At 44.3% G+C, this 288,358-nt stretch overlaps 1 protein-coding gene across 2 annotated transcripts; it reads left to right on the top strand.

Moving 5' to 3' along the window:
* Window positions 1–138,540: 138,540 nt before the first annotated feature.
* SF2 (splicing factor 2) lies at window positions 138,541–252,952 on the top strand. 2 transcript variants are annotated; one of them, XR_013899993.1, is made up of 5 exons: window positions 138,541–138,787; window positions 186,753–186,925; window positions 188,711–188,883; window positions 251,189–251,592; window positions 252,258–252,952. XR_013899993.1 is itself a non-coding variant. In XM_080284525.1 (4 exons), exons 1-4 carry the CDS (start codon window positions 138,615–138,617, stop codon window positions 251,387–251,389), a joined length of 720 nt encoding a protein of 239 aa, XP_080140651.1. In that variant the 5' UTR covers window positions 138,541–138,614; the 3' UTR covers window positions 251,390–252,952. The 2 variants fall into 2 exon arrangements, 1 of the variants encoding a protein (XP_080140651.1); XM_080284525.1 differs by having other exon boundaries at window positions 251,189–252,952.
* The last annotated feature ends 35,406 nt before the right edge of the window (window positions 252,953–288,358 follow it).

Genomic DNA, 288,358 nt, shown 5'->3' with positions numbered 1-288,358 from the left:
GTAACACCTACAGAGCTATTTATAGAGTTCTATATGCATCCTCCTTGATTTCTATGATCAGGGCCGGATTTACTAATAGGCCAAGCAGGCCACTGGCCTAGGGCCCACCGGTATCTGGGGACCCATTGAAACTAATTTGTCGTGCAGTGTGCCAGCGTATAACCTTGTCTCAAGTGTACACCGAGTATTTCATTATATAATATATTCACAACCATAAGGGCCCCTGTACAATAAGTATAGGGCCCGGAGTATGGGCCCCTGGGCCCTGTGCAATAAATATTGGCCCGCAGTGGTCTTCAACCCATCACTTGGTGACGACGCCTAGCCTGAAGCACGCGTGTCTCGACCGCTCGCTCGCTCAGCTCTCACTCTGTGACTCCCTGCCTTCATCAGCTGCTAACGACTCTGTCGGCATGTGCTACCCGCCCACTTATCACCTCATTTCATAAACTTCACCCATTCATCACCTCATTAATAAAATTCACACATCATTCCTCCTACCTCTTTTCCTGTCTTCTTCTAATTTCTCTTTTATTACTAACCCCTGCTCTTTTGTGAATTCGGAGATACTTCCGGGACCCCCCCACTACCTTGTTGGGGCCACGGCCATAACAGTAGCCGGGGGTCCAGGATATATAGCCGTGCGCCTGAGAGACTCGGCCTTTTTGTTCTCCTACTTCCTTCCCATCTTGCTGGTGATAGATTGGTTAGGACTTCGGTCCTAACAATCTGGAACCACCCTGCTCTCACAACAAGTTTAGTGATCAGGGTAACGGCGCCAACACCTCATCCTGCACACCCATTGCACCCCGGGATCTGTGCAAAAGTGTGGTGATTGGTTTTCTTCCCCCTCTTTTTTATTAACGTCATGCGCTACACTCTCCACCTCCCTCCCCCTTGATTAATGATGGCTTTCTCAGTTAAGTTTAAATGTACCCTCCCCTCCCTGCCTTCAGACCCTGGTCAGACCTTTTTTTGCATCACTGAAACCCCTTTTGTTAACCTTTTTTCTAGTGCAAAAGACAAAATCATTAAGATCACCTTGGCCTCTCAGGCTCATCTAGATTCATACCTCTCCCCCAGTAACCTGCCCAAATACTCCCAGGCTGGATATGAACTGATCTCAACTCCTGAGCTAAAAGCTGCCTGTACAATAATTGCCCGTAATGTTACCAAATATGTTCTCAGACACACCGATGATGACCTTATGACTGAACTGTCCCTGAAAAACGACATTCACGCCACCCACATTGTTCGCTTTGACAATTCAAACAACATCAAGATTCTCTGTGCTTCACCTCAAGAGGTACAGAAACTTCATTCACATGGTGTCAGAGCGTTCAATACAATCATCCCACCCAGCAACCTTAGACTCGAACAGTGGTTTGATCTTGCTCAATGCTTTAGATGTTACCAATATGGGCATCCAACTCGATCATGCAAAAAAACTCAAATCTGCTCAAAGTGCTCTGCCCAAGGTCATTTTCATACAAACTGCACTAGCACTACTACTAAATGTATTAATTGTGGCGAAGGACACATTGCAATCGCCGGAAACTGCCCTATTAGGAAAAATCTTCTAAAGGACGTAAGGGCTAACTGCCAGCCCGCACAGCATACCAACACGCCTCAATCAAACACAGCACCCCAACAAACTTCATCCACCATGTCATATGCCCAAGCCACTCAGAACTCACAGCCCCAAACTCAATCACCCACCACTCATCCAACACCCACCAACACCACCCCTCCCAGTCCATCTTCCATTTCACCCTTCCCCCCCAACGTTACCGCAGTTGTCATGTCCGCCCTAGCCCAAGCTCTGTACTCTGATGTGCCCTTTGCATCCCTTATCAATAATGCTCTAGCCGCCAACAATATGTCCACCATTGTCATCCCCCCTTCATGGCACACAGCCAAGAAATCGCCCCACATCTTCACCCCCTCTTCACAGCAAACTGTGTCTTATCGGAGTGTCTGAGTCACTCCGTCTCTCTTTGGAAGTCCTGCAGAACACTGCTCTGCGTATATTGCTCGGTGCACCTCCTTGGACACGCTTGGTCAACCTTCGGGCTGAGAGCGGTTTTCCCTCTCTGCAGCACCGCATTTGGGCACGAACAACAGCTGTCGTTGCTCAGCTCTGTCGGCATCGGCCCCACCTTCCGGTGTCTGTACTCCTCCAGCGTACCCTTGCTCGGCCCCCAAATCCGCACCCTGGACGTGATTGGATTCTGCTTGCTGCGGACATAGTTCGCAAGCTTGACGCCGCTGATGCCATTGGTGGTGGTCCTGACTTGCCCAATCCTGCATATGCCCCTGCTCCTCCTTGGCTCCCACCTGTGATCAAATATGTCGAGCCTAATATAGCAGTTCCCAGGTCCTCTTTTCCTGCTGTTCTTCGCCAGGATGCTCTCAGTCGTGTGGCAGCTTTCTTCACTCCAGATACTGCAGTCTACTATACTGACGGGTCTGTTGGTGATGACGGGTCTGCGGGTGCTGCTTTTGTTTGTGATGAGGGGGTTGAGTCCTGGCGTGTCACCTCCGGTGTTTCAGCCTACCAGACTGAGCTCGTTGCCATTCTCTGCGCCCTTCGCCATGCTGATCAACACCTCCATCGGTGTATTATTATCCATACGGACTCGCTTTCCTCTATACGTGGCCTCCAAAAGCACTACTACTCTGACAATAAATATCTCCTTACGTCCATCATAGCTGTTGCAACTTCCATCACAGGTAGGGGGGGTGAGGTTCACCTTCACTGGCTTCCTGGGCATGTCGGTATTGCAGGCAATGAGCGTGCTGATGCTGCTGCTCGCCATGCTGGCACGTTACCTGTTACCACATTTCAGCTGCATCCTAGTCTATCCCTTCTTTTGCGACATGTGGCTGATGCCGTCTGCCGACTTTCGCAGGAGGATCATCAGTTTCAGGTGTGGGAGGGCTCCCGTTCTGCTACGTGGTATGCCAGAGCTACAGAGTACTCACCTGTGTCTGTTCCCCATGGCACACCTAACCACCTACTGGTTCCACTTCGCCGCTTACGCCTAGGGTTCCCGTGCTACAGCCAGGTGACTAACAGCAACCCAGAGCCGTGCCCTCACTGCTCTGAGGTCAGTGAGCAGCCCCTGCTCCATTATGTTCTGGACTGTCCTGCAACATCTCGACTTCGGTGTAATATTGGGACGCAGCTTCATGTTGGGGCTGACGACTTTCAACTGGCAGCAGAGCTTATTGCAAGGACACCCACGTCTGCTCTTTTGGGGGTTGTGGCCATGTACCCACCCCCACGCTAGTATATAATACTTGTTTTATTAACAGACTTTCACTGACGGGCTTTTGTTTTGCCCGTGTCCTCCCTTTTTAGGAGGCGAATCTAAACCAACAGCAAACTGGCAACACCTCAGTCCCTCCTACCTCACCCCCTCCCATCCCCTCCACCTCTCATTCGTCATCCCCCTGCACTTCCAACCCACCCACCACACCCACTCACCCTAAACCTCATCCCACTCCTGCATCCTCAAAAGCACTCCCATCTTCCCCCCCTCACCATCCCTCCCCTCCTGCTGATTCACGTCATCCTAACCAAACCACCCAGCCCCCAACCCCATCTCCCTCCACCAGCACAACCCCTAACCAACCTAACTCCATGCCCCCTCCACCTACCCCAACCACCCCCCTCACCTGCGATCGAGATCGTAGCATCTCTTGCAAACGCAAAGCGGCTGACTCTCCCGAATCCCCCTCCTCCCTCTCCCCTTCAGTCCACACACATCAATCACGCTCCAGAAAACGCAGTGCCCCCCCTCCCAAAAAGAGAACCCCATCCTTCTCCCCTGCCTCACCCAGAAATACCACATACATAGCCCATTCAGACTCAGTTCAACACGATCACCATCATGCTTAAAATCATCCAGTTTAACATTAGACACTATTACGCAAACAGGCACCTACTTACTCAACTCATTCACGAACACGACCCAGACATAATATTACTCAACAGCACTTGCACCAACAACACCAGAAAAATCAAACACTATGGCTACACTACACTTCAAACCGACGAGGGTCCACACGACGGAGTTGCTATCATGATTAAAGGCACCATTAAACACGACTTCATCACAACATGGACACACAGGCACTTCCTCGCAGTTAAAACACACACTACTCTTGGCCCCCTCATAGTCTCCACCACATACACCAGACCCAACACTGGCATCCCCTTAACAGACATAAACAGACTCTTCAACAACACTGCACCAACACTATTCATTTCAGATCTAAATGCACAACACGGGACATTCCAACACAGCACAACCAACAATCATGGAAGACAAATGTTCACCATATACCAACACAAAAGATTAAATTTCCTAGGACCTGATTTTCTCACAACATTTACACCTAGGGGATCAGGTAAGCCAGATCTCATCTTCACCAACAGACCATTTAACATTTTTCATCACCACATCACCCCCGGCCCCATGTCTGGGTCTGATCACATCCCCATCATAATGTCCATCTCCTCCAACCCGATCCTGATCCCCAGTACACCACACTATGACTACCTACACGCAGACTGGGATGCCTTTACACAAACCCTTTCAGAACAAGAATACACCACTGACTATGAGGGAAAACACCACACTGACATAGAAGAACAATGTAAATATCTACACACGTGCATACTTAACACTGCCAACATTACCATACCCACAACCACACACATACCTATACACACATTCATACCATCCATACGAACACAACGACTCCTAGTGTGTTACCGTCGTCGGTTTGAACTAAACAAAAACAACTTAGGCCAAGTACGGTTCGACCTATCACACCTTCGGACACATGTAATCAATAGCCTTGAATCCGACCACAATGCACACTGGCGACGCCTCATACAAACTGCACAACAACACAGAAAAACCAAACCCTGGGAATTCTGGAAACACATTCGCCGACTTAAAGGCTGTAACTTACCTAGAGTAAGAAAATTAATTGCTAACAACAGAGAAATCACAGATCCCAGGGAAATCACAAACACATTTAAAAACGCATGGCAACAAGTATACCACCCTAACCCTCCTCATCCTGCCGCAACACGTCACATAAGACATATAGAACAACACCTTCACACCATCCACGAACATATCACACCAGACGCAAACATACACATAAATAACCTAGACATACATAACCCCCTCACTGCTCCCATACTAGTCGAAGAAGTCAAGTCTATGCTCGCTAGAACTCCAAAGAAGGCGCCGGGTGCCACAGGCATCGGACATCACATACTCAAACACCTCCCAGACACATTCATAAATGCACTTACACACTTATACAACGCTGCCTTGGCATCCGGCTACTTTCCGGATACGTTTAAGACCGCGACAGCTACTCTAATCCCTAAAAAAGACAAGACAACAACAGACCCTTTAAACTTCAGGCCCATCAGTTTACTAGAAGTGTTAGGAAAAACTTTCGAACGAATCATCAACATTAGATTACGGCAATACTTAGAAGACGAAAACCTTCTTTCCCCCAGACAGTTTGGTTTCAGACCTAGACGATCCACACAGGACGCCCTAAACATCATCACCAATTACCTACATATCAACCAAAACATCCGCAATGCATACAAGACAGCCCTTATTACTCGTGACGTAAAACGTGCATTTGACTCTGTTTGGCACGCAGGCCTGAAGTACAAAATCTGCGAACAATTCAACTTTCCTTCACTCATTAAAAAACTACTTTGCAATTTTCTAGACAACCGCACAATGCGCATTAAATTTAAAAATAATGGGGTGCTTTGGGGCCGCCATTGAAGTGGTCGAGCCTGCCACTGACAGTGAACAGTCGCACTCTCATGAATCATTAATAATATATCTTTGTGTGGACTTATGATTCAAATTAATGTTTGTAATGTGTAGAGGAATTATTTTTTTCTCAAATAATTGAGAAGAAATGAAGGGAAACTACTTATTATTTTCATAGTAATACGTAAAAAATATTTATTCAGCTAGATTAGCATCAAATGAACTCCAAGATCCTCATTTATTTTGCATTAGTAGTCTTTTATTGTACTGAAAGAGGTGGAGTTACATTACTCACTATTGGCTGGAACGAAATACTTTGTAATTGCCCTCTTCAAGTCGATTACTAGCCAATATAAGTAAAAAATCGGTACGACGCTCGTAACATTCCAAATATCCAAGTGGCGCATGCGCATTGAAGGTACAGTCCCAGGGACAAGATAGACTCTGCTTTTGTTTACTAATATTGCGGCACCCAAGATTTTGTAATATTCACATTTGAGGACATCAAGATAATTTCAGAAAGGCTGTCTTAGATAAATATTTTTACAGATCAGCTTCTAACTGCTCTATGCTGCAAGATATTACCAAATTCTTCTGTTACTGTGCTTTCATTTCACCAAAGATTTTGTGTGCATGTGGGACAAGAGGGATGTTGTTGATAGTGAGGTGTGAGTTATGACTGTGTTCTACCATAAAAGAGGCCATTCTGAGTCTTTTTGTAGTACACCAGTCATGAAGTGTGTGTGGGAGTGTTAAGTCATCTGGGTAGGAAGCTGTGTGTACTTTGTGAAAGTGAAAAGCACATATTTTTATATATATATATATACATATAGTTTTCTATATATACTTGTTATATAGAATATATTCTATTCTGGATTGATTAGCCACTTTGAGAAATATATACATACTGTATGACACTATATTATCCAAATTGTTTATTTTGTAATTTCATCATTCATAATCTGAGGAAGTTGATGGCCACCCCTATTAATGCACAGGGGAACACAACAGTACGATCCTGACATCTCAGATTCTCAGCGTGCGTCCTCTCGACTTCAGTCCACCCTTCCGACCTCTCTCAGAGCAGGCAAAAAATGACTGTTGACCGTTCCTGGATTTGGGACGGTTTGTCGAAATCGTTGACTGAAGGCGAATTTAGGCATTAATAAATTTAAGTTAGTAAATCGTCTCAGAGGAGGAAAATATGACTTTCCTCATTGAAACCATATATTAAGAGATACAAATCTACTCATTTCTAAAGAATTAACATAGAAAACATTAAATTATAAGGGATGAATGAGCTGACTAGTTGCTAGACTTGCCAGATTAGAATATTTTTACCTTTTTGTATGACTCATACAAATGAATAAGCTCTTGTTGTGTGTATTCATTGGAGAGTGTAAGCGGTTTTGTATGTAGGAATGACATTAATCCTATCACAAGTGCACACAAACAAATGCAGCATATGATTCATGAGCATGCGTGTCCTACGACGTCTGTGGCAGGCTCGACCATGACGATTATCAATTGTCTTCCACCCCACAAAGCACCCCATTACTCAGACTTTTTCCAGCTTCACGCAGGTGTACCTCAGGGCTCCGTCCTTGCACTCACCCTCTACACACTCTACACAAATGACATCCCCACCCCACTACATGACGATTCACTCACCATTCAATACGCAGACGACATTACTCAACTCGTACGATCAACGACAATTGACGGAATTACGAACAAAGCGAGCGTAGAGCTGGATCGAATTGCACGATGGGAGCAGAAGTGGCGGATTCAAGCGAATCCCTTGAAATGCACAGCAACATATTTTCGTATTAAATCAGCCAACCTCCGCCCACTTTTTCTAAATTCGCGTGATCCCGATCGCGTTCCCATTCCTATTAGGAATACTTGCACCGTACTTGGTCTTACATACGATAAAAACTTCAAATTTCATCATCATATACGAGGCAAGGCAGGCGTGGCTGGCACTGCATTAACACAAATATACCGGTTCCGCAGTGCAACATCCTCAACAAAATTTCATTTGTATAAAGCACTGATCAGACCACTGCTCACGTATTCACCATTAAGTCTATCCCTTTCGGCCAAAAGCAACATTCTAAATTTACAGAGAGTTCAAAATAAAGCCATACGTTGGGCACTGAGCATACGGTGGGATGATTTTATCACCAACATACACTGTCATGAACGCGCCAACATTCCACCCATCAACACTTACCTTCACCACCTACAACAAAAACAAATCACCAAACTCACCGACGTTCACACTGACTTCATCGACTTTTTCACCCGGATCAACCCCCACACGACCTCTAGCCAATCTCTTCCACCCTGACGGAAGACCTCCACCAACCCCATTCTTCACTTAATTACCACTAATTTATTTATTATTGATCCTTTCATTAATTATTAATTCACACCCAGCAACTCATTTAACTTAAACCACCCCTACACCCACTATCAAATCACGGCAGCCACGCGTTCACACGCCATCCTCATATCCAGCACCCCCGCCCCAGACCCTGACCCCCCATCAAGATAACCACCTTCCTCCACCCCTCCCCTATCCTTATTCCCCTACCCAAGCCCCCTAGGGCTACAACACCTTACCCTAACACCCCTATCCTACCATCCTATCCCAGGCTCCTGGAGCCGGAAAAGATCAGATGAACCTGAGAGGCAGCCAATAAGCTAATGCTTGGCAGAGAAAGCCGTAGCGACTCACTCCTCCCTCCCTTAAGTAATAACACTGTGCACGTGCGAGACCCCACCCCCCCTTCCCCAACACCAAACACACGCACGTTGGGTTAAGCCCCGACACTCTTTCTCTTCGTCTAAATTCTTCCTCTCCTACTATTAAAAAAAAAAAAAAAAAAAAAAACATGCACCTTACACAATGCAACCAGGAACCTGATCTCTCAGTAAGGCCGGGAGATAAAACTAAGGCCTAGTTCCTGCCACGACGTGTTGTCGTCGTCCTGGTTGCATAACACTCGTCACACATATACACAATCATTCTTTACTTTCCTTCCTTTCCCCCCCTATTCTATACGTCATTGTATTGTCTTCAACCGCTGGGTCATGGCCCACTGGTGAGTCATGGGGTGGTTCTCAGGTGCTGAAATTTTTATTTCTTACATTATAATATTATGATATGTATTATTTGATGACATTTGGCCACTGCAAAATAATTACAGTAAACTCTCTCTCTCTCTCTCTCTCTCTCTGTTGATTATTGAATCATGCAGACATTTCTATAAATTTGGGGGCCCACTGATGAGTTTGGCCTGGGGCCCACAAGCATGATTAGAACTACTGTACACTGAAATAACTAAGTCAACGAGGTGGAAATATGGTAACCAAGAACCGTAGAGTTTTTTCCTCTACATTCATACTATTAGCTACAATGGGTCGGATGAGTGAACGGATCGGTGGGGTGCGCAGGGCAGGTGGGGTGGATGGGCATTGAGGGTAGGATAGGTGGGTGGGTGGGTAGTGGGAAAATAGGTCCATGGTAGGAACAGGTCTATGGAGAATATCATCATCATCACCATCAGCCGTTTTGAGTATCCACTGCAGGACCGGCCTATCCCGACCGAAATCAGGACGATACAGCCAATGTATCTCTACCAAGTGGCTTAGGCTGTCTGATAGAGATTGTATGTAGGGTGAGAAGTGCTTGTAAGTGTAATTGTAGTGTTGGAGTGGCTTTGGATGTGTGTGTAGTCTGTGAACCAAGTGTAATCGGCCCGTGCAAGCCAACTGGGTGCAAGCATACTTTATAGTAAGCGACACTGGTTCAACCACAGCACCCCTTGTGTCCGCCAATGCAGTACCTGGCCGGGTGAACACTCCCAAAGTTTATTACCCTGGTGGGGTGCGAACCCTGGCTCACCCGTGTACAAAACGTACACTCTACCACTGTACCACAGAGGCTCTATATGGAGAATATATCCTTGGAGAAATGAGACCAAGGAGGAACATAGGTTCAGCGAGTAACATGGGACCCGGGGGAGGTCTTCCTCCACAAGGGAAGTGGCCATCCAAGGTCCCAGGCAAAGCTAGTGTGCACAATCATAAGGTTTTACCCGGGTAAAGCTGGGTACCCCTGCTGGTGGTACATAGTGGGAAGGAATTAATGGCAGATCAGACACATAAGAACATTACAAAAGAGGATAACCGCAGTAGGCTGGATGACCCATACTAGGCCGTTCCTACACGAGAATGACTACAGTGCAAGAATAGCAATGTAAAGGCCTTTCCCTATCCATCAAGCCCTACGCTGACTGGCAGGAGAAAGTCAGAGGGAACACCACGCAGTATAGAAAAACTGACGTGGATATAATACTGGACAGGACAAGAGGAAAAGGAGGCTGTCATAGTGAAACCTATATTCATTCAATTGATTAATTAACAGTGAATTAATAACTGGGACAACTTTCATCTAACCCTTACCTGCCATATGTTAATCTAGCTTATCCCTGACTACTCAATATACGGGGACAGCAACTACATCATTAGGGAGCTTAGGCCATTCGTCCACTACTCTATTACCAAACCAAATCCTGTTCCTATCTCTCTCCTTACTAAAACGGACTCTAACTAATTTGAAACCATTACTATCAGCTATATCTCCCTTATTTATTCTTTTCATCCCCATAAACACATCATTTAAATCTCCCCTTACTCCAAGTCTTCCCACTGAGTGCAAATTTCATCTTTTTCTCATGTGTTCTTGTGAAAGGTTTCGAAAACCACACATCATCTAAGCACTTCTCTTCTGCATATTTTCTAAAGAATTTATATCCATTCTATAGTACGAACTCCAAAAACTGCACGGCGTAATACACGCGTGGCCATACAAGCGCTAAAGTTGTAGCATTACTTTCGATGTCCTATATTTCTTTATTTCATTTGTATTTTGTAATTCGGATGATTTTGCCCACATCAAACACTGTTCTTTTCCACCTTAAACTTCATTTGTCAATCCGAGGCCATTTGCACAATATAATGAGGTCGTTTTGAAGGCTAATGCAGTTGCCAGTTGACTTAGTGATACACATTGTTTTTGTGTCATCGGCAAATTTGCCAATACTGCTGGTGATTCCTAAGGCTAGATAATTTATGAATATGTTAAATAATACGGGCCCGAGTATCGATCTCTGATGCTCTTCGCAAGTTACTAATCCCCAATTTACCGCCATTTATTAACTCCCTACTTTCGCCCGTTCAGCCAGGAGCCTATCCATTTTAAAATGTCTCCGTCAATACCGAGTGCTTGAACCTTCCATATTAACCTCTCGTGTGCAACCATTTCAGGGGTTTTGTCGAAATCCAGAGAAGTAAAATCGTACTGTCTACGCTGAGCACTATCTGCCGCTTCGTAAACCTCAGAGAAAAGGTGATAAGTTTGTGAGGCAGGATTGACTCTGCGTGAGTCCGTGCTGAATTTCATTTATAAGTTTAAATCTTTCTAAGTGCTCTCTAATTTTATTTGCTAAGACGATCCTAGTATTTTCCTATTACTGACGTTGGGTTTATCGGACAATATTCAACGCAATTGATTTATCGTCCTTGTTTAAAATGGACACTACTTTCATTGTCATCCACTCCTCTGGAACTTCTGAATTTGAAGAATTATTGAATAATGTTGTTGGCAGCTGACATAATTTCTCGCTGGTCTCCTTTAGAATTTTGGCATAAATATCATCTGGATCTGGAGATTTCTGAGATTTTAGCTTATTAATTTCGTTCAGGTCATCCTCCTTAGTAATGGTTATTTTACGAAGAATAAGGTTAGTACTATCTATCTGTCTATAGCCCGACGCCCTAATCCCTCAAAGGGTGGCCGCAGACAGTATGCCTCCAAGTCGCTCTGTCACCCACCATTTGACTACCCTCCCCCCAACTCACTCCCCTCTCCCTCATATACCTCTCAACTCCATCCCTCCATCTCATCCTCGGTCTTCCCCTCCCTCTCCCTCCCTCCACCTCACCTACATACATCCTCTTAGTCAGTCTGTCATTCTCCATTCTCTCCACATGTCCAAACCACCTCAGTGTATTTCTCCTAATTTTCTCAACCTCATCCACATCCACCCCACAACGTTCCTTCACTTCTTCATTCGTCAACCTGTCCCTCCATGTCACTCCACATGCTCCTCTCAAGTAACTCATTTCCACTGCTCTCACTCTTGACTTGTTCCCCTCTAGCAAGGTCCATGCCTCGCGTCCATACGTCAGGGTAGGGATCACAATACTGTCATGCAGTGACTTCTTGACTTCATACTCACCTCCCTGTTTCTCATCACTGCTTTCAGTGAACCAACAACCTTCCTTCCCTGCTGTACCCTTTCAAACACTTCATCCCCAAAAGTTCCATCCTTACCCATCACACTACCCAAGCACTTGAATGCACTCACATTCTCCAAATCCTCACCATCCAACCTCACTGTGCATTCTGTGACTTCATTCCTCTCAAACATCATAACTTTACTCACGTTTACATTAACTTTCAGATTCCTCTTCCTACACACTGTCCTAGATTCATTCACCAAACCTTGCAACTCCCATTCATCTTCACTCAACAATACTGTATTATCAGCAAACAGCAACACCGGAATCTTCCACATCTCACCCTCATTCACCCCACATCCACTGCCCTACCTTGCACCTCCTTTACAACCCCATCCATGTATATATCAAACAGCCATGGAGACATCACACATCCCTGTTTCAGTCCCACATTTAAATCAAATAACGCACTCAGCTCACCATCCACTCGCACCGTAGCCCTAGCTCCTTCGTACATACTCTTCACAGCACTCAGCAATTTCCCCTCCACTCCATATATTCTCAGTACCTTCCACATACCTTGCCTATCTATTCTGTCATAAGATTTCTCCAAGTCCATGAAGGCAACATACACTTTCTTTCCCTTCTCTAGATACTTCTCCACTAAACATCTTAGAACAAATATCTGATCTACACATCCTTTTCCCTATCCAAATCCCCCTTGTTCTTCTCTAACTAGCTCCTCTGCTCTGTGCCTAACCCTGTCAATGAGTATTCTACCATATATTTTTCCAGTCACACTAAGAAGGCAAATACCCCTATGGTTAACACATACTTCTCCTCCCCTTTTCCTTTGTATAAAGGAACAATTATACCCTGATTTCCAGTCCCCTGGAACCCTTCCCTCTTCCCAAGCCAATCTACACAACTTCCATATCCAGCTACCACACCCACAGACCACCTACATCAAGAAACCAAGGTTCTCAAAGTCAAGGATCACCTAGACATGAGAGGCACCCAGTTTCTTGCTGCAGCCTCCACAAACCTACAACATCCACTACAGTTCATGGCAGCACATCCACCCACACCAAGGAACATCAAAACAACACCCAGCACACGATGCCATACACAAATACTGTCATCTCTCCCCCCTCGCCCACCTCAAACCAGCTTCCAGAAGCATATCCACACTCAGATCACTCGCCGCTCCATTCAGACACTTAAAGACAACACACAGCTGCATGCACGGCCTCCTGACATCCACCCTTCTGAATCCTATCTTTCTCGTGAGGAGAGGGTCCACCTGGCCAGGCTGAGATGTGGGCACCATCCAGCCCTGTTAAGCTACCAGAAGAGGCTGGATGACTCCGTCGCTGATGACTGTTCAGGATGCAACACAGCACCCCATACTATTAAGCACATTATGGAAGACTGCATTGCACACAATCACCTACGCCAACAACACAACATACACTCTTTGAGAGCTCTGTAGGAGAGCCCGGTCTCGGCCATGGCCTTCCTAAGGGACTCGGGGCTGTTCGGCCAGACTGCCTAGGGAACAACTACTACTACTACTTCCATATCCACTCGACAACAATCTCACCCCCATACCTCAGCATTTCACCACACGCTCCATCAATTTCTGGGGCCTTTCCAATCTCGATCTTCTTCATTGCTTCCACTATTTCCGCCCTACTGATCTCTTCCTCCCTCCTCTCATCTCTTCTTCTCCCAGCCATTCCCCAACCACTTACACTCTCACTGCTCTTACTCTCTACATTCAACAAATCCTCATAGTGCTCCTGCTATCTCCTCAATTTCTCTCTCATCTCCACCAACAATCTATTATTCCCATCTTTCACTCCCCTACTATTTCCCCTTTCACACTGTCTTACTTTCTTTACCTTCTTCCAAAACAATTTCTTATTCTCCCTCCATTTGTCAATTAGATTCCTCCCAAACTCTTCATCCACTTTCTTCTTATTCTCCTTCACCAGTCTCTTCACCTCCCTTCTCCTGCTCACATATACCTCTCTCTCTCTCTCTCTTCTTCTCCCCTACCTCAACTCGCTAACCATTCACTATATGCCTTCTTCTTTTGTTCCACAGTTCATTTCACCTCATCATTCCACCATGCTGTCCTTTGCACAACCCTGCATCTCCTCCTCACTCCACAAACCACCTCACACGCTGCGCCTACCTCTTCCGTGAATATCTTACATACTAGTACTAATACTACAAATAACTGTTGCTTGGGGAATCAAACCTATATTCTCCTTGGTAAATACTGACACAAAGTAATCACTTAGGACAGGGCACATTTCTTTATCTTCACTGATGATAGTGCCAGATTCTGTTTAGATAGAGAAGTGTCCAAACTAAATCAGATTTTCTTGCAGGTGAGTCCAAAGCTTAACCCACATGCTAAGAGTTTTGAACCAGAATCAGAATTAAAACAGTCACAGGCATCAGATAAGCATGATACACCAAGTCAGTCAGTGGACATGAGTATAATAAAAAGTGTGTTAGATATTTTGTCATCCAAAAATGCAAGTGAACTGCCTCGCCCAGAGCCAGAGATTTTCAAAGGAGATTTATTAGAGTTTCCATCCTGGATAAAGAATTTTGAAATATTCATAGAGTCACGAGTCACCAATCCGGCAGAGAAACTTTTCTACCTAGGGAGGTACACTGATGGGGAAGCCTAAGAAGCTATTAGAGGACTTTTGTGTATCCATAATGAAGAAGCTTTCAGTAAGGCTAAAAGTATACTGAAAGACAGATTTGACACTGAGTTCATAGTAGCAAATGCTTATAGAAGAAAACTGAATGAGTGGCCAAAGATCTCCTATAATGATGGTCAAGCTCTATAGAAATTATCTGACTTCTTGCAGAACTGTTTGGCAATAATGAACTCAACAAATTTCCTTAATGTTCTAAATGATCCTCAAGAAAATAGCAAAATCTTAGAGAAGTTACTCCCACCTTTAATTGATAGATGGAATTCAGTAGTCCACACCTGGTTCTCCACACGTGTAGAATATCCTCCATTTTATGCCTTTTGTCAATTAATAGCAGATGAGGCAAAGAAAGCTTGTCATCCACTCTCATCCTATAGTGCAGTAATGGCAATGAGTCAAAAGCATAACACAGCTGCTTCAAAGGGAAAGAAGGAAGATCAAGCAGAAACAAACAGATTTGGGGTAAAAGGTCTTGTAGCCAACACAACTGGAGTGAAAGAAACAGAGGCACAAAAAGATCAAAGGGACAAGGGTGACAAGAAACAAAGGACTCGAAAGGACGAGGATGACAAAAATCAAAACATCAAAAGGCCACAGTGTATCTACTGCAAAGAAGAACATGAACTGGACACATGTAAAAGGTTCAATGAGCTTGGTAATAAGGAAAAGGTAGAATATGTACAAAAGTCATTTATCTGCAGGGGTTGTCTAAAGTATGGACATATCATGAAAAACTGCAAATGAAGGAAAGTATGTACAGTATGTAAGAGACGTCATCCAACATCTCTTCATGAAGCCATACTTGAAAGAATCAAAGACAAGGACACTGAGAAACCACAACAGTTACACAGCATGATTGTTCCAGTGTGGCTGCACCACAGCAGTGATGCATCACACAGAGTCTTGGTTTATGCTTTATTAGATGATCAGTCTGATGTTTGCTTTATTAAAGGGACTACTCTAGATAAAGTTAAAGCAACTGTGTAGTGCCACAAATTTAATATTCATGTATGGTTTAGAAATACTGTAATTTTTAAGTTAGATAGGATGTAACCTGAATACCAGTCTATAAATTCCTATCCTAAGTAGTAATTCATATGTTAATGATTAATGTAGGGTTAACTTTATTTTTATATGTATGTATCTCTGTATCTATGCATTGGGTGATGTAATTGTGGATGCTGAGCTACGGGAATTCCTCTGTCTGGTCGAGTAATGAATAACAGATGCGCGCAGCTTTTCCCCTTCCTTTGTGCGTCGTTATTGGGCGCCGAGTTTAAACCTTAAACAGAATAATGATGAATATACAATTCTTTCCGTATCCTAGTTGTGAAATGTTTACTAATGAAGCTGCTAGAACCCAAATATGTGAGATTAACAGTCAAAAAGGCCTAAATAATGTCATTTGTGAGGATTTAATAGTCCCGCTTACCTTAGCCGTCACTAGATGGCATAAGCTGCCCCAAAATTCAAGGCGGGATAGTGGTAAAATCAGTATCTAAATTAAGTTAGGATTGAATCCCAAATTTTCCCCAATTCAGTCAAAACTCCTGGCGTCATGGGTACACTGCTAAATAAATTGTGAAGAGAATTGAAACCCACCATATTTCAAAAACACCACCTCATTTGATCTAGCAGTGGCGTCTCTTGCGTGCCGGGAGGCCCACTCGCTGCCCAGACGTCGTGTATAATGGACGTTGGTTCAGGTGAGCTGTCCACATTTCTCCTTCCCCCCCCCCTTTTTTCTTTGTTTAATCCTTACTTGGCATGGACCATATGAAGTAATATTGTTGAAAGCTTAACATAGACTTGCTGCCCAGATGTCGTGTATAATGGACGTTGGTTCAGTCCCCAGACACCAGTGACGTCAGTGTGAGCACGAGGCCTTCCCGTGGTATTGTCCATAGACGTGAACATACACACTTACACTAACCACGAATTATTTTATAAACCAAATATAATTGAAATAGTATCATTGATCTATCAAGTGAACTTTTTTTTTGTAAATAAGGAATAGAAATTTAAAAGTGATGTAATCTGGTAACGGAAAGGCGAAATTCAAAACCATTAACTGTTTTCTTTCTTAAATTAATGTTAGAAAATTAGGAGCGTGGAAGGGAACTTAGTGGTTGTGAGCAATAATGTAATTTTGAATTGTACCTCGAGGCTAAACAAGCCCGAGTGATTATGTACTCTTGGTGATTATACAATGTTTGAATTGTACCTCGAGGCTAAACAAGCCCGAGTGATTACGTATTCTTGGTGATTATGCCATTTTTGAATTGTACCTCGAGGCTACACAAACCCGAGTGATTATGCATTTTTGGTGATTATGTAGTAATGATGATTATGAACTATTAATAATTGTGAGTTGAAAGTGATTGTGGATTATCGAGAATTACATGATGAGAGTATACTATTCGGACGAAATAGAACACGAGTAATTATTTTTTTTATTGGTTCGAGGCTATGCCAGCCCGAAAAGACAGTCCAAGCTCGTAAACAGGTCCCTGTCTTGAGGCTATCGTCGAGCCCAAGAATAACTGACAAAAAAGAAAGTAAGGCACAATGATCTCAGAAACCGCTTGTATGTACCAAATTGTTTTCGCCTGATGACAATGTTGAGGGAATGATCACCCAAACCATGGTTTTAATGTACAATCTTCTTTCATATTACAAAGGGTCATTCATGTAATTAAAAAAATGTCTTTTGAAAACCATCATAAAAATTATTAAAGTAGAGTAAAGTATCTATCATTTTTCTTTCTTGGTGTACCTAAATCAAGAGAATTAAGTTCTCATGCCTAATTCACTCCCCTTCCAATTCAAGATTCCTTCGCTTGAGGGAACGACGACCACCTGTGGTACTGACTAAATCTAAGCTCGGCCAAAAACTACAAACGCTGCCAAAAGTTTCTTAAATAATTATCATCTACCATCCTAAGTCAAAATACCACCCCCTCCCCCATTTTGTTTATTTGAAGTGAATATTTTTTTTTATTTTTATTTTTTATTAACCAAGGAGGGGAAACTAAGTAGAGTACCACCTGTATTATCAATGGGTAAGTTCACCAGTATCAACAGCCGGTAAGATTAAAAATCCGTCATTACACTGGATGAACAATAACGGTGGGATTGAAAAACCTTATCGTTACACTGGTGGCAATAGCGGTGGGATATTCATCGTTCCCAAATTAGTGGCGTTGGTGAGAAAGTGAAGGGAAGTGAATGATAAATAGAGACATTTCAAAATCTAATTTCCTTTTTTTTTTTTTTTGTGAGTAAGAATAGTAAATTAGGGTCACCATGTCTCTGTATGGACAGTTGTTTGCTCAGTCACAGCTGGAAGCTGATCGGCCATCACAAGTGGGGAGAGATCATGTAACCATTCAATTGGATGAGGTTGAGGAACAGTTTGGTACTACTAACAGAACGCTGCTTTCACACTCGACCCCTTGTTCACACATTATGAATTCACATCACTTTCTCACAAAACCGCGCAATATCCCAATTTTGGAATTAAATCAGCTTCAAGGGATAGAAGCTACATCTCGCCTCGAAATGTTTTGTGAGGCAGTGGAACAAACTCATACTAGCAACGCAACCAGAATCCAGGTTGCCAAAAGTCGAATGGGTTCCGAATTGGCCACTTTTATTCATAATTATCAAAAGAAGCATTTTGCACTGTCATGGCCCGAGCTAAAAAAATTCTTGAGTGCGGAGTTTGCCATCGAGCTGAGTGTAGATCGAGCTTGGCAAGAGCTAGAGAGCATGACCTATGACTGGGAAGAATCACCCCAGGCGCTTGTACATAAGTTCATGTGTAAGCATGCGGCTCTCGAAACAAAGTTCCCAAAAGAAAAGTTTCCCTCGCGAGATAAACGGATCAAGAAGAAACTGTGGTATGGTCTTCCGCTCGAGTCTAGGGAAAAATTGGAAGCTTACCTTGATGACGGATATCCACTCCATAAATTCATTGACAGGATCGAAAATGAAAGGCAACTTCTCGAAGAGAGGTATACCACCAGAGTTAATGCAATGCCGGATACAGACAATAAAAGTGAAGATCCCTCAGATACCACTGTAGTTGATACTCCACCAAGACCATCCCATGATAACTGTCAATCCGAGTCAGACAAGGAAGTGACTGAATTGAGAGCTTAATTAAGGGATTTGAAAACAAATTTAGAACAACTCAACCAAAAACAATCTACTCCTATAACACCGAGGCGAAAATACTATAGTCATTGTCTGAAGAGTTCACACACGTTGCAAGAATGTTGGTCCAAACCACCACCAGGCCACTGTTTTGATTGCCGTAGGTTGGGATGTCGTAGAGGCAGTAGTGATTGCCCAGGTCGCATAAACCACAGCGCAGTGAAGCAGAGCAATAACAGATTTCACCCACCCAGTCCAAATGCGAGGCAGACCGCCACTCAAACAAAATTCCCCCATCAGGCTATTTGACTAACCGCAGGTATAACATCGCCCACAATAAGTGTCAGCGTGAATAACAAGATAGTGGAAACTGTAGCTGATACAGGGAGTGGATATATCTTACTTAAAGAGGCCACCACGAAGCGGTTAGGAACAGAAATAAACACGAGGAGAAATCCACCGAGATTACAGGGAGTCACAGGAGCGCCACTCCGTATCCTGGGTATGGTCAAAGTAGATATCAGAGTGGGAGATGAGAAAGTTCATCAACAGTGGTGTCCAGTCGTCCCGAACGCCTACTTGACTACTGAAATGTTGTTGGGATGTGATGTCCTTGGACAATCTCCGTTGATCTGGAATGATGCGCAACGAGCACTGATGTGGGAAGGAGCCCCGTACATCGTAAACTATGTTCCGCGGTGGAAAGGAAAAGTTGAGCGAGTCCAGGCCACACCTATCAGAGCCGTCAGGAACCCTCCAGTTGAAGCAAATTAATCTTGTAACAGTAGAGAAACTCACCCCACATCAAACCAAATTCATTGTCGTGCCAGTGAGTGAGGAGCCTAAAACCACTTTACTTTTCTACCCACAAGCGCATTTCAGTCATAATAGTCACCCTTACTTATTACAAGTGAATTCAGAGGGCCTAGTCTATTTGCCCCTCAATAATAGAGCCAAACAAGATAAAATGTTTCGGATAGGTACCATTCTAGGCTCATATGAAATCATTGACGACCCTCCTGTAAGTACAGTCAACTCAGTTACCAAAATTCATAATGACCTGATCTCTACCAGTGATCGAACAGATGAAAGCGGAACTCGTGTTCAACGACTCCGAAAGCTAATTGACGAACAGACATGGCCTCACTTAGATTCAGCTCAACAAGAAGAATTAGCTAACGTAATTCTGCAACACGATCCCCTCTTCATTTTGGAAAAAGGAGAACTAGGAACCATCAGCGGGCCCCCTGTTCACATTAAAGTAGCAGATCCACAGCCCAGCCATGGACCGATCTATCTATACCCCGAACAAGCTAAACAGGTGATCGCTGAAATGTTGCAAGACATGGAAGAGAGAGAAATTATTGAAAGATCAACAGCTGCCTGGTTATCTCCTATTGTATTAGTTAACAAGCCGGACGGCAGCAAGCGCATGTGTTTAGATTATTGCCACGTGAATCAACATCTAGCCACGGATATCTATCCACTGCCCAGACTGGAAGAATTATTCGAGCAGGCCGCAGGTCATAATTACTATGTGACTCTTAATATGCGTGAGGCATATTTTCAAATCATGCTGGATGAAGAATGTCGTGATTTAACCACATTCAGTGATGGAGTCACACTTTACAGATTTAGGCGCTTACCATTTGGACTAAAATGTTCACCAGCCATATTTTCCTGATGAATGCAGGACATTCTTACTCCATTGTTCAAGCAAGGCTTGGTAAAGAATTATTTGGATGATTTGATAATTTGGGCTGATGACTTCCCCATGTTGTTGAGTCGCTTACAGCAACTATTCACTTTACTCACACAGAATGGGGCCAAGTTAAATTTAAGCAAATGTACTTTTGGGTTAAAAGAAGTAACCTTTCTTGGCCATAAAATCTCAGCAGCCGGGAGTACGCTGGACTTAAAAAACATAGAGGCTATCAACAAAATGAAAAGACCCACAAAAGTAACAGAAGTCCGGAGGTTCCTTGGAATGTGCGGGTTCTACCGAAAACACGTACCTTCGTTCGCAAAAATAGCAGCTCCCCTTACTGACTTAACCAGATGGGTTCGAATGGTCAGATGAGTGTCAATCCGCATTTGATCAATTGAAGACGAGCTTAGTGAATGCGCCAGTATTGGTAAGAGCCAACATGACTCGACCATTCATTGTAACCACCGACGCGAACAACACCCATATTGGTGGCGTATTGAGTCAGATCCAATCAGACAACTCCAACTTGCCTATTGGTTAATTTTCCAAAAAGCTCAATCCTTGCGAGAGAAAATATTCCGCAACAGACAAAGAAGCATTGGCAGTCGTTCTCACATGCCACAAGTTTCACCATTACTTGTGGGGTTCCCATTTTACTATCTTGACAGACCATCAACCACTTACCAGCATTTTTAAGCGAAAGACCAAATCCCCACGCATGAACCGATGGATTCTCGAGATGCGTGAGTACGACTACAACATGCAATATGTCAAGGGTAAATATAATGTAGTCGCCGATCAACTTTCTAGACCTGTCAGAGTGATATTCCACCAGTCAGAAACCAACTGGCTTGGATTTAGTCGAGACGAGATGAGAGATAAGCAACGAGAAGAACCCATGTTGGATGAGTTAGCTAAGTACTTGCGTAGTGAGAAGCTCCCTGCTAAAAGACTACCAAAAGCTATGTTGAGCCAGATCGCATTGATTGACGAACTATTATATTTTGCTCGTGAAACAAATGATGGTAGCATCCAATATTGTTTGGTGATTCCTAAGTCAATCACTACAGAAGCTATAAAACACGCTCATGAAATCTCAGGACATCTAGGTCAGAAAAAATCCATTAAGAAAGCCGAAGAACTATTCTATTGGCCAAATCTAAAGGTAGATGTATGCGAGTAGGTGAAACAGTGTCCCACTTGTCAGAGATTCAGAGGTGAAACTGGGCTGCAGCAACCTTGGAAAGGTTTCCCGCCTGTCAGTAAACCATTGGAACGTATCGGGATCGACTTGACTGATATGGTTGCTGGAGCTCAGGGTTATCGCTATGTCCTTACTGTGATAGATCAGTAGATTTGTGAAATATTATCCTCTCAGAGATAAACATACACAACACATCATACACTGTCTTGGGCAATACTTCACCGACTTTGGGACGCCACGAGATATCGTGCTGGACAACGTCGGAGAGTTCACGAGTGGAGAGTTCAAGAAGTTCTGCCGGAGGAACCAGGTGGACTTGTTCTACGTCACCCCTTATCATCCCCAGGGAAATTCCACTACTGAAAGGATGCATAGGACTATGAAAAGCATCCTAGCATCTCTCTGCAACGGACACCCCTTGCGTTGGCCTCAGCTGCTCCAATCGTGTCAAACCGTCATAAATCAAGCGGTGCACTCAAGCACGGGACAACAGCCCTATTATGCCTTCTTCTAACGCCATCCCCCTCGCCTCATTGGTACCTTATTGCCTTCCGTGGATGCAGAGGAGGACGACCTGGCGATGGCACACACGCTCATCAAGGGTACTAACCAAAAAATGACTAGGCGATACCGGGAGGTGGCCAACAGGCGGAGGAGAGCACAGAAGGTTGGAGTCAATAGCTTGGTGTGGGCGAAAAAAGAGACCATACAGCCGGGTACCTGTAGAAAACTGAATGCCAAATGGGACGGCCCATATAAAGTGATTGAAGTGCTGCTAGATGGAAGTGTTTATATCACTGAAAATGTATTTAGTGGAAAAAAAATACAAAGGGCTGCCGAAAAGGTAAAACCATATTACGGTACCGAGGAATGGCTCTTAGAACCGTTGCAACAGGAGCTCGCCCCGGAGCCCGAAGATGAGCTATTACCACCGCGAGTGAGGACTGCCCCTTGGAGGCTCATAGAGGAGTGTTAGTTAGAAAAGTAGATAAGTGCATGAGACGAATGTTGTGAAACATAACTGCTTAAAGTTATGTTCCGGGTGGACTCTTCCCCGAGGAGAGGGTGTAAAAAGGAAAAGAGAGAAGAGTTCCTGTTGGAACCGGGAAGTGCCTTACTTCGAGGGGAGTAATTAATCCCCTCACCTTACAGTTAGTACGGCTTGTGAGGTAGTGGAGTCTTCAGGACAGAATGAGCGCTCACCTCTTGCGGGCGGAAAGCTGGAAACAAAAGGACAGAGTGAATGTGATTGTGAATGGAAGAGTGGAAGGAAGCGCCTCCCGTGGTGATCTCACTCTTGAGAGACCTGTCGAGCTCAGGTAAGTGACAAGCTATCCTCCAAAACCTGAGGCTGACTGGGGCATAAATTCCCTCATAACATCCCGTGTAAGGAGTGATCATACCTCCTAATGAAGTGAGTAAGCGACCTTCCGAGGTACGCATCAGGTGTTTAATGTGGACTGGCAGGTGCCACCGATTGTGGGGAAAAGTATTCCAATTCAAAGTGTTCATAGCAGTTATAAGAGTAACAACATTCCATCCATGCACATGTCATAGATGATTGACTTGGGTAAAATTTGTCTTCCGAACATGGGAGCCATGTAGTGCTACAAATTTAATATTCATGTATGTGTTTAGAAGTACTGTAATTAAATGCAGCATATGATTCATGAGCATGCGTGTCCTACGACGTCTGTGGCAGGCTCGACCATGACGATTGTCAATTGTCTTCCACCGCACAAAGCACCCCATTACTCAGACTTTTTCCAGCTTCACGCAGGTGTACCTCAGGGCTCCGTCCTTGCACCCAACCTGTACACACTCTACACAAATGACATCCCCACCCCACTACATGACGATTCACTCACCATTCAATATGCAGACGACATTACTCAACTCGTACAATCAACGACAATTGACGGAATTACGAACAAAGCGAGCGTAGAGCTGGATCGAATTGCACGATGGGAGCAGAAGTGGCGGATTCAAGCGAATCCCTTGAAATGCACAGTAACATATTTTCGTATTAAATCAGCCAACCTCCGCCCACTTTTTCTAAATTCGCGTGATCCCGATCGCGTTCCCATTCCTATTAGGAATACTTGCACCGTACTTGGTCTTACATACGATAAAAACTTCAAATTTCATCATCATATACGAGGCAAGGCAGGCGTGGCTGGCACTGCATTAACACAAATATACCGGTTCCGCAGTGCAACATCCTCAACAAAATTTCATTTGTATAAAGCACTGATCAGACCACTGCTCACGTATTCACCATTAAGTCTATCTCTTTCGGCCAAAAGCAACATTCTAAATTTACAGAGAGTTCAAAATAAAGCCATACGTTGGGCACTGAGCATACGGTGGGATGATTTTATCACCAACATACACTGTCATGAACGCGCCAACATTCCACCCATCAACACTTACCTTCACCACCTACAACAAAAACAAATCACCAAACTCACCGACGTTCACACTGACTTCATCGACTTTTTCACCCGGATCACACCCCCCACACGACCTCTAGCCAATCTCTTCCACCCTGACGGAAGACCTCCACCAACCCCATTCTTCACTTAATTACCACTAATTTATTTATTATTGATCCTTTCATTAATTATTAATTCACACCCAGCAACTCATTTAACTTAAACCACCCCTACACCCACTATCAAATCACGGCAGCCACGCGTTCACACGCCATCCTCATATCCAGCACCCCCGCCCCAGACCCTGACCCCCCATCAAGATAACCACCTTCCTCCACCCCTCCCCTATCCTTATTCCCCTACCCAAGCCCCCTAGGGCTACAACACCTTACCCTAACACCCCTATCCTACCATCCTATCCCAGGCTCCTGGAGCCGGAAAAGATCAGATGAACCTGAGAGGCAGCCAATAAGCTAATGCTTGGCAGAGAAAGCCGTAGCGACTCACTCCTCCCTCCCTTAAGTAATAACACTGTGCACGTGCGAGACCCCACCCCCCCTTCCCCAACACCAAACACACGCACGTTGGGTTAAGCCCCGACACTCTTTCTCTTCGTCTAAATTCTTCCTCTCCTACTATTTAAAAAAAAAAAAACAAAAAAAACATGCACCTTACACAATGCAACCAGGAACCTGATCTCTCAGTAAGGCCGGGAGATAAAACTAAGGCCTAGTTCCTGCCACCACGTGTTGTCGTCGTCCTGGTTGCATAACACTCGTCACACATATACACAATCATTCTTTACTTTCCTTCCTTTCCCCCCCTATTCTATACGTCATTGTATTGTCTTCAACCGCTGGGTCATGGCCCACTGGTGAGTCATGGGGTGGTTCTCAGGTGCTGAAATTTTTATTTCTTACATTATAATATTATGATATGTATTATTTGATGACATTTGGCCACTGCAAAATAATTACAGTAAACTCTCTCTCTCTCTCTCTCTCTCTGTTGATTATTGAATCATGCAGACATTTCTATAAATTTGGGGGCCCACTGATGAGTTTGGCCTGGGGCCCACAAGCATGATTAGAACTACTGTACACTGAAATAACTAAGTCAACGAGGTGGAAATATGGTAACCAAGAACCGTAGAGTTTTTTCCTCTACATTCATACTATTAGCTACAATGGGTCGGATGAGTGAACGGATCGGTGGGGTGCGCAGGGCAGGTGGGGTGGATGGGCATTGAGGGTAGGATAGGTGGGTGGGTGGGTAGTGGGAAAATAGGTCCATGGTAGGAACAGGTCTATGGAGAATATCATCATCATCACCATCAGCCGTTTTGAGTATCCACTGCAGGACCGGCCTATCCCGACCGAAATCAGGACGATACAGCCAATGTATCTCTACCAAGTGGCTTAGGCTGTCTGATAGAGATTGTATGTAGGGTGAGAAGTGCTTGTAAGTGTAATTGTAGTGTTGGAGTGGCTTTGGATGTGTGTGTAGTCTGTGAACCAAGTGTAGTCGGCCCACACAAGACAACTGGGTGCAAGCGTAGTTTATAGTAAGCGACACTGGTTCAACCACAGCACCCCTTGTGTCCGCCAATGCAGTACCTGGCCGGGTGAACACTCCCAAAGTTTATTACCCTGGTGGGGTGCGAACCCTGGCTCACCCGTGTACAAAACGTACACTCTACCACTGTACCACAGAGGCTCTATATGGAGAATATATCCTTGGAGAAATGAGACCAAGGAGGAACATAGGTTCAGCGAGTAACATGGGACCCGGGGGAGGTCTTCCTCCACAAGGGAAGTGGCCATCCAAGGTCCCAGGCAAAGCTAGTGTGCACAATCATAAGGTTTTACCCGGGTAAAGCTGGGTACCCCTGCTGGTGGTACATAGTGGGAAGGAATTAATGGCAGATCAGACACATAAGAACATTACAAAAGAGGATAACCGCAGTAGGCTGGATGACCCATACTAGGCCGTTCCTACACGAGAATGACTACAGTGCAAGAATAGCAATGTAAAGGCCTTTCCCTATCCATCAAGCCCTACGCTGACTGGCAGGAGAAAGTCAGAGGGAACACCACGCAGTATAGAAAAACTGACGTGGATATAATACTGGACAGGACAAGAGGAAAAGGAGGCTGTCATAGTGAAACCTATATTCATTCAATTGATTAATTAACAGTGAATTAATAACTGGGACAACTTTCATCTAACCCTTACCTGCCATATGTTAATCTAGCTTATCCCTGACTACTCAATATACGGGGACAGCAACTACATCATTAGGGAGCTTAGGCCATTCGTCCACTACTCTATTACCAAACCAAATCCTGTTCCTATCTCTCTCCTTACTAAAACGGACTCTAACTAATTTGAAACCATTACTATCAGCTATATCTCCCTTATTTATTCTTTTCATCCCCATAAACACATCATTTAAATCTCCCCTTACTCCAAGTCTTCCCACTGAGTGCAAATTTCATCTTTTTCTCATGTGTTCTTGTGAAAGGTTTCGAAAACCACACATCATCTAAGCACTTCTCTTCTGCATATTTTCTAAAGAATTTATATCCATTCTATAGTACGAACTCCAAAACTGCACGGCGTAATACACGCGTGGCCATACAAGCGCTAAAGTTGTAGCATTACTTTCGATGTCCTATATTTCTTTATTTCATTTGTATTTTGTAATTCGGATGATTTTGCCCACATCAAACACTGTTCTTTTCCACCTTAAACTTCATTTGTCAATCCGAGGCCATTTGCACAATATAATGAGGTCGTTTTGAAGGCTAATGCAGTTGCCAGTTGACTTAGTGATACACATTGTTTTTGTGTCATCGGCAAATTTGCCAATACTGCTGGTGATTCCTAAGGCTAGATAATTTATGAATATGTTAAATAATACGGGCCCGAGTATCGATCTCTGATGCTCTTCGCAAGTTACTAATCCCCAATTTACCGCCATTTATTAACTCCCTACTTTCGCCCGTTCAGCCAGGAGCCTATCCATTTTAAAATGTCTCCGTCAATACCGAGTGCTTGAACCTTCCATATTAACCTCTCGTGTGCAACCATTTCAGGGGTTTTGTCGAAATCCAGAGAAGTAAAATCGTACTGTCTACGCTGAGCACTATCTGCCGCTTCGTAAACCTCAGAGAAAAGGTGATAAGTTTGTGAGGCAGGATTGACTCTGCGTGAGTCCGCGCTGAATTTCATTTATAAGTTTAAATCTTTCTAAGTGCTCTCTAATTTTATTTGCTAAGACGATCCTAGTATTTTCCTATTACTGACGTTGGGTTTATCGGACAATATTCAACGCAATTGATTTATCGTCCTTGTTTAAAATGGACACTACTTTCATTGTCATCCACTCCTCTGGAACTTCTGAATTTGAAGAATTATTGAATAATGTTGTTGGCAGCTGACATAATTTCTCGCTGGTCTCCTTTAGAATTTTGGCATAAATATCATCTGGATCTGGAGATTTCTGAGATTTTAGCTTATTAATTTCGTTCAGGTCATCCTCCTTAGTAATGGTTATTTTACGAAGAATAAGGTTAGTACTATCTATCTGTCTATAGCCCGACGCCCTAATCCCTCAAAGGGTGGCCGCAGACAGTATGCCTCCAAGTCGCTCTGTCACCCACCATTTGACTACCCTCCCCCCAACTCACTCCCCCTCTCCCTCATATACCTCTCAACTCCATCCCTCCATCTCATCCTCGGTCTTCCCCTCCCTCTCCCTCCCTCCACCTCACCTACATACATCCTCTTAGTCAGTCTGTCATTCTCCATTCTCTCCACATGTCCAAACCACCTCAGTGTATTTCTCCTAATTTTCTCAACCTCATCCACATCCACCCCACAACGTTCCTTCACTTCTTCATTCGTCAACCTGTCCCTCCATGTCACTCCACATGCTCCTCTCAAGTAACTCATTTCCACTGCTCTCACTCTTGACTTGTTCCCCTCTAGCAAGGTCCATGCCTCGCGTCCATACGTCAGGAGTAGGGATCACAATACTGTCATGCAGTGACTTCTTGACTTCATACTCACCTCCCTGTTTCTCATCACTGCTTTCAGTGAACCAACAACCTTCCTTCCCTGCTGTACCCTTTCAAACACTTCATCCCCAAAAGTTCCATCCTTACCCATCACACTACCCAAGCACTTGAATGCACTCACATTCTCCAAATCCTCACCATCCAACCTCACTGTGCATTCTGTGACTTCATTCCTCTCAAACATCATAACTTTACTCACGTTTACATTAACTTTCAGATTCCTCTTCCTACACACTGTCCTAGATTCATTCACCAAACCTTGCAACTCCCATTCATCTTCACTCAACAATACTGTATTATCAGCAAACAGCAACACCGGAATCTTCCACATCTCACCCTCATTCACCCCACATCCACTGCCCTACCTTGCACCTCCTTTACAACCCCATCCATGTATATATCAAACAGCCATGGAGACATCACACATCCCTGTTTCAGTCCCACATTTAAATCAAATAACGCACTCAGCTCACCATCCACTCGCACCGTAGCCCTAGCTCCTTCGTACATACTCTTCACAGCACTCAGCAATTTCCCCTCCACTCCATATATTCTCAGTACCTTCCACATACCTTGCCTATCTATTCTGTCATAAGATTTCTCCAAGTCCATGAAGGCAACATACACTTTCTTTCCCTTCTCTAGATACTTCTCCACTAAACATCTTAGAACAAATATCTGATCTACACATCCTTTTCCCTATCCAAATCCCCCTTGTTCTTCTCTAACTAGCTCCTCTGCTCTGTGCCTAACCCTGTCAATGAGTATTCTACCATATATTTTTCCAGTCACACTAAGAAGGCAAATACCCCTATGGTTAACACATACTTCTCCTCCCCTTTTCCTTTGTATAAAGGAACAATTATACCTGATTTCCAGTCCCCTGGAACCCTTCCCTCTTCCCAAGCCAATCTACACAACTTCCATATCCAGCTACCACACCCACAGACCACCTACATCAAGAAACCAAGGTTCTCAAAGTCAAGGATCACCTAGACATGAGAGGCACCCAGTTTCTTGCTGCAGCCTCCACAAACCTACAACATCCACTACAGTTCATGGCAGCACATCCACCCACACCAAGGAACATCAAAACAACACCCAGCACATGATGCCATACACAAATACTGTCATCTCTCCCCCCTCGCCCACCTCAAACCAGCTTCCAGAAGCATATCCACACTCAGATCACTCGCCGCTCCATTCAGACACTTAAAGACAACACACAGCTGCATGCACGGCCTCCTGACATCCACCCTTCTGAATCCTATCTTTCTCGTGAGGAGAGGGTCCACCTGGCCAGGCTGAGATGTGGGCACCATCCAGCCCTGTTAAGCTACCAGAAGAGGCTGGATGACTCCGTCGCTGATGACTGTTCAGGATGCAACACAGCACCCCATACTATTAAGCACATTATGGAAGACTGCATTGCACACAATCACCTACGCCAACAACACAACATACACTCTTTGAGAGCTCTGTAGGAGAGCCCGGTCTCGGCCATGGCCTTCCTAAGGGACTCGGGGCTGTTCGGCCAGACTGCCTAGGGAACAACTACTACTACTACTTCCATATCCACTCGACAACAATCTCACCCCCATACCTCAACATTTCACCACACGCTCCATCAATTTCTGGGGCCTTTCCAATCTCGATCTTCTTCATTGCTTCCACTATTTCCGCCCTACTGATCTCTTCCTCCCTCCTCTCATCTCTTCTTCTCCCAGCCATTCCCCAACCACTTACACTCTCACTGCTCTTACTCTCTACATTCAACAAATCCTCATAGTGCTCCTGCTATCTCCTCAATTTCTCTCTCATCTCCACCAACAATCTATTATTCCCATCTTTCACTCCCCTACTATTTCCCCTTTCACACTGTCTTACTTTCTTTACCTTCTTCCAAAACAATTTCTTATTCTCCCTCCATTTGTCAATTAGATTCTTCCCAAACTCTTCATCCACTTTCTTCTTATTCTCCTTCACCAGTCTCTTCACCTCCCTTCTCCTGCTCACATATACCTCTCTCTCTCTCTCTTTCTTCTTCTCCCCTACCTCAACTCGCTAACCATTCACTATATGCCTTCTTCTTTTGTTCCACAGTTCATTTCACCTCATCATTCCACCATGCTGTCCTTTGCACAACCCTGCATCTCCTCCTCACTCCACAAACCACCTCACACGCTGCGCCTACCTCTTCCGTGAATATCTTACATACTAGTACTAATACTACAAATAACTGTTGCTTGGGGAATCAAACCTATATTCTCCTTGGTAAATACTGACACAAAGTAATCACTTAGGACAGGGCACATTTCTTTATTTTCACTGATGATAGTGCCAGATTCTGTTTAGATAGAGAAGTGTCCAAACTAAATCAGATTTTCTTGCAGGTGAGTCCAAAGCTTAACCCACATGCTAAGAGTTTTGAACCAGAATCAGAGTTAAAACAGTCACAGGCATCAGATAAGCATGATACACCAAGTCAGTCAGTGGACATGAGTATAATAAAAAGTGTGTTAGATATTTTGTCATCCAAAAATGCAAGTGAACTGCCTCGCCCAGAGCCAGAGATTTTCAAAGGAGATTTATTAGAGTTTCCATCCTGGATAAAGAATTTTGAAATATTCATAGAGTCACGAGTCACCAATCCGGCAGAGAAACTTTTCTACCTAGGGAGGTACACTGATGGGGAAGCCTAAGAAGCTATTAGAGGACTTTTGTGTATCCATAATGAAGAAGCTTTCAGTAAGGCTAAAAGTATACTGAAAGACAGATTTGACACTGAGTTCATAGTAGCAAATGCTTATAGAAGAAAACTGAATGAGTGGCCAAAGATCTCCTATAATGATGGTCAAGCTCTATAGAAATTATCTGACTTCTTGCAGAACTGTTTGGCAATAATGAACTCAACAAATTTCCTTAATGTTCTAAATGATCCTCAAGAAAATAGCAAAATCTTAGAGAAGTTACTCCCACCTTTAATTGATAGATGGAATTCAGTAGTCCACACCTGGTTCTCCACACGTGTAGAATATCCTCCATTTTATGCCTTTTGTCAATTAATAGCAGATGAGGCAAAGAAAGCTTGTCATCCACTCTCATCCTATAGTGCAGTAATGGCAATGAGTCAAAAGCATAACACAGCTGCTTCAAAGGGAAAGAAGGAAGATCAAGCAGAAACAAACAGATTTGGGGTAAAAGGTCTTGTAGCCAACACAACTGGAGTGAAAGAAACAGAGGCACAAAAAGATCAAAGGGACAAGGGTGACAAGAAACAAAGGACTCGAAAGGACGAGGATGACAAAAATCAAAACATCAAAAGGCCACAGTGTATCTACTGCAAAGAAGAACATGAACTGGACACATGTAAAAGGTTCAATGAGCTTGGTAATAAGGAAAAGGTAGAATATGTACAAAAGTCATTTATCTGCAGGGGTTGTCTAAAGTATGGACATATCATGAAAAACTGCAAATGAAGGAAAGTATGTACAGTATGTAAGAGACGTCATCCAACATCTCTTCATGAAGCCATACTTGAAAGAATCAAAGACAAGGACACTGAGAAACCACAACAGTTACACAGCATGATTGTTCCGGTGTGGCTGCACCACAGCAGTGATGCATCACACAGAGTCTTGGTTTATGCTTTATTAGATGATCAGTCTGATGTTTGCTTTATTAAAGGGACTACTCTAGATAAAGTTAAAGCAACTGTGTAGTGCCACAAATTTAATATTCATGTATGTGTTTAGAAATACTGTAATTTTTAAGTTAGATAGGATGTAACCTGAATACCAGTCTATAAATTCCTATCCTAAGTAGTAATTCATATGTTAATGATTAATGTAGGGTTAACTTTATTTTTATATGTATGTATCTCTGTATCTATGCATTGGGTGATGTAATTGTGGATGCTGAGCTACGGGAATTCCTCTGTCTGGTCGAGTAATGAATAACAGATGCGCGCAGCTTTTCCCCTTCCTTTGTGCGTCGTTATTGGGCGCCGAGTTTAAACCTTAAACAGAATAATGATGAATATATAATTCTTTCCGTATCCTAGTTGTGAAATGTTTACTAATGAAGCTGCTAGAACCCAAATATGTATGATTAACAGTCAAAAAGGCCTAAATAATGTCATTTGTGAGGATTTAATAGTCCCGCTTACCTTAGCCGTCACTAGATGGCATAAGCTGCCCCAAAATTCAAGGCGGGATAGTGGTAAATTCAGTATCTAAATTAAGTAAGGATTGAATCCCAAATTTTCCCCAATTCAATCAAAAGTCCTGGCGTCATGGGTACACTGCTAAATAAATTGTGAAGAAAATTGAAACCCACCATATTTCAAAAACACCACCTCATTTGATCTAGCAGTGGCGTCTCTTGCGTGCCGGGAGGCCCACTCGCTGCCCAGACGTCGTGTATAATGGACGTTGGTTCAGGTGAGCTGTCCACATTTCTCCTTCCCCCCCCCCTTTTTTCTTTGTTTAATCCTTACTTGGCATGGACCATATGAAGTAATATTGTTGAAAGCTTAACATAGACTTGCTGCCCAGATGTCGTGTATAATGGACGTTGGTTCAGTCCCCAGACACCAGTGACGTCAGTGTGAGCACGAGGCCTTCCCGTGGTATTGTCCATAGACGTGAACATACACACTTACACTAACCACGAATTATTTTATAAACCAAATATAATTGAAATAGTATCATTGATCTATCAAGTGAACTTTTTTTTTGTAAATAAGGAATAGAAATTTAAAAGTGATGTAATCTGGTAACAGAAAGGCGAAATTCAAAACCATTAACTGTTTTCTTTCTTAAATTAATGTTAGAAAATTAGGAGCGTGGAAGGGAACTTAGTGGTTGTGAGCAATAATGTAATTTTGAATTGTACCTCGAGGCTAAACAAGCCCGAGTGATTATGTACTCTTGGTGATTATACAATGTTTGAATTGTACCTCGAGGCTAAACAAGCCCGAGTGATTACGTATTCTTGGTGATTATGCCATTTTTGAATTGTACCTCGAGGCTACACAAACCCGAGTGATTATGCATTTTTGGTGATTATGTAGTAATGATGATTATGAACTATTAATAATTGTGAGTTGAAAGTGATTGTGGATTATCGAGAATTACATGATGAGAGTATACTATTCGGACGAAATAGAACACGAGTAATTATTTTTTTTATTGGTTCGAGGCTATGCCAGCCCGAAAAGACAGTCCAAGCTCGTAAACAGGTCCCTGTCTTGAGGCTATCGTCGAGCCCAAGAATAACTGACAAAAAAGAAAGTAAGGTACAATGATCTCAGAAACCGCTTGTATGTACCAAATTGTTTTCGCCTGATGACAATGTTGTAGGAATGATCACCCAGACCATGGTTTTAATGTACAATCTTCTTTCATATTACAAAGGGTCATTCATGTAATTAAAAAAAAATGTCTTTTGAAAACCATCATAAAAATTATTAAAGTAGAGTAAAGTATCTATCATTTTTCTTTCTTGGTGTACCTAAATCAAGAGAATTAAGTTCTAATGCCTAATTCACTCCCCTTCCAATTCAAGATTCCTTCGCTTGAGGGAACGACGACCACCAGTGGTACTGACTAAATCTAGGCTCGGCCAAAAACTACAAACGCTGCCAAAAGTTTCTTAAATAATTATCATCTACCATCCTAAGTCAAAATACCACCCCCTCCCCCCGTTTGTTTATTTGAAGTGAATATTTTTTTTTTTTTTTTTTTATTAACCAAGGAGGGGAAACTAAGTAGAGTACCACCTGTATTATCAATGGGTAAGTTCACCAGTATCAATAGCCGGTAAGATTAAAAATCCGTCATTACACTGGATGAACAATAACGGTGGGATTGAAAAACCTTATCGTTACACTGGTGGCAATAGCGGTGGGATATTCATCGTTCCCAAATTAGTGGCGTTGGTGAGAAAGTGAAGGGAAGTGAATGATAAAGAGAGACATTTCAAAATCTAATTTCTTTTTTTTTTTTTTTTTGTAAGAATAGTAAATTAGGGTCACCATGTCTCTGTATGGACAGTTGTTTGCTCAGTCACAGCTGGAAGCTGATCGGCCATCACAAGTGGGGAGAGATCATGTAACCATTCAATTGGATGAGGTTGAGGAACAGTTTGGTACTACTAACAGAACGCTGCTTTCACACTCGACCCCTTGTTCACACATTATGAATTCACATCACTTTCTCACAAAACCGCGCGATATCCCAATTTTGGAATTAAATCAGCTTCAAGGGATAGAAGCTACATCTCGCCTCGAAATGTTTTGTGAGGCAGTGGAACAAACTCATACTAGCAACGCAACCAGAATCCAGGTTGCCAAAAGTCGAATGGGTTCCGAATTGGCCACTTTTATTCATAATTATCAAAAGAAGCATTTTGCACTGTCATGGCCCGAGCTAAAAAAATTCTTGAGTGCGGAGTTTGCCATCGAGCTGAGTGTAGATCGAGCTTGGCAAGAGCTAGAGAGCATGACCTATGACTGGGAAGAATCACCCCAGGTGCTTGTACATAAGTTCATGTGTAAGCATGCGGCTCTCGAAACAAAGTTCCCAAAAGAAAAGTTTCCCTCGCGAGATAAACGGATCAAGAAGAAACTGTGGTATGGTCTTCCGCTCGAGTCTAGGGAAAAATTGGAAGCTTACCTTGATGACGGATATCCACTCCATAAATTCATTGACAGGATCGAAAATGAAAGGCAGCTTCTCGAAGAGAGGTATACCACCAGAGTTAATGCAATGCTGGATACAGACAATAAAAGTGAAGATCCCTCAGATACTACTGTAGTTGATACTCCACCAAGACCATCCCATGATAACTGTCAATCCGAGTCAGACAAGGAAGTGACTGAATTGAGAGCTCAATTAAGGGATTTGAAAACAAATTTAGAACAACTCAACCAAAAACAATCTACTCCTGTAACACCGAGGCGAAAATACTATAGTCATTGTCTGAAGAGTTCACACACGTTGCAAGAATGTTGGTCCAAACCACCACCAGGCCACTGTTTTGATTGCCGTAGGTTGGGATGTCGTAGAGGCAGTAGTGATTGCCCAGGTCGCATAAACCACAGCGCAGTGAAGCGGAGCAATAACAGATTTCACCCACCCAGTCCAAATGCGAGGCAGACCGCCACTCAAACAAAATTCCCCCATCAGGCTATTTGACTAACCGCAGGTATAACATCGCCCACAATAAGTGTCAGCGTGAATAACAAGATAGTGGAAACTGTAGTTGATACAGGGAGTGGATATATCTTACTTAAAGAGGCCACCACGAAGCGGTTAGGAACAGAAATAAACACGAGGAGAAATCCACCGAGATTACAGGGAGTCACAGGAGCGCCACTCCGTATCCTGGGTATGGTCAAAGTAGATATCAGAGTGGGAGATGAGAAAGTTCATCAACAGTGGTGTCCAGTCGTCCCGAACGCCTACTTGACTACTGAAATGTTGTTGGGATGTGATGTCCTTGGACAATCTCCGTTGATCTGGAATGATGCGCAACGAGCACTGATGTGGGAAGGAGCCCCGTACATCGTAAACTATGTTCCGCGGTGGAAAGGAAAAGTTGAGCGAGTCCAGGCCACACCTATCAGAGCCGTCAGGAACCCTCCAGTTGAAGCAAATTAATCTTGTAACAGTAGAGAAACTCACCCCACATCAAACCAAATTCATTGCCGTGCCAGTGAGTGAGGAGCCTAAACCACTTTACTTTTCTACCCACAAGCGCATTTCAGTCATAATAGTCACCCTTACTTATTACAAGTGAATTCAGAGGGCCTAGTCTATTTGCCCCTCAATAATAGAGCCAAACAAGATAAAATGTTTCGGATAGGTACCATTCTAGGCTCATATGAAATCATTGACGACCCTCCTGTAAGTACAGTCAACTCAGTTACCAAAATTCATAATGACCTGATCTCTACCAGTGATCGAACAGATGAAAGTGGAACTCGTGTTCAACGACTCCGAAAGCTAATTGACGAACAGACATGGCCTCACTTAGATTCAGCTCAACAAGAAGAATTAGCTAACGTAATTCTGCAACACGATCCCCTCTTCATTTTGGAAAAAGGAGAACTAGGAACCATCAGCGGGCCCCCTGTTCACATTAAAGTAGCAGATCCACAGCCCAGCCATGGACCGATCTATCTATACCCCGAACAAGCTAAACAGGTGATCGCTGAAATGTTGCAAGACATGGAAGAGAGAGAAATTATTGAAAGATCAACAGCTGTCTGGTTATCTCCTATTGTATTAGTTAACAAGCCGGACGGCAGCAAGCGCATGTGTTTAGATTATTGCCACGTGAATCAACATCTAGCCACGGATATCTATCCACTGCCCAGACTGGAAGAATTAGTCGAGCAGGCCGCAGGTCATAATTACTATGTGACTCTTGATATGCGTGAGGCATATTTTCAAATCATGCTGGATGAAGAATGTCGTGATTTAACCACATTCAGTGATGGAGTCACACTTTACAGATTTAGGCGCTTACCATTTGGACTAAAATGTTCACCAGCCATATTTTCCTGATGAATGCAGGACATTCTTACTCCATTGTTGAAGCAAGGCTGGGTAAAGAATTATTTGGACGATTTGATAATTTGGGCTGATGACTTCCCCATGTTGTTGAGTCGCTTACAGCAACTATTCACTTTACTCACACAGAATGGGGCCAAGTTAAATTTAAGCAAATGTACTTTTGGGTTAAAAGAAGTAACCTTTCTTGGCCATAAAATCTCAGCAGCCGGGAGTACGCTGGACCTAAAAAACATAGAGGCTATCAACAAAATGAAAAGACCCACAAAAGTAACAGAAGTCCGGAGGTTCCTTGGAATGTGCGGGTTCTACCGAAAACACGTACCTTCATTCGCAAAAATAGCAGCTCCCCTTACTGACTTAAGCAGATGGGTTCGAATGGTCAGATGAGTGTCAATCCACATTTGATCAATTGAAGACGAGCTTAGTGAATGCGCCAGTATTGGTAAGAGCCAACATGACTCGACCATTCATTGTAACCACCGACGCGAGCAACACCCATATTGGTGGCGTATTGAGTCAGATCCAATCAGACAACTCCAACTTGCCTATTGGTTAATTTTCCAAAAAGCTCAATCCTTGCGAGAGAAAATATTCCGCAACAGACAAAGAAGCATTGGCAGTCGTTCTCACATGCCGCAAGTTTCACCATTACTTGTGGGGTTCCCATTTTACTATCTTGACAGACCATCAACCACTTACCAGCATTTTTAAGCGAAAGACTAAATCCCCACGCATGAACCGATGGATTCTCGAGATGCGTGAGTACGACTACAACATGCAATATGTCAAGGGTAAATATAATGTAGTCGCTGATCAACTTTCTAGACCTGTCAGAGTGATATTCCACCAGTCAGAAACCAACTGGCTTGGATTTAGTCGAGACGAGATGAGAGAGAAGCAACGAAAAGAACCCATGTGGGATGAGTTAGCTAAGTACTTGCGTAGTGAGAAGCTCCCTGCTAAAAGACTACCGAAAGCTATGTTGAGCCAGATCGCATTGATTGACGAACTATTATATTTTGCTCGTGAAACAAATGATGGTAGCATCCAATATTGTTTGGTGATTCCTAAGTCAATCACTACAGAAGCTATAAAACACGCTCATGAAATCTCAGGACATCTAGGTCAGAAAAAATCCATTAAGAAAGCCGAAGAACTATTCTATTGGCCAAATCTAAAGGTAGATGTATGCGATTAGGTGAAACAGTGTCCCACTTGTCAGAGATTCAGAGGTGAAACTGGGCTGCAGCAACCTTGGAAAGGTTTCCCGCCTGTCAGTAAACCATTGGAACGTATCGGGATCGACTTGACTGATATGGTTGCTGGAGCTCAGGGTTATCGCTATGTCCTTACTGTGATAGATCAGTAGATTTGTGAAATATTATCCTCTCAGAGATAAACATACACAACACATCATACACTGTCTTGGGCAATACTTCACCGACTTTGGGACGCCACGAGATATTGTGCTGGACAACGTCGGAGAGTTCACGAGTGGAGAGTTCAAGAAGTTCTGCCGGAGGAACCAGGTGGACTTGTTCTACGTCACCCCTTATCATCCCCAGGGAAATTCCACTACTGAAAGGATGCATAGGACTATGAAAAGCATCCTAGCATCTCTCTGCAACGGACACCCCTTGCGTTGGCCTCAGCTGCTCCAATCGTGTCAAACCGTCATAAATCAAGCGGTGCACTCAAGCACGGGACAACAGCCCTATTATGCCTTCTTCTAACGCCATCCCCCTCGCCTCATTGGTACCTTATTGCCTTCCGTGGATGCAGAGGAGGACGACCTGGCGATGGCACACACGCTCATCAAGGGTACTAACCAAAAAATGACTAGGCGATACCGGGAGGTGGCCAACAGACGGAGGAGAGCACAGAAGGTTGGAGTCAATAGCTTGGTGTGGGCGAAAAAAGAGACCATACAGCCGGGTACCTGTAGAAAACTGAATGCCAAATGGGACGGCCCATATAAAGTGATTGAAGTGCTGCTAGATGGAAGTGTTTATATCATTGAAAATGTATTTAGTGAAAAAAAAATACAAAGGGCTGCTGAAAAGGTAAAACCATATTACGGTACCGAGGAATGGCTCTTAGAACCGTTGCAACAGGAGCTCGCCCCGGAGCCCGAAGATGAGCGATTACCACCGCGAGTGAGGACTGCCCCTTGGAGGCTCATAGAGGAGTGTTAGTTAGAAAAGTAGATAAGTGCATGAGACGAATGTTGTGAAACATAACTGCTTAAAGTTATGTTCCGGGTGGACTCTTCCCCGAGGAGAGGGTGTAAAAAGGAAAAGAGAGAAGAGTTCCTGTTGGAACCGGGAAGTGCCTTACTTCGAGGGGAGTAATTAATCCCCTCACCTTACAGTTAGTATGGTTTGTGAGGTAGTGGAGTCTTCAGGACAGAATGAGCGCTCACCTCTTGCGGGCGGAAAGCTGGAAACAAAAGGACAGAGTGAATGTGATTGTGAATGGAAGAGTGGAAGGAAGCGCCTCCCGTGGTGATCTCACTCTTGAGAGACCTGTCGAGCTCAGGTAAGTGACAAGTTATCCTCCAAAACCTGAGGCTGACTGGGGCATAAATTCCCTCATAACATCCCGTGTAAGGAGTGATCATACCTCCTAATGAAGTGAGTAAGCGACCTTCCGAGGTACGCATCAGGTGTTTAATGTGGACTGGCAGGTGCCACCGATTGTGGGGAAAAGTATTCCAATTCAAAGTGTTCATAGCAGTTATAAGAGTAACAACATTCCATCCATGCACATGTCATAGATGATTGACTTGGGTAAAATTTGTCTTCCGAACATGGGAGCCGTTTAGTGCCACAAATTTAATATTCATGTATGTGTTTAGAAGTACTGTAATTTTTAAGTTATATAGGATGTAACCTGAATACTAGTCTATAAATTCCTATCCTAAGTAGTAATTCATATGTTAATGATTAATGTAGGGTTAACTTTATTTTTATATGTATGTATGTATCTCTGTATCTATGCATTGGGTGATGTAATTGTGGATGCTGAGCTACGGGAATTCCTCCATCTGGTCGAGTAATGAATAACAGATGCGCGCAGCTTTTCCCCTTCCTTTGTGCGTCGTTATTGGGCGCTGAGTTTAAACCTTAAACAGAATAATGATGAATATACAATTCTTTCCGTATCCTAGTTGTGAAATGTTTACTAATGAAGCTGCTAGAACCCAAATATGTATGATTAACAGTCAAAAAGGCCTAAATAATGTCATTTGTGAGGATTTGATAGTCCCGCTTACCTTAGCCGTCACGAGATGGCATAAGCTGCCCCAAAATTCAAGGCGGGATAGTGGTAAATTCATTATCTAAATTAAGTAAGAATTGAAAGCCCAAATTTTCCCCAATTCAATCAAAAGTCCTGGCGTCATGGGTACACTGCTAAATAAATTGTGAAGAGAATTGAAACCCACCATATTTCAAAAACACCACCTCATTTGATCTAGCAGTGGCGTCTCTTGCGTGCCGGGAGGCCTACTCGCTGCCCAGACGTCGTGTATAATGGACGTTGGTTCAGGTGAGCTGTCCACATTTCTCCTTCCCCCCCCTTTTTTCTTTGTTTAATCCTTACTTGGCATGGACCATATGAAGTAATATTGTTCAAAGCTTAACATAGACTTGCTGCCCAGATGTCGTGTATAATGGACGTTGGTTCAGTCCCCAGACACCAGTGACGTCAGTGTGAGCACGAGGCCTTCCCGTGGTATTGTCCATAGACGTGAACATACACACTTACACTAACCACGAATTATTTTATAAACCAAATATAATTGAAATAGTATCATTGATCTATCAAGTGAACTTTTTTTTGTAAATAAGGAATAGAAATTTAAAAGTGATGTAATCTGGTAACGGAAAGGCGAAATTCAAAACCATTAACTGTTTTCTTTCTTAAATTAATGTTAGAAAATTAGGAGCGTGGAAGGGAACTTAGTGGTTGTGAGCAATAATGTAATTTTGAATTGTACCTCGAGGCTAAACAAGCCCGAGTGATTATGTACTCTTGGTGATTATACAATGTTTGAATTGTACCTCGAGGCTAAACAAGCCCGAGTGATTACGTATTCTTGGTGATTATGCCATTTTTGAATTGTACCTCGAGGCTACACAAACCCGAGTGATTATGCATTTTTGGTGATTATGTAGTAATGATGATTATGAACTATTAATAATTGTGAGTTGAAAGTGATTGTGGATTATCGAGAATTACATGATGAGAGTATACTATTCGGACGAAATAGAACACGAGTAATTATTTTTTTTATTGGTTCGAGGCTATGCCAGCCCGAAAAGACAGTCCAAGCTCGTAAACAGGTCCCTGTCTTGAGGCTATCGTCGAGCCCAAGAATAACTGACAAAAAAGAAAGGTACAATGATCTCAGAAACCGCTTGTATGTACCAAATTGTTTTCGCCTGATGACAATGTTGTAGGAATGATCACCCAAACCATGGTTTTAATGTACAATCTTCTTTCATATTACAAAGGGTCATTCATGTAATTAAAAAAATGTCTTTTGAAAACCATCATAAAAATTATTAAAGTAGAGTAAAGTATCTATCATTTTTCTTTCTTGGTGTACCTAAATCAAGAGAATTAAGTTCTCATGCCTAAGTCACTCCCCTTCCAATTCAAGATTCCTTCGCTGAGGGAACGACGACCACCTGTGGTACTGACTAAATCTAGGCTCGGCCAAAAACTACAAACGCTACCAAAAGTTTCTTAAATAATTATCATCTACCATCCTAAGTCAAAATACCACCCCTCCCCCATTTTGTTTATTTGAAGTGAATATTTTTTTTTTTTTTTTTTTTTTAACCAAGGAGGGGAAACTAAGTAGAGTACCACCTGTATTATCAATGGGTAAGTTCACCAGTATCAATAGCCGGTAAGATTAAAAATCCGTCATTACACTGGATGAACAATAACGGTGGGATTGAAAAACCTTATCGTTACACTGGTGGCAATAGCGGTGGGATATTCATCGTTCCCAAATTAGTGGCGTTGGTGAGAAAGTGAAGGGAAGTGAATGATAAAGAGAGACATTTCAAAATCTAATTTCCTTTTTTTTTTTTTTTTTTTTGTGAGTAAGAATAGTAAATTAGGGTCACCATGTCTCTGTATGGACAGTTGTTTGCTCAGTCACAGCTGGAAGCTGATCGGCCATCACAAGTGGGGAGAGATCATGTAACCATTCAATTGGATGAGGTTGAGGAGCAGTTTGGTACTACTAACAGAACGCTGCTTTCACACTCGACCCCTTGTTCACACATTATGAATTCACATCACTTTCTCACAAAACCGCGCGATATCCCAATTTTGGAATTAAATCAGCTTCAAGGGATAGAAACTACATCTCGCCTCGAAATGTTTTGTGAGGCAGTGGAACAAACTCATACTAGCAACGCAACCAGAATCCAGGTTGCCAAAAGTCGAGTGGGTTCCGAATTGGCCACTTTTATTCATAATTATCAAAAGAAGCATTTTGCACTGTCATGGCCCGAGCTAAAAAAATTCTTGAGTGCGGAGTTTGCCATCGAGCTGAGTGTAGATCGAGCTTAGCAAGAGCTAGAGAGCATGACCTATGACTGGGAAGAATCACCCCAGGCGCTTGTACATAAGTTCATGTGTAAGCATGCGGCTCTCGAAACAAAGTTCCCAAAAGAAAAGTTTCCCTCGCGAGATAAACGGATCAAGAAGAAACTGTGGTATGGTCTTCCGCTCGAGTCTAGGGAAAAATTGGAAGCTTACCTTGATGACGGATATCCACTCCATAAATTCATTGACAGGATCGAAAATGAAAGGCAGCTTCTCGAAGAGAGGTATACCACCAGAGTTAATGCAATGCCGGATACAGACAATAAAAGTGAAGATCCCTCAGATACCACTGTAGTTGATACTCCACCAAGACCATCCCATGATAACTGTCAATCCGAGTCAGACAAGGAAGTGACTGAATTGAGAGCTCAATTAAGGGATTTGAAAACAAATTTAGAACAACTCAACCAAAAACAATCTACTCCTATAACACCGAGGCGAAAATACTATAGTCATTGTCTGAAGAGTTCACACACGTTGCAAGAATGTTGGTCCAAACCACCACCAGGCCACTGTTTTGATTGCCGTAGGTTGGGATGTCGTAGAGGCAGTAGTGATTGCCCAGGTCGCATAAACCATAGCGCAGTGAAGCGGAGCAATAACAGATTTCACCCACCCAGTCCAAATGCGAGGCAGACCGCCACTCAAACAAAATTCCCCCATCAGGCTATTTGACTAACCGCAGGTATAACATCGCCCACAATAAGTGTCAGCGTGAATAACAAGATAGTGGAAACTGTAGTTGATACAGGGAGTGGATATATCTTACTTAAAGAGGCCACCACGAAGCGGTTAGGAACAGAAATAAACACGAGGAGAAATCCACCGAGATTACAGGGAGTCACAGGAGCGCCACTCCGTATCCTGGGTATGGTCAAAGTAGATATCAGAGTGGGAGATGAGAAAGTTCATCAACAGTGGTGTCCAGTCGTCCCGAACGCCTACTTGACTACTGAAATGTTGTTGGGATGTGATGTCCTTGGACAATCTCCGTTGATCTGGAATGATGCGCAATGAGCACTGATGTGGGAAGGAGCCCCGTGCATCGTAAACTATGTTCCGCGGTGGAAAGGAAAAGTTGAGCGAGTCCAGGCCACACCTATCAGAGCCGTCAGGAACCCTCCAGTTGAAGCAAATTAATCTTGTAACAGTAGAGAAACTCACCCCACATCAAACCAAATTCATTGCCGTGCCAGTGAGTGAGGAGCCTAAAACCACTTTACTTTTCTACCCACAAGCGCATTTCAGTCATAATAGTCACCCTTACTTATTACAAGTGAATTCAGAGGGCCTAGTCTATTTGCCCCTCAATAATAGAGCCAAACAAGATAAAATGTTTCGGATAGGTACCATTCTAGGCTCATATGAAATCATTGACGACCCTCCTGTAAGTACAGTCAACTCAGTTACCAAAATTCATAATGACCTGATCTCTACCAGTGATCGAACAGATGAAAGCGGAACTCGTGTTCAACGACTCCGAAAGCTAATTGACGAACAGACATGGCCTCACTTAGATTCAGCTCAACAAGAAGAATTAGCTAACGTAATTCTGCAACACGATCCCCTCTTCATTTTGGAAAAAGGAGAACTAGGAACCATCAGCGGGCCCCCTGTTCACATTAAAGTAGCAGATCCACAGCCCAGCCATGGACCAATCTATCTATACCCTGAACAAGCTAAACAGGTGATCGCTGAAATGTTGCAAGACATGGAAGAGAGAGAAATTATTGAAAAATCAACAGCTGTCTGGTTATCTCCTATTGTATTAGTTAACAAGCCGGACGGCAGCAAGCGCATGTGTTTAGATTCTTGCCACGTGAATCAACATCTAGCCACGGATATCTATCCACTGCCCAGACTGGAAGAATTAGTCGAGCAGGCCGCAGGTCATAATTACTATGTGACTCTTGATATGCGTGAGGCATATTTTCAAATCATGCTGGATGAAGAATGTCGTGATTTAACCACATTCAGTGATGGAGTCACACTTTACAGATTTAGGCGCTTACCATTTGGACTAAAATGTTCACCAGCCATATTTTCCTGATGAATGCAGGACATTCTTACTCCATTGTTGAAGCAAGGCTGGGTAAAGAATTATTTGGACGATTTGATAATTTGGGCTGATGACTTCCCCATGTTGTTGAGTCGCTTACAGCAACTATTCACTTTACTCACACAGAATGGGGCCAAGTTAAATTTAAGCAAATGTACTTTTGGGTTAAAAGAAGTAACCTTTCTTGGCCATAAAATCTCAGCAGCCGGGAGTACGCTGGACCTAAAAAACATAGAGGCTATCAACAAAATGAAAAGACCCACAAAAGTAACAGAAGTCCGGAGGTTCCTTGGAATGTGCGGGTTCTACCGAAAACACGTACCTTCGTTCGCAAAAATAGCAGCTCCCCTTACTGACTTAACCAGATGGGTTCGAATGGTCAGATGAGTGTCAATCCGCATTTGATCAATTGAAGACGAGCTTAGTGAATGCGCCAGTATTGGTAAGAGCCAACATGACTCGACCATTCATTGTAACCACCGACGCGAACAACACCCATATTGGTGGCGTATTGAGTCAGATCCAATCAGACAACTCCAACTTGCCTATTGGTTAATTTTCCAAAAAGCTCAATCCTTGTGAGAGAAAATATTCCGCAACAGACAAAGAAGCATTGGCAGTCGTTCTCACATGCCGCAAGTTTCACCATTACTTGTGGGGTTCCCATTTTACTATCTTGACAGACCATCAACCACTTACCAGCATTTTTAAGCGAAAGACCAAATCCCCACGCATGAACCGATGGATTCTCGAGATGCGTGAGTACGACTACAACATGCAATATGTCAAGGGTAAATATAATGTAGTCGCCGATCAACTTTCTAGACCTGTCAGAGTGATATTCCACCAGTCAGAAACCAACTGGCTTGGATTTAGTCGAGACGAGATGAGAGATAAGCAACGAGAAGAACCCATGTTGGATGAGTTAGCTAAGTACTTGCGTAGTGAGAAGCTCCCTGCTAAAAGACTACCGAAAGCTATGTTGAGCCAGATCGCATTGATTGACGAACTATTATATTTTGCTCGTGAAACAAATGATGGTAGCATCCAATATTGTTTGGTGATTCCTAAGTCAATCACTACAGAAGCTATAAAACACGCTCATGAAATCTCAGGACATCTAGGACAGAAAAAATCCATTAAGAAAGCCGAAGAACTATTCTATTGGCCAAATCTAAAGGTAGATGTATGCGAGTAGGTGAAACAGTGTCCCACTTGTCAGAGATTCAGAGGTGAAACTGGGCTGCAGCAACCTTGGAAAGGTTTCCCGCCTGTCAGTAAACCATTGGAACGTATCGGAATCGACTTGACTGATATGGTTGCTGGAGCTCAGGGTTATCGCTATGTCCTTACTGTGATAGATCAGTAGATTTGTGAAATATTATCCTCTCAGAGATAAACATACACAACACATCATACACTGTCTTGGGCAATACTTCACCGACTTTGGGACGCCACGAGATATCGTGCTGGACAACGTCGGAGAGTTCACGAGTGGAGAGTTCAAGAAGTTCTGCCGGAGGAACCAGGTGGACTTGTTCTACGTCACCCCTTATCATCCCCAGGGAAATTCCACTACTGAAAGGATGCATAGGACTATGAAAAGCATCCTAGCATCTCTCTGCAACGGACACCCCTTGCGTTGGCCTCAGCTGCTCCAATCGTGTCAAACCGTCATAAATCAAGCGGTGCACTCAAGCACGGGACAACAGCCCTATTATGCCTTCTTCTAACGCCATCCCCCTCGCCTCATTGGTACCTTATTGCCTTCCGTGGATGCAGAGGAGGACGACCTGGCGATGGCACACACGCTCATCAAGGGTACTAACCAAAAAATGACTAGGCGATACCGGGAGGTGGCCAACAGGCGGAGGAGAGCACAGAAGGTTGGAGTCAATAGCTTGGTGTGGGCGAAAAAAGAGACCATACAGCCGGGTACCTGTAGAAAACTGAATGCCAAATGGGACGGCCCATATAAAGTGATTGAAGTGCTGCTAGATGGAAGTGTTTATATCATTGAAAATGTATTTAGTGGAAAAAAAATACAAAGGGCTGCCGAAAAGGTAAAACCATATTACGGTACCGAGGAATGGCTCTTAGAACCGTTGCAACAGGAGCTCGCCCCGGAGCCCGAAGATGAGCGATTACCACCGCGAGTGAGGACTGCCCCTTGGAGGCTCATAGAGGAGTGTTAGTTAGAAAAGTAGATAAGTGCATGAGACGAATGTTGTGAAACATAACTGCTTAAAGTTATGTTCCGGGTGGACTCTTCCCCGAGGAGAGGGTGTAAAAAGGAAAAGAGAGAAGAGTTCCTGTTGGAACCGGGAAGTGCCTTACTTCGAGGGGAGTAATTAATCCCCTCACCTTACAGTTAGTATGGTTTGTGAGGTAGTGGAGTCTTCAGGACAGAATGAGCGCTCACCTCTTGCGGGCAGAAAGCTGGAAACAAAAGGACAGAGTGAATGTGATTGTGAATGGAAGAGTGGAAGGAAGCGCCTCCCGTGGTGATCTCACTCTTGAGAGACCTGTCGAGCTCAGGTAAGTGACAAGCTATCCTCCAAAACCTGAGGCTGACTGGGGCATAAATTCCCTCATAACATCCCGTGTAAGGAGTGATCATACCTCCTAATGAAGTGAGTAAGCGACCTTCCGAGGTACGCATCAGGTGTTTAATGTGGACTGACAGGTGCCACCGATTGTGGGGAAAAGTATTCCAATTCAAAGTGTTCATAGCAGTTATAAGAGTAACAACATTCCATCCATGCACATGTCATAGATGATTGACTTGGGTAAAATTTGTCTTCCGAACATGGGAGCCGTGTAGTGCCACAAATTTAATATTCATGTATGTGTTTAGAAGTACTGTAATTTTTAAGTTAGATAGGATGTAACCTGAATACTAGTCTATAAATTCCTATCCTAAGTAGTAATTCATATGTTAATGATTAATGTAGGGTTAACTTTATTTTTATATGTATGTATGTATCTCTGTATCTATGCATTGGGTGATGTAATTGTGGATGCTGAGCTACGGGAATTCCTCCATCTGGTCGAGTAATGAATAACAGATGCGCGCAGCTTTTCCCCTTCCTTTGTGCTTCGTTATTGGGCGCTGAGTTTAAACCTTAAACAGAATAATGATGAATATACAATTCTTTCCGTATCCTAGTTGTGAAATGTTTACTAATGAAGCTGCTAGAACCCAAATATGTATGATTAACAGTCAAAAAGGCCTAAATAATGTCATTTGTGAGGATTTAATAGTCCCGCTTACCTTAGCCGTCACTAGATGGCATAAGCTGCCCCAAAATTCAAGGCGGGATAGTGGTAAATTCATTATCTAAATTAAGTAAGAATTGAAAGCCCAAATTTTCCCCAATTCAATCAAAAGTCCTGGCGTCATGGGTACACTGCTAAATAAATTGTGAAGAGAATTGAAACCCACCATATTTCAAAAACACCACCTCATTTGATCTAGCAGTGGCGTCTCTTGCGTGCCGGGAGGCCCACTCGCTGCCCAGACGTCGTGTATAATGGACGTTGGTTCAGGTGAGCTGTCCACATTTCTCCTTCCCCCCCCCCCTTTTTTCTTTGTTTAATCCTTACTTGGCATGGACCATATGAAGTAATATTGTTGAAAGCTTAACATAGACTTGCTGCCCAGACGTCGTGTATAATGGACGTTGGTTCAGACCCCAGACACCAGTGACGTCAGTGTGAGCACGAGGCCTTCCCGTGGTATTGTCCATAGACGTGAACATACACACTTACACTAACCACGAATTATTTTATAAACCAAATATAATTGAAATAGTATCATTGATCTATCAAGTGAACTTTTTTTTTGTAAATAAGGAATAGAAATTTAAAAGTGATGTAATCTGGTAACAGAAAGGCGAAATTCAAAACCATTAACTGTTTTCTTTCTTAAATTAATGTTAGAAAATTAGGAGCGTGGAAGGGAACTTAGTGGTTGTGAGCAATAATGTAATTTTGAATTGTACCTCGAGGCTAAACAAGCCCGAGTGATTATGTACTCTTGGTGATTATACAATGTTTGAACTGTACCTCGAGGCTAATCAAGCCCGAGTGATTACGTATTCTTGGTGATTATGCTATTTTTGAATTGTACCTCGAGGCTACACAAACCCGAGTGATTATGCATTTTTGGTGATTATGTAGTAATGATGATTATGAACTATTAATAATTGTGAGTTGAAAGTGATTGTGGATTATCGAGAATTACATGATGAGAGTATACTATTCGGACGAAATAGAACACGAGTAATTATTTTTTTTATTGGTTCGAGGCTATGCCAGCCCGAAAAGACAGTCCAAGCTCGTAAACAGGTCCCTGTCTTGAGGCTATCGTCGAGCCCAAGAATAACTGACAAAAAAGAAAGTAAGGTACAATGATCTCAGAAACCGCTTGTATGTACCAAATTGTTTTCGCCTGATGACAATGTTGTAGGAATGATCACCCAAACCATGGTTTTAATGTACAATCTTCTTTCATATTACAAAGGGTCATTCATGTAATTAAAAAAAAATGTCTTTTGAAAACCATCATAAAAATTATTAAAGTAGAGTAAAGTATCTATCATTTTTCTTTCTTGGTGTACCTAAATCAAGAGAATTAAGTTCTCATGCCTAATTCACTCCCCTTCCAATTCAAGATTCCTTCGCTTGAGGGAACGACGACCACCTGTGGTACTGACTAAATCTAGGCTCGGCCAAAAACTACAAACGCTGCCAAAAGTTTCTTAAATAATTATCATCTACCATCCTAAGTCAAAATACCACCCCCTCCCCCCGTTTGTTTATTTGAAGTGAATATTTTTTTTTTTTTTTCTTTAACCAAGGAGGGGAGACTAAGTCGAGTACCACCTGTATTATCAATGGGTAAGTTCACCAGTATCAACAGCCGGTAAGATTAAAAATCCGTCATTACACTGGATGAACAATAACGGTGGGATTGAAAAACCCTTAACGTTACAACTGGACCACAAGTACACCTGCAGTTGGCTACTGTGATGGGAGAAGATACTGTGCTTTGTACCAAAGCACAAGGGCTTGTGGTAAAGGGAGTTTATGAACAGAACGAACTGTTCCTTCCCTATATATACGATACTCTAGAGAACATATACCAGCCAGACGAGATCAGATACCAAGACCAGAGACTGCAAACAATTGGCCTCATTTGAAAGGAATAGCAGACAAACTGATGCCATATAACTCTAACGTAGAAATTGGTCTCATCATAGGACTCAGCTGTACTAACGCACTGAAGGCAAAGGAAATTATCCCAGGAAATGAAAACGATCCCTTTGCTAGAAGGACAGAGTTATGATGGGGTATAATAGGAAAGGTCTGTAGCGACAGAAGCACAGAAGATAGCATTGTACAGGTACACAGAACTATGGCCCAAGAAGTCGTCATCAACAATGAAAGGAAAGGTAGCTTCCTAGTTGTTCCAACTCAAGTAAAGGAGGTTGTCAACCCACAGTAAATCAAGAAAATGTTTGAGCTGGACTTTAATGACAGACAGACAGACGTCGTTTTCATCTCATATGAAGACAAACGTTTCATGACAAAAATGAAAGAGGGAGTATACAAGCCAAACGAACATTACGAGATGCCACTTCTTCTCAAGAATGACAATGTCAAGTTTGAAAATAACAAAGACTTAGCTGTTTACAGACTAGATAGACTGAAAAGAAAGCTCAAAAATGACAAGAAATATTATCAAGATTATATTAAATCTGTGCAAGACATGATAACCCATGGGTACGCAGAAGCGGTTCCAGCCAAGGAGTTAGCAAGAGCAGATGGGTTTGTGTGGTACATGCCTCATCATGGGGTGTATCACCCAAAGAAACCAGGCAAGTTAAGAGTAGTATTTGACTGCAGTGCTAGCTACAAGAAACAGTCACTAAATAGTCACTTATTACAAGGACCAGACCTCACAAACAGTCTCATTGGAGTTTATGCAGATTTCGCCAAGAAGAGATAGCATTTGTATGTGATATTTCTGCAATGTATCATCAGGTGCATGTGTTCCCTGAACACAAGGACTTGCTACGCTTTTTGTGGTGGAAAAATGGAGACCTGGACAAAGAAGTGATTGAATATAGAATGACTGTGCACTTGTATGGAGCTAATTCATCACCAAGTGTTGTAATTTTCACATTAATGAACACAGCTGATGATAATGAGCTTGAGTTTGGATCTGATGCAGCTAAGTTTGTCAAAAATGATTTTTATGTAGATGATGGGTTAAAGTCTGTACCTACTGCAGCTGAAGCTAACCAACTAATTAATAGCAGTAAGGCAATGTGCATGAAAGGAGGCTTCAAGCTTCATAAGTTCTTGTCCAACAGCAAGGAGGTACTGGCAGCCATCAGTCCAGCAGAAATGGCAGGAAGCATCAAGAGCTTAAATCTCAGCAAGGACTCACTGCCTATTGAGAGAACACTTGGAGTAGAGTGGTGTGTTGAATCTGACTCATTTCAGTTTAGAATCAATTTAAGTAGTAAGCCTGTAGCAAGAAGAGGTATTTTATCAACTGTAAGCTCCATATTTGATCCCCTAGGTTTAGTATCTTCCTTCATTCTGAATGGAAAAAGAATACTCCAAGATCTGTGTAAAAATGGGGTAAGTTGGGATGATGCTGTACCAGAAAACATGAAGTCTAGGTGGGAACAGTAGAGAAATGAGCTGCAATTGTTGCAGCAAGTGAAAATACCAAGATGTTGCAAACCTGAAGCATTTGGAGAAATTAAAGCAGTTGAGTTTCATCATTTCTGACCAAAAGATGACGACAAGGACCGGACAAAGGACATGGTTATCGGAACTTGGAATGTAAGGGGAGCGAATGATGAGGTGAAAGAGAGAGAGATTGTCCAGGTGTTTGAGGGTGCGAAAGTTGATGTATGCGGAATAACTGAAACGAAATGGAGAGGTGAGAGTGTGAGAGAATGGGAGTATGGATGGGGTATATGTGCAGGAGTAGGTGAGAAAGAGAGGGCAAAAGAAGGAGTATGTATAGTTGTGAGTAAAAGATGGAAGAAGAGCATAAGAGCATGGATCAGTTGGGTCAAGGATTGTGTGGGTAAAATTGAAAGTTGGAATACAAATGTGGGCGATTGTGTGTGTGGATGCTCCAACGCAAGATCGTGCATGCAGAGTGAGAGAAGAGTTCTGGACAAATGTGGAAGTGTGCATGGAAAAATTTGGAAGGAATGAGAGAGTGATTTTGATAGGTGATATGAATGGTAAAGTAGGGAATGTGAAGGTGGATGGAATAGCTGGTGAGTGGAGTGTGCCTGCTGAGATAGATGAGAATGGCAGTGCGTTAGTGGACATTGTGCTGGGAGGGGGTTGGTGATAGCCAATATCCTCTTCAGGCACAAGATGATCCACTGGTATACATGGCGAGTGATGAGAAGGGTGGGTGGTGAACTGAATGAAAGGAAGGCAATGATTGATTATGTGTGTGTGGATGAAAGGATGCGAAGATGTGTAATGGATGCAAGAGCTAATTGAGGTTGGGGGAGTGGTCTTTCTGACCACTACTTGGTGGTGGCCAGAATCAAGATCCAATTAGGATGGAGAAATAGAAGAACGGGGGGACGGGTAAGGAGAGTGGAAAGGTTACAAGAGGATGAGAAAAAGGCAGAGTATAAGAGAGAAGTGGAGGAACGATTGGGCAAATATGAATTGGAGCAGATGGGGGACATGGAAGGTGTGTGCAGGATATTTACAGAAGAAATATGTGCAGCATGTGATGTGGTGTGTGGGATGAAGAGAAGACGGAGGGGGTGCGAGGAACAGCATGGTGGAATGAAGAGGTAAGACAGGCTGTGGCACAAAAGAAGAAAGCATACAATGAATGGATGAGAAATAGGGGCGTGGAAGAAGTTGAGAGGCGGAAGAGAGAGTTATATGTAAAAAGAAAGAGAGAGGTAAAAAGATTAGTAAGAGAGAGTAAGAAAAGAGCGGATGAGGAATTTGGAAGGAACTTGAGCGTAAAGTGGAGGGACTGTAAGAAAATGTTCTGGAAAGAGGTGAAAAGAGTAAGACAGGGTTGAAGTGAAGTTAGCAGGGGAGTGAAAGATAAAAATGGTAGATTACTAGTGGAGAAGGGAGAAAAAGTGAGCAGATGGAGGGAACACTTTAAGGAATTGTTGAACATAGAGGATGGAAGTAATGCGAGTATAAGTGGCTGGGGAATGGCTGGGAGGAGGAGGGAGGTGAGAAGAGAGGAAGAAATCAGTAGGACAGAAGTTGTGGAAGCAATGAAGAAAGTCAAACTGTGGAAAGCCCAAGGAATTGATGGAGTGTGTGGTGAAATGTTGAAGTATGAGGGAGAGATAGTAGTAGAATGGATGTGGAAAATGTGCAGATTGGCCTGGGAGGAAGGTAGAGTCCCGGAGGATTGGAAGTCATGTATAATTATTCCCTTGTACAAAGGAAAAGGGGAAAAAGAAGTGTGTGGTAGTCATAGGGTCATCTGTCTTCTTAGTATAATAGGAAAAATGTATGGTAGGATACTTATTGACAGAGTTAGAGAAAGAACAGAGGAATTAGTTGGAGAAGAATGGGGAGGCTTTAGGAAGGGAAGAGGTTTTGTAGATCAGATATTCATTCTTAGATCTTTAGTGGAAAAGTTTCTTGAGAAGGGAAAGAAGTTGTATGTGGCTTTCATGGATTTGGAGAAAGCATATGACAGGGTGGATAGACAAGGATTGTGGAAAGTATTAAGAATATATGGAGTAGATGGGAAGTTGCTGAATGCTGTGAAAAACATGTATGATTGTGCTAAGGCTGCAGTGCATGTGGATGGTGAACTGAGTGAATTTTTCTCTTTGAAGGTTGGGTTGAAACAGGGATGTCATGTCTTCATGGTTGTTCAATCTGTACATGGATGGAGTAGTAAAAGAGGTACAAGGTAGGGTAGTGGATGTTGGAGTGGCCCTGGTGAGAGAGGGTAGTGTTTGGAAACTCCCTGTACTGTAGTTTGCAGATGATACTGTGTTGTTGAGTGAAGACGAAGGAGAGCTGCAAGGCTTGGTGGATGAGTTTGGGAGAGTGTGTAAGAAAAGGAATCTAAAGGTGAATGTAGGGAAGAGTAAACTGATGGTCTTTGAGAAAGGTGAAGTCAGTGAATGTACAGCGAGGTTGGATGGTGAAAAATTGGAAAATGTGAGTACGTTTAAGTACTTGGGTAGTGTGATGAGTAAGGATGGAGGTTTGGAGGGTGAAGTGCTTGAAAGGGTACAGCAGGGAAGAAAGGTAGCTGGTTCCTTGAAAGCAGTGATAAGAAGCAGGGAAGTGAGCATGGAAGTGAAAAAGTTACTACATGGCAGTATTGTGATACCAACTCTAACGTATGGAAGTGAAGCTTGGACGTTGCTGGAAGGACACAAGTCAAGAGTGAGAGCAGTGGAAATGAGTTATTTAAGAGGAGCCTGCGGAGTCACATGGAGAGACAGGCTGACGAATGGGAATATAAAGGAGCGTTGTGGTGTGGATGTGAATGTGATAGGAAACGTTAGGAGGAATACACTGAGGTGGTTTGGCTATGTGGAGAGGATGGAGGGTGAAAGACTGACGAAGAGAGTGTATGTGAGTGAGGTGGAAGGGGGAAGAGGGAGGGGGAGGCCGAGGATGAGATGGAGGGATGGGGTGGAGAGGTATATGTGAGAGGGGGGTGTGAGTTGGGAGCGGGGCAGTGAAATGGCGGAGGACAGGGCGACGTGGAGGCGATTTGTTTGTGGCCACCCCGAACGGGATTGAAGCGTCTGGCAATAGATAGATAGATAGATAGAGTTTCATCATTTCTCAGATGCTAGTCAGGAAGGCAATGGACAGTGCTCTTACATTAGATTGATTAATGACAAAGGTCAGATGCATTGTGCAATTGTAATGGCAAAATCAAGAGTAACACCCCTTAAAGCCATCACTATTCCAAGGTTAGAGCTTGCAGCAGCAGTTGTGTCAGTAAGAGCTCACAGTTCTGAGAAGACAGCTGTATTACCAAGATGTCCAAGAAGTATTTTGGACTGATAGCAAAGTAGTACTAGGCTATATCTGTAATGATGCTAAGAAATTCCATGTCTATGCTGCAAACAGTTCAACAGATACGAGATGAAACATCACCAGCACATTGGAAGTATGTTGAAACAGAAAATAACCCAGCTGACTACGCATCACGAGGCATGCCAGTACAAGCCATGATTCACAGTTCTAAGTGGCGGAATGGACCAGACTTTCTTTGGCAATCGCTTGACACACCTCAAGCATCAGTAGAAGACTTCATTGTTGCAGAAGATGATCTTGAAGTGAAGAAAGTTGTATCATGTCTCACAGAAGCTCAAGAGCCATCCTCATTCCTAGACTTCCTAGACAGACTGAAGTATTTCTCAGATTGGCATTGTGCAACCAGAGCTACTGCAGTATGCCTCAGACTTCAGAAAAAATTCAAAGGCAAAGAGCAAAGTAAGCATAATGTAAAAACAGCGAAACAAAACTTTGTCAAGTCTGAGTATAGTCCTGTGACTGCAGCAGAACTGAAAGAAGCTGAAAATGAGATTAAAACAACTTCAGGGACAAGCATTAATTCCCAGAAGAAAAAAGAGCATTGATGAACAAAGTTAACAAGGAAGAGTTAATTTGTGGTGTTGGAAGAAACAAGAAAAATTTCATAAAGAAATCAAGTCAGATGTATAAACTTGATCCATTCATGGATGAAGATGGGATCAACAGAGTAGGTGGGAGGATCAGAAGAGCAATTATGCACAAAGACAGAACGCACCCAGCCATATTACCAAAGAAATCTCACATAACTGATTTGTTGATTTGTTACTATACAGTACCATAAAAAAGTACAGCATCAAGGTAGAGGCATCATACTAAATGAGATCAGAGGATCTGGGTATTGGATTATGGGAGGATCTTCTCTAGTTACTAAGCACATTTCCAGGTGTACCATTTGTAGAAAGGTTAGAGGATATACACAGGAACAAAAGATGGCAGATCTTCCTACAGATAGGCTAGAACCTACTGCTCCTTTTGCTTATTCTGCTGTTGATTTCTTTGGACACTTTTTTTTTATTAAGGAAGGACATAAGGAACTGAAAAGGTATGGTGTATTGTTTACTTGCATGACTTCGCGTGCAGTTCACTTAGAAACAGTCAACACTATGAACACAGACTCATTCATCAATGCCTACCGTCGTTTCATAGGACGGAGGGGACCTGTACTTCAGTTGAGATTTGATCAGGGTACAAACTTTGCTGGTGCTAGGAATACGTTGTTGACATGTTTAAAAGAAATGGATCAAGAGAAAATAAGAACAGAACTATTGAAAGATCAGTGTGACTGGATAGAATTTAAAATGAATGTACCACATGCAAGTCATATGGGTGGCGTATGGGAAAGATAAATATGTACAGTGAGAAATGTACTTTCAGTATTGCTCGATCAGCATGGGTCTCATGTAGATGATGAATCTTTAAGAACTTTCATGATAGTAGCAGAGTCTATAGTAACTTGTCGTCCTCTAACTGTAGACGCATTGAACTCTCCTGAGCACATAGAACCACTGACACCCTATATGTTATTGACCATGAAATCTAAAGCTGTACTACCTCCTCCAGGCAGCTATGACAGGGTAGATTTGTATTCAAGGAAGCGCTGGCGTAGGGTGCAGTACTTAGCAAATGAGTTTTGGTCTAGATGGAAAAGGGAGTTCTTACAGTCTCTCCAATTGAGAAATAAATGGGTAAAGCCACATAGAAATTTGCAAGTAAATGACACAGTGATTGTAAAAGAAGAGACTTTGGCAAGAAATAATTGGAAGTTAGGAAAAATAGTAGAAGCCCTTCCAGATGAAGACGGTCATGTAAGAAAGGTCAAGGTAATAATGTCAGACTCAAAGTTAGATAAGCAAGATAAACGCGCTCAAGCCATCACCTTCATTGAAAGACAAATTCACAAACTCATTTTGTTAGTTGAAGCAGAGTGAGACCGGGATATCCCCACCAAAGAGCCTACCTCAGTGCCAAAACTGTGCCAAAGTGCTTTCTTCCTCATAGTATTAGTATTAATTTTCTACTTTTATATTAGTATTAATTTTTTCCTTTTATACGCATTAGAATATAAGGTAAATTGCTCTCACAATTTAGGGGAGCCAGGTAAATGTCATATTCATTATGCGCATGCCATTATATGTATACTCAGTATATATTAGTGTTAAGAACTGTAGCTTCATTTGTAGTTTAGTAACCCCGAGCAAAAGGCGTCACTTCTTCAATCGTTTGCAACTTGTAAACAACCACAGACTCAGAGGCCAGGATGAGAGGTTACCGAGGTCTATCTATCTGTCTATTGCCAGACGCCATTATCCCATAAGAGGTGGCCATTTGACTCTGAGTTATTTGTTCTACAGGGAGGGGCACTAACCCTCCACCAACCCACTTGCTGACACGTAGGGAGCACGAATGGTTTGGTTATATGGTTACCACCCAGCGTTGTAAATGGTTTCTTGGCTTACAGGAAACCATTTGGCTTGTCACTCAATGTAAAGCCACCTGTAATGGAAAGAAAAGCAATAAGAAGTGACAGGAAAGATGGGAGAAATAGGAAGAAAGGAGGGCAGGCACAGAAAAAGAATGATAAAGGCTAAGGAAGAAGTAAGCAGCACAGTATCATTCTATTTCAGTATATCTATAGTATTTTATTACATGTATGCTTGTAGTACAGTATGTGAATGATGTATCATGATATTAAGACTTAGTTGAAGAAGACCTAATCTGTTTGATTACTTATTTATGCAGTTATATGAAGAAATGTTTGAGCTTATATCATAGACAAAGAAATTATTACTTTTAAGTTTTACGGGAATGATTGGGATTGAACAGAATACAAGAAATAAAATGGCAAGAAAGAATCCTGGTAGTTTCCCTGTAAAGCCCCTTGACTTGGCCCTCTGAGACAATATATATATATATAGATATATATATATATATATATATATATATATATAGATAGATAGATAGATAGATAGATAGATAGATAGACTGATAGATATATAATCATCATCACCAACATCCGGACCTCCTTTCCCACCCAAGGGCAGGGTGAGGAGTAGCAATGTCCAGACAGCCCAAATTTGCCCAGTCCAATGGGCCACACTTCCATTCACTCATCATTCAAGCCCCCGGAATCCTGGCTCTATCGGATACGCCAAAAACATTCACCACGTTCTGTAGCTTCACAGAAACGTATCCGATTGAGTCAATCTGGATGCTACCACGTTTAAAAGGGGTGTCAAAATCCCTGATCATGCACTTCTCCTCACAGCATTCAACCAGCCAGCTCGATCTCTTGTCAGTTCCCTAGCCTCACCGACTTCCAAACCTCTCGTCCTCACACACTCGTCCACCATATCTCTCCACCTCCTTGGCCTACCTCGCCTCCTCCCTCCTTCAAATTCGCTTAGCTATACCTTTTTCATCACTTTATTGTTAACCATTCTCTCCACATGACCATACAATCTCAGTATACTCTCTTTGATTCTGGTGTCCACCGACTTCCCCACTCCACACCTTTCACGAAAAACATTATTTCGTATCCTATCCACCCTCTGTACTCCACATACATTCCTCAGCAATCCCATCTCCACTGTTCTTACTTTTGACTTTTCATTTTCATGCCACACCATGGTCTCATATCCAAATGTTAAAGTTGGCACCAACACTCCTTCATGTAAACCTCATGCAGCTGCAACACTCAAGCCTCTGTTTCTTATCAAGGCCTTCATTGCACCAGCTACTTTTCTTCCTTGTGTCACCCTACTTTCCTCTTCTTTTGCACATTTTCCTCCCTTTTCTATCACTGTACCCAGGTATTTGAACTCTCTTACCAAATCCAGTCTCTCTCCATTCACTGTAACATCACACTGGGAGTCACCTTGTCTCTCAATAAGCATCACTCTACTCTTCTCTACATTTACTCTCAAGGCACGATGCTCACAGACATCGGCAAAACTCTTCACTAGCCTACCAAGTTCTTGTCCGGAACTTGCAAGCAGTACTGCATCATCAGCATACAACAAATTTTAGATATTCCATCCATCACCATTCATTACCAACGCCGTCCCTCTCTTCATTGAACAGCCATGGGGACATCACACAACCTTGTCGGACGTCCATAATATAAATAAATACAAAATCTCTAATATGCTCCCTTCCACATTTTCTGCAATGAGATGACATCAGTATGCCACTATCGAGCTTATATTATCTATCCAACATACACACACACACACACACACACACACACACACACACATATATATATTACATGTATCTATCTATCTATCTGTCAATCTACAAAATGACCCTAATAAGTCGAGTAATACATATTTAGTGACAGTAAAAACTGCAGTGAAATAATCAAAGCCCGTGAGAATAGTCCAGAACATTCAAGGCACATGACATGGTGGAAGGAACTAGAGACTCGCCTTGACAAGGGCCAAACAATAAAGTAGAAATGACACTCCTGGAGGCAGAACGAAGGAAGTGGCGTGATGTCCTGACCAGGCTCGTGGCAATAATTCAGTCACTGGCAGAGCGCAGTATTGCTCTTAGGGGGACCACAGACATACTTCACCAGCCAAATAATGGTAACTTTCTGAAATAGGTATGCTCATGGCAAACTCGATTCAGTCCTTAAGCAGCATGTTGCCTTGGTGGAAAGCCGAGTTTGCCACATATCCTATTTAGGAAAACAAATAATCAAAATGAACTGATAGATTGCATCAGTGGAAAGACTGTGGAGGATATGGTCGACGAAATCAGTCAAAATACTTTTCAATTATCTCTGATTTCACACTCGATTTCAACCATAAAGAGCAACTGTCAGTCATATTTCGATATGTAACTGAAAAACCACCCCAAATAAAAAAGCATTTTATGGTATTTCTCGAGGTGGAATAATCCACTAGAGGAAACCTCTCAACCTTCATTCTGAAAAGACTAGAATAGCTCAACATCGCTTTTGAAGACTGTAGAGGGCAGTCTTATGACAACGGTGCAAACATGAGAGGAAGAGGAAGGGAGTCTAAGCCAGACTTCTACAAATAAGCGCTAGTGCTTTATTTGTGCCATGCGGAGCACATGCATTGAATCTAGTGCTAGCTGATGTGGCAAAAGGCTCAGCAGATGCCACTGGCTACTGTGGCTACCTTCAGAAACTGTTCACAATGTTCTCTGCCTCCACTCAGAGATGGAGAATCTTCAAAAGCCACATCGACATAACTCTGAAATCCTGGTCAGATACCAGATGGGAGAGTCGAGTAAACAGTGTAGAAGTTGTAAGTTACCAGACTGCTGAAGTCTGAGAGACACTCACAGAGGTAAGTGACAAAGCCTCAGATCCAATGATAAAAACTGAGTCACAATCTTTGGCTGAAAAGGTTGGATCATACCGCTTTTCAGTCTGTACTGTGCTCTATCTATCTATTGCCAGACGCCATAATCCCGTAAGGGGCACTTGCTGACACGTAGGGAGCACGTATGGTTTGGTTATATGGTTACCACCCAGCGTTGTAATGGTTTCTTGGCTTGCAGGAAACCATTTGGCTTGTCACTCAATGTGAAGCCACCTGTAAAGGAAGGAAAAGCAATATGTAGTGACAGGAAAGATGGGAGAAATAGGAAGACAGGAGGGTAGGCGCAGAAAAAGAATGAGAAAGGCTAAGGAAGGAGTAGGCAGCACCGCATCAAGTGAGTGGATGGTGGTGTGGTATGATATGATATTGATCCAAATCCAGTATGTCAGCAAAATATTACAATCGCCTTCAATGCCGTTGGATGTTGCAGTTGACCTCCTGAAGACAGAAGCCTCTGTGGTTAGATACAGAGGCACTGGATTTGCTTTAGCCCAAGCATCTGCCAAAGATATTCGTGAGAAAATGAGAGTTGAAGCTGTTCTTAAACAAAAGAGGTTGAGAAAAACGAAGAAACAGTATTCTTATGAGCCTCCAAACGAGGAAAGCAGTGTTGCACTAAAGGAAATGGAAATTTCCTTTTTCAATGTGGTGGTGTATATTTGTATTGCGTCACTGCAATAACGTTTCCAGGCATTAGGTAAAGTACAGGAAATGTTTGGAGCACTTGCCAACTTCCCAGAGCTACCCAATGACGAGCTAAAAAAAAAAAAAAAAAAAATGAAACACTCAGCAACACCCTGAGCAGTGGTGGAGAGTTAGACCAGGATGGGAGGGAACTTGCATTGGAGATGCAGACTTACTCCACTTTGCCAGAAACCAACATGACCATCCTGGAACTTTTTGCTCTCTTACAAAAGAAAAAAAAAATAAAGGAAATTTACCCAAACATGTGGGTGGCCCTCAGAATCGCTGTCACTATCCCATTGGCAGTTGCTGCTTCAGAGGGGAGCTTCTCTAAATTGAAATTACTAAAAACCCACTTTAGGTCTACAATGGCTCAAGACCGTCTGACTGGACAAGCAATAATAAACATAAATCGTGAGGAATCTAAGCAGGTATCTTTAGATGAAACCGTAGATGCCTTTGCATTGAGAAAGTCCAGATGCGTAATATTTTAAGAATAAGTAGTTATGTACAGATGGCCACATATGAACCTCGGACCGGATTAGTGTGCATAATCATATCTCGTCAATGCAAAATAAATTTCAGGATGTGCTTGAGACACAAGAATGGTGGAGTAGGTAATACATGTAAAGATGGTTCCATAATCATAGGTGATTTCCATCTGTTTAACTCATAATAAGCAATTAAAACCCCCGCTACACACCAACACCCTCCCAGGTTCATATGTGGCCAACCTTACAATACCTGATTTCATAGACTTGGAAGAATCTACATGCTGTTCTTCTGTGTGTGTGTATATACACACATATATATATATATATATATATATATATATATATATATATATATATATATATATATATATATATATATATATATATATATATGTATATATATATATATGTATATATATATATATGTATATATATATGTATATGTATATATATATATATATATATGTATATGTATATATATATATATATATATATATATATATATATATATATATATATATATATATATATATATATATATATATATATATCAATCAATCATTTCCTGTGGCACCCCACGGGATGCATAGGGTCTCAATGAACTCTCTCCACCAATATTTGTCTCTTGCCATCTCCTTCAGGTCCCACCAACACTCCTCTCCTGCTTCTTTTTTCATTGTCCTCAACCAGGTTTCCCTCGGCCTACCTCTACCTCTTCTTCCTCTAGCAATCCACTCTGGCACATCCTGTATTAAACAACCTTCTTTTCTGTATATGTGCCCCAGCCACTTTCAGCGAGACAGTCTCACATATTCATTAACTGGTTCCACTCTCGTAATATCCCTTACTCTTTCATTTGTAACTCTGTCTTGCCACTTTACCCCAAGAATCCTTCTCAGTATTTTATTCTCAAATCCTAATACTTTCTGATCTGTTGCAATTGTACTGTACCATGACTCATGCCCGTAAATTAAAATGGATCTAACCATGGACTTGTAAATTTTCACTTTAGTATGTACCGAAAGCATATTATTATTCTAAACAGATTTCAACATTCCAACAGCTCGCCAAGCCTGTCTAATCCTCTCCTCAATTTCATTGTTTAATGATCCATTAGATGATACAATCGTTCCCAGATATTTAAAGTTTTCTACATTCTTCACCACATTATTCCCAATTACACAATCGATTTGGTTCTCCACGTTCATACTAATAATTTCAGTCTTTCCACAATTTATTACCAATCCCACATTTTCTCCTTCCTCCACCAGACAATCGAGCACCCTCTGCATCTCGTAAATACTTCCGCAAATCAGTACAATATCATCAGCATAGTCCAAATCCATCAGCTTCTTATTTTCTTTCCAGTTAATTTCTGCACCTGTTCTCCTTACAGACTTTTTCATAACATAATCCATAACCAAAACAAACAACAATAGCGAAAGAACTCCTCCTTGAATCACTCCTGACCTAACTTGAAATGGATCACTCAAAGAACCACCCACCATTACCTTACAAAAAGTACCTTCATGCAGGCTTCTAATAATATTTACAAACTTTTCTGGTATACCATAGAATCTCATAATTTTCAACATAGCTCCACATGAAACACTATCAAACGCCTTTTCAAAATCCACAAAATACATATTAAGTGGCATTTTCATCTCATTAGCTTGTTGCATTAGATGCCTTACAATAAAAATCTGATCATTACAACCTCGACCCTTTCTAAATCCCGCTTGTTCTTCTCTTAAAATTTTATCAATTACTGGCTCTATTCTGTTCAACAAGATTTTGGAAAAGACTTTTGCAACTACAGGTGTCAAAGTTATCCCCCTCCAGTTGCCACACACACTTAAATCTCCTTTTTTTGGTATTTTTATAATCACTCCATTTTTCCACTCTTCTGGAATTCCACCATTATCCCAAGCCACATTAAAAAGTTTCAATAGTGCATTCATCAACTCGTCATTTTCCACCTTAAGCATTTCAGGGAATATTCCATCCTCACCTGGAGCCTTAAAATTCTGTAACTCCTTTATAGATTTTGCTACCTCTTCCAAAGTTATATCCCCTGTTTCTATCTGCAAATCTCTCTCGGCTGGCAAAATGTCCTCTTCAGCTGGGATTGGTCTATTTAGAACAGATTCAAAGTGCTCTTTCCATCTTCCTTTTATATCCAAATCTTTAGTCATCAAATTACCATTTCTATCTCGTACAGTTATTTCCTTCCTTCTCTTTTCAGTCCCAGTTAACTCCTTTATGACCTGATACGCTGCTCTTGTGCTCTGACCGTCATTTTTACATAATTTAATTTCTGTCTCTGTCGCCTTTTCATCATATAGTCTCCTCTTATCACGTCTAACGAGTCTTTTTACTTCAGAATGTAAACTCCAATACTTTGCTCTAAGTACTTCAACTACCTGGCCATCAACATGTTGTTCTTCACTTCTTAACTTAGCCTCTTTCCTTTTCTGAATTACATTCCATGTTTCATCTGACATCCACTTTTTCCTTCTCGTTTTTCCCTTTTTCTTAATAGTAACCTTAGCACTCTCATGCAAAACCTCTTTTACCTCTCTCCACATTTGATTAATATCATTGTCTTTAGATTCCATCAAAGTCTGCAGGACTAGAAACTTGTTTCTACATTCGCACCGAAACTTTTCCCTCGTGCTCTCATCACTTCTCAGCTCATCAAAATCATAATTATTACCTCCTGTACAATTACCATTAACGTTTCTCTTAAGTTTTATTTTAATCTTTGACACAACAAGTTGATGATCACTACCTATATCTGCCCGCCTCCTTACGCAAACATCTTGCAAATAACTCCTATGCCTTCTGCTAATTGCAATGTGGTCAATCTGGTTACAATATTTACCACATGGTGAAATCCAAGTAGTCTTATGTATTTTTCTATGCTCAAAGATAGTTCCACCAATTATAAGGTCATTTGCCAAACAAAAGCTTGCAAGTCGCACCCCATTTTCGTTTCTTATACCAACACCCTCCTTACCCATACAATCTTCAAAGCCATCCCTACTACTGCCAACAATCGCATTAAAATCACCAATGCAAACTAACACATCAATATATATATATATATATATATATATATATATATATATATATATATATATATATATATATATATATATATATATATATATACATATATACCTAGGCTGCTTCCCCCAAGGAAAGGGAGGTAGCCGAGACAGGACGACGCACTCCCCATTTACTCATCCATTCAAACACATTCATTCGCATCTTAGCCCCAGAGGGGAGAAAGGACAGATCCTCACAGCACCACACTGCACAAGGGTCAACTGCGCAGTGCAATCAGTGACATCCGCAGCGGGGCCTGACAGCAGAGCTGGTTTACCCCTGCCACATCATAATAGACCCATCCCATATCCCGCACCTGACCTGACTAGCTGATCAAACCAAATGCGGGAGAGAATCTGCTCAGGGCTGTGTCATCATTTATTCATTCACAATTTCTCTCCATTTGTTTCTTTCATGCACAGCCACTCTTCCTTGCTCAACAGACATCCCTTTCGCATCCAGCGCTCTCTTCACACTGTCCATCCATCCTATTCGTGGTCTCCCTCTCAGCCTTACACCTCTCACATCAGATCTAGTTATCATTTTCACCAATCGCTCATTATCCATTCTCTCCATATGCCCAAACCATTGCAACACCCTCTGCTCAACTCTACCAGCCATCTCCCGGACAACTCCAGTTCTCCTTCGCACTTCATCATTTCGCACTCGATCCATATGCGTCACTCCACACATACTCCTCAGACACCTCATCTCCATTACATTCTCTCTGCTACACCCATATTCCATGTTTCAGCCTCATATAATGCAGTCGGTATCACAACACCCTCATACAGCCTTCTTTTTACATCCATTCTAAGCAAACGACATCAAAACACTTTTTTCATTCCTCCCAGCACCTTACCTACTTCATTCATTCTAAACTTCACATCTGCATCTATTCTTCCATCTACAGCAACATGTGACCCTAAATATTTAAAACATTCTACCTCCTCAAGCAACTCACCATTCAGAACTATATTCATCCTCTTACCATCTACCAACCTCGTACACTTCATCACTTTACTCTTATTCTCATTTACTTTCAATTTCCTTCTATCACACACCCTTTCAAACTCCTCTACCAACTGTCTCAATCTCTCTTCTGAATTAGCCACAAGTGCAGTATCATCTGCAAACAGCAGCTGCTTCAGATTCCACTCTCCACCATCAACATTCACCAGACTCAGACCTCCACCTAAAACTCTTGCATTCACCTCCCTTACAATACCATCCATATAAATATTAAACAACCAAGGCGACATCACACATCCCTGTCGCAGCCCCACTCTCATGGGAAACCAATCACTCACAGCATTTCCCACTCATACACACGCTCTACTATTTACATAAAAACTTTTTACCCCTTTTAGTAACCTACCATCAAGTCCTTACAATCTTAAAACAGTCCACAAAGCTTCCCTATCAATTCTATCATACGCTTTCTCTAAATCCATGCATGCCCAAAACACATCCTTGCCTTTCGCTAAATACTTTTCACACATTTGTCTCACAGCAAACACCTGATCCACGCATCCCTTCCCTCTCCTAAAGCCACACTGCTCATCACCAATCACTCACTCTGTACCCTCTCTAACTCTCATAATTAACACTCTACCATACACCTTACCTACAACACTCAACAGACTTATACCCCTAAAGCTAGTACATTCATACTTATCACCCTTGCCTTTATACAATGGGACCACACAAGCACTTGCCCAGTCAATTGGCACCATACCTTTCACAAAGCACACATTCAACAGTCTTACTAACCAGTCAACAATAGTCACTCCACCATCCTTCAGGCATTCCACAGCACACCCATCCATACCTGCAGCTTTCCGTTTTCATCTCCTTTACTACCTTCTCCACTTCCTCCTTCATGATCAAAGAATCATTCAACTCTCCCATCACATTTATTCTTTGCACCCTTCCATCCACCACAATCTCAGCCACCCTTTCCTCCTCTGCATTTAACAATCTTTCAAAATACTCTGCCCATCTCTTCTTTACTGCATCCATCTCAATTCCCACCGTCACTAACTCAAGAGTTGCCATTGCTCGCCAGCTAGTTCAATATGGAAGTCGGGCTACTCATGCAGAGACCACAGACATCGCATATCTTTAAAAATCTCTCCCGTGATATTTAATGATATACCGTACGTAAGTTCTTCATGATATTATTCTTTAGTAGTTATACTAATTTCCTAGTTATGCTTTAATGCGGTAAATGCAGGAAAACGTTACTATAGGAACCGTGAAAGCACACTGGGTGTGACAGCATTCATCACATATTTACAAGTCTCTAGCTGCACATTTTGTTTGAAACCCATAAAATTTAACTTTCTAAAAGAACAATGCTTCATCTCCAAAATGCTGAAGAAAATCTACAAAATTTTCCTATGAAAACTGTACAATGCTTAAAGCCGAAATCGTGCAGAGACGAGACCGCCGGCCGAAATCCGACGATGCCGAGGGCTCCAAAATACCGTAAAAAAATAAAAACAACAAGCCAGTGCTGTACCATGAACAGGGTATGCCTCTAGACTTCAAGAAATACTTCAGTCTAGGCACTGTCCATTTTTCTCTGCAACGGTATTCTATGATCTTTATACAGTAGGTCCAGCAGGGCAGTAGACACACGTGAGTTTGTTATTGTTTATAATCGTAACGTACGATCTTCAGCCGTGTCATGCTAATATTTCTTAATGAAGAATCGTTACATGTTTCTCATAACACTGTTTATTTTGTTTTGATTGACAAATACATGAAATAGATGTAAAATAAAGCTTATCGATATTTAAGGAAGGAAAAATGGGAGAAATGGAGTTCCCCCGAGCTAAGCCCTGTATTGGACTATATATATAGCCCTGCTAGGGTTACAGGAGCGAGCTACCACTCCCGGCACGGCAGCCCGGGCGAGGCTCGAACTCGCAATCGCCCGATTACGAGTCCAGCGCGCTACCACTGTGCTACCGCGCCCCCCCTTAAGGAAGGAAAGAATAATAACTGTCCCCAAACCAAGATGGTAGACTCAGCCCACCATTTCTTTATTTTCTTTGACTATAATACAGCCTCTCTTCCTTGTAGCAGTGACTAAAATAATGTTGTTATAATTTCTCCCTTTTAGTGACACAGAGGGCACATAAAATGAACGGAGTTTAGTAAACCGACTTTGATGTCGAAAATTAAATAATATGGTGAAGAGTGGCAGTTTTTCCTTGGTTAGTGACATCGGGAATTAACATCCTTCCATCCTCTGCTTATACTCGCTCCTCCTTCCCAGACTCTCCCTTTTGCACCCTTTTAACCTCCTTCCAGAACATTTTCTTATTCTGTTGAAAATTCTCGGTCAGCCGCCTACCCCACCTCTCATCTGCTGCCACTTTAGCATCACGCACGGCCCTTCTCGCCCTATTCCTCTTTTCCTTATACCTCTCATAATATGACACCTCATCCTTCCTCTGCAGCCACACTTCATATGCACGTCTCTTCTCAGCCACAGCCATACTTACTTCCTCGCACCACCATTCACTTCCATTTCTTACACCACCACCCACACGTCTCACACCACACACTTCTGCATGCCCCACCATAGCACTCTTAAACAACTGCCATTCCTCCACACTGCCATTTTCCTGATCTTTTACTGCGTTCCACTCATCTTTCAATTTCTCCTGATACTCTATCATTTTCTCTCTTTTATCCAACTCACTCACTTTCAAAACCTCCCTGCCACACCTAACCCTCCTAGCTCTTACCCATCTCTTACCAACTCTTAACTTTCCCTCCACCAGGTAGTGGTCAGACATACCTCCACCCTCCCCTCTCAGAACTCTCACATCCAACAATCTTCCTATCACATTTCTAGACACAACCACATAGTCCATCAATGCTTTATCCACAACCATTCCACCCTCGTGTCTTACCCACGTATAATTATAAATATCTTTCTTCTCAAACAGCGTAATTCTAATCACCATCTCTCCCTCAACACACATCCCTATCATTCGTTCCCCATTTTCATTTCTTCCAGGCACACCATGCATACCAACTACACCTTCAACTGCTACATTTCCCACTTTACCATTCAGATCTCCCATCATTACCACATTCACATTCGCTCCAAAACTCTGCAGACACTCATCAACATTATTCCAGAAAGACTCCCTCTCTTCTTCATCCCTTTCACTACCAGGCCCATATGCACTCACAAACACCCACAACTCATGTTCAAACTTCGGTTTCACCCACGTCACTCTCGATGACAACTCCTTCCATTCAATCACACACTGCTGTACTTCCAGACTCACAAACAAGGCCACACCTTCTCTTGCCCTTCCTCTATCAACACCTGACAATCTTCCATTCACATTTCCAAACATAGACTCACCCTTCCCTTTGATCTTCGTTTCACTCAAAGCTAACACATCCAACTTTCTTCTCACAAACATTCTCCCAGTCTCCTCCCTTTTAGCCTCAATCGTACTACATCCACACACATTCATAGACCTAATCTTCAGGGTACCGGTACGGGGATAACTCAGTCCCCCATCCCTTTCTCTGGCCTGTCCCTTTTTAGGAACTAAAAAACAGGAGGGGGTCCCTAGTCCCCTCACCCCGCCCTTTTTAGTCGCCTTTTACGACACGCAGGGAATACGGTGGCAGTATTCTTCCTAACACAACCTGGCCGCAGAGTAGTAGTACCACCCCATAGTGCGGCCAGATTGTGTCCCCCCCGCCACAAGGGGGGGGGGACAATATATATATATATATATATATATATATATATATATATATATATATATATATATATATATATATATATATTGTCATAGCTTCAGTGAGGGCAATAGTTTTCTAAATTCAAGTGAACCCAAAACTTTCAGTATCAGGACAAACGCGGGAACTGAACAGACTACACACCAATATTCTTTTTCATTACATGTTATAGAAATATTCATTGTTACTAGGACTACCTCACTGATCTCGTTAACTGGGTTAAAGCTGCACTATACTTTTTGCGAGGAAAAATATATTCTTTTCTTTTTTCCTTAATAAAAATAAATAAATTTACTATTGTGGTGTCTTAAGTTTGTTATCCATGCATTACTGTAGAATAAGTGAGTCACAAGGATCATACGGTGATGAGGCAGTAATGGTGCGGCAATGTGGTGGACCATGGACCCGTGATGGAGTTGGTGGGGGGGGGGAGGCAAATCCTAATCTCGCCTAGGGCGCCAAAATGACTAGAGCTTGCCCTGCTCAGGCGTCATAGATAAACTGGCTTCTTAAGTTCGCTGTCTTTATTTTCCAAATAATTACAGTTAATGCTTTCCAACTTCATTTCACTATTTTCACAAGCACTGGAGCTATACAAACTTTAGTAACTGAAGCTGCATTTAATGCTTGACAACACTTCACAATTTTTACAAGTACCAGTGTTATACAGACATCAGTAACACTTCACTGTTTGCCAACAACACTTCACTGCCTTCACAAGTACCAAAAATATACAAACTTCACTGACACTGCACTACACTCAAACTGAACTGAAAACCATCTGAACTTTCACTAGTCTCTTCCCCATCCTTATATAAACTTGCATTACTCTAGAAACATCTACATATTTCCACAGTTCTGGTGTATTCCAGAGAGAGAGCAGTTACCAACTCGGAGACAACCAAAGTATGCCAGAGCTCTCCCACACTGCACAACACTACATGACTTAGCATACAACTTTAAATTAAAATACATAATTTAACAAGCAATCACATAAATAAAACATAGAGAAAATGAGCACAAAAGTTAATGCCTAACTTACGAAATAACTACGCTCCCAAACAGCAGGCAAACCGGCAACTCTGACTCATACCGGAACTAGCCTACGGTAAAGATCGGGAATCAGCGAGAAGCTTCTCGGCTGCCTAACTGACAAATCCCGCTTCTTAACACTACCCCCTCCCTAGTCCTTTGTTGTCCCGACAAAACTACTCAGTATATAGCTACAAACATAAACCTTAATCCAAACTAGACACTTAACTATATACAGAATAATTCTTCAATTTATCAGGTCTTCTTCTATGCCACTTCTGACGGCGTCCTTGCTCCTCCACACAGTCCATTCCTCCTGGATGGTTTTGGTCCTCTTCCTGATCCACTTCTTCCCTCGGGAAACTGTCACTATCCTCTTGCACTTCAGCTCCTTGGTCCTTCTCAACATCTTCAGCTACAGGAGAGCACGATTCCTCGAAGATGTCCCAACTGCACTGTCCTGGCCCATGGTGTTGCCACAGATGATACACGTGTACCACCTTTGAGTAAGACTTCCTGCCTCCCCGAATCTAATACGTTATGTCTGATAGGCGGTCCAACACAGCGTAAGACCCGTCCCATGGGCTTTGCAGTTTCGGTGACTATCCCTTCTTTCGCTGAGGATTGTATAACCAAACTTGATCACCATCCTTAAAGCTCACCTTACTTGCCTTGGCATCATACTTGCATTTCATCACGTCTCCTGAAAACTTAAGGGCTCCTTGCACATGATGATGTACCTCAGCCAGTCTTTCCTGAAGAAGCTTCACATACCTGGAGGTGTCTGTAGGCAGCTCATCACCAGGTGGTCTTCCCATCAACAAGTCAATGGGTAAGTGTAACTTGTGGTTCAACATCAGTTTTCCAGGGTGTAGCCAGTAAACTCATGGGATGCAAACCGATATGCCATCAACAACGCAGGTAATTTCTGGTCCCATTTGTTTTGTCCCTCTCTACAGTACTTGGCCAGTTCGTGTCCCAGGGTCCAGTTGAATTTCTCCACCATCCCATCTGACTGTGGCCTTAGTGGGGTCATCCTGGTCTTCTTGATCCCTAATAACTTGCAGCATTCACAGAACACAGCAGACTCGAAGTTTCTACCCTGGTCTAAATGTAGCTCTTATGGTATCCCAGAGCGACAGAAAAACTGGTCAATGAACTCCTGATCAACGGTTGCAGTCTCTTGATTGGGGATAGCATAGGCTTCTGGCCACTTTGTGAAGTAGTCAATGGTGACACATATACTGTATACCGGATTCCTCTGTCAGTGAGCGGCAAAGGTCCAGCAATGTCCACCGCGACTCTTTCCATCAGTGCATGCACTTGGTATAGCTGAGGAGGGGCGCTACCACGTTTCATGGGTCCCTTCTTGGCACAACACACATCACAGGCCCGACACCACTCGTCAACATTCTGACGCATGCCAATCCAGTAGAACCTCTGTCGCAGCCGGCTTAGAGTTTTCTTCACTCCCAGGTGCCCACTAGTGATCTGGTTATGGGACTCATCCAAGATCTCGGACCTCATCTTCTTCGGAACCACCAGCTGCCAATACTTGCTGAGGCCATCAGATGTCTCCCACTGATGCTCCAGCAGCCCGTTGTTCAAACGAAGAAGGTACCACTGACTCCAGTAACTCTTGGTTGCAGGGCTTAACCTGGAAACTTCTTCCCAAGATGGTCACATTGTACTCCACTACAACCACTTCAGCACTGGTTGTAAATCTGAATCCTCCCACTGCATCCTTTCCAAGTCTTCTTCATCTGATGCTGGCCCTGTCACTACAGTACGACGGCATTTCATGCTAAGATTCCCATTGCTACTACACTGCTTGCGTCTGTTCTTCCGTCTTCTCACACACTATTCTTGAAGGTTCTGCATTTCCTCAGTGGTGTGGCTTCTTGGGAAAAAACTTACTGGTTGTTGCCTCTCGTCACCTGCCTTCACTAATTTACTCTCATCCTTCTCATTTGGACACTCATATCTGAAGTGTCCCATCTCACCACATGTCCAACACCCCATTTGTCACAGTCGGGGGTTTCCTTGCACTGTTCTGTTCTTGTTCCTTCCATTTGTAACAATCCACCTTCTTGTGTTCCAGCATCCTGCAGAACCAGCAACCTCCTCTGATCTTCTCCTGTTCTCTTCCACTTGTTGCAATCCATTTTCCGATGTCCTAGCGTTTCACAGTACCAGCACCTTCCTCCAAAATTTTCTGCTTCACGTACCTGCAACTTTCTTGCCTTGAATCCTGCACTACGACCTGTCTGAAAAGTGGACGTACTGGACATCACATAGGACTCAAACTCTAGAGCCCTGGCTAGTGCTTCTTGCATGCTTCTGGGTTGTGCCTGCTTCACTTGCACTTTCAAATCTGCACTCTCAAGAGCATCGATAAACTGGTCTCTCAGAAGAATAGCCAACAGGTTAGGTGCTGCTCCAGGGAACGCCTTGTATGCCATACTCTCCTGGTCATGAGCAAGCTGCTGTAGGGATTCTCCTCGAACCCGTACACGGATCTGTAATCTTGCTCTGTAAACCTCAGTCTGGTACATGGTTCCATATCTGGGCTCCAGCACTTCTACTAGGGACTGATAACTGTTTCTCTCTATCACTGACATCTGTCCCAGAATATTATCCATTGCGGCACCTTTAAGGCTAGTAGCAAGCTGCACTGCCCTCTGCCTATCATCCCAACTAGTCTGATCCGCAAGAAACTCAAACTGTGCACGGTAAGCTTCCCAAGATATCCTATCATCAAATTCTTGAGGTTTCTTTTAATTGGACCCCCATCACACCCATTCACTTCACTGGTTTGAGGCCTAAAAACTTGAGCACCATGATTAAGTCCAGGACTTAAATCTCCATTCTGATTATTCAACCCTGTAATGCTACATTTAGATGCTTGGGATCGGTCAAGATTCACCATACGCTCTCCATTCCTTGCATATCCTCTGTGTACTGTACACTAACCTGAGGCTCAGCAGTGCAATATTTCTTTACAGCCTCAATTTTCTCACTGATTATCTTCACATTGTCGATTACATGCTTCTTGCTGTCTGCACTCCATCACTATTCCCTCACTAATCTTCAGCTGGTTGTCAACATGCTGTTTGCACTCCGTCACTATTTCCTCACTACTTGTCTTCAACTGGTTGTCTACATGCTGTTAACACTCCATCACATTAATGCTTACCTCATACTTCTGCTTCTCTAGCTTGGTATTTACTTTCTCCGTAAGCTGTTGCTGTTCTTCCTTCATTTATCCCATGAATGTATCTAGGTGTCCTTGCACCTTCAGTTGTACTTCCCTCTGTTGCGCCTGTAATGCCTCTTGAAGTTGTTCCTATCGTTCTTTTTGTTCTTCACGTTATGCTTCTAGGTGTTCACTCTGTGCTTGCAATTGTTCTTTGATTTCGCTCCTGAGTTCTTCCTGTTCTTCACTTTGGGCCTGTAATTGTTCTTTGAGTTCTTTTTGTCCTTCATTCTGTGCCTGTAGTTGAACACTTTGTGCTCGTAATTGCTCTTTAAGTTCATTCTTTGAAGCTTGTAATAACTTCATAATTGCTGCCAATGACACCTCGTCCTCCTGCCCTGCTTGGGATTTTGTCTGCACACCTGTCTCCATGTCGAAGGTTAGACTCACTGCAGCCCTTAATAATCCAACTCCTGACACCAGTGTTATGTCCCCACCCCACACTGCCCCAGGCTCCGACAGCAGTGTTTCAGTACAGGAAGGACGTCACCCAGTGAGTTGTTCTTCCTATGGTCAGCCTTTCGGTGTACAGCACACAAGATCAGCTCAGGCATCATAGATTAACTGACTTCCTATGTTCTCTCAGAGCGACTGCCGGCCGTCTCCGTAGTGAGGGACGAGCGGCTACCGGCCATCTCAGGGGGAACGCCTTCAGAGCGGCTACAGGCCGTCTCCTTCAGGAGGGGTTTGGAGCGGCTACAGGCCGTCTCCTTCAGGAGGGGTTTGGAGCGGCTACAGGCCGTCTCCTTCAGGAGGGGTTTGGAGCGGCTACTGGCCGTCTCTGGAAGGACATCTTCAGAGCGACCACAGGTCATCTCTTGACGAAGGTGGGAGTGGCTACCGGCCGTCTCCTGATTACCCTCAGGACAGCTACAGGCCGTTTCCTTAGCGAGGGGTGAGCGGCTACTGGCCATCTCAAAGAGGAAGACACCCTCAGAGAGGCTACTGGCCGTCTCCTGACGAAGGTGGGAGCAGCTACTGGCCTTCTCCTTTGGGGTGCTGGCAGGAACTGGATAGACAGTTCTACCCCTTAGCTGGTTGATCAAGGCTCCCCCGGAAGGTAGTGCAGTATTCCTGCTATGGTGACAGCGGGTGGGCTCCGGGTAATAGGGGCGCACGGCCCGGGCTGACTTAGGCCGTTGTCACACCGAGTCCCGGCGCGCTGCTGCTGCTCCTCCTCCGTGGGCTTCTTGTGGGGGTGTCCGGGAGTTCACGGGGGCACTATGCTGTATTCCTTGTAAGGGTAGCTGGGTGTTCCAGGGGGCACTATGATGCATTTTAGTCTTTATTTTCCAGATAATTACACTTAATGCATTCCAACTTCGTCACTATTCTCACAAGCACTGGAACTATACAAACTTTACTAACCACAGTTGCACTTAATGCTTGACAAAACGTCATTCTTTTCACAAGTACCGATGATACAGAAACTTCAGTAACACTTCGCTGTTTACTAACAACATTTCACTGTTTTCACAAATATACAAACTTCACTGACACTGCACTACACTCAAACTGAACTGAGAACGAACTGAACTTTCACAAGTCTCTTCCTTATTTTTATATCTTATATAAACTTGCATTACTCTAGAAACTTCAACATTTTTCCACAGTTCTGGTGTATTCCAGAGAGAGAGCACAGTTACCAACTCGGAGACAACCAAAATATGCCAGAGCTCTCCCACACTGCACAACACTAATTGATTTAGCATAGAAATTTAAATTAAATTACATAAAATAACAAGCAATCACATAAATAAAACATAGAGAAAAAGAGCACAAAAAATTATGCATAACTTACGATATAACTACGCTCACAAACAGCAGGCAAACCGGCAACTCTGACTCATACCAGAACTAGCCTACGGTAAAGATCGGGAATCAGTGAGAAGCTTCTCAACTACCTAACTGGCAAATCCTGCTTCATCCCAGCAAACATGGAGTTACTGGGCCAACATCAGCTCAATCCAGATTAGTATCGGTAACGCCGGGTTGTGACAAATCGCATGTGACCTGCATTGGCTTAATACATAAAATATTATTCCATTCCAATTCTGGCAAACCAAAATTGAAACAGAATATTGTTGCCAATGCTAGCATATACCTGAATTGGATCTATATGGTCAATCCCTTATCACGCCATTTCCAGCTGTTTTGTTTAATGTTTGCCTATATAGAAATGTTACAATTTTTAAGTTAATTTAATTATAGATAGAGAATATTGAAACAAAAAAAGATTAGTCGATCTAAAATGCAGTATAGTGCCCCCAAGAATGCCCAGACACCCCCACAAGGAGCCCACAGAGGAGCAGCGACAGCGCGCCAGGACTCGGAGCGACAACGGCATAAGTCAGCCCGGGCTGCTCGCCCCTATGACCCGGAGCTAGCCCGCCACCACCATAGCAGGGATACCAGACTACCTTCCAGATGAGCCTTCACCAACCAGCTAAGGGGTGGAGCTGCCTATCGAGCTCCTGCCAGCACCCCAGAGACGGCCTGTAGCTGCTCACCCCTCGCTAAGGAGACGGCCTGTAGCAGCTCTGAGGGTTCCAAGGAGATGGCCCGTAGCCGCTCCGCTGCCTGGAACTGACGTCTGTTCCCCGACCCCTGACACAGAGGGAGTCTCGAGCGTAGAGGAGTACCTGAGAGGTCCCATAGTCTCCCCCGGCCTCTGCTCCCTACAACTGGCTCTGGAGGAGACCCACCTGACGGACCCCGATGCAGACCGGTGCCACAGCCCCTTCCTGTCGGCGCTGCCCAGCCCCAGGGACTACAGTCCTTGAGAACCCCAGACCGCCCCCTGAACTCCCTGGTGGGAACTCCCCACTCCTCAACGGGGAGATCCTCATCCTCCGTCAGGAGCCTGAATGACCGATTCAGGCAATTGTTCAGCCCCAGCCCTGAGGGCCGCACTCCTGTCCCCAGCCCTGAGAGCGCAGGACCCTTCGCCACCCACAGCCCTTGACGAGAACGGGTGCCCCTGCATGTGATCCCGTGGCCTCTAGGTACAGAAGCCCCCGGTGGTGCCCAGCCCCGTCAGTAGCGGAGCTGTGCCACCCCTCCGCCCGTGCACCTGTCCTCCACGACGCCAGATTCAACCGGAGTGACAATAATTGTGTAGTGTTAGTGAGCAAGCAGTGGAAAGGCAGAACAGTGAACTAACCATCTAAGGGAAGTCAGTGATAATACCAAAGTGGTGGAGTGAAGAATAGATGCAGTGAACAGTGTAAGTGACCCAGGGGACGGAATAGTGAGCTACCCCTCTGACAAGATTCAATAACAATACCAAAGTGGTGGAGTGAGTGACAGTAACAGTTTAAAAGCAAAATACGAGTCGAGGGTAACGAGGTGAATACGCTACCATCAGAAAATCTCATAATACTAAGACCATAATCAGACCTCAGTGCCTTATGCAACCCTCCCCAGTGAGAAATAACCTTAACAACTCCACATGCATAGAAAACCTGGACTTCCCCAATTCAGGACACTCTGCCTCAAGTGCTATTCACTGTAACCCAAAATAGTATCCTGCGAGATACTGCTAACCATATTTTGACATAAGAGTTTATAATTGCCCAGTGTACTTGTGCCTGTAACATCTACTCATTCCCCTGTCCCACTAAGTAATACACGTGTAAGGTTATTGCCTGGAGTTTTTGTGTCCTGCCTCTCTCTTATTTGTCTAAGCCCCGGTCTCGAAAGAGAGCCCCGCTATACGCTAGACGTTTAAGGAACGGGAAGCTGAACCTAAAACACCTTGCATTACACGATCGATGACCTTAAATATTTTATTTTCACTTGAAAAATAGAAAATTATGGATTGTATTATAACTTTTCTGAATAACCGTTGGTTATTTCTTCTTCTTCTTACTGAAATACACCCCCCCGCAGCGACACCCACCTTAGGATGGACCAACAGCCCCACACACACCCCACAAGAAGACAACAGAGGAGCAAGCAGAGAGGGCGCCAGGCCCGAGCAAGACGGGCCCTACATCCCTCTTCCCTTCAGCACGGCCAATGACAACTAAACAGTACCGGCGCACTACATTAAAGCCTGACCAACACTCGCCAGGATTGGGGTGGGACTTGTCCACAGACAGTCCCAAGCAGCACCGTGGTATTGGCCACTGTACATACCAGGGAAGGGTCAGGCACTGTACGCCTTTCAGCTGTTGCCCCCTGCAGCACCGCGGTATTGGCCATTGTACGTACTGGGGCAGGGTCGGCCACTGTACACGCTTCAGATGCAGCCACCCTTGGAACCAGCCCCGCAGTGGCGGCCATTGTACATCCAGGATTGGATGTGATGGCCAATGTACGCACATCGGCTGGCAAGCCAGGCAAAGGCAGAACTGCGACGTCGGCCACCGTACGCCCTTCATCTGCCTCTGGCTCAGTCCACCTGTCATCCGGAGGCCGAGCGGGATGTCCCTCTCACTCTCCTCACAGGTAGTCCCCCGGAGGAGCTGCCGTTCGAGGAGTGGTGGCTGGGCCCTATCCTGGGAGAGGGGATCCATGCCCTACAGGTTGCCCCTGGATGATGCCCAGTGCTGATGGACGCCACATGGAAGGGACACCACAGGCAGCTCCTGACAGCGATCTGGCCCAGTGGTGACCGCAGCCCCCAGCCACCCAGGGACATCCCCAGAACCCTGGGGGAAGACCTCCCGAGCCCATCCCGCCGACAACCCTCTGCCAGGAGCAGGTGACGACAGGCGTGTCTGTTGGCTTTGTTCGGCCCCAGTCCCTAGGGCCACCTCCTAGGTCGAGGCCCCACCAGGAACGGGCCTCCCTGTACACCAGACCGCAGCCACACCCAGACGACCTCACCCCCTGCAGTAGTCCCGTGCCCCTCTACGGTGTCTGTGTTAAATGTCTTATTTATACCTGTGGTACAGTGAAGGATGACAGTGTCCATACTCAACATGGTGGCACCTCTAATGTACGGTGAGACTTGCCTAAGCCTAGATCTAACGAGCGATACACTAGGATTGTACGGTAAAGGCTGTTCAGACTGTGCCTACAACCACTGTGTATTGTTGATGAATAGTCCTGACCTGACCGACGGTGACTGCACTTGTATATATTGTGTGCAGTAATTGTTGTATACCAAAGCCTGACATTGCCCATATAATTGTTGTATATTGTAAGGAAATCGAATTAAGGCAATATAATAAAAGGTGGTCTGCCGAGTTTTTATGCCATGTTCCTCCTGTTGTATGTTCTAGCTCCGGTCCAAAAAGAGGACCCCGCTCAGTAGCTAGTGTCCTTAGGACGAGAAGTCAACCTAAAAACACCTAGCACAACAATTATATTATTTTCATTATTATTATTGTAATCCGGAATAGTGAATTTCCACTGGATTTTCTCCTTATTTCTCCGACTTTTCTTCCACGGCCCGCAGTAGGCCCGCAGTACCACTGATATCTATCTGCTCGATATTTGCAGGGGAAATTACACTTTTTACACTGAATTTGACTTTCCAAAACTCCGTGTTTTCTTAGTAGTTCAATAGATGCTTCGTTATTACTGTGGTAAAGATTTATTTTGTTTAGTTTGTGATTCCCCCCCCCTCCCTATGCTATTTTTTTTTTTTTTTTAACCATTTGGCTCCTATACAGGTCTGGCAGTCTGTCCAGTAGAATTATGTGTGCAATACACACCAGACATGCTTTAACAAAGAACCAAAAATTATAAACTGCAGATGTTTGAGAGCCGCAAGACGTAAACAGACTTATCACAAACTTTTTTCCAGGCTGCAAAACCACCTTTAAATCACCTTGTATTATGCTAAATATCATTGTTCAACAAAGACATGAATGATGTTCAGCTCAGTTCAAGGTAATTCAAAGATGGTCTCTCTACTTGTAAAAAGAGAAGAAAACCGGATATGCAGTTTTGCCTTTAATGGCCTGATACATAACCAGTGCTGGCTAATGAAGGGTTCAGTTATGGTTATGAATAGGTCAGATGCAGCTGTACATATTTACATGAATCGACACGTACCCTCCAGCAAACATTGAAACGACGGACCAGCACTGACATATAACGGAACTAAGGGCAACGGCAACCATGCAGTGGACCGATTCCTGGCCATAAGATTCTGTTTATATCGGGCCAATTGATGTAAAACTTGTGTTCGGCCGATATATAAATAAAACTTGTTTTTCGACACTGGGCTGAAACGACAGCCATACATTGGACCGATTCCTGGCCATAATATTCTTTTATATTGGGCCAATACTTGTGTTGGTTCAATATATAAATAAAACTTGTTTTTCGACACTGGGCTGAAACGGCAACCATACATTCGACCGATTCTTGATCATAATATTCTGTTTATATTGGGCCAATTGATGTAATACTTGTTGGGCCGATATATAAATAAACCTGTTTTTCGACACCGGACTGAAAGGGCAACCATATATTGGACCGATTCCTGAACATAATGTTCTGTTTATATCGGGCCAATTGATGTAAAACTAATGTTGGGCCGATATATAGATAAAAGTTTTTCTTTTTTTTGACACTGGGCTGAATCGGCAACCATACATTGGACCAATTCCTGACAGTTATATATATATATATATATATATATATATATATATATATATATATATATATATATATATATATATATATATATATATATATATATATAATGTGTATGTGTGTGTGTGTGTGTGTGTGTGTGTGTGTGTGTGTGTGTGTGTGTGTGATGCCGCGTGTTCTGAGTCCCGACTTCTCGAGCTCAGGTATGATGCGACCTTGGGTTCTGTGTTCTCGACCGGGTCAGTCACAGGCAAGGAAGGAACATCCAAACACAACTGGTCAAAGGCACGGTTATATGTTAACAATAGACACTACACACACAATCTGTGATCAAAACTATGTGACATAAAATAACAAGACAATCTCAGAAGGCTAGCTCTTACAATAAATATTTCCACCTAGTTCAGCGAGTATAACCAATACACAGTACTCTACCTTTCCTTACATAGGGTAATTCCCACAGTGCTATACATATGGTCCACACAATACACCAGATGAGCTCTGTCTCAGATATATGTCAAATACAGTCACGTGTATCTCATTATACCCAAACGCGCGACACAGACAACAGTATATACTCAGGTCATTATATAATTTATACTCGCGTAACATAAACGGCCTCCTATGCTAGTTATATGCATTCACGTGACACTGACGATACCCTAGCTATCCTTATGTTACGTGCGCGTGACACAGGACGGGAGAATAAGTACTCACTATCTATTCGTGCGACAGGGGCAGGGGGAAGGGGGAGAGAAAGGAAGACTACTGTGGTGACACAGACTTTCTTACGGGGCTGATTGCTGGGAGTATACCTTATATGCCACCTTTGATTTACCTTGACATGGACGGGGGAGGGGGCGGCACTGATGCTGTCTGTTGGGTATAACACTGGGGAAGAATAGTTACACTTGGGGGCAACCCGTGGCCTGGCACCACACACTCCGTGCATGAGTTTCTCTGTGGGGAGTTCACTGTTCCACACGGGGAAGGTAACACTGGCGGGGAACATTGGGAGCACTGGGGAAAGATGGGGGAGGGGCTGGTGCACTGGGGTAGGGGCTCACAGACACTCGGGGACAAATAACCTCAGAGTCTTTTACTCACGGGGCAGGCAGAGGGATGCTCAGGTTACAGGAGGCAGGAGGCCCTTACGCCAGGAACCGCAGGAGGCATCCAGGAGTCGGGGGCAGGCTGTCTGGAGTGTAGTCCAGGGGTAAGTCACCTGTGGGGTCGCCACGAGTCCCGTAGGAGTTGGTGGGTGGTCCTCTTTCTATAGAGGCCCTGGGTAATGCAGGGCTCTCTGGGCTAGGACCAAAGAGGGCCAGGAGGCATGCCACACAGCACTGGCCCTTAGTCATAGTCATGATCCTGGGGGCAGACCTGGGGAGGCCCGGGTTGAGGGTCAGCTACGGAGAGTGTGGCGCCCTGGCTCCTCCTGCAGGGGTGGTCAGCAGGAGAGGACTGCAGCTGCCTGCACCGGGGGAGGCCTGGCAGCTGCAGCTGGCGTCGGGGGTGGCCCGCTGACCCAGGGACTGCGGCCTCACCTGCAGGAGGAGGCCGTCAGGGGTGGACTGCGGCCTCACCTGCAGGAGGAGGCCGTCAGGGGTGGACTGCGGCCTCACCTGCAGGAGGAGGCCGTCAGGGGTGGACTGCGGCCTCACCTGCAGGAGGAGGCCGTCAGGGGTGGACTGCGGCCTCACCTGCAGGAGGAGGCCGTCAGGGGTGGACTGCGGCCTCACCTGCAGGAGGAGGCCGTCAGGGGTGGACTGCAGCCTCACCTGCAGGAGGAGGCCGTCAGGGGTGGACTGCGGCCTCTCTCTCTGGTGGAGTCCAACAGCATCTGGGGGCGGGGAAGGAGGGGCTGCAGTGACAGGACACCTGGCCTCAGGGACGTCTTGCCCAGTCTGGTCTCCGGTAGGGTACCTGCGGGGGAGCAGATCCCGTGCACTCGGGGAGAGAGGCAGGGAGAGGGGCAGCTTGCTCTGCCACAGAAAGGGCGGGCTGAGCAAGAGGCACTACCCTCGGTAGGAGCTCTGGGACTCATGGAGGAAGGGTGGCCAGAGGCCTGCTCCCCGGCTTGGTGGGCCTGACAAATTCTGCGAAAACTCTGGTCCGGGGTGAGAGCTGGAGGCCCAAGGGACACTCCTTTGGCCAGGCAGCCCCGTTGGGCACTGGCTGAGCTCCTACATGGGACGGGGGCAGAGGAGGGGTCTGAGGGGACTCTCCAGGTGCCGCAGAGCCTGGCGATGGCAGGAAGAAGCCCGGTGGGCATTCCTGGCAACAGCCGCAGCTCTGGTGGAGTCTGCTCTTCTGCCGTCCAGACTGGGGCAGCCTTGGGGGATGGCCGATGGCCTGTCCCAAGTGATATCTCCGTTGGAGTCTACCCCTGGGCCCACCTCCCTCCTGGAGAGTACTGGTGAAGGTCGTCTGTAGGACGTGCCAACGTGCTGGCTCCCGAAGGTGGGTGGCAGAGGATGGAGAACCGGTGGTCACTCCACCCACAATAGATCCAGTGGGCGCTACTGTGCCTCTGATCCCCTGAGGTGTAGCAAGTCTTGAGGCTGCTCCTGAGGCCTCCCCTTTTGTAAAGGCCAATCCAGTGGATACGGCATCTGTGGGCTTGCTTGGGACCTTGTTTCTGCAAGTCCCACCCAATTCTGGCGAGTGCATCCTCAGTTGGAGTTAGTGCACTCGGACTGTGTACTGCCTGGCGGTCTGGCTGTGAGGAAGTGGGGCGTCGGGTCATGGGGGAGATATGTCGTTTACGCCCTGAGGGCTCGGCAAGTGAATACAGCCTCCCCGTCATCTTGTGGGGTGGGGGTCACCTCCCTGTACCCTCCACCTAGGGTGGTGGTGTCTGGCTCACTCTGCCGAGCAGGTATTTCAATATATATATACATATACGTTTTGCCATGTGGAGAGGATGGAGGGTGAGAGACTGACGAGGAGCGTCTGTAAGTGAGGTGGAAGGGGGAAGAGGGAGGGGGAGGCTGAGAATGAGATGGAGGGATGGAGTGGAGAGGTATATGAGAGAGGGGGGGGTGAGTTGGGAGCAGGGCAGTGAAGGGCAACATGGAGGCGAATTGTTTGTGGCCACCCTGTACGGGATTAAGGCATCTGGCAATAAACAGATAGATAGATAAGTATACGTTATGCTAGGCCTTTTTAGGCCGGCTTCCCATCCTAACAACACCTAAGGTATCACTGGGTTCCCTTTCTAGACCGGAGCTTAGACACAGTGTGAGAGGAACGGCATAAAAACACAGGGCAAGAACCTTACATGTATATTATCAAATTCTAGATATAGGGAAGCTAGACAATCCACGAGACTCTATCCAAAGGCAAAAGCTGGAATAGGCAGCTATACAGTATATTACAGGTACCACGCAGGATACTGACAGTCTTGGGAACAGACAGACACCGTACTTAGGTGAAGCTGAGGTTAAACTTTGTTCTAGGGCTGCTTGTACTTTATCATAATTATACACATGTTACAACTGAATGAAATAAGGTGGTGGAACACTGTTCATGTCTCATATCACACTCAGTAGAGTTCAGGTAGTTCAACACTGTCACTGTATTGTATGCACTGATAGTCACTGTACGGCTGTGGGGCAAAGTCACTTTCACTTTCAGCTCGTGGAAGGGAAGTCAGTCACTATAGGGATGTGGGGCAAGGGAGAGGGCCAACCAAGGGGGGGGACCGGCAGCTTACAGGCGGTGGCCCAGTGTCTGCTGCATTCCCTCAGGTCGAGGGGCTATGGGACTACTTGTGGGGGCGTTGTCCCCTGGAACAGGCTATGGTCAGACGTGGTGAAGGGCCCCGCACTGGAGGGGCTCGTTACAGGGGTTTGGCCCTCAGGACTGAGGCCAAATATCTCCTGAAGGCGCTCCTGCAGGTACCCAGTGCGGGAAAGGCGTCGGTCCTCCTAGGGACTGAAGAGGTCTCGCCCTGGGGTACTACAGGCAGTGTGGAGAGCCCATCTGCTGCAGTCTTGCTCCCATTGCTTCGCCGTCAGGGTAGGGCTGTGGTGTCGCTGGCAGCAGGAGTCTGACAGGTGATGGTCTCCCTCTGGCACCGGCTGGATGGAGTGCAGCCCCAGGTTCAACATGGGCCCTCTCCACCAGTCCTCTATCGGAGGGTTCTCCTGGAGACTGCCTTGGTCTGGGGAGTTAAGAATGGGACTTACTCTGCCACCAGTGGGGCAGCTCGAACAGGAGTCTCCCTCAGGTTGTGAAGTCACAGGGGGCGAGGGGCTTTTAGGGTGTCTCTCCCTGGCGCAGCTACTGCCATCACCGAGGTCCATTGGGCAATGGGAGGAGGGCAGCTACAGGCCATCACTTTCCTGTTGATGCAGCAATCGGCTGTCACCGGGGCCCAACTTCCTGACAGGACAGCAGACGAAGTGCGGCTACCAGCCATCACCTGTTTATGGGCACGGCTACCAGCTGTTGCTGAAGTCCTGTATGAGGGGCGACATGTAGGTGAAGGGCAGCTACAGTCCATCCCCCGTGTACTGGTGCGGCTGCCGGCCGTCACCGGTTGTGCCCCTCGAGGGAACTGCAGAGGGAGAGAGGGCATACTGTTCTCTCCCAGTGTACGGCAACCAGCCGTCACGGGTTCTGCAGGGGGGGGTGGGCAGCACTATGAGTGGCTGCTGGCTGTCTCTTAAAGGTGTGGCTACCAGCCGTCACAGTGGCACGGCTACAGGTCGTTGCTTTTAGTGTGCGGCTACCAACCATCACGGTTGCACGGCTACAGGCCATTGCTGGGGCATGGCTACAGGCCATTGCTTTTAGTGTGCGGCTACCGGCCGTCACTGGGGTGTTGCCTGGAGCTATTTTATTAGCTCCACTCCGATCCTGACGAAGGCTAGATTGGTTGGTTGAAAGGTAATGCACCTGGACTGAGATGTTCGCGCCTGATGCACTCCATAGAATAGGGGTGCACGGCTGTATGGGACATATGTCCATATCGTATGGACGTCACACGCGCCCTATTTACCCCTCCGTTGTCGTCCCCTGGGGTGTTGCACTGAACTCTATAGTATGGGGAGGTTATCTCCCCTGCGGCCGTGTGATTTTGGCCGCCATATTGAAACACCAGCATTCAAATTCAAATTCAAATATTTTATTTCCACTAAGCAGTGATTATTAATAAAGATACACTTATCACTTATAATACAAAAACATATGGATTTTGATTTTTTTTTTCTGCCCTGGGGGGTAGGGGGGTTTTTCAAGAATACTCCCCCAGTATCCCTGCTTGTCGTAAAAGGCGACTAAAAGGGTTGGCGGAGGGTTAGTGCCCCTCCCCAGAAAACAACTAACTAAAAAAACAAACAAGAAGCCTCGGACAAGGACTGACCAAACGTTGACGACCCAGGACCGGACAAAGGACTTGGTAATGTGTACATGGAATGTAAGAGGAGCGAATGATGAAGTGAAAGAGAGAGAGATTGTCCAGGTGCTTGAGGATGCGAAAGTGGATGTATGTGGAATAACTGAAACAAAATGGAGAGGAGAAAGTGTGAGAGAAAGGGAGTATGGATGGGGTATATGTGCAGGAGTAGATGAGAATGAGAGGGCAAAGGAAGGAGTGTGTATACAGTAGTTGTGAGTAAAAGATGGAAGAAGAGCATAAGACAGTATGGATCAGTTGGGTCAAGGATTGTGTGGGTAAAGTTGAAAGTTGGAATACAAATGTGGGCGATTGTGTGTGTGTATGCACCAACGCAAGATCGTGCTAGAAGAGTGAGAGAAGAGTTCTGGACAAATGTGGAAGTGTGCATGGAAAAGTTTGGAAGGAATGAGAGAGTGTTTTTGATTGGTGATATGAATGGTAAAGTTGGTAATGTGAAGGTGGATGGAATAGTTGGTGAGTGGGGTGTGCCTGCTGAGGTAGATGAGAATGGGAGTGCGTTAGTGGACATTTGTGCTGGGAGGGGGTTGGTAATAGCCAATACCCTCTTCAGGCATAAAATGATCCACAGGTATACATGGCGAGTGATGAGAAGGGTGGGTGGTGAACTGAATGAAAGGAAGGCAATGATTGATTATGTGTGTGTGGATGAAAGGATGCGAAGATGTGTAAAGGATGCAAGAGTGTATAGAGGTTGGGGGAGTGGACTTTCTAACCACTACTTGGTCGTGGCCAGAATTAGGATGCAAGTAAGATGGAGGAATAGAAGAAGGGAAAGACGAGAGGAAGGAGTAGTTGCAAGGAGAGTGGAAAGGTTAGAAGAGGATGAGAAAAAGGCAGAGTATAAGAGAGAAGTGGAGGAACGATTGGGCAAATATGAATTGGAGCAGATGGGAGACGTGGAAGGTGTGTGTAAGATATTTACAGAAGAAATATGTGCAGCATGTGATGTGGTGTGTGGAAGGAAGAGAAGACGGAGGGGTGCAAGGAACAGCGTGGTGGACTGAAGAGGTGAAACAGGCAGTGGCACAAAAGAAGAAAGCATACAATGAATGGATGAGAAATAGGGGCGTGGAAGAAGTTGAGAGGCGGAAGAGAGAGTTATATGTGGAAAGGAAGAGAGAGGTGAAAAGATTAGTAAGAGAGAGTAAGAAGAGAGTGGATGAGGAATTTGGAAGGAATTTGAGTGTAAAGTGGAGGGACTGTAAGAAAATGTTCTGGAGAGAAGTGAAAAGAGTAAGACAGGGTGGAAGTGAAGTTAGCAGGGGAGTGAAAGATAAAAATGGTAGATTACTAGTGGAGAAGGGAGAAAAAGTGAGCAGATGGGGAGAACACTTTAAGGAATTGTTGAACGTAGAGGATGGAAGTAATGCGAGTATAAGTGGCTGGGGAATGGCTGGGAGAACTAGGGAGGTGAGAAGACAGGAAGAAATCAGTAGGATAGAAGTTGTGGAAGCAATGAAGAAAGTTAAATCGGGGAAAGCCCCAGGAATTGATGGAGTGTGTGGTGAAATGCTGAAGCATGGGGGAGAGATAGTAGTAGAATGGATGTGGAAGATGTGCAGATTGGCCTGGGAGGAAGGTAGAGTCCCGGAGGATTGGAAGTCAGGTATAATTATTCCCTTGTACAAAGGAAAAGGGGAAAAAGAAGTGTGTGGTAATCATAGGGGCATTTGTCTTCTTAGTATAATAGGAAAAGAGTATGGTAGGATACTTATAGACAGAGTTAGAGAAAGAACAGAGAAATTAGTTGGAGAAGAACAGGGAGGCTTTAGGAAGGGAAGAGGTTGTGTAGATCAGATATTCATTCTTAGATCTTTAGTGGAAAAGTTTCTAGAGAAGGGAAAGAAGTTGTATGTGGCTTTCATGGATTTGGAGAAAGCATATGACAGGGTGGATAGACAAGGATTGTGGAAAGTGTTAAGAATATATGGAGTAGATGGGAAGTTGTTGAATGTTGTGAAGAGTATGTACGATGGTGCGAAGGCTGCAGTGAGTGTGGATGGTGAACTAAGTGAATTTTTCTCTTTGAAAGTTGGTTTGAAACAGGGATGTGTCATGTCTCCATGGTTGTTCAATCTGTACATGGATGGGGTAATAAAAGAGGTACAAGGTAGGGTAGTGGATGTTGGAGTGGCCCTGGTGTGAGAGGATAGTGTTTGGAAACTCCCTGTACTGTTGTTTGCAGATGATACTGTGTTGTTGAGTGAAGACGAAGGAGAGCTGCAAGGCTTGGTGGATGAGTTTGGGAGAGTGTGTAAGAAACAGAACCTAAAGGTGAATGTAGGGAAGAGTAAAGTGATGGTCTTTGAGAGAGGTGAAGTCAGTGAATGTACAGCGAGGTTGGATGGTGAGGAATTGGAAAATGTGAGTACGTTTAAGTATTTGGGTAGTGTGATGAGTAAGGATGGAGGTTTGGAGGGTGAAGTGCTTGAAAGGGTACAGCAGGGAAGAAAGGTTGCTGGTTCCTTGAAAGCAGTGATAAGAAACAGGGAAGTGAGCATGGAAGTAAAAAAGTTACTACATGACAGTATTGTGATACCAACTCTAACATACGGAAGTGAAGCTTGGACATTGTTGGAAGGACACAAGTCAAGAGTGAGAGCAGTGGAAATGAGTTATTTAAGAGGAGCCTGTGGAGTCACGTGGAGAGACAGGCTGACGAATGAGGATATAAAGGAGCGTTGTGGTGTGGATGTGGATGTGATAGGAAGCGTTGTGAGGAACACACTGAGGTGGTTTGGCCATGTGGAGAGGATGGAGGGTGAAAGACTGACGAAGAGAGTGTATATGAGTAAGGTGGAGGGTGGAAGAGGGAGGGGGAGACCGAGGATGAGATGGAGGGATGGGGTGGAGAGGTATATGAGAGAGGGGGGTGTGAGTTGGGAGCAGGGCAGTGAAATGGCGGGGGACAGGGCGACTTGGAGGCGATTTGTTTGTGGCCACCCCAAACGGGATTGAGGCGTCTGGCAATAGATAGAATAGATAGACATTTAGCCAATGAGTATAAAATAACATCACAGGTTGCTGCAGTGCAAAACTTACTCTTTATGACACTATCCATGTCATGAAACTGAATGTCCAGATGGATAAAGGCCGGAAGAAACATAGAAATATCTACAAGAGAATGTGAACAGAAGAGAAGAGGACATGGAGAGAAATACTGGAGATAAATGGGTCCATTTTAGTGGCCTCATTCATGCATGGCTATTGGGGAAGAATCTCCTGCCCCACCCCAGGAGACTTTCAAAAACCCAACGAACACCTCAGTTCAAAAACCATGGGCATCAGGCATGGTGTAACATGGCTGCCGCTACATCAGCGCCGCCCTGGCGGCAGCTACATAAATTACGCTGTGTTACCCATGAGAAAGATTCTCCATATTATTGAGCTCAGTGGGTTGTTGTGATGCCCTCTGTTGCTACTATTTCTATATACATATATATATATATATATATATATATATATATATATATATATATATATATATATATATATATATATATATATATATATATATATATATATGGTACACGCTCCAAACCAAAGTCCCCTACCCAGGGGCAACGCCTTAGCCCTTATCCAAAAAAGGGGTACCTGGCGTAAAACTCACTCACTCTATAGATAGATAGATAGATAGAATTATATATATACATATATATATATATATATATATATATATATATATATATATATATATATATATATGTGTGTGTGTGTGTGTGTGTGTGTGTGTATATATATAATGGGCCTATTGATGTAAAACATGTACCATATTGGACGGATATATAAATATAACTTTTTTTTCAAAAACTGGGACAAGAATGGTAATAAAATGTTGCCCCAATCTATGTATTGCTGATCACGCCAGTCAATTAAGCCGTGAACAACTGAGTGGTATAATTATACACCATCCATCACAGATCATTTTCATATATTGGATAACTGAAATATGTTTTATATGAAATACAGACCGTGGCAACTCGGGGCGTCACCACACCCCCAGGAGGAGACTACAGAGGGGTAGATGGTGCGCGCGACATGTCCGGTCGATACAGACATAAGTCCCCCTGGGCCGCGTGCTCCTATTCCCTGGAGTGTGCCCGACAAGACCACTCCCATCTGAGTGCACTACCTTTTGGGTGAGCTACCCCTTGCCAGGATGAGGGTGGAGCTCAACCTTCAGCTCCAAGCAGCACCCCAGCATCAGCCAGTAGCCGCACAACCCAAGAAACGACCTGTAGCCATTCTAGAAACTAGAAGACGGCCTGTAGCTGCTCTGATAAAAGGCCACAGCCTGTAGCTGGGCCCTTGTGATGGCTGGTAGCCGCACATAAAAAAGGCCATGGCCTATAGCCGAGCCCCCAAAAAAGGAGACGGCCTGTAGACGCTCCGACAGGCACTCCTTACACCCCTGCAGAACCCGTGACGGCCTGAAACCGCACGAGGGGAGAGCAATGTACGCCCCCTTTCCTTCTGCAGTTGCCTCAGAGGGCATGACACCGGTGATGGCTTGTAGCCGTGCCAGTAGGCGGGAGACGCCCGGTAGCCACTCCTCGTCTACACGTCACCCTCCATACGGGATTCTGGCGACGGCCTGCAGCCGCGCCGTCAGGGAAGTGCAGGCCTGTAGCCGCGCTTCGTCTGCGATCGCATCAGGGAGTTGGGCCCCAGTGACGGCCGGAAGCCACACAGACAGTGAAGGGACGGCCTGTAGCCGGCCTCCATATGTTGCCCAAGGAAACTTGGCGACTGCCGGTAGCCGTGCCGGGGAGGGACCCCCAAGTCCCTTGCCCCATGTGACTCCACAGCGTGAGGGTGATCTGCGATCAGCCCTGCCTACCAGTGGGAGCGCAGGCCGCTCCTCAGGGCTGCGTCATCACTTATTCATTCACAATTTCTCTCCATTTATTTCTGTCACGCACAGCCACTCTTCCTTGCTCAACAGACATCCCTTTCGCATCCAGCGCTCTCTTCACACTGTCCATCCATCCTATTCATGGTCTTCCTCTCAGCCTTACACCTCTCACATCAGATCTAGTTATCTTTTTCACCAATCGCTCATTATCCATTCTCTCCATATGCCCAAACCATCGCAACACCCTCTGCTCAACTCTACCAGCCATCTCCCGAACAACTCCAGTTCTCTTTCTCACTTCATCATTTCGCGCTCGATCCATACGCGTCACTCCACACATACTCCTCAGACACCTCATCTCCATTACATTCAAACTTTTCCTCTCTGCTACACCCATATTCCATGTTTCAGCCCCATATAATGCGGTCGGTACCACAACACCCTCATACAACCTTCTCTTTACATCCATTCTAAGCGAACGACATTTAAACACTTTTTTCATTCCTCCCAGCACCTTACCTACTTCATTCATTCTAAACTTCACATCTGCATCTATTCTTCCATCTACAGCAACATGTGACCCTAAATATTTAAAACATTCTACCTCCTCAAGCAACTCACCATTCAGAACTATATTCATCCTCTTACCATCTACCAACCTCGTACACTTCATCACTTTACTCTTATTCTCATTTACTTTCAATTTCCTTCTATCACACACCCTTTCAAACTCCTCTACCAACTGTCTCAATCTCTCTTCTGAATTAGCCACAAGTGCAGTATCATCTGCAAACAGCAGCTGCTTCAGATTCCACTCTCCACCATCAACATTCACCAGACTCAGACCTCCACCTAAAACTCTTGCATTCACCTCCCTTACAATACCATCCATATAAATATTAAACAACCAAGGCGACATCACACATCCCTGTCGCAGCCCCACTCTCATGGGAAACCAATCACTCACAGCATTTCCCACTCATACACACGCTCTACTATTTACATAAAAACTTTTTTACCCCTTTTAGTAACCTACCATCAAGTCCTTACAATCTTAAAACAGTCCACAAAGCTTCCCTATCAATTCTATCATACGCTTTCTCTAAATCCATGCATGCCCAAAACACATCCTTGCCTTTCGCTAAATACTTTTCACACATTTGTCTCACAGCAAACACCTGATCCACGCATCCCTTCCCTCTCCTAAAGCCACACTGCTCATCACCAATCACTCACTCTGTACCCTCTCTAACTCTCATAATTAACACTCTACCATACACCTTACCTACAACACTCAACAGACTTATACCCCTAAAGCTAGTACATTCATACTTATCACCCTTGCCTTTATACAATGGGACCACACAAGCACTTGCCCAGTCAATTGGCACCATACCTTTCACAAAGCACACATTCAACAGTCTTACTAACCAGTCAACAATAGTCACTCCACCATCCTTCAGGCATTCCACAGCACACCCATCCATACCTGCAGCTTTCCGTTTTCATCTCCTTTACTACCTTCTCCACTTCCTCCTTCATGATCAAAGAATCATTCAACTCTCCCATCACATTTATTCTTTGCACCCTTCCATCCACCACAATCTCAGCCACCCTTTCCTCCTCTGCATTTAACAATCTTTCAAAATACTCTGCCCATCTCTTCTTTACTGCATCCATCTCAATTCCCACCGTCACTAACTCAAGAGTTGCCATTGCTCGCCAGCTAGTTCAATATGGAAGTCGGGCTACTCATGCAGAGACCACAGACATCGCATATCTTTAAAAATCTCTCCCGTGATATTTAATGATATACCGTACGTAAGTTCTTCATGATATTATTCTTTAGTAGTTATACTAATTTCCTAGTTATGCTTTAATGCGGTAAATGCAGGAAAACGTTACTATAGGAACCGTGAAAGCACACTGGGTGTGACAGCATTCATCACATATTTACAAGTCTCTAGCTGCACATTTTGTTTGAAACCCATAAAATTTAACTTTCTAAAAGAACAATGCTTCATCTCCAAAATGCTGAAGAAAATCTACAAAATTTTCCTATGAAAACTGTACAATGCTTAAAGCCGAAATCGTGCAGAGACGAGACCGCCGGCCGAAATCCGACGATGCCGAGGGCTCCAAAATACCGTAAAAAAAAATAAAAACAACAAGCCAGTGCTGTACCATGAACAGGGTATGCCTCTAGACTTCAAGAAATACTTCAGTCTAGGCACTGTCCATTTTTCTCTGCAACGGTATTCTATGATCTTTATACAGTAGGTCCAGCAGGGCAGTAGACACACGTGAGTTTGTTATTGTTTATAATCGTAACGTACGATCTTCAGCCGTGTCATGCTAATATTTCTTAATGAAGAATCGTTACATGTTTCTCATAACACTGTTTATTTTGTTTTGATTGACAAATACATGAAATAGATGTAAAATAAAGCTTATCGATATTTAAGGAAGGAAAAATGGGAGAAATGGAGTTCCCCCGAGCTAAGCCCTGTATTGGACTATATATATAGCCCTGCTAGGGTTACAGGAGCGAGCTACCACTCCCGGCACGGCAGCCCGGGCGAGGCTCGAACTCGCAATCGCCCGATTACGAGTCAGCGCGCTACCACTGTGCTACCGCGCCCCCCCTTAAGGAAGGAAAGAATAATAACTGTCCCCAAACCAAGATGGTAGACTCAGCCCACCATTTCTTTATTTTCTTTGACTATAATACAGCCTCTCTTCCTTGTAGCAGTGACTAAAATAATGTTGTTATAATTTCTCCCTTTTAGTGACACAGAGGGCACATAAAATGAACGGAGTTTAGTAAACCGACTTTGATGTCGAAAATTAAATAATATGGTGAAGAGTGGCAGTTTTTCCTTGGTTAGTGACATCGGGAATTAACATCCTTCCATCCTCTGCTTATACTCGCTCCTCCTTCCCAGACTCTCCCTTTTGCACCCTTTTAACCTCCTTCCAGAACATTTTCTTATTCTGTTGAAAATTCTCGGTCAGCCGCCTACCCCACCTCTCATCTGCTGCCACTTTAGCATCACGCACGGCCCTTCTCGCCCTATTCCTCTTTTCCTTATACCTCTCATAATATGACACCTCATCCTTCCTCTGCAGCCACACTTCATATGCACGTCTCTTCTCAGCCACAGCCATACTTACTTCCTCGCACCACCATTCACTTCCATTTCTTACACCACCACCCACACGTCTCACACCACACACTTCTGCATGCCCCACCATTGCACTCTTAAACAACTGCCATTCCTCCACACTGCCATTTTCCTGATCTTTTACTGCGTTCCACTCATCTTTCAATTTCTCCTGATACTCTATCATTTTCTCTCTTTTATCCAACTCACTCACTTTCAAAACCTCCCTGCCACACCTAACCCTCCTAGCTCTTACCCATCTCTTACCAACTCTTAACTTTCCCTCCACCAGGTAGTGGTCAGACATACCTCCACCCTCCCCTCTCAGAACTCTCACATCCAACAATCTTCCTATCACATTTCTAGACACAACCACATAGTCCATCAATGCTTTATCCACAACCATTCCACCCTCGTGTCTTACCCACGTATAATTATAAATATCTTTCTTCTCAAACAGCGTAATTCTAATCACCATCTCTCCCTCAACACACATCCCTATCATTCGTTCCCCATTTTCATTTCTTCCAGGCACACCATGCATACCAACTACACCTTCAACTGCTACATTTCCCACTTTACCATTCAGATCTCCCATCATTACCACATTCACATTCGCTCCAAAACTCTGCAGACACTCATCAACATTATTCCAGAAAGACTCCCTCTCTTCTTCATCCCTTTCACTACCAGGCCCATATGCACTCACAAACACCCACAACTCATGTTCAAACTTCGGTTTCACCCACGTCACTCTCGATGACAACTCCTTCCATTCAATCACACACTGCTGTACTTCCAGACTCACAAACAAGGCCACACCTTCTCTTGCCCTTCCTCTATCAACACCTGACAATCTTCCATTCACATTTCCAAACATAGACTCACCCTTCCCTTTGATCTTCGTTTCACTCAAAGCTAACACATCCAACTTTCTTCTCACAAACATTCTCCCAGTCTCCTCCCTTTTAGCCTCAATCGTACTACATCCACACACATTCATAGACCTAATCTTCAGGGTACCGGTACGGGGATAACTCAGTCCCCCATCCCTTTCTCTGGCCTGTCCCTTTTTAGGAACTAAAAAACAGGAGGGGGTCCCTAGTCCCCTCACCCCGCCCTTTTTAGTCGCCTTTTACGACACGCAGGGAATACGGTGGCAGTATTCTTCCTAACACAACCTGGCCGCAGAGTAGTAGTACCACCTCATAGTGCGGCCAGATTGCGTCCCCCACGCCACAGGGGGGGGGGGACAATATATATATATATATATATATATATATATATATATATATATATATATATATATATATATTTATATATATATATATATATTGTCATAGCTTCAGTGAGGGCAATAGTTTTCTAAATTCAAGTGAACCCAATACTTACAGTATCAGTACAAACTATTGAACTGAACAGACTACACACCAATTTTCTTTTCATTACATGTTATAGAAATATTCATTGTTACTAGGACTACCTCACTGATCTCGTTAACTGGGTTAAAGCTGCACTATACTTTTTGCGAGGAAAAATATATTCTTTTCTTTTTTCCTTAATAAAAATAAATAAATTTACTATTGTGGTGTCTTAAGTTTGTTATCCATGCATTACTGTAGAATAAGTGAGTCACAAGGATCATACGGTGATGAGGCAGTAATGGTGCGGCAATGTGGTGGACCATGGACCCGTGATGGAGTTGGTGGGGGGGGGGAGGCAAATCCTAATCTCGCCTAGGGCGCCAAAATGACTAGAGCTTGCCCTGCTCAGGCGTCATAGATAAACTGGCTTCTTAAGTTCGCTGTCTTTATTTTCCAAATAATTACAGTTAATGCTTTCCAACTTCATTTCACTATTTTCACAAGCACTGGAGCTATACAAACTTTAGTAACTGAAGCTGCATTTAATGCTTGACAACACTTCACAATTTTTACAAGTACCAGTGTTATACAGACATCAGTAACACTTCACTGTTTGCCAACAACACTTCACTGCCTTCACAAGTACCAAAAATATACAAACTTCACTGACACTGCACTACACTCAAACTGAACTGAAAACCATCTGAACTTTCACTAGTCTCTTCCCCATCCTTATATAAACTTGCATTACTCTAGAAACATCTACATATTTCCACAGTTCTGGTGTATTCCAGAGAGAGAGCAGTTACCAACTCGGAGACAACCAAAGTATGCCAGAGCTCTCCCACACTGCACAACACTACATGACTTAGCATACAACTTTAAATTAAAATACATAATTTAACAAGCAATCACATAAATAAAACATAGAGAAAATGAGCACAAAAGTTAATGCCTAACTTACGAAATAACTACGCTCCCAAACAGCAGGCAAACCGGCAACTCTGACTCATACCGGAACTAGCCTACGGTAAAGATCGGGAATCAGCGAGAAGCTTCTCGGCTGCCTAACTGACAAATCCCGCTTCTTAACACTACCCCCTCCCTAGTCCTTTGTTGTCCCGACAAAACTACTCAGTATATAGCTACAAACATAAACCTTAATCCAAACTAGACACTTAACTATATACAGAATAATTCTTCAATTTATCAGGTCTTCTTCTATGCCACTTCTGACGGCGTCCTTGCTCCTCCACACAGTCCATTCCTCCTGGATGGTTTTGGTCCTCTTCCTGATCCACTTCTTCCCTCGGGAAACTGTCACTATCCTCTTGCACTTCAGCTCCTTGGTCCTTCTCAACATCTTCAGCTACAGGAGAGCACGATTCCTCGAAGATGTCCCAACTGCACTGTCCTGGCCCATGGTGTTGCCACAGATGATACACGTGTACCACCTTTGAGTAAGACTTCCTGCCTCCCCGAATCTAATACGTTATGTCTGATAGGCGGTCCAACACAGCGTAAGACCCGTCCCATGGGCTTTGCAGTTTCGGTGACTATCCCTTCTTTCGCTGAGGATTGTATAACCAAACTTGATCACCATCCTTAAAGCTCACCTTACTTGCCTTGGCATCATACTTGCATTTCATCACGTCTCCTGAAAACTTAAGGGCTCCTTGCACATGATGATGTACCTCAGCCAGTCTTTCCTGAAGAAGCTTCACATACCTGGAGGTGTCTGTAGGCAGCTCATCACCAGGTGGTCTTCCCATCAACAAGTCAATGGGTAAGTGTAACTTGTGGTTCAACATCAGTTTTCCAGGGTGTAGCCAGTAAACTCATGGGATGCAAACCGATATGCCATCAACAACGCAGGTAATTTCTGGTCCCATTTGTTTTGTCCCTCTCTACAGTACTTGGCCAGTTCGTGTCCCAGGGTCCAGTTGAATTTCTCCACCATCCCATCTGACTGTGGCCTTAGTGGGGTCATCCTGGTCTTCTTGATCCCTAATAACTTGCAGCATTCACAGAACACAGCAGACTCGAAGTTTCTACCCTGGTCTAAATGTAGCTCTTATGGTATCCCAGAGCGACAGAAAAACTGGTCAATGAACTCCTGATCAACGGTTGCAGTCTCTTGATTGGGGATAGCATAGGCTTCTGGCCACTTTGTGAAGTAGTCAATGGTGACACATATACTGTATACCGGATTCCTCTGTCAGTGAGCGGCAAAGGTCCAGCAATGTCCACCGCGACTCTTTCCATCAGTGCATGCACTTGGTATAGCTGAGGAGGGGCGCTACCACGTTTCATGGGTCCCTTCTTGGCACAACACACATCACAGGCCCGACACCACTCGTCAACATTCTGACGCATGCCAATCCAGTAGAACCTCTGTCGCAGCCGGCTTAGAGTTTTCTTCACTCCCAGGTGCCCACTAGTGATCTGGTTATGGGACTCATCCAAGATCTCGGACCTCATCTTCTTCGGAACCACCAGCTGCCAATACTTGCTGAGGCCATCAGATGTCTCCCACTGATGCTCCAGCAGCCCGTTGTTCAAACGAAGAAGGTACCACTGACTCCAGTAACTCTTGGTTGCAGGGCTTAACCTGGAAACTTCTTCCCAAGATGGTCACATTGTACTCCACTACAACCACTTCAGCACTGGTTGTAAATCTGAATCCTCCCACTGCATCCTTTCCAAGTCTTCTTCATCTGATGCTGGCCCTGTCACTACAGTACGACGGCATTTCATGCTAAGATTCCCATTGCTACTACACTGCTTGCGTCTGTTCTTCCGTCTTCTCACACACTATTCTTGAAGGTTCTGCATTTCCTCAGTGGTGTGGCTTCTTGGGAAAAAACTTACTGGTTGTTGCCTCTCGTCACCTGCCTTCACTAATTTACTCTCATCCTTCTCATTTGGACACTCATATCTGAAGTGTCCCATCTCACCACATGTCCAACACCCCATTTGTCACAGTCGGGGGTTTCCTTGCACTGTTCTGTTCTTGTTCCTTCCATTTGTAACAATCCACCTTCTTGTGTTCCAGCATCCTGCAGAACCAGCAACCTCCTCTGATCTTCTCCTGTTCTCTTCCACTTGTTGCAATCCATTTTCCGATGTCCTAGCGTTTCACAGTACCAGCACCTTCCTCCAAAATTTTCTGCTTCACGTACCTGCAACTTTCTTGCCTTGAATCCTGCACTACGACCTGTCTGAAAAGTGGACGTACTGGACATCACATAGGACTCAAACTCTAGAGCCCTGGCTAGTGCTTCTTGCATGCTTCTGGGTTGTGCCTGCTTCACTTGCACTTTCAAATCTGCACTCTCAAGAGCATCGATAAACTGGTCTCTCAGAAGAATAGCCAACAGGTTAGGTGCTGCTCCAGGGAACGCCTTGTATGCCATACTCTCCTGGTCATGAGCAAGCTGCTGTAGGGATTCTCCTCGAACCCGTACACGGATCTGTAATCTTGCTCTGTAAACCTCAGTCTGGTACATGGTTCCATATCTGGGCTCCAGCACTTCTACTAGGGACTGATAACTGTTTCTCTCTATCACTGACATCTGTCCCAGAATATTATCCATTGCGGCACCTTTAAGGCTAGTAGCAAGCTGCACTGCCCTCTGCCTATCATCCCAACTAGTCTGATCCGCAAGAAACTCAAACTGTGCACGGTAAGCTTCCCAAGATATCCTATCATCAAATTCTTGAGGTTTCTTTTTAATTGGACCCCCATCACACCCATTCACTTCACTGGTTTGAGGCCTAAAAACTTGAGCACCATGATTAAGTCCAGGACTTAAATCTCCATTCTGATTATTCAACCCTGTAATGCTACATTTAGATGCTTGGGATCGGTCAAGATTCACCATACGCTCTCCATTCCTTGCATATCCTCTGTGTACTGTACACTAACCTGAGGCTCAGCAGTGCAATATTTCTTTACAGCCTCAATTTTCTCACTGATTATCTTCACATTGTCGATTACATGCTTCTTGCTGTCTGCACTCCATCACTATTCCCTCACTAATCTTCAGCTGGTTGTCAACATGCTGTTTGCACTCCGTCACTATTTCCTCACTACTTGTCTTCAACTGGTTGTCTACATGCTGTTAACACTCCATCACATTAATGCTTACCTCATACTTCTGCTTCTCTAGCTTGGTATTTACTTTCTCCGTAAGCTGTTGCTGTTCTTCCTTCATTTATCCCATGAATGTATCTAGGTGTCCTTGCACCTTCAGTTGTACTTCCCTCTGTTGCGCCTGTAATGCCTCTTGAAGTTGTTCCTATCGTTCTTTTTGTTCTTCACGTTATGCTTCTAGGTGTTCACTCTGTGCTTGCAATTGTTCTTTGATTTCGCTCCTGAGTTCTTCCTGTTCTTCACTTTGGGCCTGTAATTGTTCTTTGAGTTCTTTTTGTCCTTCATTCTGTGCCTGTAGTTGAACACTTTGTGCTCGTAATTGCTCTTTAAGTTCATTCTTTGAAGCTTGTAATAACTTCATAATTGCTGCCAATGACACCTCGTCCTCCTGCCCTGCTTGGGATTTTGTCTGCACACCTGTCTCCATGTCGAAGGTTAGACTCACTGCAGCCCTTAATAATCCAACTCCTGACACCAGTGTTATGTCCCCACCCCACACTGCCCCAGGCTCCGACAGCAGTGTTTCAGTACAGGAAGGACGTCACCCAGTGAGTTGTTCTTCCTATGGTCAGCCTTTCGGTGTACAGCACACAAGATCAGCTCAGGCATCATAGATTAACTGACTTCCTATGTTCTCTCAGAGCGACTGCCGGCCGTCTCCGTAGTGAGGGACGAGCGGCTACCGGCCATCTCAGGGGAACGCCTTCAGAGCGGCTACAGGCCGTCTCCTTCAGGAGGGGTTTGGAGCGGCTACAGGCCGTCTCCTTCAGGAGGGGTTTGGAGCGGCTACAGGCCGTCTCCTTCAGGAGGGGTTTGGAGCGGCTACTGGCCGTCTCTGGAAGGACATCTTCAGAGCGACCACAGGTCATCTCTTGACGAAGGTGGGAGTGGCTACCGGCCGTCTCCTGATTACCCTCAGGACAGCTACAGGCCGTTTCCTTAGCGAGGGGTGAGCGGCTACTGGCCATCTCAAAGAGGAAGACACCCTCAGAGAGGCTACTGGCCGTCTCCTGACGAAGGTGGGAGCAGCTACTGGCCTTCTCCTTTGGGGTGCTGGCAGGAACTGGATAGACAGTTCTACCCCTTAGCTGGTTGATCAAGGCTCCCCCGGAAGGTAGTGCAGTATTCCTGCTATGGTGACAGCGGGTGGGCTCCGGGTAATAGGGCGCACGGCCCGGGCTGACTTAGGCCGTTGTCACACCGAGTCCCGGCGCTGCTGCTGCTCCTCCTCCGTGGGCTTCTTGTGGGGGTGTCCGGGAGTTCACGGGGGCACTATGCTGTATTCCTTGTAAGGGTAGCTGGGTGTTCCAGGGGCACTATGATGCATTTTAGTCTTTATTTTCCAGATAATTACACTTAATGCATTCCAACTTCGTCACTATTCTCACAAGCACTGGAACTATACAAACTTTACTAACCACAGTTGCACTTAATGCTTGACAAAACGTCATTCTTTTCACAAGTACCGATGATACAGAAACTTCAGTAACACTTCGCTGTTTACTAACAACATTTCACTGTTTTCACAAATATACAAACTTCACTGACACTGCACTACACTCAAACTGAACTGAGAACGAACTGAACTTTCACAAGTCTCTTCCTTATTTTTATATCTTATATAAACTTGCATTACTCTAGAAACTTCAACATTTTTCCACAGTTCTGGTGTATTCCAGAGAGAGAGCACAGTTACCAACTCGGAGACAACCAAAATATGCCAGAGCTCTCCCACACTGCACAACACTAATTGATTTAGCATAGAAATTTAAATTAAATTACATAAAATAACAAGCAATCACATAAATAAAACATAGAGAAAAAGAGCACAAAAAATTATGCATAACTTACGATATAACTACGCTCACAAACAGCAGGCAAACCGGCAACTCTGACTCATACCAGAACTAGCCTACGGTAAAGATCGGGAATCAGTGAGAAGCTTCTCAACTACCTAACTGGCAAATCCTGCTTCATCCCAGCAAACATGGAGTTACTGGGCCAACATCAGCTCAATCCAGATTAGTATCGGTAACGCCGGGTTGTGACAAATCGCATGTGACCTGCATTGGCTTAATACATAAAATATTATTCCATTCCAATTCTGGCAAACCAAAATTGAAACAGAATATTGTTGCCAATGCTAGCATATACCTGAATTGGATCTATATGGTCAATCCCTTATCACGCCATTTCCAGCTGTTTTGTTTAATGTTTGCCTATATAGAAATGTTACAATTTTTAAGTTAATTTAATTATAGATAGAGAATATTGAAACAAAAAAAGATTAGTCGATCTAAAATGCAGTATAGTGCCCCCAAGAATGCCCAGACACCCCCACAAGGAGCCCACAGAGGAGCAGCGACAGCGCGCCAGGACTCGGAGCGACAACGGCATAAGTCAGCCCGGGCTGCTCGCCCCTATGACCCGGAGCTAGCCCGCCACCACCATAGCAGGGATACCAGACTACCTTCCAGATGAGCCTTCACCAACCAGCTAAGGGGTGGAGCTGCCTATCGAGCTCCTGCCAGCACCCCAGAGACGGCCTGTAGCTGCTCACCCCTCGCTAAGGAGACGGCCTGTAGCAGCTCTGAGGGTTCCAAGGAGATGGCCCGTAGCCGCTCCGCTGCCTGGAACTGACGTCTGTTCCCCGACCCCTGACACAGAGGGAGTCTCGAGCGTAGAGGAGTACCTGAGAGGTCCCATAGTCTCCCCCGGCCTCTGCTCCCTACAACTGGCTCTGGAGGAGACCCACCTGACGGACCCCGATGCAGACCGGTGCCACAGCCCCTTCCTGTCGGCGCTGCCCAGCCCCAGGGACTACAGTCCTTGAGAACCCCAGACCGCCCCCTGAACTCCCTGGTGGGAACTCCCCACTCCTCAACGGGGAGATCCTCATCCTCCGTCAGGAGCCTGAATGACCGATTCAGGCAATTGTTCAGCCCCAGCCCTGAGGGCCGCACTCCTGTCCCCAGCCCTGAGAGCGCAGGACCCTTCGCCACCCACAGCCCTTGACGAGAACGGGTGCCCCTGCATGTGATCCCGTGGCCTCTAGGTACAGAAGCCCCCGGTGGTGCCCAGCCCCGTCAGTAGCGGAGCTGTGCCACCCCTCCGCCCGTGCACCTGTCCTCCACGACGCCAGATTCAACCGGAGTGACAATAATTGTGTAGTGTTAGTGAGCAAGCAGTGGAAAGGCAGAACAGTGAACTAACCATCTAAGGGAAAGTCAGTGATAATACCAAAGTGGTGGAGTGAAGAATAGATGCAGTGAACAGTGTAAGTGACCCAGGGGACGGAATAGTGAGCTACCCCTCTGACAAGATTCAATAACAATACCAAAGTGGTGGAGTGAGTGACAGTAACAGTTTAAAAGCAAAATACGAGTCGAGGGTAACGAGGTGAATACGCTACCATCAGAAAATCTCATAATACTAAGACCATAATCAGACCTCAGTGCCTTATGCAACCCTCCCCAGTGAGAAATAACCTTAACAACTCCACATGCATAGAAAACCTGGACTTCCCCAATTCAGGACACTCTGCCTCAAGTGCTATTCACTGTAACCCAAAATAGTATCCTGCGAGATACTGCTAACCATATTTTGACATAAGAGTTTATAATTGCCCAGTGTACTTGTGCCTGTAACATCTACTCATTCCCCTGTCCCACTAAGTAATACACGTGTAAGGTTATTGCCTGGAGTTTTTGTGTCCTGCCTCTCTCTTATTTGTCTAAGCCCCGGTCTCGAAAGAGAGCCCCGCTATACGCTAGACGTTTAAGGAACGGGAAGCTGAACCTAAAACACCTTGCATTACACGATCGATGACCTTAAATATTTTATTTTCACTTGAAAAATAGAAAATTATGGATTGTATTATAACTTTTCTGAATAACCGTTGGTTATTTCTTCTTCTTCTTACTGAAATACACCCCCCCGCAGCGACACCCACCTTAGGATGGACCAACAGCCCCACACACACCCCACAAGAAGACAACAGAGGAGCAAGCAGAGAGGGCGCCAGGCCCGAGCAAGACGGGCCCTACATCCCTCTTCCCTTCAGCACGGCCAATGACAACTAAACAGTACCGGCGCACTACATTAAAGCCTGACCAACACTCGCCAGGATTGGGGTGGGACTTGTCCACAGACAGTCCCAAGCAGCACCGTGGTATTGGCCACTGTACATACCAGGGAAGGGTCAGGCACTGTACGCCTTTCAGCTGTTGCCCCCTGCAGCACCGCGGTATTGGCCATTGTACGTACTGGGGCAGGGTCGGCCACTGTACACGCTTCAGATGCAGCCACCCTTGGAACCAGCCCCGCAGTGGCGGCCATTGTACATCCAGGATTGGATGTGATGGCCAATGTACGCACATCGGCTGGCAAGCCAGGCAAAGGCAGAACTGCGACGTCGGCCACCGTACGCCCTTCATCTGCCTCTGGCTCAGTCCACCTGTCATCCGGAGGCCGAGCGGGATGTCCCTCTCACTCTCCTCACAGGTAGTCCCCCGGAGGAGCTGCCGTTCGAGGAGTGGTGGCTGGGCCCTATCCTGGGAGAGGGGATCCATGCCCTACAGGTTGCCCCTGGATGATGCCCAGTGCTGATGGACGCCACATGGAAGGGACACCACAGGCAGCTCCTGACAGCGATCTGGCCCAGTGGTGACCGCAGCCCCCAGCCACCCAGGGACATCCCCAGAACCCTGGGGGAAGACCTCCCGAGCCCATCCCGCCGACAACCCTCTGCCAGGAGCAGGTGACGACAGGCGTGTCTGTTGGCTTTGTTCGGCCCCAGTCCCTAGGGCCACCTCCTAGGTCGAGGCCCCACCAGGAACGGGCCTCCCTGTACACCAGACCGCAGCCACACCCAGACGACCTCACCCCCTGCAGTAGTCCCGTGCCCCTCTACGGTGTCTGTGTTAAATGTCTTATTTATACCTGTGGTACAGTGAAGGATGACAGTGTCCATACTCAACATGGTGGCACCTCTAATGTACGGTGAGACTTGCCTAAGCCTAGATCTAACGAGCGATACACTAGGATTGTACGGTAAAGGCTGTTCAGACTGTGCCTACAACCACTGTGTATTGTTGATGAATAGTCCTGACCTGACCGACGGTGACTGCACTTGTATATATTGTGTGCAGTAATTGTTGTATACCAAAGCCTGACATTGCCCATATAATTGTTGTATATTGTAAGGAAATCGAATTAAGGCAATATAATAAAAGGTGGTCTGCCGAGTTTTTATGCCATGTTCCTCCTGTTGTATGTTCTAGCTCCGGTCCAAAAAGAGGACCCCGCTCAGTAGCTAGTGTCCTTAGGACGAGAAGTCAACCTAAAAACACCTAGCACAACAATTATATTATTTTCATTATTATTATTGTAATCCGGAATAGTGAATTTCCACTGGATTTTCTCCTTATTTCTCCGACTTTTCTTCCACGGCCCGCAGTAGGCCCGCAGTACCACTGATATCTATCTGCTCGATATTTGCAGGGGAAATTACACTTTTTACACTGAATTTGACTTTCCAAAACTCCGTGTTTTCTTAGTAGTTCAATAGATGCTTCGTTATTACTGTGGTAAAGATTTATTTTGTTTAGTTTGTGATTCCCCCCCCCTCCCTATGCTATTTTTTTTTTTTTTTAACCATTTGGCTCCTATACAGGTCTGGCAGTCTGTCCAGTAGAATTATGTGTGCAATACACACCAGACATGCTTTAACAAAGAACCAAAAATTATAAACTGCAGATGTTTGAGAGCCGCAAGACGTAAACAGACTTATCACAAACTTTTTTCCAGGCTGCAAAACCACCTTTAAATCACCTTGTATTATGCTAAATATCATTGTTCAACAAAGACATGAATGATGTTCAGCTCAGTTCAAGGTAATTCAAAGATGGTCTCTCTACTTGTAAAAAGAGAAGAAAACCGGATATGCAGTTTTGCCTTTAATGGCCTGATACATAACCAGTGCTGGCTAATGAAGGGTTCAGTTATGGTTATGAATAGGTCAGATGCAGCTGTACATATTTACATGAATCGACACGTACCCTCCAGCAAACATTGAAACGACGGACCAGCACTGACATATAACGGAACTAAGGGCAACGGCAACCATGCAGTGGACCGATTCCTGGCCATAAGATTCTGTTTATATCGGGCCAATTGATGTAAAACTTGTGTTCGGCCGATATATAAATAAAACTTGTTTTTCGACACTGGGCTGAAACGACAGCCATACATTGGACCGATTCCTGGCCATAATATTCTTTTATATTGGGCCAATACTTGTGTTGGTTCAATATATAAATAAAACTTGTTTTTCGACACTGGGCTGAAACGGCAACCATACATTCGACCGATTCTTGATCATAATATTCTGTTTATTTTGGGCCAATTGATGTAATACTTGTTGGGCCGATATATAAATAAACCTGTTTTTCGACACCGGACTGAAAGGGCAACCATATATTGGACCGATTCCTGAACATAATGTTCTGTTTATATCGGGCCAATTGATGTAAAACTAATGTTGGGCCGATATATAGATAAAAGTTTTTCTTTTTTTTGACACTGGGCTGAATCGGCAACCATACATTGGACCAATTCCTGACAGTTATATATATATATATATATATATATATATATATATATATATATATATATATATATATATATATATATATATATATATATATATATATATAATGTGTATGTGTGTGTGTGTGTGTGTGTGTGTGTGTGTGTGATGCCGCGTGTTCTGAGTCCCGACTTCTCGAGCTCAGGTATGATGCGACCTTGGGTTCTGTGTTCTCGACCGGGTCAGTCACAGGCAAGGAAGGAACATCCAAACACAACTGGTCAAAGGCACGGTTATATGTTAACAATAGACACTACACACACAATCTGTGATCAAAACTATGTGACATAAAATAACAAGACAATCTCAGAAGGCTAGCTCTTACAATAAATATTTCCACCTAGTTCAGCGAGTATAACCAATACACAGTACTCTACCTTTCCTTACATAGGGTAATTCCCACAGTGCTATACATATGGTCCACACAATACACCAGATGAGCTCTGTCTCAGATATATGTCAAATACAGTCACGTGTATCTCATTATACCCAAACGCGCGACACAGACAACAGTATATACTCAGGTCATTATATAATTTATACTCGCGTAACATAAACGGCCTCCTATGCTAGTTATATGCATTCACGTGACACTGACGATACCCTAGCTATCCTTATGTTACGTGCGCGTGACACAGGACGGGAGAATAAGTACTCACTATCTATTCGTGCGACAGGGGCAGGGGGAAGGGGGAGAGAAAGGAAGACTACTGTGGTGACACAGACTTTCTTACGGGGCTGATTGCTGGGAGTATACCTTATATGCCACCTTTGATTTACCTTGACATGGACGGGGGGAGGGGGCGGCACTGATGCTGTCTGTTGGGTATAACACTGGGGAAGAATAGTTACACTTGGGGGCAACCCGTGGCCTGGCACCACACACTCCGTGCATGAGTTTCTCTGTGGGGAGTTCACTGTTCCACACGGGGAAGGTAACACTGGCGGGGAACATTGGGAGCACTGGGGAAAGATGGGGGAGGGGCTGGTGCACTGGGGTAGGGGCTCACAGACACTCGGGGACAAATAACCTCAGAGTCTTTTACTCACGGGGCAGGCAGAGGGATGCTCAGGTTACAGGAGGCAGGAGGCCCTTACGCCAGGAACCGCAGGAGACATCCAGGAGTCGGGGGCAGGCTGTCTGGAGTGTAGTCCAGGGGTAAGTCACCTGTGGGGTCGCCACGAGTCCCGTAGGAGTTGGTGGGTGGTCCTCTTTCTATAGAGGCCCTGGGTAATGCAGGGCTCTCTGGGCTAGGACCAAAGAGGGCCAGGAGGCATGCCACACAGCACTGGCCCTTAGTCATAGTCATGATCCTGGGGGCAGACCTGGGGAGGCCCGGGTTGAGGGTCAGCTACGGAGAGTGTGGCGCCCTGGCTCCTCCTGCAGGGGTGGTCAGCAGGAGAGGACTGCAGCTGCCTGCACCGGGGAGGCCTGGCAGCTGCAGCTGGCGTCGGGGGTGGCCCGCTGACCCAGGGACTGCGGCCTCACCTGCAGGAGGAGGCCGTCAGGGGTGGACTGCGGCCTCACCTGCAGGAGGAGGCCGTCAGGGGTGGACTGCGGCCTCACCTGCAGGAGGAGGCCGTCAGGGGTGGACTGCGGCCTCACCTGCAGGAGGAGGCCGTCAGGGGTGGACTGCGGCCTCACCTGCAGGAGGAGGCCGTCAGGGGTGGACTGCGGCCTCACCTGCAGGAGGAGGCCGTCAGGGGTGGACTGCAGCCTCACCTGCAGGAGGAGGCCGTCAGGGGTGGACTGCGGCCTCTCTCTCTGGTGGAGTCCAACAGCATCTGGGGGCGGGGAAGGAGGGGCTGCAGTGACAGGACACCTGGCCTCAGGGACGTCTTGCCCAGTCTGGTCTCCGGTAGGGTACCTGCGGGGGAGCAGATCCCGCGCACTCGGGGAGAGAGGCAGGGAGAGGGGCAGCTTGCTCTGCCACAGAAAGGGCGGGCTGAGCAAGAGGCACTACCCTCGGTAGGAGCTCTGGGACTCATGGAGGAAGGGTGGCCAGAGGCCTGCTCCCCGGCTTGGTGGGCCTGACAAATTCTGCGAAAACTCTGGTCCGGGGTGAGAGCTGGAGGCCCAAGGGACACTCCTTTGGCCAGGCAGCCCCGTTGGGCACTGGCTGAGCTCCTACATGGGACGGGGGCAGAGGAGGGGTCTGAGGGGACTCTCCAGGTGCCGCAGAGCCTGGCGATGGCAGGAAGAAGCCCGGTGGGCATTCCTGGCAACAGCCGCAGCTCTGGTGGAGTCTGCTCTTCTGCCGTCCAGACTGGGGCAGCCTTGGGGGATGGCCGATGGCCTGTCCCAAGTGATATCTCCGTTGGAGTCTACCCCTGGGCCCACCTCCCTCCTGGAGAGTACTGGTGAAGGTCGTCTGTAGGACGTGCCAACGTGCTGGCTCCCGAAGGTGGGTGGCAGAGGATGGAGAACCGGTGGTCACTCCACCCACAATAGATCCAGTGGGCGCTACTGTGCCTCTGATCCCCTGAGGTGTAGCAAGTCTTGAGGCTGCTCCTGAGGCCTCCCCTTTTGTAAAGGCCAATCCAGTGGATACGGCATCTGTGGGCTTGCTTGGGACCTTGTTTCTGCAAGTCCCACCCAATTCTGGCGAGTGCATCCTCAGTTGGAGTTAGTGCACTCGGACTGTGTACTGCCTGGCGGTCTGGCTGTGAGGAAGTGGGGCGTCGGGTCATGGGGGAGATATGTCGTTTACGCCCTGAGGGCTCGGCAAGTGAATACAGCCTCCCCGTCATCTTGTGGGGTGGGGGTCACCTCCCTGTACCCTCCACCTAGGGTGGTGGTGTCTGGCTCACTCTGCCGAGCAGGTATTTCAATATATATATACATATACGTTTTGCCATGTGGAGAGGATGGAGGGTGAGAGACTGACGAGGAGCGTCTGTAAGTGAGGTGGAAGGGGGAAGAGGGAGGGGGAGGCTGAGAATGAGATGGAGGGATGGAGTGGAGAGGTATATGAGAGAGGGGGGGGTGAGTTGGGAGCAGGGCAGTGAAGGGCAACATGGAGGCGAATTGTTTGTGGCCACCCTGTACGGGATTAAGGCATCTGGCAATAAACAGATAGATAGATAAGTATACGTTATGCTAGGCCTTTTTAGGCCGGCTTCCCATCCTAACAACACCTAAGGTATCACTGGGTTCCCTTTCTAGACCGGAGCTTAGACACAGTGTGAGAGGAACGGCATAAAAACACAGGGCAAGAACCTTACATGTATATTATCAAATTCTAGATATAGGGAAGCTAGACAATCCACGAGACTCTATCCAAAGGCAAAAGCTGGAATAGGCAGCTATACAGTATATTACAGGTACCACGCAGGATACTGACAGTCTTGGGAACAGACAGACACCGTACTTAGGTGAAGCTGAGGTTAAACTTTGTTCTAGGGCTGCTTGTACTTTATCATAATTATACACATGTTACAACTGAATGAAATAAGGTGGTGGAACACTGTTCATGTCTCATATCACACTCAGTAGAGTTCAGGTAGTTCAACACTGTCACTGTATTGTATGCACTGATAGTCACTGTACGGCTGTGGGGCAAAGTCACTTTCATTTTCAGCTCGTGGAAGGGAAGTCAGTCACTATAGGGATGTGGGGCAAGGGAGAGGGCCAACCAAGGGGGGGGACCGGCAGCTTACAGGCGGCGGCCCAGTGTCTGCTGCATTCCCTCAGGTCGAGGGGCTATGGGACTACTTGTGGGGGCGTTGTCCCCTGGAACAGGCTATGGTCAGACGTGGTGAAGGGCCCCGCACTGGAGGGGCTCGTTACAGGGGTTTGGCCCTCAGGACTGAGGCCAAATATCTCCTGAAGGCGCTCCTGCAGGTACCCAGTGCGGGAAAGGCGTCGGTCCTCCTAGGGACTGAAGAGGTCTCGCCCTGGGGTACTACAGGCAGTGTGGAGAGCCCATCTGCTGCAGTCTTGCTCCCATTGCTTCGCCGTCAGGGTAGGGCTGTGGTGTCGCTGGCAGCAGGAGTCTGACAGGTGATGGTCTCCCTCTGGCACCGGCTGGATGGAGTGCAGCCCCAGGTTCAACATGGGCCCTCTCCACCAGTCCTCTATCGGAGGGTTCTCCTGGAGACTGCCTTGGTCTGGGGAGTTAAGAATGGGACTTACTCTGCCACCAGTGGGGCAGCTCGAACAGGAGTCTCCCTCAGGTTGTGAAGTCACAGGGGGCGAGGGGCTTTTAGGGTGTCTCTCCCTGGCGCAGCTACTGCCATCACCGAGGTCCATTGGGCAATGGGAGGAGGGCAGCTACAGGCCATCACTTTCCTGTTGATGCAGCAATCGGCTGTCACCGGGGCCCAACTTCCTGACAGGACAGCAGACGAAGTGCGGCTACCAGCCATCACCTGTTTATGGGCACGGCTACCAGCTGTTGCTGAAGTCCTGTATGAGGGGCGACATGTAGGTGAAGAGCAGCTACAGTCCATCCCCCGTGTACTGGTGCGGCTGCCGGCCGTCACCGGTTGTGCCCCTCGAGGGAACTGCAGAGGGAGAGAGGGCATACTGTTCTCTCCCAGTGTACGGCAACCAGCCGTCACGGGTTCTGCAGGGGGGGGTGGGCAGCACTATGAGTGGCTGCTGGCTGTCTCTTAAAGGTGTGGCTACCAGCCGTCACAGTGGCACGGCTACAGGTCGTTGCTTTTAGTGTGCGGCTACCAACCATCACGGTTGCACGGCTACAGGCCATTGCTGGGGCATGGCTACAGGCCATTGCTTTTAGTGTGCGGCTACCGGCCGTCACTGGGGTGTTGCCTGGAGCTATTTTATTAGCTCCACTCCGATCCTGACGAAGGCTAGATTGGTTGGTTGAAAGGTAATGCACCTGGACTGAGATGTTCGCGCCTGATGCACTCCATAGAATAGGGGTGCACGGCTGTATGGGACATATGTCCATATCGTATGGACGTCACACGCGCCCTATTTACCCCTCCGTTGTCGTCCCCTGGGGTGTTGCACTGAACTCTATAGTATGGGGAGGTTATCTCCCCTGCGGCCGTGTGATTTTGGCCGCCATATTGAAACACCAGCATTCAAATTCAAATTCAAATATTTTATTTCCACTAAGCAGTGATTATTAATAAAGATACACTTATCACTTATAATACAAAAACATATGGATTTTGATTTTTTTTTTCTGCCCTGGGGGTAGGGGGGTTTTTCAAGAATACTCCCCCAGTATCCCTGCTTGTCGTAAAAGGCGACTAAAAGGGTTGGCGGAGGGTTAGTGCCCCTCCCCAGAAAACAACTAACTAAAAAAACAAACAAGAAGCCTCGGACAAGGACTGACCAAACGTTGACGACCCAGGACCGGACAAAGGACTTGGTAATGTGTACATGGAATGTAAGAGGAGCGAATGATGAAGTGAAAGAGAGAGAGATTGTCCAGGTGCTTGAGGATGCGAAAGTGGATGTATGTGGAATAACTGAAACAAAATGGAGAGGAGAAAGTGTGAGAGAAAGGGAGTATGGATGGGGTATATGTGCAGGAGTAGATGAGAATGAGAGGGCAAAGGAAGGAGTGTGTATACAGTAGTTGTGAGTAAAAGATGGAAGAAGAGCATAAGACAGTATGGATCAGTTGGGTCAAGGATTGTGTGGGTAAAGTTGAAAGTTGGAATACAAATGTGGGCGATTGTGTGTGTGTATGCACCAACGCAAGATCGTGCTAGAAGAGTGAGAGAAGAGTTCTGGACAAATGTGGAAGTGTGCATGGAAAAGTTTGGAAGGAATGAGAGAGTGTTTTTGATTGGTGATATGAATGGTAAAGTTGGTAATGTGAAGGTGGATGGAATAGTTGGTGAGTGGGGTGTGCCTGCTGAGGTAGATGAGAATGGGAGTGCGTTAGTGGACATTTGTGCTGGGAGGGGTTGGTAATAGCCAATACCCTCTTCAGGCATAAAATGATCCACAGGTATACATGGCGAGTGATGAGAAGGGTGGGTGGTGAACTGAATGAAAGGAAGGCAATGATTGATTATGTGTGTGTGGATGAAAGGATGCGAAGATGTGTAAAGGATGCAAGAGTGTATAGAGGTTGGGGGAGTGGACTTTCTAACCACTACTTGGTCGTGGCCAGAATTAGGATGCAAGTAAGATGGAGGAATAGAAGAAGGGAAAGACGAGAGGAAGGAGTAGTTGCAAGGAGAGTGGAAAGGTTAGAAGAGGATGAGAAAAAGGCAGAGTATAAGAGAGAAGTGGAGGAACGATTGGGCAAATATGAATTGGAGCAGATGGGAGACGTGGAAGGTGTGTGTAAGATATTTACAGAAGAAATATGTGCAGCATGTGATGTGGTGTGTGGAAGGAAGAGAAGACGGAGGGGGTGCAAGGAACAGCGTGGTGGACTGAAGAGGTGAAACAGGCAGTGGCACAAAAGAAGAAAGCATACAATGAATGGATGAGAAATAGGGGCGTGGAAGAAGTTGAGAGGCGGAAGAGAGAGTTATATGTGGAAAGGAAGAGAGAGGTGAAAAGATTAGTAAGAGAGAGTAAGAAGAGAGTGGATGAGGAATTTGGAAGGAATTTGAGTGTAAAGTGGAGGGACTGTAAGAAAATGTTCTGGAGAGAAGTGAAAAGAGTAAGACAGGGTGGAAGTGAAGTTAGCAGGGGAGTGAAAGATAAAAATGGTAGATTACTAGTGGAGAAGGGAGAAAAAGTGAGCAGATGGGGAGAACACTTTAAGGAATTGTTGAACGTAGAGGATGGAAGTAATGCGAGTATAAGTGGCTGGGGAATGGCTGGGAGAACTAGGGAGGTGAGAAGACAGGAAGAAATCAGTAGGATAGAAGTTGTGGAAGCAATGAAGAAAGTTAAATCGGGGAAAGCCCCAGGAATTGATGGAGTGTGTGGTGAAATGCTGAAGCATGGGGGAGAGATAGTAGTAGAATGGATGTGGAAGATGTGCAGATTGGCCTGGGAGGAAGGTAGAGTCCCGGAGGATTGGAAGTCAGGTATAATTATTCCCTTGTACAAAGGAAAAGGGGAAAAAGAAGTGTGTGGTAATCATAGGGGCATTTGTCTTCTTAGTATAATAGGAAAAGAGTATGGTAGGATACTTATAGACAGAGTTAGAGAAAGAACAGAGAAATTAGTTGGAGAAGAACAGGGAGGCTTTAGGAAGGGAAGAGGTTGTGTAGATCAGATATTCATTCTTAGATCTTTAGTGGAAAAGTTTCTAGAGAAGGGAAAGAAGTTGTATGCGGCTTTCATGGATTTGGATAGACAAGGATTGTGGAAAGTGTTAAGAATATATGGAGTAGATGGGAAGTTGTTGAATGTTGTGAAGAGTATGTACGATGGTGCGAAGGCTGCAGTGAGTGTGGATGGTGAACTAAGTGAATTTTTCTCTTTGAAAGTTGGTTTGAAACAGGGATGTGTCATGTCTCCATGGTTGTTCAATCTGTACATGGATGGGGTAATAAAAGAGGTACAAGGTAGGGTAGTGGATGTTGGAGTGGCCCTGGTGTGAGAGGATAGTGTTTGGAAACTCCCTGTACTGTTGTTTGCAGATGATACTGTGTTGTTGAGTGAAGACGAAGGAGAGCTGCAAGGCTTGGTGGATGAGTTTGGGAGAGTGTGTAAGAAACAGAACCTAAAGGTGAATGTAGGGAAGAGTAAAGTGATGGTCTTTGAGAGAGGTGAAGTCAGTGAATGTACAGCGAGGTTGGATGGTGAGGAATTGGAAAATGTGAGTACGTTTAAGTATTTGGGTAGTGTGATGAGTAAGGATGGAGGTTTGGAGGGTGAAGTGCTTGAAAGGGTACAGCAGGGAAGAAAGGTTGCTGGTTCCTTGAAAGCAGTGATAAGAAACAGGGAAGTGAGCATGGAAGTAAAAGTTACTACATGACAGTATTGTGATACCAACTCTAACATACGGAAGTGAAGCTTGGACATTGTTGGAAGGACACAAGTCAAGAGTGAGAGCAGTGGAAATGAGTTATTTAAGAGGAGCCTGTGGAGTCACGTGGAGAGACAGGCTGACGAATGAGGATATAAAGGAGCGTTGTGGTGTGGATGTGGATGTGATAGGAAGCGTTGTGAGGAACACACTGAGGTGGTTTGGCCATGTGGAGAGGATGGAGGGTGAAAGACTGACGAAGAGAGTGTATATGAGTAAGGTGGAGGGTGGAAGAGGGAGGGGGAGACCGAGGATGAGATGGAGGGATGGGGTGGAGAGGTATATGAGAGAGGGGGGTGTGAGTTGGGAGCAGGGCAGTGAAATGGCGGGGGACAGGGCGACTTGGAGGCGATTTGTTTGTGGCCACCCCAAACGGGATTGAGGCGTCTGGCAATAGATAGAATAGATAGACATTTAGCCAATGAGTATAAAATAACATCACAGGTTGCTGCAGTGCAAAACTTACTCTTTATGACACTATCCATGTCATGAAACTGAATGTCCAGATGGATAAAGGCCGGAAGAAACATAGAAATATCTACAAGAGAATGTGAACAGAAGAGAAGAGGACATGGAGAGAAATACTGGAGATAAATGGGTCCATTTTAGTGGCCTCATTCATGCATGCTATTGGGGAAGAATCTCCTGCCCCACCCCAGGAGACTTTCAAAAACCCAACGAACACCTCAGTTCAAAAACCATGGGCATCAGGCATGGTGTAACATGGCTGCCGCTACATCAGCGCCGCCCTGGCGGCAGCTACATAAATTACGCTGTGTTACCCATGAGAAAGATTCTCCATATTATTGAGCTCAGTGGGTTGTTGTGATGCCCTCTGTTGCTACTATTTCTATATACATATATATATATATATATATATATATATATATATATATATATATATATATATATATATATATATATATATATATATATGGTACACGCTCCAAACCAAAGTCCCCTACCCAGGGGCAACGCCTTAGCCCTTATCCAAAAAAGGGGTACCTGGCGTAAAACTCACTCACTCTATAGATAGATAGATAGATAGAATTATATATATACATATATATTTTCATATATATATATATATATATATATATATATATATATATATATATATATATGTGTGTGTGTGTGTGTGTGTGTGTATATATATAATGGGCCTATTGATGTAAAACATGTACCATATTGGACGGATATATAGATATAACTTTTTTTCAAAAACTGGGACAAGAATGGTAATAAAATGTTGCCCCAATCTATGTATTGCTGATCACGCCAGTCAATTAAGCCGTGAACAACTGAGTGGTATAATTATACACCATCCATCACAGATCATTTTCATATATTGGATAACTGAAATATGTTTTATATGAAATACAGACCGTGGCAACTCGGGGCGTCACCACACCCCCAGGAGGAGACTACAGAGGGGTAGATGGTGCGCGCGACATGTCCGGTCGATACAGACATAAGTCCCCCTGGGCCGCGTGCTCCTATTCCCTGGAGTGTGCCCGACAAGACCACTCCCATCTGAGTGCACTACCTTTTGGGTGAGCTACCCCTTGCCAGGATGAGGGTGGAGCTCAACCTTCAGCTCCAAGCAGCACCCCAGCATCAGCCAGTAGCCGCACAACCCAAGAAACGACCTGTAGCCATTCTAGAAACTAGAAGACGGCCTGTAGCTGCTCTGATAAAAGGCCACAGCCTGTAGCTGGGCCCTTGTGATGGCTGGTAGCCGCACATAAAAAAGGCCATGGCCTATAGCCGAGCCCCCAAAAAAGGAGACGGCCTGTAGACGCTCCGACAGGCACTCCTTACACCCCCTGCAGAACCCGTGACGGCCTGAAACCGCACGAGGGGAGAGCAATGTACGCCCCCTTTCCTTCTGCAGTTGCCTCAGAGGGCATGACACCGGTGATGGCTTGTAGCCGTGCCAGTAGGCGGGAGACGCCCGGTAGCCACTCCTCGTCTACACGTCACCCTCCATACGGGATTCTGGCGACGGCCTGCAGCCGCGCCGTCAGGGAAGTGCAGGCCTGTAGCCGCGCTTCGTCTGCGATCGCATCAGGGAGTTGGGCCCCAGTGACGGCCGGAAGCCACACAGACAGTGAAGGGACGGCCTGTAGCCGGCCTCCATATGTTGCCCAAGGAAACTTGGCGACTGCCGGTAGCCGTGCCGGGGAGGGACCCCCAAGTCCCTTGCCCCATGTGACTCCACAGCGTGAGGGTGATCTGCGATCAGCCCTGCCTACCAGTGGGAGCGCAGGCCGCTCCTCTGTCCACCCAAACTGAGGCAACCTCCAGGAGGAGGACTTCTGCCCCGAGGACTAGTGGAGAGGCCCAGTGTTCTCCCCGGGATTATTCCCCATCCAGTCGGCCCTTGAAGAGGACCCCCACCTGATGGACTCCTACTGGGAGCGACGCCGCAGCCCCACCCTGTCAGCGATGCTGTGGGAAAGAGACCACAGCTGACAGACCTCTGAGGTGCCCCCAGGACTCCGGGGAGAGAACTCTCCCCTCCCCAACGAAGGTGACTCCCTTCCTCCACCAGGCGTCTGAGGGAGCGGCTCCAGAACCTGTTAGGCCCTAGCCCTGAGGGCCAGACCCCAGATCCCAGCCTCGACAGTGAGGGGCCCTTCACCACACCCAGCCCAAGCCCTCGACGAGAGACGACGCCCCTGCGAGAGGTCCCGTGGCCGCGGGATGAAGGAACTCCTGAAGGGACTCTTCCTACCCCAGGCACATGACTGTGAGCCCCAGGCCTTCCCCCTTCCCCTTTGTCCAATCAGTGACATTATATATAACAGTGACTGTGATACATGGTTCCCACAGACTGTGAGTGAGAGGCAATGACTGTGCAGTGCAAGTGAATACTGAAATTCAGAAGTGAGGACACTCGAGACAGTGCATGTCCATCCTGTGCAAGATGAGAGGCAAAACTCAGTGTCATCATCATAACTTTGTGGCAGTGCATATCCACTCTGTGTAAGCCAAGAAATAAAATCCATTGACAATATATATAACTATCGTGAATCAGGAAATAGAGTCAGTCTCAGAATAAGGACTCTTGAACTACCTCGTGCACAGTAAAACCTATGTTTTGCCTTCTCACTGGGAAACGAGCCTCCCATGCAAGGACTGTGAAAGTTGTGTATTGCCTCCTTACCCAGACTAAGACCCATGTCTATCTAGTATCCTGCATGATACTCGAAACCCATCTCCCAGCCTATGTATTAATTTTGTTTAGCATATGTCTTCCCGTTCTATAGCAGAGAATTTGTCAGTGTACGTGTAAGGTTGTTGCCCTGTGTTTTTATGCCCTGTTTCTCTCATACTGTGTCTAAGCTCCGGTCTAGAAAGAGAACCCAGCTGCATCCTAGGCATTCTTAGGGTGGGAAGCCGACCTAAAAACGTCTGGCATAACATTGGTGGACAGCGGTGGTTCTTGACCCTGGCATACACAGAGAGGAGAAATCAGGGAAATCGGCAAAATGGCAACGAAACTGCACGTACAATTGCCCAAATTCGACCCAGAACAGTATGACATCCAAACATATCTATCAGTAGTTTAGCCACTGCTGGATATTGGTTCGAAGATGACACGCAGAAAATAGCTGTCACGCTACCACTCCTGGGCAAAGCAACGGCCAATATTGCACCTAAAGTCGTCCCCAAGCTAACATGGGCGAACTTCACAAAACTACTAAGCCATCACACCTTTGCTAGGAGGGGTAGTGGCACTATCCCAACAGGATAGTTTAACATACGACGGCAACCTGGACGATACTCTGATCCAGGCCAGGCGACTTGTCACCGCCACTTACCTGAAGACAGATGATGAAACCCGCGAACGACACACACTCAACACCCTCCTCAGAGTCCTCCCCAGTATGGTCAAGGAGCACTTCACCATACACGACAGGACGGGGGACCTGGACATGGACATCCAGCTGATACGGCGATTCTTAATCTCCCGCTCCACCCCCCAACAAATCAACGTGGTTAGTAAATTCCCCAAGAATAAGCCCACACCACACAATAGCCACGACCTCCTCTGCCCCACACTAGCCCTACGCCAGCACCCAGCTTGCCCAGGGCTCACCCCACAAACAAGCACTCTAGCCACAAGGAGAATTAGAACCTCATCTCAATCAACCCCTGGGAGTTCTCCACGTGCAGCCACCGATGTCCACTCCACAACATCCGTGAACAACTCGAAGCTGCCAGATGCAGGCTAACCACCCCAGGCTGATGCAAAGTGTCTTCTCTAGAAAACGAGGGCCCCAAGGACGAACCTGCACCCGCCGGAGATACTGATCCCGGGGAAAGGAGACAGAGGAAGAGGAAATCCAACAACAGCTGGATTTTTAGGACTGCCCTTGCACCTCCCCACGGTGGTGGGGGCCACCTCTCTCAAATATCACCGCCAGTGTACGACAAGATGAGGCTGGACGGGGTAAAGCGAGGCTTCTGGTTGATATGGGCACAGCCAGGTCATGCCTGTACAGCCACTTCTACTCCTGTCATAAGTCGGCTTTTGATCTGCTGTTCCCTACATCGACTCACCTCGTAGACACAGGGGACAGCCCCCTACCCATCCGTGGGGAAACCCGGGCCCTACACACCAACACCCACCAGCAAGTATCTACACAGCACACGTTCATTGTCTTCTACTCCACCTCTTGTAATTATGATGGATACGTGGGACTGGACCTGCTGCAAAAACTACAAGCTACCATTGACTGCCACAAGTGGCAGCTCCAGTTCTGGAAACCCCCAAGCCCCCCTCCCCTCCCCAACTCCCCCAAGGCAGTGTGCACTTGCACGCCCGTCCTACACCCCCCCCCTAGCATTACCCCTCCCCACCTACCCCCTTCCCCTTCCCTACCTCCCACCTCGCCCTGCCCCCCCCCTGCCCCACCTTCCCTGCCACCACCACCCCCACCATAACGATTTCCCCTCAGCACGAAGCATGGCTACCATTGAACAGACCCTCAGGAACATCCGTCCTATTCTCCTCTGATTTGGCGCCTGGAACCCTCTCGGCCTGTCTCCTGTCCCCCACTTTCCTCCCCCCACATCCCGGCAGTCCAGATTGCAAACATCACCACGTCCCCCCTCACGCTACCTAAGTGGCTCATGGTGGGAGAAATGGAAGAAGCAGAGCCATGCCCCATCATCTTTCCTTCCTCCCTTGCCCCACTGCCTCCCATCCCCGGCCATCTCTCCCCTCACCAATCGAACACCTTTCGCCATCTCCTCCTGGACTTTCAGGACCTCATCGCATCAGGCCCCTCAGATATTGGCCACATCACCTACCTGACGCATGAAATACACACCACAGGACCACCGATCCGCCAACCATCCCGGCAGAAAAACCTGAAAAAACAAGCAGAGGAAGACCGGCAGGTCCAGGAAATCCTCGATGCCGGCGTTGTTTCACCTTCCACGAGCCCTTGGTCCTCCCCTGACGTCGTTGTCAAGAAAAAAGACGGTACCATGTGATTCTGCTTGGATTACTGCCCCCTCAACGACGTAACCATCAAGGATACCACCCCTCTCCCCAGGATCGACTACTCCCTCGACTCCCTATACGGTGCCTCTTGGTTCTCTACCCTAGATCTCCAATCGCGGTATTGGCAGGTCCCCGTGCACGCAGAGGACAGAGGAAAAACCGCATTTTCCACCAGTAACGGGAAACATTATGAATTCAACGTCCTGCCCTTCGGCCTCTGCAACGCCCCCGCCACCTTCTCTCGGCTGATGGAGTCTGTTCTTAGCAGCCTCACCTGGGAAATCTGTCTGGCATACCTGGACGAAGTCATAGTTTTCAGTAAAAACATGGGCCAATCATCTCTAGTTCCTCAGGAAAGTTTTCCAACGAATTTACCAGGCAGGCCTCAAGCTCTGGCCTTCCAAGTGTGTCCTGGCCACCCGAACTGTCTCTTTCCTGGGGCACGTCATCTCCAAGGACGGAATAGCCCCCGACCCAGACAAACTGCGTGCCATCGCAGATATTACCCTACCACGAGACGTCCATGAGGTCTGGGCCTTCCTGGGCCTTACCTCGTATTATTGACGGTTTGTAAAGGAGTTTGCTAACATCACCAAGCCTCTTCACGACGTGACCCAGAAGGGAGAACCCTTTGCCTGGACTGACGAGCAATGGGCTGCTTTTCAAGAGCTCAAGAACAAACTCATCACCACCCCAATTGTTGCCTTCCCTGACTATTCCCTACCCCTCCGATTGTACACTGACGTTTCGCTTGTAGCGATTGGTGCCGTCCTCGCCCAAGTCCAGGAGAGACGAGAACACATCATCACCTGTGCCAGCTGCACCCTTAACCAGACCAAGCAGAACTATGCCACTACCAAGCGGGAGTGCCTAGGCATCATCTGGGCCCTCGAACACTTCCGAGGTTACCTATCCGGGACGAAAGTAACAATCATCACGGACCACCTGTTGCTCCAATGGTTCTGACAATCAGATACCTACAGCGCTCAACTGATCAGATGGCGAGAGACCCTGGAAGAATTTAATTACGAAATATCTTACTGCCCCGACAAACTTCACACTAATGCCGATGCGCTCTCCTGACTCCCCATCCATGCAGTACAGCACAAAACGGAGCTCCTCCAATGGTGGCACAACAAAGACTGGCCCTCTTGGATCCCTCCCCACTTATTCAACAAACTCCACCATCAGGGCGACCATCTATTCACCCCAATGGGACATATCATCCTCGCCCCCGACACTGCCCTAGACGCCACAAGACACTACTCCGATAACGGGATCCACCTGGGTATGAAAAACTCCTCCAGGCATTCAGTGACACATACTGGACCCCCAGCCCCTCCAACCTTGCCAAAAAGATCACCCAGTCCTGCAGAGCCTGTGCACTAGGCAAGGACACCACCCACACTGCCGGCCCTTTGGGGCACATCACTGCCCACAAACCGTGGCAGTTGCTCTCCATTGTTGTTGTGGGGCCCCTGCCACCAAAGTCAGGCTACCGGTACATCATCACCTTTGTAGATACATATTCAAAATTTATCATCGCTTGTCCGGCTAAAGAACACCACGCCGTCGCTGTAGCTGACAAACTGGTCCGTCACGTTTCCTTACTTTGGAATTCCCCAAGCCCTACACTCTGACAGTGCCCCAGAATTCACGAGCAGTATATGGCAAGAACTAGCAAATTTGTTTGGGTATTGCATCTCCCACTCCTCCCCCTACTGGCCACAGGGAAACGCTGACTGCAAAAGGAGCCACCGAGCCCTCATGAATCAAGTACGCACGCGGATCAAGAAAACTCAAAATGAGGACTGGCCAACACACGTTAAAATTGTTCAATGGGGAATGAACTCCTGGCCACGGGAGGATGGCATATTGCCCCACAAGTGTGTGTTCGGGGAGGCGCCTCTCTTTCTGCCCCTACGCCAACACCTGCAGCCTCCCTCCACACCCCCCACGTCTGACCCTCTCCATCACCTCAAGAGACGACTCCACCACCTACAAAACTGCCTTGACCTCCAACCAGATGCTGCCCCCAACCCCTACAAGCCAGGCGATTCTGTGATGATCACAAAACTCCCAGTTCCACACAAACTCTGCCCCTGTTTCATGGGCCCATACACCATCACCCACATCCCTAACCCTTACTAAGTAACTGTGGATTACAGTAACACTCCCCATACCTACAGGAATCGCCACGTACGCCCATTCCGTGCCACCACCTCCCCTACCCCTGCCCCACGTTCCCCCCGCCCCTTCCCACCTCCGGCCGTCATCCCCGACCGTCCTCCCGACTCTTACAATTTCTACATCTCGCCCTCATCCTCCCTCCCTTCCTCCCCCTCTCCCTCACCTCCAACCCCTCCACCCATCATACCGCATATCACCTCACCTACAGCCTCACCAACGCCGCAAATTCCCGACCCACCCCTCACCTCCCCCCTGCCACCACCCCTCTTATCTCCCACACCCAATGCCGCATCACCAGCCACCCAGCCACCACCTTCCGGAACCAAGGCACCCTCACACGCCTGTATGCCTCCCTCCCCTGCTCCCGCCCCCACCTCATCCCCCCCTCACCAACCCCACCACCAGGCCCACACTGCAAACATCTCTGCCCCAGCCCATCCCTTCAAACACCACACTGCACGCCCCAAGAGCACCACGAGGCCGCACGCCCACCTCACCACCCACGCCCACCCTGAAAACCACCATCACCCCCTTCCAGCCACTTTTCACGCCTTCCCGCAAGATACACCACCATCCCCTTCCCCACCCCACCCACCTCACCTCCATCACAGGAGCAAACCTCCTCCTCCATTCACACACCCAACACAACCGCTATCACCCTCATGCTACATCAAGCCCAAATCTCACCCACCCCTATCCCGAGGGAATACACTGGCACTTTGCCCTGGCATAAAACCACCACCGCCTCCTCAGTATCCAGCATTCAACTCGATCCCCTGCTGGAACATCCACCTCCCACCGTGAGAATACAACCCACCACCTGAACACCGACCCTCTGCAGGAAATACTGCATCCATGGCCCTCATCACGGCCTCCAGCTCCTCCACACAGCCCCTGAGCTTTCCACCCTTTTCTTCACCTGTGACCCTCACCTTGACGAATACCTGGCGACAACACAATGGAACACCCTCCTGCAACACCTGATGCCAGCCCATGTCACCAGCATCACCAAAACCTACTACCTGCAGTCACGGGGACGTGACTTTTCCCCTAACGACGGTGGTGAAATACTGGCAGTGGCAACTCGGGGTGCCACCACACCCCCAGGAGGAGACTATGGAGGGGTAGATGGTGGGCGCGACATGTCAGGTCAATACGGACTTAAGTCCCCCTGGGCCACGAGCCCCTATTCCCTGCAGTGTGCCTGACGAGACCACCCCAGTCCGAGTGCACTACCTTTCGGGCGAGCTAGCCCTCCCCAGGATCAGGCTGGAGCTGAACCTTCAGCTCCAAGCAGCACCCCAGCAATGGCCGGTAGCCACACAACCCAAGAGATGGCCTGTAGCTGCTCTACAAACCAGGAGATGGCCTGTAGTCGCTCCGTAAAAATGGCCACGGCCTGTAGCCAGGACCTTGTGAAGGCCAGTAGCCACACACAATAAAGGCCATGGCCTGTAGCCAGGCCCTCAAAAAGGAGATGGCCTGTACCCTCCATGCAGGACTCTGGCGACGGCCTGCAGCCGCACCGGCAGGCAAGCGATGGCCTGTAGCCGCACATCATCTGCAATCCTGTCAGGGAGTCGGGCCCTGGTGACGGCCAGAAGCCACACCAACAGCAAAGGGACAGCCTGTAGCGGCCCTCCATCTGTTGCCCAGGGGAACTCGGCGATGGGCGGTAGCCACGCCGGGGAGGGACGCCAAAGTCTCTCACCCCCTGTGACTCCGCAGCGTGAGGGTGACCTGCGATCAGCCCTGCCTACCGGCGGGAGTGCAGGCCACTCCTTTGTCCACCCAGACTGAGGCAACCTCCAGAAGGAGGACTTCTGCTCTGAGGACTGGTGGAAAGGCCCGGTGCTATCCCCGGGGCTATTCCCCATCCAGTCGGCCCTTGAGGAGGACCTCCACCTGACGGGCTCCTGCTGGGAGTGACGCTGCAGCCCCACCCTGTCAGTGACGCCACGGGAAGGAGACCGCAGCCGACGGACCTCTGAGGGTGCCTCCAGGACTACGGGGAGAGAACTCTCCCCCCCCCCGACGAAGGTGACTCCCTTCCTCCACCAGGTGCCTGAGGGAGTGCCTACAGAACCTGTTTGGCCCTAGCCCTAAGGGCCAGACCCCAGATCCCAGTCCCGACAGTGAGGGGCCCTTCACCACACCCAGCCCAAGCCCTCGACGAGAGACGACGCCCCTGCGAGAGGTCCCGTGGCCGTGGGACGAAGGGACCCTGAAAGGACTGCGCCTACCCCAGGCACATGACTGTGAGTCCCCAGGCCTTCCCCTTTCCCCTTTGCCCGATCAGTGACATTATATATAACAGTGACTGTGATACATGGCTCCCACAGACTGTGAGTGTGAGGAAGACTGTGCAGTGCAAGTGAACAGTGAAATTCAGTGAAGTGAAGAAAGACACTTGAGACAGTGCATGTCCATCCTGTGGAAGACGGGAGTCAAAGCTCAGTGTCATTATCATAACTCTGTGACAGTGCATATCCACTCTGTGTAAGCCAAGAAATTGAATCCATTGACAATATACGAGTATATAACTATCGTGAATCAGGAAATACAGTCAGTGTCAGAAAAAGGACTCTTGAACTACCTCGTGCACAGTAAAACCTATATTTTGGTTTCTCACTGGGAAACGAGCCTCCTGTGCAAGGACTGTGAAAGTTGTGTATTGCCTCCTTACCCAGACTAAGACCCCTGGCTATCTAATATCCTGCGTGATACTCGGAACCCATCTCCCAGCCTATGTATTAACTTTGTTTAGCATATTGTGTGAACTGTCTTCCCGTTCTGTAGCAGAGAATTTGTCAATATATGTGTAAGTTTGTTGCCCTATGTTTTTATGCCCTGTCCCTCGCATGGGCCTACTGTGTTTAAGCTCCGGTCTAGAAAAGGAACCTAGCTCCACCCTAGGCATTCTTAGGGTGGGAAGCCAACCTAAAAACGCCTAGCATAGCATTATATAATTAAAATGCCGGGTTTGGGCACTGAAAACAACACAACACCCCCAGAAAGAGCCCATGGAGAGGTAGACAGCGAGCGGTCTGGCTCCGTGCGAGAGGAACGTAAGTCCGCCTGGGCCGCGCGCCCCTATGACCCGCAACTCGCCCGCAGCCACCATAGCAGGAAATGCAACTACCTTGCGGGCGACCCGACCCTCGACATCTTCGGGATGGAGCTGTAACTCCAGCTCCAGTCAGCACCCCTGAGATGGCCTGGAGCGGCTCAACCCTCCTACAGGAGATGGCCTGCAGCTGCTCCAGAGACAAACAGGAGACGGCCTGTAGCCACTCCTACCTTCGTCAGGAGATGGCTTGTGGCCGCTCTGAAGGTGCCCCTTGAGAGATGGTTTGTAGCCGCTCCAGAGGGAATCAGGAGACGGCCTGTAGTCGCTCTGAAGGTGCCCCTGAGTTGGCCTGTAGCCGCTCCTTCCCCCAGGCCATGACCATTAGCCAGGCCTTAGTGACGGCCTGCAGCCGTGCCCCCAGAAGGCCACAGCCAGTAGCCAGGCCCTACGGCAGGAGACAGCCGGTAGCCGCTCCTCCATCAGGTGCTGACTCCTGTTCATCAACCTACGACCCAGAGGGAGCCCCTAGCCTGGAGGAGTACTGGAGTGGCCCCATGACTTCCACTGGGCTCTTCTCCCTGCAGCCGAATCCAGAGAGGATTCGCCTGACCAACCCCGATGTAGGCCAACGCCGCAGCCCCCTCCTGACAATGTCTCCAAACACCGGGGACTGCAGCCCTCGGGACCTCCAGACCGCCCCCAGGACCCCCGGGCCAAACCTCCCTACACCCAGACTCCGAAGATCTTCGTCCTCTGCCAGGCGCCTGAGCTAGAAGTTCAGGCAGTTGTTCGGCCCCAGCCCCAAGGGCTGTGCTCCCGCCTCAAGCCCCGAAAGCATGGGACCCTTTGCCACCCGCAGCCCCGGACGAGAGAGGACGCCCCTACGCCTGATCCCGTGGCTCCTGAACACAGAGGCCTCCGGTGGAACCCAGCCCTGTCGGTAGGGAGGCTGCGTCACCTCCACCACCCTTGTACCAGACCGCCACAATGCCCAGACCCGAAAGGAGTGACAGTGAAAGCAGTGTCCAGGACTTAGTGACATGAAGACAGAGCAGTGAATTAACCATATAATGGAAGTCAGTGAGAGAAACACCAGTGGCAATATAAAAGTGGTGGAGTGAATAAAAGTACAGTAACAGTGAAACCGTGAGCACGGCCAAGCAGTGAAATACGGGTCTATTACAGTAAATACGCTACCATCAAGTAACGCCGCATCAAACTAAAATAATTCACAGACCCCAGTGTTAAAGTAATAATTACCAACAGCGAAATAGTACCACCCACTAAACAAATATATAACTTGGACTTCCTGCAGTAATTGTAAGGCTAGGTGTTTTCAAGGCCGGCTTCCGTCCCGTAAACGCCTTGTGTGTAGCAGGGCTTTCTTTCTAGACCGGAGCTTAGACAAATAGGAGAGAGGCAGGACACAAAAACTCAAGGCAACAACCTTACACGTGTATTACTAAGTTGTACAGTGGAACAGTCGCGCGGCCCGGGCGGACTTATGCCGTTGTCGCCCCGAGTCCTGGCGTGCTGGCGTTGCTCATCTATGGGCTCCTTGCGGGGGTGTCAGGTTGCCCCCTGTGGCACTATCTTGCATTTTACCACCATCTGCTGGGAAATAGTTATGTCCCTGTGACTGCAGGTGGTAAACTTTGGTGTCGTAGGTGTTGTAGACTGGCTGTAGGTGTTGGAGGAGGGCGTGCCAGGCAGCGGTGGCGGAGTTCTCGTCTTGTTGTTCGTCACAGGTGAGGAAGAGTGTGGATGAGTCGGTGGAGAAGTGAAGGAATCGTAGGAGGTGTTGAGGTCCTCAGACTCGTTGTTTCTGTCCAAGGGGTGGTGCCCATACGGTTCGCCGAATCTTCATGGCGCTGGTTGTTGTTCTCGGTGTAGGGATGTGTCGAATGCTGGAGATGAACGATGAGTGTGGGGTTTTATGCCGGGGTAATGCGGTGTGGTGTCTGGGAAATGTAGGTGGCCGGGATTTGTGCCTGGTGTATCATGAGTGTGAGATGATTTAAGGCACGGGTAGGGGTGTGATTTTGCAGTGAGGTGGGTGGGGTGGGAGAGTGGGTGTATCGGGTGGGTGGGTGGGCGAGGCGATCGGAGCATGTGATGGTTGTTTTGAGGGTGGTTGTGAGTGGTGATGTGGGTGTGCAGTGTCAGCGTGTGTGTGAGGTGCGCCGGGCATGTGAGGGCAGCTGTGGGGTGGTAGGGGTGTGGGTGCACAGCACGGGGAGCGGGGTGTAGGGTGAATAGGTGGTGGCATTGTGGGGGCGTGGGCGGTGCAGGTGGAGTTGGGGGCCTGTGTGGGCGGCGGGCTGGGAGTTGCGGGGGAGGTGGTGGGCGATGGCTGGGGAGAGGGTGTGGTGGGCAGAGGGGGTGTGGGGGTGTGGGTGGGACACGCGGCACTGGGCGTGGGAGAGGAGGCGGCAGGTGGTGAGGAGGTGGGGGAGCGGCGAGGAGTTGGTGGCGTTGGTGAGTTGTCAGGTGAGGCATGAGGCAGCATGATGGAAGGTGAGGTGGAGGCACTGGGGGAGGGGGAGGGAGAGAGAGGTGGTGGGGGGGAGATGTAGCAATCATAGGAGTCAGGGGGAGGGTTGGCAGCGGTGGTTGGCGGTGGGGAAGGCAGAGTTGGGATTGGGGAGGGGGTGGTGTATCTTGCAGGCGGGGGTGGAAGGTGGCCAGAGCGGGTGAGGGCAGGTTTTAGGGTGGGAGTAAGTGGTGAGGTGAGTGCGCGGCCCTTTGGTGCTGTGGCTGCGTGTCACGTGGCAATGGAAGTGGTGCGCCAGGGTGGGGTAGTTTCAGGCGGCGCTCCGATGGTAGGCGTGGGCAAGGCAGTGGGGCTTGAGGTGGGTGGTGCGTGGGGGTGTTAGGGCGCTCTGGCACTGGAGGTCGGTAGCAGTGGTGAGGTAGCAGGTGAGGTGGCTTGAGGTGTGGGTGGTGAGGAGGGAGTGCGGTCTTGTGGTGCCATCCCGGTGTTTGGTGGTGGGGTGGTTTGGGCGGTAGCAGGGTTCTGTGCTCGCGGTGGCGGGTGGGCAATGGGTGTGAAGCCAGGGGATGGTGCAGGTGTGGGGGTGGTGGTGGGCAGTGTGCGGTGCTGGAACCGTGGTGGCTTGGTTGGAGTTAGTTGTATTGGCAGCAGTGATGGGGTGGCAGGGGCTGAGGAGTGGGGTGTGGCGGGTGGTGTGTGTCGTCGAAGGCAAGGAAAGGTGGGGTGAGGTGTGGGCGGTGATGGAGCCAGTGGTGGGGTGCGGCCTCGTGGTGTTTTCTGGCTGTTTGGTGATGGGGCAGTGTAGGTGGCGGCAGGGGGCTGAGCTTGTGATGGAGTGGTGGGTGATGAGGTGCGGGGTGTGTTGGGCGGCGAGGCATCTGGTGAGGTTCTTGGGGATGAGCTGGGGGTCCGTGGGGATGGTGAGTTGAGGGTGGACTAGGGGAGGTGAATGAGAAAGAGGAGGTGGGTGAGGGTGGGTCAGAGAAAGAGGAGGGTAAAAGAGATGAGACAGAGGGAGGAGAGCAAAAGGAAACGTGTCGTTTCCCCCTGTTGTAGACTGGAAGGGGGATGTGAGGTGACCCCCGCTAGAATAGGGGGGGTGCGGAGACGGTGGTGGGGGCCTTCTCTGCTTTTTCTTTCTGTTTCTGTTTCCCCTAAGCTCGTGGCAATCGGCGTGTGGTGGGGTGGCTTGTAGGCGCCCTCGCATGGTTCTGCTGCGCCAGGCAACTTTGAGCTGCTTGCAGATGTCGTGAATGGGGCATTCGTGGCTGGAAGCAGAAAATTTCCACAGGTCAATCGCAATGATGCCCGTGGGAAACTGATCGATTGCGTCGATGTGTTGAGGGGTGGAGTGGATGGCTAGAAGGCACCTCGTTACTTGGATATCTTTCTTCAGGTCTCCCATAGGGTCGTATGATAAAATGTTCCTTGGTGAAACTGGGGAGGATCCTGACAAGTGTGTGAAACATGAGTTGTTCCTGGGTTGCGTCATCTGCCTCCGGGTAGGCAGCAGTGACCAGACGTCTAGCCTGGATTAAAGTATCGTCTAAGTTGCCATCGAAAGTTAAACTATCCAGTCGGGATAGTGCGACCACTTCACCTAGTGATGGGGTGATGGCTTAGATCACGAGTTTCGTGAAATTCTGCCAGGTGAGCCCCGGGACGATCTTGGGTGCTATGTTAGCTGCCGCTTTGCCCAGTAGCGGTAGTGTGACTGCAATTTTCTGCTTGTCATCCTCGAAACCGATATCTAGCAAAGATTTAATAATTGCCAGGTATGTGTGAACATCATACTGTTCGGGGTCAAACTTAGGTAATTGTGCATGCGGTTTGGTTGCCATTTTTCCAGTATTTCCTGATTACCTCTCTTGTATGCCCTGGTCAAGAACCACCGCTGTCCACCAGTGTAATGCTAGGTGTTTTCAAGGCTGGCTTCCCGTTCCGTAAACACCTAGTGTGTAGCAGGGCTCTCTTTCTAGACCGGAGCTTAGACAAATAGGAGAGAGGCAGGACACAAAAACTCAAGGCAACAACCTTACACGTGTATTACTTAGTTGTGCAGGGGAACGGGTAGATGTCATGGATACAGATACACTGGACAATTACAACTCTTACGTCTAGATATGGGTTATCAGTATCGCACAGGATACTGCTCGGGTCAAAATGAGTAGCACTTGGGGCAGAGGTTTATGTATTGTTAGTTATAGGAAGTCTAAGTTTTATATATTTGTGGATAGCTGGTATTGCTTCACTGTTGGTAAGTGTTACTTTAGCACTGGGGTCTGTGTACGGTTTTAGTATTAGGTGTTATCAGATGGTGGCGTATTCACCATAATAGGCCCGTATCTCACTGCGTGGCCGTGTTCATGGTTGCACTGTCACTTTTACTCACTCCACCAAATTGATATTATCACTGGTGCTTTCTTACTGACTTCCCCGATGTGGTTGGTTCATTGCTCTGCTTTCATGTCACTGAGTCATGGACACTGTGCTATCACTGTCACTCCTTTCTGACCTGGGTGTCGTGGTGGTCAGGTACAAGGGCGGCGGAGGTGTCACAGCCTAATTACTACTGATGGGGCTGGGTTCCGCTGGGGGCCTCTGCATCCAGAGGCCACGGGATCACGTGCAGGGGCGTCCTCTCTCGTCCGGGGCTGCGGGTGGTGAAGGGCTCCACGCTTTCAGGGCTGGGGACGGGAGTACGGCCCCCAGGGCTTGGGCTGAATAACTGCCTGAACTTCTCGCTCAGGCGCCTGATGGAGGACAAAGATTTCCGGCATTGGGGTGTGAGGAGATCCTGCCAGGGAGTCCTGGGGGTGGTCTGGGGTTCCCGAGAGCTGCAGTTCCTGGTGCTTGGCAGCACCGTCAGGAAGGGGCTGTGGCATCGGCCTACATCGGGGTCCATCAGGTGGGTCTTCTCCAGAGCCGGTTGCAGGGAGCAGAGGCCAGGGGAAGTCACGAGGCCTCTCCAGTACTCTTCTAGGCTGGGGACTCCCTCTGTGTCGTTGGTTGGAGAACAGGAGTCAGTTCCTGATGGAGGAGTGGCTATCGGCTATCTCCTGCCGTAGGGCCTGGCTACTGGCCGTGGTCTTCTAGGGGCGCGGCTACCGGCCGTCACCAAGGCCCGGCTACTGGCCATGGCCTGGGGGAGGGAGCAACTACCAGCAGACCCAAGGACACCTTTGGAGTGGCCACAGGCTGCCTCCTGATGAAGGTGGGAGCGGCTACAGGCTGTCTCCTGATTTCCCTCAGAGCGGCTGCAGGCCGTCTCCTTCAAGAGGGTTGAGCGGCTACAGGCCATCTCGAGAAGGGTACCTTCAGAGCGGCTACAGGCCGTCTCCTGATGAAGGCGGGAGCGGTTACAGGCCATCTCAGGGGTGCTGGCAGGAGCTGGAGGAACAGCTCCACCAAAATGTTGGTTGGGGAAGGCTTGTCCGGAAGGTAGTCTGGTATTCCTGCCATGGTGGTGGTGGGCAAACTCCAGGTCATAGGGGCGTGGCCTGGGCAGACTTATGCTGTTGTCGCCCCGAGTCCCGGTGCGTTGTCGTTGCTCCTCTATAGGCTCCTTGCAGGGGTGTCGGGTCGCCCCCTGTGGCACTATACTGCATTTTAATAATAATATATAAACCTCTGATCTAAGTGGTATTCACCTTACCCGACCTTGACCTGAGTAGTATTCTATGCGATACTAATAACCCATATCTAGGCCTAAGAATTATATTTGTCCAGTGTATTTGTATTCGTGACATCTACCCGTTCCACTGTAGAATTTAGTAATACACATGTAAGGTTGTTGCCTTGAGTTTTTGTCCTGCCTCACTCCTATATGTCTAAGCTCCAGTCTAGGAAGAGAACCCAGCTACACACTAGGCGTTAGAGGGACGGGAAGCCGACCCTAAAACACCTAGCATAACAATAATGTGGAAATTTCGACAGAGACGAGGGAGAGTTTTCCACAGGCAACTGTCTTGTTATAAAACAAGTCTTATTTTTGGTAATGATTTTGTGGAACTGAACTCGTTTCCAGCCTATTAGATCTAAATTGATAATATTAACATTAAAGGAGCATTGGTACACACAAAATATAATTCCATCCATCCATTATCCAATCCTACATTGCCCCATGAGGAGCGTAGGAGCCTGGGGCAAGGCAGTTGGTCCCGCCATTTAAGAAAAGAGTGACCAGCCTCACTCATCCCTGAGTGGTATTACATGAGCAATCAACCCCAACCATCCCTTGGATATAAACCTTCACCAGCTCAATCCGATTGGAGCAAAATAATTACCCACTAAACCACCAGGCACCAAAATTTGGTTATATGGTTACCACCCAGCATAGAATATGGTTTCTCGGTGTACAGGAAACCATTTGGCTTGTCACTCAGTGTAGAGTCACCCACAGGCTGAAGGAAGAGGAAAGAATGAAGGAAAGAAAGACTTAAATTGGAGTGTAAAGTCACCGGGTATAAGGATAAGGAAAGAATGAAGGAAAGAAAGATAGAAGAGTGAAATGCGTGATGTACAGCATAGTGCCCCCGGAAACTCACTGACACCCCCAACCGGATCCCGCGGAGTAGCCGCAGCCGAACCACGGGATGCCGTGCGACAACGGCATAAGTCAGCCCAGGCCGTGCGCCCTTATAGCACCCAGCTGTCGCACCATCGCCCTAGCAGGAAGATGACACTACCTTCGGGGAGTGGGACCACCAGATCAGATCGAGGTGGAGCTACCTATCCAGCTCCAAACAGCGCCCCTCAGGAGTGTGCCTATAGCTGCTCCCGCCTTCAACAGGAGTGTGCCTGTAGCCTCTCCAAAGGTGTCTTCCTCTTTGGGACGGCCGGTTGCCACCCGCCCCTCGTAAGGGAATTGGTGTCTCACCGACCTGAGGGTAATCAGGAGACGGCCGGTTGCCGCTCCCGCCTTCGTCAGAAGGTGTCCTTCCAGGGACGGCCTGTGGCCACCCTACACCCCCTCCTGCAAGAGTCGGCCTGTAGCCGCTCCTCCCTCCAGCAAAAGGAGATGGCCTGTGGCCACTCCAGCCTTCATCAGACGGCCGGTTGCCACTCCGAAGGTGCTGCCCCTGAGTCGGCCTGTAGCCACTCCTCCCTCCGGCAGAAGGAGATGGCCTGTGGCCGTTCCTGCCTTCGTCAGATGGCCGGTTGCCGCTCCGAAGGTGCTGCCCCCAAGTCAGCCCATAGCCGTTCCCCCTCCCTCCTGCAGGAGACGGCCTGTGACCGCTCCCACCTTCGTCAGACGGCCGGTTGCCACTCCGAAGGTGTCCAGAGGTGCGCTGATTCCCCCGCTCAGGCCACGGCCAGTAGCCTGGCCTTGGCGCCTCATAGTTGCGCCCTTGGGCAGCCACGGCCAATAGCCTGGCCCCACAGCCAGAGAGAGGTGTCGGCAGTGTCATCGTCCCAGCATGAGACGAGAGCCTGGACCTCCAGCACTGGAGAACCCCAGCGGGGCCCTACGGCTTCCCCTGGCCTCTGCTCCCTATGCCTGGCCCTGGAGAAGACTCACTTGACGGACCCTAGTTCAGGTCGGTGCTGCAGCCCCTCCCTGACGCCACCCCTCGACTCTGGGGACCGCAGCCCTCAGTCACTCCAGACCCTCCCCAGGACGCCCGGGCGTGATCTCTCCACGCCCCCAAGATGGCGTAAGACCTCCACCTCCAGCCGAGACCTGAGCCAGAGATTCCTGGACCTGTTTGGCCGCAGTCCTGAGGGCCACAGTCCTGAACCTAGCTCGGAGACTACGGGCCCCTTCGCCACCTGCAGCCCTGGACGAGAGAGAACGCCCCTGCAAGTCGTCCCGTGCCCTCTCGGCACGCCCTCCCTTGGCGGTGCCCCTATTCCGGCAGAGTTGTCGCCGTCGTATCTCCCCGCCGCCCCCACTATATGAATGAATTATGTTAAGTGTGGTGTTGCCCCAGAATTAGTTAAGTGACTTATGCTAAGTGTAACGTTGCCCTAGAATTAGTGTAACAGTGATACAGTGACTTAATGTATGTTGAATATCAGAGCGAGTGAAATCACGGGTGGATGAGTAAGGACGAGTGCAGAAACTAAGTTCTGGTGAATCAGACTCACAAGTGACGCCCTTGCAGAAAACCAGTAAGACAAGAAATCCCCCAAAGTAAAATACACCAATGTCCTTTGTTACAGGAAACAGTAGAGAAAAGTATTAATAATATTCTCCCGCTTGTATTACCGTAAACATGGTGAATTCCCAGTGTCCTCCACCCTCTCTTTAAGAATCTCCTCTCAGCCGCTAGTGTGAACGTAAATGAGGAATAGAATCAATTGTCAAAACCCCTTTGCTACCAGATAATACTAAGTTTGAGTTAATAATACTTACTTTCTCCCAATATTACTATAACTCTGTTCTGACCCGCCGCGAGTCACTCCCCTCGCCCCCCTCCCCCCGTGTGAGACTCACTCCCCGCTCTCCCACGCTCACCTGTATTCCCTGTATACCTGTGCACTATTAATACTGTGTTGGCATCAGTATCTGTTAAGCCAGTATCCTGCGAGATACTAATATCCTAGTTAAGGTTTTATTCCTCTACAACATACTGTGTTGTAATATCTGCTGTTTTGTCCTGTGTCTGACTGTGGTAATATACGTGTAAAGGTTATTGCCTGAAGTTTTTGTGTCCTACCTCTCTTTATTGTACTAAGCCCCGGTCTCGAAAGAGGACCCCGCTACACGTTAGGTGTTCTAGGACCGAGGAGTCGGGCCTTTTTCACCTAGCATTACAAAGAGAATGGAAGGAGAGAAGGATGGAGTGGAAAGGGCAGACACATGGGTCTACAAAATGGTCAGAGTTGCGGCACTGCCCGCGAAGGTCGTTCGTGGCTCAGTGATAAAATGCACATTTCAGATGTATTAGAGACACAGGATGGATCACTATGCTAGGCAGCTAATATAATTTGTTGTTTTTCAGACATTCCATCACTTGGAGAGAAGGAGATACTTAGCTGGGAACATACTTGAATAAGAGAGACTCCACTCAATAAATCAGCTGTCAGATGTGTGGACTGTTCGGTAGGCGTTCAGAGGACAAAGGTTCGATTTTTTTTTTTTTTTTTTTTTTTTAGAAGCATTCAAAGGATAAAAGCTTACAATGTTATTCTCTCAAAAGAAGAAAAAGTCAATTTCAAGATCTGTTAATTTCGAGCTATCCAGACATACACCTGTTATGCTATGTTTAAAGGTCAGCTTCCCGTCCCTTGAACGCCTAGTTTGCAGCTGGGTTCTCTTTCTAGACCGGAGCTTAGACAAATAACAGAGAGGCAGGACACAAAAACTCAAGGCAACAACCTTACACATGACAAATTCTATATGTGGAACAGGTAGATGTCACAACAGCAGGAATCTGGGGATTTATAGGACATACGCAAGGATCATGGGCAATAGTTACACGCAGGATACTATTTGGACTATAGTTCAGGGCAGTGGGTGAATAGCACAATGAACAGTATTTAAGACGTTTTGGGCAGGGGAATAGGTCACGATCACTTTGAGGGAAATATACACTGTGCTTAGGATGCGCAACTTATTCACAGGTCATGTAGTACAGAGGAATCACACTACTAGGGCCGAGTCTAATGTTCGCTGAAATCACTGCACTCTTGTTGGGTCTTCATAATTTCCCTCACTATTTCACTATCTGCCCAAACCATGACTATCACACATTAATATATCTCGGACTTAGATTCCCTCGGATAATATAGCACACTGCCCGATATTCAGGTCATTATTACACAGTCACTGCACTCTCACTGTCACTCACTGTCGGTGGGGCGGCGGGAGAACTCACAGCCCGACTCCTGACCGGGGCTGGGTCCTGCCTGTGGCCTCTGTATCCAGCGGCCAAGGAATCACTTGTAGGGACGTCCTCTCACGTCCGGGACTGTGGGCGGCGAAGGGCCCTGCACTGTTGGGGCTGGGAACTGGAGTGCGGCCCTTAGGGCTGGGGCAGAAAAGCCTCCTGAAGTGCTAACTTAGGCGCCTGATGGAGGACGAGGGTCGTCTACGTCGGGGTAGGGAGAGGCCTCGCCCGGGGGTCCTGGTGGCGGCCTCGGGGCCTGGCGGCTGCGGTCTCCTGCCGTTGGGGACACTGTCAGGGGTGAGCTCCGGCGTCCATCTTCGTCGGAGTCCATCAGGTAGGGTCCCTCTTGAGCTGGCTGGGCAGAGAACAACCCTGCGGATAGCACAGGGCCTCTCCACAGGTCCTTGGGGCTGAGATGGTCTTCCTGAGGGTTGCCTCTCTGGTGGTGGACAATAAGGTCGTCTGTGCCCTTACCTGTCAGCAGGTCTGATGGCAGAGGACCTCTTTGTAGTGGAGTCACAGGGGGTGAGGGGCTTTGGTGCTCCTCCCTGGCGCAGCTACCGGCCGTCGCTGGGTTCCCGTGGGCAACAAAATGAGGGCAGCCACTGGCCGTCGCTGGGTTCCCGTGGGCAACAAAACAAAGGCAGCTACTGGCTGTCCCTTTGTTGTAGGCACGGCTACCGGCGTCACCTGGGCCCGACTCCCTGACAGGGAAGCAGGCGAATTGCGACTACCGGCCATCAGTTGCCGGCCGATGTGGCTACTGGCCATCACCTTGTCCCTGTATCAAGAACGTGCCGACGAGGAGTGGCTACAGGCCGTCTCCTGCCGACGTGCGCAGCTACCGGCCGTCACCTGTGTCCTGTTCTCGGAGGCAACTACAGGAGGAGAGGAGACATACCCTTCTCTCCCAAGCCTGGCTACTGGCCGTTGCTGATTCCTGTAGGGGGATATAGCAGCACCTGATGGGGGAGCAGCTACTGGCTGTGGCCTCTTAAGGGCACAGCTACCGGCCATCACCTGAGCCCAGCTACAGGCCGTGGCTCTTAGGGGGGTACGGCTACAGGCCATCTCCTGAACTTCAGAGCGGCTACAGACCGTCTCTTGTTGGGCTTCAGAGCGGCCACAGGCCGTCTCTAAATATGCGCGGCTACCAGCCGTCGCTGGGGTGCTGCTAAAGTCGTTCTATTTTATGAAGGCAGTTTGGGTGGGGCGCTCTGAGACCTCACTCTGTTAGCTCTGTTGCCACATCGTCGCCACACACGTGGTCTCTCTCTCTCTCTCTCTCTCATATTTATATTAACTACTACTAATTGTATTTTCTTTATTTTTTCTCTTGTTCTCGACTTTTTTCCACACCACCCCTGAGGTAAATGTCTATAGGTGCGTTTTTTTTTTTTTTTTTTTATAGCTTCCATGGCGGGAGACTGACCGAGTATGACCCGCTCACGCAGGGCTATCCCTCGTGTCACCACCTGACAACGTCGCAAAAGCAACGCTGACAAGTCTTATGAGATTCATACCATACTATAGCTTTTTTATTGAATTACATCTATAGAGTGTTTAAAATTTATTTATAAGTAGTTACTATAATAGGAGAGCGAGAGGGAGAGAGAGAGAGAGGTGAGCACAAGTAATTACACGTGTGTCGGCGGCGGTGACAACAGAGCTAACAGTGTGAGGTCCCAGATCACCCCACCCAAACTGCCTTCATAAAATAGAACGACTGTAGGAGCTGTAAAGTCAGCTCCACCCCGATCCTGTCGAGGGTCAGCTCGCCCGCACGGTAGTCTCCGTTTCCTGCTATGGTGACGGCGGGCGAGTTCCGGGTCATAGGAGCGTGCGGCCCTAGCGGACTTACGTCCCTGTCGTCCGCAGTCGGGCCGCGCTCTGTCCGCCTCTCCGTAGGCTCCTCCTGGGGGTGTCGTGATGCCCTCAGTGATTATTTCCGGTGTTGTAGTGCCCTCCGAGATTATTCCCGGGATTTTAACACCCAATGAAGACACGATTAAGACTTCCATCATTGACACATTACGAATCCTGCATTGTACCGATACGTCCCGAAGTGCAAACAGATAACTGATATAAGTCGGACCAACATCGGAAGCCGAGTTTACATCATTGGTCCGATATATTAAAGCTCAGAGTGCCAGCATTGGAACAATACTGGCCCATGCATTTTATGTTTGCTGGGACAGTTCTGGCACTCTAGTTGTGGTTTGATTTCTGGCTTCCGATACAGACAAGATGTTGGGCCAGAACCGAACCGAATCTGGATCTATGTTCAAATGGTTATCGACACTTGCACTGGGACGATCTGACAGTGTTGCCAGATCTCCCGAAATATCGGTAGATCTACTGAAATTCTGATGAATCTCCAGAAATCCAGAAATTTTTATGGATTTTGCCATTATCTCCCGAAATTTCGATCAGTGCTCCAGAATATCTACAGAAATTTTGCTGAATGGTAGTTAAAATCCACAGAAGCTAACTTGAGTGTCTGAGAGAGAATTCCCCTTTGCTGATGCTGCCAAAATTTCGAGGTACTGGATCCCCTTCTTGTAAGAAGATCAGTAGTAGCAGTTGCTCCATTAATGACCTAATTTCCCTCCCTTGTTACCTCTCAGACTGCACCGAATATAGACACAGAATGAAGGGTGCTCAGACAGTGATGTACTGAGCGGTGATATCAGCACAGCTCTGTTTTGGATGTGACGCAAAAAAAAGGAGAAACTGCGCCTATGTATCCACATCTGTCTGACTTCATGTTAAATTTGCTGTTTGCCTCACTCGAGTGCTACAGCTGAAAGACTACTTTTATATATAAACCGTATGAAAACAAAATTGAGAAATAGGGTGTCATCTCAATCTCTATGGAATGCTTTACATTAAAAAGGCTTCTTTAATGTGATCGTTGTCATAATTTTAAATTAACAAAGAAAAAAAAAAAAGCTAGTGCCATGTAAAGAAAAAAAATGTACTGGTCAAAAAGTTGCTGATGATCATCGCATGGGGGGTGATGGTGAAGAGAAAGATGAAAGTTTTGGTGCATCTTTGCACGTTTAAAGGTAGCTGTTTGAATTCATGATTGATAGAGTAGTTTTTATGGCACTATGTTGTTAAAGTTTTTTCTTTAATTTCATTTTCATCATTACCAATTATTGCCAGTGCCATAAAATTTTATATAAAAAAATGTTAATTTCATTCATATTTCTATTTGATCTACCAATTATTGTAAGTACCATAAAGTGAGTAATGTACAGTATTTAATGTATTAGAATGAGAACTCCCGAATTTATACTCGTTTCTCCTGAAAATTTCGGTCAGGTTCTCCTGAAATTACCTCCGAACCATCTGGCAACACTGGATCAGAATCCAGGATCGAAACGGTTCTGATCCAACACATTCATGTTTGCTGGGTTAATAGAACTGTCGTCTGGATTGATGATGATGATGATTAATACTCTTTAGATAATACATGCCTACTATAGGCCAGGCATTGGTAGTTACCAAGTGCTGCAGCTATCCTCTTTCTTCATATCCTTTTTCATTAGTAGCCTAATAACAAAATTATACTTTTTAAACTTGCCGCCATTCTCGTGTCTGCTATTTTATTGCTTCTGCAGGCATGATATTAAAGTTTTGCTAGTGTATGATTTCACTGTATATTGTTTTCAATCAGAATGGTGGGTGAGATTCCATAATACAGGACAGAACTGTTAGATCAGATAATACAGGCAGAGGAACTAGTTTCTGTCGCGGGAGGAGGGACTGCGGATAAATCCCGCGTGAAGAGGGACGCCATTCTGATCTCTGCTTAGACGGAAGAGGAGAACAACGTTTCATTTGTACTTTTCAACGCCATGTCCTACGGTCGAGGCAATAATGAGTGTCGCATCTACGTTGGGAATCTTCCACCCGACATCAGGACCAAGGATATTGAAGATCTGTTCTATAAATTCGGGAAGATCGTGTTCATAGATCTCAAGAATCGCCGCGGACCCCCGTTTGCCTTCGTTGAATTTGAGGATCCAAGGTTAGTTTGTGGCGGAAATATTGTGATTGAGATTATAGCGACAAGGAATTGTAGACGTAGTGAACAGTGTGGAGTATATTAGGTTACATATTGGCATTGTGTTGCGTGGTGTGTGAGGGTGGTGGTGTATGGGAGTGGCGGGTGTGTTGGCCGGGGTGGGGCTGTGGTGGCGGGGTGGACGCACAGCCTCACAACACTGCTAAGATGAAGAGGCAGAGCTGCTCCACACCACTCAGCCAATGTTTTCACCTTAATTATTTGAAATGGATGATCTAAGGATCGTAAGCTAATTTACATCAGTGTATTTGTAAGGTGGCTGACATCTCCATCTTCAGGTTTTGACCCCAGTATGGGTAAAATAGGACAACGATTACACAGATTTGATCTGCATTTTTATAAACTTACATGGTGTTAATGTGGTAAAACTGGTATTATTTTACAAGTTGCCAAAATGCGGTTCAAGGATATTACCACCATAAACGCACAGTATGATAATTAACGAGGTAAGCATTCCACTGCAGCAGCATAGGTTAGGTTAGGTCTAGAAAAATGTGCTGCTCAACGTGGGGGGTGTATTGGCTATCAATCTATCCGTCTATCTATTGCCAGACGCCATAGTCCCATAATGGGTGGCCATTTGACTCGAGTTATTTGTTTCACAGGGAGGGGCACTATCCACCAACCCACTTGTTGACACGTAGGGGCACGTATGGTTTGGTTATATGGTTACCACCCAGTGTTGTAAATGGTTTCTTGGCTTACAGGAAACCATTTGGCTTGTCACTCAATGTAATGCCACCTGTAACGGAAAGAAAAGCAATAAGAAGTGACAGGAAAGCTGGGAGGAATAGGAAGAGAGGAGGGCAGGCACAGAAAAAGAATGATAAAAGGCTAAGGAAGAAGTAGGCAGCACTACATTGAGTGGATGATGGTCACCACCACCTACTAATTTGCTGTAAAACTACCAAACAGGCACAGCTGTTGCAACTGCCTTCTTACAGTGCTATGAATTTAAGGAAAGCAGCCTTATTACAGTGTTCAGCACAGTTATCTGCTTATTTCAGACTGCAAGAAGTGTAGAGAAAAAAATGTGTATTTGGGGGTAATTAAGGAAGCTGAGAGATTGCTCATGGCAGCAAAGTTACTGACAATCTTGCCAGTGGGACTTGTCAATGCATCAGTCATTCAAATCTATGGAAAATCTAACAGTCCAGCTTAACCTAACTTGCCTCAGCCTACAGCCCCCCACCTTCCCTGATTTGAAGCACCAAGGATTGCCACTTAACCAGGAGAGCCCATGAATACCTATCAGTCCAAACTCCAGTCAGAGTTGGAACTTACATAATCTATCCTAACTTAACTGAAATTATTCAGACTTAACATAGATCAAATATTTGAAATTATACCAAAAGTAAGATGTGCAGTTGGAGAGTTTGGCAGAAAGTTTGGTCAGTTTTCGGTAGTTCACGTCACTTGATTTCGAAAGAAAAAAGAAATAAAATCTGGTGGATTTTAGTGTGATTTGAATGAATTTGCATTTCAATTTTGTTGGAAATTGCTTGTTTTGGAGACAGACCTACCCAAGGCTATCTCCAGACCAAGAGTATTCCAGCAAAAAAAAAAAATCAAAAACAATCAGAAAATCACATTTCTAACCTTACATTTCCTACTCGTAAATGTTGTTGTCAGAGAACCCCTCAACCAGGACCATCATTACCAGGAAGAGGCCGTTGGTGATGCTGAATCCCCTGACAGTGGCATTTAAGGTAAGGTTAGGTTAGAAATATGATTTTCTGGTTGTTGTAGTGTCATTTGAGAGTGTTTTTCCTTCCTTTTTGTCGGAGTTCAATTGTTTTGAAGATAGCCCCGGGTAGGCCCGTCTCCAAAACGAGTGGTTTTCGACAAAAATGAATCTCAAATTCATTTAGATCACACTAAAATTGACAAAATTTTTTTTATTTTGTTTTGAGAAAGAGTGATGTGAACTACTGAAATGTTATTCGTTAAAAAATGAGCGATAGCCTCATATTCCATCAGGTTCACCCACAACAAAAGGAAGCCATCATGCTACTGACAGACATAAGGGATAGTTGAAATTTGAAGTTGTGCAAATGGTGTCAGTGATTTGCATGGCCCACCTTTTGGGTGATTTTAATGTTGGCTGCAAGGTCTGAGCATGCACAGTAATCATGTGACGTCACGTCTGGGAACTGCCTATGGCAGGGGGAAAGAGCTCCAAGTAGTTAGAAGTTGAGGGGAGATCCGAGGTAATTAACCCGCCGCATGCCAGTGCTGTTTTAAAACGGCCTGACATACCTTAATTCTGCTGCCAGTGCCGTTTTAAAATGGTTTAAAATAAAAAAATTCTCTGTGACCGCATTTTTCAAGATTCGCGGGTAAAAATTGGCAGGCATGTATGGCAACTGTTCCTCTACCATCCCTCAGGCTGTCAAGGCCATACAGTCAGTCACTCCCGCCCTCACACTCGCTCTGCCTCATTCTGCCTGTTTGCCTCACCCAGTGCTGTACATAGTGAATGTATTTTGTAAATATTTTCATGTAAGTGTAAGTTGTAAATATTTTCTTGTAACTGTAAGGACTGTATAGTGAAAAGTTGTACATACCTTCTTGTAAGTGCCAGGACTGTATGTAATAAAGTCATGTTGTACCCATCTTCAAGTAAGTGTAAGATAATGCTTTCACAGTGATAGATGCTGAAGTAATAAGTAATCAGAAAAGTGTACTGAACATTGCTATACCTTCCCAGCATAAAAACCTGAGTATACCTTACATAGAAAACGGCTTTCACGTACGTGGTGAGCGTGAGAGAGCGGCTATACCTGTACACGAGTATGCAGGACTCAATAAAACCCATTTCCGAGCCTCGGTGAGCATTTTAATGGCAAAATTTGTTGTTTCCACATCAAAATCTATCATTTTAGCCAAAAAAAAAAAAGGGGGGGGGCGAAAAATGGCCGGCACTGGGGTGACCCATAGGGCTAAAAATAGCCGGCATACAGCGGGTTACATACAGGATTTTCACTCTAAATATACATTTCCAAAAACAAGATTATAGTGGAATAGATTCAAAATGTGGTTGTGTCAGATTTCCTAGATCGAGTGATGGGAACTAACGAAAACTAACCTAAAGTTTTGCTCTTGGTTGTAACTTACTCTGGGTGATAGTATGTGTGATATAGCTAAACAGGTCATTAGTTATATATTGCAGTGATGCGAAATTTCCAGATACAGTATCCTGTTGGACTTGAAGTGTTCACAGGTTCCCTTGCTATTTTTTATAGATAAGCATATATAGTTTTTTTTTTAAGTAGTTTTTTTAAAATGTTCCTAAATAGGGACTTCCATTAATTTTTTTTTTTTTTTTTGCGAAGAAGAAGGAACCAAAGGCTGTGAGCCCGCAATTACTGTTCCTTCCAAGAGAAAAACAAAAAACAAGAAAGAGCCAAATTCAAGATCTGATCATTTCGAGATGCCTGGACACACTGTGTTTGAAAGACTGGAGATCATAGGAAGCAGGAAACACGGACAGAGGGAGACAGTTCCAGAGTTGACCTGTTGCATAAATGAAGGACTGGGAGTAATGGTTAACTCTTGCAGTAGAGAGTTGGACAGAAAAGGGATGAGAGTTTGCTGCTAGACGGGTGCTACGTGCCCGTCATAGAGGTGGAGGAATGCATGCAGATAGTTCAGGGGAGCAGTGACCATCAAAGTAGCGATAGAAAAGAGATAAAGATGCAACAGTGCGACGAAGAGACAGAGGTTGAAGGGAGTCAGTAAGAGGAGGAGAGTTAATGAGATGAAAAGCTTTTGACTCCATACTGTTGAGAAGAGCTGTATGTGGAGAGCTTCCCCACACATGAGGGTTGTACTCCACACAGGGGCGGATAAAACCCATGTATAGAGTCAACAATTGTGCTGGGATAAAGAAGGAACGGAGTCGGCTTGGCACACGTAATCTCTTGGATGCAGATTTTACAAAAGATGTTATGTGATCTTTCCAAGATGAAACCCGAAGCATGTTCAAGGATGATGCAGGATTAAGCTGAATATTATTAAACATTAGTGGGAATACCTGTGGAAGATTTTGTCGGGTTAATAGATGTAAAAACTGAATCTTTCATGCATTAAAAACAACAAGATTATTTTTACCCCAGTCAGAGATACGAGCCAAGTCAGACATTAGGTGTGCCATAGCATCATCTCCTGTTTGTTGAAGTAACTGCTGAGATGGACGTTGCGGGAACCGACTGGAAAGATGAAGGGTGGAGTCTTCAGCGTATGAATGGATAGAGTTAGATGTACAGTCACGTGTGCTAATTTCTGCTCAGGGGTTACCCCTTCCTTCCCCCCTCTACCCTGGACAGAGGGAAGGGGGGAATTGCGAACAAGTCTACCCCGCCTTCTGCCCTCAACTCCCCCTCCCTCCACCTCCAGCTGCCAGTTACTGATTAGACGCAAATTTTTTCATGTCCTGTAAACATGAGTAAACTGTCGTCGCACACGCTTTCAACGGCCAAGATTTGGACTATATTTTTAGAATAAATTATTACCGTATTGAACTGCATTCTCAAATTGAAAATATTCATCATCATTGTAATCCAGTGTCGTCCGCTGCACAATTCTGGGTTCCAGTGCTTACCTTTTCACTTTCCCCAGCTGTCTCTCTCTCTCTCTCTCTCTCTCTCTCTCTCTGAATTTACTTTTCCCACTCACTCTTTCTTTTTAAAATTATATAACTTTCTCTTTGCTTCTCCCCCCCTTCTCTCTCGTTCTTTGTCTTAAGTCTTCCCCGCCTCTCACCCCTTCCCTCCCCCCACCTTAGGCCTGATCAGCAGTCAGTTATACCGTCACCGCTCCTTCATATATCTTGTGCAGGCAACATTTATCACACACACTTAGGTCAGATGTATGGAAAGCTAATTTTTTTTTTATATATAATTGTATTTCACATTATGTGCCAAGTTCAAATAGAGAACACCAGACCAATATTCGTAATTTTTATTAGAGTGACCGTTCCACTTCACATAGCTGGGTAGCTGGGCTTATAAACTGCACACACACACACACACACACACACACACACACACACACACACGACTTAAATTTTGCACTGACAGCGTGGCGACTACAAATATAGTCATTCTAACAACTGGATCTGCTGGCTCCAAGCCTTCCCTGTCCCAGTCAAACTCCTCATTCAATAACCGGTTATTGAATGAGGAGTTTGACTTATTGAATGAGGAGTTTGACTGGGACAGGGAAGGCTTGGAGCCAGCAGATCCAGTTGTTAGAATGACTATATTTGTAGTCGCCATGCTGTCAGTGCAAAATTTATGTCGTGTGTGTGTGTGTGTGTGTGTGTGTGTGTGTGTGCAGTTTATAAGCCCAGCTACCCAGCTATGTGAAGTGGAACGGTCACTCTAATAAAAATTACGAATATTGGTCTGGTGTTCTCTATTTGAACTTGGCACATAATGAGAAATACAATTATATAAAAAAAAAAATTAGCTTTCCATACATCTGACCTAAGTGTGTGTGATAAATGTTGCCTGCACACGATATACGAAGGAACGGTGACAGCATAATTGACTGTTGATCAGGCCTAAGGTGGGGGGAGGGGAGGGGTGAGAGGCGGGGAAGACTTAAGACAAAGAACGAGAGAAGGGGGGGAGAAGCAAAGAGAAAGTTATATAATTTTAAAAAGAAAGAGTGAGTGGGAAAAGTAAATTCAGAGAGAGAGAGAGAGAGAGAGAGAGAGAGAGACAGCTGGGGAAAGTGAAAAGGTAAGCACTGGAACCCAGAATTGTGCAGCGGACGACACTGGATTACAATGATGATGAATATTTTCAATTTGAGAATGCAGTTCAATACGGTAATAATTTATTCTAAAAATATAGTCCAAATCTTGGCCGTTGAAAGCGTGTGCGACGACAGTTTACTCATGTTTACAGGACGTGAAAAAATTTGCGTCTAATCAGTAACTGGCAGCTGGAGGTGGAGGGTGGGGGAGTTGGGGGCAGAAGGCGGGATAGACTTGTTCGCGATTCCCCCGTTCCCTCTGTCCAGGGTAGAGGGGGGAAGGAAGGGATAACCCCTGAGCAGAAATTAGTACTCGTGACTGTACATCTTAGAATGTCATTGATGAATAAAAGGAAGAGAGTTGTTGATAGGACAGAGATCTGAGGAACACCACTGTTGATAGATCTACGAGAAGAACGATGGCCATCTACAACAGCGGCTATAGAAGGACAGAAAGGAAGCTAGAGATGAAGGCACAGATAGATGGATACAAGTTGATATACAAAGGCGAAAGAGTTTGTTTAGACAGGGTGTAAGTACAGAAGCACAGTTCTTGAGAACAACTGGAGGGACTCCGTCAGGCCTATATGCCTTATTAGTATTGAGGCCTGTGATGGCAGAAAATACATCAGCTGAAGAAATTTTAATGTCAGCAATGAGGAAGTCAGAGGGGGGAAGTGATGGAGGAACAGCACCGGAATTGTCTGAGGTGGAATTGGAGGAGAGTGTCTGAGCGAAGAGATCTGCTTTATCAGTTGAAGAAATAGCTACAGAGCCATCAGAGTAGAAAAGAGGAGGGAAGGATGATGAGGTAAAGTTGTTAGAAAGGTTTTTGGCAAGGTGCCGGAAGGAGCGAGAAGAATTCAAATTGGAGAGTTGAGAGCATTTAGTATGGATGAAATTATCTTTACCAGAGCGAAGAACAGACTTAGCACGATTCCGGGCAGAAACGTATAAAAGATGTGATTTGGGTAGGTTGGCTCCGGTACCTTTTATAGGCCCTCTCCTTGTTGCGGACAGCATTAGAACAAACGTGATTAAATCAAGGCTTTCTTGCATTAGTCAAAGGATATGAGAAAGAAATGTATGCTTCCATGCCTGAGAGAATAACCTACATAATGCGCAAGGCACACTCAGATGGCTCCCGGCCATGGAAGCAATACTCATTCCTGGGAAAATCAAAGAAGTACTGCCTGAGGGCCTCCCAATCCGCAGCTCCAAAGTGCCACAGACGACGTTTCTTTGGAGGCCACAGGCCATACCGGAGCAATAGGACAGGTTAAGGTGATAAGGTTGTGATTGGAGGAGCCCAATGGAGAGAGAAGAATTAACAGTGTAAGCAGAAGGATTGGTTGTAAGGAAGAGGTCAAGTATGTTGGAGCTCTCTCCAAGCCAGTCAGGGATACAGGTAGGGTGCTGTACAAGCTGCTGTAGGTCATAAAGGATAGAAAAGGTGTAGGCTTGTTCACCAGGTGGATCAGTGAAACGAGAGGAGAGCCAAAGGTGGAGGTGAACATTGAAATCTCCGAGAAAATGGTGATTTCAGAGCAGGAGAAATGGATAGAACGTATTCCATCGTAGAAGTAAAATAGTCAAAGAATTTTTGATAGTCATTTGAATTAGGGGATAAGTAAACATCGCAGACATATTTAGTCAGGGAACGACAGGAAAGCCGAAGCCAGAGTGTAGAGAATTCAGAAGAATTGAGTTCAGGAACACGAGAGCAAGATAAATCGTTGCCTGTATATACACAACGGCCACCTTTGACTTTGAAATGAGTTCAGAGAAAGTAGGAGGATACAGAAAAGGGTTTGCTGTCAGTTGCCTCAGACAGCTGAGTCTCAGTTAGAAAAAGAAGGTGAGGTTTAGAGAAGGAGAGGTGGTGCTCAACAGTGCAAGGTAGAGGAAAGGCTGCGAATGTTGCAGAAATGAAGAAGAAGGGAGTCAGACAGTGGTTCCAGGCAGCTCGAGTCGTCACCGGGAGAAGGGCAGAAGTTGGGGGCATTTATGGTCCCCCCCCCCCCCTGGAGACTCCGAGGCCATGTGTTGAGCTGCCATGATTTTTTTTTAAATTTTGGAAAAGGAAGTGTACTGTGTAATGTGCATGTAGTTTGGTGTTGACAGTTAGAGAAACTTGTATTGGAGAGCATGGTGGCCTACTCTCTGTGTTACTGAGACACTGAAAAAGTTCAGCAAAAGGGGATGGTCAGGATCTAGTCCCGAGGTCTGATGAAATGGGAGCTCCAGCTCTCCCTGTCACCAGCTTTCTATCCACCTTGGGAGTACTGCCCTGCTTGACTGGTGCTTCAGTCTACTCCTCAATGTGCTGTGCTTCATGCGTCTTATATTTTAGCTTTTATGAAATATGAAGTGCTTTAATCATCAAACATTTCGTTAACTTGTGTCTAATTTTTATGAATATCGTCTGATGTATGGTACTAACGGGATTCAGTATAAAAGATATGCTTTATGATCGCACCTACCTTTGCCATTGTATGGTTGTATGATGATTGCCGAACATGCCGTGATAAACAAACACTCAGTGCACGATGCTGTTTTGGCACAGTTTGCATGCTGTGAGGTAGGTTATGATTATTGGGGAGCAAATCCTCCAGTTAGGTTCCACTGCCTCCTGTTAGACATCCACTGCTATTTTTGGGTTTTAAATTGCATACATTTTGAGTTTGTTTGGTTTGCTAACATCATATCCAGTTGGCGGGATCAGCAGTAAACATGCTATCATGGGCATTCAGGCAACTTTCTGTAATATCACTAAGTAGGTATATTTTGTTTGTTCTCCAATATTTCTGTACCAAAAGTCAAATGTCAGTTACCTGAGATGTATCCCCCCCCAGACTTCTTATTGAGTATAACCTGCATCATAGTGTGGAAACTAAAATATCTGTCTGTCTATAGCCAGACGCCATAATCCCGTCAGGGTTGGCCGTTTGATGTTGAGGTAGTTGCTTTATGGGGAGGGGCACTAACCCTCCGTCTACCCACTTGTTGATGCGTAGGGAACACTCATGGTTTGGTCATGTGGTTACCACACAGCGTTGTATATGGTTTCCTGGCTTACCAGAAACCATTAGGCTTGTCACTCAGTGTAAAGGCATCTGAAAAGGAAAAAATAGCAATTAAAGTGACAGGAAAGATGGGAGAAATAGGAAGAGAGGAGGGCAGATGCAGAAAAAGAATGATGGTGAAAGGTGAAGGAAGAAGTAGGCAGCACTACCTGGTTCGTCAAGTGAGTGGAAGATTGTTGCCAAAGAGGACATTACAGTAATAGAAACTGGCTGTTTGATTGACTTTTCAAACTGAAGAGTTAAATATTTTCTTTTTCCCTTTTACAAACTTAGGTTATGTCAGATGTGAAGCGTATTGTATATTTTACTTTCAGTTCATGTTATGAACAATATTTCACAAGTGTGTAGTTTATATATGAAGTCTTTTCAGAAAGTATCTGACCTTAGGCTCTCAAAACAATAAATAGCTAACTTGATGAGCTAGGACACTAATCCCGCTAAAAGTAGGCTCCTTCTGATGACACACGTAGCCCAGTGTTCATTCCACTGCCTGAAACATTTTTTGAAGTCGGTTTTCAGTATCTCCTGCTGGTACTTTGTTGCATTCATCATGGTCTCTTCACCCGTCTCAAATCAGGAACCCTTCAGCGGAGTTTTGAGCATGGGGAGGAACCAAAAGTCACTCAGAGTCATGTTTGGTGATTAGGGAGCCTACCAGACCTGCAGTATATTGTGCTTGGCCAAAAATTCCCTGAATCAGTTGAGAAGAATGGGCAGGGGCATTGTCATGGTGCAGCTTCCAACTTGCCACTTACCAAAGGTCTGGTCTCTACTGTCGATCTGCGCCACAAAGACAGTGAATGACGTCAAGGTAGTAATGTTGTTGACAGTCGTAGCCTAATGGTGCATATTTGTGATCCACAACACCATGGTAGTTGAAAATGACTGTCAGCATGTGAGTGCATTTCTCCTTCCTGCAGACCTTTCTTGCCTTTTTTGGCCAAGGCAGTGCAGTGTGCTTCTGCCGGGATGACTGTTTTGTTTTCTGGGTCGTACTTGTACACCTAAGTCTCATCTTCAGTGATAAGATTTCAGAAAGTCTGGATCACGATTTGCACACTCCATCATGTCATGAGGAATGTTCATCCGAGAGAAGAAATCATGACAAATGCGACGAAGGACCTGCAGAAGATACCTATAACCGACTTTGAAAAATGTTTCAGGCAGCGGAAGGAACACTGGGCTGTGTGTGTCAAGTCAGAAGGGCCTAGTTTGAGGGTGGATTAGTGTCCTAGCTCAATAGGTTCCAGTTCACTATTTATTTTTTTTAGAGCCTAAGATTGGATACTTTCGGAACAGACCTCGTAAACCCAAGTGCATGTTGTTTTTTTTTAAATGAACTCAGCAGTGATGTTACTGTGGAAAATACATGTGATTGCCAAGCAGAGAGATAATCATTTATATAAAGGTTTCTTGTAAATCATGCCAAGCTAACCCCAGCCTAATTCATAATCTCTTGCTCCAGGAATGGATGGAGATTCAAGGTAAATTTAGGCCAAAAAGTGCATTGTAGACATGTAAGTTATGAATCAGAGAAGACAGCCTGGCACTGTCTGGGACTCTGCTTGCACATTTATGTAAACAATTTGTTATTTTCCACATGAGTAGCTACAGGCATGCTCACAGCACGAAGACAAACAGTAAAAGCCACAGATTCCATTAAAATCTTCATGTTCACCAACACCATACCATTTCTCTCAGAGGTGGAGTGAACAGCAGCCTTTGTTTTAGCATGCATTGTTGGTGTTGCGGGGAGTGGCAAGCGGTTTGAAGTTTTCAGTTTCCATACATGCTGTCAGTTAATGCAATAAAAAATTACTGTAATTCAGTCAGATAATTTGCTTTGTTGGATAGTGACAGAACAACACATACCAACTGATAAAGCCAAAGAAACAAGTTTACCCTATTTAGTGGACCACACACTCTTTCACTCATCATTCAAACGTGCTACGTCAGACATGTTCAGCCACATTTACCGACTTCATGTCTCCTGTTGGTCAGAATCAGTCCACCGATTATGACATTATACCATATGTCATCTAGGGTCATTTCTATTACCGTACTGTCACTTCACCTGGAAATAAAGGAGTTGCCAAACCCTTATCGTCATGTCTCTTGTAGCAAGCCACAGCTCGCAAATGCGAGTATTTTTTCCCTTCGACGAACAGATTTTACGTGCAAGTCGCTTTTTGGCGAGGAGAAAATGCATCCTCTTCAAAACCCAGTAAACAACAAAATAAGTAAATCTCAGTTAAATGAACAAAAAAGCACGTCTGATCAGTTATCAAGTCTCTTCTTGTCGCCATTGTGAATGTTTAAAACTTCATTATATGATTCTAATCATCACAATGTGTAAATAAACAAATATATTTGTTGCTCGTAAATTATTTCGGCTCGTAGTCAGTTTGGCTACTAAAAATTTATTTGGCTCGTAAATCTGAAACCTTAGGAGCCAAGTGGCTCACAACCATCGGCAGTTAGCAAGAGCCCTGCTTATCATACACTCCTCTGTACAAAATTTTTGAACCAACTAGATCTGCAGACAGCTCCATAGCCTCATCAGTCTCCATACTTACACACACACACACACACACACACACACACAACCATATATATCCACTTTCTTATTGGCCTACCATGCCTACTTCCACCTTCAAACTCACTCAGATATTCTGTTTCAGTCACAGCTCCCACTTGTTTTCTTCACTTAACCATGCTGTTGAAGCACACTGAACAGCTATGTTAGCACAAGTCATCTTCACCAAGATGTACTGAGTCTAAAAAAGATTGAACTCTGCATAGATAGTCTTTTCCACTCCTTCACTGTATAACAGATAGGCTGCATTACTGATAAAGAAAACAAACTCTACAGGCAAAGGGCCAGACGACATTAGCAGTCTTCATCTGAAACATTTAGGACCACATGATATCCAGCACTCAGACATTAATAACTTCATATACATGGTAGCATCCCCAACTTTGGAATCAAGGAACAATAATCACTGTGCTTAAATCAGGCAAAAACCTGCACACCCTTCTTCATTTGGACTTGTAAAACTACTTGGCACATCATCCAAGATATCTGAATGCCTGATCCTTAGTCACACCTCATATTCTTCATACTTCCTTGCAACACAGCCTTAAAACACTACACCAGCACCTCAACACTTGCAGGGGATATGTTCCTTAAATTCTCGGGAATGTAGACTTTTGCAAATAACCTGTTTGCTCTCCATGTCTTAGTTTCTTAGTTTGTCACACCGTAGACATTAGTTGCAAGTAGTATGTTGTCCTATACCCTGTTATGGTTATCAGATGACCTCCTACACAATGTCCAACCTTGCATTTGACTTCTTAAAAAAAAAAAAAAAAAGATTTAAAAAGTGAAATATTGTTTGTACCATCAGTTGAATGGTGGTAGGTTGGGGCACTGACCATCCACTCGCTTGATGTAGTGCTGCTTTCGGGTGGCTGCCCTTTCCTCTCATCTTTCTTTCCTTCCTTCCTCTTCTGCTTCTCTCTCCTTCATTCTTTCCTCTTCTGTCTCTCTCTCTCTCTCCTTCATTCTTTCCTCTTCCTTCTGTCTACGGGTGACTCTACACTGGGTGACTAGCCAAATGGTTTCCCGTACACCAGGAAACCATTTGCTACACTGGGTGGTAACCATATAACCAAATTTTGGCACCTGGTGGTTTACTGGGTAATTACAGCGCTGCAGTCGGATTGAGTTGGTTAAGGTTTATGTCCAAGGGGTGGTTTGGGTTTATTGCTCACGTAATGCCACTCAGGGATGAGTGAGGCTGGTCACTCGTCTGAAATGTCAGGACCAACTTGCCTAGCACCGTGCTTTTATACTCCTCGTGGGACAACATAGGATTGGATGATGAATGAATGAATGAATGATGAAATTATCACTGCCTTTTACATGACCATACTTTAGAGAGTTTGAGTATCAACATAGTTTTCATAAAAACTATAAACATGAATATTGATGTGTAATGTAGATCAGACTCAGAATCAACATTAAAACTCCTACTGCTTGTTCGAAGCTCAAATTGTCCAGCTGAAACAGTTTCGTAGTCAACACACTCCTCATATTATATGCATATCGAGAACTGTCTGTGGTAAAAGCTCATCCTGAAATATACGAATATTCCTACCGATCATTCCCTCTACAATGTTGTCATCATCTCTGTCAAACTGGTGATATACCATTCGCAGTTTCATAATCCATGCTACTACTTTCACATGTCGTTGGTGTGGTTAATATAGCAATACTATGGTATGATACATACTGTATATACAGTGTACTGTACTTTACATACGTTGTTAATGGGGTGTTGTATAAACTGGACTGTTAGGCTTGTATAGTTTGTCATCAACCCATTCTAAAATGCTTGCTAATGGTGGTTGTCATTGTATCATAACGTGTAAGAAAATCATAAGGTGGTAACCATGGATACAATAAGTGCCAAGCAGACAAATAGCAATTTGATTTCTCAGTTATCCAGTGGACAGTGCTTTGCTGTGTTGAAATCTTCCTTTGGGCATAATGTCCATAGCTATGAGTTATTCCATATACATGACATAAAGCTACGTGAGTTATAATTTATCTAGAGGAGAGAGAGTGTGAGTTGGGGGGGGGGGAATGGAGGGGCAGACAGATTGAAGAGGTGGAGGATAAGGTGTACCAACTCTTATTGTGTATTCACAGCTTCTGTGCCAGTAATACAGTAGAGTCTTCATACAACACGAGATAGGTTATGCAGAACCTCGTGCAAAATCGATTTCGCGCTAAAACGTGACATGTACTTACACGTAAAATAGGGGGTTAGGTTCTAGGAACCTTATTTTTTTGGTTGAAAATATTTTTAAAGATAGATTATTACAAATATGTCTGCCTTAAACACCAAAGACCGTGTGTTTACCTACGGCCTCACCAACTGGACATACCAATATGCTACTGTATTCTAACCTAACCTGTTAGTTTTGCCCCCTAATACTCTCCATAAAAATTTTAATCACCAAGGATTGCCACTAAGCCTCTGGAAAGTCCTCATTAGAAATCAAGCAAAAACTTGAGCTAAACATAAACAACACGTGAATAGTGGCCGCTCAGCATCACGCATATTTCGTCACAAATCACTTTCGGCAGTCATTAAAAAAATATAGTGTGAAACTTTTTGAAACCCATTAGTCATCAACAATAAAGGACAAAAAAAAACTATAAAGAAGTTGTCAGCATGGAGTGATTGCGTATCTCACTTCTCAGATACACACAAATACAGTAATTGTGAAAAACAAGTCAGCCAAGCAGAATAATTTGTATGACCATAATGCACAAGAACTGAACGCACATAATTATCTTGCCTAACCATTTATGTCAACACCTAGTGTCTTCACGTATCGTAAGATCTGAATTTACTTGACCAAAGACCGTCAGTTCATAACAAGATTGAGCATAGCCTTTTTTTTTTTCCACACGTTGCACTAAAGGCGAATACGTGAATTTCACAGCTGCTTCATTATTAACTTTTTTCCAACAAAGAAAATATCCATATTGTAAACATCCCGACTCAAAATGTCTGATTGTTTGCATTTAAGCTCAAACAATAAACACTACTTTGTCCAACATTTTTTACATTTTTCTCAACAATAAATGCTTTTCTTGTGTTCATAGCACTTTCAGGGTGCTTAAGCATATACAGTAGAACCTCTCTCATTCGGACTATATGGGGGGAAGGGTTGTCCGAATTAGCAGATTGTCCGGACCATCAGGGTAATCTCCAGTTCATACCAAACTCTATCTACATATGGTATGTTTGTTAATTATTAATATATGTGGCATATGTCAACCCTACGTAACTGCAAAAGATGAAAGGATACCAGTACTAAAATAACAAAACTAATCATGTACGATAGTTTTGTATTGCATAATTTACAGGTAAGGCCATGACAAGAAACTAGCCTACATTTTAAATTTAGTAAGTGACTAAGGCCCGTGTAGGCAAAAAAAAAAAAATTAATTAACTGTAATATTTGGAATAAAAATAAAGCTTATGTAGGCAAAAAATACATTGTCATCTTTGGCATATTGATAACACCCACTATGGGCAAGAAGCTAATGTTTGATGTACAAGTAAAGCACATTTAAGTACAAAAAATAACCTACAGTAATCATTAAACACTGCAGAATATTCTGACCCATTTTTGTGTAAGCAAACTCCTCCTTTTAACACCTTTATTCATTGCAGAAGCTACACTTGCATTAAGGGGCATGGTAAGGAGGATTAACTTTTGAAATACAGCGTAAAAATATAAATGGTTGGTGAACTAGTTGATGGAACGAATGCTAGCGTGTGTTTAAACAGGCGCCCATGTTGCGACCTAGCGTGATCCGAGACTAAACGAATGACGATCGCTTTCCGCGTCGATACTAAAAATGACTTTAGAATTTCTTTCAACATATTTTTCGAGCTTATTATTTTTAAATTTTGTCCGGATTAACAGAAATCCGGATTAAAGGGGTCTGGATTAAAGAGGTTCTACTGTACTTTGCAGCCACATGCTCGTAGTTCTGAGAGCAAACGAGGAGCAAGGAAAAATAGACTTCTCATCACAGCGACCATTCAATCAACACTGAGGTAGGCAGCAGGGCTGAGCAGGCTGTGGCAGGTGGTAGGGGGATCACATGGGTTGGTTCGGGTCGAGGAAGCCAATCAGTGACCGAGAAAAGCATAACACACGCATTGTATCTGGAAATCCAGTACCAAGACACCGATTTCCCACAGTTTCTCTCCTGCAATTGAGTGGTGTTTCCGTGCTATTATATAATTATGGGAGAAATTAAATGCTCGTGTTATTGTAAGATCGTTGTTTCGTTTGGTCTTAAATTGCGATTCTACTGTAGTTGCGAAGAGAATCGAAGCATGGGATGCTGATAATTATTTTAGTGGGTATACTGTACATACTATAATCGTACTTAACTAGTGTTGGCATCACCACAGATGTCACAAACTCAGCCATCACACAGAACTAGGGTACAGTAGTCAAAGCACTAGGGCATTGAGCACTGTGGGGCCACAAGGGAAGTCACAGCTCTACAGCAATGAGTGCCGCATGGGGGCCACAGGCTAAGTCACAGCACTGGGGGGTAGCCACCGCATGGGTCACAAATGCACAGGGCACAGATACAACCTCACTCTATGGTGTCCAGTGGAGAGAATGAGAAGGCAACGGTGGGTGTGGTGCGTCAGGTAGGCTATGCCTGACATCACGTGCTGGTTGGCTGGCATGTGTTGAGGGGTCTGCCTGTGCATCAGTTGGATCCTGTGTCTGAGGTGGATGATAAACAGTACCGCCGAAAAATGCATAGTACTGCTGAGTGCTTCCTTTTTCTGAGCCAGATATTCTTTTAATAGAGCCGAACAGAAAGCCCTGGATGTTGCAATATGCCAGATATTGTGATGACAGACGATTGACAGATTACTGGATACAGTCACTACTCGTTTTACGATGGAGTTAAGTCAGGTCATACCTTATCGGATACCGATTTTATCGTAAATCGGGAGATTGAAACACTTTATAAAAGGGGGGTTACGTCAGCCCAACTTCCCGAAGTCACCTAACCAAGACTGAACCATAAATGACAACCCACCTTCATTCCTTCCTGTGTTGGTCCAAGTTATCTCCATATGTTCTGCCCTTATGTGCACACAAGGGCAGAACATATTCGTGAATTTACCACATACGCGAAGGGTCTGGGAACGTAACCCTCGCCTGAATTAAGGGCTTACCTGTATATATATATATATATATATATACAGTAATCACTCTAATATCCGGACACCCAATAACCGAACATCCCCACTAACCGAACCTTATCGTCCTGGGATCAAACATTCCCAAAATGGTCCGAAAATCCAAAAAAATTGGAAAAAAAAACGATTTTTTGCCGTCCGTAATTTGAACTTGCCGCGCGCGCCGCGTGAGAGCATTGTTTTGGTTCGTCATTCCTCCGACGTCCGATAGAGCGCCGCTGCATCCTCCCCACTTCCCGCCTGTCTCTCACCGCGACTGGACCTGCGCTCTTCGTAATGGCTGCCCACGTGCTCGCTTTTGTGGTGGTGCCGTACTTGCTGCAAGGCCTCCTGCTGCTCTCTGCCCTACTCTTAGTGTGTGTGATGATGGCCCCGCCTCCTGAGAAAAGGAAGAGAGTGGTGTTGACTCTGGAGAAGAAACGGGAGATATTGGAGAAGGTTGATGCGGGTTGGTCTTCCTCTCGCATTCTCCGCGAGTTCAACCTGGCCCGGTCGACTTTGTTTGATATCAAGCGTTCCCGAGACAAGCTCATGCAGTACACGGCTGACTTCTCGTCGAGAAGCAAACGCAACGTGGAGAGGAAGGTTATGTTTACTCCCAAGTATGCAGAGATCGACCGCTCCACGTTGATTTGGTATCGACAGCAACGTGCAGCTGGTGTGATGGTACGTGGAACGGAGCTGAAGGCTGCTGCTGAGAAGTTTGCAAGGCTTCACGACGCCCTAGACTTCAAGGCATCCGAGGGTTGGCTCTTCGCGTTCAAGTTGCGACATGGCCTTACTAACCGTAAAGCACATGGCGAAGCATTGGACGCTAACGAGGATGGAGTGGACGAGTTTCGGCACAAGGTGAAAGGCTTGATCGACAGGGAGGGCCTCACTCTCGGTCAAGTCTATAACGCTGACGAAACTGGCCTATTCTATCGCTCGGTGCCAACGAACACTCTCGCCGATGAGACGGAGAAGCGTGTACCTGGCCGCAAGCTTTCTAAGGAACGGATATCTGCTTTGTGTTGTGCCAATGCTAACGGCATGCACCGGCTTAAGCCCGTTATTGTTGGCCGTGCAAAGCAGCCTCGGTGCCTTCGTGGGGTGATGGATGTCCTTCCTGTCGTATGGTACCATTCTTTGAAAGCATGGTTCACAGCTGTGATTTTCAAAGACTGGTTTCACCATCACTTCGTCAAGGAGGTCATACATTACCAGACGAAGACACTGGGAATTCCTCGCGACCAGGTAAAGGCTCTCCTTCTCCTCGACAATGCACCTGCCCACCCGTGCGACAAGGACTTGGTTGCTGAGAATGGCCGTATTAGGTGCATGTTTCTGCCACCTAATACGACTGCTCTCATTCAACCAATGGACCAAGGAGTGATCGTGGCAACAAAGCGCCTGTACCGTCGGAAGTTCCTGGACGAGGTGATGGTGGTTCTCGAGGACGAGGACGAGCGCAGGGAAGGACGTGACACTCGAGGCAAGCGGACTTTGGAAAACCTTCGCCGCTACAACATCAAGTCTGCGCTGTACAACTGGGCTAGTGCATGGAAGGAAGTCCCTGTGAAAACTCTTGAAAATGGTTGGTCTCGTCTGCTTCTCGGAACAGATGTGGAGTACGATTTCCTAGGGTTTGACGTGGATGACTTCCATGCACGGCTACGTACGCACGGCGACGATGTTGATGTGGACGATGTTCGTGAGTGGTTGGACGACGACGAGGGCGATCCTGGGTATCAGACGTTGTCTGATATCGAGATCGCGTCTTCGGTTGCTGGTGTCAGTCCCGAACTTGAAGATTCCGACGACGAAGGCGATGATGATGCAGACTCCGCCCAGCAGGACACTACTCCAGCCATCCCCAAGCTGAGCGCACTCCGGGAACATCTAGAGTTCGTCCTAGACTACCTGGAACACCCGGACTGCGACAGGGAGATGGAGCCCTTGGGACTCGTGGAGGAAGTGCGTGCTTTCCGGCAGCGCATCATCAATCGCCAGAATCGTCGGTCCTTGCGTCAGTCAACGATTGACAGTTTTTCAGGCCCGTGACCCCCGCTGTGCCAAGCCCTGGTCTCCACTCCGTTGCCTCCCCAAGACAGGCCCTCATGCTCCGAGCCACAGCCCAGCACATCAGCTACAGTGGAGTCACCGTCGACGTGAGTTTGCGGCTGTCTTCAGAGTCTTCTGTAGTCGGTACGCCATCACCACTACCCACCGATGCACCCCTTGGACGCCTGCCAGTGATACTCTCGGGCTCTGACAGTGAATAAACAGCAAGAACTTCTCCACTAGACCACACGGGAATTTTGAGTGTTGTGCAGTGAAAAAACGGTGTGTTGTGTTAAGGTTTTCAAGTTGGGAGAAAAGACTAAGTAAAAAGAAATTTAACGTAACTAACCTTCTTTGTTTTGGCTTTGGAAACTTAAAAACTTGGGAAAAGTTAATGTGCAACACTTAAATTTAATGGAACATTATTTGGACTAAAGTGAACACTGTGAAAAGAACGGACTTCTGTGTGTTAGTGACTAAGTTCAGTGCAAGACTTCAGGAAGAGTGTAGTGCAAGTGCTTCAGGAAATCGTTCTTACTGTCAGAGTCCGAGAGGAGGCGGTTATTCATCGAGGTGGCCAGGGACTTGCTGTAAGTAGCCAAAATGTTTCATGTTGTACTATTTTCCATACTATATTTACCAGAATGTTTCATATTGTATTTTTTCCCATACTATACTTACCAGAAAGTGTCATACTGTACTTCTTTCCATACTAAACTTACCTCATGCATGTGCAGTAGGAATGTGTTTTTCAGAGTTCGGTTAGGTTCGGTTAGGTTAGGTTCGGTTAGAGTCCATAAGTACCAGAATGTTTATTAATGTATGAACATACTTCTAAACCCACATTTTATGTGTCTATTGCATTTATTTCAGTCATTTATGTGCCTTATTGGTGTGATTTGGGTGTTAAATAGGTGCTATGCATGTCCGGAGGGAGTTGTATAGGTGTTTCTCTGTGTTAGGGTCCGTAAGTACAAGTCCATAAGCTGGGGCCCAATATCCGGACAAAACCAATATCCGAACCTACCGATGGCTCTATTGATCCGGATATTGGAGTGATTACTGTATATATATATATATATATATATATATATATATATATATATATATACAGGTAAGCCCTTAATTCACATGAGGGTTAGGTTCCCAGACCCTTCGCGTATGTGGTAAATTCATGAATATGTTCTGCCCTTGTGTGCACATAATTACGCATGTCTACTAAGTATATTACATCTGAATAATACTGTTTATGTACTATATACACCTTATAAACTAGCATAAAGTATGAAAAACAACAAAAATGAAAGAAATTTGACACTGAAACCTGACAAGCACAGGCGTAGGTGGAGACACTTTAGCAGTCTGGTGCACAAGCCCTCACTGCCTCCCATATGCTACATTCTGCCTTCTTCATTGTCCAAACAGTTGACTCATTCACCCCAAACATACGGTTCCGAGCCAGTTCATAGGCGTAGGTGGAGACACTTCAGCACAGTCTGGTGCACTAGCCCTCACTGCCTCCCGTATGCTACGTTCTGCCTTCTTTATTGTAAGAACAGTTGACTCACCCCAAACACACGGTTCCAAGACAATTCACCACAAAGTCAATTCACCGGCAGAACATGGACGATTTCCTGTCATTCTATAAATATACTTATTATTGATTAATTAATACTTTAATAACTAATTTTCTGAAGGATTTTATAACTCATATATGTAAAAAACTAGTGTACTGTACTTACTAAATAAACTGGTATGTAAATAAATGACGGGGAATCGTCTTGACGGAGAATTGTCGCCAACATTCCTCCCTTAAGTTTGTCCAACACTTTAACTTTCTCTGTCAGCAACATCACTTTACTAGTCCGTTTTGGTGTGTTACCACATGCATCACTAGCACTACGCTTATGCCCCATGTTGGCAGACAAGGCAAGCAATTACTGGAAGGCAGAAAAATAAGCCACAAATAACGATTCGCGAGTCAAGCATGGTTCGACCGTCGGATTCAAACTGACTGTGTGGTGCGTGGTAAACCGACCGCCCACACACACACACACACACACATATATGTATGCACACAGGCAGCAGGTAGGCATTTTTATATTTTATTTATTTCTCTTGTATATTAAAATTATTTATTTGAATACTATAATTTTATGTTTTAATTATTGTATGAAAAATTTGTGGATAACCGAAATCGCGTGAAAAAAGTTTGCGTGAATTAAGGGCTTACCTGTATATACTGTGTATACACACAATATACACATACACGTATACAGCAAATCCTCGTTTTTTTGCGGCATGGATGTTCCGCCAAAACCGCGAAAAACGTGAAACGTCGAATTGTGAAATTAAGAATCAGTGGGAAAAATAGAGGTATATAGTATATAGCAGTATTTATTCAGCTGACCACCACCCTGCCCTAAGCCTATGCACAGCCTTGAGCAGAATTTCAGTATCTTATCATGACCATTTGGATCTTGGCTGGTGTCATAAACTGTTTTTATCACAGCAGTTTAAATTATGCAAGATAGTATCAGAATTCTGAATTTTCTGTTGTTTAGGGAGAAATGAGAGATCTAGATGAGTGCTCAGTGCATGGAAAAAATTGTTGGTTAACATTTGCTTGTGAGTGTAGTAACAGGTGCTGCTAGCCTGCTGCTCCTTTCATCATCATGTGTACACAGCCACCCAGTACACTGCTTCACATACATATATATGTGTAACATCATCTTTTATGTCATGAGTCAGAACTTTAGTAAAATATGTCAATTTAGGTGTGTGTGTGTGTGTGTGATATGTTTATGTATGATGCCGGACTGGCTGGCTTCTGTCTCTAAGTGAATACGCAGACAGCAGCACCAATGACCACATATACAGTACACACACCTCCCATTACTGTGTAGAGAATACGCATACATTCCTGTTATTTTCGTAACATTATAGCAGTCTCACCGAACATTACACCCACTGCAGCACCAATGACCACACACACACACACACACACACACACACACACACACAATGAATGCATTGTTTGTAGGTAATGAGGTACTGGGGCCAAGTTGATCTTTATCACATGGAGGACACAATACAGTCTCCATTTAACATGAGATAGGATATGTAGAATGTCATGGTATATCAGGTTTGATGCATGCACCAGTGTGTTTACATACAATCTCACTGGCTGGACATGGCATCCTAACCTAGCTGAGAAGCTTTGCTGCACACACTTCCAATAATTTTAATCACTTAGGATTGCCTCTAAGCCTAATCTTGAAAACTCTGATACTGTACAATATACCAGTTAGGCAAAAACTTCTTATCAGCCATTAAAAGATCATTCCCCAGTGTCATATTTCACCATGAATTACTTTTAGTGCATGTAGTAATAAACTAATTGCACAAAGTGAAACATTTTTTTTTTACATATCATTTGTTATAAACAGTAAAGGTAAAATACAATGAAATCGACAGCATGGAGTGACTGCACACAACTTATGGCTATGTTAAACATGGGTCCAGTATTCGTGAATAATGAAAAAGTCAACCAAGCAGCATAAATTTGTGTGAAAATATTAACTTGCACTGAACTTGCTTAACCATCTTATTTAACTTCTTACATCCAGACGTAAATTCTTCACATATTGTATGAACTGAATTTACGTACTCGTGAGTCCGACTCGTAACGAAAGTCGGTCACTAATCGCTGTTCATACTCATTGCACCAAGTATGAAAACTCATGAATTTTTCTGTTCTCTCGTCATAAGCCATATGAGTTTCTGTCACATTCCAGCATAGACCAAATGCACGTCATGAACATACCCAACTCATTTTTTCTCATTGTTTGAATGCTACTCTGGTTCACATTAATCTCCCATACCATGCACTAGTTGATCTTTTTTGGGGGGAGGGGGTGGGGGTGGGAAGGATGCTTTTCTTGTGTTGTTAGCAATTTCATTCATTCATTCATTCATTATCTAATCCTGTGTTGCCCCATGAGGAACATAGGAGTCTGGGGCTAGGCAAGTTAGGCAAGTTGGTCCTGACATTAAAGATAAGATTGACTAGCCTCACTTATCTCTAAGTGGCATTACATGAGCAGTAAACCCCAACCACCCCTTGTATATAAGCCTGCACTGGCTCAATCCAACTGGAGCACCTTAATTTCCCACTGAAGTTCCAGGTTCCATAATTTGTTTATATGGTTACCACCCAGTGTAGTAAATGGTTTCCTGGTATACTGGAAACCATTTGACTTGTCATTCAGTGTAGAGTCATCTGCAAACAAGAGGAGGAAAGAATGACAACAGGAAGGAGGCAAAGAAGGAAGGGAGAGAGGAAAGGACAGTAACCCGAGAGCAGCACAACATTGAGTGAGTGGATGGTGAGCGCCCCACCAATGCTTTCACTACAAGGAAAAGCACTTGTTGGGCTCTGTAACTGAGTTATTTTTGAACTAAATGGTTAAAGTTCTTTGGAAAAATGAGGAGCATGAAAAAATTCTTCCATACACAACAACAGCTAACACAGCAACGAGGCTGAGACCGGGAGGTACAGTATGTGCATCACTTTGGTGGACTTGGGTCATGAAATTCTGTCAGCAGCCGACAAAAAGACAGTGCACAGATTATAAACATTGTTGCTATGTTTCTGAATAGCTGATACATAAACACACCCACTTTGTTTCTCCCACACAGTTGTGCAATATTATTGTGTTATTAATTGTGGTAGGTGGGGGTGCTCACCATCCACTCACTCAATGTAGTGCTGTCCTTGGGTGTTCTCTCTTTCCTCTCTTCCATCCTTCTTTCCTTCCATCCTCTTTTGTCTTTCTTTCCTTCATTCTTTCCTCATCCTTCTGCCTACTGGTGACTTTACACTCCCTCTTCCTTCTTTCCTTCATTCTTTCCTCTTCCTTCTTTCCTTCATTCTTTCCTCTTCCTTCTCCCTGTGGGTGACTCTACACTGAGTGACAAGCCAAATGGTTTCCTGTACACCAGGAAACCATTTACTACGGTGGGTGGTAACCATATACACTAACCAAATTTGGGGGCCTGATGGTTGAGTAATTACGGTGCTTCAGTTGGATTGAGCCGGTGAGGGATTATATCCAAGGGTTGGTTGGAGTTTATTGCTCACATAACGCCACTCAGGAATGAGCGAAGCTTGTCACTCATCTTAAATGTCAGGTAACAAATTGCGTAGCCCCGGGCTTCTATGCTTCTTATGGGGCAATGTAAGATTGGATAATGAATGAATGAATGAAATACGAAAAGGAGAAATTAAATGCTCTTATTATTGTAATACTGTATTGGTATCTCCCTGTTGTAAATCACAACTGTACTTCATCATTCTTGACTGTATGAGGGAAAATAACATTGGAACAGTATGATGCAGATGAAAATCCAAAATTAATTTTAACCATTCAAACTATACATTAATTTAGTACAAACTCTCATGGCTTCTGCCTCAAGTTAAATTGATGTTTTGTGTATACCCTTAAGACTCTAACATCACACTTAGTGATGTACCTGTGCTACATACCCCCTCCACAAAGATCCTTGGAGTGACATGACAGACTCACTGTCAAGAACCATGTACAAGACATCAAGAGGCAGTGCACCCCAAGACTCAGTGCACTCAGATGGTGGTGGGGGGGGGGGACACTTTCCTTACTCTGCAAACAGTACATTAGATCAGTGATGTACTGTACCTCTCCAGCATGCACATTCATCCTGTCTAATAACTAACAAAACAACTTGCAAATCATAAAGAACACCACCATATGCATAACTACTATGCCCAAATCAACTCCCACAACTCATTTACACCCTAAAATTAAAGTCCTCCCTGTCAGAGACTACCTTGATATGAGCGGCACACAATTCTGTGCAGCAGCCTTTGCCAGTACACAACACCTCTGTCATTACATGACACACGCACATAGGCATATACTTTAAACAACCACATAAACGTTATCAAACCCTCTACAATAATATCACCTTTCCAGATGCTTCAACACTATCAGTGAAGAAACTCCTACGTATCACATATTGGGCAATAAACGGCTTGAGCATAAAACAGTACCACAAGCCCCCCCCCCCCCACATCCACCCATTGGAGGTGTCCTTATGAAGAGGTGATAAAAGTTTGCCTAGCAGCTTTGAAGAGGACTTTACTCACCCTTCCTCAGCTGCTAGCTTAGATTTGGGGTGGGTGAAATCACAGGTGACATGTACCCAGCTTGTAGAATAGGCCCACAGAGTGTAATATGCCACTCTAACACAGACATAACATCAGTGGTGTAGGGAGACTGGGACAATCCCATGGCACTTCACAGCACATGCCACACTAACACAGACACAACATCAGTGGTGTAGGGAGCCTGTGGGACAACCGTGTAGGAGTGTTCACTTACCTGCTGTTGACAGGACGTCTCAGTCAAACAGACCAAGGTTGAGGAACAACAACAAGGATACAGTACTTATGTGTACTAACAGAGCTAAATACCACTGTAAATGTGTGGCAATGAATATATACAGTTACACGATTCTTTAACCAGCAAGCCAAAACTGGATCTCTCTGAAAACAGGCCATTTTCTCCAGGTAAACAACAAAAACATAAATTTGAAGGAAAAATTGAAGATTCCATGATTTTCATAGTTTGTATATTTGTGGCATTTTGTTTTCAGGGCACTCTGGTGTTTCCCGCCCAGTTCACACAGTAACTGGGTGGCTTCTTTTTTCCCTCCCACTCAGCCACTCCCTCAGTCATACCCTCCCACCAGTGGCGTAGCGTGGGTGGGGCCACGGGCAGTTGCCCCGGGTCCAAAATTCTTGGGTGCAAAATTATAAAAAAAAACAAATAGTGATAATAAATAAAAATAGCACGCCCTCCCCCTCATACAGAAAATCTCCCAATATTTGAACATTCTACACAGTTTTTCAACATCATGGGGCAAATAAACATTGTCACGTAACATTTACATAATTTTCCTCTCTAATTACAGCCATACTGTCCTTCATGTAATCCTTATCGGTGAATTACGTAATGCCTGTTAATAGCATGATTTCCCGTTTGAAGATAACGGTACTGTAATGTGCCATAACATGCGTAAAAAATCATAATTAAAATAATAATTTCACTTGAGTTGTGAGGATGCCTAGGTAGCCTTGCTCCTCCTCCTCTACCTGCCTTGTCTCCGTGATGTGCGACACTGATACGTTGCGTAATTTTTAAAATCCACCTCACGCCTTAAGTAATCCTTAAAATGCATATGTGTGTAGAAGATTTTCTACTCAGAATGACATATTCTTTCACCTCTACAAATATTTGCAGAAACTCGTAGTACTCATTGTATTTATGAAACATGCTGTGTTTCATAAATACATGCTGTTTCATTGGTGCATGGGGCACCAATCCGATCGCTAAATTAAGATTTGTTGAAATATCGAAATAACGTCGCCAAGTAATGTTCCCACCAGTTTAGTGTTCCACCACCAACACAGAGCTAAAACATGATGCTATAGCCAGTGTGTGCATGTTCCAATAGTAGTTCGATCATTTGGTGAATTTTGTTGTTCTGCCGTGTCAACAGGTTAGTTTTGTTTTGCTTTTTGCCATGATAATTGTTTTGCTGATGCAGTAGTCATTTTTTAGTCTTTATTTTTCTGTGGCTGGGGAATGGCTGAGAGAAGGAGGGAGGTGAGAAGACAGGAAGAAATCAGTAGGATAGAAGTTGTGGAAGCAATGAAGAAAGTTAAATCTGGGAAAGCCCCAGGAATTGATGGAGTGTGTGGTGAAATGCTGAAGCATGGGGGAGAGATAGTAGTAGAATGGATGTGGAAGATGTGCAGATTAGCCTGGGAGGAAGGTAGAGTCCCGGAGGATTGGAAGTCAGGTATAATTATTCCCTTGTACAAAGGAAAAGGGGAAAAAGAAGTGTGTGGTAATCATAGGGGCATTTGTCTTCTTAGTATAATAGGAAAAGTGTATGGTAGGATACTTATTGACAGAGTTAGAGAAAGAACAGAGAAATTAGTTGGAAAAGAACAGGGAGGCTTTAGGAAGGGAAGAGGTTGTGTAGATCAGATATTCATTCTTAGATCTTTAGTGGAAAAGTTTCTAGAGAAGGGAAAGAAGTTGTATGCGGCTTTCATGGATTTGGAGAAAGCACATGACAGGGTGGATAGACAAGGATTGTGGAAAGTGTTAAGAATATATGGAGTAGATGGGAAGTTGTTGAATGCTGTGAAGAGTATGTACGATGGTGCGAAGGCTGCAGTGCGTGTGGATGGTGAACTAAGTGAATTTTTCTCTTTGAAAGTTGGTTTGAAACAGGGATGTGTCATGTCTCCATGGTTGTTCAATCTGTACATGGATGGGGTAATAAAAGAGGTACAAGGTAGGGTAGTGGATGTTGGAGTGGCCCTGGTGAGAGAGGATAGTGTTTGGAAACTCCCTGTACTGTTGTTTGCAGATGATACTGTGTTGTTGAGTGAAGACGAAGGGGAGCTGCAAGGCTTGGTGGATGAGTTTGGGAGAGTGTGTAAGAAACGGAATCTGAAGGTGAATGTAGGGAAGAGTAAAGTGATGGTCTTTGAGAGAGGTGAAGTCAGTGAATGTACAACGAGGTTGGATGGTGAGGGATTGGAAAATGTGAGTACGTTTAAGTACTTGGGTAGTGTGATGAGTAAGGATGGAGGTTTGGAGGGTGAAGTGCTTGAAAGGGTACAGCAGGGAAGAAAAGTTGCTGGTTCTTTGAAAGCAGTGATAAGAAACAGGGAAGTGAGCATGGAAGTGAAAAAGTTAGTACATGACAGTATTGTGATACCAACTCTAACGTACGGAAGTGAAGCTTGGATGTTGTTGGAAGGACACAAGTCAAGAGTGAGAGCAGTGGAAATGAGTTATTTAAGAGGAGCCTGTGGAGTCACATGGAGAGATAGGCTGACGAATGAGGATATAAAGGAACGTTGTGGTGTTGATGTGGATGTGATAGGGAGCGTTATGAGGAACACACCGAGGTGGTTTGGCCACGTGAAGAGGATGGAGGGTGAACGACTGACGAAGAGAGTGTATGTGAATGAGGTGGAGGGGAGAAGAGGGAGGGGGAGGCCGAGGATGAGATGGAGGGATGGGGTGGAGAGGTATATGAGAGAGGGGGGTGTGAGTTGGGAGCAGGGCAGTGAAATGGCGGGGGACAGGGCAACTTGGAGGCGATTTGTTTGTGGCCACCCCAAACGGGATTGAGGCTTCTGGCAATAGATAGATAGATAGATAGATTTTTCTGTTTCAACTATGATATATATATATATATATATATATATATATATATATACAGTAATCTCTCCACTATCCGATGTAATAGAGCCAAAGGCATGTCTGGAAAGTGGGTCCGTCCGGATAGTGGACCCCTGCCTCCTGGACTGGTACTTACAGACCCTAACCTAGCCTAACTCAGAATGCCACCTACATAACTCTCTACCGGACATGCATAGCACCTATTTATGACCCTATTCACACAAATAAGGGACAGAAAGTATGAAATAAATGAAAACGAACCAGATAAAGAGGAATTAGAAGTGGGTATGGAAAATATTTAGCAGTGTATAGGGCACTTACCACACGTCCGTGGCTGTTCATTACGAAGGTTAACCAGCCTGCTCTATGGCTCTGGCAGTGTTGAAAATGCTCTTGAAGCACATACAGTAATCCAGTGTTGTGCTGCACTTAATCCTTTGCACAATGAGTTATAATTGTTTAACACTGCACTTACTGTTCTTGATTGCACCGTGCCAGTTTGCACTCTGTACTTAATCTTTGCACTCTGAATTCTTATTTCATAACACTGCATAACACTGTAAATTCCCATTTGGTCTAGTGGCAAGGTATTGCAGTTTATTCACTGTTTATTCACAAAAACAAGGATGTGCGGCATCCATTGAATGAGCGTCAAGTCAGAATGGTAGTTAAGTGGTAACTGGGGAGGCCGGGAGGGATGGGGGAAGCAAGCAGCGAGGGTAAACACAGCCGGTCGGCACTGCGCGCCAATTTCAAAGTACAGTTGAAAAAAAGTCCCCCCCTCCCCCCAAAGGCCCGGGCTCGGGCCCAAAATGTCCGGTAAGTGGGGAGTCCGGATAGTGGGCGTCCAGATAGTACAGGGATTACTGTATATATATATATATATATATATATATATATATATATATATATATATACACACACACACAGGGTGTAACGCGACGTATGACAAAAACTTGCACCAATGATCTATCATGTAATTTTGAGTATATTTTGTTCTGTAGACATATGCTCTCTGCGATCCCAGTTCAGTACCCAGCATTCGGCTGTTTTGTGTAAAAACGTCGTCTCTTGCATATGCCATTGGGTGAGAGCTTCGCAGGGCGATGGGAGACGAGTATTATTAGCTTATACTGTACTGTACATGAAAATCCCATATTCTATCTGTACACACGAGTTTTAAGAAGAAACTTTACGTAGTTTATTGATTCTTTAACGTCAAGTCATGCATTCATGCAATTCTTTTGCACAAATCCACCGTAATTAAGGATCAGATTCAAATTTTATGGCTTGCAAAGGAGTAGGGAGGGAGGGAGGACAGGCTGGCGCGTTGTTGCCAGTTATGTAATATTTGGTTTGTAGGATGTAGCTACCAGCATTATTTTAACACCCACAGCTCATTCAGTGAAAAAACGTAATTCTAAAGGGAGATTAGCCTCACTTTATGTCAGGAAGAAATTTATTTATCACAGTTTTTCTGCTGCAAGTAAACGTGGCGCCATTGGGTATCTCCACCTGTGTTCCTGTCTGCAGCACTGGCATTATCATCGCAGAATCCGTTAAAAAATACATGGTGTCTGCATATTCTTCATTGCTGTACGTACGTGGCATGCTGTTTTATGAACATGTGAAGCTGAACCCGGTGAACCACAGAACGTGGAGAACAGTATTTGAAGTGTGTGCCTCCCCTGCAAATGTTCCCGTTCAAATGACAGTGGACGCAGGGTTGCCAAGTCCTTCTCATCAATCTCGCTAGTCTAGTCCTGAAAACTTGCTAGAATGTCGCTAGATAATAAACACTGCAAAACATCGCTAGAAAACCCGATAAAATCTCTAGAATATCACCTAAAAATGGGAAAAATATCCAGAATGTAGCTAGATATTATGTTGCCGGACGTTAGTGCTGCAAGTAGAAGCAAAAAATAGGTCTAGCTGCATAGTCGTTACATTGGCAAGCCTGTGTCACTGTTCTCACGTCAACATCATATGAAAAAAATGGTGCCACTTTTACTTGCATCAAAAAAATTGTAATGAATAATAATATTACTCCTGACTTAAAATGATGCTAGTCACTCAATACAGTAATGTTCTTTCACTGAATGAGCTGTGGGTGTTATGATAATGCTGGTAGCTACATCCTACAAACCAAATATTACATAACTGGCACAACACACCAGCCTCTCCTCCCTCCCTCCCTACTCTCTTGCAAGCCATAAAATTTGAATCTTATCCACAATTAAGGTGGATTTGTGCAAAAGAATTGCATGACTGCATGCCTTGACGTTAAAGAATCAATAGACTACGTAAAGTTTCTTCTTAAAACTCGTGTGTACAGATAGGCAATGGGATTTTCATGTACAGTACAGTATAAGCTAATAATACTCGTCTCCTGTCGCCCTGCGAAGCTCTCACCTAATGGCACATGCAAGAGACGAAGCTTTTTACACAAAACAGCCGAATGCTGGGTACTGAACTGGGATCGCAGAGAGCATATGTCTATAGAACAAAATATACTCAAAATTACATGATAGATCATTGATGTAAGTTTTTGTCATACGTCGCGTTACACCCTGTATATATATATATATATATATACACATACAGGTATATACACACACACACACACACAGTATTCGCAGAAAGTTTTGACGCCAAAGGGCCGACGTCATTTTTTTTTCACGTTAAGTGAAGTAGGCGCATTACTACCCTCCCCTGTGATGTGAAATGAGCTGACGCTTTTTCTACGAGAGCTGGCAACCCTGTTCGATAGATTGGGCACCACTGGAGCAGGCTCAGTAACGTTTGGGCAGCAGTAGAAGAAGGATTGTCTCCGTGTGTGGTGCACCACGAGGACATATTTGGACGCTAATAGCGCAGTTATTTGGTTACCTACCATGTTCTCATTATGCCTGAAGTGACCACAAGTCAGGACAAATGTGTATAAGTGATAACTTTATACAAAGCTGGCCACAAACTCCCATTTATTGCAAATCAAACAAGTGTTAGACTGAGGACAGTGCAGAGACTGTTGAAGCTGTTCAAGGACAGTGGGGAAGCCATTATTCCCGCTCCACTTCCAAAGCCTGGGAGACCTCGTAAGACGACCTTGAGGACCCGTCAGCTGATCTCCAGACAGGTTAGCAAGGATCCAAGACTAACAGCACGGGATTTAAAGGAAAAGAACCCACGTTACTGGCAGATGTGTCTGTCAGGAGTGTACAGCAGCTGTTGCATGACAATCTGGGCTACAAGAGTTTTCGTTCTCGTAAAAAAACACTGTTAACTAAACTACAGAAGAAAGAGTAGATTTTTGTAAGAAATATCTAGCCTGGAGTGAGGAGCAATGGAAAACTGTGCTTTGGAGTGATGAGTCAACATTCACAGTCACTGGTACCCCTTCACAAGTGTATCACAAACCAGGCAGCGACCCCTTGGATCCTAAGTACACTTCCAAGTTTGTTAAATACCCAGCCTCACTTATGGTTTGGAACTGCTTTACATATTATGGTGTTGGTGAATTGTAATTCTTCCTGCAAATGAAAAAGTGAACCAAAGTGAACCAAAACAATTATTTGGGGCCCTTATGTGATGTGTTAAGTGACTCTTTTGTTAAAACCAAGGCAAAAGTGTTTGTGCAAGATTCTGCCCCTGCACATGTTGCAAAGTCATTGAAGCAGTGTCTAACAGACTGTGAGGTTCCCTTTATTCATGATTGGCCCAGAAACAGCCCAGATATCAATCCAGTTGAGAATTTATGGGCCCACATGAAACAGCAGCTACAAAGTATGGACACATCATCTTTGCCTAAACTTGAGTCTGCAATCAAGTAGCTGTGGACCAGTTTTAGTCCATCTGTTCTGCAAAACTATGCCACCAGTCTCCCCAGATGCCTTAAGAGGATAATAAAGAGGAAGGGGAATGCCAGTAAATGCTAAATTCAATGGTGAGTGTTAATTTACTTGCTTCTTGCTAACCATCCTTCTTTGTTTGTTTGTTTGTTTTCTTAAGGCGGCATCAGCACTTTCCGCACATATTGTGCATATATATATATATATATATATATATATATATATATATATATACATACATACATACATACATACATACAGTAAAAGTCCTATTATTCGGCAGCTGATTATTCGGTAGATCCGACATTTCGGCAGTTTTGAGAAATAGTCCCATTTACGAAAATCTTTGATTGTTCGGCAGATGTCCAGAATCATCTCGGCAGTCCAGGAAGTGTTATCTGTGACTTGTAGGCCTAATGTTTCATTACACTACTGTATATTCACTAATTTCTATATTCTTTCAGACTCAGGTATAGTATTGTATTGATTACAATATTGGATAGTATCATACAGTACAGTAACCACCCTCACCAAGCCCCCTCGCTAATGCTTGAAATTCGTTCATTCTTGACGCCTTCCTGAAAGTGACATTTACTGGTAATTGCATAGCCCATGAACCACTGATACTGTAATGCATTACCCATAAATAAATGGTGCTTATTAAATCAGTTTCCCCATTGTTTTTAGCTGTACGACTTTGACAGCTCTAGTATTTTTATTCCTCAACATAATAGTGGAAGGGACTGTCCTGTTTAACCAAACCTAACCTAACTGAGTTTAACTGTACCTAATAATTTAACCAAACCTAACCTAACCTAAAGTCAGAAAAATACTTAAAAATAAACTGGAGGAATATGAATTGCTAAGGTCTCTCTGATGAAAGTTAAATGTACATTTAGTGCTTATTCTTTTGTTCATTTTTGTGTTTAATGTGAGAGAGAGTATTGATGCAAACAGTAATATACCCCATTAACCCCTTAATAACCTCCGGCACTGAACAACTGTTTACAGTACTGATGTCAGTGATATCAAGTTAGTGTGAGCTCTAAAGAAAATTGAACAATTATGGGGAGGGAACGAAGGTCACTGGTATGTTTACACGACTCTACACTAAGATTCTAAGCAGTCAGGCAGTCAGTTAATCTCATGTTTTTGCCCATTTGGTAAATGCCCCGTAACTTTATAAATTTTTCCGTGACTCATAGCGAATCATAGAATGGGTTTAGGAAGCTGAATAACACATTGCTAGGTGACCCAGACAATTATCTTCACATCTTCAAGAAAAACAAGTTGATTTCAGAAGAATGGAAGAAACTTACTCTACGTACTCAGAGAGGGATTAAATTTCTTCCATTTTCTTAAAGATGTGAAGATAATCGTCTGGCGCACCTAGCAATGTGTTATTTAGCTTCCTAAACCCATGCTATGATTCACGGGAGAAGTTACAAAGTTATGGTGCAATTACCAAATGGGCGAAAACATCTGAGATTAACCAACCGCCTGACTGCTTGGAATCGTATCGTAGAGTCGTGTAAACTTACCAGTGACCTTCGTTCGCTTCCCATAATTGTTCACAGTTTTTACTGTAAAGTGTTGTTCAATGCCGGAGGTTATTAAGGGGTTAATGGAATACATTACTGTTTCCATCAATACTCTTCCTTTCACGTGTAAACAAAAAAAACGAATAAAAGAATGAGTGCTAAAAGTACGTTTAACTTTCATCAGAAAGACCTTACCAATTCATATTCCTTCACTTTATTTTATGCAATTTTCCGACTATTTTGTTTTGTTTGGAAAAAGTACTGTATACAGCATTCACTCCAAACATCTGTCTATCTATCTATATCTATAGCCCGACGCCCTAATCCCGCAAAGGGTGGCCGCAGACAAAACGCCTCCAAGTCACTCTGTCACCCACCATTTGACTACCCTCCCCCCAACTCACCCCCCCCTCCCTCATATACCTCTCAACTCCATCCCTCCACCTCATCCTCGGTCTACCCCTCCCTCTCCCTCCCTCCACCTCACCTACATACACCCTCTTAGTCAGTCTTTCATTCTCCATTCTCTCCACATGTCCAAACCACCTCAGTGTATTTCTCCTTATCTTTTCAACCACATCCACATCTACCCCACAACGTTCCTTCACTTCTTCATTCGTCAACCTGTCCCTCCACGTCACTCCACATGCTCTTCTCAAGTAACTCATTTCCACTGCTCTCACTCTTGACTTGTTCCCCTCTTGCAAGGTCCACGCCTCGCTTCCATACGTCAGGGTAGGGATCACAATACCATCATGCAGTGACTTCTTAACTTCCATACTCACCTCCCTGTTTCTCATCACTGCTTTCAGTGTACCAACAACCTTTCTTCCCTGCTGTACCCTTTCACGTACTTCTTCCCCCAAAGTTCCATCCTTACTCATCACACTACCCAAGTACTTGAATGCACTCACATTCTCCATATCCTCACCATCCAACCTCACTGCACACTCTGTGACTTCATTCCTCTCAAACACCATAACTTTACTTTTGTTTACATTAACTTTCAGCTTCCTCCTCCTACACACTGTCCCAAATTCATTCACCAAACCTTGCAACTCCCATTCATCTTCACTCAACAATACTGTATCATCAGCAAACAGCAACACCGGAAGCTTCCAAATCTCACCCTCATTCATTAGGGCCACCCCTACATCCACTGCCCTACCTTGCACCTCCTTTACAACCCCATCCATATATATATTAAACAGCCATGGAGACATCACACATCCCTGTTTCAGTCCCACATTGAGATCAAAGAACTCACTCAGCTCACCATCCACTCGCACCGTAGCCCTAGCTCCCTCGTACATACTCTTCACAGCACTCAACAATTTCCCCTCCACTCCATATATTCTTAATACCTTCCACATACCTTGCCTATTTATTCTGTCATAAGCTTTCTCCAAATCCATGAAGGCAGCATACACTTTCCTTCCCTTCTCTAGATACTTCTCCACTAAACATCTTAGAACAAATATCAGATCTACACACCCTTTTCCCTTCCTAAATCCCCCTTGTTCTTCTCCAACTAGCTCATCTGTCATATGCCTAACCCTATCAATGAGTATTCTACCATATATTTTACCAGTCACACTAAGAAGGCAAATACCCCTATGGTTACCACATACTTCTCTCTCCCCTTTTCCTTTGTAAAGAGGAACAATTATACCTGATTTCCAGTCCTCTGGAACCCTTCTCTCTTCCCAAGCCAATCTACACAACTTCCATATCCACTCCACAACAATCTCACCCCCATACCTAAGCATTTCACCACACACGCCATCAATTCCTGGGGCCTTTCCCAGCTTAATCTTCTTCATCGCTTCCACTACTTCCGACCTACTGATCTCTTCCTCCCTCCTCTCATCTCTTCTTCTCCCAGCCATTCCCCAACCACTTATACTCACACTGCTCTCACCCTCTACATTCAACAAATCCTCAAGGTGCTCCTTCCATCTCCTCAATTTCTCTCTCTTCTCCACCAACAATCTATTATTCCTATCTTTCACTCCCCTACTATTTCCCCTTTCACACTGCCTTACTTTCTTTACCTCCTTCCAAAACAGTTTCTTACTCTCCCTCCATTTCACACTCAGATTCCTCCCAAACTCTTCATCCACTTTCTTCTTACTCTCCTTCACCAGTCTCTTAACCTCCCTTCTCCTGCTCACATATACCTCTCTCTTCTCTCTCTCATCTTCTCCCCTGCCTCTGCTCGCCAACCATTCACCATATGCCTTCTTCTTTTGTTCCACAGCTCGTTTCACCTCATCATTCCACCATGCTGTCCCTTGCACACCCTTGCATCTCCTCCTCACTCCACAAACCACCTCACACGCTGCGCTTATCTCTTCCGTGAATATGTTACATACGTCTTCCACCCTTTCCATCTGCTCTAGCTCATACCTTCCCAATCTTTCTTCCACTATGCTCTTATACTCTGTCATTTTCTCACTATCTTGCAATTTCTCCACTCTTCTCACAGGAGCTGCTTCCTCCTGTCTTCCCCTTCGTCTCCTCAACCACTTTCTTTGCAGCTCTACCTTGGCCATCACTAAGTGATGGTCCGAGACTCCATTCCCCCACCCTCTCCACACTCTTGCATCCAACACTTGTCTTCTCATTCGCTCATCCACACACACGTAGTCTATCATTGCCTTTCGTTCAACAAGTTCACCATCCATCCTCCTCATTACTCTCCATGTATACTGGTGGATGACGAAAGTAGGTGTTGGCTATTGCCAACCCCTTACCAGCACAGATGTCCACCAAAGCACTACCATTCTCATCTACTTCAGCTGGCACACCCCACTGACCAACCACTCCATCCACTCGTACATTCCCAACTTTGCCATTCATGTCTCCAATCAACAGCACTCTCTCGCTCCTCTCAAACTTGTCCATACATGCTTCTACACTCGCCCAAAACTCATCTTTCACTCTTGCCACTCGATCCTCTGTTGGAGCATACACACATACAATCGCCCATGCTTGTATACCTACTTTCATCCTCACCCATACAATCCTTGCACCCACTGTTCCATACTCTCTTATATTCTCCTTCCACTTCTTGCTTATCATCAGACATACTCCCTCTCTTGCCCTCTCATTCTCACTGACTCCCGCACATATACCTACACCATATTCCCATTCTCTCATCCTTTCACCTTTCCATTTAGTTTCAGTCAATTCACATATATCCACTTTTGCATCCTCAAGCACCTGGACAATCTCTCTCTCTTTCACTTCATCATTCACTCCTCTCACATTCCATGTTCCCACCCTCAGAATGTCCTTTGTCCGTTTCTTAGTCGTCAATGTATGGTCCGTCCGGGCCTGAGGCGCTTTATTCGCTTTTTTAGTTAGTTCTTTTTACGGGGTGGGGCACTAACCCACCACCAACCCTTTTAGTCGCCTACTGTGTCATTACACTTGTATATGTTCACTAATATATATATATATATATATATATATATATATATATATATATATATATATATATAGTACACTGCTTCCCGTCCGATCAGCGAAGTTAAGCAACGTTGGGTCTGGTTAGTACTTGGATGGGTGACCGCCTGGGAACACCAGATGCTGTTGACATCCCTACGTGTCAAGTGGGGTTGATGGAGGATTAGTGCCCCTCCCTGTAAAACAATTAACTCTAAGCCCTTGGCCACCCCGTTTGGGATACATGGCATCTGGCAATGAATGATTGAATATATATATATATTTTTTTTCAGATTTAGGTATAGTACTGTATTGATTGCAGTATTGTACAGTATACAGTACTCTCTCCAAACACAGTTGTAATACCATAAGTGGTGATGACAGTGTTCACCAATATATTTAAGGTACTGAGTGGGTTAGGTTTTTGATTATTCGGTAAATCCAATATCTCGGCATCATCCCGGTCCCATAGATGCCGAATAATGGGACTTTTACTGTATATATATATATATATATATATATATATATATATATTTATATACATATTTATATATATATATTTATATATATATATTTATATATATATTTATATATATATATATACATACATACATATATATATATATATATATATATATATATATATATATATATATATATATATATATATACATCAATTTCTTGAGAGTTACTGATGTAACATGCGGTTGGACATGAGGACCACCAAGACATAAAGTAACTTGGTGGTGGGATGAGGGTGTAGAAGCTGCAGTTAAGGAGAAAAGAAGTCTTTTCCGGGAATGGAAGAAGGGTGGTAGCAAAGAGGAATATTTGGCTGCCAAGCGTAGATCTAGAAGAGAGGTATACAGGGCAAAGTCTGAGTCACAGAGACTATTACTTGATAACCTAAATCATGGGGAAAGGAAAAATATATTTAGAGTGTCAGGTCAAGTGAAGAGGGATAATCGGGATATTATAGGTGAGCAATGTGTGAAGAATGATGAAGGAAGGGTAGTTGTGAATAGTGAAGATATTAAAGGTGCATGGAGAGAGCATTATAACCGGTTGTTGAATGAGGAGTTTGACTGGGATAGGGAAGGTTTGGAGCCAGCAGATCCAGTGTTTGGCCCTTAGCCTTTGATTGATACTGCTACTGTGAGTGAGGCAATAGGCAGGATGAGGGTGGGGAAGGCAGCAGGTGTGTCTGGGTTGACTGCCGAAATGTTGAAGGCCTCAGGCGATTTAGGGGTGAGTTTAGTCACTGACCTGATTAATAGGATTATTTATGAGTGTATTGTACCAGATGATTGGCTGAAGAGTGTAATTGTAAATGTGTATAAAGGGAAGGGTGATTCCCTGGAAAGAGGAAATTATAGAGGTATAAAGCTTTTAGAGCAGATAATGAAGGTAATGGAGAGAGTTTTAGAAGGTATGATTAGAGAAAGAGTGAATATTGATGAGATGCAGTTTGGGTTCATGCAAGGTAGGGGGACCACTGATGCTATATTCATTGTTCGACAGCTTCAGGAAAAATATATTGGTAGGAGAAGGGATCTTTATTTTGTTTCTGTTGATTTGGAAAAGGCCTTTGACAGAGTCCCTTGAGAGGTGGTGAAGTGGGCAATGAGAAAGCTTGGCTTGGAGGAGTGGCTGGTTAGGGTGGTTATGGCTATGTATGTGGGTGCTCACACCCAGGTAAGAGTGAATGGAGATTTGAGTGATGAGTTTTCCATGAATGTTGGTGTGCATCAGGGGTCAGTCTTGAGTCCCATGTTGTTTATCATGGTACTTGAAGCCCTTTCACGTGACTTTAGAAACGGACTCCCGTGGGAGTTGTTGTATGCTGATGATTTGGTGTTGATTGCAGAGAACGAAAGGGAGGCGGAGGAAAGGTTTAGGAAGTGGAGAGATGGTATGGGGCACAAGGGTTTAAGGGTAAATGCAGATAAAACAAAAGTGATGATATCTAGGGTTGGTGGCGGTACTGTCAAAGACGAGGGATAGTGGCCATGTGCAGTTTGCCACAAGGGCGTGGGAAGTAATTCCATCTTGTGCGGTGTGTGTGATAAATGGGTGCATAAGAGATGTAGTGGTATCAGAGGTAGACTGCGAGATAATGCTGATTTTATGTGTACGGGGTGTTGGGGTGAGCAGGTGGAGATTGTCAGCCATGAAAGGATTGAACTTGCTGGTGAATCTCTTGAGTGTGTGGAAGAGTTTTGTTATCTGGGAGACATGTTTTGTGCTGGAGGTGGGGCTAGAGCTAGCTCTGTGGCTAGGGCGAGAAGTGGTTGGAAGAAGTTCAGGGAGCTCTTGCCTCTCCTGACATTGAGAGGACTCTCCCTATGTGCTAAGGGGTCTTTCTATGCAGCATTTGTTTGGAGTGTAATGCTGTATGGTAGTGAGACCTGGGCAGTGAAGGAGGAAGATATTCGCCGGCTCAGACGTACAGAAATGACAGTGATTAGGTGGATGTGCAGAGCGTCCCTGCGTCCAAGGCCTGGAGGGGCTGGGTTTATGATGGAAGAGTTGAGAGGTAGGATGGGACTGGAGTGTATTGGTGTTGTGATGAGGAGAGGTAGATTGAGGTGGTTTGGACATGTGGAGAGGATGGGGGATGATAATTGGGTGAGCAAGGTGAGAAGTGTTAATATTGGGGGTGGGGTTATGAGGGGTAGACCGAGAAAGACATGGGACGAGGTCATTAAGTGTGACCTCAGGGTTAAGGGACTGAACAGGGAGGCTGCAATGGATTGTACAGCGTGGAGAGCCGCCATTAGGTGACCAAGGCCGACACATGCAAGCATGTTGGAGCCTTTAAAAACACAAAAATATATATATATATATATATATATATATATATATGTTATATTCTGTATATACATATATAATATATTTGATTTTTTAATGGTTTAAACATTTACGAAAATTAAGAAATGGTTATTGATTGACGTATTTTCCTAAAATATAATAAATGTACTTTGGGGTAAAGGGTTCAATGCTGGACTGGTGGAAAAGACTCAGGGAGTGCTAACAGTCCACGGGTTAGGAGGCGCAATACTTCCCTTGCCCCGGGTGCTGGCAACCTGCGCTACGCCACTGCCTCCTACTCTCTGTCAAGACTTGAGTCACAGTGCTGCTTTTTTGCCCACCTGTAGCATTGCAGATCTGGTCAGTATTCCTCAATTCACTGTGCCCAAAAGACTGTGAAAAGAGTGAGGGCCTTGGTGGTGTAAAGAAATAGATATCACTCCATAATTAGAAAGGTGGAGATATTAAAGAAATTTGAGAGGTGCCTCCATGAAAGCAGTAAGTACAGTAATGGCCTTTTTTTTTTCTTTTTTTTTAATCACCTCCATCTCTGAATATTTATTATAAATGGTTACAGTGATTTATAAACCATTGGTTAGATTTTTCTAAGCTACATATTTTTCGTAGGGAAGCAGGCAGACATCATTATTTGTTCCTATTCTCCCATTCATTTGCATTTCCCATTCTCCTTTTCATTTTCTGATGAAGAGAAAAAAGAAAATCACCTAGTACAGTGGAAAATGATCACCCAGCACAGTGTTGTTCCTGTTATTTTATTAGGTTGGAAATGTAGTTGGGATGGGTGATGTGAGTGTGTGAAAATGGAGGAAACACGACAGCTCTGTTGGTGGCCAGGCAGCAGGGCGACGAATCACTGAATCAGTGGTCATTTACCGAATTGGCACTTTTAACTGATAATTTTTATCACCATGTAGATTTATACACACCTGATTATCTGAAATCTGTTTTAAAAAATTGTGCTTAATTTAACTTAATATTATTTCACCCTTGGGCTGTCCACTCTCCAACTTACATCACCCTCACTTGTACCTGTCCACCTCATCCCTCCATCTTGTCAGTCTTCCTCCTTCCCCTCCCAGCTCACTCACATACAGACCTATTCAGCCTGCATTCTGTCCATATGGCCTGATCCCCTTAAGGTACTTAAGTGATATACAGTAATCCCTCCAAGATCCAATATAATAAAGCCCAAGCAATGTCTGGGACTTGGGAAAAATGCCCCTGGACAGGTACTTATAGACCCCAACCCAACCTGAATTTGAAAGCCACCTAAATAACTCCTTACTGGACATCCACAGCTCCTATTGAAAGACCCTAGTCACACAGATCAGGGACAGAAATCATAAAATAAACAAAAAGGATCCGGGGCATGAGAAATTAAAAATGGGTAAGGAAAATATTTAGCAGTGTACAGGGTACTTACGACACGTCCATGGCCGTCGCGAAAATTAACCCACCTCCTCTATGGCACAGAAAAGGGTGAAAGTGCACTTGAAGCATGTACAGTAATCCAGTGTTGTGCTGCACTTAATCCTTTGCACTGTGAATTATAATGGTTTAATTCTGCACATTCTGTTCTTACTTGCGCCACACCAGTTGCAGCATGCCAGTGTTGCACTCTGCACTTAATCCTTTGCAAACTGAATTTTGATTTTTTAACACTGCACAGCACTGTGAATTCCCCTGTGGTCTAGTGGCGAGGTATTGCAGTTTATTCACTGTTTATTCACAAAAGCGAGCACGTGGGCAGCCATGGCGATGAGCTTGCAGTCATGATGGTGTGTAGGCGGGAAATGGGGAGGATGCAGGGGTGCTCTAGTGGACGTTGCCGAAACTACGCACCATAACACAGCTGCTCGTCGTCACACGGCAGATTTAGAGTAGGAATGACTACATATTGGCTTTTTGTGTGTGTGTGTGTGTCCCAGATCTCAAGCCCAAAATGTCCGGGACTCGGGGTGTCTGGGTCTTGGGCGTCCAGGTCTTAAAGGGATTACTGTATTAATACATATACACCTCCCCCACTATTCAACAGGGGTGCGTTCCATAAAAAGTGGTTGAATAATGAATTGGTCGAATAACGAACTGATGTTTCCCTTAAGGTTGTTAAGAAATAGGAGGGTTAGGTTCTTGACCACCACCGTCATTCAACAGATATTCAATAAAGATGGAAATAATACCAATGATTATGAACGAAAGTGACACAGGGATTTGAGCAGTTATCTCATAGACCTACATTCTCAAGGAAAATTGTTTTAGTACTATATACACCTCAGATAATTGACATTTTATTTGCGATCAACAAAAATATTGAAGAACAAATGTAATATACCTACTTAAAGAAAGCCGCCTGAATGCCTTTGATAGTCTGTTTATTGCCGATCCAACTGACTGGATATGATTTCACGACACCAAACAAACTCAGACTAATCCAGTTTAAAACCATAAATTGCAGTGGAAGCCTAATGGGGAGCTTTGCTCCCAGGACTCCCCAATGATTATAACCTACCTAACCTAGTGCAAACTTAAGATATACATTACATAAAACTGGCACCAAAACAGTTTCATTCATTAAGGGCTCTCGTTAATCTTTGGGGTAATCATCACCTGACCATATGATGGCGAAACACTATCTCAGGTTGGTGAGCACATCGCTGTGCTTGAGAGGGGTAATAGTAGGGGTCTTGGGTGGAGCCATGGTTGTGCTATAGTATTCCACGAGGCCAAATAGAAATGCAAACAAATGAAGAGGCAACCGATCAGCAGGGCAGAACACAGGAGACTGTGCAGCTCAGCCGGTCTGTCTGGCAGCGTGGTTTGAATTGTTGAAATGGCGGGGATAACCATGTCGAACAATGCAAAAGGGTATAAATTTATAAATGTCGAAACAACGAATTTTCGAATAACGATTGGTTGAACAATGAGGGCTTGGTGTATATCTTTTGCTTCATTTTGTTTCAATTATAAAGGCTCCAACTTGCTGGGATGTGTTGGCCTTGGTCACCTAATGGCAACTCTCTCCATGCTGCTCAGTCTCTGGCAGCCTCCCTATTCAGCCCTTTATACCTGAGGTCACATGCTGTGACCTTGTCTCAGGTCTTTTTCGATCTGCCTCTCACAGCGTTACGCTGATGCTCACATTCCTTACGTTTCACACCCAATTGTCATGCTTCTTCCTTTCAGCATTCCCAAACCATCTCAATGTACCATACCCCTTTTCATTGCATCACCAATACATTCCAGTCCCATTCTTCTTCTCAACTCTCCTCCTCAGGCCTCAAATTCAAGGACACACTACACATCCAACTAATCATTGTCATTTCTGTACATTTGAGCCAGCAAATATCCTCTTCCTTTACTGTCCAGGCCTCACTACCATACACCATTATATTCTTAACACATGCCACATACAGAGATCCATAGCACAGAGGGAGACCTGTGTTGGGGGAGGCAACACCTCCCAGAACTTCCTCTACTCACTCCTTACACAAGCCACATAGCTAGCCCCAGGCCCACTTCCTCCACACAACATGCTCTCCAAATAACAAAACTCCTCCACACACTTCAGAGTTTCCAACATGATTTATCCTAAGTCATCAGCATACAATATCCCCCATGGGAGTCCATTTCTGAAGTCAGGTGAGAGAGCTTCAAGCACCATGACAAACAAGGGGCTCAAGACTGACACCTGATGCACACCAGCATTCACAGAAAACTATCACTGAAACCCCTATTTACTCTCACCTGGGTGGTCACACCCATATACACAGCCATAACCACTCTAACCAGCCACTCCTTGATCCCAGGCTTTCTTCTTGTCTACTTCACCACATCCTTAAGGACTGTCAAAGGCTTTCTCCAAATCAACAAAAAGTACAGCTGCTTTTCCTTTCCTATACAAAATAGCTTTTCCTGAAGCTGTTAGACAATGAATATGGCATCAGTGGTCCCTTTGCCAGGTGTAAACCAAAACTGCTTCTCATCAGTATTTGCTGGACGAGTCACTCTTGCATGATAATCAAAGACATTAAACAAAACCCACACTTGTAGATGAAGAATGTATTTACCAAGCAGTTTTGGTGGACACTGCCACCATCTTCAGTGGTCAAGACAGAGAGAGGGAATGACATTGACAATACAAGGGCTTCTTTTTTATGCGTGTGTGTGTGGGAGGGTGGGGGTAAAGGTGACATGGGGTCTGGTGGATTGTAAGCAGGGGGGACATCACCAGACAGGTCAGGTGTAATTCCTGTGTGACCTCACCTGTGTCGGTGCAGGAAGGGACATTCCCACCAGAGACCTCATTATAGGATCAACTGTAGCATGTACATGCCTTCACTAAGGTTGAAATTCTCGTAGTTTTGGATACACATGGCTTCAATAATCTTTCGTTTCTGAAAGTCATGACTTTTATACAGTAGGTGGCTGCCTTGCTAGTCAATTTAGTGTATGGCTTCACTGAAATGATTAATTATTGCATTATTCCAAGTACATATTTTTATGGCATGCTTGTGTTCCTTGATCCGTGTTTCCAAACTTTGACCTGTTTGTCCTGTCTAAACTAGTTCACAGTCTTTGCAAGAAATATTATATTTGCCTGCTTCTGAATATGTTGTACATTTGCTCGTTACTAACATTGATCTGATGGTGGAGGTATACCTAAATGCTATATTTACATTTACATCACTACTGTAATCTGTTAACTTTAATGTATTCAAGTCTGTAACATAAGGCAAAGTGAGGAAGTGTTTCTTTTCTGTGGTGTGGTTTTTAGGTACCCAGTATGTAATAAGATTGCCTAACTTTAAGTTATGCTTTCTTTTTTTTTATGAACCATTTGGGATACCTTAAGTTTTGGAAGATTTCCCAAATGAGATTATTTTCTTCTTGTATGGTATATGTTCTTGACTGCAAATTCTAAGGGCTCTTAACCCCTAAAACACGGGGCGTCGCGTTTGCGACGCTCGCCAAAGAGGACATAACGGCAGAGCATCGCGTTTGCGATTCGAGTTAAGTTTGAATAAACGTGGGCAAGGATGTTCCAGCTGGTATTGTCTATCAGTACTACCACCCTTTAGCTACCATTAGCAACTTTACCTTTGTACTACTGACCTCCGTTGTTGCCAAGTATCGCATTCCCCCCCCCCCCCCCACCACCACGGCCCGGCCAGCCTGGCTGTGATACATGGCAGTGCTCTGACTGCTCAGAACTGTAAATCTGCGCTCTCCTCTCACAAGCAGTTTATGCTAATAGGAAATGCTTGTTTCCCCAGTTGTAACACTAGCTTTTTTTTGCACGGTTTGCCCCTTTTTAACGTCAGTTTACCGCAGGCTTTCAAAGTGACATTATGGCGAGTTCTAGCTCTTCCGAGTCAGTGCGAGCGGCCGACAGGAACGAGAATAAAGTGACGGGCGTAAGGCAGAATAAAAAGCGTGCTGCGGTGATCTTTTGGGAAGTAATATGATTGAAAATAATGTACTGTAGTATACGTGTTTTTAGGTGTGAAAATGGAAATGTTTGTTGAGTGACGGGAAGACAGCTGCCGCGCTGCATGTCGGCCGTAGGCTTCGTTGATTTTAGCCTTATTTTCAGTGCTTATTGTACAAATACGGATTCCAAACTACCTGTACGTTGTAGTATAAAGTTTAATGTGACAGAATGAGGCTGTGGTAGAGGGGAAACCAGGTTGCTGGAGGTGTGAAAGTGAAGATTTTGTTACCCAACTTTGCAAGTCTCCACAAGTCCTTTGGTAGTCCACAAAGGCTCAACACCTGTCTCTGGAGAAAGCTGAATGTAAGTACTATCTGCCATACCAAGTATAATGTTCTAGAGTTAATCTCTGATTTTTGGCTAATATTTTCCTACAGGTACTCAGACCGCGATTGAACCCCGCCTCCCGGGGGGGGGGGGGGGTTGGCTGTCCATTGTCCGCGCATTAGGGGTTAAGGAACATTGATGAGATAACAGACAATTTTCTGGCAGACTGATGTTACAAAAATAATGAATGAACAAGTTACAACTGGTTGGTTTCCTATACACCTTAAAGCCAGTTGAATGTCATTCCCTCTCTCTATCTTGACCACTGAAGATGGTGGCAGTGTCCACCGAAATTGTTTGGTAAATACATAGTTCGTCTACAAATGTGGGTTTTATTTACTGTCATCAGTTTTCACTCATTCCCTTATACCTTCAAGGACTCTCCATTGCTTTTTTTTTCTGGTTCAGAATTTTTTTGCCGCCATAATTTCCTCTTCCCAGGGCATCATGAGCCTTCCCCTAATACACATTTACTATCACACTCTTCAGCCAGTTGTCAGGGCAACACAGAATGTATGAAATCAGTTTCTAAACCCACTCATATCTTCTGAGACCTTAAACATTTTTAGTCAACCTAGACATGCCCACCACCTTCACCAGCTGCATCGTACCTATTGCCCTGCTCACGGTAGCAGCATCAGTGAAAGGCCAAGGACCAAACACTGAATATGCTGACTCCAGACCTTCGCCGTCCCAGTCAAATTCCTCATTTAACGACCAGTTGTAATGTTCTCTCCATGCGCTTTTAACCCCTAATGCGCGGCCATCGACAGCCGACCCCCCCCGGGTGGCGGGGTTCAATCGCGGTCTGAGTACCTGTAGGAAAATATTAGCCAAAAATCAGAGATTAACCCTAGAACATTATACTTGGTATGGCAGATAGTACTTACATTCAGCTTTCTCCAGAGACAGGTGTTGAGCCTTCGTGGACTACCCAAGGACTTGTGGAGACTTGCAAAGTTGGGTAACAAAATCTTCACTCACACCTCCAGCAACCCGGTTACCCCTCTACCACAGCCTCATTCTGTCACAGTAAACTTTATACTACAACGTACAGGTAGTTTGGAATCCGTATTTGTACAATAAGCACTGAAAATAAGGCTAAAATCAACGAAGCGTACGGCCGACATGCAGCGCGGCGGCTGTCTTCCCGTCACTCAACAAACATTACCATTTTCACACCTAAAAACACGTATTTTACATTATTTTCAATCATATTACTTCCCAAAAGATCACCGCAGCACGCTTTTTATTCTGCCTTACGCCCGTCACTTTATTCTCGTTCCTGTCGGCCGCTCGCACTGACTCGGAAGAGCTAGAACTCGCCATAATGTCACTTTGAAAGCCTGCAGTAAACTGACGCTAAACGGGCAAACCGTGCGAAAAAAAGCTAGTGTTACAACTGGGGAAACAAGCGTTTCCTATTAGCATAAACTGCTTGTGAGAGAAGAGCGCAGATTTACAGTTTTGAGCAGTCAGAGCGCTGCCATGTATCACAGCCAGGCTGGCCGGGCCGTGGTGGGGGGGGGAGGGGGGAAAATGCGATACTTGGCAACAACGGAGGTCAGTAGTACAAAGGTAAAGTTGCTAATGGTAGCTAAAGGGTGGTGGTACTGATAGACAATACCAGCTGGAACATCCTTGCCCGTGTTTATTCAAAACTAACTCGAATCGCAAACGCGATGCTCCGCCGTTATGTCCTTTTTGGCGAGCGTCGCAAACGCGACGCCCCGTGTTTTAGGGGTTAATATCCTTGTTGTCCACCACTCCCTTTCCTTCATCATTCTTCACACATTGTTCACCGATGACATCGCTGTTTTCCCCTCGTCATCTGATTTGCCACCTTAAGTACCATATTCTTCCTTTTAGTTCCATGTAGGTAATCCAGTAAAAGTGTGTGAGACATGTCTTAACTTGTATAGCTCCTTTCTAGTCCTATGCTTGGCAGCTAAATGTTTTTCTCTGTTAGTACTACTTTTCCATCCCTGGACAAGTCTTCTCTCCTTAACTGTAGCTTCTACACCCTCATCGCACCACCATGTTACCTTAGGTTTTGGACGGCCCCTTGTCTATCCACACAGCAACTCAGAATGTTGTTCTTGAGAGCACTTTATTGTTCATTAACATTTTTTCCATCAGTTCCCTGTTCAGCCACCACTTGCCTCATCACGCTATAGAAAGCATCCTTTACGGTGGCTTTTCAACTCCTGTATTTCCTTGTTTTCCTCCTGGGTGCATAGGTCCTTCTTCACCACTTGTTCCTTAAGCATCATGTCAGATATAGTAAAACCAACCTATCCATGAATCCTTATTGTTAAATGTGGTAACATTTTGAACTGGTCCTACAGTTGTTAGTAGAAAAGGAATGTTATTTGTCATTATCTTTATGAATCACACAGAGATGCTGAAGATGCAGTGCATTCCCGTGATGGGTATGATTATGATGGATACCGACTGCGAGTAGAGTTTCCCCGCAACAGCCTTCCTGGAGCTGCACGGGGTGGAGGTGGGCGTGGCAGGGGTGGCAGGGGACCTCCAGCTCGCAGGTCACAGTACAGAGTTCTCGTAACAGGTAAGAAAACAGCACGTCATGTATGATCATACTACATACAGTAGAGGGTTGTTTCTGTACCAGGAAGTAAACTGCATTTTTTTAATACAGTACGATATCCTGTAGCTGTTGATTATTCATCATACTTTCCTGTTCCCCAGAACTTTTTTCCCCCATAAACAATTTTATTGATGGCCAATTTTTGTGTTGGAAGCAGCCTATTACCTTTGTGACAAGGGAGAGCGGAGATCATAACCAGGACTTGCTTCTTCTGCTGCTCATGTCCTGAATCGTTTGTAGTTATTGAGCCATGCAGTGTATTACAGACCTTGTCATTCCATTTGAAGCACCTTGTTAGTGATGGTGATAGGATTTGAATGTTTGGAAATATCAAGAAAATTTTTGATGTTATTTATTTCAAGTTCATGTATTAAGTACATTTCAGGCTGATGATGAGAGTTGTATCTGTGGAAGTATTAAGAGATTTTCTTAAAAGGTATTACATGTTTATTGAATTCATTATCTAGTGGAAATTGAAGCTTATGGAGAACAGGTTATTTGGGCTATATAGTATCTTGGTTTCATACTGCTTGTGAAATGTTAGGCTGATCATATACAAATCTTTTATGTTAACAGCTCTGTTGATCCACATCAGTAAATTATAAATGAAGCACAGCTTTTTCAATCCGAAATTTGCTTTTGTTGGCTGCTTCTCTCAGTAGTTTTGTGAACATTGTGTTGAGGTGATGGAATTTAAGTCCCTCTTTTGCATTGAAGAGATCGTACAGCAAAAGTACTTGATCTGTTGAAGTAATATACAATACACCAGTAGGATAATTGACTTTCATGGTCCATTTTCAGATAAATTTGGTAGAGATGCTTGTTTAATTATTGCACATTTTTTGCCTCTGATTACTGTAATATATTATTAACTGACAAATGATGACAACTCTCATTTCCTTCTTTATGTGGGTTTGGTTCGTTCGTTTACGACATTAATAAATTGAAGCCTTTCCTTGGTAGCATTGGAGCTTATACTGTACTGCATTAACTGATACTGACGTTTGCTAGAAAAGTAGGTTCCGAAGGAATTGTATTGAAGATTGTCTGAATTACAGTACATGTGTTCCATTAAACAATATTTTGATAAAACTGAAATGCTGTCCTTGTTTCACGCAAGACGACTTTTGCAAGCTGTCATCGGATAAATCATGGCATGTCACCCAGCAGGCAGGATGACACCAACAGGACTCAAGTAAACTTTTGGATAGGATGTTGTCTTTGTAAGTTTGTCTCTTGTAAGTTATATCTGATATCTGAAGTATTTACTTATTAAAATTAGTTCTTTAGAGTGCTGTGAATGCTAATGTTTGCTGTGTTTGTGAATGAAATTCCCTCCTTAATAGAAGTACAAAATCATTCAATAGTTTATGGGATTTGCCCGCTATTACCAAGCCATACCGGGTATATATATATATATATTTTTTTTCCATAGTGTTGTTAATGAAATGGTTCATTTCAGTGTTATGACCCAGACACTTAAGATATTACTGGAATAGGAAGTGTGTTTTTATTATATGAAAATCATGTCTTGTTTCAGTGTCCAGAACTGCTGATAAAATCCCCTTTATCTGGAAAGCGATACTTGAAAATGATTGGTAATTACTGTTACCGTCATCAGGAAAAAAAGAAAGTGAGTGGAAAGCCTGGAGAATTCAGATGATTGGAGGAATTGGGAAAAAAAAGTAATTGTTACGAAATAGCTTTTTTCAGAAAATTTTCATCTTTTTTGTTTTCACTCTGCAGGATTACCACCAACTGGCAGTTGGCAAGACCTGAAGGACCATATGCGAGAAGCAGGTGATGTGTGTTATGCCGATGTTTACAAAGATGGGACTGGAGTTGTTGAGTTCTTACGGTATGAGGACATGAAGTATGCTGTCAAGAAGCTGGATGACTCAAAATTCCGCTCACATGAGGTAAGACACCAGTGTTCTGCCATATATATATATATATATACATACACACATATACATATATATATATATATATATATATACACACATATACATATATATATATATATATATATATATATATATATATATATATTTATATATATATATATATATATATATATATATATATATATTTATATATATATATATATATATATATATATATATATATATATACCAGTACATATATAAATATATATATATACAGTATACATACACACATATACATACATATATATATATATATATATATATATATATATATATATATATATATACAGGGTGTAACGCGACATATGACAAAAACTTACACCGATGATCTATCATGTAATTTTGAGTATATTTTGTTCTGTAAACATATGCTGTGTGCGACCCCATTTCAGTACCCAGCATTCGGCTGTTTTGTGTAAAAGCTTTGTCTCTTGGATGTGCCATTGGGTGAGAGCTTCGCAGGGCGACGGGAGACGAGTATTATTAGCTTATACTGTACTGTACATGAAAATCCCATATCCTATCAGTAGACACAAGTTTTAAGAAGAAACTTTACGTAGTCTATTGATTCTTTAACATCAAGTCATGCATTCACGCAATTCTTTTGCACAAATCGACTGTAATTAAGGATTAAATTCAAATTTTATGGCTTGGAAGGGAGTAGGGAGGGAGGGAGGACAGGCTGGTGTGTTGTTGCCAGTTATATAATATTTGGTTTGTAGGATGTTGCTATCAGCGTTATCATAACACCCACAGCTCATTCTGTGAAAGAACGTTATTCTAAAGGGAGATTAGTCTCACTTTAAGTGAGGAAGTATTTTACTTATCACAATTTTTCTGCTGCAAGTAAATGTGGCACCATTGGGTATCTCCACCTGTGTTCCTCTCTGCAGCACTGGCATTACCATCGCAGAATCCCTAAAAAAATACATGATATCTGAATATTCTTCATTACTGTACATGCTGTTTCATGAACAAGTGAAGCTGAATCCGGTGAACCACAGAACGCGGAGAACAGTATTTGAAGTGTGTGCCTCCCCTGCAAATGTTCTTGTTCAAATGACAGTGGTTGCAGGGTTGCCAAGTCCTTCTCATCAATCTCGCTAGTTTAGTCCCCAAAACTTGCTAGAATGTCTCTAGATAATAAACACTGCAAAACATCGTTAGAAAAAACAATAAAATCTTTAGAATATCACCTAAAAATGGCAAAAACATCCAGAATGTAGCTAGATATCATGTTGCCAGATGTTAGTGCTGCAAGTAGAAGCAAATTTTATAGGTCTACCTGCATGGTCATTACATTGGCAATCCTGTATCACTGTTCTCACGTCATCATATGAAAAAAATGGTGCCACGTTTACTTGCAGCAGAAAAATTGTAATGAATAATAATATTACTCCTGACTTAAAGTGATGCTAGTCACTCAGTACAGTAATGTTCTTTCACAGAATGAGCTGTGGGTGTTATGATAATGCTGGTAGCAACATCCTACAAACCAAATATTACATAACTGGCAACAACACACCAGCCTGTCCTCCCTCCCTCCCTACTCCCTTCCAAGCCATAAAATTTGAATTTAATCCTTAATTACAGTTGATTTGTGCAAAAGAATTGCATGAATGCATGACTTGATGTTAAAGAATCAATAGACTACGTAAAGTTTCTTCTTAAAACTCGTGTCTACTGATAGGATATGGGATTTTCATGAACAGTACAGTATAAGCTAATAATACTCGTCTCCTGTCGCCCTGCGAAGCTCTCACCCAATGGCACATGCAAGAGACAAAGCTTTTACACAAAACAGCCGAATGCTGGGTACTGAAATGGGGTCGCACACAGCATATGTTTACAGAACAAAATATACTCAGAATTACATGATAGGTCATCAGTGTAAGTTTTTGTCATATGTCGCGTTACACCCTGTATATATATATATATATATATATATATATATTTATATGTATGTATATGTGTGTATGTATACTTTACATATATATATATATATATATATATATATATATATATATGTGTGTATGTATACTGTATATATATATATATATTTATATATATACTGGTATATATATATATATATATATATATATATATATATATATATATATGTTTGTATGTATGTATATAAAATTGAAAAAGCAGGCAGTAAAAGATGCCTTCTGTAGTAACATGAGTCAAGTGGTGGCTGAACAGAGAGCTGCTCACATTGACAAGTGTTGGTGAGGGTACAGCACTCTCAGGAACAGTCTCGAGAGTTTCTGATTCAGTGTGTGGGTGAGCAAGGTGCCCTCCAAGACATAAGGTAACTTGGTGGTGGGATGAATGTGTAGAAGCTGCAGTTAACCCCTGTGACCGCCGATGTCAGATGACATTTCACTGTGGTGTGGCTGCTGGCGTCATTTCAGCGTGGCTCATACAAAAAAAAACGCAGATTTTAGGGGAGTGAACCAACGCTTTGAATGTCTTGAGACTGACCTACAATACACTCCTACACACCCCATCAATCAGTTCAGAGCCTGCTGCCATGATGAGTGGATTTTAGATTTGTTTTGCTTGTGGCCATGCCTAAACATGCACAGTTACACCCATTGTCTCTACCCGGATGAAAATAGCATCGTTCTCCACACTTGCGAAAAACACATAACTGCTCTGTTTATGATTATGAATAAATCCTGGCATAAACTTAAAAAAAAAAAAAAAAAATGAAAAAAATGCATTTTTGCTTTGGTATATTTACCTGTTTCCCAGGTTTGTTGTACTGCATTGGATAATTTGATGCAGTGCAACTTATAGAAAATCATGAAGACTTTTGGGAAGTGAATGAACATCTTGGACACGAGACTGACCTTCACTTCACGCTGTCACTCCTCATTTGTCTGTTCACCATCTGCTGCCGTGGCGTGTTGATGTACAGTTTTTTCACTCATGGCCATGCCTGAACACACACGGTTACTCCCATTGTCTCGACCCAGACAGAAAATATCTTTCTCCTCCCTTGTGAAACACACACAACCACCCTGATTACAGTTATAAATAGATACAGGCATAAGCAAGAAAGACATGAAAATAAGAGAAAAATACATTTTTGTTTGGTATCTTTACCTGTTTGCTCAGGCATGTTGAACTGTTTTGGATCATTTTACATATTCTTTGCCTTTCACAAGCATAACAGGAAAGTTTTCTGTGTTCACATGATGTTTTCGTGGGTGGAAAGGCCTTCCTTCCCTTCCCACTCATAAGCTCGTTGAGGTGCGAATCACAGGTCGTCTCTCATTGAAACCCTCACCATTCAGTCTGTTCACTTAATGGATGATATTTATCTCATTTGGGTCTGAAAATAGAAACTCTCGCCTCTCTTTTCCAACAAACTCCACCACCCAGACAACAAAAATAAGTATCATAAACACAATAACCCCAAAAATGCAAAATAAATGCAAAATATTTTTTTTGTAATTCAAACCTCCTGTATTATTTACTGAAAACTTCAGAATACACATATATAGTAATTTCACACCATTTCAGTAACATTGACAGTGTTTTTGGGCAAAAAAAAAAAAAAAAAAGTTGCATCCCTTCAAAACCTACATACAGCATGTATCAGCTGCCAAAATTTATTCAACTTCCGTGTTCGATTGCACGGCTCAGGATGGGTCTAGAAAGCTCAGAATTGCACTGCAGAGTGTATCTGATGTTCCTCTTCAATTTGGCAAGAAAAAAATCAATTTTTGAAACTTCAAAAATCAGCCCCGGGTTTGGCCAGTTGGTCCCGACAAATTACACACGGTCGGCCATGGAGGGTTTAAGGAGAAAAGAAGGCTTTTCAGAAAGGAAACTGGGTAACATAGGGCTAGAAAGGAGGTATACAAGGCACTGAGTCTCTAAGACTTACTGGAAAACCTAATTTATTTATTTATTTATTTATTTTTTTTTATGCAAGGAAAAAGGAACCCACAAACTGTTCCTTCCAAGAAAAAAAACAAAAAAACAAAAGAGAGCCTAATTCAAGATCTGTTCATTTCAAGGTGCCAGGACACTGCATTTGGAAGACTGGAGATTATAGGAAGTAAGAAATACAAGGAAGTAAGAAATACAGACAGAAGGGAGACAGTACCAGAGTTCACTTGTTGCATAAATGAAGGACTGGGAGTAATGGTTAACTCTTGCACTAGAGAGTTTGACAGAAAAGGGATGAGAGTTTGTTGCTAGACAGGTGCTATGTCACAGCATAGGGGTGGAGGGCTGCAAGCAGACAGTTCAGAGGTGTAGCGACCATTGAAGTAACGATAGAAAAGAGATAAAGATGCAGCAATTCAACTAAGAAACAGAGGTTGAACGGAGCCAGTAAGAGGAGGAGAGTTAATGAAATGTAAAGTTTTTGACTCCCTCTATTGAGAAGAGCTGCATGTGGTGAACCTCACCACACGAGAGTTGTACTCTGCACGGGCAAATAAAACCCATTTATATAGTCAGAAACTGTGCAGGGGTAAAGAAGGTACCGGTAATGGAGTCGGCATAGTACACCTAATCTCTTAGAAGCAGGTTTTACAAGAGATGTAACTTTATCTTTCGAAGATAAGTCCCAAGAGAATGAAACCCCAAGTATGTTTAACCCCTGAACCCTGGGTGACAACCATAGTTGCTCTCGCAAAACATGCTGTACATGCTGGGTGATGACTATAGTTGATCTAGCAAATTTTGAAAACCACGCAGTGTTTTCCTCCCCTTTGCCACCCTCCACCCTCACATTCAGTAAGGTATCTTACAAAATCAGTCAATCAACCAATCATTTCCTGTGGCACCCCACGGGATGCATAGAGCCTCGATGAACTCTCTCCACCAATATTTGTCTCTTGCCATCTCCCTCAGGTCCCACCAACACTCCTCTCCTGCTTCTCTTTTCATTGTCCTCAGCCAGGTTTCCCTCAGCCTACCTCTACCTCTTCCTCTGGGAGTCCACTTTGGCACATCCTGTATTAAACTGCCTTCTTTTCTGTATATGTGCCGCACCCACTTCCAGTGAGTTAGTCTCACATATTCCTTAACTGGTTCCACTCTCGTAATATCCCTTACTCTTTCATTTGTAACCCTGTCATGCCATTCTACCCCAAGAATCTTTCTCAGTATGTTATTCTCAAATCCTAATACTTTCTGATCTGTTGCAATTGTACTGTACCATGACTCATGCCCATAAATTAAAATTGGTCTAACCATGGACTTGTAAATTTTCAGTTTAGTATGTACCGAAAGCATATTATTATTCCAAACAGATTTCAACATTCCAACAGCTCATCAAGCCTGTCTAATCCTCTCGGTTTCATTGTATAATGATCCATTAGATGATACAATCATTCCCAGATATTTAAAGTTTTTTACATTCTTCACCACATTATTCCCAATTACACAATCGATTTGGTTCTCCACATTCATATTAATAATTTCAGTCTTTCCACAATGTATTACCAATCCCACTTTTTCTCCTTCCTTCACCAGACAATCAAGCACCCTCTGCATCTCGTAAATACTTCTGCAAATCAGTTTAATATCATCAGCATAGTCCAAATCCATCAGCTTCATATTTTCTTTCCAGTTAATTCCTGCACCTGTTCTCCTTACAACCTTTCTCTGCATGCAGGAGTATACCCATGCGCCACCTTGTCGAAAATTGAGATAATGCTATCCCACAGTCCCTCAGAGTGTGGACTTGGTGGATGTGATGTATGACCCAAGACATAAGGGCGATAACCCATAAAAATAACATTGGGTTTACATCGCCAGCCTTTATCAAATGCCTTTCGCCACTATGTTGGAGCAAGAGTATACCCATGTGCCAGCCTCACGGAGAATGGCGTCTCAGCACGCATTTTATGCCTGCAGTAGTGTTGACAGTCACCAAGGCGATGAGGAAAGTCTCATCTCAAGCCTTTTTGCTGTGCTGTAGTAATACTAATGCTCTCGTCCCAAGCTTTTTCTGGCTGATCAAGCGGTGTGCATGCTCTGTTGTGTGTGTCAACCTACGTAATTTTGGTGGTTATAACACCAGCAGGACATAGTGTGAGTTTTGACTTTGTTTTTTCAGTAAAAAGAAATAATAACCTTTCATAACTGCCCATGGCTTTGTCATTAACTCTTCCCGTGAAGTTAGATTTTTTATTGAACCATTGTATTTTTTATTGCAGCAGCCACTGTATTCATTGATACGATTATTTATGTAAAACATCATTATTCCTAGTATAATTGGTGTTATTTTGTTTATTTCATTTCCATGAGGAGCGTAGGAGCCCGGGGCTAGGCAGTTGGTTCTGACATTTAAGATGAGAGTGACCAGCCTCATTCATCCCTGAGTGGCATTACATGAGCAATAAACCCCAACCAGCCCTTTGATATAAACCTTCACCGGCTCAATCTGACTGGAGCGCAATAATTACCCATTAAACCACCAGGTACTAAAATTTGGTTATATGGTTACCACCCATCGTAGTAAATAGTTTCCTAGTGTACAGAAAGCCATTTGGCTTGTCACTTAGTGTCACCAACAGGCAGAAGGAAGAGGAAAGAATGAAGGAAAGAAAGACAGAAGAGGGAGTGTAAAGTTACCCGTAGGCAGAAGGACAAGGAAAGAATGAAGGAAAGGAAGACAGAAGAGGATGGAAGGAAAGAAGGATGGAGGAGAGGAAAGGGAAGACACCTGATAGCAACTCCACGTCGAGTGAGTGGATGGTGAGCGCCCTTACCTACCACGATATATATATATATATATATATATATATATATATATATATATATAATGTTTTGTGGTAGGTGGGGACATTCACCATCCACTCACTCGATGTGGTGCTGCTCTTGGGTGTCTGTCCTTTCCTCTCCTCCATCCTTCTTTCCTTCCATCCTCATGTCTTTCTCACCTTCATTCTTTCCTTGTCCTTCTGCCTATGGGTGACTTAACACTCCCTCATCCGTCTTTCCTTCCTTCATTCTCTCCTCTTCCTTCTGCTTGTGGGTGACTACGCTGAGTGACAACCCAAATGGTTTCCTGCACACCAGGATACCACTTACTATGCTGGGTGGTAACCATGTAACCCAATGATGGCGCCTGGTGGTTTAGTGGGTAATTATTGCTCTCCAGTCGGATTGAGCCAGTGAAGGTTTATATCCAAGGGATAGTTGGGGTTTATTATTTACATAATGCCACTCAGGGATGAGTGAGGCTTGTCACTCTCGTCTTAAATGTCAGGACCAATTTGACTAGTCCCAGACTCTACGCTTCTCATGGGGAAATGTAGGATTGGATGATGGTGATATATACAGTCACTACTCATTTTACGATGGTGTTACGTCAGGTCATACCTTATCGTGTACCGATTTTACCGTAAATCGGGAGATTGAAACATTATAAAAGGAGGCTTATGTCAACTCAACTTCCCAAAGTCTCCTAACCAAGACTGAACCATAAATGACAACCCACCTTCATTCCTTCCTGTGTTGGTCCAAGTCGTCTCCAAATCGTCCACCCCGAGGCTGGGGGACAGCCTGTGCTTACAGGACTAGTGGTCAGCCTCTGAGTCAGACAGGAACAGGTTAGGGGGAGGGGAATCTGGCCCATACCTGCACTAACCTTAACACTGAGGCCCATACCTGCACCAACCATAGCACTGGGGCCTACACTGGCACTGACCTTACCACTGGGCACACAAATCCACAGTACTGTAGTACGATGTTTGTCTGAGAGGTGATGATAGCAGGGGAGCACACGTGAGCAAGTTGAAAAGACAGGGCTTTGAAGGGGTGGCGAGACCTGAACCATAACAATGCGCTGCATGCTGGGGCCGCCATCTTGCCTGAGACAAGCGACAGTCACCTTGTGTATGCCTGGCGCTTTCCAATGGCAAAATTGTTATATCGGGAAGTTTATTGTTAATCGAATTTTGGGTAGAACTTTTCTGTTATCATTGTAGCAAGTTATCGTAAACTGAATCAACATAAAACGAGTAGTGACTGTACATATATATACTGTATATATATATATTTATATATATAATTAAGAATGATAAATCGCGGGTGTTTTGTGGGTATATACGTGTCTGTGTGGTGGTGACATGTGACTTCCTCCCCTCTGCCACCCTCCACCATCACTTTGCCTCTTGCAGTCAATAAGATATCTTAGAAAATAGTGTGTGTATATATATATATATATATATATATACAGATGCAATAGATTCACCATGGGGGAAGCGTAGTCTCAATATGAAGATAAACACCAACGTAATCAGGAACATCTTTAATAAATTGGTGACGTTTCGACAACTCGTTTGTCATTTTCAAACCTATAGAAAATACAATAAAATCAAAGTAAACACTATGTCTATGATAAAAATACGAAAACTAAAGTAAAAAACCAAAGTAAAACACCATGTCTAATAAAATACAAGTGAAGAATTATTATGATAAGATGAGGAAATGAATTATACATAGCTAACGTTGGTGGGATGCTACTAAGTACAAGGAAAAATTTAAACAGAAATACATGTAATAAGACAATACATAAGTCAAACCTTAAAAACAGAGAAGGCGTGGAGCAGTCATGTGTGCCCAGTGTGGGCTGTAGGTGGTGAGTGAGGAGTGATTCAGCCAGGAGGCGTGTTACCTCGTCACGACAAGCGTGGACAACAGAAAAATCTGATTCGCTTATGGGATGGCCTAAGGCTTCGCAGCAATTTCGGATGGCAGAGAAAGGTGGCTTAGCCATAGGTAGACCGGTTCTATATGACCGTCCCCGATGTTCTGCAATTCTTACTCTTAATTGCCTCTTTGTCTGTCCAATATAAGACGCATTTACAGCGACTACAGTTATAATTATAGACAACAGAGGATTGCAGAGCGTCAGGGATTCGGTCTTTATGTTTGAACCATTGTCCAATGGTGTTGCTGGGTTTGAAAATTGTTCGAAGACATACTTGAGGGTAAAATTCCCTAACTAGACTCGATATATTATTACGTATGGAAAAACTTTTTGGACCTAAAAATGGCAAGATACAATATACAGGTGATTTGTTTGCTGTGAGTTTAGGAGTAGGTGGGTTACGGATCTTATTTAGTTGTCTTCCCATATTGGTTTGTGTGAAAGACATTGGGAAACCATTTGAGAACAATGTTTTCCTAAGAAAACTCAATTCCGAGTGTAAAGCAGAATAAGATGAACAAATATTATAAGCTCTGGTCAGCAGGGTCGACACCAAATTGCGTTTAAACTGAATTGGGATTGCTGAGTTGAATTTCATGGTTAATCCTGTGAAAGTGGGTTTGCGGTATACTGAAGTGATGAAGGAATTAGTAGTTTTTTGGACTAGTATATCAAGAAAGGGAAGTTTGTTATTTTCTTCAATATCAGAAGTGAAATGAATGTTAGCATGCCTAGAGTTTAAATAGTTTAGAAAAAGAGGGATGTGGTCTGGAGAACTAAATAATAAAAATGTATCGTCGATATATCTACGGTAGAGGAGAGGTTTGAAATGGGAGGGGCATTGCTGTAGCCAGTTTGTCTCATGGTAACACAAAAATGCGTTTGCTAAGCAGGGACCTAGGGGATTCCCCATCGCCACTCCATCAATTTGCTTATAAGATTTTCCGTTAAAAAGGAAAAGACAATCTTTAGAAGCGAGAGACAGTAATTTACGGAACTGGTCCATATCAAATCCATCTATTATTTTCTCGTGTTTAAATACTTGTTTGGTGCAAATGTCTATAGTTTCATAAAGAGGAATATTAGTGAACAGGGACTTTATATCGAAAGAAGCCATAGTACAGTGGTCAACATCGTAGTTACAAATCTCCTTAGCGAAAGTAAATGAATCTTTAACCGTATAGCAATTTGTAGTGATGGGGGTAATCATAGGTACAAGAAATTTAGATATGTTATAGCTAACAGTCCCAATGGCAGAGAGAATGGGTCTGACTGGACAGTTCTGTTTATGTACTTTAGGGAGCCCATACATGACTCCTGGTGTAGCGCCAGATACGTATAATTTTGAGTACACTTCATTACTAATTACTCCATCAGACTTCAGCTTCCTTAGGAAATTGTTCACTTGATCTTCACGTTTCAGGGTCAAAGAAAATTCATCATCATTTACGATTTTGAACTTTGAACCATCATTAAGAATTTCAGACATTTTACACAGATAATCAGTCCTGTCCAGAATTACGACACCATTTCCTTTGTCAGGTTTAGTTATGATTATAGAATCATCATCTTTTAAACTTTTTAACACATTAATTTGCTCTCGTGTGACATTACTGCAAGAATAATTTGAAGAATAAAAACTAGTAAAAGCAATGTGCTTCAAGCTATTCTTTAAAAAATCATAAGTTCTACCACTACCTTGATAAAAAGAATGAGCAGACAAGTTCTTAAAAAATCGTTCAAATCCAAGAAAATGAGGGAGGAACCTGGGCTTTGGGGTGTGAATGGCATACTTTAAACCCTTACACAAAATGGATTTTTCTACACTAGTCAGCTGTCTACTAGAATAATTAAAAATCACTTTATCATGGGGTACACTATCGGGGTTAACAAATCCTAATGTCCGTAATTTACGTTGCTGAGTGAATTTAACACGAGATATAGAGTTCCCATTAGTTCTCTCTATAAGATTAGTCAAATGGGTAAAGTCAAAAAATGATACAGATTTTTTCAGTGAAGATAATGAACATGTTAATTTGTTTTTATGAACCCTAAGAAGACGTTGTTTACTCTTTATCTCGTATGTAAGAATACGTCTTTGGCAACTTCTGTAGAGTCTTGACGACCTTATGTGGGCATTGGGGACTTTAAAATTAAGAAAAGTAGGGGTGAGGTCATGTTGTTCACAGGTAGTGAGGAAATCTAAGTCCAGCTGGACTTTCTTGACCTTGAAGTCGAGCCGTTCAGCTGCTCGGTAGGCCTGTAGCGTTGGAGGTCCATAACGTCTTGTTAATACAGATGCAATAGATTCACCATGGGGGAAGCGTAGTCTCAATATGAAGATAAACACCAACGTAATCAGGAACATCTTTAATAAATTGGTGACGTTTGACAACTCGTTTGTCATTTTCAAACCTATAGAAAATACAATAAAATCAAAGTAAACACTATGTCTATGATAAAAATACGAAAACTAAAGTAAAAAACCAAAGTAAAACACCATGTCTAATAAAATACAAGTGAAGAATTATTATGATAAGATGAGGAAATGAATTATACATAGCTAACGTTGGTGGGATGCTACTAAGTACAAGGAAAATTTAAACAGAAATACATGTAATAAGACAATACATAAGTCAAACCTTAAAAACAGAGAAGGGGCGTGGAGCAGTCATGTGTGCCCAGTGTGGGCTGTAGGTGGTGAGTGAGGAGTGATTCAGCCAGGAGGCGTGTTACCTCGTCACGACAAGCGTGGACAACAGAAAAATCTGATTCGCTTATGGGATGGCCTAAGGCTTCGCAGCAATTTCGGATGGCAGAGAAAGGTGGCTTAGCCATAGGTAGACCGGTTCTATATGACCGTCCCCGATGTTCTGCAATTCTTACTCTTAATTGCCTCTTTGTCTGTCCAATATAAGACGCATTACAGCGACTACAGTTATAATTATAGACAACAGAGGATTGCAGAGCGTCAGGGATTCGGTCTTTATGTTTGAACCATTGTCCAATGGTGTTGCTGGGTTTGAAAATTGTTCGAAGACATACTTGAGGGTAAAATTCCCTAACTAGACTCGATATATTATTACGTATGGAAAAACTTTTTGGACCTAAAAATGGCAAGATACAATATACAGGTGATTTGTTTGCTGTGAGTTTAGGAGTAGGTGGGTTACGGATCTTATTTAGTTGTCTTCCCATATTGGTTTGTGTGAAAGACATTGGGAAACCATTTGAGAACAATGTTTTCCTAAGAAAACTCAATTCCGAGTGTAAAGCAGAATAAGATGAACAAATATTATAAGCTCTGGTCAGCAGGGTCGACACCAAATTGCGTTTAAACTGAATTGGGATTGCTGAGTTGAATTTCATGGTTAATCCTGTGAAAGTGGGTTTGCGGTATACTGAAGTGATGAAGGAATTAGTAGTTTTTTGGACTAGTATATCAAGAAAGGGAAGTTTGTTATTTTCTTCAATATCAGAAGTGAAATGAATGTTAGCATGCCTAGAGTTTAAATAGTTTAGAAAAAGAGGGATGTGGTCTGGAGAACTAAATAATAAAAATGTATCGTCGATATATCTACGGTAGAGGAGAGGTTTGAAATGGGAGGGGCATTGCTGTAGCCAGTTTGTCTCATGGTAACACAGAAATGCGTTTGCTAAGCAGGGACCTAGGGGATTCCCCATCGCCACTCCATCAATTTGCTTATAAGATTTTCCGTTAAAAAGGAAAAGACAATCTTTAGAAGCGAGAGACAGTAATTTACGGAACTGGTTCATATCAAATCCATCTATTATTTTCTCGTGTTTAAATACTTGTTTGGTGCAAATGTCTATAGTTTCATAAAGAGGAATATTAGTGAACAGGGACTTTATATCGAAAGAAGCCATAGTACAGTGGTCAACATCGTAGTTACAAATCTCCTTAGCGAAAGTAAATGAATCTTTAACCGTATAGCAATTTGTAGTGATGGGGGTAATCATAGGTACAAGAAATTTAGATATGTTATAGCTAACAGTCCCAATGGCAGAGAGAATGGGTCTGACTGGACAGTTCTGTTTATGTACTTTAGGGAGCCCATACATGACTCCTGGTGTAGCGCCAGATACGTATAATTTTGAGTACACTTCATTACTAATTACTCCATCAGACTTCAGCTTCCTTAGGAAATTGTTCACTTGATCTTCACGTTTCAGGGTCAAAGAAAATTCATCATCATTTACGATTTTGAACTTTGAACCATCATTAAGAATTTCAGACATTTTACACAGATAATCAGTCCTGTCCAGAATTACGACACCATTTCCTTTGTCAGGTTTAGTTATGATTATAGAATCATCATCTTTTAAACTTTTTAACACATTAATTTGCTCTCGTGTGACATTACTGCAAGAATAATTTGAAGAATAAAACTAGTAAAAGCAATGTGCTTCAAGCTATTCTTTAAAAAATCATAAGTTCTACCACTACCTTGATAAAAAGAATGAGCAGACAAGTTCTTAAAAAATCGTTCAAATCCAAGAAAATGAGGGAGGAACCTGGGCTTTGGGGTGTGAATGGGCATACTTTAAACCCTTACACAAAATGGATTTTTCTACACTAGTCAGCTGTCTACTAGAATAATTAAAAATCACTTTATCATGGGGTACACTATCGGGGTTAACAAATCCTAATGTCCGTAATTTACGTTGCTGAGTGAATTTAACACGAGATATAGAGTTCCCATTAGTTCTCTCTATAAGATTAGTCAAATGGGTAAAGTCAAAAAATGATACAGATTTTTTCAGTGAAGATAATGAACATGTTAATTTGTTTTTATGAACCCTAAGAAGACGTTGTTTACTCTTTATCTCGTATGTAAGAATACGTCTTTGGCAACTTCTGTAGAGTCTTGACGACCTTATGTGGGCATTGGGGACTTTAAAATTAAGAAAAGTAGGGGTGAGGTCATGTTGTTCACAGGTAGTGAGGAAATCTAAGTCCAGCTGGACTTTCTTGACCTTGAAGTCGAGCCGTTCAGCTGCTCGGTAGGCCTGTAGCGTTGGAGGTCCATAACGTCTTGTTAATACAGATGCAATAGATTCACCATGGGGGAAGCGTAGTCTCAATATGAAGATAAACACCAACGTAATCAGGAACATCTTTAATAAATTGGTGACGTTTCGACAACTCGTTTGTCATTTTCAAACCTATAGAAAATACAATAAAATCAAAGTAAACACTATGTCTATGATAAAAATACGAAAACTAAAGTAAAAAACCAAAGTAAAACACCATGTCTAATAAAATACAAGTGAAGAATTATTATGATAAGATGAGGAATTGAATTATACATAGCTAACGTTGGTGGGATGCTACTAAGTACAAGGAAAATTTAAACAGAAATACATGTAATAAGACAATACATAAGTCAAACCTTAAAAACAGAGAAGGGGCGTGGAGCAGTCATGTGTGCCCAGTGTGGGCTGTAGGTGGTGAGTGAGGAGTGATTCAGCCAGGAGGCGTGTTACCTCGTCACGACAAGCGTGGACAACAGAAAAATCTGATTCGCTTATGGGATGGCCTAAGGCTTCGCAGCAATTTCGGACGAGTTGTCGAAACGTCACCAATTTATTAAAGATGTTCCTGATTACGTTGGTGTTTATCTTTATATATATATATATATATATACAGTGCTCGTCAGAAGTATTCAGTGTTGTCCGCCGGGCGCGCAATACTTATGGCCAAAAAAGAATCACCCATTTTGGGGGGTAAGAATTGAGCCACAAGTTTGAGCTCCGAGCATGACGTCACGGTAGCCTGGGGCCTTCTGACGCGCTGGTTGGTTCCCGCCTCAGTCGCCCACGGGCTGCCTGAGAGAGAGGAACTCCGCCGAGTGTCCCTCTCAAATTGCGCCATTTTTTACCGAGTGTCCCGCAGTGTTTTGGCCTTCAAAACTTTGTTATGGCACCTACCCGTGAACTATCGAGTGAAATCATATCCCAGATCATTGCTCTAAAGGAGGCAGGCCACCAGACAAAGGAAATTAGTGAATTGGTTGGTGTGGCACGATCGACAGTGCGTCGTTGGTGTGCGCGGTTTCGGGAGGAAAACAGTGGTGAAGTTCCCACAGAGAAACCGAGGTCTGGTAGGCCTAGGAAAACTTCCCCAAGGTCTGTTAATGTTTTAAAACGTGCAGTGGAGTTTAATCCTCGTGTGAGTGCAAGGAAAATTAAGGAGAGCAACCCAGAAGTGTTTGGTGAGGTGTCAGTGAGAACAGTGTCTCGTAGGGTGCATGAGCTTGGTTACACAAGTCACAGGCCTGTGAAAAAGCCTCTTCTCTCTAGCAGCCAGAGAATTCGTAGGCTTGCCTTTGCTAATAAATATCTAAATTGGGGTGAGGAGCAATGGTTGTCAGTGTTGTGGTCTGATGAGGCAACGTTTAGTGTAACCTGTAACAGAGGAGCATGCAAAGGTAGTGACCCACTTGACCCACGGTATGTAGACAGCACAGTTAAACATCCTGATTCACTCATAGTATGGGGTTGTTTTTCAGGGAAGGGTTTGGGGAAGCTTGTTGTACTTCCCAAGAACCTCAGAGTGAATCAGGATGTTTACCTGGAGCTTCTGTGTGATCATTTACCAGACTCCTTCGAGCTAACAGGTGCACGAGTGTTTCAGCAGGACGGTGCACCTGCTCACAAGGCCAAATCGGTCACCAATTGGCTTCGTGACTGCGAGGTATCATTCATGACAGACTGGCCAGGAAATAGCCCAGACCTCAACCCGATTGAAAACCTCTGGTACCTCGTAAAGAAGAGTCTCCAAGGGAAGGACGTAAGCTCTCTGCCGCCGCCATTCGTGACTCCTGGGACAAAATACCGCTCCAGCACCTCAGGAGCCTCGCCCTTTCACTTCCAAGACGTCTCAGGTCCGTGAAGAAACGTAAAGGCTACCCTACGAAGCACTAAAGGTAAATAAAATGCATTATTTATATGTTTTTTCAATGTTGAAAGGTTTGTTTCTCAGGAGGGACGCAGGGCGCTCCATACTTCTGACGAGCACTGTATATATATATAATTCAGTAAAAGTCCTATTATTCAGCAGCTGATTATTCAGTAGATCCGACATTTCAGCAGTTTTGAGAAATAGTCCCATTTACGAAAATCTTTGATTGTTCGGCAGATGTCCGGAATCATCTCGGCAGTCCAGGAAGTGTTATCTGTGACTTGTAGGCCTAATGTTTCATTACACTTCTGTATGTTCACTAATTTCTATATTTTTTCAGATTCAGGTATAGTACTGTATTGATTACAATATTGCACAGTATCATACAGTACAGTAACCACCCCCACCAAATTAACGAGGGTTACTTTCCAAGCCCCCTCGCTAATTCTTGAAATTCGTTCATTCTTGACGCCTTCCTGAAAATGACATTTACCGATAATTGCGTAGCCCATGAACCACTGATACTGTAATGCATTACCCATAAATAAATGTTGCTTGTTAAATCAGTTTCCCCGTTGTTTTTAGCTGTATGGCTGTGACAGCTCTAGTATTTTTATTCCTCAGCATAATGGTGGAAGGGACTGTCCTGTTTAACTAAACCTAACCTAACCGATTTTAACTGTACCTAATAATTTAACCAAACCAAACCTAACCTAAAGTCAGAAAAATATTTAAAAATAAACTGGAGGAATATGAACTGGTAAGGTCTTTCTGATGAAAGTTAAATATACATTTAGCACCTATTCTTTTGTTCATTTTTGTGTTTAATGTGAAAGAGAGAGTATTGATGCAAACAGTAATATATCCCATTAACCCCTTAACCTCCGGGATTGAACAACCCTTTACAGTACCGATGTCAGTGATGTCAAGTTAGTGTGAGCTATAAAGAAAACAGCAATTATGGGGAGGGAACGAATGTCTCTGGTATGTTTACACGACTCTACGCTACGATTCCAAGCAGTCAGGCGGTTGGTTAATGTCAGATGTTTTTGCCCATTTGGTAAATGCACCGTAACTTTATACCTATACCTTGCCACTAGACCACACGGGAATTGACAATGCTTTGCAGTGTTAAGAAATTAGAATTTAGAGTGCAAAGGATTAACTGTGGAGTCCAAATGGCGGTTGGACTGGCCTGGTGCAATTAACAATGTGCAGTGTTAAACAGTTATAACTCACAGTGCAAAGAATTACTCTAAGTACAGCACAACACTGGATTACTGTACATGTTTCAAGAGCATTTTCACCACTGCCAAAACCTTACAAAAGGCAGCCACAAACGTGCTGTAATTACCCTGGATGAGGTACAGTCACTTCTAATTCGTCATTCTTTGGTTCCTTTTCATTTATTTCAAGCTTTATGTCCATTATTGGTGCGAATAGGGTCTTAAATAGGTTTAAATATGTGCTATGCGTGTCCGGAAAGGAGTTTTTTAGGTGGCTTTCAAAATTAGGCTGGGTTAGGGTTCATAAGTACCAGTCCAGGAGCCAGGGACTTGTTGTAAGTACCCAGAATGTTTAATATTGTATAAACTCACCTCTAAAACCTCATTTTATGGTTCTTTTGCATTTATTTCAGTCTTTTATGTTCCTTATTGGTATGATTTGGGTCTTAAATAGATGCTGTGCATGTCCAGAGGGAGTTGTATAGGTGTTTTTCTGAGTTAGGGTCCATAAGTACAAGTCCAGGAGGCTGGGGCCCACTTTCCGGACATGCCTTTGGCTCTATTACATTGGATAGTGGAGGGATTACTTATATATATATATATATATATATATATATATATATATACAGAGATAGCCCGATTATCCGGGCTATATGGTGTTAAGAGGTGCCTGATTAATCCGAAAGCACGATTAATCCGGCGGAAACACAAGTACTGTACTGTTAGACTGATTTATTTACCGGTAAATGTACACTTAAGTACCAGAAAGACCTTTCCAGTTCAATGTATATTCCTCCAGCTTGTTTCAGTATTTTTCAGACTATATTCAGTTCGGTAAATCACGTTTTCTTACTGAAAGATTTCCTCCCTGTTAGTATCGTCACGTTCTAAAGCTGTACCTACGATTGTTTCCAGCACAATGGACGAAACTCATCGTACTCAAATGTGGACTTCGTTTCCCAACTTCCCAACTGAAGATTAGGTTAGGTTACATTATTAGGTGCAGTTAAGCTAGGTTAGGCCAGGTTTAAACACTTAGATTTGAACAGTGTCTTCTGCCATTGCGTTAACGAATCAAAGAGTCGTCACACCAGAACAGATAAAAACAGCGGGGAAAGATTTAACAAGAAATGTTTATTTACCAACCCAGAAATAATCAGAAAAATATAACAGACTATCAGGATGAACTGATTTGGTAAGGTGCTTTTACTGCTTACAGCAAAGCGTATGTTTACCCCCCTCAAATACTCAATGTTCGTGAGTTCAGAAATTTGTGTACTCCCGTGGCAGACCTTGAAACCATTTTTTCAAAGTTATAAAGTCAGTTTCTTTTTTCTTACAGATGTGAAAAGACTCGTCTGGTACACCTGGCTTTTTCCCCTCCTCCCTAAACCCATCTTGTGATTTGTTATGATTCGTGAAAGAAAATTAGGGGGCATGTTACATTAGAATTTAAACATAAAGTTAGGGTGCATGTTACTTTAGCATTTAAACATATCGGCGAAAACATCTGGGATGAAAGGACCGCCGAGCTGTTTGGGATTGTAGAGTAGGGTCGTATAAACATACCAGTGACCTTGGTTCCCTTCCCATAATTGTTCGCAGTTTTTATGGCTCTCCCTAACTTAACGTTACTGACACTGGTACAGTAAAGCATTGTTCAAGGCTAACAGCCATAAGGGGTTAATGGAATACATTATTGTTTGTATCAATACTCTCTCTTTCAAAAATATACGAACAAACAAAAGAATGTGCAATAAATGTACACTTAACTGTAAGGAGCAGAAATAACTGTATGCTCTGTCGGTCTGAAATGTGTTGGGAAGCGACATCGAACAAAGAATGTGGAACTGAATGCCACCTTACAAGAACACTTGAGATGAAAGTATTTTTTCTTATTAGTAAACATAATTGTTCCATTTCGTCCCCTATAATTGTGAAACTCTTAAATTTTGAGATGGTAGAGGAGGGTCGTGAAAACATACCAGTGACCTTCATTCCCTTCCCATAATTGTTCGCAGTTTTTTATAGCTCTCCCTAACCCAACATCCCTGACACCGGTACAGTAAAGCATTGTTCGAGGCTGACAGCTATGATGGGGTTAATGGAATGCATTATTGTTTGTATTAATTCTCTCTTTCACACATACAGTACACTTAAGAACGAACAAAAGAGTGAACAGTAAATGTAAGAGGAAGAAATAACAATGCTCTGTTGGTCCGAAATGTGTTGGGAGGCGCGATACCTAACGAAAAATGCAGAACTCAATGCTAACTTACGAGAACACATGAGATGTTTTTTTTTTTTCTGATTAGCAGACATTCTTGTTTCATTTCGTTCCCTAAAACTAGGAAACCCATTACTTTTCGTCTAAGCATACAGCCTAAAGACCTCACCAATTCACTTCATATTCCTCCAGTTTGTTTTCTGTGTTTTTCTATTTTGAGGGTAGTAAATTACCTTCTCTTGCTGAAAGATTTTCTCTTTTATCACGTTCTTTAAGCCGTACCTACGATTGCTTCGGGCATAATGGATGAAACTCATCGTACACAAAAGTGGATTTAGTTTCCCAATTTCCCAACTGGAGCCCAGGTTAGGTTAAATTATTAAGTAGTTAAGCAAGGTTAGGCTACGTCAGGAGTAACAGTTGCCTCACCAAACTCCATCCTACCACCCTTGTGATCGAGTTGTGAGCAGGAGGTGTGGGTGGGGGCAGGGTGAGCAAGACTCTCTCTGGTTTATCCATGCTTCTCTCCGTAGAAACTGGATGCTTCCTGTTTAAACCGGAGCTATCGTACGGATAATTCTATGAATTACTATACCACTGAACCATTGGGTCACGGCCCGGATATACCGAAAGCTGGATAATCTGAGCCTGGATAATCGAGCTTCCACTGTATATACATACAGTAATCACTCCAATATCCGACGTAATAGAGCCATTGGTAGGTCCGGTTATTGGTTTTGTCCGGATATTGGGCCCCAGCTTATGGACTTGTACTTATGGACCCTAACTCAGAGAAACACCTATACAACTCCCTCTGGACATGCATAGCACCTATTTAAGACCCAAATCACACCAATAAGGCACATAAATGACTGAAATAAATGCAAAAGAAACATAAAATGAGGGTTTAGAAGTATGTTCATACATTAATAAACATTCTGGTACTTATGGACCCTAACCTAGCCTAACTCAGAAAAACACATTCCTAGTGCACATGCATGAGGTAAGTATAGTATGGAAAAAAGTACAGTATGAAACATTCTGGTAAGTATAGTATGGAAAAAAGTACAGTATGAAACATTCTGGTAAGTATAGTATGGAAAAAAGTACAGTATGAAACATTCTGGCTACTTACAGCAAGTCCCTGGCCACCTCGATGAATAACCACCTCCTCTCGGACTCTGACAGTAAGAATGATTTCCTGAAGCACTTGCAGTACACTCTTCCTGAAGTCTTGCACTGAACTTAGTCAATAACACACAGAAGTCCGTTCTCTTCACAGTGTTCACTTTTGTCCAAATAATGCTCCATTGTAACTTAGTGTTGCACATTAACTTTTCCCATTTTTTTCTCAATTTCAAAAGGCAAAACAAAGAAGTCTATTTATGTTAAATTTAGTTTCCACCGAGTCTTTTCTCTCAACTCGAAAACCTTAACACAACACACCGTTTTTTTCACTGCACAACACTCAAAATTCCCGTGTGGTCTAGTGGAGAAGTTCTTGCTGTTTATTCACTGTCAGAGTCCGAGAGTATCACTGGCAGGCGACCAAGGGGTGCATCGCTGGGTCGTGGTGATGGCGTACCCACTGCAGAGGACTCTGAGGAAAGCTGCAAACTCACGTCAAGCGGTGACTTCACCGTGGCTGATGTGCTGGGCTGTGGCTCAGAGCATGAGGGCCTGTCTTGGGGAGGCAATGGAGTGGAGCCAGGGCTGGGCACAGTGGGGGTCACGGGCCTGAAAAAACTGTCAATCGTTGACTGACGCAAGGACCAACGATTCTGACGATTGATGATGCGCTGCCTGAAAGCACGTACTTCCTCCACGAGTCCCAAGGGCCCCATCTCCCTGCCGCAGTCCGGGTGTTCCAGGTAGTCTAGGATGAATTCTAGATGTTCCCGGAGTGCGCTCAGCTTGGGGATGGCTGGAGTAGTGTCCTGCTGAGAGGAGTCCGCATCATCGTCACCTTCGTCGTCGGAATCTTCAAGTTCGGTACTGACACCAGCAACCGAAGATGCGATCTTGATATCAGACAACGTCTGATACCCAGGATCGCCCTCGTCATCGTCCAACCACTCACGAACATCGTCCACATCAACATCGTCACCATCAACATCGTCGCCGTGCGTACGTAGCCGTGCATGGAAGTCATCCACGTCAAACCCTAGAAAATGGTACTCCACATCCGTTCCGAGAAGCAGACGAGACCAACCATTTTCAAGAGTTTTCACAGGGACTTCCTTCCATGCACTAGCCCAGTTGTACAGCGCAGACTTGATGTTGTAGCGGCGAAGGTTTTCCAAAGTCCGCTTGCCTCGTGTGTCCTGTCCTTCCCTGCGCTCCTCGTCCTCGTCCTCGAGAACAACCATCACCACGTCCAGGAACTTCCGACGGTATAGGCGCTTTGTTACCACGATCACTCATTGGTCCGTGGGTTGAATGAGAGCAGTCGTATTAGGTGGCAGAAACATGCACCTAATACGGCCATTCTCAGCAACCAAGTCCTTGTCGCATGGGTGGGCAGGTGCATTGTCGAGCAGAAGGAGAGCCTTTACCTGGTCGCGAGGGATTCCCAATGTCTTCGTCTGATAATGGATGACCTCCTTGACGAAGTGACGGTGAAACCAGTCTTTGAAAATCACAGCTGTGAACCATGCTTTCAAAGAATGGTACCAGATGACAGGAAGGACATCCATCACCCCACGAAGGCACCGAGGCTGCTTTGCACGGCCAACAACAACGGGCTTAAGCCGGTGCATGCCGTTAGCACTGGCACAACACAAAGCAGATATCCGTTTCTTGGAAAGCTTGCGGCCAGGTACACGCTTCTCTGTCTCCTCGGCTAGAGTGTTCGTTGGCAGCGAGCGATAGAATAGGCCAGTTTCGTCAGCATTGTAGACTTGACCGAGAGTTAGGCCCTCCCTGTCGATCAAGCCTTTCACCTTGTGCCGAAACTCGTCAACTCCATCCTCGTTAGCGTCCAATGCTTCGCCATGTGCTTTACAGTTAGTAAGGCCATGTTGCAACTTGAACGCGAAGAGCCAACCCTCAGATGCCTTGAAATCTAGGGCGTCGTGAAGCCTTGCGAGCTTCTCAGCAGCAGCCTTCAGCTCCGTTCCACGTACCATCACACCAGCTGCACGTTGCTGTTGATACCAAATCAACGTGGATCAGTCGATTTCTGCAAACTTGGGGGTAAACATAACCTTCCTTTCCACGTTGCGTTTGCTTCTCGACGAGAAGTCAGCCGTGTACTGCATGAGTTTGTCTCAGGAACGTTTGATATCGAACAAAGTCGACCAGGCCAGGTTATACTCGCGGAGAATGCAGGAAGAAGACCAACCCACATCAACTTTCTCCAATATCTCCCTCGTCTTTTCCAGAGTCAACACCACTCTCTTCCTTTTCTCAGGTGGCAGGGCCATCATCACACACTAAGAGGAGGTCCGAGAGCAGCAGGAGGCCCTGCAGCTTGTAGGGCACCACCACAAAAGCGAGCACGTGGGCAGCCATTGCGAAGAGCGTAGGTCCAGTCGCGGTGAGAGACAGGCAGGAAGTGGGGAGGATGCAGCGGCGCTCTATCGGACGTCGGAGGAATGATGCACCAAAACAATGCTCTCCCGCGGCGCGCACAGCAAGTTCAAATTACGGACGGGATCCCCCCCCCGGACCATTTTGGGAATGTTGGATCCCAGGACGATAAGGTCCAGGTAGTGGGAATGTTCAGTTATTGGGCGTCCGAATATTAGTGATTACTGTATATATATATATATATATATGTATTCTGTATATATATATATATATATATGTATTGTGTATATTTATATATATATATATATATATTTATATATATGTATGTATACTGTATATATATATACATATATGTATATATATATATATATATATATATATATATATATATATTTATATATACATGTATGTATAATATATATATATATATATATATATATATATATATATATATATATATATATTAATGTATATATATATATATATATATATATAAGATATATTGTATATATATATATACAGTATATCTTATATATATATATATATATATATATATATATATATATAGATACAGTTCTTGTCAAAAGTATTGAGTTCCTATGGCCGTGCGCGCACTACTTCTGTTTATCTATTGCCAGATGCCATAATCCCATAAGTGGTGGCCATTTGACTCGAGTTATTTGTTTTACATGGAGGGGCACTAACCCTCCACCAACCGACTTGTTAACACATAGGGAGCATGTATGGTTTGGTTATATGGTTACCACCCTGCGTTGTAAATGGTTTCTTGGCTTACAGGAAACAATTTGGCTTGTCACTCAATGTAAAGCCACCTGTAAAGGAAAGAAAAGCAATAAGAAGTGACAGGAAACATGGGAGAAATAGGAAGAGAGGAGGGCAGGCACAGAAAAAGAATGATAAATACTTATGGCCAAAAAAGAGTCACCCGTTTTTGGTAGTAAAAATTGAGCCACAAGTTTGCAGAGCTAGCATGACGTCACGGTACCCTGAGGCCTTCCTACGCACTGGTTGGCTCCCGCCTCAGTTGCCTACGGGCTACCTGAGAGAAAGGAACTCCGCCGCATCTCCCTCTCTTTTTGCGCTATTTTTTTTACCAAGTGTCCCGCAGTGTTTTGGCTTTCACCACTTTGTTTTGGCACCTACCCGTGAGCTATCGAGTGAAATCATATCCCAGACCATTGCTCTAAAGGAGGCAGGCCACCAAACAGAAGAAATTAGTGAATTGGTTGGCGTGGCTCGATCGACAGTGCATAGGTGGTGTGCGTTTTTTCGAGTGGTAAACAGTGCTGACGTTCCCACAAAGAAACCACGGTCTGGTAGGCCTAGGAAAACTTCCCCGAGGTCTGTTAATGTTTTAAAACGTGCAGTGGAGTCTAATCCTCGTGCTAGTGCAAGGAAAATAAAGGAGAGCAACCCGGAAGTGTTTGGTGTGGTTTCTGTGCGCACAGTGTCTTGAAGGGTCGATGAACTTGGTTACATAAGTCACAGGCCTGTGAGAAAGCCTCTTCTCTCTAGCAGCCAGTGACTTCGTAGGCTTGCCTTTGCTAACAAATACCTTAATTGGGGTGAGGAGCAATGGTTGTAAGTGTTGTTGTTTGATGAGGCAACGTTTAGTGTAACCTGTAACAGAGGAGCATGTGTGTACCGGCGCAAGGTAGTGACGCACTTGACCCACGGTATGTTGAAAGCACAGTTAAACTTCCTGATTCACTCATTGTATGGGGTTGTTTTTCTGGTAAGGGTTTGGGGAGGCTTGTTGTGCTTCCCAAAAACTGCCGAGTGAATCAGGATGTTTATCTGGAGCTTCTGTGTGATCATTTACCTGAGTCATTCGAGCTAACAGGTGCACGAGTGTTTCAGCAGGACGGTGCACCTGCTCATAAGGCCAAATCGGCCACCATTTGGCTTCGTGACTGCGAGGTATGATTCATGAAAGACTGGCCAGGAAATAGTCCAGACCTCAACCCGTTTGAAAACCTCCGGTACCTCGTAAAGAAGAATCTCCAAGGGAAGGATGAGAGCTCTCTGCCTAGGCTGGAAGCCACCATTCGTGACTCCTGGGACAATATACCCCTCCAGCACCTCAGGAACCTCGCCCTTTCACTTCCAAGACATCTCAGGTCCGTGAAGAAGCGTAAAGGATACCCTATGAAGCACTAAAGGTAAATAAAATGCATTATTTATGTTTTTTCAGTGTTGAAAGGTTTGTTTCGTAGGAGGGATGCATGGTGCTCGATACTTCTGATGAGCACTGCATATACATATATATTGTATATATATATATATATATATATATGTATATATATATATATATATATATATATATATATATTTATATGTATATATCTATTTAATATATATATATATTTATATATATATTTTTATATATATATAGATATGTATATATCTATCTATCTATCTATCTATATATATATATACTGTATATATATACATATATATATATATATATATATATATATATATATATACATATATAAATGAGGCGTCTAGAACCAAAGGGGCATCGGCGCCAAAATGTACTTTTGAGTTATGACGCTTTAAAGTTGTGTTTATGGCAACGTCATAACCAGAAGGCAATAAACAAACCTTTTATACATCAAAATGATCATCAGCGCCTATGCTCTACATGTAAAGCCAAAAAAACAAAACAATAATAACCGTAACCACAAAATAGGCGGTAAACCAAACCCCCAATTTATAAGTGGGCATAATAACATATTGTAGGGATTTAAAAACATAGCAGAAAAAGCATCAACGAATGTATTAATGTACAAAACTTTATTAACTGAAGATTCCAGTTCACTTAATATTAATCTATCTATCTATCTATCTATAGCCCGACGCCCTAATCCCGCAAAGGGTGGCCGCAGACAAAACGCCTCCAAGTCACTCTGTCACCCACCATTTGACTCCCCTCCCCCCAACTCACCCCCCCCTCCCTCATATACCTCTCAACTCCATCCCTCCACCTCATCCTCGGTCTACCCCTCGCTCTCCCTCCCTCCACCTCACCTACATACACCCTCTTAGTCAGTCTTTCATTCTCCATCCTCTCCACATGTCCAAACCACCTCAGTGTATTTCTCCTAATCTTTTCAACCACATCCACATCTACCCCACAACGTTCCTTCACTTCTTCATTCGTCAACCTGTCCCTCCATGTCACTCCACATGCTCCTCTCAAGTAACTCATTTCCACTGCTCTCACTCTTGACTTGTTCCCCTCTTGCAAGGTCCACGCCTCGCTTCCATACGTCAGGGTAGGGATCACAATACCATCATGCAGTGACTTCTTAACTTCCATACTCACCTCCCTATTTCTCATCACTGCTTTCAGTGTGCCAACAACCTTCCTTCCCTGCTGTACCCTTTCACGTACTTCATCCCCCAAAGTTCCATCCTTACTCATCACACTACCCAAGTACTTGAATGCACTCACATTCTCCATATCCTCACCATCCAACCTCACTGCACACTCTGTGACTTCATTCCTCTCAAACACCATAACTTTACTTTTGTTTACATTAACTTTCAGCTTCCTCCTCCTACACACTGTCCCAAATTCATTCACCAAACCTTGCAACTCCCATTCATCTTCACTCAACAATACTGTATCATCAGCAAACAGCAACACCGGAAGCTTCCAAATCTCACCCTCATTCATTAAGGCCACCCCCACATCCACTGCCCTACCTTGTACCTCCTTTACGACCCCATCCATATATATATTAAACAGCCAAGGAGACATTACACACCCCTGTTTCAGTCCCACATTGAGATCAAAGAACTCACTCAGCTCACCATCCACTCGCACCGTAGCCCTAGCTCCCTCGTACATACTCTTCACAGCACTCAACAATTCCCCTCCACTCCATATATTCTTAATACCTTCCACATACCTTTCCTATCTATTCTGTCATAAGCTTTCTCCAAGTCCATGAAGGCAGCGTACACTTTCCTTCCCTTCTCTAGATACTTCTCCACTAAACATCTCAGAACAAATATCTGATCTACACACCCTTTTCCCTTCCTAAATCCCCCTTGTTCTTCTCCAACTAGCTCCTCTGTCATATGCCTAACCCTATCAATGAGTATTCTACCATATATTTTACCAGTCACACTAAGAAGGCAAATACCCCTATGGTTACCACATACTTCTCTCTCCCCTTTTCCTTTGTACAGAGGAACAATTATACCTGATTTCCAGTCCTCTGGAACCCTTCCCTCTTCCCAAGCCAATCTACACAACTTCCATATCCACTCCACAACAATCTCACCCCCATACCTAAGCATTTCACCACACACTCCATCAATTCCTGGGGCCTTTCCCAGCTTAATCTTCTTCATCGCTTCCACTACTTCCGACCTACTGATCTCTTCCTCCCTCCTCTCATCTCTTCTTCTCCCAGCCATTCCCCAACCACTTATACTCACACTGCTCTCACTCTCTACATTCAACAAATCCTCAATAAACGAATAATTATTACTGTAATTTCACGTTTTTTACAACTAAAACTGAAATCAATGCAGTTATTGTTTTTCCTCTACCATAATATATTAAAATAATAACACTAAAAAAAAAAAAGTAGTGTAGTGCTTAAGTAAATTGAGAAGGGGTAGTGGGGGGTTAAATGGTGGGGTCGTCATCTAGGAGAACGACATCCAACTCTGCCTCCTCGGTGCCACGCCCCCTCCCGCTGTCTCCCCTCACCACTCTCTTTTCCTCTTCCTTTCTACCTTTTTCCACTTCTCCACACACTTCTGACACTTACGAGAGGTTATAGGCACCACCTCCTCACTGTAACTATGTGAAGAACTCATCTTGTCACCCCTCCTTCAACCCCAATAACAACACCTCATCTTGTCACCAATAATCCACGATAAATGGGGTAAAAATCCAATACGTAATAATTATACACCTCAGTGAACACGGGAAGGAAGCCTCATCGTCACACCTGGCGGGCCACACGCTTGCTGATTGGCTGCTCTGGGGGAGTGGCAGAGAGTGAGAATGCTGATTGGTTTGGGCTGTGTGGCTAAGATGCCTGCCTGCTCTGATTTGTTCGCCCGGCAGCATGGACAAACCCACGTGACTTTGAGCCCCTCTACCACTGTCCAGAAGGCCGAATCTTGTATGGCAACCAGTGCTGTCACTGAGAAGAGGGTTAAGCCTGTTGTCTCCCCTGCCTAACTCAAAACCAGTATATTGGTGGGGATGCCCCTTTGGCTCTAGACGCCTCATATATATATATATATATATATATATATATATATATATATATATATATATATGTATGTATATGTATATATCTATCTATCTATCTATATATATAAAACTATATAAATATATATATATCTATATGTATATATCTATCTATCTATCTATATATATATAGATAGATAGATAGATATATTTATATCTATATCTATATATATATCTATATCTATATATGTATATATATGTGTATATATATATATATATATATATATATATATATATATGTGTGTGTGTGTATATATATATATATATATATATATATATATATATATGTATATATATATATATATAGATAAATTTGACAACATATGAGTGTTATCCCAGATGAGTGGCTGAAGAGTATGATAGTCAATGTTTATAAGGGAAAGGGTGATGCCCTAGAAAGAGGAAATTATAGATGCATAAAACTTGGGACCAGATAATGAAGGTAATGGAGAGTGAGGGAAAAGATGAACATTTATGAGATGCAGTCTGGGTTTATGCAATTCAAAGGGACCACTGATGCCATGTTCATTGTCTGAGCCTCAGAAAAATATCATCATCATCATTATCATCTGGACCTCCTTTCCCACCCTACGGCAGAGTGAGGTGTAGCAACGTTCAGACAGCCCAAATTTGCCCGGTCCATTGGGCCACACTTCCATTCACTCACCATTCAAGCCCCCAGAATCCAGTCTCTATCTGATACGCCAAAAACATCACCATGTTCTGTAGCTTCATATAAATGTATCCGATAGAGTCAGTCCGGACGCTATTATGTTAAAGTGGGATGCAGGATCTCTGATCATGTGCTTCTAACAATATTCATCCAGCCAGCTCGATCTCTAGTCAATCCCCTAGCCTCACCGACTTCCAAACCTCTCTTCCCCACACACTGGTCCATCACATCCCTCCGCCTTCTCCTTGGCCTACTTTACTGCCTCCCTTCTTCAAATATGCTCAGGAATACCTTTTTCACCATGTTATTGTTATGCATTGTCTCCACCTGACCATACCATCTCAGTACACTGTCTTAAATTCTGGTGTCCACATACTTCCTCACTCCACATCTTTCATGGATCACATTATTTTGTATCCTATCGACTCTCTGCACTCCACATACATTCCTCAGCAGTCCCATCTCCATTGCTCTCACTCTTGACTTTTCATTTTTATGCCACACCATAGTCTTGCTTCCATATGTTAAAGTTGGCACTAATACTCTTCATGTAAGGGCACATCCACACGTGTGGTCAAACAAGTGTTTACAACATGTAAGCAACACAATAACGAACATGCTGCAAATGTGTTGAGAACAGCAGCGTCAGGATCATGTTGGCAACATCATGATAAAGTCTCGGCTACCTCGTATGGACACACTTATCCTGCCACCTCTGCTGCCAGTGTTCGAAGCTGCAATGAAACATGTTTGCATACATCTGTCCAAATACTGCTGCAAACAAGTTCCCAAACATGTTGCCAGCTGTGTTGCCAACACACGTACGAGTACACATGTGGACGCGCCCTAAGCCTCAAGCAGCTGCAACACTCAGGTCTCTGTTTCTTATCAGTGCCTTCATTGCACCAGCTACTTTCCTTCCTTGTGTCACTGTGCTTTCCACTTCTTTTGAATATTCTCCTCTCATTTTCTATCATTGTACACAGGTATTTGGACTCTCACCAATTCCAGTTTCTCTCCATTCACTGTAACACAGGGAGTCACTTTCTCTCTCAGTAACCATCACTTTACTCTTTTATACATTAATCTCAAGTCATGACACTCATAGACATAAGCAGTACTCTGCACTTGTCTACTAAGGTCTTGTCTGGTATTTGCAAGTAGTACTGCATCATCAGCATACAACAAGCATACAGCAAATTTGAGGTACTCCATCCATCACCATTCATTACCAATGCCATTACCGTCTCTATTACTTGTATTTTTACTTCTCTCATCACCCTCACCAAGTTATATATTGAACAACCTTGGGGACATCACACAACCTTGTCGCATGCCCACACCAATCGTGAACCATTCACTTAGATGCCCATTTGCCCTTATATACCGGTATGCTTCACTACCATCATAAAAACTCTTGATGGCACTTAACAGCTTACCATCTACCATACATGTGCAAAACCTTCCACAATCCTTCGCTGTCTACCGGAAAGAAAAGGGAGCTGTACTTATAGTTGATTTGGATGGGGTCATTAACGGAGTCCCTAAGGAAGTGGCAAAATGGCCAATAAGAAAGCTTAGGATCAAGGAGTGGTTGGTTAGAGTGCTTATGGCTCTGTGTGCGGGTGTTCATTTCCAGGTGAGAGTGGATGGAGATTTGAGTGATGAGTTTTCTGTAAATGTTGGCATACATCAAGGATCAGTCGAGATCCTCTTATTGTTTGCCATGGTGCTTGAAATTTTCTCATGTTTCAGAAATGGACTCACATGGGAGATGTATGCTGACGACTTGTGTTGATTGCAGAGAATGAAAGGGAGGCAGAAGAAAGTTTTAGGAAATGGACAGACGCAATGGGGCACAAGGGTTTGAGAGTAAATGCAAATAAAACAAATACACTCGACCTTCGATTTCCTGGACTAAAAGAGGGAGGGAGACCAGTGGGAATCGCAAAAGTCGGGCCCCACATACCGTTCCCCAGACTATTACCATACTTTGAATTCTCGAATATTGTCTGGCAGTTATTCCGATTGTTTTAGAGTATTCTGGAATGTAGGCTACCAAGATATCTAACATACACAGTACATAAAATAATAACACACAATAACAGTAATAATAACTGACACAGTAGCAGTATTTTGCTAGCTACAACCCTAAGAATGGTTGGTTAGACAGTTGTTGATGATAATGTGGAGTGTATGATCGAAGAAAATTGTGCATAATTTAATTATTAATAGAAAATCAGGATTCCAAGCAAAAATTTCTTAAAATTAGCAGAAGTGTTTTGCTTCTAGCCTAACAGCTCGCATTGACGGACTTTTGTTTTGTATAAACATCGATTTACAATGCAGATATATTTTTTGTACACAAATATTTATCCAAAACAGAAGTTTGTTAAGGCGTGCTGATGATCTGAAGGGGAAATATCTGCTAACATTGGCCAACCACTCATCAACTGACTGAGATACAAACACACAGTCATCAAATGTGATTTCAATTTTGGACCGAGTTGGCATTTTTAATTGGAAAATATTTTAATATTTATCACCATATAGGTTTGCACACCTAATTATTTTAAATTCAGTCAGAAATTTGTGCTTAATTTAATTATTAATAGAAAATCAGGACTCGGTGAAAATTTCTTAAAGTTAGCAGAAGTGTTTTGCCTCTAGCCTAACAACTCGCCTTGACGGACTTTTGTTTTGTATACATATCAGCTTACAATGCTGATATATTTTTTTGTACTCAGAATAAATATTTATGCAAAATAGAAGACTGTCAAGGGATGCTAACGATCTGAAGGGGAAATATCAGCTAACATTGGCGCAGTTTAGCTCTATCTATCTATCTATCTATCTATTGCCAGACGCCTCAATCCCGTTTGGGGTGGCCACAAACAAATCGCCTCCAAGTCGCCCTGTCCCCCGCCATTTCATTGCCCTGCTCCCAACTCACACCCCCCTCTCTCATATAGTTTAGCTCTGAAACCTAATATTTTAAATAAGTTATATTAAGTACAAATTTTTTAGTGAATTTCAGATAATTTGAGTCTTCACGAATTCTAGTTCACGGTCTAGCCTGCCAGGTGTCCATAGTGTCGTTCTCAGAAAATGGGGACAAGGGACAGTAAAGAGTAATCAGTTACGGATTTTTTTTTTTCTTGTCCCTTAGCTTAAACTATACTTGATAATTCTTTTTGTTATTCAATGTGTATATAAAGATGCAGTATCTAATATTAATAAAAGAAAGTCATCCTTGTGCGAATACTGCAAAATTTGTAAGGAAGTTTAACAAATACCAATTTAGGGCCCTATCACACATTCCAGAACAGCCAGTGCTTACTATCTATCTATCTATCTATTGCCAGACGCCTCAATCCCGTTCGGGGTGGCCACAAACAAATCGCCTCCACATCGCCCTGTCCCCTGCCAATTCACTACCCCACTTCCAACTCACACCCCCCTCTCTCATATACCTCTCCACCCCATCCCTCCATCTCATCCTCGGTCTCCCCCTCCCTCTTCCCCTCTCCACCTCAATCACATACACCCTCTTCGTCAGTCTTTCACCCTCCATCCTCCCTACATGGCCAAACCACCTCAGTGTATTCTTCCTAACGCTCCCTATCACATCCACATCCACACCACAACGCTCCTTTATATCCTCAATTGTCAGCCTGTCTCTCCATGTGACTCCACAGGCTCCTCTTAAATAACTAATTTCCACTGCTCTCACTCTTGACTTGTGTCCTTCCAGCAATGTCCAAGCTTCACTTCCATACGTTAGAGTTGGTATCACAATACTGTCATGTAGTAACTTTTTCACTACCATGCTCACTTCCCTGCTTCTTATCACTGCTTTCAAGGAACCAGCAACCTTTCTTTCCTGCTGTACCCTTTCAAGCACTTCACCCTCCAAACCTCCATCCTTACTCATCACACTACCCAAGTACTTAAACGTACTCACATTTTCCAATTCCTCACCATCCAACCTCGCTGTACATTCACTGACTTCACCTCTCTCAAAGACCATCACTTTACTCTTCCCTACATTCACCTTTAGATTCCGCTTCTTACACACCCTCCCAAACTCATCCACCAAGCCTTGCAGCTCTCTTCGTCTTCACTCAACAACACAGTATCATCTGCAAACAACAGTACAGGGAGTTTCCAAACACTACCCTCCCTCACCAGGGCCACTCCAACATCCACGACCCTACCTTGTACCTCTTTTATTACCCCATCCATGTACAGATTGAACAACCATGGAGACATGACACATCACTGTTTCAACCCAACCTTCAAAGAGAAAAATTCACTCAGTTTACCATCCACATGCACTGCAGCCTTAGCACCATCATACATACTCTTCACAGCAGTCAACAACTTCCCATCTACTCTATATATTCTTAATATTTTCCACAATCCTTGTCTATCCACCCTGTCATATGCTTTCTCCAAATCCATGAAAGCCACATACAACTTCTTTCTCTTCTCTAGAAACTTTTCCACTAAAGGTCTGAGAATGAATATCTGATCTACACAACCTAAAGTGACTTACTATATACCCAGAAACTATGGTAAGACTGTAAATGGCAATGTAAACGCATGTCACTGTCTGTGAATATTGATATTTATTGGCCAAGATATGAAATGAGGAATCTCTGGCATCCTCATGCAGATGCCTGCCACGCTGCCAGGCGCTCGATTATCATTCTAGGGCTAAGTTGCAGATGCAATGTAAACAGAATGTAGGATGGAAGGCTACGGTATTGCATGCAATATGCTCAAGACATTTTACTGACTGGATTCAAAATGGGTTATCATCCCACTTTGTTAATACATGGGGATCTGGGAATACCAATAATTTCCCAATAACACAAGCAGTCCATCTCAATTCACCTACACTCTAGCCATCAATTTGCTCAACTTGATCTAGTATATCAGGATGTTCAAGAGTTTCTCACTAACTGTATTAGTTTTCCTTTACTATATCCCAAATGAGGCACTGGTCTTTGTCTTAAGTGTTGCTTAAGATATGCAACAGTCCATTTTTCAAACGAATTTGGCTCCATACTGCACGAGGTGAATCATGCAGCCGGTGTTGTATGCACAGAGTGACATGCTGGAAGCTACTGTTCTCTTCTCTTTAGCCTAAATTAACCTAACCTAACCAAACCTAAACTAACCTTACCCAACCTAACCTTACCTTAGATCAACCTAACCTAAATTAAGTTAACTAATCTAAATTCATGAAATGACCGATTTCACAATCTGCCTGTAACATACATACAGTATCTCTATATATCTATGTATCGACCTATAATCATCTATAGGTCAGTAAGACATCCAACCATCTTACTGACACATGTAGTTCATAAAATGTTGTTGATAAATGGCACAATACTTGAGATAACATGCGGATACTGTAAGCATAACTGGTAAAAAGGGACTCGGCACATGCGCACTGAACGGAATGGTAACGTCCAGCATCTCTCTCCCTGCAGACGACACCCTGGGTCGGTCAGCTGGGCTGGCTTTGTTATTGTTCAAAGCTGTGAAACATATTTCGGTATAAATGCGAGATACTACATACAGTGTTACTGTGATTAGGAAATGACTACCATGTAATGGAATGTACTGCAACGAAATACTTGGATGAATTCACTGAATGCTGCTGCTGGATTTAAAGAAAAATGACTGAAGTATGTACCGAATATATCCCAAGACAAATGTGCTCAACAACGAATACAAGGACAAAGAAGCACTTGTAGTTATCGTACCATACTGCATATATATTACATGTTATACAGAAAATAAATGAGAAAAATACGTTCATCAGAAATATGTAGAAATATATACATATACAGTGGAGTCTCTTTTATCCGAAAATCATGGGACTTTCAAGTTTCATTTAATCGCTATTTACTGATGAAAGATACTGTAATAATATGTAGGATACAAAGGAACAGTATTGTACTCACCCATCACCCATTTCTGGCAACGTCTAGCCCACCACCACCACCAGCACCCCAAAAGCCACTCAGCCATCACCAAAACACTTAATACACTGTAGTAACTACGTATGTAACTGCACTTTTGTAACTAATAGAAACTGTCAGCTTAAATAAATCTTCACTCAAACTTAAATAAACCTTCACCAGAACTAGCGGACAAGCTTAAACTAATGCTAGTGATGCGAAACAAGCCCGCCGTGTTTGAATTTTCAGATAGATTTTAGATTTTTTCGGTTAATCGAAATGAGAACGTTGTAGTAAAACTTACAGTTAATGGCATATTACAGTTAAAAGAATTTTGGGTAAAAGAGACTCCACTGTATTTGGATATTTCGTGTTGTCCACATTTTCAGTTTTCTGTCCGGAAGCTACACTGGACACCTGGCAGGCTAGGCCATGAACTAGAATTCATGAAGACTCCAATGAGGTGTGTATGAACCACTGTGGCGAAAAAATTAAAATATTTTCCAGTGAAATGTGCCAATTTGGTACAGTAAACCCTCATTATATGATGGGGTTCCGTTCCTGAAAACCCCATCGTAAAGCAATCCATCGTATAGCAATCCCATTATAACATGGAGTCAATGGGGATACGTTCCCAGACGTGCCTAAACTCTCACATACACACACCTTAGGACTCACATACATGAAATATCCTTATGTTTAAACATTTAAAGTAACACATTAATAGTGAATAAAGAGGAAAAAAGCATGAAAACTACAGTATACAGTAGATCTTACCTTTACTGAAGCAAGCAACGGTTGTTTATGTGGTTCCTAGACAATTCGCCATGAAGTCGACAATTCGTCGTCATAATATGGACATTCCCCGTCAGGACAATTCCCCGTCATTCTATAAATATGCTTATTACTGATTAACTGATACTTTAATAACTAATTCTCAGGGGGATCTATCAAAGGCTATTTTCATTCAATAGCATTGGCTTTGGATATAATTTGTAAGTTGCACTTTTAGACAATCAACTACAGCTTCTACCTTGCTGTAGTTGACTTTGAATTATGTTCTAGCATCACCCACAGCTGTTTTCATTAATTTCCATTGGTACTACAACATTGGGTCTGGTTAGTACTTGGATGAGTGACCGCCTGGGAACACCAGATGCTGTTGGCAACCCTACGTGTCAAGTGGGGTTGGTGGAGGATTAGTGTCCCTCCCTGTAAAACAATTAACTCTAAGCCCTTGGCCACCCCGTTTGGGATACATGGCGTCTGGCAATGAATGAATGAATGAACTACAACATCCTGGGTATATTTTAAAATGACTGAAGAGGTACAAGTACAGTACTAAAAAACTAGTGTACTTCCTAAATAAACTGATATGAAAATAAACGACGGGGAATCATCCTGACGACGAAAAGTCCCGATGGCCAATTGTCTTGTTATTGTTGTGATGGCAAATTGACTTGATGGCGAAATATCCCAAAACATTTATATAGACTTAACATGAAGATTATTTGTATAGTTCCAAAGTATGTTGATCGTTCACTTAAGGTAATTAGGCATTTATATAAATGCCAATGTCTCGTATGTAGCCTTATGCCAAGATGAAGGATCGATCATAAGTCAGCTGATTCACGTTTCAATATATTATTATTTTTCATTTAATGCCCATGATTTGATGCCATATTTTACATTTACTATATAAACAATAAACCACCATCACTTTTATAACTTACATAATTAAAAAACTAGTGTACTTGCTAAATAAACTGATACGTAAATAAATGATGGGGAATCGTCCTGACGGCGAATTGTCCCGACTCAGCCTCACAGTCACAGGGACTCACAGCCCTCACTCATCAATGTCAGAACTGCCTGGCTGGGCAGGGCTAGCTAATGAGGCTGGACCGGTGGACAAGTGTGTGTGGTCTAATGCCGACAGTGTGAGGACGTTTTTGTTGCGTTTGCACATTCGCTGTTCACTGAGCCGCGGATGATCCATCGTTGTTGCAAATCATTCCCATTGTATAGTGTGCATAGGGTATTAAAATTTTGACATTGTATAAGAGAAATATCGTACAAAGAGGCATCGTATAACGAGGGTTTACTATATTTAGTAGCAATGATTCGGGTGAGCTAAGGGAATGGATCCCATTGGCTTTGTCCGTAAGAAAATATATATTTTTTTTATTACTCTTGAACCTTCCTTAAATTTTACTGTGTTATGCACAAAACTATTTATAGTGGCATTTGAGAAAGGTGAGAGGCAAATGGGATATTGCCACAAGGTAGAATGAACTGGTGGGGTGAATCAGGTTGGTGGCCAAGATGCGTTTCATGTATGAAAATAAGTTCTTTGTGTTATAAAGGGCCTTTGTCGAGTCAAAACCTTGCTAAAATTACAGGTCTCCCTCACTTTATGATCGGTATGCATTCCTAGAAAGGCAGTTGTATACTGAAATAACGTATAGTGAACTTAAGGTTTAATGGAAAAAATAGAGATGCGTTCCTGGACTCATATAAGAAACCCAACACTCATATAAGTGATCTAATATGCAGTACTAATGATGCTATATGTATTGTAGTGCATCTGAATCATGTATGAATGTACATTTGCAAACATAAAGACATGAAATAGGATAAACGACATGATATACGGTAACTTGATGTAGTGCTGCCTGCTTCTTCCTTAGCCTGTATCATTCTTTTTCTGTGCCTGTCCTCATCTCTTCCTATTTCTCTCATCTTCCCTGTCACTTCTTATTGCTTTTCTTTCCTTTACAGGTGGCTTTACATTAAGTGACAAGCCAAATGGTTTCCTGTAAGCCAAGAAACCATTTACAACGATGGGTGGTAACCATATAACCGAACCATACGTGCTCCATACGTGTCAGCAAGTGGGTTGGTGGAGGGTTAGTGCCCCTCCTCGTAAAACAAATAACTCAAAGTAAAATGGCCGCCCTTTACGGGATTGTAGCGTCTGGCAATAGATAGATAGATAGATAGATAGATGAAGGACAGGAAAAACAGTAATATCGTGGGCACTGACGTGCACAGACACATGAAGGTTGTAAGCTGAACGAGTGCATGGGTGAGACTGGCCAGTGATGCGGTTTTGGGACATTTCATCGTCACAAAAATAACAAGATAATTCGCCGTCATTAATGAAGACACCTGTGGGTAACTCCAGAATATAATTCAAAGGCGACTACAGCGAGGAAGAAACAAGGTGATTATTGATTAAAGGTGCAACTAGTAAATAATATCCAAAGCCTACGCCATTGAACGTAGACTTTGATGGATCCCCCTGAAATGTAGTTATTAACCCCTAAAACGCGGCTGTGTACGCGCGATCCCCCCCCTGTGGCGGGGTTGTAGCGGGGTCTGAGTACCTGTGGAAAAATATTAGCCAAAAATCATAGATTAACCCTAGAGCATTAAAATTTTTAAGGCATATATTACTTACATTCAGCTATCTCCTGAGCCACATGTTGAGCCTTCGTTGACTACCCAAGGACTTGTGAAGACTTGCAAAGTTGGGTAACAAAGTCTTCACTCTCACACCTCCAGAAACCCGGTTTTCTTTCTACCACAGCCTCAATCTGTCACAGTACACTTTATACAACAACGTACAGGTTGTTTGGAATCCGTATTTGTAAATAAGAACTGAAAATAAGGCTAAAATGGACGGAGCGCACGGCCGACATGCAGCGCGGTGGCGATCTTCCCGTCAATATTGTCACATTTGCCTTTTCTCGGCAAAAAACACGTATACTCCTTTTTTTTTTCCATCATAGGACTTCGCAAACGTTTGCCTGTCACTATTACGGTAATAAAAATCAATGTCACTGCCAGTATTGTGGACTGGGAATGAGGAAGACCACCGCGGCGCGAGTTTATTCAGCCTTACGGCAGGCACTTTATTCTCGCTCCTGTCGGCCACTCGCACTTCATTTCTATCGCTCACTTTCACTGTATCTTTTTTTTTTTTTTGCCTTATTCATCAGTGTCACTGTCCAGTGTTATAAAAATAATATTTTATACACAAAAAACTTTTACTTTCAGAACATAGAATAGGAAAATATGCTTTTATCTTTTTACACTGGAGTGACTGTCACTCGCAATACTTATATGATTACTATGTACAATTATTTACAACAAAAAACACTGTAACTGTCAGTGCTTTTACAAGTACATACACTAATTTACACTCATCAGGCTGTCACTGTCAGCACGTAAAAGAAAACTAAACAATATTATCACTGTCACTCTCAGTATTTTTCCCAATATTTTTACCCTTATTTTCAAAATCTACTTAGGCTGTGGTAGTCGAAAAACACGGGTAAGCACAGAGGGGAACTTTGCACTCTTTGCACTGCAAGGAGGTGCGCCTAAAAGTTCTTTCCTGCCTGGTAGTGTGGCTGCACACATGACACCTCCTCAGTGCTTTCCCCCTCTTTGCAGTGGCTGGCAGTGGCTCCAGGCGGTGTCGCTGAAGGTAGGCCATACACTGTAGGCGGTCTGGAGGTGTGTGAGGGTGGCGTTTGGGACCTGTTGAAAGCACCTGGCCATAACGCTGAAGCAGCTGGTAGACACAAGTCTTGGAGAATCTTCTGAGAGAGTAGTTGGCTGGCTTCCTGTTCTTGATTTTATACAGGATGAAGGCGTTCAACATGCACATGTCAATCAAGTGCAAGAACACCTTCCTGTACCAACGACGATTTTTCCTCAGACAGTCAATCTCTCCAATCATCATATCCGACTTGTCCACCAGCCGCATATTGACGTTATAGTCAATTACAGCATCAGGCTTCATCACAGGCTCGCCAGTCCTTCTGTCGACCTTCCCTGTTGCCAGCATTTCACCCTTGTGTACTGTGGTGAGCATGTTCACGACTCTCTTATCATGCCACCTGATCGCAAGCATCTTGTCAGATTTCTTCAGGTGCACGTCTCCCGCTTTGACTTTTCAGCCTCTGGGAAGGCAGGGTAATGTGCCCTGTTACTTCTGACAGTGCCACAGGAGCCGACGCCGTGTTCAGAAAGGTACTTGGCGAGTTTTGGAGCTGTATAATAATTGTCCGTATACAGGACATGATTCTCGCCAAAGTACTTTTCCAAAAGCACTTTCACCACAGAACCAGAGAATCCAAGGGGTCAGTCTTATCCAAGTCGACATTGCTGGCGGTGTAGATGACGAAGTCAAGGATGAACCCCGTCTTGCAGTCGCACAGCACGAAAAACTTGATTCCAAAGCGGTGGCGTTTGCTTGGAATGTACTGGACGAACCGAAGACGGCCCCTGAACAATACCAAAGTCTCGTCAATCACGACTTTCTTGAAAGGGCGCAAGAACCTCGTAAACTTATCTTTGATCATGTTCAGGATTCCCCTCACTTTCCATAATGGGTCAGTTTGGGAAGGCTCATCATTATTCGCGAAGTGAAGATAAGTCATCAGCTGCCTAAAACGATCGCGGCTCATGTATTTATTGAATATTGGTGTTGGGCACAGCTCGTCGGAACCCCAGTACTCTTCCAACTTATGCTTCCAGTTGTGCGGCATAAGCAACATCAAGGCAATAAATACAAAAAGCTCGCGGATCGTCAAGGACACCCATGATGCCATCCGCGACGTGGATGGCGTCGCAGCCTCACCTTCTTCTTCGCGAATTGGCGCACATTGCCCCTCGTACCTGTTGGTCTTGGTACAGATGTGCTCCATAACCTCGTCGTCAAGGAAGGCCAACAGGTAGTCAACACATTCACCATCGTCGTCCACAGGGAAGTCAGCCTGAAGTCCACACTCACTTTCGTCAAAGGGCAGATCTTCAGGCACAAAATCTGATCCCTCTGACCACACAAAAGCATCTAAAGTTCCCTGCCTAGGCTGGGAGGTGCTTGGGGCGGCGGGGGGTGAGGCAGGTCGTGTGGGAGTGGGTGAGGCAGGCTGGGCAATAGTAGGTAAGGGAGAGGTTATCCCAGGCCTTGTTGGTGTTGTGGTGGTGGTGGTGGTGGTTGGAGGGAGATTATCGCTTGGGTCTAGGTCACCCGCGGTGGCGTGACTCCTGAGTTGCCTAGTGGGAGTTAGCCTAGGGGACTTAACTTTACTCACACGAACACTAGGCCTACGATAACCTCTCATACCTAACATTGCTCGCTCGTCTACTTCCCTTTCTCGGTGGTGATGGAGACTCCGATGACTCAGGAGACAGGACAGCAGACGAGGAGGACGAGAGAAGAGGGCTGGGAGAACGTGGCGGGCTTGCGGTGGTGTGGCGTGGCGTAGTGGACAATGGCGGTGCACTGCTGTCTCCGCTCCTCTTCCTTTTCTCTCCCTTTCCATATTCGAGGCCCCTTTTCACCGGGGCCTTCCCTGTAGAGGTGCTGGGCACAGTCACAGTTTCCTCGGGCACAGAAATCATCACTTCCGGGGCTGAATCAGCACTCAATTGTGTCTCTGATTCAGCCAGGCTAGACAAAACACCCACGTCACTGCCGTAGTCCATAGAGGCTTTCAACAGTTCAGATGCTATGGCCGAGTCACTTAGCCCCTTGGTAGTCACTTGTAAAGTTTTGAAGGGCGTAGAGGTAACAAAACCCTTTTTTGGAGGGCTAGAAGGCACGGAACTAGAAGAGCTAGAGCCTGACATGGTGTCACCGTGGCAGATTTGCGTGGACTGACGCTAATCTGGGGCAAACCGCGCGAAAATATGACAGTGTGACAACTGGGGAAACAAGCGTTTCCCAATAGCAAAAAGTGCTTGCGAGATGACGGCGCAGATTGACACGTATCAGCCATCCGCGCGTTGCCATATCGCACGACGAGGGAGGGCCGCGCATCGGTGCGTCCGTGGGTAAAAAAAATGAGACTTGGCAACAACCGAGGTCAGTAGTACAAAGGTCAAGTGTGCTAAAAGTAGCTCACGGGTGGTGGGACTGAGAGACAATACCAGCTTGAGCCTGCTTGCCCGCGGTTATTCAAAATTAACTCAAATCGCAAACGCGACGACCCGCCGTCTTGCCCTTTGGGCCGACCGTCGCAAAAGCGACGATCCGCGTTTTAGGGGTTAAAGTATTGATTAATTAATAATAAGTATATTTATAGTGGAGCCTTTGTGGTACAGTGGTAGAGTGTTCGTTTCGTACACGGGTGGACCAGGGTTCGCGCCCGCCAGGGTAATAAACTTTGGGAGCGTTCACTCGGCCACATACTGCATTGGCGGACACAAGGAGTGCTGTGGTTGAACCAGTGTCGCTTACTGTATTGTATGCTTGCATCCAGTCGGCTTGCGCGGGCCGATTACACTTGGTTCACAGACTACACACACATCCAAAGCCGCTCCAACACTACAATTACACTTACAAGCACTTCTCACCCTACATACAATCTCTACCAGACAGCCTAAGCCACTTGGTAGAGTTACATTGGCTGTATCGTCCCGACTTCGGTCGGGATAGGCCGGTCCTGCAGTGGATACTCAAATGGCTGCTGCTGCTGCTGATGATGATGATATTTATTGTGGTAGATGGTGGCGAGCATCATCCACTCTGTTAATGTAGTGCTGCCTACTTCTTCCTTAGCCTTTATCATTCTTATTCTTTGTCTACCTTCCTCTTTTCCTATTTCTCCCATCTTTCCTGTCACTTTTTATTTCATTTCATTCCTTTACAGGTGGCTTTACATTGAGTGACAAGCCAAATGGTTTCCTGTAAACCAAGAAACCATTTACAACACTGGATGATAACCGTATAACCAAACCATACGTGTTCCCTACATGTCAACAAGTGGGTTGGTGGAGGGTTAGTGCCCCTCCCCGTAAAACAAGTAACTTAAAAGTCAAATGGCCACTCTTAACGGGATTATGGCGTCTGGCAATAGATAGATAGATAGATAGATAGATATTTGTAGAATGACATGGAATTGTCCAGGGTGCTAATTGTCTTGATGGGGAATCGTCCATGTTTTGATGGCGAATTGTCTTGGAACCAGTGATGCTTGGTTGGCGAAAGCGCGAGAAACTGTGTGTGAAGGGCGGGCATGCCACGCAACTCTCAGGTGATCTGACTGTGAGCGCGGGATTTCTCCTCATTACCAGTTGTAACTGCGGGGGAACTCGGTTGTAAAATGAACAATTGGTACTAAAGAAGAACGATTGTAATTGCGTAATGTCATAAAACGAAACATCGTACAACGAGGGAGACCTGTATACTGTGTTGTGCAGCAGACTGCTCATAGTTTTATATGAGAGAATATTGGCCGGACTTTTGTGAGAATCCCAGACTTGTAAGGGCATTTGTCTGGCATTTGATAATATTGTCCGGCCTCATCCCATGTCCGGGAAATCCGAAATCCAGGAAATCCAGGGTCGAGTGTGTGATGATATCTACGACTGGTGGGGGTAACATCAAAACAGTTGGAGTGTGGCCATGTGCATTTTGCCACAAAGATGTGAGAAATAACTCCATCTTGTGTAGTGTTTGTGATGGTGCATAAGAGATGTAGCAGTATTTCAGGTTGACTGAAATGATGCTGACTTCATGTGTGTGGTGTGTCAGAGAGAGCATGTAGAGGTCAGGTGTGAAAGGATTGATTATGCTGGAGAGCGTTGAGTGTGTGGAGGAGTTTTGTTATTTGGGGGAAATGTTATGTGCCAGAGGTAGGGCTGGAGCTAGCATGGTGGCAAGGATAAGGAATAGGTTAAGGAAGTTGAGGGAGCTATTGCCTCTTCTGACACTGAGATGGCTGACCCTCCATTCAGAGGAATCCTTATATGCTGCTTGTGTTAGGAGTTTAACGCTGTATAGTACTGAGACTTGGGCAGTAAAGGAAGAAGATATTCATAGGCTCAGACATACAGAAATGACAGTGATTAGATGGATGTATAATGCGTCCTTGAATATAAGGCCTGAGGGGGCATGATTACAATTGAAGAATTAGGAGGAAGGATGGGGCTGGAATGTATTAATGTTGTGATGAGGATGGGTAGATTGAGATGGTTTGAGCATGCTGGGAGATGGAAGGTGGCTAGATTGATAGAGTTTGGGCATGTTGAGAGAATGAGGGATAGGTGGATTTACATGGTTTGGGCATGTTGAGATAATGAAGGATGACAGTTGGGTCTAGAAGGTGAGAAGTGTGAACTTTAGGGGTAGGGTTGTCAGAGGCAAACAGAAATAGACCTGGGATGAGATCATAGAGATCAGAGGTAAGGGACTGAACAGGGATGCTGCCAGAGATCAAGCAGCATGGAGAGCTGCCATTAGGTGACCAAGGCTGATGCATGCAAGTTATGTTGGAGCCTTTATAAGCTTTATGTGTTTGTAATTCACCAGGTCGGTCAGGATCACTTGATGGTCGTGATCGTCAGCTCTTACCTTCCCGGAAGGGAGCTGAGAGCTCATATAGTCCGATCTAAGGGAAAGGCTGTGACGTTCACACACGCACACACCCATCCCCTTGCTCGAGGGGAACAGTAACCACCCCCTTCGTCAGTGAAACTATTTGCTACCTGAGCGAGGCGCAAACTCCCGTCTACCAGATGGCAAGTGAGAACATTACCACTGAGCCAGCGAGTGGTGTGTGTGCGTGTGTGATTTGGATAAGGGTTGCGGAGTTTGAGTCTTCGAAGTATGCATGTACAGTCGTGGTCATAAGTAATCACCTATCCTCCTGTACCCCATGTCTCAGGCTGGTTCCTTTATGCGTGGCAAGTCATTCTGGAGTAAGAGGGGCTGAGAGAGAGGGGCCAAAGATAGAAGGAAAGGTGGGTGGGGGGATGAGTGATGGTATGGGGATGAAGTGAGGGAGGGGAGGGAGAGTAGGTAGGGGAAGGAGAATGAAATGCAAAGTGCTGGTCACATAATTTGTCTGTTTTCGTTAATTAAGGGTATCATATAAAGGAGTTAATATTCGGTAGATGCCGCTGCATTATACCTTGTATAGTGGCATCAGATAACAAGTTTTAGATAGCTGGTGATATCAAGGGCTGGTTCGTGAGAGAAATATACTGACGTGACAGACTGAACATTAGTGTGGAGCCAGATCTTTGTGTTCATCCGTATACTGTATTTTGACTTCGGACACAGAGTGGAATTTGGATGGCTTTGACTTCGTAATGTTTGTGTAAGAACCGTCCTCTCCCATTATTTGTAATTAATTTTTGAAACTAAATATCATATGCAACCTCTGACATGGCTGTGTCTACATCCTCTCGGTATACACTCCTCCTATAGTCACCATCATGTCAGTTATTTTATGGCATCTCTTATATGGAAAGGCTGTTTAAAATAATTTTGCATAAAAGGTAAATAAACTTGATGTCTATCCACATAGGTGGGTATAGTAACGGTATCTCTCGTAATCTGTTAGATGGAATATGAAACAAAATCCTACCCAGACTCCCCCAAAATTTCTATGTCAGTGTTTACTAACACTGGCCAAGCCAAAGCAACCAGGAAAACCTTAGTAAGTAGTCCAGTGGCCTTCTGACTTAACAACCTCTTGCAGTCTTCACGGCACCGAGGAAACAATGTTGTTGATGGTTTGCTGGTTTTGTCTGAACAGCTCCCACTTGTCGCTGATGTGCTAGAGCAGGTGGGCCCATGTCCTCTTGTGCTCTGGCTCCCATATGTTGACAATCTGGGCCAACACATTCTTGATGGCTCTGCTCTAATATTTGATTTGTCATGTCAGTATATTTTTTTCACGAGCCAGCCCTTGATATCAGCACCTATCTAAAGCTTGTTATCTGACGTCATTATAGGCTACAAGGTGTAATGCAACATTATCTACTGGTTATTAACTCCTTTATATGATACCTTTAATGAACGAGACACATTATGTGACTAGCACTTTGCATTACATTCTCGTTCCCCTACCTACCCTCCCTCCCCTCCCTCACTCCACCCCAGCACCATTACTCATCTCACCACCCACCTTTCCTTCTCTCTCTGGCCCCTCCTTCCCAATCCCTCTTACTCCAATGTAACTTGCTGCACATCAAGGAGCCAGCCTGAGGCACGGCATACTGGAGGCTAGGTGATTATTTATGACTGCAACTGTACACTGGTGGTCAAAAGTTCTGTCCTGACCCCAGGCACAACATGGATCTCTACCGACTGAGTTTCGAACAAACAGTGCTTCGGGAGGAGGGGGATGCGAGGTGCTGGGGTGGCAGGAGACGGGGTCAGAGGGAGGGATTCAGTGTCCAGAGATATCAGTAAATAAGTAATCAGTATTGCCATGATCTCAATGTGATTCACAGATAAGGTTATATTAAATTAATAAGTATGAACATGATATGCAGTTGACTGTATACTTCGGGAGATGGTGCTCCGGATGAAGTTAGAAAATGTAGCAGCAAATTTTAATTTAGAGAAAAATGAAAATGAATTTATATCAGTCAAACACTGTTGCTGACACACATACAATAAAGAAGTTAGTGTGTTTTTTATGTAGGATTGGAATACTGTATTAATACTTCTGTACACAAGTAACCCACCTTGACTGTACAGTATTAAGAGAAATTCATATACAGTAAGCTCGCCCTGAACACGTTCTCACCGAACGCGCTCGCAATTATACGTGGTTAGTGCTGGGATACATATAAGACAACGTAAGATTCAAGAACTATTACGAAAACTATGAATTTACGCGAGAGGCCTTTGAAAGGCCAAATTCTCGAACCTCAGCACAGCGTGCATGGTTTGTTTTGATCATGTGATCATGTGATTTGCTGTACTGCTTTTCCACAGTACTGTATTTGTAAGTTAAATATTTACATTACTGTTCTGGTAAGTTTATGTACAAGTTAAAGTACTGTTAAATAACTTTAAAGCAAGAAATAAAGTCTTATAACCAGTTTACCGGATAGGTGTCGTAATATTGCCTTTTTTACTTGTTCATTATAGATTTGCTGCACTGATTTTCCACAGTACTGTATTTGTGAGTTAAATATATACTGTTCTGTTATGTAAGTTAAAGCACTTAAATAAAGTTAAAGCATTAAATAAAGCCTTGTAACCAATTAACCTGATTTATATGATTACCCATGATCGGCGGTTTCCAAGATAATTCTCCGTCGTCAATTCGCCGCCAGACAATTCCCCCTCAAAACATGGACAATTCCCCGTCAGGACAATTCGCACCCTGAACGATTCCCCGTCATTCTATAAATATACTTATTTCGCCTTTGAATTGTATTCTAGCACATTATTGATGGCAAATTGTCTTGTTATTGTTGTGATGGCAAATTTACTTGACGATGAATTGTCCCAAAACCAATCGGCATCGGAATGTTGCCTTGTGTTTATGTATTTGTGTGTTGAAGTTTTGCTGTGCAGTACTGTATTTGTAAGTTATAACTTTACATAAACCTTCTAACCACTGAAAGTGCTTCATATTGATTACCAATGGCAGATAACAGCAAAACACCACATTTAGGGGGTCTAGGGAGCAAAATAAGGAGTAGTTAAAACTTATGCGGTTTTGCGTCGAACGCGCCACGGTTGGAACCAAACCCATGCGTTAGGAGCGAGCTTGCTGCATAATTACGCTAATAATGATAATCGTGGATGCCATTAACCCTCGCAGAGGAAACATAACGATGATATTGGCATACACAAAAATAATGCCAGGCTTTGGCTAATTCATTGCCTGTGGCATATCATCATCATCATCATCATCATCATCATCATCTGGACCTCCTTTCCCACCCTAGGGGAGGGTGAGGAGTGGCAGTGTCCAGACAGCCCAAATTTCCCCAGTCCAATGGGCCATACTTCCATTCACTCATCATTTAAGCCCCCGGAATCCTGGCTCTGTCGGATAGCCTACTGTAACCCACAACAAGAACTAAAATGTCCATCTGCCCCTGTACTGGATGGTCAAAGTCGTGCGCTTGTCTGATCTCTCCCAACGAACCTCCAGCACCTAAGTAATACGACTATAATCCACAAGCTGTGTCAAAATATCTGTACGCATCCCCATCGAATGTCCAAAGTCGCAGGGCCACAGGGCTTAGTCTTTCCCAACTGCCACCACCACTGAACAAAGACCACAAGCCACAAGTACATGTTCCGTGACAGCAGCTGTCTGTCTCTCTACTGAACGTCCAATGTTGCCCAGTCACCAAGAGATGGAGACACACACACACACACACACACACACACACACACACACACACACACACACACACACACACACAGAGTCCTTCCCATGATATGATTACAGTATCAGTATGGTAATCTCTGTATAAATGCATTATGATAGTACAGTCTAGTAGTGTGTACAGTATGTACTGTACAGTACATTTCCGTTCTGTAAAGGTATTTGTTTCAGTACCATAGACAGGCACCTCTGCCAAGCTGCCCTAGTGAGATAGGTTAGGTTAGGACATGATTACATACAAAACTTTGTCAGGGTAACACATCAAGCATATTATCAAGAAAATCCTATGGTTAATTTTGAAATGACTGGGTGAACGTCATTGTAGGCTGAGGGTTCCCCACGGGGGAGGCGGTGGCTCAGTCGGTAGAGAGTTGGCCTGCAGTCCTAACAGACCCGGGTTCAAATCCTGCTGGGGGAGGGAACAGTTTAAGGATATGAATTTCATAAATATCAGACTTCACAGATCTACCAGAAGAATCGCCGACATGTTGTAAAAATACCCCCGCTAATACCAATGCACCAGTCCTGTATGAGACAGCCCTAGCATGTATTCAGTATGGACGGTGGGTGTTAGTGCCGAAGTGGTGACATGTAGAGGTGTACGGTACGTAGGAGGACTACTGTGCCTTGAAAGCAAGCTGTGAAACATATGCCCAGAGTCGGTCAAAAAAAAAAAAAGGCTGCCACACGTATAACACACACACACCACTAGCAACGAGTAAACGTACAGTAAAAGCACCCGTCTACCTCTACACCAAACAGTGGGAGTCCCCTGGCCTCTGGGATTAGTGCAGAAACTCCTCACCACACGTGCCTGTAATGGCCCAGGCCTGGCACGCCATTATTGGCCACTCGATAATGTTGTGGCTTCGCCAGCAACGTGGTGCCGGTGTGCTAATGCATGGGACTGAGGTGAAGGCTGCAAGAAGTTTGCACGCCTGCACAACGTGCATGATAGGTCGTCTGAGGGATGGCTCTTTTGCTTCAAGCTTCGCCACGGAATTGCTGGCCGTAAAGCACATTGCGAGGCCTTGGATGCGTCAGCAGAGGAAGTAGACCCGTTTCACCTAAAAGTGTAGCACCTGATCAAGGACGAGGGCCTTACCCTTGGTCAAGTATATAACGCTCACGAAGCTGGTCTGTTCTACCGCTCCTTGCCCACCAACACCCTGGCTGAGGAAAAGGAGAAGACTGTTCCTGGTCGGAAGTTGTCCAAACATGTCTGTGTTTCATGTTGTGCCAATGCTAATGGGATGCACTCTTATAAGGTGCTGCCAAATTTTGCACTGGATGGTGGGAAGTTATATGAAGGTAAGTTTTACTCAAACAACATTTATTCTCACAGTGGTTTTATTTTACTCCATCAATTTTCTGCATTTTTTTAGTTCACCTTATGGTGTAAGACGATGCTATACCATTTATACCAATATAACCATTATGGTGGCATATTTGGCTCCCCTCCCCCCCTCCGGGGGCAGCTATCACTCGTCACAGAAAGATAATAATTGATTTTCTAACCGTTTTCATTTTTTATGTTGTGTATGGATTGTTTTCTTGGTGTTTATCATTAATATGGATATTCCTATGTGTGTTTTAATACCTTAATATGGCATAATGTCCGGAAAACACTACTAAAATTTTGAAGAGTACTGTACTACTGCGATCCCTAGTTTCTTTACCTCCCTGGCCCAAAGGAAGTCAAAGCCAGGGCTGAAGAAATGCCAGTCATGTGGACACGGTTAGTCTAGCAGTCTGATAATGGTTCACAATGATGGAATGACCCACACTCATCAAGCCCATCATTGTAATGGACTGCTACTAAATAACCACAGTCATGGAATATGACTGATATATTTGTAATGAAATATAAGCAAGGATGAAGCCATTTATATAATTTAATGCACTCATAGAATGTTTCTCGGTTTCCTATGCATCATGTAAACACGATTCTTGTTCAAACTACTGTATCTGCTCCCAGATGTGCACATGTAACATTTCCCGGTTAGTCTTTGATCATCAGGAACTTCACAAATGGCATCTCCCAAGGATCTGGTTTGTCCCCTACACTCTTTAACCTATACATGCACAACATACCTACACCCCACACACCACAGATACACATAGCATCCCATGCAGATGACATAACACTTACATGCACACACCAAAATTCAAACAGCTGCACACATCCTACACCTTACTTCAACACACTACACGAATGGTTCACCACAAACAGGCTCAAAATAGCCTCAGCCAAATCTACAGTGACCCTTCTCACAAACTGGACAGCAGAAAAAAAAAACAAACACACACACACACGCACGCACGCACGCACGCACGCACGCGCACACACACACACGCGCACGCACGCGCACACACACACACGCGCACGCACGCGCACACACACACACGCGCACGCACGCACGCGCGCGCGTGCACACACACACACACACACACACACACACGCGCATGCGCACACACACACACACACACACACACACACACACACACACACACACACACACACACACACACAGAGTTCCTTTGGTGTAACATACATCAATGTCATTTAAACAATACATCACAAACATTAGAAAAAAATTAACACCAAGACTCAGTGCCTTGAGGTCACTTGCCCATACATTTGAACACAACAAAGAAACCACCACCCTGCAAGTTATTATGGAAGGCAAGAATGTGACAATGACAGGAGGGCAGAACCCCAAAATTATGTAGTGAAATGACGTGAGTGGTTGTTTCAAAACAGAGAGAGAAAGTGAGTGTGAGAGTGAGAGACAGGAGTGGTTGTTTTGAATGTAGAAGAGAACAGGAGTGCAAGATGGTTTTACCGATGTACCTTGCAATATAATCAACATGAACTAAGACTACATTACCAACTACTGCATTATTTTGTATTCATTGTAAAAATGGCAGAGACTTGGCAATACGGTAGGTGAAGGGATGAGTGCAAATGATCCTGAGGTCCCTACCCTCCGTGGCCATATCACTGGGATATGGGAAGTGGGAAAGTCATCAAGAGAAACCTCACAGGTGTCTCGGTCAGCACTGTGAATCGATGGATTTGTTGGTGGCAAATGGAGGGCTCAGTGAGGACAATGCCTTGCAGTGGAAGACTTCGAGTTCTCACGCGCCAAGATTTTGCCTGTATAGTGGACATGGTAAACAAGCAGTCAAAGTGTTCTGCACTTTAGGTTACTCGGACTCTACAGCTTCCCTGCGATCCATGGAAAATGAGAAGACGGATTCATGAGATTAAAAGTCACTGTTACAGGATGGCCAAGAAAGAAAAACTCTCTCAAGCCAATAAAGAGTGTAGACTAGGCTTTGCTTTACAGTATTTAGGAGCATATGTAGATGTTTGGATCACAGTAATATTTACTGATGAGAAATGCTTCACGTTGGTGGAAGCAGGGGCTCAAATGTGTTGGAGACCGGTAAACAAAGGGACCCCATGAAATGAAAAACATACAGAAGGGCAAAAGTGGTTGGGTGGGCCTATCATTTTGGGGTTGGATGTGGGCCAATGGACCTGAAGAACTGACAAAAATAGAAGGAAGATTTACATGGCAAAAATACTTTGACATGTTAGAAAATGTTTTATTGCCATCCGAGTGAAATATGGCAATCCCACATCATCCTGTTATACTTTTTCACAACAGGAGTGCTGTTTATATGTGCATAGTGGTAATGGATTGGCTAAATCAGCACCCAGAAGTGGAAGTCCTCTATTGCCTCTAGTAGGGTTGTGATCTAAACACAATCAAGAAAACACAGGCAACTAGTGCAAGGACTGGGACATGGGTGAAGATGTGTGTTCAAGCTATAGAACATAAAGCCTTTGAGGTCTGGGAGTCTGTGAGGAACCGTCAAAATATTTGTCATAACATAGTGCCATCCGTATCCGGAAGGGTTGATGAAACTAATCAGCCTCATGGTGGTTGGGACTTGTATTGAAGTGTCGGCATCATTTGAATGCTTGATGATGCAATTTTCTTTTATTCCATGTGAGGTAACTTTAACCCCTAAACCGCGGCCGTCGACAGCTGACCCCCGCCCCTGTGTGGTGGGGTTTTATCGCGGTCTGAGTACCTGTAGGAAAATATTTGCCAAAAATCAGAGATTAACCCTAGAACATTATAATTTTTATGGCAGATAGTACTTACATTCAGCTTTCTCCAGAGACAGGTGTTGAGCCTTCGTGGACTACCCAAGGACTTGTGGAGACTTGCAAAGTTGGGTAACAAAATCTTCACTTTCACACCTCCAGCAACCCGGTTTCCCCTCTACCACAGCCTCATTCTGTCACAGTAAACTTTATACTACAACATGCAGGTAGTTTGGAATCCATATTTGTACAATAAGCACTGAAAATAAGGCTAAAATCAACGAAGCGTATGGCCGACATGCAGCGCGGCGGCGGTTTTCCCGTCACTCAACAAACATTTCCATTTTCACAGCTAAAAACACGTATACTACATTATTTTCAATCATATTACTTCCCAAAAGATCACTGCAGCGCGCTTTTCATTCTGCCTGACGCCCGTCACTTTATTCTCGTTCCTGTCGGCCGCTCGCATTGACTCGGAAGAGCTAGAACTCGCCATAATGTCACTGTGAAAGCCTGCGGTAAACTGACGCTAAACAGGGGCAAACCGTGCGAAAAAAAGCTAGTGTGACAACTGGGGAAACAAGCGTTTCCTATTAGCATAAACTGCTCGTGAGAGGAGAGTGCAGATTTACAGTTCTGAGCAGTCAGAGCGCTGCCATATATCACAGCCAGGCTGGCCGGGCCGTGGGGGGGGGGGGACGCGATACTTGGCAACAATGGAGGTCAGTAGTACAAAGGTAAAGTATGCTAATTGTAGCTAAAGGGTGGTGGTACTGATAGTCAAAACCAGCTGGAACATCCTTACCCGCATTTATTCAAAATTAACTCGAATCGCAAACGCGACGACCCGTGCTTCAGGGGTTAATACTATGAAGTAATACATTCATACATACATCTCCAATCCTGTGCTGCCCCATGAGGAGCATAGGAGACCAGGGCTAGGCAAGGTGGTCCTGACATTTAAGATGAGAGTGACCACCCTTACACATCCCCAAGTGGCATTACAGGTGCAATAAATCCCAATTACCTTTTGGATATAAACCTACACAGCCTCAATCTAAATGAAGTGCCTTAATTACCCATTAAACCACCAGGCGTCATAGTTTGGTTACATGGTTACTACCCAGTGTAGTACATGCTTTCCTGGTGTACATGAAACCATTTGGCTAGTCACTTAGTACAGAGTCACCCATAAACACAAGAGGAAAGAAATACTGAAGAGGAGGGAAGCAAAGAAGGAAGGAAGAGAAGAACGTGCAGTCACCCAAGAGTAGCATTACATCGAGTGAGTAGATGGTGAGCGCCCCCATCTACGTATATTTTACATGTATATGCTGTTCCAAAGAGCCTCGGAGGGCTCAGCCAAATGGGCAGATTCACATGGCCCTGTGAAATGTGAAAGGTGCGAATGACGAGAGCAAGAGGGTGGAAGTGGCGAATGTGCTCAAGAGTGCAAGATACGCCATGATGGCACTGTGTGAAACAAAGATAAAAGGGTGTAAAGTGGAATGGGATGGTGTGAAATGTGTAAGATCGGGCATGAATGGATGAGGACGATGCAAGGAAGGAGCTGCTTTGTTGATGAATGAGGTGTGGCAGAGTGGAATGAGAGACTACATATGTGTCAGCTCGAGGTGTATGTATGTGAAGTTCAAGTTTGAGAAGGTGAAAGTGACAGTGATTGTTGCATACAGGTTTTGGGATAAGCTGGATGAAGTAGTGGGAGAAATGCCCAGGAGATATAAAGTGATCGTAATGGGTGATATGAATGGAAGAGTTGGCACTGGCCCTGAGGATAACAATGAGTTGCAATGGAGTACCAGAAAATGATAATGGGAAGTGACTGAAGGATATGTGTCAGGAGAGGAGGTTGTGCATATGTAACTCATATTTCAAACACAAAGATGCACATAAATATACATGGTACAGAGGGAACGGGGATCGTGCTGAGAGAAGTCTGATTGCTTGCGTGCTCGCAGAGAGGTTGATGCTGGGAATTGTTGCTGATACGAGGGCCGTGAGAGGACGATGTGGAGGTCTGTCAGATCATTAAAAATTGAGAAGCTGAGGATCAAAGAAATGGCAGATGATTACAGGACCTAAGTAGAGGAGGAGTTAGAATCAGTGAATTGGAATGAAATGGATCTGGACAGCCTATGGAATGCATATAGGGACTGCTTCGTAAGGAATGCTAAAGTGGTGTGTGGTGCGGCAAGAGTAACAACAAAGAAGAAATGTATGACATGGAGGGATGATGAAGTTAATAGAGTAGTGGAGGAAAAGAGGAAGAAGTGGCTAAAGTGGTTGCAGGAGAGGAGTTCAACTGAAATAAGAACTGAATATATTGACAGCAAGAAGCATGACTAGTGAAGAGGAAAAAGAAGGAGTTTAATGGTGATCTAGGAAGAAAAATGAATGCAATCTACTCTAAAAATAGGAAGTTATTCTGGAAAGAGGTGTGGAAATGTAGAAGTGAAAGTAGAAAGAAATGTGATGGTGTGAAGGATGTAGGTGGTAGAGTATTAACCCATGGGGATGAAGCAAGGACCAAAGGGAAAGAATATTTTGAAAACCTGATGAATGGAAAGAGAGAGAAGAGCCAAGGCCATCTCTACATGAAAGCCTGGGTGTACTGGGGAATCCGTTAGTGGAAGTCAGAGGGGTGACCACTGTGTTTTCCAGCTCCCGTTTTTACGAGTTTATAAGCAATTTTCATGGCTTGAAGTGTCTCCATATATACCTAGTGATCATGCTAAGCAAGACTTTTGTCATTACTTTGTCAGTTTGTGCTGGGAGGTATAATTTTTAGTGAGGCATCCCTGTCAGCTGACGGAAATGGTGGACCGAATGTAAACAATGACAGGCGGCTCGTTTCCAGCCGTGACGAACTTCCGTCTCTGGCTTCCCTTGGCACGACAACCATAAATGGAATTCGTGAGATGGTCAAATGTACTGGGTATGGAAGAAAATGAGGACGGCATTGCAGGGTAAGAGTACGGTGCAGAAGGAGGGGTTCAAAACTTCCTCTGCCAATGTGTGTGTCAGGCAATGACTGCTCAGTACGGAATAAAGTGAATGAACTGGCGTCCCAGTGCAAATGGAGTTATGCATCCTGAAAAGCATCAGCTACTTGCTTAACAGAGACTTGGCTTGACACAGAGAATGACCAAGACTCTGCTTATCAAATAGATGGCTTTGAATTAAGTAGAAGTGACAGATCAACATAACTGGGGAAAAACGGTGGTGGTGGTGTTTCTGCTTATGTTGGCAATCATGGTGCAGGGATATAACTTGTGAACAAGGTCTGTAATGAAAATATTGAATTCATGTCATTGTCTTTGAGGCCATTCTATCTTAATAGTTGTATACATTCCACCTGGTATTAATGTGAAGACTGCTGAAGAACACCTGTATGATGAAGTGTGCAAGATTCAATTTAGTTCTCAAGATGCAGTTAAAATAACAGATATTTTAATGGTTTACATTATGAGAACTGTATTCTTCATTACCAACAGTGTATTAATTTTGCTACAAGAGGTGAGAGTATCTTGAATCACTGTTATGGCATTGAAAAACAAGGGTGTGTCTAGAAAACTCAAACTGTTCAGACTATCGGACCATGATATGTCTCTGTTAACACCCATTTGTAAGCAGAAGCTAAAAACCTCCAACCCTGTAGTGAAATCTGTCCAGACATAGTGTGGGGATTCATGTGAATGTGTGAAACTCTTTGGGTCTGTTCAGATCAGACTGACTGGGAGTGTGCTGTATGATTTAATTGCTACTACTGATCACAGTACTGATGACCTAAATTCATACATTTCTTTCTGTGCTGATATTGTGGCTCCAAGTAAAACAGTGAAATGCTACCCGGACTTTTACGTCTGGATAATTGCAAGTAAATTCGGATAATGGTTTAATAGAGCCAAGGTTCAGCGTCTGGATAATGAACATGTCTGGATAAATGAGGGTCTGCTGGAGAGAGAGAGAGAGAGAGATCAGTTTAAATACCAGGCCCTACGAAGTCTATTGGATGGTCTAGGTACATGTGAAATTTTCGTTTCTTCTGCCAAATCAATACCAGGACAATGTTTTCTATCTATCTATTGCCCGACACCATAATCCCGTAAGGGGTGGCCATTTGACTTTGAGTTATTTGTTTTACGGGGAGGGGCACTAACCCTCCACCAACCCACTTGCTGACATGTAGGGAGACAGTGTTTTAAGTTCCTTTATTTATTTATTTATTTTTTCCCCATGTTCAGGCAAATTAAGGTACATTGTACGTCATTACAACAATATGAATTCCAATGAAACTTGACATCTTCCCAGACTTTCAGTGAATGACTGGATGATACAAAAGGAGGAAGCCTAAACTGATGCAACAGTAGGAAGCATAATCTAAACTGATCTGACAGCAAAACAGTCTCTGGTAAATTGAAAAATGTCTCTGCCTAGTCAAATGCAACATATTGGTTCCCGCCTTGCTTGACTGGCTGCTGTTCCCACAAGTGGTCTCCCCCACTCCCACCCCCACCCAGTCTGCCAGTCATTCATCAGATTCATCAGAATTAAGGGAATACTGTATTTCAAATTTCTTTGGAATTCCCATGTATTTTTAGGATGGGGTTTACAAATCACAGTAATGATGTACAATTTGCTAGAGTATCTGGAGGGAAATTAAGGGACTAGTAAAACTGAAAATGTTGATTTGGCAGAACTGAAAATTTCACATGATCAAGGCCACCTAACAGATTTTGTAAGGCATAGTTTTTAAATTAGTCCGTGCAGAGAGAGAGAGAGAGTACGTGTGTGTGTGTGTGTGTGTGTGTAAAAATATACACACATACAGCCTTATGCCACCTAGCATCCACGATACATTCTGAGAAATAGAATGTTAAGTGATCTGGACATTAAGTGACCACCGTAACTTATGCGCTTTTATACGGTTGGGCGGCCGGGTGGCCTTTCTGGCCGCATGCTGGTAATAGACCTGAACCCACCAGCTGAGCAAAAGTGGCTGTCCATCTTCCCAGCAAACGGTTAAAGTCACCCAGCCGGCCTCTTGAGCCACGCACTGGTAATAAACCCTAACCCACCAGCTGAGCAAAAATGACCATCTGTCTCCCTACTGAATGGTCAAAGTCATCCGGCCGGTCTCTCTAGCCTCGTGCTGGTAATAGAACCTAACCCTCCAGCTGAACAAACATGGCCTATATATACAGGTGTATGGTATATACTGTACTGTACAATATTACTATTAAAGCACATTACAATATAAAAAGCCCCGATTATAATTTAATGTTATGTAAACCTGATGCAAAGATACATGGGAAGACTTGAAAGCAGCATTAAACATGCATCTAGACACGGTTGCCTGTAGCTGGTGTTGATGACATTGTTGTACAGTAAACTTTTTACTGCTTGTTAGTAAACCTTTTACAGCTTTTATGTAAGTAGGGGTAAAAAAGAAAAATATTAAGACATGAACAGTATTATAGTGTATCTGAATAGGATTATACTGTACATGCATATCGTACGGCCGGCAGCTTAATCACTTTGTTTTGTGATGCTGGCTCGCCGTTGCACTCGCTACATCCCATTCTTCTTCTTCTTCTTGTTCTTCTTCTTCTTCTTCTTCTTGTTCTTCTTCTTCTTCTTCTTCTTCTTCCTCCTTCTTCCTTCTTCTTCTTCTTCTTCTTCTTCTTCCTTCTTCTTCTTCTTCTTCTTTTTTTTTTAATGGGTTCCTGAACGTTAAAGTAAACGGACGTTATGTGGTAGGACATTAACCCTTTGACTTACCAATGACGACCTGGGTCGTCATGCATTTGTCAACCTCTGACATCAGTATGATGACTTTGCCCATCATCTGATGTAATCTCTAAAGAAATATTTTGGGAGTTGACATTTTTGTTGGATGACGGGCAAAAGTGGGTGGAGCTAAGCCTGCCTCAGCTGGTGCATTCGTGCTCACTTGGTTTGCTTGGCTTAGTGTGGTGTGAGGTTCCTTATAGGTAGGATTTACACCTCTTGACCTCCCACTGAACACTTAGGCTTCTTTTTTTTTTTGCATATATATGCGGCATTATTATTTAAGAAAATACAACAAATAATACATTATTGGAAAGGAAATTTATTCTGCTACATACTGAAGCAAAAACTATTATTACTTCTTGAATATTTTTTTTTTGGGGGAAATATTTTTTTAAAGGACAGTGTAAAACTTAACATGTCAGCTAAATTCTGCTCACTTTTTTTGAATTTTATTTTGCATATATTGTCTTTTTGGACAATGTACAACAAAGCAAAACTCTTCATCTTCAAAATGAGACCAAAGTGGCCTTTCTATGATGAATAGTAACTTTTCTGCGAGTGTTAGAAATAAAGTATCTACGCAACTGGTCTGAAAGCTCTTGATCGAGAGTTACGCTCACTGCCTAAATATACGCTTCTCCCTTCATGGGATAAGGTTAAGTAGCACATGACTGTATATGTACTGTATATACAGCATATAAAATTTTAACAATCATATCGTCAGATAGTTATTGTAACCCTCATACTATAATAAAAAGTACGTAAAGTAGACTGACGAATGTGCTTGGACAACCTGTCAGCTGCCAGCTTTCATTAGCTTCAGGCTCCTCTTCTCTTCTCAGATGAGATTGAATAAGCTGTAGGTATTAAAGGTTACAGGAGTTTGTGTGCGTGGTATGGGTATACCTCAATATACAATACCTTTACATGTGATACTCCGTCCTGATGATGGGGATAGAAATACCACCATACCCCGCCTAACGATGGCCAAACCCCGGTTTAACGATGGGTTTTAATTTTTTTACTGATTTGATGACGACAAAGGACATGGTACGGATCGCGACATGGAATGTAAGGGGTGCGAATGATGAGGTGAAAGAGGGAGATTGTCCAGATGCTTGACGGTGCGAAAGTGGATGTATGTGGACTAACTGAAACTAAATGGAGAGGTGAGAGAATGGGAGTATGGATGGGGTATATGTGCAGGAGTAGGTGAGAATGAGAGGGGGCAAAAGAAGAAGTGTGTATTGTTGTGAGTAAAAGATGGAAGAAGAACATAAGAGGGTATGAATCAGTTGGCTCAAGGATTGTGTGGGTAAGATTGAAAGTTGGAATACTGATGTGGGTGATAGTATGCGTGTATGTGCCAACGCAAGATCGTGAAAGAAGAGTTCTAGACAAATGTGGAAGTGTTTATAGAAAAGTTTGGAAGGAATGAGAGAGTGTTTTTGATTGGTGATATGAATGGTAAAGTTGGGAATGTGAAGGTGAATGGAATAGTTGGTGAGTGGGATGTTTCTGCTGAGATAGATGAGAATGGCAGTGCATTAGTGGAAGTTTGTGTCTGAAGGGAGTTGGTGATAGCCAATACCCTCTTCAGGCACAAAATGAACCACAGGTATACATGGCGAGTGATGAGAAGGGTGGGTGGAGAACTGAATGAAAGTAAGGCAGTGATTGATTATGTGTGTGCGGATGAAAGGATGCGAAGATGTGTAATGGATGCAAGAGATTATAGAGGTCGGGGGAGTGGACTTTCTGACCACTACTTTGTGATGGCCAGAAGTGGGTGGTGAACTGAATGATAGTAAGGCAATGATTGATTATGTGTGTGCGGATGAAAGGATGCGAAGATGTGTAATGGATGCAAGAGCTTATAGAGGTCGGGGGAGTGGACTTTCTGACCACTACTTGGTGATGGCCAGAATCAAGATCCAAGTAAGATGGAGAAATAGAAGAAGGGAAGGACGGGAGGAAGGAGTAGTTGCAAGGTAAGTGGAAAGGTTACAAGAGGATGAGAAAAAGGCAGAATATAAGAGTGAAGTGGAGGAACGATTAGGTAAATATGAATTGGAGCAGTTTGGGAACGTGGAAGATGTATGCAAGATATTCACAGGAGAAATATGTGCAGCATGTGATGTGGTGTGTGGGGTGAAGAGAAGACGGAAGGGGGTGCAAGGAACAGGATGGTGGAATGAAGAGGTGAGACAGGCTGTGGCACAAAAGAAGAAAGCATACAACGAATGGATGAGAAATAGGGGCGTGGAAGAAGTTGACAGGCAGAAGAGAGAGTTATGTAGAGAGGAAGAGAGAGGTGAAAAGATTAGCAAGAGAGAGTAAGAAGAGAGTGGATGAGGAATTTGAGTGTTAAAATGGAGGGACTGTAAGAAAATGTTCTGGAAAGAGGTGAAGAGAGTCGGACAGGGTGGCAGTGAAGTTAGGAGGGGAGTGAAAGATAAAAATGGTAGATTGCTTGTGGAGAAGGAGAAAAAGTGAGCAGATGGAGAGAACACTTTAAGGAATTGCTGAACATAGAGAATGGAAGTAATGCGAGTAAAGGTGGCTGGGGAATGGCTGGGAGAAGGAGGGAGGTGAGAAGACAGAAAGAAATCAGTAGGATAGAAGTTGTGGAAGCAGTGAAGAAAGTTAAATTGGGGAAAGCCCCAGGAATTGATGGAGTGTGTTGTGGAATGCTGAAGCATGGGGGAGAGATAGTAGTAGAATGGATGTGGAAGATGTGCAGATTGGCCTGGGAGGAAGGTAGAGTCCCGGAGGATTGAAAGTCAGGTATGATTATTCCCTTGTACAAAGGAGGAGGGGAATAAGAAGTGTGTGGTAATCATAGGGGCATTTGTCTTCTTAGTGTAATAGGAAAAGTGTATGGTAGGATACTTATTGACAGAGTAAGGGAAAAAACAGAGGAATTAGTTGGAGAAGAACAGGGTGACATTAGGAAGGGAAGAGGCTGTGTAGATCAGATATTCATTCTTAGATCTTTAGCAGAAAAGTTTCTGGAGAAGGGAAAGAAGTTGTATGCAGCCTTCATGGATTTGGAGAAAGCATATGACAGGGTGGATAGGCAAGGATTGTGGAAAGTATTAAGAATATATGGAGTAGATGGGAAGTTGTTGAATGTTGTGATGACTATGTATGATGGTGCTAAGGCTGCAGTTTGTGTGGATGGTGAACTGGGTGAATTTTTCTCTTTGAAGGTAGGGTTGAAACAGGGATGTGTCATGTCTTTATGGTTGCTCAATCTGTACATGGATGAGATAATACAAGAGATACAGGGTAGGGCAGTGGATATTGGAGTGGCCCTAGTGAGAGAGGGTAGTGTTAGGAAATTCCCTGTACTGTTGTTTGCAGATGATACTGTGTTGTTAAAGTAAAGATGAAGGGGAGCTGCAAGGCTTGGTGGATGAGTTTGGGAGAGTGTGTAAGAAATGGAATCTAAAGGTGAATGTAGGGAAGAGTAAAGTGATGGTCTTTGAGAGAGGTGAAGTCATTGAATGTACAGTGAGGTTGGATGGTGAGGAAATGGAAAATGTGAGTACGTTTAAGTACTTGGGGAGTGTGATGAGTAAGGATGGAAGTTTGGAGGGTGAAGTGCTTGGAAGGGTACAACAAGGAAGAAAGGTTGCTTGTTCCTTGAAAGCAGTGTTAAGAAACAGGGAAGTGAGCATGGAAGTGAAAAAGTTACTACATGACAGTATTGTGTTATCAACATATGTAAGTGAAGCTTGGACGTTGTTTGAAGGACACAAGTCAAGAGTGAAAGCAGTGGAAATGAGTTATTTAAGAGGAGCCTGTGGAGTCACATGGAAAGAGAGTCTGACAAATGAGGATATAAAAGAGCGTTGTGGTGTGAATGTGGATGTGATAGGAAGCGTTAGGAGGAACATGCTGAGGTCGTTTGACCATGTGGAGAGGATGGAGAGAGAGACTGATGAGGAGAGTGTATGTGAGTGAGGTGGAGGGGGGCAGAGGGAGGGGGAGGCCGAGGATGAGATGGAGGGATGGAATGGAGAGGTATATGAGAGAGGGGGTAGGGTGATTTGGGAGCAGGGCGGTGAAATGGTGGGGGACAGGGTGACGTGGAGGCGATTTGTTTGTGCCACCCCATACGGGATTGAGGCGTCTGGCAACAGATAGATAGATAGATGATAATTTAGACAGATTGGGTTTCTAAGTTGATCTATAAACTGCTTTTTGGACTTTGATTAATGTGTTTTAGCCATAGGTGGGGTGAACATTGTCATTTTGGGGTACAGATTATTAAGCATGATTTTTTCCAGACATATTTGATGTTTTTCATATTTTATTTGTTGGTTTTAGTGAGTTATTTACAGGTGTTAGGCTTAGGGTAGCTTCTTGTACAGCAGTTAGGCCATTTAAACTTGTTTGGGGGCTCATTTGGGTGGGTTTTGGACTTGGTTGGGGGGGAAACTCAAGGCTGAAAAACGCATCCCATTACTTTGCATGTTAAATCTACCCTGGTGTACGATACCCCACTTAACGATAGGTTTTTACCTAACCAATTGCATTGTTAAACTGGGGTATACCTGTATTAGGTTGGAACCTCCTGACATTTAACTTAAGTGTTATGACTTTGCAGGGTGAGAACTCATACATTCGTGTGAAAGAAGATTATGGTGGATCAAGCCCAGCTTCAGGTGGCGGTGGTGGGCGAGGTCGATCAAGGTCCCGGTCACGCTCTCCCCGAGGCTACCGTGGCTCCCCAACGTATTCCCCTGTTCGACGATCATACTCCCGCTCAATCTCCAGGTCGAGGTCAAGGTCTCGGGACCGCTACTAAGCGATGCCTTCAGAACCATACCAGGAATCCATTGGTTCCCTGGTGGCAACTGATTTATGTGCGTGACTGTGCCACATCATGCAGTGAAGGTCGCCTGCAGTGATAAAGGCTGCCCTCATCCTACCAGCTGCCCCATCCCAACCTGACCAGACCTGACTCTCTCCAGGACCCCTTCTGCCTTGGCATAGACTGGAGGATGTCAGGTCTGCACTAGTTGTCATCAATAACTCTTGCTTGCCCTTTGAATTTTTTTCTGGCTGTCCTCTTTAATCATAGTTTGTGTTTTGAACATTTTGTGTGGCACATTGCATATACTTAGGGGCAAGGTTGTTTTTTAAAGGTTGACGTCAGTTCCTTATACGGACAGCCAGCATTAAAGAATAAGATTTACTTACTGACTGGATTTTCCAGTTTTGTAACAAAATGAGGAAAATTTTTATTTTATTTTTTATTATTTTTTTATTTTTTAATGACTACAAAAGATGTCATAGGTGTATATTGTCTGATTGTGTCAACTGCTCAGTATTAAGGGAGATGCATTGTTTATAATGGGCAGGGGTTGCTTTTGATGTGTCAAGTCATGTGGCATTAATCTAGAGGTAAATTTATTTAGTTCTTTAGGTTACTGCCCCATTTTTTCCCTTCAGCTTTTGTTCTCACATTCCACTCACATCTCATGTCAGGAACAAACATTTTACCGGATACATTCACTGTACTGAACTAAATGTTTTATTAGCGCGTACAGTTTCATATGAAAAATAAACAGGCTGTTGCTTGAGGATTTTTGTATTGAATGAAGCTTTGACCCATAGACTAGTAAGACCTCATCACTGCGCAAGACTAATTGTTTGTTTTTCTCTCTACACAGTCCCGTAGCTAGTAGGCTGCTGCAATATGGCCATCCTACCTGCCAAATTATCGTAGATATTTGGAGATGCTTAGGATTTGAGAAGTGGAGAGGAGGATACTCACTGAGGCATGGACCAAAAGAGACAAATCAGGATGAGGAGGAGCAGCAAGCTAGCAAGGGGAGAGGATTACTTGGATCACATTGGATGAGATGCACTCTATGGATCTCACTTGGCCAATACTGTGGAGACAAAGTGGATATCAGTAAGGATCTCTCACGTGGCCGTTACTGTGGAGACAAAAAAGGATAATGCATGGGAGAGTTTCTTCTGCGCTCACTGAGGATCTCGCACTCACTCACAGGAGGATCACTTATGGATAAATGGAATTTAAATCATTCAAAGGATGCCACACGTAGCAAAAGGACTGGAATTGTGAGTTGATTAATTTCCCCCCCCTTTCCATAGTTTTTATTTATATTTTTTTACCACGATTGAAATTTTAATTAACGGTCAACTGTCTCAATAGTTGAATTTTTGTTCCGTTGGGTTTATTAGAAGGAAATTCTTGATATAATGGATTTCATGTTTGATAAAAATTATAACTTCCTGATTTTTCCAGTAAGGGACAGTTATACGGTCTGGGATGTTGGCAAAGGAGTATCGGACGTTTACAACTTATTAACCATGTTTCCTTTACAGCATGAATATCCACAGAACTGCTGTTATTGCAAGTAATTCTTTAATAAACATGTTACATAATATCATTATTGTTTCTTACCCTTGTAGTGATCAAGGTTGTGGAGTGAGAGTCATGGAGTCTACTGTTTTTGGTTGGAGTCGGAGTTGGTAAAATTCCCGCGACTCCAACTCCAAACTTTTTTGTTCTGAAATGGTATCAGTCCTATCTTTTCAATACATTAATCAGCTTATTTTACATTCATTTATTCATTCAGTCATTCATTCATCATATGTTTTGTTTACAGCCATGTATAATTGTTTCTTATGCAAGCACTATAAGTAGAGAATTTAAAAGATTTAAGAATTGCATCTATCAAAATTCGTGAATGCTATTCATTTACCTGCATCATGTCCATGTACAGTATATGCAGTACTTAAGTCGGAGTTGGAGTCAGAGCCGAATTTGTAAAATTTCTGGAGTTGGAGTTGGGAAATATTATCACTGACTCCACAACTTTGGTAGTGATGATTTAAACTACGTGGCTTTTTTTTGGTTATTTATATAAGATAAACACTGCTTAACAGTGAAGTCTGTAGCCTATATACAGGCAATAAATCTAATTACATTAATCAGATCAAGTCAATATAAATAATTGGTCATAATAATGTACTGGTTTTGGAAATCAAACTAGAGGACACAGTATCTCCACAAACTGTATGTTTTACCCAGCTTGATCAGTTTTGAAGGAAGACAGGGTTGAGAACCAGGATACAATAAGAAAAGGAATGTTTAATAGATGTGGACAAAGAATACTGATCAAAGAATACAAGAGTGAACTTAGGCTGATCTTTCATTGCTGTTTGGCAGGAATAAACTGCGGATGCAAATAAAATTTATACATCACCTTATATGAATTTAAGTAGGTGGGGGCGCTCACCATCCACTCACTCGATGTAGTGCTGCTCTCAGGTGTCTACCCTTTCGTCTCCTCCATCCTTCTTTCCTTCCATCCTCTTCTGTCTTTCCTTCATTCTTTCCTGGTCCTGCCTATGGGTGACTACACTCCCTCTTCTGTCTTTCCTTCATTCTTTCCTCTTCCTTCTGCCTGTGGGTGACTCTACACTGAGTGACAAGCCAAATGGTTTCCTGTACACCAGGAAACCATTTACTATGCTGGGTGGTAACCATATAACCAAATACTGGGACCTGGTGGTTTAGTGGGCAATTATCACACTCCAGTCGGATTGAGCATGTGAATGTTTATATCCAACGGGTGGTTGGGGTTGATTGATCATGTATTGCCACTCAGGGATGAGTGAGGTTGGTCACTCTCATCTTAAATGTTGGGACCAACTGCCTAGTCCTGGGCTCCTATGCTCCTCATGGGGCAATGTAGGATTGGATGATGGATGGAAGTACAGGTACGTCTCCCTCCATTTCTCAGAACATTTTGATGGATATAACCATCACAGAACTGCCTTTGGGTTTCTTTGTCCAGAAATGATCATACCAGCCCAAAACCTTGATGTTAGGTCATTATCATCATCAAACCACCTCCTCCATCATCTTTATGTATCACACAGTTATCGTCATCATCATCCAGACCTCATACCGCACCATACTGTAGGATTGGTTGAGGTAGAGTCCAGAGAGCCAGAATAAAAAATAATGTGGCAAATCAGGTGAAGAAAGAAAGCAGGGATGATCTAGTGGGCAGTGTGCAAAAAATAAAGGAAAGGTAGTGGTGGACATGAGAATATTAAGATGCCAGGAGAGTGCATTACAGCTGGGTGCTGAATGAGGAATTTGACTGTAACAGGGAAGGTTTGGAGTCAGCAGATCCATTATTTGGCCCTTGGCCTTTCATGCTGATTCAGTGAGCAGGACAATAAGCAGGATGCAACTGGGGAAGGCGTTGGGTGTGTCTGGGATGACTGTTGAATGTCGAAGGCCTGAGGAGATATAGGAGTGCGTTTAGTTATTGATTTGCTAAAAATGATTGTATGATGGAAGTTGGTTTGAGGCAGGTGAGAGGGGAGAGATGACAGTATTTGTCTATAATATTGTATGGTGGGTGCTGTATTGATGTTCCTTGGTTGTGGATGTGCTGCCATGTAGTGTAGTGGATGGTGTGGGTTTGTGGAGGCTGCAGCAAGAATTTGTGTGCCTCTCATGTCTAGATGATCCCTGACTTTGAGGGACTTTGGTTTCTTGGTGTAAGTGTAGTCGCTGCGCCTGTGATTATTTTCAGGGCCTTGTTCTGTATGGTCTGTAGGGTGTTGTAGTGTGTTTCAGTGGGGCTGGTAGCCCAAACAGGGCTTGCATAATTCATCATTGAACGTATATATTATTTGTACACTGTGGTGGTGGTTTCTTTTTTGTGTCGGAATGTTGTATGGGCAAGTGACTTCAGGACGTTGAATCTTGGTATTAATTTATTTTTAATGTTTGTGTTGTTTAAATGACATCGAAGTATTGTATGTTAAACTGGTGACTGGATGAAGAGTGTGATTGTAAATGTGTATAAGGGGAGGGGTGATGTCCTGGATGAAATTATAGAGGCATAAAGCTTTTGGACCAGATAATGAAGGTAACGGAGAGATTCAGCCACAGAACATATGATGAGAGAAAGAGCGAATGTCGAGAAGATGCAGTTTGGGTTTATGCCAGGCAAAGGGATCACTTATGCCATATTCAATGCCCGACAGCTTCAGGAAAAAAATATACAGGAATGAAAAAGGAACTGTACTAATGTTTTTATTGATTTGGAGGCGAAAGAGAGAGAGAGATTGTCCAGATGCTTGAGGGTGCGAAAGGTGATGTATGCGAAATAACTGAAACTAAATGGAGAGGTGAGAGAGTGAGAGAATGGGAGTATGGATGGGGTATATGTGCAGGAGTAGGTGAGAATGAGAGGGCAAAAGAAGGAGTATGTATAGTTGTGAGTAAAAGATGGAAGAAGAGCATAAGAGTATGGATCAGTTGGGTCAAGGATTGTGTGGGTAAGATTGAAAGTTGGAATACAAATGTGGCCGATTGTGTGTGTGTGTATGCGCCAATGCAAGATCGTGCAAGCAGAGTGAGAGAAGAGTTCTGGACAGATGTGGAAGTATGCATGGGAAAGTTTAGAAGGAATAAGAGAGTATTTTTGATCGGTGATATGAATGGTAAAGTAGGCAATGTGAAGGTGGATGGAATAGTTGGTGAGTGGGGTGTGCCTGCTGAGATAGATGAGAATGGGAGTGCGTTAGTGGACAATTGTGCTGGGAAGGGGTTGGTGATAGTCAATACCCTGTTCAGGTACAAAATGATCCACAGGTATACATGGCGAGTGATGAGAAGGGTGGGTGGTGAACTGAATGAAAGGAAGGCAATGATTGATTATGTGCGTGGATGAAAGGATGTGAAAATGTGTAATGGATGCAAGAGCTTATAGAGGTTGAGGGAGTGGACTTTCTGACCATTACTTGGTGATGGCCAGAATCAAGGTCCAATTAGGATGGAGAAATAGAAGAAGGGAAGGACGGGAAGAAGGAGTATTTGTAAGGAGAGAGGAAAGGTTACAAGAGGATGAGAAAAAGGCAGAGCATAAGAGAGAAGTGGAGGAACGATTGGGCAAATATGAATAAGAGCAGATGGGGGACGTGGAAGGTGTGTGCAGGATATTTACAGAAGAAATATGTGCAGCATGTGATGTGGTGTGTCGGATGAATAGAAGACGGAGAGATGTGCAAGGAACAGCGTGGTGGAATGAAGAGGTGAGACAGGCTGTGGCACAAAAGAAGAAAGCATAACAATGAATGGATGAGAAATAGGGGCGTGGAAGACGTTGTGAGGCGGAAGAGAGAGTTACATGTAGAAAGGAAGAGAGAGGTGAAAAGATTAGGAAGAGAGAGTAAGAAGAGAGCGGATGAGGAATTTGGAAGGAATTTGAGTGTAAAGTGGAGGACATGTAAGAAAATGTTCTGGAAAGAGGTGAAAAGAGTAAGACAGGGTTGAAGTGAAGTTAGCAGGGAAGTGAAAGATAAAAATGGTAGATTACTATTGGAGAAGGGTGAAAAAGTGAGCAGATGGAGAGAACACTTTAAGGATTTGTTGAACATAGAGGATGGAAGTAATGAGAGTAAGTGACTGGGGAATGGCGGGGAGAAGGAGGGAGGTGAGAAGACAGGAAGAAATCAGTAGGATAGAAGTTGTGGAAGCAATGAAGAAAGTTAAATTGGGGATAGCCCCAGGAATTGATGGAGTGTTTGGTGAAATGCTGAAGTATGGGGGAGAGATAGTAGTAGAATGGATGTGGAAGATGTGCAGATTGGCCTGGGAGGAAGGTAGAGTCCCGGAGGATTGGAAGTCTGGTATAATTATTCCCTTGTACAAAGGAAAAGGGGAAAAAGAAGTGTGTGGTAATCATAGGGGCATCTGTATTCTTAGAATAATAGGTAAAGTGTATGGTAGGATACTTATTGACAGAGTTAGAGAAATAACAGAGGAATTAGTTGGAGAAGAACAGGGAGGCTTTAGGAAGGGAAGAGGTTGTGTAGATCAAATATTCATTCTTAGATCTTTAGTGGAAAAGTTTCTAGAGAAGGGAAAGAAGTTGTATGCGGCTTTCATGGATTTGGAGAATGCATATGACAGGGTGGATACACAAGGATTGTGGAAAGTGTTAAGAATATATGGAGTAGATGGGAAGTTGTTGAATGCTGTGAAGAGCATGTATGATGGTGCTAAGGCTGCAGTGCGTGTGGATGGTGAACTGAGTGAATTTTTCTCTTTGAAGGTTGGGTTGAAACAGGGATGTGTCATGTCTCCATGGTTGTTCAATCTGTACATGGATGGGGTAATAAAAGAGGTACAAGGTAGGGTAGTGGATGATGAAGTGGCCCTTGTGAGAGAGGGTAGTGTTTGGAAACTCCCTGTACTTTGCAGATGATACTGTGTTGTTGAGTGAAGACGAAGGAGAGCTGCAAGGCTTGGTGGATGAGTTTGGGAGAGTGTGTAAGAAACGGAATCTAAAGGTGAATGTAAGGAAGAGTAAAGTGATGGTCTTTGAGAGAGGTGAAGTCAGTGAATGTACAGCGAGGTTGGATGGTGAGGAATTGGAAAATGTGAGTACGTTTAAGTACTTGGGTAGTGTGATGAGTAAGGATGGAGGTTTGGAGGGTGAAGTGATTGAAAGGGTACAGCAGGGAAGAAAGGTTGCTGGTTCCTTGAAAGCAGTGATAAGAAGCAGGGAAGTGAGCATGGAAATGAAAAAGTTACTACATGACAATATTGTGATACCAACTCTAACGTATGGAAGTGAAGCTTGGACATCGCTGGAAGGACACAAGTCAAGAGTGAGAGCAGTGGAAATGAATTATTTAAGAGGAGCCTGTGGAGTCACATGGGAGAGACAGGCTGACAAATGAGGATATAAAGGAGCGTTGTGGTGTGGATGTGAATGTGATAGGAAGCGTTAGGAGAAATACACTGAGGTGGTTTGGCCATGTGGAGAGGATGGAGGGTGAAAGACTGACGAAGAGAGTGTATGTGAGTGAGGTCGAGGGGGGAAGAGGGAGGGGGAGGCCGAAGATGAGATGGAGGGATGGAGTTGAGAGGTATATGAGAGAGGGGGGTGTGAGTTGGAAGCGGGGCAGTGAAATTGCGGGGGACAGGGCGACGTGGAGGCGATTTGTTTGTGGCCACCCCGAACGGGATTGAGGCGTCCGGCAATAGATAGATAGATAGATAGATAGATAGAAAACCCCCTACCCCCTGGAGGTAGGGGTTTTTCAAGAATACTCCCCCAGTATCCCTGCTTGTCGTATGAGGCGACTAAAAGGTTGGTGGAGGGTTAGTGCCCCTCTCCGGAAAACAGCTAACTAAAAAAATGAACAAGAAGCCTCGGACAAGGACTGACCAAAAGATGACGACCAAGGACCAGACAAAGTCCATAGTTCGGATGGCGACGTGGAATGTAAGGGATGCGAATGATGAGGTGAAAGAGAGATTGTCCAGGTGCTTCAGGGTGCGAAAGTGGATGTATGTGGAGTAACTGAAACTAAATGGTGAGGTAAGAGTATAAGAGAATGGGAGTATGGATGGGTATATGTGCAGGAGTAGGTGAAAATGAGAGGGCAAACGAAGGAGTGTGTATTGTTGTAAGTAAAAGATGGAGGAAGAACATAAGAGAGTATGGATTAGTTGCCTCAAGGATTGTGTGAGTAAGACTGAAAGGGGCGATTGTGTGAGTGTACGCGCCAAAGCAAGATCGTGCAAGCAGAGTGAGAGAAGAGTTCTGGACAAATGTGGAAGTGTGCATTGAAAAGTTTGGAAGGAATAAGAGTGTTTATGATTGGTGATGTGAACTGGAAAGTAGGGAATGTGAAGGTGGATGGAATAGTTGGTGAGTGGGGTGTGCCTGCTGACATACATGAGAATGGCAGTGCGTTAGTGGACATTTGTGCCGGGAGGGGGTTGGTGATAGCCAATACCCTCTTCAGGCACAAAATGATCCACAGGTATATATGGCGAGTGATGAGAAGGGTGGGTGGTGAACTGAATGAAAGAAAGGCAATGATTGTGTGTGTGTGGATACAAGGATGCGAAGATGTGTAATGGATGCAAGAGCTTATAGAGGTTGGGGGAGTGCTTTCTGACCACTACTTGGTGGTGGCCAGAATCAAGATCCAAGTAAGATGGAGATATAGAAGAAGGGAAGGACAGGAGGAAGGAGTAGTTGCAAGAAGAGTGGAACGGTTACAAGGGGATGAGAAGAAGGCAGAATATAAGAGAGAAGTGGAGGAACGATTGGGTAAATATGGAAGGTGTGTGCAAGATATTCACAGGAGAAATATGTGCAGCATGTGATGTGGTGTGTGGGGTGAAGAGAAGACGGAATGGGGTGCAAGGAACAACATGGTGGAATGAAGAGGTGAGACAGGCTGTGGCACAAAAGAAGAAAGCATACAATGAATGGATGAGAAATAGGGGCGTGGAAGACGTTGAGAGGCGGAAGAGAGAGACATATGAATAAAAGAAAGAGATGAAAAGATTAGTAAGAATGAGTAAGAAGAGAGTGGATGAGGAATTTGGAAGGAATTTGAGTGTAAAGTGGAGGGACTGTAAGAAAATGTTCTGAAATGAGGTGAAGAGAGTAAGACAGGGTGGCAGTAAAGTTAGTAGGGGAATGAAAGATAAAAATGGTACATTACTAGTGGAGAAGGGAGAAAAGGTGAGCAGATGGAGAGAACACTTTAAGGAATTCTTGAACATAGAGAATAGAAGTAATGCGAGTATAAGTGGCTGGGGAATGGCTGGGAGAAGGAGGGAGATGAGAAGACAGGAATAAATCAGTGGGATGGAAGTTGTGGAAACAATGAGGAAAATTGGGGAAAGCCCCAGGAATTGATGGAGTGTTTGGTGAAATGTTGAAGCATGGGGGGGAGATAGTAGTAGAATGGATGTGGATGATGTGCAGATTGGCCTGGGAGGAAGGTAGAGTCCTGGAGGATTGAAAGTCAGATATAATTATTCCATTGAACAAAGGAGGAGGGGAAAAAGAAGTGTGTGGTAATCATAGGGGCATTTGTCTTCTTAGTATAATAGGAAAAGTGTATGGTAGGATACTTATTGACGGAGTTAGAGAAATAACAGAGGAATTAGTTGGAGAAGAACAGGGAGGCTTTAGGAAGGGAAGAGGTTGTATATATCAGTTATTCATTCTTAGATCTTTAGCAGAAAAGTTTCTAGAGAAGGGATTTGGAGAAAGCACATGACAGGGTGAATAGACAAGGATTATGGAAATTATTAAGAATATATGAAGTAGATGGGAAGTTGTTGAATGCTTTGAAGAGTATGTATCATGGTGCTAAGGCTGCAGTGCAGTGCATGTGGATGGTGAATTGCGTGAATTTTTCTCTTTGAAGGTTGGATTGAAACAGGGATGTGTCTTGTCTCCATGCTTGTTCAATCTGTACATGGATGGGGTGATGAAAGAGATACAAGGTAGGGCAGTGGATGCTGGAGTGGCCCTGGTGAGAGAGGGTAGTGTTTGGAAATTCCCTGTACTGTTGTTTGAAGATGATACTGATGTTGTTAAGTAAAGACGAAGGGGAACTGCAAGGCTTGGTGGATGCGTTTCGGAGAGTGTGTAAGAAACGGAATCTAAAGGTGAATGTAGGGAAGAGTAAAGGGATGGTCTTTGAGAGAGGTGAAGTCAGTGAATGTACAGCGAGGTTGGATTGTGAGGATATGGAAAATGTGAGTATGTTTAAGTACTTGGGGAGTGTGATAAGGATGGAAGTTTGAAGGGTGAAATGCTTGAAAGGGTACAACAAGGAAGAAAGGTTGCTGGTTCCTTGAAAGCAGTGATAAGCAGGGAAGTGGGCATGGAAGTGAAAACAGTTACTACATGACAGTATTGTGATACCAACTCTAACGTATGGAAGGGAAGCTTGGACATTGTTGGAAGGACACAAGTCAAGAGTGAGAGCAGTGGAAGTGAGTTATTTAAGAGGAGCCTGTGGAGTCACATGGAGAGACAGGCTGACAAACGAGGATATGAAAGAGAGTTGTGGTGTGGATGTGGATGTGATAGGAAACGTTAGGAGGAAGATACTGAGGTGTTTTGGCCATGTGGAGAGGATGGAGGGTGAAAGACTGACGAGGAAAGTGTATGTGAGTGAGGTGGAGGGGGGGAGAGGGAGGGGGAGGCCGAGGATGAGATGGAGGGATGGAGTGGAGAGGTATATGAGAGACGGGGGGTGTGAGTTGGGAGTAGGGCAGTGAAATGGCGGGGGAAGGCGACGTGGAGTCGATTTGTTTGTGGCCACCCCGTGCGGGATTAAGGCGTCTGGCAATAGATAGATAGAGAAAACCTTTGACAGAGTCCTTAGGGAGGTGGTAAAGTGGGCAATGAGAAAACCTGGGATCGAGGAGTGGTTGGTTAGAGTGGTTATGGCTTTGTTGTGTGGGTGCTCGCACTCAGGTGATAGTGAATAATTAATTTGAGTGATGAGTTTTCCATGAATGCTGGCGTGCATCAGGGTAAGTCTTCAGCCTCTTATTGTTTGTCAAGGTGACTTCAGAGTCTGACTTCATGGGTGAGGTTGTATGCCAATAACTTTGTGTTGATTTCAGAGACTGAAAGGGAGGCAGAAGAAATATTTAGGAAATGAACTGATGGAATGGGCACAAGAATTAGAGTGTAAATGCAGATAAAATAAGTGATGATACTTAGGGTTGGTGGGGGTACTGTCAAAGCAAAGGGATTGTGGCCATGTTCAGTTTGCCACAAGTATGTGGAGAGTAACTCCATTTTGGGCAGTGTTTGAAACAAGTGGCAGCATAAGAGATGTGGTATTTATTAGAAAGGCTGCGAAATAATGCTGATTTTTTGTTTTTTCAGTGTGTCAAGGAGAACATGTAAAGACTGACACATGAAAGGACAGATCTTGCGGAGTCTTTTGGGTGTGTTGAGTGTAGCTTGGGTATGGCGTGACTAGAGGAAGCAAGGGGAGCTGTTGCCACTCCTAGAATTGAGAGGGCTCTTCCTCCAGCCTAAGGGATATTTGTATGCGGCATGTGTTAGGAGTATAGTGCTGTATGGTAGTGAAACGTGGGCAGTGAAATAACGACATCCAGCAGCAGCACGACACCCCTAGGAGGCGACAACGGATGGTTAATCGGAGCGATCAGGACGTCCGTGCTATATGGGCGCAAGTCACTAATAGCCGTGTGCCCCAACTCCCCGGAACCGGCCCGACCCGAACACCTCAGCCTGGGACCATTACCCTCTCGCCAACATGGCATGTGTCAGGATAGGGTGGAGCTGAGCCTTATGTTCCATACAGCGCCCCAGAGATGGCCTCCAGCCACTCATACCGGGAGACGGCCTCCAGCTGCTCCACCCTAGAGACGGCCTCCAGCCACTCCAACTGGACCACCCACTCCACCTGGAACACCCACTCCACCTGCAGAGCCTGTGATGGCCTCCAGCCGCAGAGGGAGAAAGAAGGGTACGTCCCCTTTCCACCTGCAGTAGTCACAGAGGGCACAATACCGGCAACGGCTTCCAGCCACGCCCGCAGACGGGGAACGGCCTCCAGCCACTCCACGCCCGCACGTTGCCTTTTATACATGACTCAGATGACGGCCTCCAGCCACTCCCATAGGCAGGCGACAGTCTCCAGCCACGCCCTATCTGCAGTCCCGTCAGGAAGTTGGTCCCCGATGATGGCCTCCTGCCACGCCGACAGGGTAGGGATGGCCTCCAGCCGCCCTCCTCCTGTTGCCCAAGGGATCTCGGCGACGACCTCCAGCCGTGCCAGGGAGGGAAGCTACCAAAGCCTCTTGCGCCCTGTGACTTCACAATGCCCTTCCCCCTTCAGCTGCAGCGGAGTGGCGTGTGGCAGTCCCCAGATGAAGAGTTCCCCACTAGTGGACTGGTGGCGAGGCCCTGTGTTATCCCCATGGCTATTCTCTCTGCAGCCAGTGCCTGAGGAAGACCTGCCCCTGATGGACCCCTCCCCAGGACGATGCCGGAGCCCTGCCCTGATGGCGGAGCACCAGGAAGGGGACCACAGCCTCTGGGATCCCAACGGCGTCCCCAGCTCCCGGCCCAAACGACGCCGCTCTCTCACCAGGCACATACGGGAACGCCTTGAAAGGCTGTTTGGCCTGTGCCCTGTGGGCCAGACCCCTGTTCACCGCCTCCAGCACGAGGGGCCCCTCACCATGCCCAGCCGCAGTCCGCGGGATACGACAGCCACCCTTGCCCAAGAATAAGCACATCATTGTGTGTGAGTGACTTATAGTGAAGTACAGTGTCAAGTGGAAAACATGAAAACTTCCATCCAGTGTAATAATGGCAAGACGTACCTAACCTCCTCCTCCTTGTGATTGTGCCAACCTGTCGTGAACTTTAGTTCTCCCCCTCCCCCCTCACAGTGATCAGATCCACACTTGGTAAGACTCCTAGAACGCGTGCATAACAGGGAATCAATGAACTTCCATGGAACCAGGGGCCACTAAAGTGAGAAACTGTGTACAGTGGAGTATCCAGATCTAAACTCCCACCCCTAACCATACGGCACTGGACTAGAGACAGTGAACTGTTACTACACGCACTCACCCTGATATAATAATACCCATTGTGTCTATCCCGTATCCTGCGAGATATGCTCAAACAGATCAGCGGCCCAAGGACTGATGTAACATAAATATTGTGAGATTGTCTGCCTGTTCCTGTAATTAAGAATTTGTGAATTTACGTGTAGGTTGTTGCCCAGAGTTTTTATGCCCTGTCCCTCTTATGTTTGTGTTCTAACCCCGCTCAAGAAAAGGGCCCAACTATAAGCCAGGCGTTTCTAGGAGGGGAAGCCGCCCAAAAAACACCTAGCATAACAGGCAGTAAAGGAATAGGATATTTGTATGCTCAAATATACAGAAATGACAATGATGTACACTTCTTGAATGCGAGGCCTGTGGGTGCTTGGATTGAGGCTGAAGGTTGAGAGGAAGGATGGGAAATGAATTGGCATTATGATGAGAGGGGGAAGATTGAGATGTTGAGAGGACGATGGTTGATAATTGGGTGTGGAAGGTGATACCATGAGGGGTGGGGTTGTAACAGGCAGACCAAAAAAAGATCAGGGACAAGGTCATCGAGCGCTACCTCAAGGGGTTAAGGGACTGAACAGGGATGTTGCCAGAGATCGAGCAGCATGGAAAGCCACCATCAGGTGAACAAGGTTGATGAATGGAAGCATGTTGGAGCCTTTTGAAATGATACAGACGATACGAACGAGAAAATGACAAGTCTGCCTGGTTGAATTGGCCACACTCCCACTCATTCACCATTCAAGGATCTGAAATCCAAACTCCTTACGGACATAACCATCAAATCTTAGGAGTCCCAGGTCTTTGATCTACCTCTCACAACTCTACCTACAAAGTTGACACCTCTCACCCTCAACACCAAGTTATCATCTTCCATCCACTCCACATGCCCATACATCTCAGTCTGCCCCTTATCACAGGTTCACAGCATGTACATTCAAGTCCCAAACTTCTCAATTCTTCATTTATAACACCCCCAGGACTGTCTTTCAAAGACATACTCCACATCCATCTAAGTATTCCCATCTCCAAACATTTGAGCCCACAAATATTCTCCTGTACAGCTCGTCCCACTATCACGCATCATTACATTCCTGACACCCTTAGCACAGAGGGGGAACCCTCAGTGTCAGGAGGGACAAAATTTCCCCGAACTTCTTCCAACCACTCTTATTTTTTGAACTGGGCTAGCTCCAGTCCCACATCCAGCATATATCACGTCCCTCAAATAACAAAACTCCACTCACTCGAGCCTCCAAGAAAATCTTTTCACGCCTGTCTGTCTCTGTATGCTTTCCCCTACACTCTGCATAAACAGAATCAGCATTATATTGCAGCCTACCTCCTATACAGTGTGGTTGGACCTCACTATACGATGGGGTTACGTCAAGTGACAACTCATCATACGGCGAATTATCATACCGGGACGAATATAACATGGGTTCAGTAAGGATAGGTTTTTGGTCAAGGGCGGACTATCCAACAAAACTGAAAACTGTATGCCCGGCAGTATAGTTCTGAGTTAGAAAATAACCAGTCTTCAGTACAGGGTATGTGAGGGAGAACAATCAGGAGGGCAAGGATCAGCCACTGACGAATTTCAAGAGATACTGTGTTCTTTTATTAATCGCCATGGGAATTCACACAGAAATATGTCGATGTAGGCTACCATAGCTGTGTAGCCACCATCCTGCATTCCCTTAGGAACGTAGGCAGTCATTTATTGTAGGTATTAGTCTTTGTAAATTATGTGGACAGCATTTTCAAAAATTAAAATGACACACTACTTACCCTTAAAGCAAACTGCAGTGTTATAACTTACCCCGTCATTGATGATACACCAGTATTCTACATAACTGTTAGTATCCTATAAGTATGATAACTAGATTAAATGAGTGAATGAAAAAAGTATAAAAAAAGAACTGCCTTTCGCAAGGAAGTACAGGGAAAATAATGAACATAATTAAGTGGGACACAAAAAGTAATAACGCTGAGGGAGACATTGAGTGGAATGCATGGCTATGGAGGACGGCGTGTGACATCACTGCACTGACGGTGCTATTTTGGTAGTCTGGCAGGTCAAGCAATTCACTACATAATGAAGCTCAGCTGTAATGTGTTGATTAAAGTGATTATTGGGAGAAAGGTGACTCATGAAATGCTAGTGAATGAGGAGAATGCACTGGTGGAACAATTTGAGTACATCTGTGCAGTTACAGTGTAATATGTGCTATGGAAGAAGATTGTAGAATAGCTAATGAAGAGGCCATTACCATGATATGGAATGCAATGAAAGAGAATGCACCCACTTCAACATATGGATATGAGATGCCGGTATGGCATGAATGTGAAAAATGAAGAGTGGGGGCATTGCCCAGGAACATTAAGGATACACCTGAAAAAAGAAAAAAAAAAATCGAAAGATGTTTTTTTTTTTTTTTTTCAGGAAAGCTACACAGAAGCCTCCTAAGTCAATATCAACAAACGTTCTAAAAAGCTCCATGTAAGCTAACCGTGTGGGACGAAAAATTCAAGATGGCCACCATCGGCATGGGGCCACTGCATGGGGCACATATATAGCTCAAGTGACTAAGATTTACATTCGGTCATGCAGTACCACCTGTTATAGGTTTTAAGGGGTGATAAATCCATTTATGCTATTATTCTAAGAATTCAGTGTCACTAATATACACAGAGAAAGTGCGCCAAACGCAAAAAATCGGAAATCTGTATTGATAATTGTGCTATGAATTTATAAACTAGAGTATAATTCATTTGATGTTTTTATTGTTCAGGTTGGATACAGACTGAAGTGTAGAGGCGGAAGTACATACATGGATAGAAGACAGTGTTAATGAAACGAGATGGCAGCACAAGAACAGTGTGATATTTGTGATTTTTGTGATAAGCCAATTACCTCTGACCGAAGTACTGTCACAGAAAGAGGCCCACCTAGCATATTGAACATTAGTGCTGATCTGAGGGATGGACTTGATGAAAAGCTATTATCTAAAGTGTTGACAGTTCTGGCTCACAAATGGTACAACGTACATTACATCATGTCATCATACATAAAAAAAGCGAAAAAGGGAGTCAGAGGAATCGGAGAGACAAGTGCATAAGAAAATCACCTGCCGTTCTCAGGCCACTATCTTTAATATAAAATAAGACTGAATGTACTGTGGGAAATATGTGGACTATTGCTCACCAAACAACAAAATGACCAACTTGAGGCGACTCATGAAGCAGCAACAATTGAACTATTACCATCTGTTGCAGCCAAGGCGATGGAGCGAGCTGATGGTTGGGGACAGTCTGTGTATACACGCATTCAAAATGTTGGTGATTTTGTGGCAGCTGAGGCCAAGTACTACCATGACTGTCAAATCTGTTTTCATGATGGGCGAGGGCTTCAGAGGAAACCAAGGGGGAGGCCTTCAGGGTCAATCGACACCAGAAAACAACATGCGTTTCTGAAACTCTGTGAGCATATAGATAAGAATAATGAACATCAGTTCTCCATCAAAGAACCAGAGTCATTCATTGGTAAGAAAGTAATTTCGTGATGGTGAATGCTACACTACTAAGCGCTTGAAAGATAAATTACAAGAGCCCTACAGAGATAGCATGATAATGACATGTGCCGATGGAAAAGACACCATATGCACATTTCTAGATGAAGGTAAGAGGAGACTGAGGGAGAATTACAAAGCAACAGTTCTGACTTCAGAGAATGTTGTTGACATGGCTGCATCACTTACTGATAACCAAAGGAGGACCATCATGTATGACACATCTAAATAACCCAAATTTTCTGACATGGACAACAGTGAACATAATTATGGTGTCGGAACTTCTGGTACGTTATTTACTATCTCGGTTGATCAAGAGCATGCGCCGTCAGATAGGAATAGCACACAGTACAACAAGTGCAGCACGTCCCGGATATTTCATATCACTAGTTCTATTGGCGGTATCTGTATAAATCAATTCTAGGTTAGGATCTTGTGAACTAGCAGATTTGCTTAATAGGTTATGATCTGCGGACGACCATCGAGAGCTGCTACGCCTGTATGATGCAATGATACCAACTGGGGTGAAGGAGTATGACTGGGAAGGGGCACTTGTTAATTTTGTATTTGACAATACAGACATTAACATTCGCACGTTAACTGGGCATGGAACATGGCATGCTATGGGTGGCATTGCTGGCATCACTCCTGGAAAGGACTATACTGAACCAAAGCTCCCTCGTTCAACCATAGTACGGTCAGCTGCTACTGCTGGTCGATATTCTGAGATACCACTCAAGAAATACAGAAAACCACCAGTTCCTGGTCTCAAACATATATTCATTGGCCCTCCGGAACCACCAAACCTCAACCCGGCAAATCTGAAGTTAGCAACAGCGCTGGACAGTATGTGGCTGGCCAGCTACTTTGTATCCGATCCTAAACAGTGTCCATCGTGGAGTGGGTTCAATCAGACAGCAGTCAGACAGACAGAGTTTGATGTAAGCAGAATTGAGATTCTCCCATTCATGAACCATAATCCCAATCATCCACACACTGTTTACTTGGGTCTTGCATACGCAAAAAAACTGATTGAAAAATGTAAGTTGGGTGTGTCTCCAGTAACATTTGATCCGCCTCTCTACATTAAAGCTGTTGAAATAGTCCAAGCTTCTCCAGATCTAACCAAACTCATTGTAAGAATAGGCGGATTCCATCTGATTATGTCTTACATGGGAGCAATGGGTAACATCATGAGTGGCAGTGGTTTGCATAGGCAGTGGGAAACTGTCTATGCACCTAACTCAGTAAAGCAAATGTTGACAGGTCATGCATACGCTAGTGCTCTACGTGCACATGTTTTCTGCCGCCTCGGTTGTGACTGAGATGCATGATAGACAAAAATGAACTGTCTGAGTGGAGTGAACTTGAACGAACTCAGAATCCTACATGAGATGCTCCTAAAAAAGGAATGCCCACAAGACAACGGTCTCCATAAACGTATTGTCACTCATCTTACTCAAATCGTAAATGATTTCGAACAGGAATTACCTCTGGACAGTATAACTGGGAAACTACGAACTGAGTACATCTTGCTGCTGTTCATCCGTGCTGAACTCACTGGTGATTGGGAACTACATCTGTTTTGCATCTCAAAGATGATCTCTGTCCTTCATTCTGGGAGACATTCTGTAAACGTAAAGTGTACTAGACTTTATCTAGACCAGATGAAGCAGCAATCTAACCAAATGGACAAGGAGCAGTATGAGAGGGACACAATCAGTGGGTACTGGACCATCAGAAGAATCCACAGGTTGTGGTATGGAGGCTTCACTGACCAGACAATGGAGCAAGTGTTGATGAGAATGCTGAAGACACATGGAGGTCTAGCACATGGTCGTGGAATTACTGGCAATACACAGTCGAAGATGGTCCATGTCCTGCCACAAACAGGTCCTGTGTCCTGCCACAAACAGGTTCTGTTTCTATCACTAGCGGCTTTCTGTGGTCTATATTCTCAGACAGTTGACTAACACACAGACCTCAGGGAATCCACAACTGCGTGTGATAGCAAACACTTTCTCACCTTTCGGAAGGGGGCTGGGTGGCTCAGTGGTACAGCGTCGGACTCGGGACTGGGGGCCGTGAGTTCGAGAAAAGTCCGGTACCTGCCATGCTGGGAGGGGTAGCGCCCTCTTGTCAGCTAGCAGGGCTATATTATGACCTAAGGTCTAGCTCAGGGGGAAATTTTCCTTTCCTTCACCTTTCAGAATTACTTATCACACCATTTGCCATTTGCCTACACAGGTGAATACCGTGAGAGACTGGTCTGCAATGATACTGGAGTCGTGGCATCTATTTGTGCTAATGCAGGTTGTCCGGTCAAATCAGACGAGGAGGCAGCTGCACGTATCATTGGCCTGAACTACGCTGATGTTAAGCTCAAAAGGAATGACAAGGTTATATTTATTGGTGCCGCAACCTGTACTGCCACTGTCCGTGACAAAGAAGCTGAGGCTGACCCTACACTACTCTTCATGCGGGTCACATGTGTGAAAAAGAACCGATCAGATATGGAGAATCACCGTAACATGAGTTTAGCAAACAGCCAACAGCACCGTGTGACGAGGGTGCAATGCGCAAAAAAGAAAAAGAAAAAAAAAGTGGTCTTGTCAAGATGCTGAAAGCTCCAGTAGTCCCATTATTCACCTAAGCTCTTAACCCGTGGATTTGCGCAATTACCTTTTTTATCCCACCCCGTGGTGCACAAAAAACGAAGGAATTATTATTATTATTTCTTTTTTTAGGTTTTGTTTATTATAAATTTGATCATAATCCAGGGCATCATCTGGTGAAAAGAAAAAATTTCTCTCCATCTTTGCGTACGGGAGTAGTGAAAAAATGAAAAAAAAAAAAAAAAAAAAAAATTTGTTTATTATAAACTTGAAAATAAACATCCAGGGCATCATCTGGTGAAAAGAAAAATTTTCTCTCTCTCTCTGCGGAGCGCCATGCGTAAATTTGCGTAGGGTTCTAGTTGTTTATGGTGATGCACGGCCAGCACAGCCTGAGCTGTGGCTCGCAACGTGACACTACCCAGCCTGAGCTGTGGCTTGCAATTGACGGGTTAAGAACCCATACCATGTCGTGGATGGAGGACATTTACTGCAAAATATGACAAGTCCTGTGGACTGCACACAAGGTGATGTGTGTGACAGCTGTGTCAATCACGTTATCAGTAACTATGGCAAAGAATGCACACTCTGCTTTAATGGCTACGCAAATCTTACCCTGTCAACAAGGGTAGCTGAACAAAATGGCTGCACTGATCCTTCTATCCTTCTAGCTGTGCCTTCATCTATAGCTTCCTTTCTGGTCGTTCTATGGCCGCTATTGTAGATGGCCATTGTTCTTCTCCTAGATCTATCAACAGTGGTGTTCCTCAGGGCTCTGTCCTATCACCAAGTCTCTTCCTTTTATTCATTAATGACCTTCTAAGCTGTACATCTAACCCTATCGACTCGTACGCTGATGACGCCACCCTTCACCTTTCCATTCGGTTCCCGCAAGGTCCATCTCAGCAGTTACGTCAACAAACAAGGGATGAGGCTATGGCACACCTAATGTCTGACTTGGCTCGCATCTCTGACTGGGGTAAAAATAATCTTGTTGTTTTTAATGCATCAAAGACTCAGTTCTTACACCTATCAACCCGATAAAAATCTTCCACAGGTGTACCCACTAATGTTTAATAATATACAGCTCAATCCTGCATCATCCTTGAACATGTTTGGGGTTTCATTCACTCGGGACTTATCTTGGAAAGATCATGTTACATCTCTTGTAAAATCTGCTTCCAAGAGATTACGTGTGCTAAACCGACTCCGTACCTTCTTTACCCCTGCACAACTGTTGACTCTATACACGGGTTTTATTCACCCCTGTTTGGAGTACAGCTTTCATGTGTGGGGAGGCTCCCCACATACAGCTCTTCTCAATAGGGTGGAGTCAGAGACTTTTGGTCTCATTAACTCTCCTGCTCTTACTTGTTTCCTTCAACCTCTGTCTCTTCGCCACACTGTTGCATCTTTATCTCTTTTCTCTCGCTACTTCAATGGTCACTGCTCCTCTGAACTGTCTGCATGCATTCCTCCACCTCTACGACGGACGCGTAACACCCGTCTTGCAGCAAACTCTCATCCCTTTTCTGTCCAACTCTCTAATGCAAGAGTTAACCGTTACTTCCAGTCCTTCAATTATGCAACAGGTCAACTCTGGAACTGTCTCCATCTGTCTGTATTTCCTGCTAGCTATGATCTCCAGTCAGTCAAATGCAGTGTGTCCAGGTATCTCGAAATGATCGGATCTTGAATTTGGCTGTCTCTTGTATTTTGTTCTTCTCTTGGAAGGAACAGTTATTGCGGGCTCGTGGTCTTTGGCTCCTTCTTCCTAGCATTAATAAATATATATGTCTCTGCAGACATATGAGGGGAAATAAAATCACCAAGAAGTAACCGTTTACCATTACAGACACACACACACACACACACAAAATAAATAAATAAATAAAAAATAAATAAAAGCAACCTACTAATAAGTGAACTGGTAAGGTCTTTCTGCTGATTAACTAAACTGTACATTATCACCAATGACGCTCTCAGTAACTGGACAATCGGTCGTCTGTGTGGCTTAGGGAATTTTTTTAACATTTCTTCATATCAGCCCATTACATGTCAATATCCTCCTGCATGTTATTGATGTGAAGTATATCGATCTTCAAACGACATAAATAGCATAAAACAGGTCACTTCGGTGAAATTACGCAAAATGAATCGCAGCTGAACAACTGCTACAAAGCCTCCAGTGCCAGAACAGGCAAATAATAAAAATGGCTGACCTTTCTTGCAGATGGCGTAGGGGGAAGCCAAGGCCTTCTAAAATTTTAGAAGGCCTTGGGGAAGCCGATCAGTCTACCACCTCGCCCTTCGTTTGACACAGCCTCGACCTCTGTCTCTTCCACACTTCGAGACGGACACCACCACCAGCCCACCAACATCCAGTCATTTGCAGTTTCGATCACGGAAACGCACACGCAAAAAAAAAAAAAAAAAAAAAAAAAAGGCACAAAGCAATCACTCCAAACCAATGCTCCCGACGGTTTTGAGGTGAGGGTCGGTTGCTGCGTGAGCCGTGAGATCCTGCCAGCGACGGAAAAACTGTGACAATCATCCCGTGCCAGGTTTCAAAAACCACACCGTCAACTTTCTTAGCGTATATAAATCAGTCACACCTAGTACTAGTCAATTACTACACATCGGGCATAATAACACACAGTTCTACTATTTTCTCGTGCCTAAGTGACTAATCTGCCAAAGTACAGTGGAGGCAATAATAATCCTCGATTTATTAGACCATCCGAAATGATCTCTAGGGCATGCGCGTCGCAGTGCCTCATATTGCCACTGCAGGCACACCTCATCAATTATTTAGAATATATAACCCAGGTTTCACGGGTTTGCTGTGTATAAATTTCCCATATTCTGTACGGTGATATAACAGAGTCTGTTCAAGAAATAAAGGAAATTTCTATGACATGTTCAGTCTATCCAGACCCGTAATTTTCAACAGATTTTTTTTTTTTTTTTTTTTGGGGGGGGGGGGGAGCTAGAGCAAATGTATATACCTCCATACTCCATCCATCCATCTATCATCCAATCCTATGTTGCCCCATGAGGAGCGCAGGAGCCCCGGGCTAGGCAAGTTGCTCCTGACATGATGAGAGCGACCAGCCTCACTCATCCCTGAGCAGCATTACATGAGCAATAAACCCCAACCACCCCTTGGATATAAACCTACACAGGCTCAATCCAACTGGAGCGCTCCATACTACAAAATTAAAATTAAACCGAAATGCTTAAGTTTGTAGACCATCAGAAATTATTCAGTTTGATCCTACCTACAAGTTGATGCTCAATGAGGCATGTATGTTTAGTGATGGAGTTGGGTGTTTAAATAAACTGCTTCACTTTCTGACAATCTGAACTTTCAACTCAAACTGTGATTAAGTTTAATAATCTGGTCATTTTACATTTTTGTTGCAATATGCTGCTCCCTTATCAAGCCTGTTCCTTCATGCCCGCGGTAGGATTCAGGTAGAAATGTACCGCCCTACTTTTATTCTTTTGGAGATGGTAAAATAGCCAGTTTAGCCTGTTGTGGGTCATAGTGCTCCTCAAGTAGGCTGTCTCTCATTCTGTAGATAGAGTTACGATAACAAAACACAAACATATAAACACATTAGGGTAAAAAATAAACTCAGAAGCCAAAAGGCTACAGAGAAGTTTCGACAACACTTGGCGAATGACAAGAACAGCATTGCCACACAACGTAAACATTGAAAAACCTCATAACACCACCACGGTGCAAGATTTATGATAATATTCGACATAAAGCATCATAATTTCCTTTCAAACTTGATAAATTTCGTGAGTTTTTACTGAACTCTCAAAATTAGTTGAAGTTTTGACATATATACGTAAAACATTGGGGAGCTATAGCCCCCCTAGCCCCCCAGAAATTACGGCCCTGCTATCAAAGAAGTATAATTATGACACGTCTTCATATTTTGAAACACTGGGCCCAGGCAACTTTTCAGTAGTGTATGCCTGGTATTATTAAAAATTCGGCATCAAGAAGGAATTACATACGGTATTATAAAATACACTCTCCAGAAATATTTACCTTTGAAAAAAATGAGAACAGCATCAACTCTTAGTGCAAAATCGCATGGTTTTAAAAAAATAATGTTATTTGATCGAGTGGACGGGGTAGGCCATTCAGATTCGAAGAGAACCTGGAAAATAATTCGAGAAAGCTGATTTTTTCAGGAAGCCATTTGGAAGCATGCTAAGTCGAAATCCACAAACATTCTAAATTTTCCACATAAGCTTGCCCTGTCGGACGAAAATCCAAGATGGCCGCCAACGGCATGGGGACGCTTATAGCTTTGGAGCCAGAAGTCACAGATGGTCTTGTTATACCTCTTTTAAGGGTTTTTGGATACAAGAAAACCATTTTTACCATCATTTCTATGATTTATTAACGTATATTCAACATAAGGTCAAGGTAATGTACTACTTTAAACAAAATGGTAAATTCAACACATTTAAAGTCGACAACCAGCAACAGTTATTGAACTGCTTCTAAATAAAACATTTTTTTTTTTTTTTTTTTTTTTTTTTTTTTTTGTATCATAACTTGTTATGGTCACAGTTACAGCATGGGGACTCAGTATCTTCTCCATCAGGTTGGCATGAATTAGCACGGGATTGGCCAATTCACATGGAACACATAGGTGTACAGTAGAGTCCTGCTTTCCGACATTTTCATCTCTTGTCACACATTTGTTTACACCCAATATGACACAGTGAGAAGAACATACTCTGTTGCTACTGATCTGTCAGTCAAAATGGGATTGAGCATTCCAACTTAAACCTCCCAACCCCAATCAGTAGGATTTAGATCCTCAGCATTGCCCAACCACTCCTGAACTGCGAAGTAGGCTCGATATGAGTGGTAATTTGCAGCTGAGGACGTGGGAGGTAGGCTCTGAAGTTGGAAGGTGCTGGATGCTCTGCTCATCCTCTGCATGTACTGCACAAAACTCAGCTTATCAAGTGCTGTACATGTCGGATTGGCATTATATAACTTCAATAAGAATATTTCCCCCATTCTGGCTTCTTTACAGCTGCTATCGCTCTTCTTAAACACATCCAACGTCCTCCAATCCGTTGCTTTCCAAGACTGTCATGGCCTTCTTTTTGCCAATGCCATATAAGGCAGAAACTGTGTCACATCCCTTGATAGCGTGTGCTGCCAATATGTGCTGTCGGGTGTGTGGATGCATTGCCTGCTGGATGTCGTGTATGGTATAAACAAAGTCTCTTGCATACTGCATATATATATATATATATATATATATATATATATATATATATATATATATATATATATATATATATATATATTGCCAGACGCCTCAATCCCGTTCGGAGTGGCCACAAACAAATCGCCTCCACGTAGCCCTGTCCCCCGCCATTTCACTGCCCCGGTCCCAACTCACCCCCCCCCTCTCTCTCATATACCTCCCCACCCCATCCCTCCATCTCATCCTCGGCCTCCCCCTCCTTCTCCCCTCCACCTCACTCACATACACTCTCTTCGTCAGTCTTTCACCCTCCATCCTCTCCACATGGCCAAACCACCTCAATGTATTCCTCTTAAAGCTTCGTATCACATCCACGTCCACATCACAAAGATCCTTTATATCCTCATTTGTCATCCTGTCTCTCCATGTGACTCTACAGGCTCCTCTTAAAAAACTCATTTCGACTGTTCTCACTCTTGACTTGTAATATATATATATATATATATATATATATATATATATATATATATATATATATATATATATATATATATATATATATATATATATATATAATTTTAATAACAGAACAGAGGAAGGAAAAACATCCATACATCCATCTATCATCTTTTTTTTTTTTTTTTTTTTTAATGTGACCGACACTGGGTATAGGCTTCACAGCCTGCTTTCAAGGCCCAGTAGTCCTCCTATGTACCGCACACCTCTACATGTTGCCCCATGAGGAGCGTTGGGGCCCGGGACTAGGCAAGATGGTCCTGACATCTAAGATGAGAGTGACCAACCTCACACATCCCCGAGTAGCATTATGTAACCAATGAACCCCCAACCATCCCTTGGATATAAACCTGCACCGGCTCAATCCGACTGGAGCGTCTTAATTACCCATGAAACCACCAGGCGCCATAATTTGGTTATATGGTTACCACCCAGCGTAGTAAATGGTTTCCTGTACACCAAGAAACCATTTGGCTTGTCAATAAGTGTAGAGTCATCCATAGGCAGAAGGAAGGGGAAAGAATGAAGGAAAGAAAGACAAGAGGGAGCATAAAGTCACCTGTAGGCAGAAGGACGAGGAAAGAATGAAGAAAAGAAAGACAGAAGAGGAAGGAAGGAAGAAAGAGAGGAAAGGGCAGTCAACCGAGGGCAGCACTACATCGAGTGAGTGGATGGTGAGCCCCCCACCTATCACAAGGAAAAAAAAAATGAATAAAAAAAAAACTAATCCATACACAAGATTACTGGTGTCCTCTGTTCATAGAATATCTGTAACAGTTAGACTTGAACAGCTGTAGGTTGAAGTTTTGAGGGAAACAACTCTGGGGAAGAGAGTTCCAGAGAGATGCAGTTCGGGGAATGAAAGAATTCTGATAGGCAGAAGTTTTGCAATATGGCTGAGTGACATTCCAGTCATGAGCGCTACCAGATGCCCGTGTAGCACGAGGGAAAGCATGGAGAGGTGGCACAATGGATGCAACTTCGTCTGAGCATTTGCTATAAAAATATCTGTAAAATAATGCAAGGGAGGCAACATTCCTTCTTACCTGCAGGGGAGGTAGTTTATTTGTAATGGCAGGGTTATTAATAATTCTAACAGCTTTATTCTGAATTTTGTCTAGCTGTTTTAATGCAAGCTCTCCACATCCATTCCACAAGGGTGGGCAATATTCAAACTGAGAGCGCACATGACTCTTACAAAACTATAGCTAACTGCTTGTCAGTGAAGAAGTTACTGACTGTATAATAATTCAAGTTTCTTTGAGGGGTTTTAGCAAGTGATCTGACATGAGAGGTCCAGCCGAGGGCATTGTTAGGTGAGACACCGAGAATTTCAATACGTTTGGAGATGGGAATATTTGTAGCACTGAAGGTAATATGCGAATCTGGCAATACCTGTCTATTATTAAATTGTATATATTTAGTTTTACTAACATTAAATGAGACAAGGTTCTTTTGTCCCCATTCACTGATCGTAGATAAGTCTTGATTTATGGAAATGGCTGTATTGAGTTGTGAGTTGGAGATATCAGACTTTGTAAATGTGTGTCTGAGTGTGAATGAACTATGAAGTGTTGAGTCATCTGCATATGAATGGATGGGATTGTGGGTGACAGATAAGAGATCATTAATATAAACCAGGAACAGAGTTGGTGCCAGAACTGATCCCTGTGGCACACCGGCGTTAATTGAGTGGAAATTGGAATATACATCATCTAATTTTACTCTTATTTTTCTGTCACTGAGATATGAGGAGATCAAAGGAACAAAAGACTTTAGGCCATGGCAAGGGAGTTTGGACAGCAGGGAATGGTGCCATACTCTGTCAAAAGCTTTAGAAATATCAAGGGCTACTGCATGAGTTTCTCCATGTAGATCGATTGATTGATGGATGGTATGAGTCAGGAAACTGAGTATGTCAATGGTGGATCTTTCGTGGCAAAAACCATATTGTCTGTCACTAATTAAGTTGTTGGATTCAAGATGTTTAACTATGGCTTATTAATTATAATTTCAAATACCTTACAAGAGAAGATGTAACAACTATTGATCTGTGATCAGAGGGATCAAAGGAACTTCCTTTCTTTGGAATTGGGTGGATATTGGCTTCTTTCCATGAGTTAGGGAATGAAGAAGTACTTATGCATAGTCTGAATAATTTAGCATGAACAGAGGCAAGTTCTGGGGAAACCCTTTTTCAAAATAATTGGCGGAATTCCATCTGGGCCTGGAACTTTGTTGGTAGGTAAATTGTCTAGGATGGATTTTACGTATCTTGTCTGTATTTCAAGTGGAACAATTTCGGGAGAGTCAAGGACTAGTACTGGGTCGTTCTGGCTGGCTTCCTCTATGGTAGAATTTCTGCCGCATATACTGGCAAAGAAATCTGCTTTCCCATGTGGGTCGTTTGTAATGCTGCCATCTGAAGATTTTAGTGGGGGAATGGATGACGACTTGTTAAAGTTGTTATTGAATGAATTGAGAGTTGACCAGAATATTCTATTGTCATTAGGGTTTTTAAGTAGCTATGCTTGATTTTGAAGAAAGTTTGATTTAGCGAGATTTATTACAGTTTTTGCATGGTTTCTAGCAATTTTAAACTGAGAGAGTGATTCAGATGTTGTTGATTTTAAGTAAAAGTTATATGCTAATGACTTTTGGGCTGTTGCTCTGGCACAGTTGCTATCAAACCATTTTGGCGAATTCGATCTTTTAGTGATCTGTTGACTTGGTATGAATAAATCCATACCAGCTAGTATTAAGTCGCAAATGTGGGACTGGGTAGAATTGGGATCACTATAGAAGAAAGACTGCCATGGAATGTCAGCAAGATAATTTCTAAATCCATCCCAGTTTGCCCTATCAAAGTGACATCGGGTCACCCTGACAGGTTCAGAACGGGGAAGTTTGGGGAGCTAACTAGTGAGGCTTTGATGAAATTGTGGTCAGAGGATCCAAGTGGAAATGATAGGCCTACCTCTATCCTGTATTGATCTGGCTTATTTGTCAGGAATAGATCCAAGAGATGGGCATTATGGTCAGGATTATCAGGTATTCTGGTTGGTTGCTTTACCGGCTGCGTGAGATTAAACGATTCTGCAAACAGCTCGCACTCTAGCCCAGCATCGTCAGTCCTGGTAGAATGCAATAACCATTCAACATTATGCATGTTAAAATCACCCCCAAAATGGTAATTTCGGTGTTAAGGGCAAGGTTAAGGTTACTCAGCTATGTGCATGTGGAATCAAGTACGCTGGGTTCCGAAGAAGCATTGGGGAAGCCCTATCAACCAACATGACGAGCAGATCTGTATCCTTTGCCACAAGTACTGTACAACAGGTCGTGCGATATTCCCAACAAATGTCAATGCTGTGCTACTTATTAAGTAGTCGGCGTCAGCCTGACTTTGACAGCAAGCAACGGCTTCAGATGAAAGTCAGTCCTTCAGCATACTGATTAACTGTGATTTGTTGTTACGATTTACTAAAATAGAGAGTTGACTGCCCGTGTCTGATGTGCTGAAATCAAACACTATCGTCAGAACAATGAAATCATAATAATGTCAAAGAGATGTCCCTATTTCACCATGGTGTTGTAGCCTACCTCGAAATTACACTTCATGAAGACATGCTGCCTTTAAAATAAAGCAGCCTCATATGAATGCCACTTATGTATTTATTTACTTTTCATTTTTATTTATTTTTATTTTTTTAGTTTCAGGAGGTTTATAATTAAAATGCAGTATAGTGCCCCTGAAAACGCCCAGACACCCCCACAAGGAGCCCACAGAGGAGCAACGACAGTGCGCCGGGACTTGGGGTGACAACGGCATAAGTCAGCCTGGGCCACGTGCCCCTATGACCTGGAACTCGCCCTTCGCCACCATAGCAGGAATACTAGACTACCTTCCGGGTGAGCCTTCACTAACCAACTAAGGGGTGGAGCTGCCTAACCAGCTCCTGCCTGCACCCCATAGATGGCCTGTAGCCACTCACCCCTTGCTAAGGAGACGGCCTGCAGCCGCTCTGAGGGTTTTAAGGAGACGGCCTGTAGCCGCTCCCGCCTTCATCAGGAGATGGCCTGTAGCTGCTCTGAAGGAGTCTTTCTTGAGACGGCCTGTAGCCGCTCACTCCTTGCTAAGGAGACAGCCTGTAGCTGCTCTGAGGGTAATAAGGAGACGGCCTGTAGCCGCTCACGCCTTCGTCATGAGATGACCTGTAGCCGCTCCGAAGGTGTCCTTCCTGAGAGGGCCTGTAGCCGCTCCGAAGGTGTCCTTCCTGAGAGGGCCTGTAGCCGCTCCGAAGGTGTCCTTCCTGAGAGGGCCTGTTGCCGCTCAACCCCCCTCCTGAAGGAGATGGCCTGTAGACACTCCCGCCTTCGTCATGAGACGGCCTGTAGCCGCTCCGAAGGTGCCCTCCCTGAGACGGCTTGTAGCCGCTCGCCCCTCCTGAAGGAGACGGCCTATAGCCGCTCTGAGGGTAATAAGGAGACTGCCTATAGCCGCTCTGAGGGTAATAAGGAGACGGCCTGTAGCCGCTCTGAAGGTGTTCCCCCTGAGACGGCCTGTAGCGGCTCAACCCTCCTGAAGGAGACGGCCTGTAGCCGCTCTGAGGGTAATAAGGAAACGGCCTGTAGCTGCTCCCGCCTTCTTCAGGAGACAGCCTGTAGCTGCTCTGAAGGTGCCCTGAGACGGCCTGTAGCTGCTCCAAAGGTGTTCCCCCTAAGACGGCCTGTAGCCGCTCCCGCCTTCATCAGGAGATGGCCTGTAGCCGCTCTGAAGGTGCCTTTGGGTCTGCTGGCAGCAACCCACTCTCCCAGGCCATGGTCAGTAGCCGGGCCTTGGCGATGGCCTGTAGCTGCGCCCCCAGGAGGCCACGGCCAGTAGCCGGGCCCTACAGCAGGAGACGGCCTGTAGCCGCTCCTCCATCTGGAACTGATGCTTGTTCCCTGACCCACAACACAGAGGGAGTCTCGGGCCTAGAGGAGCATTGGAGAGGCCCCATAGTCTCCCCCTGCCTCTGCTTCCTACAACTGGCTCTGGAGGAGACCCATCTGACGGACCCCGACGCAGACCGGTGCTGCAGCCCCTTCCTGTCGGCGCTGCCAAGCCCTGGGGACCGCAGCCCTCGGGAACCCCAGACCGCCCCCAGGACTCCCGGGCAGGAACTCCCCACACCTTGATGTCGATGATCCTCATCCTCTGTCAGGAGCCTGAATGACCAATTCAGGCAATTGTTCGGCCCCAGCCCTGAGGGCAGCACTCCTGTCCCAAGCCCAGAGAGTGCGGGACCCTTCGCCACCCACAGCCCTGGACGAGGACGGACGCCCCTGCACATGATCCCGTGGTCTCTGGATACAGAGGCCCCCGGTGGTGCCCAGCCCCGTCAGTAGAGGAGCTGTGATGCCCCTCCGCCCGTGCACCTGACCGCCACGGCGCCAGATTCAACAGGAGTGACAATAATAGTGCAGTGTCAGTGATCAAATGCTGCAAAGGCAGAATAGTGAACTAACCCTCTAATGGAAGTCAGTAATAATACCAAAGTGGTGGAGTGAATAATAACTACAGTGAACAGTGTATGTAACCAAGGGGTATAAGAGATGGAGCAGTGAGCTACCCCTCTGATAAGATTCAATGATAATATCAAAGTGGTGAAGTGAGTGACAGTAACAGTTTAAACACAAATACGGCCACCCAGAATGAGTCAAGCCTAACAAGGTAAATACGCTACCACCAGAAAATATCTCATAATACTAAGACCACAATCAGACCCTAGTGCCATAAGCAACACTCCCCAGTGAGGAATAACCTTAGTAACTCCACAAACATGGAAAACCTGGACTTCCCCTAATTAAGGACATGCTGCCTCAAGTGCTATTCACGGTGACCCAAAACAGTATCCTACGTGATACTGCTAACCATATTTAGACATAAGAGTTTGTAATTGCCCAGTGTACTTGTGCCTGTAACATCTACTCGTTCCCCTGTCGCACTAAGTAATACACGTGTAAGGTTGTTGCCTGGAGTTTTTGTGTCCTGCCTCTCTTATTTGTCTAAGCCCCGGTCTCGAAAGAGAGCCCCGCCATATGCTAGGCGTTTTCGGGACGAGAAGCCGAACCTAAAACACCTAGCATTACAATAATGTGCGAATAGTACAAGATTAATTATTGGTCTTTCAGGGACGTGTTCCAACATAGCAACTGCCAGTCAGTAATGTGACATTAAATTTTTATACATAACATCAAAGTTTAGGCAAGGGGTGAAAATTATAATAATCACTTCAACGGAATGCTTTGAACTGGTGGGAAATAGTCAGAAATCATTGGCAGATACATCGTAATTGTTTTTGTGCATCCACTCATCACGTTTTAATGTGAGTGATAAATGCTTCATTATGAAAGTATTCATCATTAGATTATCTACTGAGGTCAAAGGATTTGCCGCTTGTACTATGGTGCGATTATTTAATATACAAAGCAAATTTACGAAGAGCATTTCCGCACATAGCACGTATACATTAGTTCATCAGGAAGTGAAACTAAATTCGAATCAGGGCTCACTCAGGCACAGTACCTCAAAGCCCAGCTCGAATCACCTGAACTTGTAAATGTTACAGTGTTACCAGACGAGACGCGGAGGGTTTGGCTAGGGAGGTATCACATCTTTTATGAGTGACTGTACAGTTGGCTTCACTTCTAAGTGCTACACCGACTTGTGGTGTCTTGGTAGATGTGGCACCACAGTGTTTGTTTGCATCGTCGTATTAAGACGCGAATGAGTTGGAGGAACCCCGGTATAGTGGTCAGATACTGACAGTTACACTGCTATGATCTGTAGTGCTTCTATAAAACATGTACTGTAATTGAACATGTGCCTGTAATTCGAGTTTAAATTAATGTGATGGTGCTGGGACCAATCAGGGAATTGGATGCTTCGTTGTGAATGTTCAGGAGTGCTGTTGGTCCGAAGCAGGCCTTGCTTTATTGAATAAGACACGTGCCAAAATAAGACTTGCCTAGCGCGACATGCAATGGAGGATGAACATATATATATATATATATATATATATATATATATATATATATATATATATATATATATATATATATATATATACTAAAAAGACGAACAAGAAGCCTCGGACAAGAACTGACCAAAAGATGACGACCAAGGACCGAACAAAAGACATGGTACGGATTGCAACATGGAATGAAAGGGATGCGAATGATGAGGTGAAAGAGTGAGAGATTGTCCAGGTGCTTGAGGGTGCGAAAGTGGATGTATGTGTAGTAACTGAAACTAAATGGTGAGGTAAGAGTGTGAGACAATGAAAGTATGGATGGAGTATATGTGCAGGAGTAGGTGAGAATGAGAGGGCAAAAGGAGTGTGTATTGTTGTAAGTAAAAGATGGAAGAAGAACATAAGAGAGTATGGATCAGTTGGGTCAAGGATTGTGTGGGTAAGACTGAAAGTTGGAATACTAATGTGGGCGATTGTGTGCGTGTATGTGCCAACGCAAGATCGTGCAAGCAGAGTGAAAGAAGAGTTCTGGACAAATGTGGAAGTGTGCATGGGAAAAGGTTGGAAGGAATGAGAGAGTGTTTTTGATTGGTGATATGGATGGTAAAGTAGGGAATGTGAAGGTGGATGGAATAGTTGGTGAGTGGGGTGTGCCTGCTGAGATAGATGAGAATGGCAGTGCGTTAGTGGACATTTGTGCCGGGAGGGGGTTGGTGATAGTCAATACCCTGTTCAGGCACAAAATGATCCGCAGGTATACATGGCGAGTGATGAGAAGGGTGGGTGGTGAACTGAATGAAAGGAAGACAATGGTTGATTATATGAATATGGATGCAAGGATGCGAAGATGTGTAATGGATGCAAGAGCTTATAGAGGTTGGGGGAGTGGACTATCTGACCACTACTTGGTGGTGGCCGGAATCAAGATCCAATTAGGATGGAGAAATAGAAGAAGGGAAGGACGGGAAGGATTAGTTGCAAGGAGAGTAGAAAGGTTAGAAGAGGATGAGAAAAAGGCAGAATATAAGAGAGAAGTGGAGGAACGATTGGGTAAATATGAATTGGAGCAGATGGGGGACGTGGAAGGTGTGAGCAGGATATTCACAGAAGAAATATGTGCAGCATGTGATGTGGTGTGTGGGGTGAAGAGAAGATAGAGGGGGTGCAAGGAACAGTGTGGTGGAATGAAGAGGTGAGACAGGCTGTGGCTCAAAAGAAGAAAGCATACAATGAATGGATGAGAAATAGGGGCGCGGAAGAAGTTGAGAGGTGGAAGAGAGAGTTATATGTAGAAAGGAAGAGAGAGGTGAAAAGATTAGTAAGAGAAAGTAAGAAGAGAGTGGATGAGGAATTTGGAAGGAATTTGAGTGTCAAGTGGAGGGAATGTAAGAAAATGTTCTGGAAAGAGGTGAAGAGAGTAGGACAGGGTGGCAGTGAAGGTAGAAGGGGAGTAAAAGATAAAAATGGTAGATTACTAGAGGAGAAGGGAAAAAAGTGAGCAGTTGGAAAGAACACTTTAAGGAATTGTTGAACATAGAGGATGGAAGTAATGCGAGTATAAGTGGCTGGGGAATGGCTAGGAGAAGGAGGAAGGTGTGTAGACAGGAAGAAACCAGTAGGATAGAAGTTGTGGAAACAATGAAGAAAGTCAAACTGGGGAAAGCCCCAGGAATTGATGGAGTGTTTGGTGAAATGCTGAAGCATGGGGGAGAGATAGTAGTAGAATGGATGTGGAAGATGTGCAGTTTGCCCTGGGAGGAAGGTGGAGTCCCTAAGGATTGAAAGTCAGGTATAATTATTCCCTTGTACAAAGGAAAAGGGGAAAAAGAGGTGTGTGGTAATCATAGGGGCATTTGTCTTCTTAGTGTATTAGGAAAGGTGTATGGTAAGGTACTTATTGACAGAGTTAGGGAATTAGTTGGAGAAGAACAGGGAGGCTTTAGGAAGGGAAGAGGTTGTGTAGATCAGATATTCATTCTTAGATCTTAAGTGGAAAAGTTTCTAGATAGGGCGACGTGGAAATGATTTGTTTGTGGCCACCCCGTAGGGGATTGAGGCATCTTGCAATATATATATATATATATATATATATATATATATTTAGAAGCCTTAATCCCTTATACGGGGTGGCCACAGAGGAATCGCCTCCACGTCACCCTGTCCTCCGCCATTTCACTGCCCTTCTCCCAGTTCACACTCCTCTGTCTTATACCTCTCCACTCCATCCCTCCATCTCATCCTTGGCCTTCCCCTCCCTCTCCCCCCTTCCACCTCACTCACATGCACTCTCCTCGTCAGTCTCTCACTGTCCATCCTCTCCACATGGCCAAACCACCTCACTGTGTTTCGCCTAAAGCTTCCTGTCACATCCACATCCACAACCACAAGGCTCCTTCACCTCCTCATTTGTCAGTCTGTCTCTCCATGTGACTCCACAGGCTCCTCTCAAATAACTCATTTCCACTGCTCTCACTCCTGACTTGTGTCCCTCCAACAACGTCCATGTTTCACTTCCATACGTTACTGTCATGCAGTAACTTTTTCACTTCCATGCTCAGTTCCCTGTTTCTTATCACTTCCCTCAAGAAACCAGTAGCCTTTCTTCCTTGTTGTACCCTTTCAAACACTTCGCGGTCTTCACCCTCCAAACTTCCATCCTTACTCATCACACTACCCAAGTACTTAAACGTACTCACATTTTCCATTTCCTCATCACCCAGCCTCACTGTACATTCACTGACGTCACCTCTCTCGAAGACCATAACTTTACTCTTCTCTACATTCACCCAAAGATTCCGTTTCTTACACTCTCTCCCAAATTCATCCACCAAGCCTTGCAGCTCCCCTTCGTCTTCACTTAACAACACAGCATCATCTGCAAACAACAGTACTTGGAGTTTCCAAACACTGCCCTCTCTCATCAGGGCCACCCCAACATCCACTGCCCTACCCTGTATCTCTTTTATAATCCCATCCATATACAGATTGAACAACCATGGAGACATGACACATCCCTGCTTCAACCCAACCTTCAAATAGAAAAACTCACTCAGTTCACTATCCACACACACTGCAGCCTTAGCACCCTCATACATACTCTTCATAGTATTCAAAAACTTCCCATCTATTCCATATATTCTTAATGCTTTCCACAATCCTTGTCTATCCACCCTGTCACATGGTTTCTCCAAAGCCATGAAGGCGGCATACAACTTCTTTCTCTTCTGTAGAAACTTTTCCACTAAAGATCTAAGAATGAATATCTGATCCACAAAACCTCTTCCTTTCCTAAAGCCTCCCTGTTCTTCTCCAACTAATTCCTCTGTTATTTCCCTAACTCTGTCAATAAGTATCCTACCGTATACTTTTCCTATTACACTAAGAAGACAAACGCCCCTATGATTACCACACACTTCTTTTTCCCCTTTCCCTTTGAACAAGGGAATAATTATACCTGACTTCCAGTTCTCCGGGACTCCATCTTCTTTCCAGGCCAATCTGCACATCTTCCACATCCATTCTACTACTATCTCTCCCTCATGGTTCAGTATTTCAGCACACACTCCATCAATTCCTGGGGCTTTCCCTATTTTGACTTTCTTCTTTGCTTCCACAACTTCTATCCTACTGATTTCTTCCTGTCTTCTCACCTCCCTCCTCCTCCCAGCTATTCCTCAGCCACTTATACTCGCATTACTTTCATTCTCTATGTAAAAAAATTCATTAAAGTGTTCTCTCCATCTGCTCACCTTTTCTCCCTTCTCAACTAGTAATCTACCATTTTTATTTTTCGCTCCCTACTAACTTCATTGCCACCCTGTCTGACACTCTTTACCTTTTTCCAGAACATTTTCTTACATTCCCTCCACTTGACACTCAAATTCCTTCCAAATTCCTCATCCATTCTCTTCTTACTCTCTCTTACTAGTCTTTTCACCTCCCTCTTTCTTTCTACATGTAACTCTCTCTTCCACCTCTCAACTTCTTCCCTGCCCCTTTTTCTCATCCATTCATTATATGTTTTTTTTTCTTTTGTACCACAGCCTGTCTCACCTCTTCATTGGCGTAGCGTGGGTTGCCAGCGCCCAGGGCAAGGAAAGTATTACGCCCCCTAACCCGAGGACTGTTAACACTCCCTGTGTCCCTTCCACTAGTCCAGTATTGAACCCCTTAACCCCCTAGCACATGTATTTTAAGAAAATACTTCATTTTATAACCATTTCTTCACTTTCGTAAATGTTTAAACCATCAAAAAATAGAATATATATATATATATATATATATATATATATATATATATATATATATATATATATATATATATATATATATATATATGTTATGCTGGGTGTTTTTAGTCCGACCTATCGTCCTAAGAACACCAGCGACTGAGCGGGGTCCTCTTTTCGGACCGGAAGTACACCTTAACACATCTATTGTCTTAATTCCTACACCGTTTACAATATAAAACAGAGATACTGGATATGCTTTGGACAGGGATACATAGTTAGCCTTTAATACAAATGTTTACAGTTACACTCAAGACACAACACTCTTCACTTATACATATAATGGGTTCTCATATTGCGATACCCGTATACTATTTCCAGGCAGAATTGGTATTTTATATATTAAGTCCGATACACCAGGAGAGGACAGGACCAAGGGTTAGGGGAATGAATATTACTATAAGTGGGTAGGGTGCGGGTCGTGACACTCGTGAAAGTCACTTAGTTGCAGTAGCACTTATTCACAGGTTTTTGATTTTTCCCGCGCACCACTGATCTTGGCCCACGATTTCTATAAGTTCTCCTGTATGTAGTTGTTGATATTTTCTACTGTGTCAGGTATCGTGTCTCAGTACACTATTGGTAACTTTAGTCACTTATATTATTCGGGCCTTCACTCTGTCACTACTCACTATACATTTCTGTCTCGACTATTCACGACACTAGAGTTATTGAGATCACTGTATACCAGTATTTCCTGGGCATCATCTGCTGCGTGTCCTGGGCGTGAGAGAGGGGCCCTATGGGGAGCCCTCCTGCAAGGGGTAACACACTGCCCGCAGGGGCGTCACTGCCCGGGTCATAGTCGTCGGTGGTGTACAGGGAGGCCCTCCGGTCTGGGGGCCTCAACCTGGGAGGAGGCCCTCGTACTGGAGCCTCGTCGGTGGGGTGCAGGGAGGCCCTCCGGTCTGGGGGCCTCGACCTGAGTGGTGGCCCTCGGGACTAGGGCCAAACAGCTGCAGGAGGTGGGTCTGTCACCTCTGGCTCTGGGGAGAGAGAGAGCCTGGGTTGCCTGGGCCTGGAGACTGCTGGTAGGCCTGGGGGTCCGGGGGCTGCAGCCGTCTGCAGGGGGA

This window comes from Coenobita brevimanus, chromosome 101 (assembly GCF_032717465.1).
Source record: "Coenobita brevimanus isolate Jiangsu-jjx chromosome 101, ASM3271746v2, whole genome shotgun sequence".
In the NCBI taxonomy this organism is placed as follows: domain Eukaryota; kingdom Metazoa; phylum Arthropoda; class Malacostraca; order Decapoda; family Coenobitidae; genus Coenobita; species Coenobita brevimanus.
This window is presented reverse-complemented; position numbering and strand designations above follow the sequence as displayed.

Excerpts from the sequence above, each read along its gene's own strand:
- SF2 (XM_080284525.1), top strand. The coding sequence starts at position 138,615 with ATGTCCTACGGTCGAGGCAATAATGAGTGTCGCATCTACGTTGGGAAT. Across the intron at positions 186,926-188,710 it reads GTACAGAGTTCTCGTAACAG|GATTACCACCAACTGGCAGT; the intron begins GTAAGAAAACAG and ends TTCACTCTGCAG. Across the intron at positions 188,884-251,188 it reads CAAAATTCCGCTCACATGAG|GGTGAGAACTCATACATTCG; the intron begins GTAAGACACCAG and ends ATGACTTTGCAG.